Source organism: Phyllostomus discolor, chromosome 2 (genome assembly GCF_004126475.2).
Source record: "Phyllostomus discolor isolate MPI-MPIP mPhyDis1 chromosome 2, mPhyDis1.pri.v3, whole genome shotgun sequence".
Taxonomy (NCBI): domain Eukaryota; kingdom Metazoa; phylum Chordata; class Mammalia; order Chiroptera; family Phyllostomidae; genus Phyllostomus; species Phyllostomus discolor.
Genome location: NC_040904.2, coordinates 213,491,474 through 213,702,438, shown reverse-complemented (window position 1 = coordinate 213,702,438; position 210,965 = coordinate 213,491,474). Strand labels below are relative to the sequence as shown.

The 210,965-nt window shown below is 63.4% G+C and overlaps 5 protein-coding genes, 1 long non-coding RNA gene and 1 other non-coding gene across 16 annotated transcripts; 4 read left to right on the top strand and 3 right to left on the bottom strand.

Moving 5' to 3' along the window:
• Positions 1–32,406: 32,406 nt before the first annotated feature.
• On the top strand, positions 32,407–139,043 carry SCUBE1 (signal peptide, CUB domain and EGF like domain containing 1). 2 transcript variants are annotated; one of them, XM_028532170.2, is made up of 23 exons: positions 32,407–32,585; positions 36,178–36,309; positions 53,404–53,532; positions 75,895–76,029; positions 93,951–94,076; positions 96,848–96,964; positions 99,464–99,553; positions 113,888–114,004; positions 118,896–119,018; positions 120,369–120,485; positions 122,257–122,379; positions 127,314–127,433; positions 127,731–127,835; positions 128,756–128,872; positions 129,598–129,735; positions 130,721–130,924; positions 131,366–131,527; positions 132,944–133,111; positions 133,758–133,919; positions 135,520–135,717; positions 137,007–137,159; positions 137,514–137,593; positions 138,777–139,043. In XM_028532170.2, the coding sequence occupies exons 1-23, from the start codon at positions 32,498–32,500 to the stop codon at positions 138,927–138,929; spliced, it is 3,057 nt and encodes a 1,018-aa protein (XP_028387971.1). In that variant the 5' UTR covers positions 32,407–32,497; the 3' UTR covers positions 138,930–139,043. The 2 variants fall into 2 exon arrangements, with proteins under 2 accessions (XP_028387971.1, XP_028387972.1); XM_028532171.2 differs by lacking the exon at positions 99,464–99,553 and having other exon boundaries at positions 32,408–32,585.
• Positions 139,044–145,722: 6,679 nt separating this feature from the next.
• On the top strand, positions 145,723–160,867 carry TTLL12 (tubulin tyrosine ligase like 12). 2 transcript variants are annotated; one of them, XM_028532403.2, is made up of 14 exons: positions 145,723–145,960; positions 148,879–149,057; positions 151,414–151,612; positions 151,826–151,985; positions 152,068–152,201; positions 153,448–153,524; positions 154,312–154,428; positions 154,542–154,736; positions 154,971–155,082; positions 155,747–155,898; positions 156,189–156,270; positions 158,430–158,498; positions 158,957–159,095; positions 159,461–160,867. In XM_028532403.2, the coding sequence occupies exons 1-14, from the start codon at positions 145,802–145,804 to the stop codon at positions 159,610–159,612; spliced, it is 1,926 nt and encodes a 641-aa protein (XP_028388204.1). In that variant the 5' UTR covers positions 145,723–145,801; the 3' UTR covers positions 159,613–160,867. The 2 variants fall into 2 exon arrangements, with proteins under 2 accessions (XP_028388204.1, XP_035875615.1); XM_036019722.1 differs by lacking the exon at positions 145,723–145,960 and adding an exon at positions 147,308–147,403.
• Positions 160,868–164,185: 3,318 nt separating this feature from the next.
• Positions 164,186–172,819, bottom strand: TSPO (translocator protein). Of its 4 annotated transcripts, none has more exons than XM_028532858.2 (4): positions 172,729–172,819; positions 167,150–167,359; positions 165,113–165,251; positions 164,186–164,625 (listed from the first exon to the last, which is right to left on the bottom strand). In XM_028532858.2, exons 2-4 carry the CDS (start codon positions 167,329–167,331, stop codon positions 164,437–164,439), a joined length of 510 nt encoding a protein of 169 aa, XP_028388659.1. In that variant the 5' UTR covers positions 167,332–167,359; positions 172,729–172,819; the 3' UTR covers positions 164,186–164,436. The 4 variants fall into 4 exon arrangements, with proteins under 4 accessions (XP_028388659.1, XP_035875613.1, XP_035875612.1 ...); XM_036019720.1 differs by lacking the exon at positions 172,729–172,819 and adding an exon at positions 172,190–172,211; XM_036019719.1 differs by lacking the exon at positions 172,729–172,819 and adding an exon at positions 172,041–172,059.
• Positions 172,820–174,869: 2,050 nt separating this feature from the next.
• On the bottom strand, positions 174,870–193,658 carry LOC118499202. Its single transcript, XR_004901724.1, has 3 exons — positions 193,487–193,658; positions 184,400–184,405; positions 174,870–174,880 (listed from the first exon to the last, which is right to left on the bottom strand). It is a non-coding gene; the product is annotated as an uncharacterized LOC118499202 (long non-coding RNA).
• MCAT (malonyl-CoA-acyl carrier protein transacylase) lies at positions 177,857–186,718 on the top strand. Of its 5 annotated transcripts, none has more exons than XM_036019717.1 (4): positions 177,858–178,494; positions 179,837–179,924; positions 180,097–180,171; positions 184,237–184,247. In XM_036019717.1, exons 1-3 carry the CDS (start codon positions 178,075–178,077, stop codon positions 180,141–180,143), a joined length of 555 nt encoding a protein of 184 aa, XP_035875610.1. In that variant the 5' UTR covers positions 177,858–178,074; the 3' UTR covers positions 180,144–180,171; positions 184,237–184,247. The 5 variants fall into 5 exon arrangements, with proteins under 5 accessions (XP_035875608.1, XP_035875610.1, XP_035875609.1 ...); XM_028533271.2 differs by lacking the exons at positions 180,097–180,171; positions 184,237–184,247 and adding exons at positions 183,096–183,313; positions 186,103–186,718 and having other exon boundaries at positions 177,865–178,494; XM_036019715.1 differs by lacking the exons at positions 180,097–180,171; positions 184,237–184,247 and adding an exon at positions 180,805–181,962 and having other exon boundaries at positions 177,857–178,494.
• Positions 180,317–180,423, top strand: LOC114514218. Its single transcript, XR_003685953.1, has one exon. It is a non-coding gene; the product is annotated as a U6 spliceosomal RNA (small nuclear RNA).
• BIK (BCL2 interacting killer) lies at positions 189,544–206,974 on the bottom strand. Its single transcript, XM_028531568.2, has 5 exons — positions 206,893–206,974; positions 192,824–192,955; positions 191,413–191,520; positions 190,607–190,724; positions 189,544–190,035 (listed from the first exon to the last, which is right to left on the bottom strand). The coding sequence occupies exons 2-5, from the start codon at positions 192,946–192,948 to the stop codon at positions 189,952–189,954; spliced, it is 435 nt and encodes a 144-aa protein (XP_028387369.1). The 5' UTR covers positions 192,949–192,955; positions 206,893–206,974; the 3' UTR covers positions 189,544–189,951.
• Positions 206,975–210,965: the final 3,991 nt, after the last annotated feature.

Here is a 210,965-nt window from a genome sequence, read left to right as displayed (position 1 = left end):
GTCTCTCCAGGAAGGGGGCCAGTGCCCGGGCCAGCCTGCTGTGGGGTGGAGGAGACGGCTTGAGCCAACCTCTGGGAGCCCCACGTGCCTGGGGCGGGGACAGCCTGGGACACGGCGGGGACAGAGCGTGGGGACACGAGGCCTGGGAGGCCAGCCTTCGGACTCCTTGTTTATGAGTGACAAATATTTTCACCAGAGTCTCCCCGGAGTTGTGTGATTTTCGAGAGCAGGCATTCTCCTAACTGAAGCTTGTTACGTTAACTCGGCCTCTCGGCCGGTCTTCCATCCAGTGTGCTTAACCTGTTTCTGGTTCAATGGCTTTATTTTCACCTTTGTCTTATGCACCTTGTTTTCCCTGAGATCAAGAGGCCATTCGGATCCAGGTGACATTTCCACTGAAGACATCACCTCCTGAACACCTTTCCGCCATGTCACTCTCTGGCCCTCCCGGCTGCTGGCCCTGTGGGTTTCCTTAGGTGGCAGTTCTGTTTGTTTGTTTGTTTGTTTTTCTGTCAAGGCCAAGGTTTCCAGGACCAATGTTCAAGTTCTAAATTGGGTTGGAAGGTCCAGGTCTCCCATCAGCCCCTAAACCGATGTCGCCCTGTGGCTGAACTTGACCTGGGGATGATCCCCCTCCCAGTGAGGTGCATCCTGCTGGTGGGGGCGTGGGGGGGCACCTTGCAGAAAAGAGATGTAAAGGCAAAGGGTGGGGGTACACAGTGGGGCCCAACATCCCGGGGTCCACGTGCCCTGTGCCTGGGGGCAGCCCAGGCCCCCCAGCGCAGAACCAGGGCTGGGAACACATCCCTGGGAAAGGACCACAGCCCGGTGCTGGCAGGGTCACCAACGATCTTGCAGGAACGGAGCTCTGGTGGCCCTCTCTGCCCGACCACGGCCTCGGCTCCTGATTCTCGCTGCAGTGGGCGGCTTCTCTGAAGGCCTGGGGGTCCCCTTGAATGTGGGCACCCCCTGCAACTTGATTCTAACCCCTGGGCTATGCACAGGTGACACTGCTCCCTGACCAGGTCGCACCAGGTGACGAGTCTGCTTGCTGGTGGACTCCCCCACGTGTGGCTCCGGTGAAGCCGCAGCCGTCCTGGAGAGGCCCACGTGGCACGGAGCCCCGGCAGCCTCCAGACGACAGCCCGCCAGGACCTGAATGAGTGCCACCGAGAGCCACGCAGGCTTGGGAGCCGATCCTTCCCCAGCCGAGGCAGCAGAAGCTGGACCAACACCTTGACTGTGAGAGCCTGTCAGGCCGGGAGGACCCAGCTACGCCACAGCCGGACTCCTGACCCACGGAGCCCTGAAATAATCTGTGTGTGTCATTTTAAGCCACTGCGCCTTGCGGTGATTTATGGTTCAGGATTGGACAACCAGGCAAAATAGTGGTGGGAGAAATAGCAGTAGCAGGAAGATACATAAGCATCATTGAGCACCTACTGTGTGCCAGGCTTTATTTTAGGCACTTCACATGCGTCGTCCTCGCGCATCTCATGGTCACTGTTGACAGGTGCAGAACAGGCTCGGGAAGGTCCACAGGACGGAGCAAGGTCCAAATCCCAGAGCCTGGCAGTGCGCTGAGGACTGGCTGAAGGGGGGCGGGGCGGCCCCCTTTCCCTGCCACACCCCTCCCTTTCCTTCCTTGGGCACCCGCAGCCTTTATCTTGTCACGAGAGTGATCGTATGGACCCAAACGTACCTGCAATATCATTTTGCAGACAGATTTCCCAGAAACATAATATCGCTTTTACCTGCACTTTTAATAAGCATTTAATTCCTTCAATTGTCTGGTGGTCCATTTGCAGGGGAAGCTGAACTACCTGATCATTTCTCACTTCACCTGCCGTACGGGAAATAGATTCAATTAGAAAAAATCTATTGCTAATTTGAAAGCTCTGATTCTATAATTTCCTACAGGGAAGACATGTAAATTGCGTGTTATTTAACACCCTTTTGTGGCAGGTGAGCTCCACGGGGGGCAATTATCATCCACTCTCTACTCTCCGTACAGATTCCTGACAAGAAGGAAGCAGGAGGGGCCGGAGGAGGAGGAGGAGGAGGGAGAACGGGGAAATATTTTGAAGGCTGGTTTCTAAGCAGCTTTAGAAACCACTACACTGGAAGGGCCTGCCTCGGTGCCCCCCGCCCACCCGTCACTGGACAGCTGGCCGTCACACAGGCCAGAGCCCCCAAGGCCCCTGTCCTTTCCTAACCATCCAGAAGCTGGAAAATCTGCAGGAGGAGGAGGAGGAGGGAGGCCGCCAGGACAGCCGGCTCTGCACGCCAGCTTCTCTGTCACCTGCTGTGTGGCACAGAGCTGTCCCTTTGCCTCTCTGCCCAGCTGGTCCCTGTCTGCACATCAGGGAAACTGTAATACACTTCAGCCCAGCCTGAGCCTTTGGGCGCCTCCCACCCCCTGTCGAGTGTGAAATGAAACAGGGACTTTGTACACTACGGAGCTCTGTCCCAAGCACCCACTGGGGTCTGGTTTCCACCCTCCCCCCCACCCCCACAGACAGCAAGTGGGTCTTTCTCCGGTCAGGCCCAACTCTCTCTGGCTAAGGGGTTTTCCAAGGAAGGCTACTTCTCCCCACACAGGTGTGGCACAGGCTCTGCGTTCCCCTACACGCACAGACCTGGGCAGTCGTCTCTGGAAGAATGTTTGAGAAGCCAGGGCTGCAGGGGGCGCTCTCAGGTGGAGATCTAGGGCTGGGGATGGGGACAGAGAGACCTGGTTTTTGCTTTATGCTTTTTAGTGCTGCTTGGATTTTGTCCTTCCTTCCTTCCTTCCTTCCTTCCTTCCTTCCTTCCTTCCTTCCTTCCTTCCTTCCTTCCTTCCTTCCTTCCTTCTCTCCCTGTCCATCCTGGACCTACTCGAAATGTGGTTTTATACATTTATGCATCTATTCATCTTTAAAAGATTTTACTTATTTATTTTTAGCGAGGGGGAAGGGAGGAAGAGAAACATCAGTTGGTGGTCTCCCATAGGCGCCCCGACTGGGGACCTGGCCCACAACCCAGGCACGTGCCCCGACCGGGAATGGAACGGGAGGCCTTTCGCTTCGCTGGATGGTGCTCAACCCACTAAGCCGCGCCCATCAGGACCGTCTGCTCATTTTCGGCGAACAACGCACGTGACCCGGAGCCCTCTCCCTGCCCTCCACTGCCTCATTCCGTCATTCGGGTCACAACACTTGGGTACCGTCTGTCCCCAGACAGGCGCCAGGCTGGGCACCCAGGAAGGGTCGCTTCCACCTGGAGCTGCCCGTGAACTGGGCCTTGAGGGAGAAGCAAGAGCCCGCCGCTCCCGGCCGGGAGCTGTGAGCCGACACACCTCCAAAAAAACCGAATGCATTGGAATAGGGGCACCGGGCAACCCGGCGGCGCCAGCAGCACCGCGGCCGCTGGACTGCGAGCGGGGGCGGGCGCCACCTGCTGGCTGCGTGTGAGAAGTGCGTCCGATGCCCGCTCTTCCCCACTCAGTCCTTCCAGATGAGGTTGTGCCCAGGACCCTGCAGCCAGGGACCCTGCAGCCAGGGACGCGGGAGGGGAGGTGGGGGAGGGGTGGCATCCTCATTCCCACAAGTTTCTTCAGGTGCTTTTCAAAGACGTGACGTCTTTACATGTCAGAGGTTTGTCAGACATGCTATGAAACACACACGGAGAGCCAGCCCCGGTGCCAGGCACTGGTGACACGAAGAGCAACAAGCTAGGCACGCCCCTGCAGGCTGTGGGAGCAGGTGCCGGGATTAAACAGCGAGTCACCCAGGAGCCCTTTCATTGCACGCACAGTCTTGCCTCAGGCGGAGGAGAGCGCAACACCGCTTCGCCAGCCCTCTCTGCCTGTGCTGCGGGGCAGGAAGGATGTGACTGCTGTTTTACAGAGGAGGTCCAGAGAGGTGCAGCGGCTCCCCCAGCGTCACACAGCAGGTGGGAATGGAGCTCACAGAAGAACCCAGGTCTGCCGGTCCCCAGGAGGCCGAGGGTGCGGGGTCCGCGGCCGACTGCAGAAATAGCGCCCCCGACTCCCTTCCTAATAACACCCCGGGAGCCGCTATTTCTTCAAGGCCGGTGCCAGTGGGTTTCCGCCGCTGCTAGGAGTTGGAGCGGGCCCTGCCAGAGCTCTCCCCCCAGCTACAGGCATGAGCGGACAGAGCAGACGGCGGCTGCCGCCCCCACCCTCCCCACCCTCCCCACCCCCGGTCATCAAATGAGCCCACCATCCTCCGGAAGAGAAGAGGGTCCCGCAGTAAGTTGTGGAGGTCACGGGAGGGATTGCTCGCTGCCCCCCAGCCCGTTTCCCTCCTGGGTGGTGAGCGGCCACACGGGGCGGTGTAAGGACCAGGCTGACCTTCAGTATTAGAACCCTCTGGACCCGCCTCCCTTCGTGGGCGAGGGTGACAGCAGAGCTTCCCCGGCCCCCTGGGGAGCGCTGGGCGTGCTCAGTTTCCCCGGGGCGTCCTGTCTGCAGGAGACCAAAGCCATGAGGGTTTGGAAACATGAAGGCCGACGGGACCCCCTGGCCCTCTGCAGCCACCCAGGTCCGGGGCAGCCAGGGCAGCCAGGGCCACCTCCCTCGGGGACAGGGATGTGCCTCGCCCGCCACGGGAGGGCTAGCGAGCCGGAACTCGGGTGGGCGTCTCTCTCCCGGAGTGTCAGATTCTCTTGGTATCAGCCACCGCTCCCTGAAGGGGTGCCCAGAGGCGCCCCGTTGGGGGACCAGGTACAGCTCTGTAACCGTGACAACAGGACGCAGCTTCCAATGCCAGGGCCGCCGGTCGGGGCCGTTTTCAGAGCCAGAGTCCCAGTAAAGGTTGCCCACTCGGTCCCTGGGCGTCCCCTCCCATCGTGGGCCCAGGGGGTGGAGGGTCAGATGAGATGATCCCCGACCGCGGGCAGAGCAAGGGGACCTTGTTGGTGTCACCAGAGTCAGCCCAGATGGTGAGTGGCACCCGGCCACGGGGAATGACAATCGTTGGTGGTACGCACACCCTCCACCTTGCACGATACTCAGCACCTTCCCCTCCATCATCTCACCTGCCTGTCGCTGACCCCTATTTCCTTCCCCCTGTTTTCAGTCCGGGACACTGAAGCCCAGACAAGGGGAGTGAGGACCCAGGGTCACACTGTGTGGGGGACGCACTGGATTCATGCTAGGCAGCTCTAGAATCAGACGCTTGTCCCCAGGAAATGTCAGCATCGGCTCATCAAGGGGACAGCATGGACCCTGGCTGGTGACGGGCCCTGGTGGGAACCGTCCCAGAGCCCCTGAGCCACATCACAGCCTGCATTTCCCCGCTGCAGCCACAGGGTGGCAGCAGCACCCCAGCCATGGCCCGGCCTGGCTGTGGGGCCCTCCCACCTCCCCTCTGCCTGGGACCCCGCGGCAAGCCAGGAGGGAGCCCCAGGCAGTGCGACAGCCCCAGGAACAGAGGGAGAGGTACACAGTCCTGTTCGATCCACACACAGGTTTTCAAAAATAAGCCTGGTTGCTAGCATTTAAAAATCAGGAGAGCCCTGGCTGGTGGGGCTCTGTGGACCCAGTGCCGGCCTGGGAAGCAAAAGGTCAAATAGATGTCAGGAGACTTCTTACCCAAATCCAGATGTCGAGACTTTCTTGGGGACGGCGGGGTGAATAGAAAACCCGGCAGCATGGTGTGCCCACCCTTCCTTCTGGGCTGCACAGCTTCATCCCCTGTGGCACCACCGTCCCCTCCCCACGGGGTCATTCGTGTGGCCTCGGGCTCAGGAGGCACTGGCACGCGAGACCAGTGGGGGCGCCCCAGCTGCGCTGGCCCAGATAGCAGGGCCTGCCCACCTTGGCACCAGTGACACCGGATAATTCCGTATGGACTTGTCTGGGGCTGACCTGCCCAGGGGAGGGGTCGGCTGCACCGCTGAGGTATGACAGCCACAAGTGTCTCCGGGCCGTGTTGAGTGTCCCCTGGGCCACCGCTGCACAGCTGCAAACGTGCTAGGCAGTCTGGGTCGATCCCCAGCACACACATGCACCCCAAACTCTGACAGCACCCCTTCTGGGCAGAGCCCTGAGCTGCAGGGCCATCCCAGGGACCGAGCTAGGCCAGGGCCCTCGCATCCCCCCTGAATTGGGGGGTCCGGAGGGGTGGGCGCTGAGCGGACCTTTGATCTGGGCAAGAAGGCCAGGCCACAGATGCCCCATGGCCCAGGCAGAGGCCCCGCTAGGGCACAGGACAGCACCAGCTGGGGCAGTGCCCATAGTTCAGTGTGCCCTGGGGTGCCCATGGGCTGGAGTCACCCTGGTAGCCCTGGGGGCACCTGCCCCTCCCCCGGCTCCAGCTCATTGCAGGCCGACATCCTACCCCAAACCTCTCATGGTACCCCAAGCTCCAGGCCTGTCGGGGTCCTGTCCCCTCCATGAAGGGCCCCAGAAGTCGGGTGGAGCAGGTGGCCTCCTGTGGCCCTGGCCCTTCCCTTGGGTCCTAGCACCCAAGGGAACTCTGCAGAGGTAAGGGGCTGGATCTTGTAGCAACTGCCACCAGTCAACCTGAAGTCCTACCCCTGGGGCCTACGACCGGCCTTCGGGAGCTCAGCCGGGTATTCCAGGCCACCAGACACCACACTCTCTAGTGAAAGGGGGACAAACGGCAGGGAGCCCTGGGAGGTCCCTCCACGGGTCCAGGACCGGGAAACCCGGGCTCAGCCAGCCTGGAGGTCCGAGCCCAGGCCCCAGGCAGGGCTCCGGTGGGTGGGTGGACGGGTGGCCAGACCGCATGCTGCTCCCCAGCCGGGGACTGCAGGAGAGGTCCGCTCAGCACCCAAGCCGGGAGACAGGCTACGGACGAGAACACCGAGGCTCAGAGATGCCACGAGATGCCACCAAAGACACACAGCAAAGACCAGGTTGGTGCCCGACCGGAACTCGGGCGGGCCTGGCTCCCAGTCCTGCCGTGTCTGCGTGCCCCCATCCATGAGCCCACTCCCGGCTGGGCCACTGGTGTGTCCCCTCGCTGGTTCTTGGGAGCTCTCGGTGTGTTCCGGACAATTGCCCCGTGCTCCTGACACACATGGCGAGCTTCTCCTCCTCGGGGGCTTGTCTTGTCCATCTATTTACAGTCTCTTGACTTTCTAAAAACCTCAGTTTGGATGCAGTCGAATTTATGGCCATTTCCTGTGCCTTCCAACTCAACGTCCTAAACAGATTCTCACCGAATGAAATGGCCACATGTGTTCACGTTAACCTGATGGATTGTCTTCATCCGTTTCCTAACCAGACGCCCACCTTGCCTTCCTGAGATAAACAGACCCAAACACGACGCACCGTATTTTCAGTAATTATCGCCGAGCGCGCTGCACTGATATTTTTTAAGCACGTGGCGTCTCTGATCCTGAGTGAGGTTCACTCGGAACGCCTCTCCAGTGCTCCCTGCGCCCGTTGCCCAGCGTTTGCAAACTGATACAGTGAGCTGGAGAATTTTCCGGGTGAATAGAAAGAACCATTCATTGTTATCTGGGGACCGCCTTATCTCCAATTATGCTTCTCTCCCTTGAAGCCTATTTTTGTTGGTTTTTTTTTTTTTTTTTGGTTTGTTTTTTGGATATAGCCATAGCAACTTCCCTGCAGTGGGTATTGGCCTGGTACATTTTTTTTCTATACTTGGACTCTCAACAGTTCTGGGCCCTTATGTTTGAGGTATGTGTCTTATAAATAGAACATAATCTAGATATTTTTAAAATCCGGGCCGACAATCTTCCTTTAACTGGACAGTGTAGCCCTTTGACATGCATTACTAATAGCTTAAATGTCCAGATTAATTTCTACAGTCTTGTCATTCTAACTTTTCCTGCCCCCAGCCCCCTGCCCTCCCTCCCCTTCAATCACTGAAGATGTTTTTCTTATTTTTCTTACCCTAACTTTTCTAATTGTTTAGAAATTATGCATTTTAGGACTGGGTCGTCAGCCTCGCCCTAGCTATGTTAACGCTGAGCACGTAACTAACAAAGTCTAAATGTCACTGATACTATTTGCCCTTCTCCCGAGTCACTGAAAGAATTTGAAAATTTTAGTTTTGACCATCCCCTTCAAAAAGATACGGTTTCGTCTAGCATTTTAGTTCTAGCCTGGGGTTTTTTCCTGCCGTAAACTAGATGTTACTCTTGTGGGGCATACAGACCAGGTTTTCGTAGTTCCCCTACGAGTGTTTGCCAGTATCTTTGCCCATTTTTTTTCTTATGTGTCTGGTTTTTTCTCTGGAATAATTTTCTGGGGGGGGTTAATATTTGTTTTTTCTTTTAAATATATTTTATTGACTATGCTATTACAATTGTCCCATTTTTTCCTCCCCTTCATTCCCCTCTGCCCTGCACCCCACCTCCCACCAGCATTACCCCCCACCCTTAGTTCATGTCCATAGGTCATACATATAAATATAAGTTCTTTGATTTCTCCATTTCCTATAGGATTCTTAACCTCCCCCTGTCAATTTTGTACCTTCCAATTATGCTTCTTGCATAATTGGAAGGTACAAAATGGATACAGATGCCCTGTATCTTTCCCCCATTCTTCCCCACCCTCCCCCACCGCTGATAACCCTCCATGTGATGTCCATTTCTGTGATTCTGTTCGAGTTTTAGTTGTTTGCTTAGTTTGTTTTTGTTTTTTAGGTTTCATTATTAATAATTGTGAATTTGTTGTCATTTTACTGTTCATAGTTTTGATCATCTTTTTCTTAGATAAGTCCCTTTAACATTTCATATAATAAGGGCTTGATGATGATGAACTCCTTTAACTTGGCCTTATCTGGGAAGCACTTTATTTACCCTTCCATTCTAAATGAAAGCTTTGCTAGATAGAGTAATCTTGGATGTAGGTCCTTGCCTTTCATGACTTGGAATACTTCTTTCCAGCCCCTTCTTGCCTACAAGGTTTCTTTTGAGAAATCAACTGATGGTCTATGGGAACTCCTTTATAGGTAACTGTCACCTTTTTCCTTGCTGCTTTTAAGATTCTCTCCTTATCTTTAATCTTGGGTAATGTAATGATGATGTGCCTTGGTGTGTTCCTCCTTGAGTTCAACTTCTTTGGGACTCTCTGAGCTTCCTGGACTTCCTGGAAGTCTATTTCCTTTGCCAAATTGGGGAAGTTCTCCTTCATTATTTTTTCTTTTTCTTTCTTTTTTTAGAAATAAGACTCTTTTTTTTTAAGTTACCCTTTAAAAAAAGCTTTTTTTTTTTTAAGATTTTATTTATTTATTTTTTAGGGAGGGGAGGGAGGGAGATAGAGACAGAGAGAGAGATAGAGAGAAACATCAATGTGCGGTTGCTGGGGATTATGGCCTGCAACCCAGGAATGTACCCTGGCTGGGAATCGAACCTGGGACACTTTGATTCCCAGCCCGCGCTCAGTCCACTGAGCTATGCCAGCCAGGGCTATTTTTTCAAATAAGTGTTCAATTTCTTACTCTTCCTCCTCTCCTTCTAGCACCCCTATGATTCAGATGTTAGGATGTTCAAAGTTGTCCTGGAGGTTCCTAAGCCTCTCCTCACTTTTTTGAATTCTTGTTTCTTCATTCTGTTCTAGTTGAATGTCTGTTCTTCCTTGTGCTCCGAATCGTTGATTTGAGTCCCGGTTTCCTTCCCTTCACTGTTGGTTCCCTTTTCTTTATTTTTCTTTATTTCACTTTGCATGGCCTTCACGTCTTCCTCTCTTCTGCAACCATACTCAACCAGTTCTGTGAGCATCCCGATTACTAGTGTTTTGAACTGTGCACCTGATAGATTGGCTATCTTTTCATCACTTAGTTGCATTTTCTCTGGAGCTTTGATCTGTTCTTTCATCCGGGTCATTTTTTTTTTGTCTCGGTGCACCTGTTATGTAGCAAGGGGCGGGGCCTTGGGTATTGGCCAGGCTGGGGCCAACCACGCTGCTGCATTGAGACGCTGTCCGTGGGGGAGGGGTCTGAGAGGGAACAATGGCGCTTGCTCAGCTCTCTGCTGGCTCTCAGGCACTTCCCCGCTGCCCACAAGTGGACTGTGCCCTCCAGGTGCTGACTCCCAGGTGAGTGTGTTTGTGGGCATTCTAGGACCCCGTGGGTCTGTCCAACAAACTCTCCTGTGAGGCTGGGAGTCTCTCCTGCCACCATCACAACCCCCCACAGGTGTTTTCAGTCAGAGGTTGGAGACTGTTTTCCTGCTGTAGCCCTGGGTTGCACGATCTGTCTCGCTCCCCAGCTGTTCCTCCCGGTTTATCCACACGTGAACGTGGGACCGCCCAGTTCACAGTCTGCAGCCTCATCCACCAGACGCCACCTCACCATAAGTCCTCTCCCCCCGGCTGCCCATCTCTGCCCCTCCTGCCGGTCCGGATGAATGTGTCCTCTTTAACTCCTTGCTTGTCGGGCTTCCATACAGTTCGATTTTCTGTCAGTGCTGGTTGATTTTCTTTTTTAAATTTGTTGTCCTTCTTTTGGTTGTGCGAGGAGGCACAGTGTGTCTACCTATGCCTCCATCTCGGCCGGAAGTCCTGGAATAACTTTCATGTAGAATTTTCCTCAGGGAGGATATCTCAGTGGGAAAAGCTAACGGTGTGATCTGCATATGTTTTTATTTCGCCGAGTTCCTGAAGGATGACATTGAGGTCTCAGTGGATAGTCATTCGTTCTCCACACATACACAGTCCCATAGTCTTGCAGCTTCCACGGATGACAGTGAGAAGTCAGTGGTGGATCTAACTATCAATCCTTTGGAGGTCCATCATTTTTCTCTGATGCTTTTCACATCTTCTCTTTGTCTTTGACGTTCCACAAGTTCACTGCCGTGTGTCTAAGTATGAGGTTTTTGGTTTTTTCTTTTTTTTTTTTTAATTCCCCAAGCTTGAGATTCACTGCCCTTCCTGGACCTGAGGTTGGCTATCTACAACAATTCTGTAGGTTATCAGCCATCATCTCTTCCTCCAGCGCCTGGTTCCCCATCCTACTGTCTCCTTTTAGAACTCCGAATGGATGTATGTTGGACCTTCTCTGTTCGGGACAATTCCCTGCGCTTCACTACTTTCCACATTCTCTCTTTAGCTGTACCTGATTTGCTGTTCTGTCTGTCCACTAAGTTTCAAGCTTTAAGTATTACATTTTTCATGGCTATGAGTTTTATTTGCTTCTTTTTCCCAACCTGGCTGTTCTTTGCAGACTGAAATTATGAGCATCTTCCCTGCTCATAATTTCAAAGTTTCCTCTTATTTCTTTAAGAACACACACACACAAATCTTCTTTTAAATTTGCTTGCAGCCTGCACGGGATAATTTCAAAACCGAAGACATTAAGGATCTGTCTCTTCTGCCTCGTGTTTCTGATGATTCTCTTTCTCTCCTCATGAGGTTCATTGTTTTTCACTGCGAATCCTCATTTTCTTTGGAACTTTATTCATGGAGATTCTGTAAGGCAGACACATAGTTGAACTCCTTGAGGGGAGGTTCAGGGCTCCCTACTGCTGGGCGGGCGACGAGAGGTCCTGCCCAGCAGGGGCCGCTTTAAAGGAAATTCTCCGCCTGAGTGCCCTGGAACCACACAAGTAGCCTGAACTCAGACCAAAAATCACGTGAGGACCAGCTTGTGATTACAGATTCTCAGAGGACATCATTTTTCTCTCAACTCAACCCAATGTCAAGGTCAGAACAGGCACGTTTGCTTTCTGCCCTCTTCCTTGGGGTGAGGCGTCCTTCTCATTCCTTCCTACGCTCGGGACGCAGCCCCTGGACCCTGGCTTTGGAGGCATCTCCTGGGACGTGCCTGCCTCAAGCCGTGCATCCCTGCATGTGTCCCCCGCCCTTTGCCTCTCTCGCAGCTGCGCAAGCAGAAGGCCAAAGCCTCCCACCTTCACTCCCCTTCAGAGACCCATCCCGTCCCTGCTTCCACGCCCACGCAGCCACGGGCAGAAGTCAAGTTAAAAAAATATTTGCTCCAGCGCGTTCATCAAAGCCAGGGCAGTTCTTAAAGGCAGCTCACCTGGCAGCATGCCAGAAATTGAAGCTCTCTCTGAGAACTTTCCAGAACTTGCTGCTTTGGCCTTTAGCCTGTTCTGTTTTAGCACACACGACAGCCTCCCACACTTCTCTGTGGGTGTGTTGCTGTGTTCTACTCAAGGCCAAGGGCCACGCACGGGCGGGAGGAAGGGAAGGTCGGTGTCCTCTGTCCTGACGGGGACGTGGAGGCATGTCCACCCGAGAAGCGAGAGGAGAAGCATCTGACCTGCTCCGTCCGCACAGTCCACGCACCCCGGGTGGGATGGTCAGTGTCCTGGGCCTGGTGACGGGCCCTGCTGGCTGGGAAGGAAGGACGGTACTTGTGGGGACACACGCAGGTCATTCGCCGCTCACCTCGGAACCGAGGACCACGTTTCCATCGGGGTACGGCCACAGCACGCCCCCAAACTGACCGGTGAAAAACAAGTCCCAGTGCCGCGGAAGGCAACACTTCTCGCCAGCCGGCATCGCACCAGCCCAACGGGGGGCCTGTGGGTGTGGGCAGCCCTGACCAGCTGGCCAGGCCGGCGGGCATCTGGAGCCTGGCCACGGCCACACCGGCGGGTCAGACGGAGTGTGGGTGTCTCAGCCCTCCTCTGTCTTAAAATGGAACTCATCCTGGCACCCACACACGCGTGGGTCTTTCAAACACGGCTGCGTCCCCCGCCCCCCTTCACCCCCCCCGACTCAAGGGGCAGCGTGACCCACGGGCAGGTTCATCTCCTTCCAGAGCCGCTGGCGAGCTGATGTGTTTTCTTTCACAGCCAAGTTATTTCTGATCTTGGCCTTGGCGGAAAGAAACACAGAGCAACCGTGGCTGGGAGACAGCTGGACGCTGTGCCGAGCCAAACAGGGCCCTGGCGTCTATGTCAGCTCCGCCAGCCTCGCGCAAGTGAGTTGTCACGTCACAGAGAAACACCTTCTGACGCTCCGGGTGTGACACCGGTGCACAGGGGCGCTGCAGAGGGGACGCTCGCCAGTTAGGACACGGGAGAACCACGGAACAGTAGCACCGGGCGGGCCCGTTGGTGGAAAGCAGCAGGCTGGGGAGGCTGGCCCACCTTGTCTCGGCTGCGTGGCCCGGCGGAAGTCCCTTATCCCGGGTCTCCACTTTTCTGAACACGAAACAGAGGCGACGCCCACGAACCTACCTCGTGAGGTCACCCTAGCAACCCAGTAAAATGCTGTCCGCCACGACGTGTCGTCACGGTGTTCCTCGAGCTCCTGGCACGTGCTGCCTTCCCGCCGTGACCGTGGCTGCCCTGTTACTGCTGCAGAGACACATGGGTGGTAACGATGACGGCATCGGGGGAGAAGAAACTGGACCAGAGAGAAGGAGACGCAGCTACGGTCCTTTGAAAAAGCAGCGGCAGAAGCGGGGTGACCACCCGGCTCTCCGGACGCCCCCTCCTTCTGCCGTCATTGCCCGTTTCCAAGCCTGGGGTCACTCGCTCATGGCGACCGTGGACCGAGTCTCTGGACTGCTTGCCGGCGCACCCAGTGCCCCTGCCCACAGCTTCTTGCTTCTGGTTTGTATCATCGGTGTGAGGTGATTTTCACGTGTGCCCATTGTGCGGATGCAGAAACAGAGGCCCAGAGAAGTGAAAAGACGATTCCGGAACATCAGCAGCAGAACTAGGCTTCAGACTCAGATCTCCCGGCTTGGGATCTGCCTTCCCCGTGGGAGGGTCAACCGTGCTGCCCTCTTCAAGTTTACATTCCTGAGGCCCCAGCCCCAGTCCGAGATGAGCTGGACCCCCTCCCTGACTCAAGGAAGCCCACAGGCGAATGGACCAGGCAGGCGTTCAAAGAAATCAGCAGGGGCCTCAGAGGCGACAGACGCAGCACTGGCTTCTGCTCGGCCACTTCCCCAAACCCTACTACAAGGACTTTCTCCAAAAGCGGAAACTCGGAAAAGCAGAGAGGGCGAGAGGAGACAGAGCAGGGACCGGATCTGGGGAGCTGAGGAGCAGAGGGGCTGACTCCGCAGGAGAGGAATCCGGACCCTGAGCTGCCGGTGAGGAACGTTAAGACCCATCTGGACTTTATCACGAATGCCCAGAAGGCTCGGGGTCGGGCTGTCCCAGGAAGAAAATGGGCTTCGGCTAAGGGCTGATCAAACACGTGTTCACAGAATAATGTCAGACCCCCAGTCTTCTCCCCAGTTCCACGCAACCAAGCCATGAAGCCCCCTAACCCTCCCTGGCAGAAGCCTGGTGGGGCGGGGGGAGGTCCATACTCTTGACAGTGAGACAGAGGCGCTGTGGCCTGGCATGTCGTGGTCAGTGAGAACCCTGGGATATTATTTCCCACCCGTGTACCGGCAGCCCCTCCTTCACCCTCCAGGCAAGAGATTGGCTGGGCTTTCTCCGGGGAATTTGCCTGGCCCAAGGGGAAAGATCTTTAGATACAGAGGTTAACATTTCCTGAACTAAGCTCCCCGGTGACTCAGAGACTCTCACATCACCAGGCCCCACCCCCACCCCCAGGAAGACCAATCAGCTCCCAGTTTGTGTGAGCCACAACCACAGATGACCAGACTTGGGAGGAAAGCACGGAGCAGGAAAGGTGGAGACTGAACAAACAACCATCTCAAAAGGAGAAAAGCAACTTGGGAGAAATAGAAACTATCTGGAGGGGAGGGAAGAAAACTAAAAAAAAAAAAAAAAAAAAGCAAAAAAGTTACCAGGGACTTCCTTAGAGAAAAAAGAGAAAATATTGTACCCATAAAACAAGACTGGATCCTACAGGAAAAAAACAAACAAACTGAACATTCAGAGAATTTAAAAAGAGCCTTTAAAAAATAGCAGATGGCCCTGGCTGGTGTGGCTCAGTGGATTGAGTGCCTGTGAACCAAAGGGTCGCCAGTTCGATTCCCAGTCAGGGCACATGCCTTGTCCCCAGTAGGGGGCACATGAGAGGCAACCACACATTGATGTTTCTCTCCCTCTCTTCCTCCCTCCCTTTCCCTTCTATAAATATAAATAAATAAAATCTTTAAAAAAATAAAAAAAATAGCAAACATGTAAACTTACAGTAGAAGAATCAGGTTATAAATTTAAAGAAATATTCTAGAAAGTAGAGCCAAAGAGCAGGGATGGAAAGTAGGAGGTATGTTTCATTTTAATGCCAACTTGATCACCGGTGCCCAAGTGCATGGCCGAACGTTACTTCTAGGTGTGTCTGTGAGGGCGCTTCCAGATGACGTCGGCCTCTGAACTGAGTCCGAGCAGGTAGGTGGGCCTCATCCAATCAGCTGAAGGTCTGGACAGAGCGAAAAGCTGGAGGGAGGAAGGGTTTGCTCTCTCTGCCTTAGTGCCTGAGCTGAGACAGCAGCGCTCTCCTGCCCTCAGACTGGAGCTCACACCATCAGCCTTCTAGAAATGAAAAGACAATTCCAGAACATCAGCAGCAGAACTAGGCTTTCGTGGGTGTCTGGCTTGCAGAGGGCAGATGGTGGCACTCAGCCTCCATAACTGCACGAGGGTGGGTGGATGGATAGGCAACCAATAGGATGGGTGGGTAGATAGATAACAGACACAGGATAGCTCGACGCAGACAGATATAGGAAAATGGGCTATAGATGTAGATACAGAGTCAGAGACAGATCTTACCGGTTCTCTTCTCTGGAGAACCCGGAGCAGTCCAAGAGGCGACGACATTCCACTCACAGAGAGATAGACCAGAGAAAACGAATGGAAGGTATTCACCAACAGTCGGGGTATTCCCAAAACAAACCGTCCCAAATACACAGATGGCACGGTTCCTCCAAGTGCCCCTCTGGGCGAGGCATGGAAAAGACCTAGGCCAGGGCACATCACTGTGACACTTAAGACACTGGGACAAAGAGAAGGTCCCGCCAGCTTTCGGGAGAGGAACAAAGGTCACGCATGAGGGGCAGGAATAGCTTTGGACTTCTTGACAACACGGCAGCCGGCAGACCCAGGGTCAACGCCTGCAAAACGGGGAAGGCGAAGCATCTCCGAGCCAAGCTGTCCATCCAATGAGAGGACAGAAGGGAGGTATTTTTAGACGTGCCAAGGCTTGGAACGTTCACAGTCAATCCTCACTATTCATAGATAACTTATTTGCAAAGTCACCTACTCACTACAATTTGTGTGTAACCTCCAGATCCATATAAGCAGAACCTCTGTGGCCACGTGCCGTCACACAGAGTGGCCAGAATCTGGGCCGCTCAGGCAATGCTGCCCGGTTGTCTCAGCTCATGCTGCAAACAGGTGTCCTCTGGGCCACCTACTGAGCGCCAGTCGAGGTGCCTTCGGGAAAAGTTCCCGTGTGAGATGAGCTTCGTGCAGGCCCGAGCTGCAGTGCAGGTGGCCACGAGTTCCATGTTCATGCATCAATAACGTACATTAAACCAGGTGTCTTTAAACAGAAAATGCACATCAAACATGGTTCATTCGCCTTGCTCCGTGGGTGGAAATGTCGTGACCGCAGACTCGTAGGAACCTAACCCGGCATTTCTCCCAGGAACAACGGCTCCGCGTTGGCTAGTCCGGGGTCCGGGGACTTTGCAGAACGTGAGGACCACAAATAATGAGAATCGACTGTACTCTCCTGGTGTGCTGTCTCAGGAGATTGCTAGGGAAGTTCCTGCAGCAGCACGAGGGGTCAGTCAAGGGAGGGGAGAAGATGGGGTACAGAAAACAGGAGAGGCAAGACCGGGGGAGGGAGATCCCCGTTCGCCAGGCCCGGGCTGCTCCAGGAGGGGAGAGGGCCTGGTGGGTCCGGAGGTCTCAGGAGGAAAGTTCAGAACTGAACTAGCGACAATTGCACAGAAAACGAAGCAAAGGAGAAGTGAGACCATTGTGTGGGGCAACAGGATGCAGGGACAGCAACCACAGCGAAGACCTCTTCCCCGCCCTGACACCTCTGGGGCACTGTGCTCTGGTGCCCTGTCGGAAGCGCCTTCCCGTGACTTGACTCTTTTAACGCTACGTCCACGTCCACAGCGGGTGGACGGCCATCACCAGGAGGGTGAGTCACTTGGCTGGACGGCACAGAGGGGAGGGGGCAGAACCTGGAGGAGGACTAAAACCCGGCAGGTGGCTCAGACTCCACACCCTTCTCTTCCACAACTAGAGGTGGCCACTATCCTGAGGACAGGGACACGGGCAGCCTGAGGGCAGGGAAGGCGTGTGCCGTGGCGCTGAGGCAGAGACAGCGAGATCCCGGCCTTGCTTCCGGAGCGAGAAATCAACCCACGAGGCTGACAACTACAAAAACCAAGATGCGTTTCCAGAGGCAGGGAGGCAAGACCCCAACCAATGAGTTCAAGGCTGAATTAGCGGCCTCCGGGGAGGGCAGACGGGAGGAGGCGGGACCTCGGCAGGAAACGGCTGCTTTTCTTAACAAACCTCGTGGAAGGACTTGCCATGATACGTTTGATCAAAATAAAGGCTAAAAATAAAGAAAAGAAATAAACAACATTCCCTGATCCTAGACAGAGCCAGCAAACCAGGGCCACAGGGGCGGGGCCTGGGACCTGGGGAGAGGGCAGAGGGGCGTGTCATCCCTGTATTTCTTGGGACTCTGCCGCTGGCCTGGCGGAAGCCCCTCAGGCCCTCCAGCGTCACTGGGGACCCCAGGTGGTTACAGAACCCGGAGAGAACTGGGGGCTTGCCCGAGAGACCCTGCCTGCATCAACCTTCAGCATACGCAGGGTCGATACATCAATGTCATGGCTGGGCCTGGCCCCTCATCTCAGAACCACGCTCCCCAAGAGCTGGGCTTCCAGGCTGTCACCACACACGCTAATGATGCAGCTCGGGCTGGCAAGGGACACTCCCAGCACCTGAGGTCACAGAGACAAAGCAGGGTATATTGGGGGGGGGGGGGCTGCCCTTGGCATGCAGGGGACCTCACCCCATCTCACGCCCCCACCCCAGCCCAGACGGGTGTCCCTGCCCCTTTCTCCCGAGGCCTCCACACTGAGCCACAGTTGCGGTGGCAGCTTTGACCGAAGATTCCCAGGTGACGGCCCCCTGATCGTGGGAGACGGAGCAGTGGACCCTCGCTGCAAACCCTCGATGCCCCCACCCCCTTCCTTTCCGGTCACACTCAGCAGCCGCGGTGTGCGCTGGCCAGACAGTTCCTCCCCCGGGGAATTTCAGACCCCAGAGGAAGGCTTCTGGAAGACATGCTCCCTCCCTGCTGCGACAGCTCTGCATCGCCTCGTCCGTCCCTCCGTCCCTCTCAACCCCAGCGGATGCTCCGCTAGTGGGGGCCCATTTCACAGGGCTCTCGGGAGGGCCACGCACAGCGGGCAGGCTGGCTGTTTGGGGAAGTAAACGGAGAGAAATCCAAAGGAAATGTTGAGAAACACAAGCCATCCGCCCTCTGGGATGTTAAAACAGACGGTGAAGCCCCACGTTGAACAGCAGAGAGGGTGCGAGCAGAACCAAAAGAGGGGCACATAAGAAAATCAGTTAGATGTGGGGTAGGGTCACGGGGAGGTGGGCAAGGTGCGGGGCACCTTAAGCTGGGCAGAGACCCTGCCTGGGGCGACGGTCACACGATGCAGGTGGCGTTTGGTCGAGCCGTGCACCGTGGACCTGTGTGGCTTTGCCGGCCAAGGTCACCCCAATCAGCTCAATTCGGCGAAACAAACAACTAGGGCTCCGTGCAAAAGGAAAACTCGGATGGATGCATTCTTCACATCTTTCCCTTACACCGAAAATAGAAACGCTTTATAAAGCAAACGAAATCTTAAGAAGACCGGCCAAAAATATAAAGTGAATGTTGACCAGATCTCTGGAGAAATGAGAAATTTCTAAGCTTTAAAATCACTGAGGAGATTTTTTTTTTTTTAAGGAAAAGGAGCATAGATTTGATTATATTTTTTTTTTAAATCTATACCACAGAAAATACAGCCAGGGGGAGAACAGACTGACAGCCAAGCACATGGCAAAGGGTTAACCTCCATCCTCTATGAAAAAAAAACGCTTTACACTGACACGTTTTTATTTTCTTTTTATTTTTTTTTGAAACCTGACAAAATGATACCGAATTTCATCTGGAAAAATAAACACGCGAGGCTAGCCAAGGAAATTCTCAGGCAAAACAAGGGTGAGAAAGGAGGGCTAGCATTACCAGATGTCCCGGCGCCCTCGGGAAGCGCGGTCATTCCTGAAGTGTAGCCCTGGAAGGGATCGCGACACCCAGCCCCGCTCAGAGCAGGGAGCCATCCGCAGGAACATATGCGGGCATTCGGCGCGTGAGGGGGTTCGGAGGGACTTCTCAGCGAAGGGAAGGGAGATGTGTTAGCCAGAGCGTGGCACCGAGGTAGCCGGGCAGCCAGCCATCTGGAAAAAATAAAGTTGCATCCCTACCTCACCCCTTATACCGAAATAAACTCCAGATGGACCCACGGTTTAAACAAACAAAACAAAACACACAAAACCCGAACCATAAAAATTCTAAAAGAAAACATAGGTGAAGGTATTTATCATCTTGGAAACGACAGCACGTTCAAAGCGGGAGACCCAGAAACCGGGATAAAATTCATCTGAGGAAATGAACCAGCGTGAAACCCGAAGGTCATTTTCAAAACGACGGGGAAGAATGACTCAAACACACGATGAACAGAGATGACAGAGAGACAGCCTTTGCTGCAGAAAGTCACGCACACGGAGCCCCCGGTGTCTCTCCAGCCTCTGACGGGTGGGAGAAACGGTGGACGCCCGGAGCTGGCGGGGGGCCGTGTTTGGAAAAGTATGAGTTTCAACCCATCGTCACAGGTGCTGAAGAATACGTGTTTGATAAAGCGCATCAAGCCCTCGAAAGGCTGGCCCCAAACGGGAGTGAGTCCTGACCAGCTCTCTGGAGACGCGAGAAGCTCCAGGCTCCGACACCATCGAGGAAATCAAACAGAGAACAGACAGCGGCTCCAACTGGTTGTCAAAACATCTTCTGCACCCAAGTAGCAAAGTCAAAAGACAGGACGACAGGAGAGTGCTACATTTCTAGGTGAAAACAATATACACAAAGCCACGGCGAAAGCTAGAGAGGGACCGGCCGTCCCTGGGGTTGATCGCTCTGGGTCAGCGAACATTCCAGCGCAGGCGCGAGCCTTCAAACCTGGCCGGAAACCTGGGCGAGGGCTGGGCGTGGGAAGGGCGTTCCCGGGAAAAGCATTGACAATGAACAGTAGCTGTATGAAAAAGTTCACCCTTACTCAGAAAGAGATATAAGTGAAAACAACAAGACGATTTTTTAAAAAAAGACAAAAACTGATCACACTGGCCAGGATGTGAAAAGTTTGCCAATACCGAGGTTGATGGAGAGAATTCTCCTTCTCCGGTGCAGTCGGCAGGAGTATAAACTGGTGTGCCCCTCTCCTTTGCATGGCTGTCTAATACTCCACGGGCGATGTGGCAGAATTTATTTAAGCGGTCCCCATCTGTAGACCTTTGAAGTCTGCCCTGTCCCCCGCCAAGTTATAACAGACGGCACTGGGGGACCATCCTGTGCGTACATCTTTGCACACACCTGTGGATTTATTTGTAGGAACAATCCTTGGCAATGGCATTGCCTGGCGAGTGGACCTCTGCATGAAAAGTTGTCACCACTATTGCCAAACTGCCTTCCCACGAGGCCACAGCCACTTATGCAGCTGGGTCCCTGCACCAAGAATTATAGCGTGAATACTATTCTGTTAAGTATGCTTTTAAAAGGACCAGGGCAGGGATGAATGGGAATTACAAACCGTGGTGTAAGTGTAAGAAATTTTTCTTGGTTCTGCTTTGCCCTGGCAGATTCCCTCCCCACACTGGGCCTCAGTTTCCCCACGGTAAAATACAAGGAATGAAATAGATTGACCCTTCTCAGACCTACTCGCCCAATGGCAAAGAGGGAACCGGTCTTTACCGGTGAGCGTCAGGGTGGCAGGGGCAGATGACAGGCAATCCCTGCCCACTTCCCCCTCCCGCACACCAGGGGCGTGGCCATGCCAGGTTCCAGCACAGCCCAGCCCAGGCAGGCACGGCTGGGTCTGGGAAGGTCGGGGAGCAGGCTGGGGTCCAGGGCGTCTTCGGTGTGGGCCATCTGGCACTGACGCGTTCACAAAAACCATCAGTGAGTGGCTCCCCGCCACCTGCAGGAGGGAGGCTTTGCCCCTTGATTGATTCTGGCCTGGAGGAGGAGCCAGGCTCCAGCCCCACCCCCCTCTATCGCCCGCAGGCTGAGCCTTGAACACACTCGAGTCTGGGTGCGTTCCCTCCCCCTGGGCTTGGTCCACCTGCAAAGCTCTCCCACTAACTCTCACAATCACCTGTGTCCTTGCACACAACCTACAGCATACAACCTGGTGTAAGAACCAAAGGGCACAGGGTCAACAGGGAAAATCAGCGATCCGTCACCCAAGCTTCCCAGCCCGGTGGCCCTTAAGGAAGAAATAAAAGTGTGTGTATTCAGAATAGGACACAGCGTAACGTCATCCAGGCGGGGGGGCGGAGAAATACATGGGGTGGGGGGGGCAGCCTGGGAGGATGACCCACAGTGCTCTGATCTTCACGTGCCTTCATAAGGATGACAGGGATGATGATGGTGGTGGTGGTGGTGATCGCTTACATTTACAGCTCACTCGAATGACTTTCCTAACAGAGAAACAACCTGTCCTTTTAGCACACGAGAGTTCAGTGGTGAGCGATGGAGAATTATTGTCACGCCATTAAAGGCAGGCCCCCTGTCCCCCCCACCTGGGGATAGGTCTGTTCCTCTCCTGCCCACTACCCGCCACACCATCAGCCTCCCTGGAGGCTGGACCCCACGGCTGCCGGGTCAGAGGCACCAAGTTAGGCTCCCACCTGCCCCCCGCCTGGCAAAGCTTCCTTGGCTGCTGGCAGAGGCTGGTGGTGAAGAGCAGGGACCTGGAACGGGACCTGCTGTGTGCCCCTGTGTGAACCGGGCCACGTGGCTGCTCCCCCTGTGCCTCAGTTTCCCCATCCATAAAACGGCCCTCATAGGAGTACCCACCTCCTCCGCAGACACGTGTGAGCATGAAACGAGATGAGTGAGGAAAAGGGCCCAACCCAAGGTCCGGCACACAGTAGGTGCTCGATAAATGGATGCTCTGGTCACAGCACTTATGATTACTCTTTGTTGGGAGATGTTCAAAGGGAGCAGCCAGGCAGTCTCTCAAATAAGTACTTATTTAGAAGTCCTCTGGACGCAGGCCCAGAAAACCAGAATGTTAAAAGGATAAATAAAGAGTCCCGGAGAGCTGGACAGAGGCCGGGCCGGGGGGCGGGGGGGTGTGGGGGCGGAATTCCGCGCAAAGCAGGGTTTAAGCCTCGGACAATGGGCGCCGTCTGAACTAACGAGGGCCGCTTCTTTGAGTCGTGAGAAGAGCTATTTTCTTGTTTAAAGCCTTAAAGAGCTATTAAGTTGGGCAAATCACTGGTAAAACAGCTGGAAACCTAAGTAGCAATTTAAACAGCCCATTGCCCTTGCTTCGCCGGGTGGAATGCGCCGCCGGCCCGCGCGTCTCCGGCCCTACATTGTCTGGACGAAGAGGATGGAGCGGACCTCTCTCCGCAGGCTCTGAATGCGGCCGTGCTTTATTTAGCAAATCCACGGCTTCTCCCCACCCCCTCCTCTCTCTCTCTCTTTTTTTTTTTAAGTGAGCCGACGGAACTCTAATTTTCCCCCCTTTTCTCTCCGAGCCCTCTTGAATCGGCCCATTCTTTCATTCCGTGGAACTAATGAAGGCCTTTGCACAGAGCCTGCTCAGGAATGGGCCCGTAAATAAAACGTGTTTCATTGATCAACTTCAAAAAGCCTTCCGCGGGGGCAGGGAGGGGGCCGGGCTGGGGGGGTAGGGGGGGCGGGGGTCTCCCGGCCGCCTGCAGGGAGCGCGCGCCGCCGAGGCTGCGCAGGGGCTCCCGGTGACAGCGCAGGAGGCGGGGCCGCGCACAAAGTCGGTTTCTGTCCCCGCCATCCATTTGTTTGTTTTGTGGCGGGCGGGGGCCCGCGATTCTGCAGGCGCCGGGGCCGGCCCGCCTGAAGCCCCACCATTCACCCGCGGCGGACGGGAAGGAGGGCTGGATTGCTTTAAATGTTTTATTTTATTTTTTCTTAATCTCCCCACACACAAAAACAATTTGAGCCAACCCAGCAGAGCTCTGGCCGTAGATGAGTCCCTTCCAGGGAAATGTGGTCGCCGGCTCCAAGCTTCCATGGACATCCATTCCAGCAACACCCCGAGTCCCCCAGGCATGGGGACCCAGGCAGGGCCACTGGCTGGGCTCCCCTGGGTGGGAGCACCCAGTCTGAGGAGGCCCCGCAGCCCAAAGACCCCAGTTGCACCCCTGCCTTCATCAAATATTTAGTGAGCACCTACTACGTGCCAGGTGCCTCTACGGATTAATTTTATTTTCATGGGTTTTGTTTTGGTTTGTTTAGGTCCCCCCCCACCCCCAAAAGTGGGGAATGTCCATTGCAAGAGTGTCCCCTGCCACACTCTGGGTGCACCGAAAAAACTCCAAGTTCCCACCGGGACCCACTCCCTGGAGGAAACTGCTGTTGACATTGGAATGTGTCACCTTCTGAGATTTTATACAAACCTGCCCCCCCACACACACACACCCACGGGCAGGCTGGAGTCAGTGCCCAGGAAGTTTCCTTCTAGACGAAGCGAATCCTCTGCCTCTGCCGGGCACCAGTGTGGCAGCTGAGCAGCATCTTCCTCCCCCGACAATTTCCGCGGGACCAGCACAACCTAGGGCCAGGGAGTGGGGCCAGGGAGCAGGGACTGACGCTTTCTTGGACTCAGTTTCTCCCTCTTCGAAACGGAGGCTGGGAGCCCCCCCCCCCCCGCCCGCTGCACCCCAACCCCAGCCTTGGACTGTGAGGAGCCAACCGGAGGAGGGGTGTGAGCAAGTCTGTAAACTGCCAAGTTCTGCACCAACGCCCGCCCACGGTCATTATCAGCGGCCTGGCCAGGGAGACCAGCCATTCAAGGGCACGGCTGACCCTGGGAGCACAGCCAGAGAGCCCCTTGGCCGAGCCCGGCCGTCTCCTGCGCTGCCCCAGCCCTCCTGGGAGATAAGGATGCCCAGCGAGGATGCTGCCGTGGCTCAGTGTGCGTGGGGGGCTGCCTGCCTCTGCAGCCCGGCGTGGGGGGCTGTGGGGAGACCTCTGTCACGGTCACACAGCTGCTCCCCCTTTGGGTGGGGGATATTCCTGAAGTCGAACTGGACTGGGGGCTGGGGCCAGAGAAGGGCTGGCGTCTTCCATGCAGTTGGCAGACCGGGGTCAGGCCCCAGACAGTCAGGGAGGGGGGAAGCGCTGGCCTCTGGCCTGAGAGCTCTGGATTTCCCTCTGGCCCCCGAGACCTGCTGCCCTGGGATGTCACGGACCAGCACCACTGCCTCCTGATTGAATGTCACCCCTGCCGCCCAATAGCCCCGGAGGAAATGTTTCAGGGGGTTCCAGGCAAATGTCTCCTCCGCCACCCCTGTTTTCAGTGCCTGCTGTGCTAGACCTCCTGCTGGGCACCGGTGGCTGAGGGAGGCAAGGGGACTCGTGACCCCCTAATTCACTCATGGGGTCCCCACTCCGTACCTGGTGTCCAGGCTCGTGTGCTGTCTGCAGCCGTGAAGGCCTTGCCGGGCTTCCTGGTGGTTCTGTGTTGACCTTGAGTCCTGAGAACCGCCTGCAGCTCAGGCAGGCAGCACGGCAGGGGTGGGGGGGGGGCACGGGCTGTAATTCGGAAGGGCACGGACAGGACACCGGGAAGATGGACAGGGAGGCGTCCGTGGGTTCAAGAGACGCTTGGGGGTGAAATTGACCAATGTGGTCACACGTCTCTGAGAAGCAATTTGGCAGTAAGTGTAAAGAGACAAAACTTTTTTAAAAAACCTGTCAATCCTTTTCCACTCAGTTAGTCCATCTCCACGGGTTCATTTCAAAGCAGTGGTCAGCGGTGTGGGCCCAGACTCAGGCACGAGGATGTCCCGCTCAGTGTTGTTTTAACAGCAAAAACTAGAATCTGCTTAGATGGGTCTGATAAATTGCGGTGGGTCCCTGCAATGGAACACTACATGGCTCATTTTAAAATCACATTGAAAAAGCAGATTTAATGCTCCTTAATTTGAGGAAAACGAGAGAACACAGGCTGCAGAGCCGGGTGTGTGGAATGGAACTTGAAAAGCGGGCGTGCTGAGCAAGAGAAGTCAGACAAAAGAGGCCGTCCTCATGCGTGATGACGTTCGCATCGAGTTCCAGGACGGGCTGAACTAGCCCACGGGCGAAGGCGCCAGACCAGCCCCTGCCCGGGGCGCAGGGTTGGGGCCGCGGGAAGAAAGGTGCAAGCACACGTGTGGGGAGTGCCCTGAACGTCCCTCACTTCGACCGGGGTGGAAATGACGCCGGTGAGTGTGTTTGTCAGAACCCACCGGGGGGGCGGGCGGCAGCTGTGGAAACCGGCATGGCGGTCTCTCACACGTTAAACCTCGAGTTCCCGCACCACTCAGCACTTCCACGTATGCATCCAAACGAACGGGAAGCTGGAACGCCAACCATCATGCGTACAGCCATGCTCACGGCGACATCACCCTCGATAGTCAGAAGGTGGAAACCACCCAGATGTCCCCCCGCAGCTGAGGGAGCAAACGAAGCCTTTTCTCCACGTGGAATGTCAGTTAACCTTAGAAGGGAGCACGTCACACCTTCGATGAACCTCGGACAGCGAGCCAGGCCTACGGGGCCAATATCGCACGGTTCCGCTGACACGAGACACTCGTTCCTAGAGGCAGAGAGTGGAGTGGCGTTTGCTAGGGGCCTGAGGGAAGGCGGAGTTAGTGTTGGACCGGCACAGAGGTGCGGTTGGGGTGATGAGAAAGTTCTAGAAGCGGATGGCGCCGATGGTTGCACAGCCTCGCGAATGTACGTGCTGCGGCAGAACAGCACACTTAAAGACCGTTGAGATGGTAACTTTCACGGTGTGTGTATTTTACTCCAATGTTTTTTACTTTTTACAAATTCACGGAACTATGCACTTAAAATGCTGTGGTTTATGGTATATAAATCATGCCCCTGAAAAGAAAATTTAAATAAAGATAAAAAATAAACACAGAGGCCAGAAAAATACGCTGTGATGTGTAACATGATCTTCATTTCATATTTTTTAAAAATGTAGATGCTTGTAGAAAAAAGGCTGGAAGGAAATATACGTCCTCTCCACGTTGAAGAGGCGTGACTTCGAGTTGGGGGAGGTTAATTTTTGTGAGAAATGTGTTCCTGCATTTGCAGGGCGTGTGATGAGTGCAGACCTGTGCCTGCGTTCAACGCACACCCCACGTTCCCGCACCCCGCACCCCGCAGGCCCACCCAACGCAGCACCACGATGCTGTTTAAGCACCATGGGCACATAGGTCCTCCTGCTGCAGGGGACTTGGAGCAGGACCCACTGCAGCTTAAAAAGAGGACAGACTCCAAGAGAACTTGAAGGTCAAGTCCACTCCATGAGTCTCTGAGACCGACTTCCACCCACTCTCCCACCCCACCCCCACCCCCACCCCTCCCATCTTGGCTCCTTCTGACACTCAGGTCGGAGCACAGGTGCGGGCTCCTAGGAGAGACCCTAGCTGACCAGCGCCCACCTACAGCGCCCCACCCCACGGCCAGCTGCGCCCCTACCCCCTCCCCGCTCCAGTTCTCTGCAGAGCCCCTGCCGCTGCCACTGAGGGCTGCCTTCATCTCAGTCCTTGCCGCTGGCCTCCCCCAATGGAGTGAGCTCCAGGAGGGCTGAGGTCCAGCCCGCCTGCTCGCTGCTGTGTCCCCAACACCTGGGGCGACGTCTCGCACAAGGCAGGGCTCCGTAAGCCCCCTCTGAAGGAAAGGACTGCCGCCTGCCATGCGGTCAGTGCCCAGCACGTGATGTGTCATCCCATGAGAGTCTCACCGCACTCTGTGAGGTCGGCCTTCTCAGCTCGGCGTGACCAGCATAGATGCTGAGTCACAGAGAGGTGCAGTGGCTTGCCCACGGCCACACAGCAGGTAAGTGACAGAGCATGGAGTCAAGTCCTCACCCGCCAAGCCCCCGCTCTGTCCCTCCACCCCACCATCGGACATCCAGGGCCGCAGCCAGAGGGAAGGTTGAGGCGAGAAGGAAGGTCAAGGCCAGAGGGAAGACCAAGGCAGCCTGGACAGGAAATGGGAGCCCACAGTGCCTTCTCGTCCCAACTCTGAATGGCTGGGTGGCCCAGGGCACTGTTGCTCGTTCACTCCTTTGTCTGTTCCTGGCTCGGCCGTGTGACCTCGTGCAGGTCACAGAAGCTCTCTGAACTGCATCCCATTCTTGCGATTGAGGGTAAGAGCGCTCAGCTCACCTGGCAGTCATGCAACTGCACGAGTTAATGTAGGTAGAGTCTTGAGAACGAGGCCTGGCCCCTGTTACCTGTTGGCTGTGCCATATCATGGAGACGTCCCCGAACCCTGCCCAGTGGCTCAAGTGACAGAAACCAGCGTAACTGCTGGTCTTGGGAACGGAAAGGGTGCCTCAAACAGAGCCTTCCCTTTCCCTCCCCTCTCCTTGTGTTTTCTCTCCCCCCTTTCCCTCCCCATCTCTCCCCTCTGCTTCTGTCGGAATGGTGCGTCCACGGTCTCAGGCCAGCTGTCCACAGCATGGCAGCAGCACTGTGACAGCAGCTCTGGGCACCCACACTTACTACTCCTTGCCTACACAGAGAAGAAGCCACACCCCACCAGCCTCACTTAAAGAATCCCAGGGAAAGCATCTGATTGGCTTGGCGTAGTCACATGTCCTGGCCTGGACCAATGATATGGCCAGCGTTGTGAGATGGAATGAATGGCCTGGCCAGAGCCACTCGCTCACCACGGAGGCCGTGGGCGGAGGTATGACAGGGATGCTAGGTGACCAGGGAGCCTGGGCTGTACCCTCCAACATCCCGGCCTAAGCAGAAGGCAGATCTACCAACCAGTAAGTTCCAGGTTTCAAAGCTGAACCAGTGCCCACGGCAGGGCTTCCTGTAAGGCTGAAGGGCCCCAGGTCACCCACTCTGGACACCTGAAGATGGCAGTCCTGCCGGCGGGCCAAGCTTCCCCACGGGCACACAGGACGGAGGTGACTGGGAGAAGGTGGGCGGCTGGGTCCACTCCCCGAGGGCCCCCAGCAGTGGGGGGAGGGCCCTGAGGATGGTCGGTGCTCCTGAGCTGAGCCTTGCGTCTGGGTCTGCCGGGCCCACTGGACGGGGAAGGGCATTGCGAGAAGAGGGAATTCCCGTCCGAGTGTCTGTGAACTTGCAGCATGGGACTGTTCTACAGGCAGGACCCTAGGGGCCGGTGGGCACGGGGCCGGTGAATCGCAAAGCTCTGCACTGACTCGGCAGGAAGAATGTGCCTCTGGCACCCACGTTCTGCTCAGGAGACTCGGGGAGCCCTTCTAGGTGTCCCCTGTCTCCTGTGTCCTCCCCAGCCTGGGGGGCGTGGGGGGGTGTCTGTGCGTCACACCACCCCCAGTGTCAGCTTCTATACAACCCCACCCAGCACTCCGAGGCAGCCCCTGAAATCGGCCCCATGAGAAACCAGCTGCTGCAGCGCGTCTGGCCGCTGCGTGAGCACCACTCTGCCTGCTGCCAACACCACAGTCAACTGGGCGAGGTGCATGAAGTGCTCTCGGAAGACCTCGGAGCCTGAGAGCAGGTTTTAGTAATGGGTGACGGTAAAGAGAGCATCTTCTGGAGTCACACACACCTGAGTTCGAACTCCACCCCTGCCACCTGCCAGCTCTGTCTTTGTTGCAGGCAAGAGGCCTGAGTCTCCATCTTCTCAGATGTAAAGTGGGGCTGGCGGTGGTGTCTACTTCTCGGGGTTAAATGACGCCACGCACAGGACAGGGACACTCGGCACAGGCGGCCGTGGTGTCCCTGGGGAGGGCACCGTGCACTGAGTGCCACACTCAGGTGGGCCCCTTCAGGGGGGCCTGGGGTGTGAGCCGGAGATGCCCAGGGTCCTGGGGACTGAGACCCTCACGTGACAGGGTGGGGGCTGAGCCAAGAAACCTGGCCCGTGGGGCCCAGGGCTGCCAAGGGGTGGTAAAAAGACTACCCTCGGTGGCCTAGGGAAGTGTGCACACAGGCGTGTTATTACGAATGCTCCTTTTAATAAGCAAGGATGACAAAAGTCTGTCCAGTCATTCAGACCGAAGCTTAACATCCCATTAATAACACTTTGTACGTGCAGAGAACCGTATTTCCTTGAAGAACTTCCACAATTGGCATTAATCAAGACAATTCCCCCTACGGAACATTGTTTGAAAATCAGGTGTTCTTCCACGGAGGAGCAGGGTCGGCAGGCTGTGTATTCCTGGCAGGAAGAGACCTCCACCAGGTGTCAGCAGGGGGAGCCAAAGGGCCCCGCAGGACAGGGGTCCCACCGGCCAGCCCAGCTTCCCCACGGGGCACAGAGCGTGGTGGTGGCCAGAGAGGGTGGGCAGCTGGACTCACTCCCCGAGGCCCCGTCCAATAGCCCAAGAATCTTTATCCACCCCCTGGAGCGATACGACGTCCCAGCCAAGTGAAATCTGTCCAGTTTCTTAGTTCGTTCGTTCATTCATTCATTCAACGATCATTTCTTAGGCGTCACCTGGCAGCTGTGACACCAGGTGTAAATCCGCTGTGAGCCCCGCCTCCAGAAACCCCTGGTCTGGAAGGAGATGGACGTGAAATTCGGGGTGAGCTGGACTCTGATGGGGATGCCCAGGGAATCTGGGGGGACCCGAGGAGGGCCCTACAATCTGCTTGGGGGTAGGGGCTGGGATGCAGGCAGAGGAGGAGTGGGGAGCCTTGCGAAGAAGGGGGGAAGGGTGGTCCCGGTGGAGGGGGCCTTCGGGCAAAGGTGTGGCAGTGTGAAAGTGGGGTGTCTGCAGGGCCCCCTGGCCTTCGGTGCGGCGAGGATGGGACTGGCCACGGGGGGGACACAGAGTGCTGTCAGCCTGCTGTTCCAAACACGATGGGGAGCCACGGGGTGTTTTCCCCAAGCAGAATGTCCAGCTCCTCCCTGGGTCTCCACCCTCCGAGCTCGGTCCTAACGGCTGCAAGACGCCTTTGGCTGGAGCCCAGAGGCACGGCCCCCCCAGCCCACCCACCGGCACAGACTCGGCTGTCACTGTGAGCCCCTCTCCACGTGTCACTGTCACACACACATGCACAGTGCTGTACGGCTTACCAGGTGCATCGAGAACCTTTGCTCCTCGGTGCCCACCCACTCTCCAGGACCTCGGCACATTCTCGTGCATCAGAAAAATCACCTGCTCGTACTTCGTGCCTGACTCTAGGGTTCCCTGTCCCTGACCACGCCCCAGGGCAGATGGGACCCCCTCTTTCTCAGCCACCCCCCCTAGTGCACTCTCGGGGGGACTCACACACGTGTCTCCCCTCCACCTCCCTCCCCCCCTGCTCCCCGACTCCTCTGCACAGACCACAGCCTCCTTTTGGCAAAAACTGCCTTTTCTTTGGCGGCACATCTTAGAGGCTAGGACCTGGGAGGAGGGAGAGCCGCCCCTGGTCTCGGGGGTCCACATCCTAACAGACCATCATCACCCTGTCTCCGTTCCCTCTCTGATTTAGGGCGACGGGGCCTGGAAGAATTGTTCCCTGCTGCCATCAAGCTTGGGGGGCATCTGGCTGAGGCGGGGGTCCCCGAGGGACGGGGACACTAGAGGGCGCTGCCCTCTGAAAGGACACCCCCCCCCGGAACTCACACGTCTCGCCCTGTTACCTAATGCACACGAGACAACACGTAGTCCTGGGGGAGCTTTCTCCCCCAGAAACTGAAAGCCACGCAACCAGGAAGAGGACGAAATAAAGCCTGGTGATGGGACCCCCCAGAATCCAGCCACCAACCGGGGGCCACTGTGCAGAGGGAGATGTCCCAAGTGATGGGGGGTGGGGAAGGCTTGCCGGAGGCAAAAAGAAGCACTTCCTTCCTGGCCCTTCCCGATCCCCCCATGTGGGGGACCCCTTGCTCCAGCCACCAGGCCAGCGCCACGCACTGCTCTTGATATGCAGTCAGGTTGGAGCGAGGGTGGGGACTCCGGGGCTGTGGAGATGAGCTCCAGATGAGTGTGTGAGTGCTATGTGCAGGAATGCATGCGTGTCAACGCGTGTGGCGGGTTGCATGTTGGAGGCCACAGTGGCCTGTGTGAATGCGTGCGTGTGAGAGCACGGGGCGGCACGTCTGGGTGTGTGCGAGTGTGTGTCTGCCGGGGGCAGGGAAGGCAACCGGCGTGAGGTGGGAAGTTGGGCGCGGATTCACGCAGGCAGAGTGGACAAAAAGAGGAAAGTCTTGCCTTTGAGTCAGGCGGAGAGAGCCGGGGAAGAAAAAAGGAGCTCTTATTGGTGGTTGTCAAGGAGATGGGCCTTGGGGTTTGCTGAACTTTCTTCCCTTAAAGCGCCCAGACTCAGGCTGAGAGGGGCCATTTATTTCCAGCCGCCCTCACAGGCGGGGGTCTCAATTCAGGCACCCAAGGCCAACCAGCCGGCGTCAGGTGTAGATGCCGGGCGGCCAGAGCCGTCCTTGGGTTGAATGACCGCGATGCCTCCCTGCCCCAGTCTGTCACTGGGGCAGCCCCAGACCTCACACTCTCAGGGCATCAAACGGCTGGCCCAGAGGTCAGCCCCGCAGAGGAGCCACGCGGCCAGGACGGCGGGCAAAGCAGCTCTGTCCCTCCTGGAGCCTTCCAGGCCTCGTTCCAGACGCGGATTCTGCGACTGTCCTACGACAAGCACACTGAGGGGCCCCTGTCCTTTGGGGAGTGGTAAAAAGTTCATTTGTTTTTAATGTAAATTTTAAACCGGTCTCCACGATTTCCCCCCCTAGCTGGCTGCTTCTCCGCTGCCTCGCTAGCGCTTGGAACACAGTGGGGGTGTTCGATAGATATTTGCCGAAAGGATGAATGAATTCTGCTCTGCGCGTTGGCGCTTCTTTCACTACCAATCGATGCCGCCGAGCCTTTCTCGATCTCCGAGGACCGGCTGGCAGGCCCCCCCGCAGCCCTGAGTGTGTGGGTGCGGGGGGGGGGGGTGCAGCCCCCAGGGCGGCGGTCACTCTCAGTGAGGGGGTTAACGGGGGAGACGAGGCCGAGGAAGGGAGCAGCTTCCGTGGGAGCCACAGCCTGGCCGAGACCGTGCACCCCGCGGCCGCGCGAGCCGCCCCGGGCCCCTACCCCCCACCTGCCGCCCGCCGGGAGCGGGGGTGGCCGGGGCACCCTCCCGCCCCTCCCCCCGCGGGCCGGCGGCTCGCGCCCATTGGCCGGCCGTGCGCGGCGCCCCGCCCCCGGCGGCTGTGAGCCAATGTACGCACGGCTGTCAGCTCGTCAGCCGCGCCGGCTTGGTGGCTGCGAGCCCGAGCGGTGGCCCAGGAGCCAGCAGCGAGGAGCGCTAGCCGAGCGGCCGGTCCGGGGAATCCCGCGCCCAGCTCGCCCGCACCCCCGGCCCGGCCCGGCCCGCAGCGAGCATGGGCGCGGCGGCCGTGCGCTGGCAATTGTGCGTGCTGCTCGCGCTGGGTGTGTGCGGGCGGCTGGCGGCGGGCAGCGGGCTCCCAGGTAAGCCCCGGCTCCGTGGGCGGCGGGCGGCGGGCGCGGGGCGGCGGCAGCGGCGGCTGCGGCTGCGGAGTCCCGGGAGGTTCCCCTACCTCGCGCCGTGGGGAGGGCCGCAGCCCACGCGGTTCCGTGCCCCGCCTCGCCTCTTTGCAAAGTAACTTCTGGGACCCGCGCGGGGCGCCCCCTTCCCGCAGCCCCGGCCGCCCGGGGCTCCCGGAGCCCAGCGGGCCCGCAGCAGGGGCGGGGTGGGGTGAGGCCCCGGGGGAAGAGGAGGGCGAGGGCGAGAGGAAGGAAGAAAGAGCGACGGCCGACCGCGGTGGGGGGGGGAGGCCCGGCGCGCGGACCGAGGGCGGGGAGCGGGGACCCGGGAGCCAGACGGACGCTTCCCCAGGGGAGACTGGAGCGTGGACGGAAGGAGGCTCGGAGGGAGACCGAGGGAAAACGGACGCACGTAGAAAGAAAGGGGGGGGGTCGCAGATGGAGGGACAGACCGACAGCAGCAGACACAGAGGGAACACACAAAAGGACACAGGAGGAAACCCAGAGAAAGACAGACATGGACGAGTGGAGAAGGACCCGAAGGAAGACCGGAGGAGGAAAGGAGGAGGCTGGGGGAGGGAGGCGGCGGCCCGCAGGCAGCAGGACGGAGAAAGATCAAAAGAGGGAGAACGCAGGACCGGACGGACCCCGGGACAGGAAGGCAGCGAGAGGAGAGGTGGAGGCAGACACGCCCGGGAAAGGGGTGAGGGACTGGGAGTGCCGCGGGCGGAGCGGGAGCGCGGCGGAGGGGGGGGGGGCACAGGGGGGTGGTGGGGGTGGTTGGAAAACGATGGGCAGATGGTGGACAGTCAGACAGGAGGGGGAGGACGGATGGACAGACACAGAGGCGAGGAGATGGATGGGAACCAGAGGGAGAGGCCGCCAGACGCGGGACCTGCTGGGCGGGGCGGTCCAGGAGAGGAAACGAAGTGGAGACGTTGAGGAAGGAGGTTACTGGCATCCGGCCTGGGTCGGGGCAGGCAGCAGAGGCCACGCGGGGGCTCCCCAGGATTCGGCTGGGATCCTGGCACTGCCGCGCCTTCCCCTTCTGCTCCCCCGGTGGTCTGCGTAGAGGGCTCCCACAAAGCTGAAATCAGGGTCTCCCCTCCTACGAGCTTCCTCTCTTTCCCTTTCCCTGGTGTGGGGAGGTCAGGGGAGGGTCCTGCCTGCCCCTGGTGCTCTCCTCGGCTTTCTCTGGGCACCCCTGGCTGCCACGCAGGGCTCCCTGAAGTCTGCGTCTGGCCACGGGAGCCTGTGTCTGGGAGTCACGCCCTGCCAGAGGACGCCCGGCCACTTCCACTGAGCTGCGTTTGGAGCCGAGTGGTTGTTCACACCCCCACCCCCAGGAAGCTGGGCCCTGCTGCCCGCACCCCCACTTGTCCGTGGGTGTCTCTCCCAGGCTTTAGGGTCCTCAAACCCCACGCGATTGTTCCTGAATGTGCCTCTCCCCACCTGTCTCTCTCTGTGTCTGTGTCTGTCTCCACCCGTCTCCACCCCACGGAGGCCTCGTGCTGGGAAACAAACCCAGGTCAAAGCCTGTGATGCCCGGCAGGGGAGCCCCCAGCCCAGGGCAAGGAGCACAGCCTGGGGGCCGGCGGGGGATAGATGGCCTGTGACTCCTCCCCCTCTCTCCTGGAACTCACCTGCCCTCTCCCCAGCACCCACCTGAAGAAGTGTTTGAAAGGTGTCTTGGGAGGGGGCCCCACCGCCCTTGAGCCAGCAGTCAGTCATTGCCACCCTCATGAGGGCACCTACTAGGTGGGGGCTGGGGGTTGAGGCCCATGGGGGTTCCAGGGCCCCAGGTGGTCTCCCCCCCGTCATTCCTGTGCACTGACCCTCAGGAAGTGGGACAAGCAGGGTTCTGTCTCAGACGTGGCCGCAGTCCTCCCCCTGGAAGGATGCAGACTGGCCCTCCCTGGCCTCTGGCTTCCTGCCTTTGAGGCGGTGCCACCCCTGCCCGGGGGTCCCTCTGTCACCACTTCCCAGAGGGGATGCACTGCTGGCCCGATGTTCCTGCTGGTCGCTGGACACCGAGGGCGGGCGCGGGCCTCCTGGCCCCTCTTCCACCTTCCTTGGGGCAGCAGTGGAGGATGGGCTGCCACCCGAGAAGCTGTGCACCCCCCGCAAAAGCGATGCCGCCTGCTGTGTGTGCGGGCGTGCACGTGCAGGGGGGTGATCTCGTGTTTCTCTGTAGTGCTTCTTCCTTCGGGGGCAGGCTGGAGCCTTAGGACTAGGGCGAGGGAGGAGCCTGGGGCGGGGGGCAGCAGCGGTGCTCCTAGAGAGCCCCCCTACGACCCCTGATGCTGGCCCAGGGACCAAGTCCGAGTGGACATTCTTAAGGACCAGACGGTCCAGGGGGAGGCCGGAAGCATGAAGAGCTCAGGACACCCCAGAACCTCCCCAGGCTTGGCCCTGAGTGCCCGTGGCTGCAGAGAGTTTCTTGGATGGCCCTCCTGGGCCCCTGTGTGTGCCGGTCACCCACCTGCACGTCCTGCGTAGCTAGCAGGGAGCACCACGACACATAGACAGGCTCTGGACCCGAGTTCCGCCTCTGCCCGAAGGAGCCAGTGACCCACAGCAGACGCCCCTGGGCCTCTCTGCCCTCGTCCGTAACCTCCGTCACGGCCGAGGCTCTTCCAGCTTTGTGACCCTGTGCCCCGAGGGCCCCTCCCTGTCTGAGGCGCGCGTGCACACAGGGGGGTGTGTGTGTGTGTTGGTGTGTATGCACAGACACACAAACCTATTTTGTATTTTGCCTGACCGCTGTTTCAGGTGGAAGGTGCGCCCGTGTGTGTTGGGGGTGGGAGGTGGGTGGAGAGAGCCGGGGGCACCCAAAGCCAAGACTGAACTTAACTCGGGGAGTCGGGCTGGGAGAACCGAGTTCCCACCTAGATCTCGGAGGCAGAGAGGAGAGAGGAAGGGGAGGTCAGAACCGTGGACGAGCCTCTGGGCCCAGGGGAGGGCGCGGTCCCGCTCCGGGCACTCCGGGCCGGGCTGTGGGAGCTGCGGCAGGACCCTGCATTTCCACAGCCTGGGGGCTGGGTGGGGCCCCACGTTCAGACCGCCTCCCGCCTTGGCCTCGGCTCCTGGCTCCCTGCTGGCCGCAGTTTCCCCATCTGCAACCCACAGCGGGTGGATTTGAATTCCTTCAAAGATCCTGCTGGCCCTAAGCCTTGTAACGAGGAGGGCGGAGGGGGTTGGAGCAACGCTCGTGGAGAGAGAGCGAGACACGCAGCAGACAGGGGCTTTGCTCTCCGGGCCGTAAGCCCGAGTTTTCTCCCCTTCCCAGTGGGGACAATAGACTGACTTGAGGGGTTGTTGCAGAACCGAGTGAGGGCCAGCGTTCCGGTGGCCTGGCAGAGAGTGGCCGCCCCGAAGACGCCGCCAGTCTGGACTTGTCTCGCTGGTGGCCACTCGACTGCTGTTCCCAAGTTCATTTCCCCCCAAGATCAGCGAGGGGCCGGAGGCAGAAGGAGCTCCCGGCTCTGCCACCTCCGCCTGCCTCTGGGGCCGCCCCTCACCAGTGCCCCCCCCCCCCCCCGCCACCTCCCCACAGGGGCAGCCGACGTGGACGAGTGCTCCGAGGGCACGGATGACTGCCACATCGACGCCATCTGCCAGAACACGCCCAAGTCCTACAGATGCCTCTGCAAGCCGGGCTACAAGGGCGAAGGCCGGCAGTGCGAAGGTGAGCCCCCAGCGCTCCAGGCCGGAGTCTGCGGCCCCCTCCCCCAGCTCAGCCCCTGGAGATGCCAGCAGGGGCTGAGCCTCCCGGTCCCCGCCCCATGAGCACCTCCGCACAGCCTGCCTCAGCCATGGGAGGGGGGCTCCCCTGGGGGTGGAATTTGAGTCTGGAGCGCCTAGGTCTCCCTGGGTTTGAAACTTATTTTCTTTAAAAGAAATTGAGACGATGCATTGAGTGACACATTTGTCCATGTCTCCCTAACGGGATGTATGTGTGTGGGGTGAAGGCCTGGGGTGACTCCCCCAAAACCCCTAACCGTAAATCCAAAACCACCCTGTGTGGCCTGCAGCCCCCAAAGGACCTGCTAGTAGGTGGCCACCGTGTTCGTGGGGCTGACCTGTGCTGTCTGTCTGTCCAGCCCTCCTTCCTTGCGTCTGGGGTGCTGGTTTGACCATCTGGCTCTGGAAGCTGCGCCCCAGCAGGCCGAACTTCGGAGAGGAAAGAGCAGCCTTGGGTGTCTTTGGGGCCGGGCGTCTCCAAAGGGGATGGCACCCCTGGGGGCATTTGTCTCAGAGGGTCTGTGCGGCTCCGACTCTGTGGGCCTGGGGTGGGGCCAGTGTCCAGGGTGGTGGGGACGGGGATAGCACGTGACTGATGTGCACCCCTGGATGAGAAGCAGTGACCCACGTCTTCCCCGAGTGTCCCCACTTTCAAGATGAGGAAAAGTGAGGCTCAGAGAGGAGAAGCGTGTCTGCGAGGTCCCGGTCTCCCAGGGGCGTGGCCCATACTCCACCCGGGCCTCCGAACTCCCACCCCACGGCTCTCTGACGTCTCGCTTTCTCCACACTGAACCCTGCCCCCGAGTTTTCCACGTGTGAGATTTGTGTTAGGGAAGGGACACACGTGACCAAGATGGGCACCTGCCACGCCTGCACACGGCTTCACGGGAGCTGGGGTTTTGCAGGAGAACCCCCTCAGGACACTGGTGTTGTTTATCCGTCTCATTTGCGGGGGATGGACTGAAGGCCGAGAGCTGGGCAGATGACAACGGCCTGGATCGGGCCCGGTTTGGCCACATCCTGGCCGTGCTCGGGGCCCCGGCAGCCTGAGGGGGGAGCTGGCGCCTGCCCACAGACCTCTGGAAGGAGGCCAGGCTCGAGGCAGACAGGTCAGGACGTCAGCAAGAAGCCCGGTGGCACGTGCTGGCCTGGCTGCTGGCAAGGCCTGGAGGTTGGTTCGCTCAGTGGTTCCAAGTGGCACCTGTGTGGCTCTGGGTGACTGTTTTCCGATCCTCTGCTCCCTGCTTCAGGCCCAGCGCTCTGGCAGGGGGGCAGAAGGTCAAGGGTGACCCCTTCTTTGCCAGTTTAAGCTGCCGACCCAGCTTGTCCCCCTCCAGCCTGGTCCTTAGGTTCCTTCCTTCTAGTCCCACCCCCCCTAGGAGGCCCATGCTTTGTCACCCCCCTGTTGACCTGACATCCTCCAGCGTCCAGCTTAGCTGTCCACTCTGCCTGAGCCCACTGGGAGTCACACTCACCAGCTTAATGGGCTGATGTCCTCTGCATGATGATGAGAGAAGAGGAGGCTGTGGTTGTGCTTCAGGAATTGCCAGGGGTCCCTTGTCTCTGCAGCCTGGCTCTGGCCGCCGCCCCCCACTTCCGGGAACACTGAGTAACACTTGTCCTGGCCACACACACACACGCCAGGCTGCTCCGTGTCTCTGAGCCCCAGCTCAGGTTTTCCCCTTGCCTGGAGGTCCTTTATCACCCCTCATGTTGTGGCTAATTTCTGATCATGCTTTCGATTTGCCTCCTCCAGGAAGCCTTCCCTGATACCTATGCATACACACACAAGTACCAACTCTGTTCCCAGAAGCCCCTGGGCTACCCTTTAACATAGCATTTCTGACTCTGGGTTGTTACATGTCTTGCTCCCCCACCGAACTGTGAGCTCATTGCTTCAGAGTCTGCCACAAGCTTGATGTTGGGGCCACCTCACTGAAGTCACACACTAGGGCTCCCAGTGAGCTCCTCGGTGGCAGAGAGCCTTTTGTGAGTGTCCCTGTGTCCCCAGCTCCTGGGGCAGACCTGGCACCCACATGGGTGTGCAGAAAATGTTCACTCTGCATTGGCTGTCTGTGCCCAGACTGCAGCTCACGTGACTGCCCTCATGGAGCTGCCATAAGGTGCCCAGGTGGCTGTGAGAGCCCATGGGATGTATGGGTGCCGGGTCCCCGACGGCTCGTTCTTGTCACAGTGTCCTTTTGACCCCGTCTAATGAGAGCAGCAGGGACAGGCCCAGCGCTGGGCTGCCACCCACCTCTGATGGGAAAGTTCAGGTAGTCATTGCCCTCCTGAGCCTCAGTTTCTCCTTTGGTTAGATGGGCCCCAGACACCCCGACTGCAGGTCGTGCTGGAGACTGAATGGGTGTACAGCGGCGCCCCACTCAGGGGAGGTTCTCCAACACACAGATGATGGGACCACTGCCATCTCTGTCACTGTCACCCTCACCTGTCCTCACTGCCTCCCCCAGTGACGTGAGTGGGACGGTGATGGTGCACCCCTGCCCTCTCTCAAGGCGCCTGCGGTCTGGTTTTGGCTGCAGGAGCTGAATGACCTCGGTGGAAGTTCTCACCGACCAGGTGGGGGGCGGGGGGCGGGCGGGCGCTACATCGGCACTTGTGAGCTGCCGTGTGAACAGGATGCAGAGTGGCCTCAGGAACCGAGAGGAGGACATCCCAGAGGGCGTTCTGTGGCTGCTCATGTCCGAAACCCTCTGTGAGTGAGTGAATGAGTGAGTGCTGGCGTGGGGTCTGGGGACCCGAGTGGGCAGTGTCCCACTTCCACTGTTCTTGTCCCTGGGACCCGCCCACAGTCACAGGCAGGATCGAGAGAGCCCGCCAGAGCGCCCACCCGCTGGCTTCCCGGAGGACCACGCAGAGCCTTCCGGGGCTTTGGAAGCCGGAGGGCGGCCTGCGGGAGCCGGGAGACCCTTCTCCTGTTCACTTCCTGGTTTACGGACCCGGATGGGGAGCGCTGAGGGGCGGGGCTTCCGGAGGTGGGACTCCCGCCACGTGGGCGGCTCCACCCCCCAGGTTGCTTCTCTGCGGGCGGTGACGGCTCCAACGGCGCTCTGTCCTGGGAAGAGGGAACCGACCGTGCCTATCCCGCTGAGCTCGTGGTGAAAGCAGGGACCTGGGAGCCAGACCGCTGCGGTTCGGATCCTGCCTGGGTAGCCTGGACAAGCTATTTAACCTGTTTGTCTGTAGAACAGCCCTAATAAAAGTACCTACTTGCCGGAGAGAGTGTGAGGTTTAATGAATGAAGAAGGTACATGAAGTATTTGCGCATAGCCTGGCGCATAGGACGCACTGGGTAGGCATCAGCTGCTGTTCCGGAGGCGGTGCCGGTGGTGCCGATAGAATGGATGGCGATGTTGACAGTGATGGCATTGACAATGACGGCGAGGAGGAGGAGGGTGAAGATGAAGAGAAAGAGGAGGAGGAGGAGAATGGGAATGTTGATGATGGTGATGACTGTGATACTGACGATGAGGATGAGGATGGTGGTACCGCGCTTGTGTTGGTGATGTTCAGTATATGAAAATAGGTGTGGTTTCGTCTTTTTCCAGCCATTCTCGGGATAAAACGGCTGGGAGGTGTGGCACTGTGGTTCCCCGATGATTCGAACAAACCATGTGTTCACAGCCCCGTAGAGATGCACAGGCGTGGGTACCATTCACAGGTGACCATCTACCAAGCACGTGCAATAAACATTTCAGGGCACAGAAGGCTTGCCTTTGTTCCGCTAAACCTGCTCCAGAGACAGCAAACAGGCTGCCACTCCTGCAGCAGATGTCACTAATACATCCCGCACCCCCAGACTGGCACTCCCGCCTTAGGGGGACCCCGTGTGCCTGCCCTGGGCCCTCGGTGCAGAGGCTGAGGTCAGAGTATTGGGGGGGGACGAGCACCCCGTCCTGAGACCCGCTAGACCTTGCTCCTTACTCTGGTAAGCACAGGGCACGGACACTCAGCAGAGACGCCTGCCCGGAGTGCGTGGCTCCCCCACTCTTCCTGGTTCTTCACAGGAAATGGACCCAGCTTGCAAGCGGCCCTGGGTGGGGCTGACGGAGCCCCTTAACCCCTTAACTATGTCACCTTGAAACAGCTGCTGGTGGCGGAAACCCTTTTAGCAAGCCTGGCCCCCAGGGCAGCCCGTCCGTCACCCCCCTTCCCAGACAGGTTCTGAGCACGCCTTCCAGGCCAGGTCGACGCTCAGCCAGTGTACGACGTGTGGTCGTGACTGGGCCTCGCTGCGCACAGGCCCTGGCGTCCGGGCGGGGAGCAGCCTGGGGCTCCGTGTGGTCGGCTGACTGCCAAGGGCTTGCTGCAGTGAGACCGGGGCGCCTCGCACTGTTGGGAAAGGCTGGGGGCGGGGCTGAGGGTAAGTCGGTGTCTTCCGGACGACTTGCATCTTGGCAGAATTTGACGTGACTCGAGGTGAACTCATGCAGAGTTGCAGGGAATGTTAAAGGCAGCCCAGGGCAGCCCCTGCGTTTTACAAATGACCACCTCCCCGGACCCAGAGACACCTCCACTTTGGCCCCATGTCACCCTGCATTTATATTTCCCTGTGTGTCTTCCTGGAAGGTGGATCCCTCAAGGGCAGGGTCTGTGACCTATTCACCTCCAACCTCTGGAACCAGGCCTGGCACGGGGCTTGTTGGAAGGCATCTGTTGGGTGAACGTGCAGATGGCTGAGTCCCAACAGTCACTTCCTCCAGGAAGCCTTCCCTGCTACCCCACATAGGTGGGCTGTTTGTTACCTGTGAGCACCCCTCCCTCGGAGCTCCTGTTACACTGGGTTGCAATGGCCTACCTGCGTGGCTTAGCATGCCTGGCCCCCGAGCTAGTGTCGGGGACAATCATTGATCATTATCAGTCCTAAGGATATCAGGGAAGGCCTCCCAGAGCCTCCCCAAACTCCGAGGGTTTCCCAGGTGAGGCAGCTGAGGCCTGAGAGAGGAAGGGACTAGTCTGAGGACCTCTGGTGTAGCCCAGTGGCAGAGGCAGGCTGGGGACCCTGGGCCCAGGAAGGTCAGCCTCTGGCCAGGTCCCCAGCTGAGAAGCGGCAGGCCCTGGATTCCAACCCCGGGCAACCCGGGGATCCCAGCAGAGGACCAGGCCCCCGCCAGCCCATCTGGACAAAGTCGGGGGGAGATCCTTAGCTGTGGAGTCTCAGGAGGGAATGCAGAAACCCTTTCCTAGGTCCCCCCAACCCCGACTCTGCCCCCGGCTCGCCTGAGCCAGGCCCCATGAACACGACGGTCTCCATGGTCATCATCACCCATCGTGTAGCTCGGAGGTGACGTTTTTCAGCCTGCCCAGCACTCAGCAAACCACTCTGAGCTGCTGTCCTTCTCCCTCCTTTTCTCCCTAACCACACCCCCGCCTCACTGTCTTTTCTTTAGTTCTTCGAACTCGCCAGCTTCCCACCCCAGGGCCTTTGCTTACCCGGTTTCCCCCATCCCCTTCATTTGGCTAAGCCTATCCGTCCCCAGCTCCCCAGACCCCCACGCATGGGCCCTCAGGGACCAGCCAGGGCCAGCCCCGCACTGGCCTTCTCGTTTGAAGTGCTTGGGCCTGTTTGTGCTCAGCCCCCCGAGGGGCCAGGCCGGGGGGCGAGGTGGGGGCATTTCATCCCCTTTAAATACTCAACTCATTTAACCTTAATTGCTTTGTTTTCATAGACACTGGCTAAGGAAAAGGACCAAATTATGGCTTGAATTGGGTCTTACTAATCTTAATTAAAAGCTCTCGTTTATAATCAGGACCAGGCCCCCAGACGAGGAGCAAATGCCCTCAAACGGCTTGTTTCAATAACTAAGACCCCCTGGATCACCACCGTGCGGCCCGGCCCGGCGGCGCTCAGTGCCCCTTCCGCACAGCACCCCTGTCCGTGCGCGCTTCATTCTGGGGGCCGTTTACTCCAGCGGTTTATTCCCCTTGCAAGTTCCAACGCGGGCCTTTTCCAAAAGGCTGTAATTAAAACTCTTGGGGGGGAAATAAATTTTTGTTTTGGCCACAGTGTATCCAATATGTTATTATTTCCCCCTTTTCTGTGAAAGGGGAAAAAATGACAACCTTAGGGGTATCGCGGATCACAAAATTAGCGTGTGTGTAATGAATGTAAATAGCCACTTCCTGAATGGCGTGTCCCCGGGGCCCACCTGTCAGTCACTGGAGTTGGGTGGATTACAGGGCAGGCTATTAAGTGTTTTAACAAAACTCCTAATAACACACCGGCTGATCCATTTAGTCTAGCAGCAGAAAAAAAATCTTAAGACCACTTGGCCATCTTAGAAAATAATGTCTATGACCTTATTAAATCACTTTCATCATCATTGTTGCACGCGGTACTGAAACTCCAGATGAAATTCTGCTTTTGTGGGGGCCGGGACTGGCAGCAGGAGGTAGGCTGGGGGGAGAGGGGGCAGGATTCTTCTTTGAGTTTTCAAACGGGCGAGTGTGGGCGCTAACACGGGCCTCCTGGGTGGGGAGGCAAGGGGCTCAGGGCCCACACACCAGCGGGCAGGAAGAAACTGGATGTGACCTAAAATTCCCAGTTGCTGTCAGCTAGCAGTTAGGTCGTGGTGATTGCGATGGTCTCCACTCCAACCCAGAGCTTCGGCTTCTGGGAGCCTAGGCGTCTTTTTTAAAAGAAAAAGAAAAAAAAAAAACAATGAAAGGCTCATACTGTGGGCGTTCACGCATCAGAGCCCAGTTCTCCTTCCGGATCCCCCACCTGCCCATCCTCGGAATGTGTCCGTCCGCCGGACTGGAGTCAGTTCAATGTCGAGATGACTCCCCGAGCCCCTGCTGGGGGCCAAGGGCGGTGCTGGGGCCCAGGCCTGCTTTCCTGGCCTTACCGGTCGGTGGGGGCGACAGATGTGATCCTGGCGGGGTGTGCAAAGCGCAGCAGGGGGAGACTCCCAGAGCAGACTCCGCGGGGTGAAGGGGAGGGGAGAGTGTCAGTGCCCGAGGGGAGGGAGAGGAGGGGGAGGGCATTAGAAGCACTCCCAGGCAGGCCGCCTCCCGCCGCTGAGTTAACACAGCAGAGCGCTGCAGGTCTCTGCATTCCCGCCAGCCCCGAGGGCCCAGGGGGCGTCTGTAGCCAGGACACAGAGGCCTGGGTGGGGGTGGGGGGTCTGGTGTATCCCGAATGCGCCCCCAGCTCCCTGAGGCTGGTTCCTGCCCCAAACGGTGGCACCAGAGACACCTGCCTCTCAGGGGGCAGGTTGGAGTGACAGTGGGAAGCTCGGAAAGCCTCAGTAGGTGAGAGTGCCGGTGAGCTAAGCTTCCTTTTTCCTCTGAAACCCCATTTCCCTGAGGGTCGAAGGGTCTCTCCTCCCACCCCCATATCTCCAGGATCCCCAGGCAGCAGGCCCCTTGCCGCCCCTTCCTCCGGGCCCTCTCGCCTCCTCTTGGCCGCTTCTTATTACAGTGGCTGTATTTGTTTTTCCATCACAGGAATGCTAAGCAGAAAAAACCATTATTTCTAAGAAAATAAACGGCAGGCTGCTGGCCTTTGAATGCTACTGAAATGGATGGCGGCCTTCCCCAAAGGCCTTGAGACAAGGCGGGCCAGAGGGCTCGTGTGTGCGGGCAAGGTCAGGGGGTCTCGGCGGGTGCCCTGAGGGGGTCCTCCAGATGGGCCGCGGCTGCAGCCCCCTGGAGGAGACAGTTAAAAACCCCAGCGGACCAGCCTCGACTTTCGGCCTGGCCCATGACGACCAGTGGCCTGATGGCACCCCACTCCCTTTGAGGCCTCCACGGCGTGCTCCTCTCTCCAGGAGCCGCCACGCCTCCTGTCTGGGCCTCCTGGCCCTTGCATTGAGGGTCAAGGGTCGGAGAGCTGAGCATAGTGTTATGGAGACCCGGGTGCCAGCCCTGGGTGACCTTGGGCGGGCTGTGCACCTCTCGGGCCTTAATGCACTGACTGCAAAGCTCAGGGCTGGGGCCCAGAGCACCCCCCCCCAGGCTCCTGTGGCCCCCGTGGTGGGCAGCTCCTCCTTGGGGTGCCCCTTGCCACGGTGGCACCCAGCGCTGGCTCCATCTCTTGGGGTGGCAGGTGGTCTCCAGCTGGACCCCGAGCCACTTGTCCCTTTCCAGGGGCAGCTCTGCAGGCCGACCTAGCCCTGGCTGATGCAGGGGTGGGCAAAGCCATGCTCATAGGAGATGCATCCATCTTGGGGGGTGTCATTCCCACCCCCCAAGCGGGCAGCACCTATGGCCAGGTTCTGAGCTGAGGACAAAGGGCCAGCCCGGGGAGGTGTTGGCACAGGAGGGGAGAAGGCAAGGAGGTGGACTGACCCTCAGTGAGAACTGTGGGGCCCGGCTCCCTGGGTCACTGAGATGGGTGGGGGGTGGGGGGTTCCTCCGACAAGTGTGTCAGGGTTAGGAGCAGGGACTCTGGGACCAGGCTGCCCCAGTTCCAGTATTGGCTTTGCCACTTACTAGCTGGGTGACCGAGGGCAGGTCCCCTAGGCTCTCTGAGCCTCAGCCTCCTCTTCTGTGATGCGGGAAAGTCAGGCCCTGCTGCCCGGGCTGCAGTGATGGGGCAGCCCCCTGCGTCTGACGGTGCCTGGTGGGGACTTGCCACGGCTGCTTCCGTGTAAGTGTCGGCGACAGACTCCCGGGGATTTGGAGGGGAAGAGGCTGAGGTCAAACCGCACTGGGCCTGTGAGGTTAGGGGAAGACGCCTGAGCCGGGGGTCTCGGGGTCAAGGTGCCGTCAGCCCCCGACCTGCTGGTAAGATAGGCACCTCAGTTCCCAGTCTGGGTTTGGGTACCCCTTTAGAGAACCCAGGGGGTGCGTCAGAGGAGCTCAGGGTCCGGCTTACACATTCCAAGTCACGGCCACTACACATTTCTGTCCTGCTGCTGAGCTCACAGGAGGCTGGGCCTGCAGAGCAGCCCCCGGAGTCTGCAGTGTGGGGCTCTGGGGCTTCTCCGAGCTTTTTGCCAAGGGGACAGGAGCCTGAGCTTGCCTGTCATTGAAGGGAGCGGGGGGGGGGGGGGGTGGCTCAATACAGCGCTGGCAGGCCCTGGGCCCTCTCCATGCCCACCCAGCCTCCCCTTGCCTGGGCTGCCTCAGCGTCCAGTTGGCCTGAGGCCGGAGCCTGGGGGAGTCCCCGGAGAAGCGGTCAGGATGTTGCTGAGGGAGAAAGGGGGTCATTAACTGGTCCTTTGCGTTTGGGAGGTGAGTCCCACCTGGTGCTCGGGAGCCACGGAACCCACCAGGAGCTCCCCCATGGGCAGGCGGCAGGCGACATCGGGCATTTGTGCTCCCCTGCACCAGGCAGAGGGCCCCCCCAGGCCCAGCCGGCTCAGCGGACGAGAGCTGGCAGCACTGCCTTCTTAAAGACTTTAATCAGCTTCACTGAGATAATTCTCACACCATACGATTCACCCATTTAAAGCGTATAATTCGGTGCCTTTTAGTAATTTACAGAGTTGTGCATTCATCTGTTCTAGAGCCTTCTCATCACCCCCCCAAAGAAACCCTGCACCCTTTAGGCATGACTCTCCAGCCCCCCAGCCCCCCAGTCCCAGAAAACCACTAATCTACTTCCTGTCTCAATAGCTTTGGCTTTTCTGGAGACTTCGCCTGCATGGAATCCCACCACAGGCGGTCCTTGGTGGCTGAAACAGCGTTAGCTTTGCAGCCCGGTGGCCCGGCTCACTTCCTGGCTGCACTCGCACTGGCTGTGCGAGCTTGGGCGGCGCAGGTAACGCCTGTGAGCCTCGGTCTCCCCGCTGTACGATAAAGGGGCCGGGCCTCTTCTCCGGGTGGTCGCCATGTCTCGGGGTCAGCCAGCAGAGGCTACCGACAAGAGGGTCACTCCTTCCTTCAGTGGTGCGCAAGCTGCTGCAGAGCTGAGCTCACTCTGCTGCGTCTGAGGCTTAGACTGAGCAGGACAAGGCTCGTGCCTGCAGGACACACTCAGAGCACGCGGGAGGGATAACAGTGTCTGTTCTGGGGGTGGCGGGGCCCAGAGAGTGGGGCGGTGGTCGTGTCTGCTAGGGGACCAGCACCAGCTGCAGGGGGGAGGAGGTGCTGGGGCTCAGTCTGCAAAAGCACGTAGGGATCTGTGGAGGGGAAGGAACTCCTGGCAGAGGGAACAGCATGAGCGAAAGTGTAGTGGCCTGGAGCCGTGAGGGCCGCTGGGAGAGGGGAGCAAGTGGCTGCGGCCCCACGGTTGTCCTGGATCAAGGGTAGGATGCGGGGGGGGGGGGGGGGGGGGGGGGGACCTGCCCACCCCTGGCCGAGCCGTGGCTGCTGTGCGCAGTTAGGGATGAAAAAGTATATTGATTTGTGTTGGTTTTGCGTGACCTTTGACCTTTCCCATAATTAACTGCTGGGCCCACTTCTGGCATTGTCTCAGCAGAAGGGGAGCCTGATCGATGGATGCCAGGGGTCCGCAGAGAGCGGGTCTCATTACTCAGTCATTACGGACCCAGAGCTTAACCCTGTGCCACTGGAGACGGGGCAGGGGGCTTGGGGGGGGACTGGGGGGGGCGCTGGGGGGGGGGCAGTGGCTTAATCCTTCCTGCTAGGCGGCCCTGCCGAACTACCTTCCCTCGAGCGTAATTAGCCAACAAACCGGATTAAGATTTATTCGCCAATAAGGACTCAACGGCCTCAGCCGTTCGTCTCTCCCAGAACGGGGGTCTGATCTGAGGAGCGCGTGGGTCTCCCGAAGCCCCCCCGGACAAAGGAGAAGACGCGCTAGCACCCGGCCAGCAGCGGGCCTTTGTTCGAGCTTGTGGTCTCCGCCGTCTGCAGGGAAGGTCACGAGACGTGCCAATTCCAAGGGGGAAGGAGAAGGCGTGTGCAAGTGGTGATCTCTGGAAGTGCGGGGTGGGAGGCTTCAAAGATCCTCGTTTTCATAAGGCGCGTGAACGTCCACATCGCTGTAGTGTACGCCTGAAACTAATACGATATCGTATACCAGCTAGACTTCGATTTTTTTAAAGTCCTGAGAGCCTTTCCGGTCAGTCCTGCTTTGTACAAAAATGCCCTGAAACCGTGTTAAAGGAAAATGAGATGGAGCTCTGACTATTTGCAATAGGATCTTTTAGAACCTAGACACCCCCGCATAAATATATATTTTATGGGGCAGTGAGAATCAATTTTGAACTAAATGAAAAAAATCAAACTCAGCCACTCTCGTCCCACACCAGCGTTGTGGATGGACACAGGGCGCACAGCCACGGCTGTAGGGTCGCGCGCATGCGCTCACGCTGCCGTTTTTGCGCAGGGACGGCGGAACCGTGTGACCTTCTGAGAGCCCCGTCCCTGGGAGCGGCTCTCCGGGCTGTTTTCCTCTGCTCTGTTACAGGATGTCGGAGCTGTTTTCGTTGGGAATTGAGTTTTTATTTAAAAAAAAAAATCCAAGCTGGAGGAGAGGCGGGGGGCCCTTCGAAGGAGGTCAGGCCTTTTGTCCTCCTCGATTTCTCCACCTGTTGGGGGGGCCTTTCCTGTCACTGCCCCTCCCCCTCATCAAGGGAGGTGCGGGCCTTGAAAATGGAAGGAGTGATGCATGACATCCCCTCCGCACCTTTCTCTTCATAACTGCTCGCAGCCTGAAGCATTTTAGACTGGTGTTCGTCTGGTGCACCCCGAGGACGGGGCTCCTGGGTTGAACACCGCCCCCCAGGGCGGCCTCCGCCTCCGCCTCCGCCTCCGCCTCGGTGAAATGGGGGCAGCGCCCACACCGGCTTCTCGCACAGTGTCCTCACGCCGCGTCCTCTGGCGCTGTCCGCACGTGGCCCGCTTCCCTGTGTGTCTGTGCCGTTTCCCACGGTCTCCTCCCCGTCCCAGCGCCCTCTCTGTGTGTCGGTATCCGAACTGCCCTCCTCTGATACAGGAGCACACCAGTCATTGGATGGGGCCCTCCTGCTCCAGTCCGACCCCCTCTTGACTTCATAACCTCTGCCAAGGCTCTTTCCAAACCAGGCCGCGTCCGCAGACACTGGGGGTTAGGACGTCAGCACGGCCTGTCTGGGAGGACGCAGTGCGCCCCACAGCCGTCCGTTTAGAACAGACGTCCGGAGAGCTGGGCTCTGCCCCCTCCATTATCTCACCCCCTTCCCCACCGCATCTGCTTCTTCCTCCTCCGGCTTTAACTGTTCCTGAGAAGTCGTGGGAGCCCGAGGGGCGTCTCCAAGGCCTGCAGGACCTCCTCCAGGGCTGGCGGGTCTTGGATATGTTCATGACGGTAATAAATCCACTGGCTTTGGCAGAGATTTTGTTTAGTCGCTTTGTTTGTGTGTTTATGTCTTAGGTATTAAAGGAGGAGGCTCACATGACCTTAAGAAACAAAAATGTAAGGCCCAAATGCAGAAGATGGGGGGGAGCTCGCTGGGCACAGATGTTCTCTGCCTGGCATGCTGGGGACAGCAGGCCGGCCTCAGAAGCCTGGAGGAGCACTCGGGCCTGGGGACTGGACGGGGGCTGCCCGTTCTCAGAGATGCTCGGATGTTGGGGGAGTCCCTTGGGGACGGATTCAGGGAAGAGATGCGAGCATCGAGCATTCCTCAGCCCACTGGTCTCCACTGTGGCCTACGCTCTGAGGAGCCAAAGGGAGGAACAGGCTAGAGTTGTTTTATTGACTTTTCGGCAATCTCTTTATAATGCCTTATGGGTAGGGTGATCAAATAGCTTATCATTGTCACAGTGAGAAGTATGCTGTTAACAATTACACCCAGATACCAGGCAGAAACCGGAACTGTGCCAGGCAGAGTGGGGAGTGTGATCATGGTAATCTGAGGAAGAAACATCTTCCTCAGACTTAACCACCTTTGAAAGGGCCGGTCTCAGTGCGTTTTAGGGATGTGGTGACTCTGCGACTGATTGTTTCCTTCTTTGCTTTGGCTTCCAGGAAGCTCAGAGCCACATTTGTGGTCTGCCTTTTGAAATTGTGCTGGAGTTACTGAATGTGTTGCTGCATACTTTCACCAGCTTTTATTCTTCAACCCTCATTTCTTTTTCTTTGTCCTAACATCTTATTTTGAAAGTCTTATTGTGTGTATTTCATAAGCAGTTGAGATGGATGATATTTAATGGAATTGATGGGTAGATGAATAGATGCTTGGATGGATGAGCGAATATTTGGATGGACAGATAGATGAGTGGGTAGGCGTTTGGATGTGTATGTGTGTGTGTTCGGATAGATGGCCGGGTGTTTGTATCAATGAATAGATGGATTGGTGCTTAGCTATGTGGATGGATGGATGAGTGAATGGAGGTTTGGGTGGATAAATGTTTAAAGAGTTTATTTATTTGACCTAGCTGGTGTGGCTCAATGGATTACATGCCAGCCTGCAAACCAAAGGGTTGCCAGTTCGATTCCCAGTGAGGGCACATGCCTGGGATATTGGCCAGGTATTGGGGAGGGGGGCACACAAGAGGCACCCACACACTGATGTTTCTCTCCCTCTTTCTTCCTCCCTTACCCTCTAAAACTAAATAAATAAAGTTTATTTATTTAGTTTTAGAGACAAGGTAAGAGAGGGGAAGAAACATTGATATGAGAGAGAAACTCAACCAGGAACCAAACATACAACCCAGGCATGTGCCTCGACCGGGAATTGAACTGGGAACCTTTCCTTTCATGGAACGACACCCAACCCACTGAGCCACACCTGTCAGGGCGGGATGAGTGTTTAGATGTCTAGATGAAGAGAAGGATGGGTGTCTGGCTGAATGTTTGGGTGGTGGATGCAGGTTTAGATGCGTGGGCAGATGTTTGGGGGCATAAATGAATGGATGAACAACTGATGATTGCATGAGTGGAAGGACGGTCAGCTGGCTGGATTTTTAGATGGACAGATTTTGCATGAACAGACACATGGAAGGATGGCTGGGTGGGTATTTGAGCAGATAGCTAGTACAGTGACCAGATGGGGGGATAGTAGGTGGGCGGACAGGTGTTTGGATGAATGCGTGCCTGGCTGGATGGCTACTTGGGTAGATGGACAGGTGCACACGTGCACTCGTGTATGTGGAGCACGTCTAAGGATGAAGGGGTGAATGGGTGTTTGGGTGACTAGATGCTTTCTTGGTACACAGCATAAGTGTGCCAAGAGTGAAATCCTGTGTATGAAGTACCTTGCTGCCCTGGCCGTGTGGCTCGATTGGATGAGTGTCATCCTGTGCACCAGAAGGTTGTGGGTTCGATCCCCGGTCAGGGTGCACATGAGAGGCGACCGATCAATGTTTCTCTCTGACACTGATGTTCCTCTCTCTCTCTAAAATCAATGAACATCCTCAGGTGAGTATTAAAAAAAATTAAAGTACCGTGCCAATGCCTGGCATGTCACAGGCAGTCTAACTTATTGGAAAGGACATGGGTTTTGTAGACCTAAAGACCTTTGTTCCGATCCTTGCCCTACCACTTACTGCATGACCTTAAGCAATTACCTAACCTCTCTGCACTTTGGTTTACTCAATGATAAAATGGAGTTAAGACACCTACTCCAGGGGGTTGCTAAATGGGCTGGTGTATATTTCAGCAGATACCTGCATACTCCTTTCTGAGGTATGGTGGGAGGAGAGAATTCTTTTAACTAATTATAAAATAAAAGTCCCTTCCCTCGGTCTGACTTATCCAACCTATGCCATGGGCCCACCCTGGGACCACCAGCAGTTGCGAATGCCATGCACTGTTTGGTTGAGACTGATCAGACTACACTCTCCGAGTTGGGACCAGGCCACCTTCTCCAGAGGGTCACCTTCTCGGATGAAGGGAAGAGGGGAACCGTCTGGGGGTTGCTGGTTCAGGTCAGATGAGATGACACCACGCTGACAGGTCATGGAAACCGGTGGCCAGTGGGCAGCCTGGAACCACGGTGACCGTGTAGAAAAACCATGCTTTGGGAGTTTATTAGATGTCAGTGGAGGGTGGAGAAATAATGATATTCACTGGATGGGGCACCCCAAAAAAGGGCAGGTTGATGAGTGAAAGTCGGGCCACGTTGCCTTTGGTGTGTCTGTGGAAGATCCATGGGGAAAACTGGTTGGTTGGTGTACTGGGGGCTCTGGTGAAAGGTCAGGGCTGCAGAGATTGGGAGGTAATCAATATCCTAGTCTTTATAAACCCATGCACCTTTTCAAACATAAAATCTTGTATCCTCCTCCTTCAGTGTTATTTAAAATGTCGTTAAATATATGATTAAAACCAATTCAAATGACTTGCAGAATTGAGTGAGCTTCCCAGCTGAAGTTGATGTCACCGCAGGCAGGTTAGGAGGCAGTCTCTGTCTCGGACACCTTTGGAGACCCAGGCTGGTTTGCCCTTCGCTCTCGTGGCTGGGCAGGCAGGCACCTGGAGCAGACTGTACAGCCCAGGTGTTCAGGGGCTGCTATGCTGCAGTTTTCACTTAAGTATCCCCTTTGCTGGCAGTGTTCCTGGCTTGGTCACCTCCAGAGTCAGGGAGCTCACTACCTCTTGAGACAGCCTCTGCCGTTCAGATGGGCATGCGTGCCTGAGAACGTGAATGTCCCCAGTGGCTTCCTCCACACCCCCACCTCGCTCTGCAGAGCTCTGCTGTCCAGACCAATATGGAGAGCAGGGAGCTGGGTGGCTCCCAGGGCCAGCTCCTTCGGCGCTCGCGGGAGTGGCCAGGCTTGACTTTAGTCGCTGGTCTTCCTCAGGCGGTCCCCACCCCAGCCTTCCCAGCAGGCACCCACCTCAAAACCCTCTTCAACTGAGTAGTGGACAGCTCGTCCTCCTGCCTCGCATTATAACACGTTCTGAGGCACTTCCGGTTCGCTTAGCCGAAGCACTTCCGGTTCACGTAGCAGAGGCACTTCCGGTTCGCTGAGCGGAGGCACTTTCCGTTCCACTGGGTAGCATTTCCGGCTCTGCTGTGGAGCACTTCCGCCTCCCTTTCCCGGCTTCTCCGTGTGGCGTGTGGAGGCGTGGGTGGGTGTAGGTGGAGACCCACGAGCCCACGAAGTGTTCCCTGGGCAGAGCAGAAGGGCGGGCACTCCCAGCGGTGCTGACGGGTCTCGGTTCTCCGTGCCTCGGAGAGACCTCCGAGATATGGCGGACAGCTCCCAGACATGGCGGCCGGGCTTTGGTCCCCTCGGGCCGTGGGGCCGGGCTGCACTGGTTCGAGCCTCACTTGTTCTACATCCTAATTGTGGGACTTGTGGCAAGAACTCGGCCTCCCGGTGCCTCCGTTTCTTAAGTGCCCTCGTGAGACTGGAATAATGATGGCGGTGCCTAGGTGTCGAGTTACCGAGGGAGTCCTCTGAAAGATGATGACATGTGGTGTTGTCACGGGCCGTGGGTCCAGAAGCAGCTCCGCTCGTGAAGTGTCAACTAGGCGTGTTCCCGTTTTCCTCCAAGTCCCCTAAGTCTCTCTGGAACACCAGAACAGATAGCCCTTTGACCCCTGATGGGAAACGTCGAAAAAGACTAAAAACGGCAGAACGGGTGACCTTTACAAAGGCTGTTTGTTGGCCGTTGTTTATGAGACAGAAGCCTTTGTTACGGCGAGGACGCTGGAGCAGCAGAAACTCAGGCCTCAGACGCTGATGCGGGAGGAGACTATGTGAGGGGAGCGCGGGCACTCACATTCCAGAGTGAGTGACGCTTGGTGGTGGTGTGCAGAGTGCGCTCTGGCGGCTGCCCCCCACTTCGCAAGGCGCGAGCTCTCCCTGTCAGGCAGGCGGGAGAGGTCCCGTCTGCGGGCCCTTCACCCAGGGTCCCCCCGTGCCGTGATCGTCGAGAGGCTCTCCCGGGAGGCAGAGCCAGACCCGACTCCTGTCCGCTCCCCCGCGGTGGGAGCCGGAAAGCACCCGCACGTGTCTGGCACACGGCCCAGCTCTGCAAGGGGGCGGCCAGTCTGGGCACCGAGCCGGGGTCTGCATCTTCGTCCTCTTCGCATCCCCAGCCCCCAGCAAGCGTCCAACCCCCCTGTTGCCACCTCCTGTAACCCACGCCTGCCCGGGGGGCCTCAGCAGTGCAGGGAGAGGGGGTCCCGGGCTCTTCCCCTGACGCCTCTCGTGCCCCCTCGTCTTGCAGACATCGACGAGTGCGAGAACGACTACTACAACGGGGGCTGTGTCCACGAGTGCATCAACATCCCGGGGAACTACCGGTGCACCTGCTTCGACGGCTTCATGCTGGCCCACGACGGGCACAACTGCCTGGGTGAGTGCCGCCGCCGCGCCCCGCCGCGCCCCCGCCTTCGAGGCGCGCCCCGCCTCTTCTCTGCTCCAGCTTGTAGTGTCGGGGCCGTGGGGAGGCGTGCTCTCCTCTGGTCGGTCCTTTGTCTCAGTTCGCTGGGGCTGCCAAACTAAAACAGCACAGACTGGGCGGGGGTGGGGGCGGGGGCCTTGACAACAGGAATTTATTTTCTCCTAGTTCTGGAGGCTAGAGGTCTAAGGTCAAGGTGTTCACTGCTTTGCTTTTTTTTTTTTCCTGAGGCCTCTCAACTTGACTCGAGGATGACCGCCTTCTTACTAGGTGTTCACACGGTCATTTCTCTGTGTGTCCGTGTATTCGGTGTCTTTCTGTGTGTCGCCGCCGCCTCTGACGAGGCCCAGTCATACTGGAGCAGGGCCCATCCCAGCCGACTTTGAACAGAGTCAGAAAAGGCCTCTGAAAAGGCCCTGTCTCAAAGACAGCCGCATGCTGAGGTCCTAGGGACCAGGGCTTCCACGAGAGTTCGGGGGAGCACATTTCAGCCCACAGTAAGGACTCTTATCTATCTCCAGAGTCTCAGGATTCAATTATATGCTTAAGCCAGTTGTATAACATTTATAAGAGTAATGCGGGCTTGCTGGGTAGAATGTGAAACTGTAGGGCAGGGACAAAACACCGGGAAGCACTTTGGTTACACTGGTGCGCTTCCCCCCGCGCCTCCCCCCGCACCCAGGTGTGATGCCGCCGTAGCGGTGATCGGGTGGTCGGCACGGTTTTGCCCCTTGATTTTCCCTCTCCCATCGTGTAAACCTCGGGCGTGCTTACCTGGCCCGCACTGGTGCCGTCCTTCTAGTCGCCTCCTGGTCTGATAAGCAACTGTATTCAAATAGCCTGAGGCTGCCGCACCACAGTAAGAAACCGAGAGGCTCAAACAGCAGAAATTTACTCTTTCCCAGCCGGAGGCCAGAAGGCTGACGTCAGGCCATCGGCAGGGTTGGCCCGCGTGCAGGACCGGGAGGGACAGTCCATCCGAGGCCACTCCCGGCTCCTCGTGGCCGCGGTGTGCTTCGCTCGTCAGTCGTGTCGTCCCGGCCTCCACGTTGTCTTTGTGCTGGGCCTTTCTCTCTCCGTGTCCAGATGTCCCTGCTTTACAAGGACACCGTCCTATTGGATTAAACCTTAGCCTGATGACTTTGTGTGGACCGTTTGCAAATACCTCGTCTCCGGAGAAGGCTGCGCTCTCAGACACTGGTGGTCAGGCCCACGACCTCCTGGGGAGGCTCGATCCAACCACCGCAGAGGCGGTTTGCAGTCCGTAGCAGCAGGACCGTCTCGGGGCAGAAGGCCCGCGGTCTCGAGGCGGAAGCGCCTGCCCCTGAAGCACTCGTCCCCCGCTGGCCGTGGGGGCCCAGGGGTGCAACGTGGCCTTGATGGGGTATGGCTGCGGACACGTCGGTCAGGTCTCTGGGCCTCAGCCACTCCCCTGCCGGTAAAGAGAGGGTGACCAGCAGCTTCGTGAGCAGTGACTGAGGTCATGTCCGGGCAGCTGGGAAGCGTGTTGGTCACAGGGCTGTCAATACTAATGGCTGTGGCTGTCGTCACGACCTCCGAGCCCCAGGCTTCCCTGCCATAGAGCCGAGTGGGAGGGTGCAGTGCAGGGACTGGCACTTAGTAGGTGCAACTAGTCAACACACAGGCGTTAGTGTCACTCTGGGTGACTCGGCCACCCTTTGGTGGTTGGGCATTTAGATCATTTTCTTATTTTGTTTGTTCGTTTTTACCATCAGAATCTAGAAGTGATTCTGGGCATAAACCTTATTCCTCTCGTTTTTCCTATCGTTGCCTTAGCAATCCTTCCCAGAAGTAGAACTGCTAGGTCTGAGGATCGTTTGCATTCTTTGTGGCTTCTGCCGCAGGCCTCTCTGCAAGTGCGCGGTGCCCCTTCCTCCGTGCCAGCTGGCGTGCTGGTGGGGGCACAGGGAGCTCGATGTCCCGCGTGCTCTGGGCTCTTCCTCTTCGTGGTGTGCGAGCCTTAGATTCCCTGCCTGTTTTCGTTTAGTCCTGCTGGGTCTCAGATGGGCTTGCTATGGGCAGCGGGTCTGCAAACATGTGATATTACTTACAGTGAGCGCCGAAACGGGGGTCTGGCAGCAGGCTGCTGAAGCCGGAGGGGCCTGTGCAGAGCTACCCCCGAGAGGGGCAGCAGTGGGGGTGGGCACAGGGCTGAGTCCTTCAAGGGGATCTCTAAAGAGAAGGTTGCCGTGAGCAGGATCTTCGGAGGCTGGGGGGCAGCCCAGCGGGGTGAGGGCACAGCCTGTGTAGAGCGCCTGTCTAGGGGCTCCCAGAGGTCGGGCTCAGAGCAGGTGTCCGGGGCGGCGGGAGGAGGGGCTTCAGAAGGAGGCAGAACCTTTGACTGGACTATAGAGAGTGGGCTGTACAACAGGTACCGTGCCGATTACCATCCACACGTATCCACCGAGTCTTCCCAGAAGGACAGGCCTTAGCTTTACCAGGGCGCCCCCCTCTCACTGCGAGAGAGAGTGTGTTTCAGTAACCGAGGGTCCGTGCAGGCAGAGCTCAGTGACCCTGTGGGACCTCCACTGCTCAAGGAGACAGGTCTTGGGAACTGCCAACTCTTGGCTCCGGTCCAGGCCCCGCCAGTCATCAGCTGGGTGACCCTTGGCCAGTTGCTTTCCCTCTGTGCCTCAGTTTCCTCACCTGTGAAGTGGCATTCGTAGTCCTGGTCTGTAAGCGTTCTTGTGAGGACCGAAGGCCATCATGGACCGGGGCTGCCCAGCAGGGTGCAGTGAGCACTCGGAATGAAATGGGCGTCGGTGGGGGTGCCGACGTTCAGAGATGAACTGAGGGCGGCTGTCGGATGACGCCTCTGAGACGTGGGATGGCCCACGCCCCTGGGCCACGCCCGACCACGGCCGCCACCCCAGCCGTGGCGCTCCCACCCGTGCTAGGCTCGTGTCAGCGAGCCCTTGGCTCTCGGCTCTGGCAGGCACGCCCCACGCCTCCGGCCTGCAGGGGGTTCGTGTGGGGTTTCGTTTCAAGGACGTCATTTTCTTTTTTTTTTTTTAATTTTATTTATTTATTTTTAGAGAGGGAAGGGAGGGAGAGAGAGAGAGAGAGAAACATCAATGTGTGGTTGCTGGGGGTTATGGCCTGCAACCCAGGAATGTACCCTGGCTGGGAATCGAACCTGGGACACTTTCGTTCCCAGCCCAAGCTCAATCCACTGAGCTACGCCAGCCAGGGCTCAAGGACGTCATTTTCACACTAGACTGCTTTCAGACCGGTTAGTTTGAAGAACTGGGTAACGCTCCCCCACGCCCCCACCCCCCTCTGAGCACGGATCGCAGCTGCATGCGGCTCCGACTCCCGTGCACGGCGGCCGAGAGCAGGCCGTCTCTGTCGCTCCTCTGCTTTCAGCTGAGGGCAGGCCCTTCCCGGCGGACTCTCTGGGCTTCTTCCTCCTGGAGACGAAACGCCAGCTTTAGAGAAGTCAGGTCTTGGCTCCGAGCCACCTGCACCGCCCTGGCCATGTGGGCCCTCGGCGTCTCTGCTCCCTCGCCCGTCAGATGCTGTGGGAGTGGACGAGCCAGGGCGGCGCCGGGGCCACGGAACCCCAGCCAGTGGCGGCCGGAACCAGTGGCGCTGTAGGAGGACGCTGGGCCTGCAGCGGGAGGATGCGACCCCCAGTCCACCACCGCCTCGGGACTCCAGGTTTGGGACCCGCCACTCACACCTCCAGGCTCCTGTGGCCCCGGCCCTGAAGTGGGAGGGCGAGGCCCGTCTCCAGGGGCCACTGCGGCAGGCACACGGGGAAGCGGACGTGGAGAGCCGTGCGTGCACACGGCACGCTCTGCACAGGTTCCTGGCGCTGTCATCCTCCCAATGCCGAGGTTTCGCGCCGCGGCCCAGTCCTCGGCCAGCCTGCCCGTTAGGTTTGTCCCCTCCGTGTTTGCTGTCATCGTCATCACCGCCGTGGAGTGATTTGTCGACATGTCACAAATCAAGGCCATCCCATAAAAACTGGTATTTCCAGCATTGTTCCTGCCTGGCCGCCGGCGCCCAGCTCCTGGCGCGTGTGGGGCTGCGGCAGGGGTGCGGTGGAGGCCGCGTCCCACGGGGCCGAGCGTGAGGACGGGCCCTCGAGGCTTCGGGAGTGGGTGTGGGCCACCTCGTCCACCTGGACGAGCAGTGCCCCCTCAGGACCCGGGAGGCTGACCCCCCCCCCCCCTTCTCGCCCCAGCTCCCTCCTGCCATCTGAATGCCCAGGTTCCAGCTCTCTGTCCCCAGGTCCCCTTCCCTTTCGCTGCTGTTTGGCGCTAAGTGCCCTCTGTCCCTCAGAGAACAGACAGACGTGGGGCCATTGGGACAGGGATTTTTAGGGTCTTGGGTCCTCAGAACGTGGTCTGGACGGGTGGCTTTGGGCCCTCAGTGCACGTGACTGAACCTCTGTGGACTTCAGATTCCACAGGGAGGGCTGCAGCCAAAGGAGGGGCAGAGGAGGGGCCCCCACAGCATGGGGCCGAGGGCAGGGGCACCTCTCGGTCTCAGCGTGGTGCTGGGGGCTACCAGCAGCAGCCATGCCCCCTTGGGGTGCAGGTCGGCTCTCCTGTCTGCTGCAGTCCCCACCGCCCCCTCTTGCTCACAGCCAGTGAGTTTTGCCTGTTTAACTGCCTGCTTGGTCTCAGTAGGAATTGTGGTCCTGCTGCCCGGGGAAGCTGCCAGCAGAAAGCCTGGCCCGATGGGCACTGGGGGCTGCAAGAGGCCAGATGAGCTGTGGGAAGGCTCTCACTGCTCTCCGCAGTCCTGACCATCTCTGGGCAGTCACCCCGAGCCCCACTGCACAACCCGGCGCCCTCGGGGGACAGCTAGGCCGCTCTGCGTCTCCCGCCGCTCTGTCCGCAGAAGTTTGGGTCGGGAGTCTGGTCCGGTGTACCATTCCTCCCCCCACCACTGCCGAAGCCCCGGGGGACGATGGCTGGGATAAGCCCCCATCCGCGGAGTTTGGAGAGCATTCTGAGTCAATTAGGGGAAATGAGGCTGATGGCTTAAGGGTTATTTTCTTGCCCGAGTTTTCACAGTTCAACTTTTTCTTTTCTTTTGAGCAAAAGTGGTTGTTTTCTTGCGGAGATGGCTTGCCTGGGACTGTGTCCTGGAGGGTGGCCAAGTCTGTCCTCCGGGGAACAAAACCTTCTCTCTATTTGACATCTTTATTGAGGAATTTCTCAAATATAACAGAAAATGACACCAGAGGGAATTCAAACCATGATGAGATCCTTGCTCAACCCCAAATGACTGCTTTTTAGCATTGTAATTACTTGAAATAGCAGTAGTTCTGTTTGAAAAATATTATTTCAAACTCCATGCAATTGGACATAAGAGCAATATTTAGGCTAATAGAATCAGATTTTTTTCATCCCAAATTAAAACCAGCAGTGGATGATTTTCCCGTCTCCACAGAGCAAGGCTCCCTTCTCCCGAAGCCATTAGTTCCCGCGGCCAGATGTGCGCCCCGACCCCGGCCTTTGCCTCGCTCACTGAGAAACGTGTCTCTCGAGCTGCTCGCAGTCTGGGTCCCGGACTTGCTCTCGGCACGGTTTTTGCTGACCAAGAGACACGTCCGCAGCCAGGTTCAGCACGGAGCTGCTGTATTAACCAGGTCGCACTTTCCCGTGGGCGCTCACAGAGCGCCTGCTCCGTGCCTGGCTTCGGACTGGGCAGGCGGTGGCGCCGGGTGGGACGGGGGACTCGGGCTGACACGCGTCTGTGTGCCCGGAGCGCGGGGTGTTGTGCTCACGCTCACATTCGGTCCCCACGGCGCCCACAGGCAGAAGCCATCGGTGTCCCCGCCTCACAGGTGAGAGCCCAGCTCAGGGCAGGGAAGGGAGCTGTGTGAGGTCACGTGGCCAGCAGCAGCGGGTACGCCGCTGCCCACCCCCCGCCCCGTGGTGCCCGGGACAGCACCGGCTCTGGGAGGCTGGCCAGGTCCCAGGAGCTACTTCCTTCCATGGGGTGTTAGCTCCATGTCCTTGCGAGTTTGGGGGTCATGGGGGGCATGCAGAAACCCCAGTGTGTGTCACGCCGGGCCGGTGGGAGGCATGGTAAAGGGCAAGAGGGCACCCTCGTCCAGGGAGTTCTCCCCGGGGCACCTCCTCCCAAAGCCTGTACAGCCTCCCCGGGCCAGGGCAGGACCCTGCTGCCCCTGCACAGTCTGGCGTCACCCTCCAGGACATTGTCTCAGCCCCGGGGGCCACACAGAGAGCCGTTCTCCCAGAGCCTCCTCTCGTGGCTGCTTCACGGCCGCAGTAGCACCCCGTTCGCCTGCGCACTGTCTCACGGGGCCCCTGGGAGAGCCGGCTTCCCCCTCACCTCTCACCTCTCACCTCTCACCAGGACGCCCTCTGGCCCAGCCTTCTGGAAACCCGGGTCCTACAGGTCCCTGCCATTTACAGCTGCTCCCTTGTGACCCCTCCCCAGCAGGGAGCTGGCGAGGTCCTCCTCCCTCGTCATTGGAGACACAGCCGTGTGTCCCTCTGCTCCAAAGCCCTCTGTGACCGTGGTGTGTGCGCCTCTGCTGCGGCCCCGGGCTGAGGCCCTCCCCCCTTCCCCTGAACGCAGGCGTCATCTCATTGACGCCTTCGTCTTCCTCCCTGGGCCCGGTGCCGTGTCAGGCGTGTTGTCAGCCCGCAGTGTTTCAGAATGAGTGAACGAATGAGTAAACGGATTTGTCAGCGTGCCTTGTGACCTGGGCCCTCATGCTCAGCAAAGCTCCGTACTGGGTGCACGGCAGAGGTGAAGGTGAATTAGAGGGGCGCCGGCGCAGGACCCCCAGGTTTGCCAGAGACAGAGGTCTCCCCAGCTCTAAGGGCAGGCAGCCGGGCCGTGTCACGGCGACGCTGGAGTCTCGCCTGGTGTCCGCCCGTTTGTGGGCTGCAGGGACTTGCTCCGAGCTTCTGCGTGCGCAGACCCGGCCTCACAGGCAGGGCACGGGGTGGGGGGGTGGGCGGTGCACAGAGGCGGCACCTCCCCACGTGGGGGCTTCCACAGTGGGCGGTGGGGTGGGGCAGGAAAGTCAGGGTAACTCAGTCAAGTGAGCTCAGTCAGGTCGACTTCAGTGAAGGATAAGAGGCGATAATGTGACAGGGAGCGGGAGGAAGAAGGGTGGCAGCATTGGGCAGGGCAGTGTTCTACTGCTGTCACTGCGGACGCCCCCAGCCGGCCCCTGGCCGCAGGAGACACCGTTGTTTTCTGCTGTGGACGCTGCGGGTCGGGACCTAAGACGGGGCTCGGCAGGGACGGCGTGTCTCTGTTCCCCGGCGTCTGGGGGCCTGGTCACTGACGTCTGCTGGTTGCTGCTGGTTGCTGCTGGCTGGCGGCCAAACACTGTGGGCAGCCTCTCCCGTGGGCGTCCCCGCAGCGTGGCCGCTGAGCCCCCAGGGAACAAGACACAGCGCAGGGAAGTGTCACGGGGTAGCCCCGGAAGTCACCTCCACCACACTGTGCCGCTCAAGGCCGGGAACACAGTGAAGGGGCCTCGGTGGGGGGCGGGGGGAGCCACCATTGGAAAGCCTAGGGAAGCACTCCCCCCGGGCAGGAGGGGGGGACAGGTGCAGAGTCCCCGGACGGGGACGAGCCCGGGGAGGGGCGTTTTCACCAGGGACCGAGAAAACTCGGCTGGCGTTCCGGTGGTGACTGTGCAGCAGGGAGCGCGTCCCCGGGAGTGAGGGAGAAGCCGCGGCGGGGCCCAGGTGACAGTGAGCGGCGAGGCGAAGTGGCGAGTCCAGAACGCACTGGGAAAGCGGAGCGGACGGCACTGCTGACGGGCCAGAGGTGTCAGAGGAGAGGGGAGAGGGATCGCGGCCGGGTGCTAGCCTTTCGCCTGGAGTTCCCTTGAGGCTGTGCCGTGACAGCCGAGACGGGGGGACTGGACTAGGGCAGTTTTCTAGTGAGGAGGGGGGTGCACTTGAGTCTGCTCGGTCAAGTTCAGTCTGAGGGGACCCACAGCCATCCAGACGGACGAGCTGCACCGGTTCAGGCGTCTGTGGGGCGGGCGGGGCGGGCGGGGAGTGTGAGAGTCCAGAGCGGCTAGACGGCACTGAAAGCCGGGGTCCGAGCATTCCCTCCTTTCCAAGGAACGCGTGGGCGCCGGTGCTGCGCCGTGTCCTGGGCGCGGAGCCCGCGATCAGACGGGTGACCTGTCCCCGGCCCTGGAGACCAACGGGAGCTGGCCAGCCTGCCCAGTTCGAGCCCTGGCTCCACCCCTCCCACGGTGTGGCCCGCAGTGAGGGAGCCCCCTTCCCCGGGCCCCCGCACCCTCCCCTGTCCGCTGGCATCAGTAGCCCTGCTCGCTGGGCGGCAGCGAGGCAGAGACCGGGTGAGGTGAGCTTCAAAAACCACAGACCGCGTAACAAGAGCTCAACAGATGTGAGTTAGCTAATTATCACTTATTTCTTGTATGCAAAGTGGAACACTTTTTAAATCAAATGGATGGATCTTCTGAGCCGGCAAAGATGCAGGGAACGAGCATGGGCCGGGGCTGTGAGTGAAGCCCTTGGCTGGGGACTCAGGTTCTCCCCCCCCCCCCCCCCCCCCGAGTTCCCGCCTGTGTCATTGTCCCCTCCCAGACCCCACCCAGGTCAGAAGGCTCCCCCTCCCCTTGCACTGGTCCTGCTGCTGCTGCACTGACGCGGGTCGGGTCGTGTGGCTGCCAGGGCCAGCTCGGCTGCACCCCTGCCTTGTGCCCTTGGACGTGGGTCGCCTCTCCTCAGTCCTCGTTCTCACAGAACGGGCTCCGGTAGGACCAGAGGGGGAGGCGGGTGGGTAGGTGGCGCCGGAGGCTGCCGAGCAGAGGGGGAGCAGAGAGTGGGAGGGTTGGGAGGCTCCGACCGGCCAGTGCCCAGCTGCGCGTGTGGGAGGGAGTCCCGTGGACACTCCCGTGTTCCCTGGCGCTGGCTGGCCGGCTGGCCCCTCCCGGGCAGGATGAAAGGGCCCGCCGCCCGGCCCCGTGGGGGCGCCCCGTCCGTCCCGGAGGACAGCTGGCGACAACGTGTTGCTCCCTGAACCCGCGGTGAAGGCTCGAGCTGCCGCTGTTTATTTGTCTTCAGACTTCAACAGCCCGACGTGTCTCTTGCTTCGGGAAAAAAATGCGGACCGTTTTAATGTAAAACTAAACAGCTTCGGACAGTCGCATCGTTACTCCATAAACACCAATATTTTTTAAGGTAAACTCAAGAGGTTTCTCCCTGTTCTCTCTCCGTGCATCCCCTGCAGCCCCCTCCCTTTCCCGCATTCCTGGCCCACACTCAGGTGATCTGAACGTGCTGGTTTTCTGCGGGAGGAAGGCCCAGCTGGATCTGGGCCCACTTCTCCTCGGGCTTTAACAACTTGACTCTGATGGGAACTCTTGGGCTTGGACGGGAAACACAGGGTGCTGTGTCCATCTGATGGACGTGCTTCCTTCCCTCCAAATCACTGCAGAACCAGGGCGCCCCCGGGGTGGGGGGCAGGGGAGTGGGCTGAGGGCGGCTCCGTGTGTCTCAGCGGTGGAGTGGCCTTCCACAGCCTTGTGCAGCCAGCGCAGGCCTGGGGCTCGGGGGCGGAGCCGCAGGGGACTTCCTAACGCTGGGGGCTAGAGGGCTACTTGGGGCAAGGTCGTTGGGCCAAGAGCTCCGACCTGCTGGAGACCTTGGGACATGCCCTGCTCCTGTGTGCCTCGGTCTCTCCATCACGTGTGCAGTAAAGGGGTGGGGTTCAACCGGGGTTCCCAGTCTCACAGGGTTTTGCTGCCGCAGCAAATCCCTTTCTTTTCAGGGGATCGAGAGGAGGTCGCCCTGCTCCGGCTGAACTGGGAGGCCAGGCTGTCAGGGCCCAGAGCCCTGCCCTGCCCCGCCCCACCCACCCAGCCCCTAGGGCTCCAAGAACCCTGGTCAGGACCCCTGGCCCAGCTGCGGTGTCAGAGCCCTTCCCACTAGCGTCCTGTGACCCTCTGGCTTGGCAGTGTGGCACGTCCTCAGTGACAGTAGCCACCTCTTGGTCGTGCCCTCCTGGTCCCTGCCGGATGCACCTCCTGCCTGCCTCCGCACCTCCCAGAACCGGAATGTGCAGCATGCTGAACAGCTTTCATGTCACTCCTGCTCCGCAGTGTCCTTGCCCCTGCTGTTCCTCCTGCCGGAACTGCCCTTCCCCGCGCTCTTCATCAGCACCTTGGCTGGCTGGCCCCTCTGGCCCTCGGGACTCAGCTCAGGCTGCGGCCCTCTCAGAAAGCCTTCCTGAGTTGCACACCTGTCCCCTGGGCCCCCACGGCCCCGGGGCTTCCATCTGCCTCAGCCCCGGACTTCCCCGCTTGTCGCTGGCCGTCTGGGAGTGGGTCTCCCACACTACCTGGAGAGCCCCTGGAGGGCTGAGCTCCGGAGTGACTTAGCGCTCTGTCCCGGGCCCAGCACAGGCTCATCCGTGTGGTGGAGGGACGGGCGGCCGGGCGGCCAAAGGAGCACGACCTGACGGGTGCGTGCGCGAGCCTGCTGCACCGGCAGGCCATCGGCCCGGAAAGTCTCCTAGGGGCCCGAGAGACTGCAGGCCCCTGAGTCTCCTCATCTCTGTGCCCAGCCCCTTCTAGCCTCTGTCCAGAGGAAGGGAGAGTGGGGACTTGGGAGGTGGGGCACATGCAGCCCGGCTTCCAGCTCCCTTCCAGGCAGTCGTCTGAGGACAGTGCGGGGGTCTGCGTGAAAGTGCGGGGCGCCCGGGCACATCGGGGGGGCGTCCATGGCCTTCCTCTTCCTGGCTCTCCTTTCGGTTGTCCACTCAGGTCGGGGCCCCCTCAGCCGTGAGGCCTCCCTTCCCGTTGGTAGCCCTGGGCTGACTCTGTTGCCACCCCCCGGCGCCAGCCCCACCCGCCTTTGACTGGAGTAGGTCCGGACTTGGTGGCTCGGGGAGAGGCCCTGCTCCGTCCGGGGCAGAGAATGCCATGTCCCTACACAGCCGAGGGCAGGCCAGGCCAGCGGGCACTGTCCTCATCGTTCTTGTTCGCAGTGCGTGTGCCCAGGGCTGGGTCAGAACGCTGAGAAGTAAACAAGAAGTGAGTGTCCTGTGAAGGCTCTTTAAAAATACTCTGCCACCAGAACATACGCCCGAAACCAGAGCTGAGCTGTGCGCCTAAAAGGGGCATTGTGAACAAGTGGGGTGCCCCGAGGCTCCGGCACGGCACGCCCTCTGCCAACAAGTTGCTTATTTTAGAGCAGCCTGGGCCCTGGTTGGCATTTGGGGTCACGCTGGACACTGGCTGGGCCGGGCTGCGTCTGGACAGATGCTGCAGTGACCCCCCTGGCAGCACCAGCAGGCCTGGCCCTGGCTGTTTATAGTGGCCATTAGCCAGCCCCGTGTGTTGCCCGCCCGGCACCCCTCCCTGTCACCCGCCTCATCCCAACCACATGCAGCTGGAAATAAACCGGCAGGCAGAGACGCCTTGTGCCCGGCTGGTCAGCCTCATCTGTGGGAAGAGGGCAGCCATGGCAGCCGCCCAGCTGCCTGGGCTGGGGCCTTTAGCAGCCTCCTAGGTGCCACCTTAGTGGCGGGAGAGATCCCACAGGCCAGCCCACCCTGCCCTGGTGTACCTGCTGGCTGCCAAGGGGTCCCATGCCCAGGGAGGCCCCTCTGGGTTGGATCCTCCTGCGGCCTCCTCAGCCTGGCAGCTGGCCCCTTGGGATCTGGGCTCTGCCTGTCACTGCAGCCTGGCCTTCTCCCTGTCTGAAGGTTACGCCAGTCCCCAGGCAGTTCATGCCCTCAGTGCTGGGGAACCGTCTGTCCTTGGTGCCCCAGTCTGTCCTATTGCACCTCTCCCGGGCCCTCCCGGGCACCACAGCCTGCACCACGGCCTGCACCACGGCCTGCTCCCCGCCCTGCAGGCAGACGAGCCAGAGTCACAGTGCTTGTCGGGCAGCGATGAGAAGGTCTGTTTACTCGCCCGTCTTCCACACGCACAGTAATTGCACAGAAGCACTCAGAGAAGTCAGCAGAAAAGACAGAAAATTATTCCCTCGCCAGCTCGCCAGCCCAGCAGGTCAACGGTTCAAGCGCCCTGAGGGTCTCGTCCAGAGCCCTGTGCGTGCGGCCCTGACCTCGTGCGGTTGCAGTCACCCGTCCACGTCTGGGTGCTGCTTCGCCTGGAGCTCCCTCGCTGCGGACACACAGCACAGCCTTGGCGTGGGACCGGAAGCAAAGCCCAGGCTGTGGGGGCCCCGGCAGCCTGGGGTGCTGAGTGGAAGCTGCTGCCGTGGCTCTCTGGTCGGAATGGCAGAAAGGCCTGGGAGAAAGGGTTTGTGACCTCTGGGTCGGCAGACGCCCCCGAGCCCCAGTACTCACCAGGTCCGGGGGGGCCCTGACGTCATTGATTCCAGCATGACCCCGCCCTCCCGGAGCCCCAGGGCTTGCGCAGAAGAGCTCTCAGCACGGCACAGCTGGTGTAATGAACACCACACCGACTGTGCCGGGCAAGGGGCGCCCTGCCCTGCCGGGAACGAGGGACAGGCCGCCAGGTGGGCGGAGGCGGGATGAGGGGAGGAGGGAGAGGCTCCACCGGGCAGCAGAGGGGCTCGGGCGCAGACAGGGGTCTCTGCCAGCAGAGCCAAGTGTGCTGGATGCTGTCCAGGGCTCAGACCTGGAGACTGGAGCCTGCAACCGCCGGGGAGTTGGGGGGTCCATCACCTGCGGCTGCGTACTGTGCATGTCACACAGTCAAGCGAGGCTCCCAGCCCCCCTTCAACAGCTTCTACGGCCCCACCTGCTGCCCCAGCCGCTCCGCATGCACCCGCCCTGCACACGAGCATGCGTACACTGTGGCCCCCACCAGACTCCTTTCCCTGTGCGGACCCCACGGGGTCTAGAGAGAGGCCTCCCGCTTCTCCGTGTGGCCTCGGGCCCGCCTCTCCCGGGCCCACTCCTCTCCTCCCGCAGACGTCCAACCCCAGTTGGCGACCGTCTCCGGGGATCCCACTGCCCCCTCTGCCCCTGGGCAGGCGGCTCCCTCGGGGCTGGACCTGACCTCGTGCTCACTGCTCACTCCCAGCACCGAGTGCGGCCGTCACGTCCTTGCTGCAGGACTGAGTGAATGAATGGGCGAATGAACGGGCGAATGGATGGCTCTTCGTGGGCTTTGGGGAGGAAGTTGTGGGCATTAAAACGATGGTGTCAGGTGAGGCAGCGGCTCACACAGGCACACTCTGCGGGGAGGTCAGCAGACGGGAGTGAGGAGAAGGGAAAAGCTCATGGTGTTTGGCCCGGAACCCCTCCGAAGGGAGTGCCCCCTGAGACGGAAAGGGCTGTGGCTGCCCCGTGCGCCTCCCAGGGAGGTCCTGAGCAGGCTGCAGCGGAGATGAGGGCCCGAGGGGCACGGGAGGGGTCGCCCGCCGCCTGGAGAAGCAGCAGGCGAGGAGGGTGGCTGGGACCGGTCCCTGCACAGAAGATGCGCTGACGCAACTCTGCGTGAGGAGGGGCGGGGCGGCCGGTGCGCTGGGAGAGTCGGCACGTGGGAAGAGACAGAAGCAGAGTCAAGTCTCGCGGTTGTGGTTGTAGCTTGAGTGTCAGGCTGCTGATCCATCTTTCTTTCTTTCTTTTTTTTTTTTTTACTGTTTTTCAAAATCCTAGTAAATTCTGATTGTTAAATAATGAAACCACGTGATAGGAGCCACACCGCTGGGAGCCACGTGATAGGAGCCACGCTGGGTTCTTGAGAGGAATGCCGTGAAAAGGGAGGGGCCTCGGACGGGCTGGGAGAGGTTGGCCGTGGGGAGGAGCTGGCGGCCTTCCCAGAGCCTCAGCCACGCTCAGCGCCCCCGTTCCCACAAAGCCCCCCTGCTGCCCACGCTCTGCCTGCCCCCCCAGCCCCCTCTGCTGCTTTCTCAGTGCGGAGACTCTGTTCACACGGAACCGTCGTTCAACCCTGTCGCAGCCGCACAGGCCACTGGGGCCTGGGACAAGGGGCTGCTGCCCAGTGGGGAAGGAGCCAGCCCGCTCACGGCGGGCCCGGTTGAGGAGCCATCACAGGCCAGGGCAGGAGGCCATAGGCCTGGGTGTGCTGGGGCCCTCACACCCACGAAGAACTCGCTGGGGGTTGGTGTGCGTGTGGACGGTGCTGGCGGGAGGAGGGAAAGAGTGGGTCGCGGCCCAGTACCCACAGTAGCCTGGCCTGTGGGAAGGCCTGGCGCTCGCACTCAGCAGTTTGGAAGGTGGGGGAGAATGCTGCGTGCAACCGGAAGAATGGTTCCCGGAGGCGCAGGCGCCCGGGCTGTCCTCCCTGAGGCTGGGACGTGAGTGCGGGGATGAGTCACTCACCGGACCTGGCCCCAGGCCCGCCGGGCCGCACCGGGGCTCCTGGGCTCTTCCAGCCTCAGTGGAGTTTCTCCCAACGCAGTGGGCCATCCCACCCGCCCCACACAGACCCCTGGAGGTGATCGTGCCCGGCTGGGCCTGCTCTGTGTCCGAGGGTGCATGTTCATAGCCTGCCAGAGCGATTCCCCTGCTCGTCTAGAGCGCGGCGCTTTGGTTCCCTGACTTGAGGGTCTGCCTTTCCTCCCACCCCCCTCTGCAGTCCTCCCTTCCCATCCCCATCCAGAGACATTCGTAAGAACTCCGGGGCCTCCCACAGATGTCCGACCAGGATCGAGTTCACAGCTGGCTGTCCAAGGCCCAAGGGCAGGGCACTGTCCTAGCTCAGTCACTCTCCCGTCAGTGACCGAGCGCAGGCCGCCCCCTCAGAGCTCTGGGTGCAGCATGCCCCAGCCCCGGGCACCCTCCCGGGACTGTGGAGCGCGAGTGCCTGGCACAGAGCAGGGCTCAGGAGCGGGGCGCCCTTCTTGCAGCCTCCTCTCGCCACCGGTGGCACAGGCAGAGGCCGGTGAAGTGGCATTTAAGAGGATGCCCACTGTCTCCAAGCCCCACTCGTCCGCCTGCTCCCCGAAGCACCGCCCAGTTAAAGGGGCTTTTCCTCAGCCAGAGACCTTGGCCCTCGTACCAGTGAAGGCACCAGTGGAGCAGGGAGCACTGGGCTCCCCTACCTTACCGAGAGCCCCGGTGTGGCCCCGTTCGTTCACCGAGCAGCACAGCTCCCGGGAGGCAGAATCGGAGGGCACCTGCTCCTCCGCAAGCTCCCGGCAGTGGGGCTGTGCTCTCCCCGCGGCGGGGCTCCCCGCCCCCCGGCAAGGCTGAGGCACAGGTCCGCGAGCACAGCTTTCCTCCGGCCAGCGCTCATTGGCCACCCTTCCCCCACGGGCCAGGCCTTGCTGCCTGGGGACCCCTGGGCACTTGTCTACAGCTGCCCTCCTTGTCTGGGACTCTGGAGCCCCAGGGGCTCACTGGGCAGCCCCTCTGGGCCACACAGCTCACCCCTGAAGGGACAGGCCACGAGCCAGGGCCTCTGGGCCAGAGCCGCCCCCCAGCCACGTCCTGTAGTGCTCCATCCATCCCTTGGCCTGTAAACATGGGCTGTGTGCCCCCAGTGCTGTCAGAGACCCCGGGACACGGCACCGCTCCGGACAGGCACAGCCTCCATCCCCTAGGCTCTGCATTCTCTGGGAGACGCCAGGTAGGCCCCAGGTAGGGACAGTGCTGGGCAGAGGGCGGGGCGGTGTGATGGAGCGGCTTGTCTACTGCTTCAGGGGGACAGTCAGGGAGGGGAGCATCTCTGAGGAGGGGGCCGTGTGCTGTGGTGGGAAGGGGAGGGAGCAGCTGTGCCAAGACCCAGAAGAACACTCCAGCCAGAGGGACAGCAAAGGAAGAACATTCCGCGATGGGAGCCAGCCAGGTCTGGTCAGAGGACAGCGGGGACGCCGCCGTGCCGTCCTCCAGCGAGGAAGGTGGTGGCTGGCGGGGCTGCGGGGACACAGGGCCTCATCGGCTGCACAGGGCGCTCAGGCTGCGTTCGAAGTAAGTGAGGAGGCCTGTGGAGGCTCTGAGCGGGCCTGGTGCAGCTGGTTGGCACGGAGAGGTCCCTGTGTGGGGCGCAGGACGAGAGTGGAAGCCGGGGGGCCGGTGGGGAGGTCACTTCAGTGCCCCAGGCCAGAGGTGGGGGCAGGACCCAGCCATCCCAGGGGTGGTGGTAAGCTGTCATCCTACCCTGGTTTGGTGGCAGGCCCCGATACTGGGCCGCAGAGCCAGCTAATGGGTGAGGCGTGGGGAGGGAGGCAGGGAGGGGCCCGGGACAGCTTCCAGGTGTCTCGGCTGAAGCAGCTGCGGGTTGTGCTGCGGTTGGCTGAGACGGGGAACACCTCGTGAGGTGTGCAGGTGCCGGTCAGCTGCTGGCGTCTGAGTCTGGAGCAGGTGGAGCCGGCAGCCCTGGGTTTGGGCGGCATTGGCAAGTGGGCGGGTCATCTCCTGGGACCAGAGCCCAGCAGGAGCCCAGGCCTTGCCAGCCTGGCGCCCGCAGGCTGCCCGAGGCCGCCGTAAAGGGCCTGGGGCCCACAGGGTGGGCTCCTGTCCGCCGTGTGTCTGGCAGAGCACAAGGGCCCTCACAGCCCAGCAGTAGAAAGACTAAGCGTTCGGCCTTAGAGCGGCCAGAGGGTTTGCGCAGACGTTTCTTCCGAGAAGACACGTGGACGGGCAGTGAGCGCAGGAGGAGTGCCCGGCATCGTTCGCTGGAGAAACGCAGATCAAAACCACGTGACACCCCCTTCACACCCACTAGGGCGGTTAGAATTTGTTACAGTCACGAACAGTGGGAAACAATGAACGTTGGAGAGGGCGTGGAGAAACTGGAAACTGTATTTCGCTGGCGGGACAGCAGAAGGGCCACTGTGGAAGCAGTGGGACCGGCCCTCTAAAAGTTAAGTGCAGGGTTACCGTGAGACCCAACGGCGCCGCCCCTGGGCGCGTCCCCTGGAGGAGGGAAACGCGGCCACACAGACCCTGGCGCGGGAACGCTCAGAGCAGCACCGCCACGGCGGCCGGAGAGGGGATGAGCTGCGCCGGGGCACGCAGGGGAGGAGTGTTCTGGCACGCAAAGTGACAAGGTGCTGTCGCGTGGTCCCCCATGGGTGGGCTTGGAAACGTCGGGCGACGTGAGAGAAACCAGACGGAAACGGCCACGTACTGTGTGGTTCTGAATCTTACGTGCCACGTCCAGAGCAGGCAGAGCCACAGAGGTCGGACGTGGACTGAATTGCCAGGGACGTGGGGCAGGGGACTGGGCCTGACGGTGGGTTCAGGGATGCTTTCTGGGGCAACAGAGGTGCTCTGAATTAGAGTGTGGTGGTGGTCTCACACATGCTGAAAACCACGGGAGTATACCTGCTAACGTGGTGCGCTCTCTTTAAGCAAATTGTGTCTCAACAAGACGAAGTGGCGGGAGAAATGGAAGAGGTGGCATGTGCAGAGCATGCGAGGGTCGGGCTTGTCCCCCACACATGGCCCTGGGTCCAGTTCTGGGCCAACGTGGAGCACCTGATGGGCTGGGGCCCCCAGAGAAGGGGCACCGGCGGGGAGCAGGCCAGAGCCTGCACCAGGAGGGAGAGGTGCCAGGAGCTGAGGCCACTGTGCTGGACGCCGCCAGGCCAAGGCCAGGCTGAGCGCCCCCTCCCTATGCGGCTCGAGGCCACGTCTCCCCGGCACGCTCCCCCCTGGGGCCCGAGGCATCACGGTGGCCTTGGCACCCGGGACTAAGGAACGCTCACCGGTGGCCTGTGCGTGCCAGGCAGTGTGCCGAGTGCTTTCCCTTGGCCTTTCCTGTGGTTCCCACAACACCTCCAGGTGCTGTTGGCCCCGTCGTGTGGAGGGGGAAACCAGGGCCTGAAGTGGCTAAGCGGCCTGCCCAAGTCTCACAGCAAGTTACTACTCACTGCATCTCGCAGCCCAACAGCCGTGGCTCCAGGGGTAGGCGGTGGTCACAGGGCGGCCTCATGCAGATTACCGTCAGGAGGAGCGGCCGGCAGCCGGGGTCAGACAGTGAGTTTTTGGTCCCTAGAGACGTCCAGTGCTGCCCAGACGCCACTGGGGAAGCGAGCGCAGGCAGCAGCTGAGACTAGAGTTGGGGCCCCAGTGAGGGATGAGGTGACCAGACCCTGAAGGCAGTAGACCTGGCTGGTGTGGCTCAGTGGATTGAGCACGGGCTTGGGAACCAAAGGGTCGCTGGTTCAATTCCCAGTCAGGGCACATCCCTGGGCTGTGAGCCAGGTCAGGCCCCCAGTGGGGGTGCACAAGAGGTAACACGCATTAACGTTTCTCTCCCTCTCTCCTTCTCTCTCTCTCTTTCTGAAAATAAATAGATGAAATATTTTTAAAAAACAAAACATAGTGTTGAAGGCAGGCAGGCTTCAAGAGAGTGCGGGCCTCCCCAGGGCTGGCTCCTTCGGTGTGGACGTGAGCAGCGGGCACGCCCGTCTGGAAGGCCGGCCCACCGCTCATGCACCTCGGCCCAGCCTGGAGCCTGGAGCCTGGACTCCGGCGCAGCCCGAGGGGCGAAGCGTCAGGTCAGGGCTGCCTCGAGAGACCCTGTGTCTTCTGCACACAGCCGACCTGCCGGGGAGTCAGGTGCCCCAGGGAAGGCCCGGCTGCTGGCCAGGCCAGGAAGTGGACAGGTCCCGGGAGACCGTGAACATACCTCCCGCCTGCCTGCACCGGCACCTCCGACAGCACAGGGCGTGCCCAGGGTCTGGCAGCGCCTGGGCCCCGCACTCTAAGGCCCATGTGCACTTTCCCCAAAACCTAACCCATCTGGTTCTCGTTTATTTACACTTAACTCATCAAATGCAATTTTGCAAGAGCCGCTCAATAGCCAAGAGGCTTTTCTGCCTAAGCCTCTCTTCTGAAAGGATCTGGGGAGGGCTGGGGCCTGGGCCCGCAGGGGCGGAGGTTGGGTCTGTTCCTCAGATGGCCCGGCGCCTCTGCCTCTGCTCCCCGGCCAGCGGGAGGGGGAGCTGCGATCCAGAGCCCGGCGCGGGGCCTGACACACAGTAGGCTCTTGGTAGCCGGGAAAACACGGGCGAGGCCCAGACAGAACACAGCGTCTCTGTTTCAAATCACGGAAGGTCCCCGGGAAACACAAAGCAGCCAGAGCTGGGTCCAGAAGTAATTTTTAGCTATTATAAATAACTGCAAGCCTGGATTCCTAGTCTGCAGTAGGACCCACAGCCAGCTATTAATGAAAACAAACAGCAGCACCTTGGGCCAGAAAGCAGCTCTCACGGGCAAACCGCAGGCCGGCCTGCAGAGGCCTCGGAGGCGGACCAGCCTGCAGCCCAGCCTGCGGCCCGCTGGCGTCGGCTCCGAGCCCTCCTTGCGGGAGAACAGCGTCTCCCTCGCTGCACAGCACACATCGCAGACAGCCCTTCGGTGGCAGCGGAGGCGGGGCCACAGCATCCAGTCCTGTGCTTGCACAGGGCACTGCCACGGATACCGGGAGCCCTGACCCCAGAGACCTCGTTTGGGCTTGATCTTGGGTGCCCAGGCACCGCCGTCCTGTGCTGGCAGGAGTCGTCACCAGCCCCTGGGCTCGGGAGGGAGAGGCAGGGAGCCTCGATCCAGGAGAAGCCCGGACTGTGCTGCAGGGAGCGGCCTCAGCCGAGCAGGGTGGTACGGCGGGGGCGGGGATGAGGCAGATGGGCCAGGTGGGGAGGAAAGCCCGATAGCCTTGGTGACACCTGGGTACAGGAAGGACCGGGGGGGGGGGGGGTGCTTTGCAGGCAAGACGGTCTCAGGACTGAGTGGGGCAGAGCAGAGCTGGAACAAGGCCCCTCATCTGTCCTGCTTGGCTCCCTAGTCTCCCTTCTTCCCCCCTCCCTGCTCCTGGTGCCCCTCAGCAGCGGCCCAATGAATGCATGCTCCCTGGGCACCAGGCACCAGGCCTCGGGCTGGGCAGCAGCCTGCCCTCTGCTTTCACCGCAGGCTGCACCGCAATGACCTGTTTCCGAGGGCGTCTCACAGCTCCGCCAGCCAAGGGCCCCGAGTCAGGGACCAGGCACAGCTCAGCATCCTCTCCCTGCCCCGCACTCCTGCCTGTCACCCCCACCCCTCACCATCAGTCCTGGTGGCACCAAGGTGCGTCTGTGGCTTAATGGAGGGAGCATGTTCGCCCAGGGGCGCTGCAGGCAGGGCCCTCCCAGAGGGCAGCCTGGCTGACCCAGGCAGTCTGTGCAGAGCCCCACACAGGACCCTTACAGAGCCGGGGGCTCTGGGGCTCCCTTCTCCATGCTGTGCCCTTCAGCTCTTTTGTTGCCTATTAAAAATGGTTTCCCAAGGGTAGCCTCCTAGGGTCTGGCCCAGAACCCAGGGGGCCTCCTCTCTGCTTTGTAGCTAAGTCCCTGCACCGAGGAGCCCCCTGCCTTCTGGGAACAGTCAGCTGTGGCCGTAAATAAAGATAAAGGACCTTGAGCTGCCAGCAAGATTCAGAGCAGAGCACTTGCCTCACCCCACCGAGCCTGCGCAGGGGTCAGGGACCACGGATTGGAAACAGGCTTGCTCGGGGCCTCACTGCACACAGTGGCGGGCTGCAGAGAGCCTCGACGGAGCCCCCTCTGTTGTCCCCAGAAGGAGGAGCCAGGACAGTGCTTTGCTCGAGGGGACTGGCCTTGCGTGGTAGTGAGCGCCCTGTCACTTCTGTGTGCAAGCACAGGTGTGCACTGCAGTTCCCCTGCCGACCCCTGAGCACCCACGCAGCCGGACCCGCTCCGTGGGAACGGTCGCCGCGAGGGCCCGGTGAGGCGGTGCACGTGGGGCCGAGTTCCTGGCACGTGAGGGGCACTGGAGGAGTGTTGGCTTCGTGTGCTTGTCGATGGGGTGAACGAGACACGGAGCCTGGCTCAGAGCTGTTGGTGGCAGGGCACAGACCCAGAGGCGAACGCCACGGGGCGTGGATGGGAGGCACCCCCAGCACAGGCTACACCAGCCCCGGGCCTTTAGGGGCGGTCAGTTAGACTTTGCCGAGCAGAGAAGGGTTTTCCAAGTAACCCCTCCCTGTCCTGCCCAGCCCCCACTCTCAGGCCCCCGCCCCCTAACAAGAGCCACCTTCACCACGCTGGCTGTGCCTGGTGGCTTTTAGAGTTCAGGGCTCGGCCTCCCCCCGGCTGCCACACGGCTGACATTTGAGCTGCCGGAGAACAATGCCCTGCCTCGCAGTCAGCCTCAAAGGCGGCCGTGGGGTCTCCTGCCAGGGGAGCTGGCCTGTGTGCCCAAAGCCCGAGGAGGCCCCAGCTGACACCGCGGGGGGGGGGGGGGCGCAGGCCTCTCCAGCCAGTGCAGGTCGCGCTGCCGGAGGCTCTGTCCCCCCCACCGCCCCCCGTGTCCTTTTCGTCCCGGGGGGGACAGAGGCCCGTGGCTAAAAGAACTGTATGTAAAGCTCAGGGCCACAGCCAGTGCGTGTGTGCGTGCGTGTTGGGGGTTGGGGTGCTGGCTGGCAGCAGCCAGTAGCTCGTGTTGCCGCTGTGGTTTCATATATTTGCCTATTAAAATGACAATACAGACACGGCACATTAAGGTTTAAGAAGCCCTTCTTTCATTAAACAAACTGACAGTGTAGGGGGTTACGACTCTGGTAATTGAAACATGCTGTTCTGTGCGAGACCAGAACTCCATAAAGACTCCTTTCAGCCAAGAGCCCCCGTTGTGCCAGCGGCCTCTGGTCAGAAGCGAGTGCCGCCCTGTGGTCCGCCTCTCCCGGGGAGTGGGGAAGACCGCTTGGCAGCCTTCCGCGCAGTCTCGGCGGCCAGGGCTCGGGGCCCTTCCAAGCCTCCCTGTGCTCTGGGCTTTGGAAGTCAGTTTGCAAGGCCGAAAGCCTGGGTAGCGGGGGTCAGCAGGCTGCCTCGTCCTCCTGCCTCGTCCTGGCCGCCAGGTCTCGTGCTGCAGGCCACACGTCTGAGATGCGATTGGGGGGGGGGGCCTAGGTGGCGAGGCTCTGTGCGTGGGGGAGACTGCGAAGGCTGCAGTCTGCCGGGGAAGGGGGGCGGGGCTTTTAGTGAGAGCCCAGGTTTGGGACCCAGACCAGCTTTGAACCCTGCCTCCGTGGGACCTTGGGCAGGTGGCTGTGCCTCTCTGTGCCTCAGTGTGCTTGTCTGTTCAATGGGCCAGCCCTGCGTCTGATCAACAGGGGAGCCCTGAGGGTCAGAGGAGTTAATGCAGGGGCAACAGCAGGCACACAGGGGAGTCAGGGTCAGCTAGTGTGACCGCCAGTGTGACTGTCTGCCTCTGTGGAGTGACCCCGCAGGGTCTGCTGTGGAGTGTGTCTGTTGCCATGGGGCACAGCAGCAGCACCCCTGCAGACAGCCACCGCTGTGGGGTAGCTTGGGGAGCCCCTCCCGCAGTCTGGGGGAGCTGTCGCCTCCTCCTCGCTCCAGCCCCAGGCGTGACCCCCGCCCTCCCTCCCCCCCTCCGCAGATGTGGACGAGTGCCAGGACAACAACGGGGGCTGCCAGCAGGTCTGCGTCAACGCCATGGGCAGCTACGAGTGCCAGTGCCACAGCGGCTTCTTCCTCAGCGACAACCAGCACACCTGCATCCACCGCTCCAACGGTGAGTCCCACCCGCGCCGGCCGGGCACGCCCCCCAGCAGCGGGCCCGGGAACCTTCTGGGGGCGGCCACCCCGCATGGCTGACTCCGCGTGGGGCCCCTCCCGGCACCTCCCCTCCACCCGCTCATCGGGGCTGTCGGTGCTTCGGGTGTTTTCATCTGGAGACGAGGTGGGGCCACGCGTGGGCTGATGTGACTGGAGAAGCTGTGTCACGTTCCAGGCTGGGGGCTGGCTGTGGCCAGAAAGAGTGGGGCCCCCTTCTCCACGGCTCTCTTCCCCACGCGGGCTGGAGGCCTGGCCAGCGAGTGGCCGTTTCTCAGTCCCTGTGCACCCGGCAGCACCGAGGACTGTCTGCTGTGTGTTCACCCGGCCACCAGCTGGGGGCACTTTTCGTGGTTCGGAGCGCCACCCCAGAGGCCAGCCAGGCTGCACAGGAGCCAGCCGAGCCCACGGGTGAAGGCCCTGGTGTCAGGGCGGTGTTGGCCAGAGTCTGGGCCTGGAGCAGCGGGGCCGTGAGGCAGGAGGGGGCGGCCAGGAGCCGGGCCTGCGTGCCTCGAGGAGAGGGCCTTCCCGGCCGAGGGAGCAGCACTTGAGAAGCAGACGCCTGTGGGCGTGAGACAATGGCAAGGCCCAGGGCGGCCGGGTGGGCTGAGGGCAGGCAGGGGCCGGCGTGTCTGGGGCCTGGCCGTGCTGTGGTCAAGGGCAGGGAGGTGGAAGGAAGACAGGACAGCCCCGCGGCGGGGCCTGGAGGAGCCCGGCAGGCTCCCGTACGGGCCCAGAGCCTCAGCTTCCGCGCCCAGCGTGTGGACGTGGCGCTGCCCCTGCGGGGCCTTGGGAGGGCAGAGCAAGGCCCTGGCGGCAGAGAGCCCAGCGGACATCAGAGCCGACGGGCTGCGAGGCGACAGCTGGGCGTCTGGGCCTGGTTCTTACATGAAAGCAGATCTCGGGGAAGAATACAGTCACAAAGTGTAAAACCCAGGGTAGCGAGTCGGAACTACTGTATCGGGCACCGTAGAATCCCCAGTGTCCGTTTCGGCAGTTTCCTGGAAGATAGGACAGCCCCAGTGCTCCCCGGCCGCGCCGTGTCCCCAGAAGGACGTGGAGGCCGTGCTCCAGTCTCCCGGCGCAGACTTCCCCAGCAGCCCTTGCGGTGGCGGGGTTTGCCCCTCACGAGACCTCCCCGCTGTGGGGCTCTGGGGTCAGGCTGCCCCAGATGAGGACCCCGGGCCCAAATCAAGTTTTATAAGAAACAGATTCAGGGAGAAGGGAGTGAGGGTTGGTGGGGGGAGGGGCGCTCGGCTTCCATTGAGGAGGGGTTTAAAGGGCAGCTGCTCCTCGCAGGCTGTGAAGTCCCCTTCTCAGCGAGGTGGTGTGTGCGCCGTCCCTTTGAAGAGTGGCCTTTCCACGGCAGGACTCCGGGTGAAGCGCGGGCGGGCGCAGGCAGGGAAAGCCGGCAGGGCGCGCTGGCGGCCGTGTCTGGTTTGTAGCAGGTTCCGGTTTGACCTGTGCGCATCCTCGAGCTGGGGTTGCTGCTGAGCAGACCTCGGCATCGGGGGTGGGGGCGGGGGTTCGATGAGGTGGGAACAGCCACGGTGGCACTCGCTCTGAGCAGGGCCCCGGGCCACACCGTGGAGGACTGGCGGAGTCAGGACCCCAGCCCAGGCCGCTGGCTGAGGTGTGACCAGGTGGTGAGGAAAGAGACGGGGAGGGGACACGGACAGAGAAGGGCCGGCGTGGAAGGCCTCTTTGAGGAAGCCACACATGAGCTGAAATGGAGCGAGGGGCCAGGGCAGCCGTGGGCGGGGCTGGGGGCGCGCGCCAGGCCGGGCGGGTGCAGAGGCCCTGCGGTGGGAAACGGGCCGGGCTGGAGCGGAAACAGGATGAGTGGAGGGATGGTGGAGCTTGGGGAGCCGCGGGAAGATGCAGGGAGAGGAGCCCAGGATGGGGGAGCTAGGTAGGGGCCAGGCCCCGTGAGGCTGTGGGACCACAGTGGGGGTGTGGGTGCCTGCTGAGCATAGCCCTGGGAAGCTGGTGGGGCAGAGGTGGGCAGAGGGGAGAAGGGAGGACTGCCAGGGAGCCCGGGCCCTCCAGGGCCTCCCCCTACCCAGAGGCCCAGGGTGACCAGGCCCAGCTTTTTACCTGAAACCCAGGATCAAGATTTAACCAGAATACAGGTTTGGGGCCTCAACCCCAAGCCATGTGAACTGGCATTCTGATTAAGGAAGACTCTTTCCTCGTTAGAATGTTTGTGTGAGTGTCGTAATTTTTAAATCCGGCAATGAACCCATCTAAAAACAGCAGACTTCTTGGGCGCCTCAGCAAGGACAAGTGGCAGCATTTCCAGGGCTCCCAGAGGCCACGTAGGAAATCTGAAGCGGACAGGTCAAGTGCATGGGATGCGGGCTGACCGCTCGTTAATGCCTGTGGGTGGAGCCAGGGCCCAGCGAACAGGACAGGCTGCCTCTCCCCGGAGCCTCCGTCGGCCGTGACAAGTGCCTGCAACTGTGTGTCGGGCACAGCAGTGGCCGTTAGCAGCCCAGGTCAGGGCGAGTCCCAGCTGCTAAGCCCCAGCTGGTTTTGCACCTAAGTGGCTTCTGACCCCCCCGCTTCTGGGAGGGCTGGTGAGCCCAGAGCCATTTGGCAATTTGATTCCTCGTGTTACCTGACTCTTCCTCATGCCTGTCAGCTCTTGGGAGCCTCCCCTGGGTGAGAGGAGAGGCACGCGGGCTGGTTTTGATTAGAGGTGGCCGGATGCACGATGGGGCCGGCCAGGGTCAGCCGGGGCCAGTAGCCGAGCAGTAGGGCCGTGGGACTCAGCCCCGCAGAGCGGCCCCGCTTCCCCGGCGCCAGCACAAACCCTGGCTCAGAGCACGGGGGTCTGGCCAGGCTGGGGTGGGGGCTGAGATCCTTGGCTGCCGTCCGTCTCAAATGGTCACGTGGCCGCTGCAGCCACCCTGCCTCCCTGGGGCCCCTTGCCTCCTAGGCAGGTGCGGGGTCCGTTCTGGGGAACGCCGTGCGGTGGTCCAGAGCGGGGGCTGCTGCTTTAGAACCCAGGCGTGGTGTGGGAACGTGGGCCGTCCCTCTGGCCCAGCGCTGGGGAGGTGAGACCCCAAGCTCTTGGCACCCGTGGCTCGAGGCTTCCAGGTGCTGGGTCCCACCCAGGCACAGCTGCACGTGCCTCCCGCTTGGCCTTGACGCAGGGAGCTGCAATAGCCCCTCTTCAGCCTCAAGCCTGGGGCCCCAGCCCAGCCTCCACGGCCCCTCATCGTGGTCATGTGTCCCGGGCCTCTCTGTCCCAGGGGTGCGGGCCAGCTCCTTCAGGTTTCCTCCCCCTCACATGCCTGCTCTTTTATTTCAACTCACATCTGTGCGCTCTGGCACGGCGCGGCTCTGTGTGGCATGGTGTGGAGTACGTTGTGGCTGGCATGGGGTTCAGCCAGCAGCCTGTTGCGGTCGGAGGACACCTGGTCCTGCCTGGCTGCTGGAAGCCTGGGGGCAGTCCAGAAGGATCCGAGAAGCCCCTGAGAGCGGGTAGCCTCTGAGGTGGCCAACTGGTGGAGCGTGGGTGGGCAGTCAGTGGGCAGAGGGACCAGCGTGGCCTGGGGTTTTAGAGGGACTAGGTGGCAGTGGGCCATGTGGTGGGGAGGAGAGGACAGGACACTGGCCAGTCGGTCTGGAAGCAGACGTTGGTGGAAAGCGATGGACCGAAGGCAGCTAACCTTGAAAACCAACGTGGAATGGGGCTCTGAACCCCAAGAGTCAGGGGCCATGGGCAGGGGGCGGTGACTGCCCTGAGGAGCCCCCTTGTCCGTTCTGGGCCTGTCTGGGACGGGGTCTAGCACAGGGTGGGCCCTCATCCCCACTGCCCCCCAGCACCATCTGACTGAGGGGTGACTCCGAGGCTGCCCCAGGGCCATGGAGCCTGGCAGGGTGGGTGCCGGTGTTTGCCCACATCAGGCCTTTTCTGTATACCGTGTGGCCTCGCTGGAGTGGAAGGGGGACTCGAGTGTGAGTCCCGCCCCCCCGTGCCCGATTCTTGCCTCCCACCCCAGTCTGGACTCTCAGGCCCCCCGAGCCCTCCCCGCCCTCCCGGGCCCGTGCAGCTGCCCTTCTCCACTGGGGCCTCCATCCCCGCCAGCCGGCCTCTCAGCTCTTGGCCGGGCTCGCCGACCCCCAAAACTTCCGCCTTGTCCCAGCTGCTCAGTGGGGTCAGTGTGGCGGCAGCCTTTCCTGTCCTCCGGAGAGAGGGCCCCCTGGAGCCTGAGCCCAGACCTGGGGCCGGTGGCACTGGGGGGCGGGAACCTGGTTCGCAGGAGCTCGGACTTGGCTGCGAGCGTGACGGCGTCCCCTCCGTCCTGGAGGTGGCCACGGTCCGCACTTCGGGAACCTCCCCACCTGCCCGGGGCCTCTGGGGAGGCCTGTCCCCGGGTCCCACAGGTGTGGGATGTTTTGGCAGTGGCTGGCTCTGGACACGGTGGGGCCAGGTCCTCTCCAGAGTACATGGCCCTGGAGGGCGCCTGGGAACTCCGGGCAGGACGAGCCCACCTCTCCTTTCGGTGAGGTGCAAGGGTGGGGGCTGCCCAGAGGCCTTGCTCAGAGACAGCCTGTGCGAAGTCCAGGTGCCCGCCTCCCTCCCGGTCCGCGGGCCCAGGCCGGCCCCAGCCAGGGGCCCGTGCGGAGTGCTGGGAGCTGACTGGCGTGAGGAGGGGCCTGGGCGTCTGGGGCTTCGCGGGGGCCAGCGGCTGGAGACACTTGAGTGGCGTCTCTGATCCCCTTGCATGTGTTCTGAGGGCTTGGGGACAGCAGCGTCCTGCCGTCGGCGCTGCTCTCCAGTGACCGTGTGACCAGGCTCTGGGAGGGCGCTGCGCCCCTCCATTACTCGCCATTCTTGGTGGGCCGCGCTCAGACGCCCCGCCTTTGTGCCAAAGCTCGCCCTCCTGGCACCCGCAGACTGCAGGGGAGGCAGGCAGGGAGACGGTGTGCGGAGGGTCGGGCGGCAGGGTCACGGGGCCGCAGGAGTCAGGGGCGGGTGCCCTCCCACTCGCCCGCTCAGCCCGCAGAGAAGGCAGCATGCTGCTGAGGGGGGCGCTTCAGAGCAGGGTCTCCCCACCCAGCCCCCGGCTCCTAGTGGGTGGGGTGGAGGCCCCGCATGGCACACCGCTGGAGTCAGCAGCAGCAGGAGGCCCTGCCCTTGGCACCGGAGCCCTCCTCTCAAAGCCCACCCCACCTCAGGACTGGCTGGGGAGCTCTTTGGCCAAGGTCACTGGGGGGTTTTCAGACACAGACCCCTAGGGCGGGGGCAGGGCAGAGAACCAGGGGTTCCCTCCGCAGCAGCTGCCTCGGGGGCCAGCTGCCTTGTCTGCCCTCCCCCAGCCCTGGTCCTGGGCCATTCCCCCATAGTCCTCCAGGTTGGCCCTGGACCTTTCTCTAGACCTGGTCTTCCCTTCAGCTGCTCCTGCTCTCACTCGCCCTGCGCAGGCTGGGCAACACCTGCCCCCACCCCACCCCACCCCGTCTCAGCCAGCAGGTGCCCTTGGTAGGGCCACCCCGCTCTTGCACACCTCACAGGGTTTTACACTCCTGCTCACCTGGGCGTTCCAAGCCACCCTGAGAGTTACGAGACCTAGCTGGGCCACAGTGAGGGGCAGTGCTCCACACAGGGGCCAGATTTCTGACGACGAAGTCAGTTCTAGTCCGGCTCCAAACTGGAAACAGCCAACCTGTGGACAGAGACCCACGGTCCCTCCCGAGCTGCCCAGACATTGACTTAGGACCCTGTCAGCATGCCTGGCAGGGGGGCTTCTCTCAGCTCCCAGGAAGTGATTACTGCATGGGGGATCTGGCCCAGGCCTTGACCTGGGGCCACAGCATGGCTCTTGCAGGGCCAGGGACATCCGGGGCTTTCTGTCATCGGCTGTGGAGGCTCGAGCCTCTGTGGGTGCGCGTGGCGGGGAACCTGCTTTCAATGAGGTGATCTGGCGTGGCCACGCCCCGGCCTCAGGGCTGCCTTTCTAGCTGCTCCGTGGGAGGGCGGCCAGGCCCGGACACAGGGGGGGACCCGTGGTGCGCAGCTCCCCGACCCCTGCCTGCTGCAGACCAGGTGGGCGGGAGAACAAACAGCTCTCCCGTCAGCGGGAGGATCCGTGGTGCGGCTGGAGGCAGCCCGTCCTGGCCCTGTGCAGGCCGGAATGGCCCTGGAGGCGGGGCAATAAATCCAGCCCATTATTTTTTACGAGCCTCCCACCCCATAAACAACTCCTGTGGCTGTTGTTGAGCCAGCCTCATGCCCTCCTCCTGGCCTGGCCTCCAGCCCGCCCAGCCAGGCAGCCTACGGAGACCCCAGTCCTTACTTCACGTGCAAGCAGTGGGGGTCCCAAACGCCGCAGACTCTCGGGTCCCCAGCATGAACAGTGCGGGGCAGAGAGCGAGCACCAGGCCGCGGGGCAGCCGGCCCGGCCCCCGTTTCCCATCTGTGTAGCGGGACACGCGCTGGGGTTGAGCGTGGGGTTGTCTGAGAGGGTTGCAGTGAGGTGCTGTGTGTACACTGTGCCCCCGTGACTGCCGGCCGCCGCTGGGCACTGCCGTGTGCCGAGCGTGGTGCCCACGCTCCGACACAAGTGACCAGACCCCGGAAACAGCCCTGTGCGGTGCAGCTGCTCCGCCGCCCGCCTTGCAGGCGAGAGAACGGAGGCTGAGGAGCAGAGAGTTGTCCATAGTGAGCCTGCCCGTGGTTCCTCTCCACGCTGCGCACCTCGTGCCACAGCCACAGCAAACCCCCGCCCGCCTCTGTCCCTGTGACCCGCGAGCCCTGCCACGTGCGCTAGCCGGGCGTCCGGCCCTGGTCCCCGTCCAGAGAACCCGTCCTCATGCTTCAGAGCCCACGCGGCCCCGCCCGCCACCCCACGAAGTGCTCTGCCACTCAGGCGGGCTTGTCTGCCTCTCCACACGTCCATGTGGGTCTGAGCGGCTCAGCCCCCTCTCGGGACCCGTGTGCAAGCTCCTGAGGGGGCACAGGTGTGTTTCTTTCGTCTGACTCGGGGCAGGGAGCAGAGGAGACAGGCGCGGTGGAGGAGGGAGTCAGGGAGGAGGGACTGAGTCATCTCCGGAGGGGTGAGTTGTGTGTGGTGTCGCTCTCACGTCCCTCCTGCCGATGGGCCCGTGCAGCCTGCCCAGGCCCTGGGGCTGGGCCGCAGTCCGGTCGGGCGCCCTGTGCTGGGCTGGCCGGGCCTCGCCTGCAGCCGCATGCAGCCTGCACGCCCCCACGCCTCTGCATGAGCCGCCCCTCTTCCGGGGCACCTCTCCCCTGCGGGCCTCTGTCCCAGGGCCCCATCCCAGTGCTGGTCCAGCGTGCACCCCCACAGCTGGCCGCCTGGTGGGGTGACAGCTCCGCAGTCTGTCCCAGTTAGAATGGCGGGGACTGGGGGAGTTCCCGGAGGGGCTTGTACCTGCCCTTGGCACGTGCTCTTGGGAAAGGGAGAGGTTCTTAGCATTTATCGAGTTGCGACTGTGCACAAGCCTTTGACAGCCTTCCATCCTCACGGGCCGCTGGTCAATAGCAGCTGGCCCCGCCCCCCGCTTTGCTCCCAGGAGAGGACAGGTGCAGGACGGGGCAGCAGGCACAGCCAGTGTGGCACAGAGCCGGGGCGGCCACGGTGCTCCTTTGCATAGCCCGGGGCGGGGGCAGGCGGGGGCAGGGGAGGCACCAGCCCGGGACCAGAGCTGCCCCTGTCCTTAGAGACTTCTGACAGCGCGGCCCAGCGTTCCTGTGGCCTCTCCTCCCAGGTCCTCTGGGCTTCTGCAGGCGCGCTCGAGGCCATCTGCGGGCCCCTCCCGTGCCTGGGACTCCTCCCTCCAGTCACCTGTCCGCCTGACAGGAGGGAGAAACAGACTCGTCCCTGGTGATGGGCAGGCCACGGCCCCCGTGGGTCCTGTGTGAGCTGTTCCCTCATGGCTTCCTCTAGGGTCCCCGTGGGAGGAGGGGTGGAGTCGCCAGATCAAGTACAGGACACCCACCTAAACTGTATTTCAGATAACACGTTCTTTAAGTATGTATGACCCATGCAACATTTGGGACATGTTTTTACTTGGGAAGTATCTGCTGCTTATCTGAAATCCAGATTTGCCCGTCTGGCATTCCCTGTTCCTATTGCTCTGTCTGGCAGCCCTGGGGAGGGGGGGACGTCTCCGGCTCCGGAGCCCGAGGAGTGCAGCCTCGGGAAGCCTCTATGGTCCCAGCCACCAGCCCCTGGGCCTCAAAGGCGCGGCGTGCACATGGTGCCGCCTAGTGACCAGCTGGGGAACTGCAGGGGGCGGGAGGAGGAGGGAAAGTTGGCCCTGGGAAGGGATGGAGGGGCCTGGGTCCAGGGCGAGGTGAGGCTGTGTTGGGACAAGCTCTGCAGAATCAGCCTGTGGGGGGGAGGGGGCGGGCCAGCCTTTACGGGGCACTGCCTGTGTCTTGCAGTGGCTGTCAGGGGACCCTGAGCTGCAGCTGTAATGGTCTTTCTCCTCGGCTTCAGCGGAGGAAACTGAGCAGGTTCCAAGGCCATGCGCCCTAAAGGGCAGGCTGTGTGCGGCCCTGACAGCTGTCAGGCAGGCACCTCCCTCCCACAGAGGCCACTGTCCGGGGCTCCTGAAGCCAGGGCTAGTCGAGGCCCGAGGGCTGGGAAGCTGGTGTCCACCCTGTCCTCTGAGAAGGCGGGCCAGCCCACTCCCTCTGCTCTCCTCTGGGATGCCCTGTGCCTGCCCACCCGGTGAGCAGCCATGGCAATGACCTTGGTCTCAGCTGAAAGTGCACCTATGTGGGTGGAAACCTTGGCTGGCTCTGCTCGTGGCCTCGGCACAGGGCCTGCACAGTTTCTAGAAGGAGTGAGTGAGTGGATGGGCGACAGCCCCTGAACCAGCAGTCCCCCCGGGCTTCCTCCCGGTGTGACGGATGAGTGTGGGGCCGGAGCACCCACATTCGGGAGTCAGGGCGATGGGAACCCGAAGGTTGTGTGTGGACACTGGGCTGGCTCCCGCGTGCCCAGGGCGAGCCTCTGTGCTCTGGGCCGCAGCCTCCTCAGTGGGAAGGAGTGGTTCCATCAGCTGCTCCTCCCGGTCCCTGCCAAGGCCAGCTTTCTGGGACGCCAGTCCATTCCAGCCGTTGGCTTGTAGACTCAAAGCCGTTCAGGGGGCACGCCCTTGTCCGTAAGCAGCACACTTATGGGCTGGCCCCCGGCCCCCTGCAGGTGTTTGTCGATCACCCACGATGGGCTCCACCAAGGCCCGGCCCCTGGGAGGGCAGAGGAAGACGGGGGGCCGGTCCCATGGAAAGCCTGGGGTAAAGGAGACCCTGCCTGATGCTGTGAAGGAATCAGTACAGAGGCCAGGGAGCAAATGGATGTGGAAGGTGCTGGGAGTCAGACCACACAAGGGCCAGGCTTTCAGGGCTGGACCGGCTGAGCAGCAAGTGCTGAGTGGGTGGAGCACACACTCAGAAGGGCGGGTCATCCTGGGGCCTTGGCAGGTGCCACAGGCCCAAAGGGAGGGCTGGGGGGTCCTGAGGAGAAGACCTCTGGCACAGAGGAGCAGCGCAGAGGCCCCAGGGGCCACTGAGGCAGCCGAGGGAGCATCTGGCCAGGGGCAGGGACCCTTTGGGCCTGCTGTGGAAGTGGCCACGGGGCGGGGGTCACGTCCCTGCTTCATTCACACTAGTTGAGGGACTTCTCAGAGCCTTAGCATTGTCCCCTGTCAGGTGCCGCCTGGCACTCGGTCATGGAGATGATTGTTGGGGATGTAGGCAGAGAGCCTGGCACAGCTCCTGGCAGCGGAGAGCCCTGGGGGAGTGGGAGCCCACGGTGCTAATCACTTCTGCTCCCCAGGCGGGGCTGCCTTTGCAGAGGCAGCCTGGGGCCGGCAGGGTCTAGTCTGGGTCAGCCAGCTGCTGGTGCCCCAGCCGGGCCTGGCATTGCCCAGAAGGATGAAATTTCAGGGGCGCAGGGTGGAAGGCAGAGCCCATTTCTGCTAAATCCCAGGCCTCCTGATGAGAAGCTGTCAGAGCACCATCCAGGCACAGGTGCCCTCGGAGCGTAACTCAGGAGTGGAGGCAGATCCGGATGGGGGTCGGGGAGCCTCGGGGCGGCGGGCAGGCAGCGCCGGCAAGGGCGGGGCCCATGGAAGGATGTGCCCCCAACCCGGGAGTCGGCCCTGTCCTCATGCAGAGACCAGACCCAGCCTGGGCCCACCAGTGAGGCCGGGGTCAGGGAGCACTGCTCAGGCCTTCACTGGGGCTGGGTGCCGTTCAGGGCCGGGCGCACAGAGGCGGGTTGGGCTCGGGCCGGGCTCCTCCGGGAGCCCCAGGTGGGCAGGGGGGCGCGGCAGGCCTTCAGTGACAATGAGCATGGTGGGTGCTGTGAGAAAGGGGATGCGTGGAGGCCCGGCCTGGGTCCCTGATCCAGCCTGGGGACTTGCAGGAAGGGTGGAAACAAGGAGGGTTTCCTGGAAGAGGTGGTGTCCGAACAGAATCTCCGGTAAGTGGTCAGAAGCTGCCCTTGAAGGGAGGGAGGCAGCGTGACCCCGGCAGAGGAAAGCACGTTGCCCAGAGGACTTCCAGCCTTACCCTGCGGGCGCTGGGTGGGGCGGGGCCCTGGAGGGCTCTTCAGCCGTGGGAACTCTCAGTCTGCCTGATGCTCCAGACGGCTCCCTCTGCAGCTGGACGAGGGCAGGGCTTCAAGTCAGACAGGACAGTGTTCACGCTTCGGCTCCACCGCGTCCTACTCAGGGGACCGCGGGCAGACCGCGACCTCTCCGAACTGCTCAGCGGAGCGGACTGAAGCTGCCCACCGTGTGCAGTGACAGTGCGAAGGTCTGTGTTCTCTCCGCGCCGCGCCGGGCCGGTGGTCGGGAAGGAGCAGGCGTGCTCCCAGCCCTCAGCAAGCTCTGCAGGGGGCCCGAGGGGGCTGGGTGAGGCATCGGACATTTTGAAGAAGCCGGCCTTCGAGATGGACTTGGAGAGACGGGATGTGGAAATGTGGACGGAGTTGAGGAGGCGTCCCTGCCCCGGCCCCGCCCCGCCCCGGGGGCCCAGGGGAGGCCAGTGCCTCCGAGAGCCGGCTGGGAGCTGGGAGCACAGGCTCGCATCTGCCCTCAAGTCCCCTGGGCGAGCTGCCCTGCCTTCCTCCACCCTCCTCTCCTCTCCTCACCGGCGGCGAGGTGGGGACAATAGCACGGACTCCGAGATGGGTCAGACGCTTCAAGGGGATTATTCGTGTAAAGCGCTTAGTGCCCAGTGGGCCCTCCGCGGGGGCCTGCGGCTGTCAGCAGCCCGCAGTGGGTTCCACAGAGTTTCGGGCTGGCCCGGGCTGCAGTCCCAGCCGCCCCATTCTGCCTCGCTGCGGGCGTGCCCCCAACCCAGCCCCCTCCCCTCCCTCTCCACAGTTTTACATTTCTGCGGCTCAGTGGTTTGTATCCGTCACGGGCGGGGCACACCAGGAGAGAGGAGCCCTGCGGTGGCTGGGGAGGGGACACCCCTGAAGTGGCACTCAGAGCAGCTTCACCGGCGTCGTCCACGCACCGCCCACGCACCATCCATGTGGCCCCAGTGCCTTCCCCGAGGCAGCGCCTTGCCTGCTGCCCTTAGCTCCCCTCTCCGTCAGAGCACATGCAGCCTGAGTCCGTGTCTCCCTGGCAGCTCCGTCCTGCCCGCTCTCCACACACACACACACACACACACCCAAGCCCCAGGCTCCAGCCTCTTACGGGGCTGCATAATCTTCTATGGATGAGTCGGAAGGGGAGGGAAATCCTTTCCTCCCAAATTGGGGTGGGGGAGGGGCAGAGCAAGGTAATTGTTCTTTTCTCTCTGCTCGGCTGTTCCCACTTGCCTTCCCTTCCCGTGTGGTTAAGGGACATGGATGCGGAAAGCGATGTTATTGATGAAGTCACCATAGCAACGACCCTTGGGAGGCACACATTCCAGCTTTGTTATCCTGGGCCAGGGCAGTGGGAAAGGCTGGCTCCTCGACGCGGATTGGCTCGCCTCCCGTGGCCCCGCTTTAGATGCACCCGTGAACTTTGCTCTGCGGGACACAATGCCGCCAGCCTGGGGCAGGCACACTCTGCTGCTGTTGAACCCTGGGCACGCTGGCGGGATGTCTGGAAGTGATAGAAGGCCTCTGGGAAAAGTGGGTCCCGGTGGGGGAGAGCTGCCGAGGCCTGTCAGGGCCCAGAGGGGGCAGGAACCGGGGGGAGCCCCTCGGGAGGAAGCCCCAGGCACTGCAGAGAGGACGCGGCACCCGGCCATGGCCCTGCCTCTCGCACACAGCCTGGCCCTGGCCCAGCTTCCTCCCAGGCCTGCCCAGCCTCCGTGGGCTTGTTTGGGAAATGGGAATGGAACACCCACTTCTCAGGCTCCGGTGAGAGTTAAATTAACTGGAAGTGTCATTGGAACCCAAGCCCTCATCACATCTCCTGCAAAACTCAGAGGAAGGGGCTCTTACATGTGTCACAAAACTAGCCTTCCTCTCGTCCCCACACCGCCACCCCTTGCCCGGCTCCTTCATCTCTTTCAGGGTGGTGGCTCCCGCGCCCCACGTGCGTCCTGCCCGCAGCCTCGCGCCTGCTTCCCTGAAGCACCCGCAGACCTCTCGGCACGTGGGTGTGACGCTGCCCGGTCTACCGTTTTCCCTGGCCCTCCTGCCCGCGCTGAGTCCCTCCAGCCCTTACCTGCACCCTCAACCAGCCTCCCTGCCCAGGGAAGGGGAGGGCACGTTGAGTGAGCTCCTGGAGGCAGGTCCTGGGACTGCCCACGTCTCTAAGGGTGGGAACCAGGGCCCAGAGAGGTGATGTGATTGCCCCAGGTCGAGCAGCAGGTGGTGAGTCTGCGCTGGGACCTGGCAACCTTGCCGCACAGCCTCCCTGTCCACTCCCCACCCCCGGGCACCGAGAGACACTCGGTCCGCGTCCACGGGACATAATTGGATTGGGATGGGTTGGATCAAATTAGATTTGACCTGGCGGGCAGCCGGGCTGGCCGGCACCAGGCCCCTGAAGACCAGGCTTTCTGGGAAGGAGTCTGAAATTACATCTCACTTCCCCTGCCGCCCTCGGCCCTTCCGTTACTCCCCCACATCAGGACAGGGAGGCAGGCCCATGACCATCTGCTTGGGGACAGGGGTCCCAGGAAGCGCTCCGGCTGAGCAGACTCCAGGCCAGGTGAGCCTGGCGCCTGGTGTGGGCTCCAGCAGCTCGCCCCGTGGCGCCTGCTCCCCCGGGCTGGGCCGTGGCTGCTCATGGGGAGCCAGGCCTCCACCCGGACCCTCCTTCCCATTTCCACGTCCCTTCACCGGGGAGCTGGAGTGTTCCCTCCTGGGTGGGGCCTGTGTCGGGCAGGGAGGCCACCGAGAGGGCTCAGAGCACGGCCTGCCCTCGGGGCTGACCAGAGGGTCTCGCAAGAGCAGAGGGGAACAGTGCAGCCACACACCAGTGCTTGGGGCGAGGGGAGCACAGGCGCCCAGAGGCCCCTGAGCGGCCGGGGGGCCACGGAGCTCCCTGGCTCACTCGCCATGGCTCATGACTGTGACTGAGAAGTCTGGACTCTCAGCAGGGAAGGCCCCCCCGGGGGGGGGGGGCAAGTCCGCAGCGGGGGAGAGAGCGGAGGAGGCCAGCGCTGAGCGTCCATGCAGGGCAGTCAGGTGCACGGAGCCGTCAGCCCCTCCAGCACCACCGCCGGTCGCTGCCCCTGTAGCACCCCGGCTGCAGCAGGTGCCGCCAGTGGAGATGCCCTCAACCCTGTGCAGGCAGGAGGGGACACGTGCCTGGAGAACCAGGGGACTCGGCTTCAGGCCCAGCTGTGCCCCCAGGGGCTCAAGCACTGGGGCGAGAATCAGCCCCCACCCCCCACTCTGTCCTCTGCCAGGGCTCTCCTCTCTGAGGCCTCTCCCCTCGCTCTGGAAAATATCTTTCTTAATAAGAAAAAGATTAATGTGAACATAATAAGTTTCTTATTTCTATTTTTGAGTAAATTAATATAAGTTTCCCAGTTTAATTTCTAGTATGGTAATTATGAATAGCTACAGATAAACACAAATTCTTTGGGCTCCTCCATAATTGCCAGAAATGTAAAAAGGAGCTGAATCCTGTGGGCTCGGGACCCAGCCCCACCCCTGCCCTCAGCTGGAGGCGAGGAGGGGGCCCGAGGGCCCTGGGGCCTGTGCCGGCCTCATGGGAGGGGGCAGGTCAACGGCCCTCGGCCCCAGTCCTCAGTGAGGGGGGCCTCTCCCGCAGTGAGGACCATGCCTTTGAGGCTGGCCATGGGGGCCGCCTGCCCCCTCCGCTCCGGGGTTTCACTGCCCAGTGCCCATCAACTTTGACCTAGAAAGCTAGGTCACTCCCCCAAGCTGTCCTTTGCAGCAAAACAGCGACATCGTATGGTCTCATTATTAGTCTGATTCTCAGAAAGGAAGCCCGGCCCTGCCCGGTGCGGCTCAGCGGGGTGGGCATCGTCCCGCAAAGGGAAAGGTCGCCAGTTGGACGCCTCCTGGTCAGGGCACAGGGCTGGTGTGTGGGTCAGGTCCCCTCCCCGGTCAGGGCCTGTGTGCGAGGCAACCAATGGGTGTTTGTTTATTTTTCCTCCCTCCCTTCCCTCACTCTAAAAATAAATAAACAAATAGATTTTTAAAAACCTTTTAAAAACAAGAAAGAAAGAAAGGTCACCTGGGGGCAAGCCCATGGTGTGGGGGAGAGTTGTGACGTCCGACACTGAGTGCTGTGTCTACATCCCAAGTTCAGGGCCACGTGAGCTCCCCAGAGACAAGGTTACGGTCGGTATTGATTACCAGGGCTTGCTGCAGGTTGCGATTCTGTGGCTGGGAATGGAAGTTCAGGCCCCCCCCACCACACAGAAGCTGGAGCCTCAGCGCGGGCCCTTGGCGCTCGCAGCTCAGGGAGGAGGCGCGGGTCTGCCCGATGGGTATCAACTTCCCATGCAGCCCTGGGACAGCCTGAGAAACTCCCGTGGCGTGGTGGCCTGCAGGGCGTAACACAAAGGTCAGGAAGCTCTGCAGAACCGGCAGCGTTTGAGACGGGCCCAGGATTTTGTTTTGGGGGACAGAAGAAGCAGAGGGGTGTGCCTTGGGGGTGGTCGGCCAGCGGTGCAGGATCACGGGCCACGGGGACTGTGTAAGCGGTGCTGGGCGACGAAGCCGGGAAGAAGCTAGGACGCCCACTCCTTTCATATCTGTGGGCGCCAAGGAGCCACAAAATCTGCACGAGCAGGGGGTGAGGGGAGCCCTGCACTCAGCCCACCGCTAACAGTGGCCGAGGATGACGGGCAGGAAGGCTGCTCCTCGGCCGCCACACACTGGCAGACCCTCGCCAGGCCAGTTTCTCCGACCACCGGCAGAGGCGCTGCACACGTCTCCAGGGCCCCGGGAAGCCCCGCTGCCGGAGCCGCCCCTGTGGCAGAGCTGCCTGGCCGTGCCGAGGCCCCGCGGGGCCGCACTAACACCAGCCCTGCGGGGGGAGGCCCGGCCCCTGCACTCAGTGCGCCTGCAGTCGCCGGGGGACCTGCCATCTCCGGCTCCCTGCGGCCGGGAGGTGGGCATCGTCACTCCCGTGCTACAGACGAGGCTGCGAGAAGCGAGGCGGCCTTCCCCACGACAGGCGAGTGGTCAGGAGGCCGGGCTCTGCCCGCCCCTGCCTGACCTCACCAGACCTTTCTCCTGAGAAAGCCCTGCGCCAGCCTGGCTTGTACCAGCTGGCGAGCGCCGCTTCCATCCAGGGATGTCTCCCTGGAGCTTGGAGGGCACGTTTCCACCTCAGAAACTGGCGAGTGCTGCCCACCGGCCCCCGCCCCAGCCCCACCCCGCCCCCAGCAGTTGCTAACGACCATCAGTTGGTGCACCACGGTGCCGGGCGTACCGACCTGCTGTTCCAAAATGCGGCGAGCTGCCCGTGAGCGTGCAGCTTTCTGCCAGGAGCCTGGCACCCGAGTGCCCGGCCGATTCAGCTGCGGCTCAGCCGGTCACACTCGGCGTCGGCCGGCCAGTTCGATTTGAATGGGGGAGAAAACCAAGGGGGAGGACGAGTAAGAGCAGTAAAAGCAGGTGAAACCAGAGGTCGGCGTGCTGAGCACAACGCAGGCTTCACTGATTCCAATTTTCTGTTTGGTTTAACTTAAGAATTTTTAAAGTGTTGATTGTAGCTGCCAGGACGTTTGTGTTCTCAGACATGTCGATTCTCAGTCCCCTGACCGTGCGTGAAGTGGGCGGGGTTGAGACTGAGCTTGCCCTCACCTTGAACCGGGGACCGGTGCGCCACCTGGGAGAGGAGGCCACCCGCCTGTCCCCGTCTGCGGGTTCCTTCCACCGCCCGAGGCCAGCCCCTCGCAGTGGGACCTGGGAGCCGGGCTCAGGGCAGTGTGTGGGCGGGCAGCAGCTCTTCCTTTCATCCGCCGTTAGCCTCTTGATGGACGTGTGACCTGCACCCTCTCACTTGACCCCAGACCTAATAAATTCTGGAAACTCCTCACAACTCACCAGGAAGATAAACATCCACTGGGGTCCGCCGAGAGGGGCCCAGGCAGCCAGGGAGGGAGATCCGGTCTCCTGAGGGGAGGGGGCCTGTCCCAGGAACTGTGGCTGACTAAGGGAGGGGACCCTGTCCTCTCTGTCACACCAGTGCCCTCAGAGCCGACGGGGTGGAGTGCAGAGGCCAGGCGTCCAGGGGCCCTGCCCTCAAAACCCATGGGCAGCCCAGCTCCACACTCAGCGAGGCCTCCAGTGCGGGAGGTGTTGTCCGGACCCCGAGGGCCTTCGGGGCAGGCGTCTGGATCTTGGTTCCCGTCTTGGAAAGGGCCACTGGCTTTTGCAGGGGACGAGGGGCCCGGAGTGTGCGTAGGACGGGGTCCCTGCCTGGGGCATGGAGCCAGAGGGCAGGGAGGCTCTGAGAGCCTGGGAGGGGAGGAGGAGGGGAGCTGACTGGTCTTGTGTGGGTGGGGGCTCCCCGGTCTGGCCAGGGGACACGCGGGAAGGGCCTGCCAGACGGGGCCGCCACTGGCCAGGCTGCAGATACAGAGGCTGCTGCCGGGGGAGGGTGGGGGCACCGTGGCAGGCAGGGGGCCGGCCCTGGCCCCTCTGGCACTGCTCCCCGCCGAAGGCTCCCAGGCAGCAGGGAGGCCGGTGCTGGCTGCCCTTTTAAGGCCAGACGACGGAGGGAAAGGTACCCAAGGTTTGCCCACATTCCTGCTCTAAAAAGTAACATCTGACAACCAGCAGGAACCTCGGGCAAGAGTAGGAACATGGTGACGTGTGTGCCCCTGAACCTGGGATGAGCTCCATGGGGCGGGGGTGCCCCTGGGGGTGCGCGTGCGTGGAGCTGGAGGCCCGAGCCAGGCCGTGCAGGGCTTGGCACGTGGAGGTGAGGGCAGCTCTACGATGCCGGGTACACGTGGAGACCCCTCTGCACCTGGTGGGGGTGGGGGTGGCGCGTGGTCCAGTGTCCCGCCGTGGGGCTGGCGAGGACACGGCTCCGAGGTCTGGGCGTGGACTCGGGCAGAAACCCACTGATGGGGCTCAGGGGCCTGGCGGCACCTGGGTGAGACCACCGGAGGCTCAGGGCACAGCCCGCCTCACAGAGGCATCCCCCTGCACACGGGAACATGCCTCGCACCACCGGCGCTTCAGCGCCGCCCCCCGAACCCCCCACCTCCATCTCCCTGGGGGCCCCTCCCAGCCACCCGCTGTGCAGCTCTGCGAGCGAGGCCTGGGGGCGGTGGGTGGGCGGGCGGGTGTGCCCTCTGCGTGTGCAGCGTGTGTGCAGTGCGTGTGCTCGCAGCTGCCCCGGAACTCTCCGTCCGATTGTGGTGTTCCGGGGGCGCGCTCGGCCTGAAACTCCCTCCCCCTCTCTCCGCCTGTCCCCGTCCCTCTCCTGTCTGTCTCTCCCCAGAGGGTATGAACTGCATGAACAAAGACCACGGCTGTGCCCACATCTGCCGGGAAACGCCCAAAGGTGGGGTGGCCTGCGACTGCAGGCCCGGCTTTGACCTTGCCCAAAACCAGAAGGACTGCACACGTAGGTAGATGGAGGCAAATGGGTCAGACACCCCCACGCGTCTCCTGCCGTTGCTCTGTGGGGGGTCCGTCCAGTCTCGGCGGGACGCGGCCCCGGGCGGGCTCTTGGCCCCGGGGGTGGAGGAAAAGGCAGGGCCCCTGGCGGGTCTGGGGAGGCGGGAGGGATGGGCCGTGAACCCCAGGCCTGAGGGTTTCCCTCCCGGCACGTCCCCACACACACGGCCCTGGAGCTGTCCGAGTTTTACCTGGGGCCCCATACCGTGGCCCTGCCAGCACCTCCTGTGCCCTCTCCTCTGCCCCTGCCCCGGAGGCCCACTGCTCCGAGCTCTCACTCTCTGGGGGAGTGAGGGGCTGTGGCTCACGGGTGTACGAGCTCTGGCTCCCGGAAGCCGCGCCACCCAGCCCCTAGCAGCAGGGCGGTACAAAAGAGGAAAGGAGCTTGGTCTGGGGGCTCCCGGCCCAGGACGTAAACCCAGAACTTGCCTTGTACCCCAGGAGGTGGAGGTTGAATGAGGCCTCTGGCCGAAGGGGCCTCTTCCGGGCTCGGTGCAACGCGGCCTTTCAGTGGGGTCGGTCGCCCACCCTCCGTGGGCGCCCACCACACCTTCCCCAGCTCATGCTCTCCTCCAGCGGTCCCCAAGGGCTTGGGGGGACCCACCAGCACCAGACACAGTCCCATCTCTGCGGAGTTCGTGCTCCAGCCCCCACTCGTGATTCTCCGTTCCTCAAAGTGAACGCGCTTCCTCCCGCCACGGCCCAGCCCCAGGCTCGGGCCAGCCTTCTTCCTCTTCCTCCCGGTCCCCCTGGGGGCTCGCAGCGGGGACCACACGTGCGGCCACCCCGGGCAGGGCCACTCAGGGAAGTGCCGGCCCCCACCCTGGGACTCCCGCCTGGGCCCTCCTGGGCCCCACGCAGATGCACAGACACCCCCGCCACCGGGCTCCCTGCGGGGCGGGAAGCAAACGGCCCCCCCTTCCCCAGCCCTCCCTGTGGGTAACCCGAGCGTCCCCGGGAACTGGCCAAGGACGGGCACCTGCGCTGCAGCCAGGCTCGCCGACAGGCTCGGCCGGAAGGAAACACTGCTGCCGTGCTGCCGTGAGCAGGCCTGGCTGACACGCCCTAGGCGGGCCCTGGCGGGGCGCTGGGCAGGGAGCTGCGAGCGCCGGCCGGTGGCTGGGGCTGTAGCTCCGTCCGGGACGAGGGCCACAGGGGACAGTGTGCTCAGCATCTCCTGAGCGGCGGACCCGGTCTGAGCGGTCAGGGACCGGGCAGGGCCCTGTGCGTGGCTAAGGCCCCCTGCCCAGCCCCAACAGAGCAGAGCCCAGCCCTAGCCCAGAAGGCTCTGGTGACAAACAGCGGCCCCGCCCCCTGCGCCTTGGCTGGCTGTCGCCAGGCCAGGTGGAGTCTGACGGCAGCCCGGGGCCACGGGGTGGGTGAGCGCCCTGCTGCCCTCCCGTGAAGGGCCAGCCCCGGGCCCTTCCTCGTGGTGCGTGTGGCAGGGTTAGTGTCCAGTTAGCGATGAGATTTTCCCTCTAGCCCTTGAGGTCACCGGAGGTCCAGGAAATTCTAGATCTGGAGGTGGGCTGGGGCAGAGGCCTGGCCTCGCCACCTCTAGGGGCCCGCAGGACCACACGGGCTCTGCACCCACCTGTCCTCCCTCCAGAGCCCAGGGCCCCCAGAGCTCGAGGCTCCGGCGTCCATTTCCACGCACGAGCTGTAGGCTCTCCAGGTGCTCGCCGGCACAGCCCTCGGGGTTCGTGAGGTGCACACACACCTGCGTGGGGGAGTGAGGGACCCTCAGTGTGGCCCTCCCTCCAGTGGCCTCTGACAGGCCCTTTCCTCTGGCTCTGCCCCGCCCCCCTGACGTGGGCCTGTTTCAGGCCGCAACGGCATGAGACGTCCACCCGGGGTGGGGCTCTGCTGGGGTCTGCCCTCATCTGGGATCTGTGCTAGGCGGCCGCCCGTGGAACCCCGGGCTTCTCTGGGCCCTCCTGCGCAGAGGCCTCCAGCTAGCAGGGGTGGCGGGGGAGCCCTTCCCCCGGAGACCCTGGGCCCCCGGGCTGGCTCCCTTTTGTCCAGCGCCCGTCGGCCGACTCAGGGGGCTGACACTACGGGCCAGGTCAGACCCTGGGTGAAGGGCACTGCGGCTGCGTGACATGCTTAGAGAACAGATCGTTTCCAAAACCGCGCCCGGGGCGGCGTTGCGTTGCCTGCATTCTGTCTGTCTGGACACAGCCCTGCAGGAGGGGGGCTCCGAGGGGGTCCGTTTCAGATGGCTGCAGGGACTCGGCGAGAACAGATGTCCGTGGGGTACCCTTCCGCGTGCCCCAGGACATGAGCCCAGAAAAGAAAGCTCTCAAGGATGCAGGAACCTGTGTCCCCTCTCCCCACGCCCCCCTCAGAACAGACCTGGTATTGCAGACGATCGCCCCAATCTGACAGGCTAGTTTAGAGTGTCCTTTGCAGCCCAGGAAAGGTGACGTTGTCTAGCCTGTCCCTGTCTTTAGCTCACGCCATCTCGGAGCCCCAGCCGTGTGCTGGTTCTGCCCCAAGCCCGGGTCCCCCAGAGTCCATTCTCGCCCACCCAGCGGCCTTTAGGGAGTGGAGAATTCCATCCGAGACCCTGGAAGGCCGAGGTCCAGGGAAGGCGGGCCTATTCCCGGTCACCCCCGCCCTCGCTGTCCCCCCCTTAAAGAAGAGTGCCGGCACCGGGGACTAATCGTTCTTGTCGTTCTGCCTGCGCGTACGTGTGTGCACGCTGGGCCCACCCAGTCACCTGCAACTACGGAAACGGGGGCTGCCAGCACAGCTGCGAGGACACGGACACGGGCCCCCTGTGCGGCTGCCACCAGAAGTACGCCCTGCACGCGGACGGCCGGACCTGCATCGGTAAGTGGGCGCCGCTGCCGCGCCAGCACCCTGCACCGCCCTGCCCCCCACGGGCGCGCCGCGTGGCCCCGAGGCCAGCCAGCGCCCCACCCCGTCCCATCCCCCAGAAGGAAGCTTTCGGGAGACGAGAGCAAATGCACCCCGCAGAGCTGGCGGGGGCGCTTTCTGCGGGCGAGCCCGTGGCAGTTCCGCCCCCAGACCCAGCTCCCCTGTTTTGTGTCCCCGCGGGTCTCCCGCACGCCCTCATGCCCATGACAGGGGCGGCCTGGGCGCGGGGGGAGGAAGGCGTGTGCGCCTGAGGTGGGCAGCTGCTGCTCCCGGGGCCCCCGCTGACGGACCTGGAGCCACACAGCAGGCCGGTCCCGCCCCCTCGAGGCCCTGTCAGCGGTGCGGCCACCCCGGCGGTCTGGAGAAGCAGGAGGGGTTCTCAGAAAACAGCTTCTGTCTCTGTGGTGGGGAACGCTAGGGGCGGGGCCTGGGGGCTCGGACCGGCTTTCCCTGCCCCACCCCGAGGGGCTCTGGCCAGACCTCCTCTCCCACCCAGAGTCCCCCCCAAGAAGGTGCCCCCTCCCTCCCCTGCCGCAAGGAGTCTGCGTCTGAGCCCCAGGCACTTGTCTCCAAGGAGAAGCTTAGATGTCTGTGATCCCTCGTGCCCTCGTCACTCGTGGGCTCTTTCCCCACCCACAGGCAACTTTTTACCGGAGCAGAGGGGACGGCAGGGCTGGCATCCGTCCCCACTCCCCGCCCCCTGCTCTCCGCTCCCCGCTCCCGTCCTGCATTGGGGTTGCAGACTGGAGACACCCACCAGTCAGTTGCTGTGGCTGTTTTTTTGTTTGAAGAAGAGGTCTCATTTCTTATCTGCTAGAAAGCTATTTCTTGAGGGACTTCCAAGTGACAAAAAGGGGTTGACAAGCCAGCAAAGCTGTGACGCCCAGAGCCTGCTGTTGAACCCTATCCCTTGTGCCTGCTCGCTGGTGGGGGGCATCAGGCGGGGGGTCGGAGGGGCAGGGAGCCAGCAGTCCCCCCCAGTCCCTGGCTGCTGCCCCAGGTGCTGCTGCTGCGTCGTCCCCCTCTGTGTGGCCTCTCCTCTCCAACAGCCGTTTTTGGTTTCATTTTATCTCGTTCCTCCTGCTTTTCTGGTGATGGTCCCTGATTGCCTGTCTTGTCTGATAACTGACATCCATTAATTATCTCAGAGCCAAAAGCCAAGCCAAGCCAAACCAAACCAAACCAAACCAAAATTCAGCGCAAAACCCGGCCTCAGACCAGTGTCTCTATTGCAGCCTGATCCCATCTAGAATCCCCTCCCCGCCTCCCCCCCGTCTCTGCCGTCCCCCCTCCCCCGGGGGCTCCCCCGGGCTCCCCCGCCCCTCCCTGTCTTGTCCACTGGGGTCTCCCTCAGTGTTCGCGTCTGCGGTGCAGCCGCCTCTGCGGGCCACCGGACAGTGCCAACAGCTGCCGGCCGGACCCCCACCCCACCCGGCCTGTCTAACACGCCCTGTCTGCGTCCACCCACTCATCCTCCCTCACTCTCCATCTCGTAGTGTCTGCTGCATGTGAGGGCCCCACTCGGATCTCCGTTCTAACGCCCCCGCCCCTCCCCTTAGAACCCCCTGCCCAGGCCCAGCTCCCCGCCGGCCAGGAGGGCCTCCCGTCTGCCTGCTCCCTGCTCCCTAAGTTCCCCGGGAGCAAAGGTCTCGGCATGTCTCCCACGGAGCCTGGAACGGGAGCCGGCTCGCCTCATCTTGGCGCAGCCTCCTGCCCCGCGGCCAGCATGCTCCCCGGCCGCCCCGTGGGCTCGCTCTGCACGCCCCTAAAATGACTGACCGCCCCCGCAGCCCCCGCCGAGCACCTGACGCCCCGCTCTCGCCCTCTGTAGACAAGCAGGCAACCAGCGCTGCCCCAACCGACCCCTGGGCCCCTGTCTGTCCGACCGGGTCCACTGTCGTGTGTGTGTGTACGTGTCCCTCTGCGTGTCTCGTTCTTAGTTTTGCATGCGTGTGTGACGCGCTTTCCTGCCCTGGAGACCGGGCGTTGCTGTCCAGGCACATCCATCACCGGACCTCGCGGCCCTGTCCCCTCCTCCCGTGCCCTGTCCTGTGCCTGCCTCTCCGGCCCGAGCCAGGGGCCTGTGGGGTCGCTCGTGTCTCCGTGGGCTCCGTGGGGGCGCTGTCTGCTGCCGCGGCCCTCCCCACACGCGTCCTGTCTGCTCTGGCTCAGCTGCCCCCTCTGTGTGCGGATGGCCCCCGCCCCAGCCGCGTCCTTCTGTGGTCGTCCCCTTTCCCCACCCCCACCCACCCCACCCCTGCTGCCTCTTCGCTCTGCCCTGAGCACGCCACTCGGAGGTGCCTGGGGCTAGCCCCTCGGCGAGGACGCCGCGCCGGCCGCAGGCTGTGCTGGCTGTGTGTGCGCCACGCCGGAAGGCTGCCTGGCGTGGGCCGCGGGGAGTGGGCTCTCATTAACCAGCGGCTCCGTGTTTGTCCCTTACTTGTGTTCTAGAGGAGGATGAGGCTGCAATTGAGCGCTCTCGGTTCAGTGCCACGTCAGTAGCTGATGTGGACAAGCGGGTGAAACGGCGGCTCCTCATGGGTAACACTTTTCTTCCACTTCCTTTGTTGTCCTCGCACCTGTGTCCGCGCGCGTGTGGGTGTGGTGTGCGGGGGTCCGCGTGTGTGCTGGCCTGTCGGCCTGTGAGTGGGGGGGGCTGTGTGAGGCGGCTGTCCATCTGTGTGGCGTGCTCGCGCGTGTGGGGTCACGCGTGCCCTGTGTGAGTGTGGGGGGCTCCACTCCAGATGTGAACTTACTTTTTCCTTTTTAAAGTTGTTTGCCCTTCATCAAACACGTGTATTTCTTTGTGTGTTTGTAGTGGAGGACCCAGAGCCCGTGTCTAGTTGCCCCTGCGTGTAAGGAGGCGTGTACTCTAACCCCTCTCCGTGCAGTGCACGCCGCAGGGACAGTTAGCACCCAGGATCGGCGCAGCGGCCGCAGGAAACAGGCATTCGGGCTGCCCGGTCCTGATCCACCCCCGCCCTTAGGAGAGACGCCCTGCTAGGGGAAAGCCACACCTACACTCAGGGCTGGGGGACCCCCCTAGGGGCACGGAGTTCACCCTGCTCACTCTGTAGTTGGGAAACGCACTGCCCGGCGAGGGGAGGACCGGGTGAAAGCAGGACTCACTCAGCCCCTCCTGGACCCAAGGCTCCCCGATTCTGTGAATGACCCCACCCCGAGCCTGCAGGGCTGGCAGCCTTGGCCTGAGTTTCCCTGGTAACCCCTCGGGCACCCGCTTGCCATGGGGGAGCCACACGAGGTCAGCCCCACTCCGAGCACTGGCCCCCAGCTGCGTGCAGACTGCAGAGCGGCACCGAGGCCTGCCCCTGCCGGCGCGGCTGAGCCGGGGGTGGGAGGGGAAGGGAGGAGGAGGAGGCAAGGACTGCTCTCCCGCCCGCCGAGCTCGGCCTGCGCAGCGGCAGAGGAGCAGGCGCGCCTCCTCCTGCACGCGCACCTCCTCCTGCACGCGCGCCTCCTCCTGCACGTGCGCCTCCGTCTCAGCCGGGTCCCCGGGCCTGGGGCCGCGGGCCCTCTGGTGCACGGCTGTGGGACCGCCTGGGGTGGTCACGGCCTTCTTCGTGGCACTCAGATAGGTCACACCGGCCTTGGGAGCTGTGAGGCCGGCGGGTGCATTTCCGAGTCTCAGACGAGGAAACCGAGGCTCACTGGGGCGCCCCGGCTTGCCAGAGATCGCGCACCACCCTGAGCCTGGCCCAGAGCTCAAGGCAATGTGGGCTTTCTCTTCAGAGGCCACAGGACCGTGGAGGTCAGGTCCTGAAGGTCCTGGAGAGGTCACCTAGTTTCGTCCGTGATCTTCACGCAGACCTCCAAGGAGCCCCGGCATCTGGGGAGGAGGGAGGCCTACGTGGGGCCGCAGGAGGGGTGCAGCCTTGTGTGCTGGGGAACAGACTTGAGGCTCATCCTCTACAGCGGGCTCTGAGGGATGAGGGCGACCACGGGCCGGCCGGCTGTGCTCTGTGCACCCCGGAGTCCGCGCGGGCAGGACGCACGCAGCCCTGCCTCTCAGGCGAGAACCCAGGGCCGGCCCGGGCCCCACAGGCAGTGGGACGGGCTGCCCTGCCGGCTTGGGCACCCTGGGCCGGGCTGGGAGGGGCTGGAAATGCCCAGGTGGTGGGTGTGGCAGCCCCACAACGCAGGCGCACCCACCACCCTCCAGGAAGGTGTGAGGCGGCGCTACGGCCTTCCTGGGAAGGTGGTCAGAAGGGAATGGCGGGAACCTAAGAGGTGCGGGTGCTCTGAGGCCCAAGGGGTCCCAGGCCCCTCGGCCTCACTTCCTAGGAGAGGCCAGCGCTGCTGCGGAGGCCTGGGCTTGAGAGCAGGCAGGACCAGCGAGAGCACGGAGGCGGGAGAGGGCTGAGCTGAGTGGGCATCAAGCGGTGGGGAGGGTGGGGGTGTGCGGTGGGTGGGTATGTTTATCTAATTAGACTCAGTGGGTAATGGCCCAGAGCCCGGTCCTGGAGCGGGGCCGGGCATGAGGAAGGAGGCACCCAGAATGCAACCTCCCTCTTCCAGGGTTTGGGAAGCGGATCGGGGGCCCTGCCCAGCATCGGGAGGGGCCAAGGAGATGGACGAGGGCTGGCTTCCCCTGCACCCCTGCCTCCGGGATATATATGGGGGGTGGGGGGAATTAACCAGAACTACCTCTGGAGGGCGGGCCCTTGCAGGACAGGCTTCCCCTGCTACGTGAGTGTTCTAGGAGCCCATCTGTGTCAGTGCACCAGCTGGCGTTGTTGTGAGAGGCTGCATTTGGCTTCAGTGAAAAAAATTTTTTAAGACTTTCAGCGTGTTTGCCCGTTTCATGATGGGTGATTTGCAAGCGCACCTGCCCACGCCGCGCTGAGAGTTCCTCAGTTTTTGACCAGAAACAGCGTGACCCCTTCCCCGCCCTCCCTGTTCACCAGATCTCACCCTGAGGGACTTTTGGTTTGTTTCCCCCAATGAAAACATCCTCAAAGGGCAACGTTTTGCCAAAGCATTAAAAGGCATCAACACTGACAGGTTCAAAGACTGTTCTGAGCAGTGGACAAAAAGTCTCGATAGGTGTATTGCATCAGATGGAGAGAAGTTTGAAGGTGACTGAAGTTTAAACATGTAAAATTAGATACACAATTTTTTATAAATAAATTTTGGGTTTTGGGGGTGCCCCAAGGAAATCCCCCACCGCAGCCCCCTCGGGCCTGTCCTGTCCTCAGGCAGGAGAGACCGCCCCTCCTCCAGGCTTCCTGCAACACCTGACCTGGGGCATGTGGGCCGGGTGGTGCCGACTCCAGACCCTGTTGAACCGCAGTGCAAGCCCCAGTGAGATGCCGCTGCTCCTGGGCTGTATTAGTAGAGGCAGAGGCTGGGGGATAAGGGAGGTGACCATCCCCATCCTGCCCAGTGCTGCCCGCACACAGCCAGGACACACACCGAGAGCCCTGCCCCTGCACGGGGAGAGCTGCCCGGGCCACTCGGGAGTCGTCTGGGGCAGCACCGCTGGCCCGTGGGACAGGGCACAGGCAGTGCAGCCTGGTGGGCCCTGGTTCGGGTCCTGGGAGGGGCCAGGGAAAGAGCAGGCGGAGGGGGAGGAGCCTGTTCTGTGGCCCAGGAGCAGATGGGGAAGGCCAGACGTGGAGGAGTCCACGGCAAGGTCAGGCCCTGGGCCCCTGGCTCCAGAGTCTCTGCCCTCGGCCACCACACTGCCCGGCTCCTCCCGACAGGGCAGCGGTGAGCAACCGCTGGGAGAGAAGACTGGGGCCGGGGCGCCCTGGGTGGGCAGGGGGGTCCAGCCTGCGGCCCAGGAGGGCTATGAATGTGGCCCAGCACAAAATTGTAAATTTACTTAAAACATTATGAGATTTTTGTGTGTGATTACATGGCACAATGCACATCATCTGTGGCCCAAGACAACTCCTCTGGTGTGGCCCGGAGACGCCCAAAGGCTGGACGCCGCGGTGCCCGCTGCAGTCAGGGCCCGGGTTCTGCCAGAGCCGGGCTGTGTGCCGAAGTTGCCCGGCGGCGGCGATGGCCTGGCAGGCGTCTTCCAGCCCCAGGATGCCGGTTATCTGCTGTGTGGATGGTGTTTGTTTTCGAGGTGCTAGGGGAGGGTCAAAAGAGGGGGCTCCCTTTCCCCTCGAGGAGTGAGCGGGCACAGGGCAGCCCTTGCCAGCCGAGGCCCACGCCAGTCTCGAGGCTCCCCCACTCTCCGTGGGGCTGCAGAGCGCGGCAGACTTCGCAGGCGGGCCCAGGCGAAGCCCGTCCACGTCTGAGAGGGTGGGCGGCCTCCCGCTCTGACTCACCTCCCCCCGGGGCAGCTGGGGAAGGGAGGGCTCCGCGCTCTCGCAGGCTGTTTGACTCAGAGCAGCTCCGGGAGTGCTCTGTCCCCGGGCTGCAGAGGCCACGGGTGCCTACGGTGGCTGTCGCTCGTCCCACGGGCCGCCTCGCCTCTTCACCCGGCCAGGAGCCAGGACCTGAGCAGACGGGGGGGGGGGGGGGGGGGGGCACACGGGGTGCAAGAGGTGAAACCCTGGGCCTCTCAGTGCCCCTCCTGGAGCCTGCCCGCTCACCCAAGGGCTGCTGGGGTAGCTGTCAGTCCAGAGGGTGGGGCCCCCGGGCCAAGGCCCTGCCCCTCCCCTGGGGTCTCGGCCGCACCCAGCAGTTGCAGTTTGTAATCTGCGCCCCCCCCCCCCCCGCCCCCGCCGCATCACCGAGCACAGGCCAAGAGTGGGGCGGTCGTGTTTACTTCAGGCCTCAAACCCTATAACCGGTTCTAGTGTCCCGCGAAAACCAGTCCGGGTGGTTCGGGGGGAGGGTCGGAGTGCCACGTCTCGGTCAGCCTGCCGCCTGCCTGCTTGTGTGAGACCCCCGCGAGTGCAGCTGCGTGGCCTCGGGGGGGCCCCCCGGGCCCACCTGCAGCAGGGCCATGGAGACCTGGGAGCCGTCGTTAGCTCCGGGTCTTTAACGAGCCGCTTCCCCGCAGCAGCCTCGGGCGGGCGCCGTGCCTGCTCCCTCCGCCGCTGTGACTGAGCACCGCAGCCTCGGTGCCTTAGAGCAACCCCAGCGCGTTCTCTCCTGGGGGCCGGAAACGCGACTTGGGGCTCCCGGGGCTGAAGTCTCGGTGTCCGCAGGGCCACCTTCCTTCTGGAAGCTCTGAGAGTGAATCCATTTCCCAGCCTTTTCAGCCCAGAGGCACCCCCGCCCCGGCCCCGTTCCTGGGCTCCCAGCACTGCACCCCGCCCTTGTCTTCAGAGCCCAGCGCTGTGTCTGGCCAGGTTGCTGCTGCCACCATCTCTCCTTCTCGGGCCTCCCCCGCCCGCCTGGGAGGACCCTGTGACCACGCTGGGCCTCCCAGAGAATCCACAGGAACACCCCCCCCCACACAGGGGCCTTAGTCTGCAGTCACCCCTGCGAACCCCCCTTGCCGTGCAGCGACACGGGATTGAGACGCGGACGTTGGAAGGGGCTCTGCGTCTGCCAGCCACGGACGGCTCGCACCCGGGCTGGCAGGGGCCCACCCTCATCACTGCCGTATCCCCAGGGCCACCAGTCCACGCACAGGGAGGGCTGGGGGTGTGGGGTTCGCTGGCCAGGCCAGGAAGCCCCACCGCCCCCCTGGGGCACCTCCAGCCCCTGCGGTCCCCCCGCAGGGCGCTCCCACTGCTTCCTCGGCACCGCCTCGGCCCTTTCCACTGAGCTGTCCCGTGCCTGCGAGGAGCTGAGGGACGCCGCTTCCCAGGTGGCGGAGTGAGGCCCTAAAGGGGAAGAGACGCCCCCCGGCCCAGTGAGCCTGAGCGGCAGTGCGGCCCAGGCCCGAAGCCGTGGACCCCCAGCCCAGGGCCCCAGGTCAGGAGCGGGGGCAGGCCTGAGGCTCGGCAGCCATTCCAGGGCCCCAGCGGAGGCCCAGTGACCGCGGGGACTGCTGACCTTGAGCCCTGCTTCCCCCGGGCCGTGCGCTGTCCACAGCCTCCACTCACCACAGCCACCCAAGCGCTGGGGCTGCGGTGAGTCCCGCCTTACAGACGAGGGAGCGAGGCGCAGGGTGGTCTCCAGGAGCTGCGCTCTGCACCCTGCAGCCAGCGCCTGCCCCTCTTCCTGCACCCCTGCACCCGGGCCCAGGCTCCCGGCCTCTGAGCAGGCACGACGCCGCGGCCCGTGCACATCACTGGGCGCTGTGCTGCCTGGGGCCTGGCCGCAGGAGAGTGCTCAGTGGGGAGCTGCTGAGCGCGTTCCGAGGAGGGGATCGAGGGGCCGGAGCCCTGGGAGGCAGGAAGATCAGGAGCAGTGGGGCAGCTAGGGTAACAATGGCCAGCATTTGTGGGTGCACACTGCACCCCACGCTGTCCCCAGCCTCATGTAACCACATCGCCACCCTGAGACGCCCAGGCGATGTCACTTCTCTTGGCGCGTTTGCACTCCTGCTTCTCCCCCAGCTCCCGGCAACTCTGTCCACCCAGGGGCTGCCCCCGCCCTGCCGCCCTTTTCTGCAGCCGCCATCTCCAGGGTCCCTGGGCCTCTCCCGATCTCACCAGCCTGTGTCCCGGGTGCCAGCCCCCGTCCCCCGTTCCAGGCCCACAGATTCAGTCACCTCCTGGGAGCCGCCCTCCACCTGTCCTTCGAGCCCTGTGCACACAGCCTGCCCCAGGCTCCCTGCCTCAGTGGCTCACGCTGCCCAGCAGGCGCCATCTGGGACAGTTCTGCCCGGCACAGGTGCACCCAGCCCTCCCTGGGCCTCCCTGCCAGCCCGGCCCCACTGCCACCCTCCTCCTCCAGCACCCTGTTTTGTCACAAGCCTGGGACCTCCCGATGGAGCAGAGGCCAAGTCTGTGCCAGACCTGATGGTCCCTCGAGGCACAGGGCAGCAGAGCCGCAGGGGAGGCTGGCTGGCCCAGGGCACTAAGGAAGGCTTCCTGGAGGAGGTGCTGGGGTGGGGGAACAGCGCCCCACTGCTCGCTCTTCACGCAGGCAGGTGTCTGGCTGGGAGAGGAAGGGTGAGACCCGGAGCCTGATGAGCTTGGCAGTGGAAAGGGTCAGGCAGACCAGAGGTCAGGGAGGCGGTGACAGTGGGACAACTCCCCAGGCCAGCGCTTGGCAGGAGGCCCAGCAGGAGGGAAAGGCCGGATGGACCCTGGGGCCTGGGCGGGCACCCTCTCCTGCACCTCAACCCCCCTGCCCTCAGGCTTGTACCCCCAGCTCTGGGCCCCGTCGGGAGAAGAAGCTGGTCCCCAGTGGGGCTGGTCGCTGGTCCGCTAGGGCCCCAGCTGAGGCCCTGAGCGCTGCCCTGGGTTTGGTCGCAAGCGCGCATGGGTGCACAGCGTGCTGGGTCTCGGTGACTCAGCTGCGTCAGCAGGTAGCGTGGGGCGGAGGCAAGGCGCCAGGCAGGCAGAGCGCATTAGAGGGAAGAAGGGGGCAGGGACTGGCTGGCCCCAGATGGGGGCGTGGACGCTTGGGGAGAACGACTTGCCCACAGCCACCTGGGCTGGGCAGAGCCAGGGCTCCTGGGGCCCAGACCCTGGTGCCGCCAGGGACCGAGCCTGCGTGCAGGGAGCTGTCCGGCCCTGCCCTGGCAAGGCCCAGAGCACTCACCCGTAAGTCCCCGGCTTCCCCGAGCCTGAGGTTTGCCGCTGTCCCCTGACTCTGGGCCTCGGGGCTCCGGTCTGACTGCAGCTGGCTGGGGGGCTGCCCCGCTGTGCACAGCAGGAGTTTGGGTGCCATCTTCAGGGGCCCTCAGAAGTGGGGGTTGGGGTGCAGGAGCTGGGGACATGCTCCCTCCCCACCCCCCTTGCAGATAGGCCAGTGTGGAGGTGCCCTGCCCAAGGCTCTGGGGCCGTGCTGTGAGGTGGGAGCACAGAAGGGTCTGGGGTCCCTGCTGCTCTGTGAGTGGGGGGCCAGAGAGAACCCACCGGAAACACAGGCCGAGCCCAGTTGTTGGGTCTAGAGGCCTTGCAGCGAACTGGGTGCGGGAGGCGCAGCCGAGACCCCCAGGCATGGGCGAGAGGTGACAGGGTGCCGCCGGCGGCCGGAGGCAGGGTCTTGCGGTGCCGGGGGGGGGGGGGGGGGCATAGAATGGGGTTACAGGGAAGGGGTGCAGCCAGACGGGCACGCGGGGGTGACACCCAAGGGTCTTGAGGCAGACAGTGCCGCCTCCATCCCCTGGCAGAGGTGGCGCAGCCCAGGGAGCGAGGGGTTCAGCCCAAGTCGCATGGCTCTCCAGAGGCAGGTGTCTGTGACTTCCGGGGGAGCCCACGCTTAGGGCAGGGGGCCCACGCTTAGTGAGGGGTCAGTGAACTAGGCATGGGGACACCTGGCCTGCCCCACCACGTGACCTCGGATGGCCTCTATGAGTCCCCTCCCCTCTCGGGTCTGTAAGGCAGAAGAGCCAACCCTGTTCCCACAGCCTCGGGGCCCATGACAAGGGCCTGCTGGGACAGCGCTGCCAGGGCAGGTGCCCCCCACCAGAGCCATCTGTGGGGGCCCCAAGGGGTCTCTCTCAGGGGTGTGCCCAGCTCTCTGGCTTCGTGTAAAATGCCACCCGGTCTATGGCTGGGCCCCCTGCAGCCTGCCCTCGACTCGGGTCCCCGGGCCTCAGCAGCCATCACACCCGTTTAGCTGCCCACTTGGGGTGGTCGAGAGTGGAGGTGAGCCCTGCACGTAGAGGGCGGCCCACCCCCTGGGGCTACGCACACTGGGCCCCAGGAGCTCCTTCTGGGCCTCTGCCCTCAGCTAGGAGACTGTGCTGGCCGGCCCCCAGCCCCTCCCTACCCTGCCTTACCCCTTTCCTGGGTTCCTTAGCCCTTCCAGATTTGGTCCAAGTGGGTCCCAGAGGCCTTTGGAATGTGGCCTCAGAGCCCCTGCCTCCTGGCTGCCCCTCCCCACAGCCGCTTCTGCATGCCTTTGCTGCACCGCCCCCGCCCTGAGAGTCCTTGACAGTGACGCTGATTGCCCACTGCAGCCTCGGAGAGGGGACGCCCCCCAGAGCCCAGGGCCCCTCTTTTCACCAGCCAGTCGTTGGTCCAGCTGCGACCTTCGGAGGAGCCTCTGGGGCAGCAGGTGAACCTGACCCGGCACCTGGGCCGCCTGCCCGCCGGTTCCGTTGGCCAGCTGCCCGCCCCTCCAGCCCGCCCTTGCTCCTCGGGGTCTCATTTAAGAACGGCATTTGTTCCCGCAGCGGGGACGCCGGCCCTCCCCAGAGCCAGACCTGGGTCCCACCCCTCCGCCTCACACCTCCGAGCCTCAGCTTTCCGGTTTGCAGTACGGGGCTGTGGTCTCGACCCTGGGGCAGCGTGGGTGAGACCCCGGCCGTGCGGCCTGGCCGTGTGTGCGGCGCCAGCAGGCGTGGGGTCCCGGGCCAGTGTTCCCAGCACAGCAGGGGCGCCATCAGCGTCACTGATGAGGAAACTGAGGCTCAGAGCAGTGACCTTCCTCCGCTGCGTGTCCTCCGGGGCCTCCTGAGCCAGGACAGGCGTGGCGGCCGCCCTACCACCGCCCCAGGCAGAGGCTGCCAGGGGGCCCCTCCCCAGCCCCCAGCGCCGCCCCACCCCACGGCCGGAGGCCGTGTCCGCTCTCGGCTCTGTCACAGAACCTCAGCCGCCTGGGCGGGTGGGCCGACCACTCGAGATCCTTCAAACCAAAGGAAGGTGCCCTGCTGAGGTCCGCTGCTCCGGCTTCCTCTCTGCCCTAGGCCCCCACGCCCCTCTGCTGCAGACCCCAGCTCCAGGGGGTTCTGCTCTTCGAGCACCCTTGGGAAACCCCACCTTGGGAGGCCCATGAGAGGGTGGGTGTTGCCCCTGACCTGGTGTCTCCCGGTTCCACTGACCCAAACACACCTCACCGCACGCTGCCCTGAGCGGGGCGTGTTCCGAGCAGAGGGATGCCCTGGGACGGTGTGGCCTGCAGGCCTGTGACCCGCACAGCTGGGCCAGAGTCAGCATAGGGCCTGGGGGGGGCGGGGTCCAGGCAGAGGCAGACCCCTGGATGTCGTGGGCCCGAGGGACCTGCCACCTCGGAGAGCAATGCTGGGTGCCAAGCAAGGCCTTCCAGGGTCCCTTTCCCCGTTCCCCCGAAGACCCCGGCTTTGGAGCCCCTCCCGTGTCCCGGCCTCCACAACCGCCCTCCCTCTGGCTGCACTGGGCCCTTCTCCCACAGCCCCCCTCCCTCCGTCGCCATCACAACAGCCACCAGCGTGTCTCCAGGGCCCAGCCCCACTTGGAGGCCCCCGGGGCGGGTTCACCCTGCCCCCGCCCTAGTGCCGCGCCTCCACGAGCCTCGGGGAGAGCCACCCCCAGATGGCGGGCGGTAGACGCCTGCCCCGCCGAGGGGGAGAGGCACTGTGGTTAGGAGCAGGTAGACGCCTGCCCCGCCGAGGGGGAGAGGCACTGTGGTTAGGAGCAGGACGCCAGCACCTGCGGACGTGTGGGCCCCGCTCTGCTCCTTGCTCAGTGGCCGGGGACACTGCTTCCCCTGCCTCACTGGCCAAAGGGACTTCACGAAGAAGTCTGGCTTAATTGTGGGGCCCCAAGACAGAGCGGGCCTGCGGACAGTGCTCATGGCAGGGCCCGGGACACCTGGACAGAGGTCAGTGGGGCCGGCGTGCAGGGACAGGGCAGGGGAGCAGACCCGGGCCACTGCGTAAGGGCTTTTACCCCGAAGTGACCGGGGCCATGGAAGGCTCAGAAACCGGCTGAGGGAAGAGGGTCAGAGGTCAGATGGTCACAGCTGCTCCTGGACTGGGAGAGCCACTGGCTAACCGCCTTCCTGGCTGCCCTTGGTTCATTCTGGTGGCGGGAGGGCCTAGACAGGTTCCCTGTCCCCTGAAGAGGGGTTTGCTCCTGGGTCCCGCCCCCCAGCCTTAGACTCCCACCCCAAGCCTGCCCTCCCTGCCTTGCCAGCCCAGGCCGGGGGTAAGAGCTCTCCCCGCTCACTGGGCGAGGAGGCCGGCACCATGGCACACATCCGACCTCCTCGGGCCACCTGCTCCCCTTCCTGCCTCTCTGAGCCACCCCTCCAGGTCCGGGCCGAGGGCCCAGCGCCCTGGCCTGGTCTGTTCACTCAGTAGCCTGGAGCCTCGAAGTGGTGGGTCCAAATCCCAGCCCCTCCTGACAGCTGTGGGACCTGGGACACAGGGCCTGCCCCGAGTGTGCGAGGCCCACGCACTCGCCCGGGCCCCACCCCGGACGGGCCGCAGCTGGCTGATGCTCTTTTGACTGCCTCGGAATTCTTCAGTTTTGGATAAGGGCCCTTCGTTTTTATTCCACCTGGGTCCCACAAATCACGGAGCTGACCGGGACAAACTGTGCCGGGACGAGTTCCTTACTCTCTGAGCCTCAGCTCCCCTGCCTGCAAAAGGGCCTCCCCTGCGGCTACTTGAGGCCCCCGAAGGTTAGCGGATGAGGACGTGCCTCGCCAGCTGCAAAGGGCTGTGCCCGGGGGGCTCGTCCCCTCGTTCCTCCAGGGGGAGAGGGCGCCTAGAGAAAGAGCCGGTAGCTCTCAGGGGCAGGCGGTTTCCGGCAGGGGCTGGAGGGCTCGCAGGGCTGGGAGCAGGTCTGCAGACCCCTGGGGCGGCTCTCTGGGCGGTGGTCTTGCCCTCGCCCCCTTCGCTGCCCCAAAGAGCTGGTGGCTGGACTCCGGCCACCCTTCCCAGAGTGCACCCCAGGCAGGGTGTGACAGCCTCACAGCAGGCCTGCAGAGCCGCGTCACCCACGGCCTCGGCGACTCCCAGGACCCGCGCACTCCCCCTGGCCCCCAGGGACAGGGACGCGCCTGCTTCAGTCTCAGCTGACGTCTGCTGCTGCACTTGGGGTGGCCCTGTCATCCGGGGAGAGGACGGGTGCCTGGATTCCGACTCTCAAGAAATGGGGGCCTGAAACCAGGCCCGGGTGGTGTTGGGTTTCGGGGAACAGAGAGGCGAGGCTGCCCCTCACGGCACTCAGAGCTGGGGGCCAGGGCGGCGTCCCAGGCTGGTCACCACACGAGGCCAGCGGTCTCCGCAGCAGCTCCGGCGGCCTCTGCTTGGAAGCTGCCTCAGCCCCTGCAGGTCAGCCTCCTGTCACTGCACACCTCTGTCCCCGACCCCCACCGCAGCCCGAGGGACCAGGCAGACTTCGCGGTCACCTTCCTGTGTGTGTCTCACGTGCGCCAGCCCCAGGTAAAGCTGAGGCGGGCATGGCAGCCACAGCCGCCGATGCGCTGTGGCCTCGGCGGCAAGGACAGCTGTTTGCTGGCTGCTGACTCCACACCCCCACTCCCTGCCTCCCCCAACCCACGCCCCACCCCCTGGAGGCCACCCAGGAGACTCTGGGGGCCTGGCCCAGAGGCAGCAGTAAGAGACCGGGCGCTGGGCTCCGGGGGAGGTGGGAGAGGGGCCCCCTGGGGCATGGCCTGGGGGCAGACGGTGACACTGCAGGGAGGGGTGGGGGCCAGCGCACGCGTGGCCGCGCCGGGCTCTGGGGTGGGGCCCAGCTGGAGGCTGTCAGGTGGGCGGGCGTCAGTCCAGCAGGTCTGCCAACGCCTGTGCTGCTGGCCGGCCGCGTGGCCCTGGGCGGACTCCGAGCCCTCTGCACCCGTTCCTCACCAGCCGCTCTGAGCCGGGGGGACAGAGGCCTGGAAGGCTGAGCTGGGTGCCCACCGTTGTCCAGGGCAGCCGGGAGGTCCCAGCACTGGGGGTCCCCAGAGTGGGTGGCCACTCAGGCTCTGCCTCAGCCCGCTGTGGGCCCCCATCTGCCCCGTGGGCAGCAGGCTCTGGGGGGCCGAGGTTTCGAGTCCCCCCAGGACCTCTGGAGACAGGGAGGGCCTGGCCTGCAAGCACCTCGGAGCCCACCTGGTCAGACTCACCTCTCATGGTCCGAGCCTCCGTGCCGGTACCACGCCCCACCTCCACCCCCCAGGAACCTGGGGCTCGTCCTGCTGGCACTGAGTGGGGCCACCCGGCCACACCCCAGCCGTGCCCCAACCCCCAGCTTTGAGCTCCTTCTGCCCAGTCCCCACCCCCACCAGTGCTCCTCGCTCTCCGGGGGCTGAGCCTTAATTACCTGCACCTGGAAAACAGGCTCATCCTCCGTCCCCCTCGAGAGAGGGGCTCTCCCATGTGAAAGGCTGCACAGGCCCTTGCGGGTGTCTGTGGGCTCCTGACTTGGGGGGTGGGATTTCCCTCCGGTTGTAACCCCAGGGGGAAACTAGCATTTGTTGAGCAACTACTACAGGCCAGGACCTGGGCCAGGCGCCGCCACGTCAGGAGTCTGTTTGGGGAGACTGTTTGATCCTCACCTCAGCCCTGGAAGAGAAAGCTTATTGGCCTCGTCAGCCAGATGTGGGTGCTGAGATCCAGCCCCAAAGGGTGCCCCACGGGGCCACTCAGTAAGTGGCAGAGCTGGGGCAGCGCCCTGCCCCAGGGGGTGGCCCCGCAGGGAGGCGAGAGGGCTTGAGCGGGCCGTGTGCAGGTCAGAACTCGGCCTGCAGTGACCCGGAACCCAGCCTGCACGGGTGCCAGCGAGGCAGCGGCTTGTCCCTGCGTCTGGGGAGCTGGCCTCTGCGGGGCACAGAGACACCAGCGGGCAGGGGCCCTCTCTCCCAAGGGGCTGCACACCCAAAGGCGGGGAGGCTTCCAAAGCTGCCCGCCCGCAGCAGCTAGTCTGGGGCTTGTGGAGACCCAGGGGAAGGCAGGCCGGGAGGAGCCAGCCGGGAGCCCCTCCCCCTGTAGGTGGTCACCACTGCCCCTGTGGTGGCGGAAACTGTAGCCAGAGAAGAAGGCCCGGCAGCCCCTGAACTCGGTGCCCCACCTCCCACGGCCACCCTGCAAAACCACAGATGCGCACTCACGCACGCAAAGGGGGCTGCCCGTTTCCTCCTCTCCCTGCTCTGCTCTGCTCGACCCTCACAAGTTGAAGTTCAAAGGGAAGGCACTGTGACTTTGGTCTAAGTCGCATCAGGGCCTCCCGGCCCCTGGGGGCGGTACTTGTGTAGTCCTCGCCTGGCCACTCGTCCCAGACCCTCCGGGAGCCCCGAGAGCCGCCCGCAGGGCTCAGACCCCACAGACGGGCACAGGGACAGCGTCAGAAGCCAGGCTCTTGGGGGAAGTGGGGAGGCAGGCAGGGGCCTCGGGCTGTGAAGGAACGAGGAGCCCCTTGGCTCCTCGCTCCCCAGCAGCCGAGGGGAGGGGGACGCCCACGCAGGCGTGGCTCCCACGAGATCAAAGCGCCAGATGCTCGGAAGAAACCCAGATCGAAAGGCTCAGCGGGCCGGGAGCGGCCCCTCGGCGTGCAGGCCACCTGCGCCCCGGCGACCCGGCCCCGCCGGCCGTCTGCAGGCCTGGGGAGGATCACTGTCACCGCCCGACAGGTCCCGCGACCTCAGCTGTGCCCCAGCCACTCCAGCCCTTTGAATTTTCAAACGAGGGAAAAAACAGCCCTAGACGAGCTTCAAGCGGACGAAAACCAGACGCGCTGGGCGGGTCGCTCAGGGAGAACAGATGTGGGCTGAGCCCTCATTGAGGTGACGCGTGGTGTGCGGCTCCGAAAACCTCCCCCGGGGCTCCACGGCCAGGGCACGGCTGTCCGTGAGCCTGAGCCGGGCAGGTCCGGGGTCTGGGAGTCCGGCCGGGGCAGAACCGGTCGCTGGAAGTGGTGGGGGCCCGCCGGCAGCCAGCTTTGCCCAAGCGCAGCCCTCTGCCGTTTGCAGGCACACCCCCCCGCCCCGTTCAGCTCCAGCCCCCCCACAAAGACGGTGTCGCGCTCCCGTTGTACAGATGGGGAGTGTGAGGCTCCAAGAAGCCCCACAGCTACAGGGGTCAGAGCCAGAACTTGAACTCGAGTCTCCCGTCTCAGGAAAGGAGGCGGCGCTCATCCGAGGAGACTGAGCGCCTCTCTCCCTCTTCCTCCCCAGAGACGTGTGCGGTGAACAACGGAGGCTGCGACCGGACGTGCAAGGACACGGCCACCGGCGTGCGGTGCAGCTGCCCGGTGGGGTTCACGCTGCAGCCCGACGGGAAGACGTGCAAAGGTCGGTGCAGGGCCGCAGGCACGCGGCCGCCCCCACTCCTGGAGCCCGGTTGGGGCGGGGGCAGCGGGAGCAGGGCGGCCAGAGAGGTGGGCGTGGGGCTGGGGGGACTGCAGGGCCAGGAAGCTCAGCGGCCGCCTGCGAGGCAGGGGGAGAGGCGGGGGGAGGGCGGCTCCGCACCACTGCCCCCCACGGGGCGGGCCCCGGGGAACACGGGCTCCCCCGCACCCCTCCACGTTCCTGGGCCGCAGAGCACGGCTCTCGCAGCAAAGACCTGAGCTGCCGGTTGGGGCACAGGTGCCCTCACGGGGGACCTTCGTGGCCTCATGATTCCTGGGGCTCCCGGGGGTGGGGCTCAGCCAGTCCCCTCACCCCACCCACCTCAGCTGTGACAGCCTGGCTCGGGGTGGCTCAGGAATCGCGTGGGAATCTATTCGCACTGGGGTGGGGTTGTCTGCTGGTCCCGTTAGAAAAACAAGGCCCCTGGGTGTCCGTGTCACGGGAGGGGTGGCCTGGGGGTGGCTGTAAATGAGAACCGAAGGACCTCTGTCTGCAGTTAGAAAACGAGGAAGGGGCGCGTGGGGGTGAGGTGCCCGGCATCTGAAGGAATGTGGCCACTGCGGCAAGCGACAGAGCAGGCTGCCTCTCCCCACCTCTCCCCTGCCCCACCCAGAGCTGCTGAGGGCAGGGGGTGCTCTGGGCAGGGGGTGCCCCACATGGTCAGGGCCCCTCGGGAAAACAGGACACAAGGGGGCTGGGAAGCAAGAGCTGGCTGATGCGCCCTGGAGACCGAAGGAGCCGCTGGGCGGCGTGGGGGACGGTGCAGGGGCGACGGGGGTCCGGTCCACACGCCTCGGCCCCTCCAGGAATGGGGCGCAGCACCTCGGCCTCCCCCTGCCGGGCCTTTCAAGTGCTGCCGGCCCCACCCTCCCGTGACCACCTTGCCCGGCAGCGGGCGGGGCTGGAAGGCGGCGGGCGGGGCAGTCCTGCGAGGGAAGGCATCCTGGAGGCTCGGGGGGCTGCAGTCGTCTGAGGGGGCTGTTTTAGGCCTGTAGCAACAGCATGTGACCTCCTCCCCAGCCGTTCTGCCAGGAAGAACCTTGGGATTATTGACAGAAATAACCGTTCTTCCACCTGTTCGTTTAAAAGTGAGCCCCGTCCGCAGCCCCTCCCCACTCCAGCCAGGGGGCGCTCCTGGTGGGCAGGCGGGTGGTCTCTGAGGCCTGGACGCGTGGGCTCAATGCTCAGAGGGCAGCCACGGGCCCCCCACAGTCCCAGCCATGTCACAGCGGACTGGCCACCTGCCCTCGGAGCCAGGACAGGAGAGGAGACCCAGGCCCCTCGGCCCCTCCGAGGCGTGGCGCTGACCGGGGGCCAGAGGGGCGGGCACGGCTCCATCCCCGAGGTGAGGCGGGGGCTGCAGGGGGCCCACGGTCCTGGCTGGAAAGCAGCCCCAGCGGAGCCCAGAGGGGTGGCTCCGGCTGCCGCCCCGCCCACCCCTGGGTGGCTCAGGGCACCCATCCCCACCATGCCCCCACGCCGTGTCTGGGGGAGACACCGAGGGGAGCTGTGCACGCGGCCCAGGCCCCCACCATGCTCCCCAGGGCTCCCCTCAAACAGCCAGCCCTGCACCCAGGGCAGCCCCTGGCCAGCCCCGGCCCCGGAGGCAAGCCATGCCCCGCTCGCTGGTGCTCCAGGCGGGCTCTCCGGGCCCCTGGTGTGCGCAGGTGCTGGGGGGGACGGGCGAGAGCAGCAGTCCCTGTTCCTGGGACCCCCCGTCAAGTGCAGGAGTGGGTTTCCCCTTTTCACCGTCACCGAGATAAATGTGCGTGGACTGCCTGGTGCCGGGCGGCAAGGCACAGCGCAGCCTGGCGGGGCATGGGCGGGCAGAGGGGCCGAGGCAGGGCCGCGCTCCCGGGGTGCTGGAGTGCCATGCGGAGGCCCGGGGTCGAGGCCCCACAGGCGGGCAGTGTGCCCAGGCCCGGGGGCTGGGGGAGGGACGGGCCCTTCATCCTCCCAGCCTCGGCCAGACCCAGAGGTTTCCACTTTAACATGTCCCCTGGCCACTGCTTGGCCTCTGGGCAGGGTCTGGGAGAGCCGTGAGGCAGCTCCTGCCACCCCCCAGGCTCCAGGTGACAGTGACTTGGCTGGGGTGGCCATGAAAGTGGGGAAGAGCTGTCTGGGTGTCGTCCGAGACGTTAGAAATGACGGGTCAGGGGTTCTGACACTGCAAGACAAGGACACCTAACGCCGTCTTCTCAGGGGCCCTGGAAACCGAACCCGACCCCGGGCCCCAGGGTCTGGTGTCTCGGAGCCGCGGGCTCTCGGCCCGAGCCACGGGGTCTGGCTGCAGAGGTGCCGTCAGTGCGCCGGGGCTTGGCAGGGGCCAGCCCAGCTGGGGGTCCCTGCAGACCCTCGCCCTGGCCCTGGGGTCCAGCTGTCAGTCGGCCTGCACGTCCTGGTCCTGGCAGGGCCCAGAGGACAACTTCAAAGGGGTGACCTCAAAGACACAGTGTCTTCTGGAAGCCAAAAAGCCATTGTCAGGCAAGACCGATGGCTGGAGATTAGGTAGCAGAGGTCTCCAGAGGCCCAGAGCACCGCGAGCGTGGGTGGAGGCCTGCGTGGGAAAGTGGGGGGTCCAGAGGGTCTGCCCCAAGCCCTTGATCTGCGTCAAGAGTGTGGACGGTGCAGGGGTCCAGCCTCAGGCCTGACCCACTGGGTGCTGGGAGGGGTATCTTGCCAATGGGGCCTTCCAAGGAGCCTCCGCTCCCTGAGCAGGAGCCTGGATTTCCTCAGGGACACCAGCCACTCCTCCCAGCACCTTCCAGAACAGTTCGAGAGGCCCGCCCACCACCAGACCACTCTCCTCCCTTACCCGCCTTCCACCGGGCCAGCCCAGCAGTGTGCGCTGCCCACGAGGGGGCGGCCAGCCCGCTCCTGGGCCCTCCTACTGCTCCCACCCAGGAGCCCTCACCCTCAAGCCCCCGGGTTGCCAGGCTGCACCCCTCCCCCGCCCCCCACACATGCACTGACCCTCAAACACACTGACATGCATTTGAACGTTCCCCCGGATGACCCCGCCCTCCTCTCCACCTCTCCAACTCCTTCGAGTATCCATTCACTTAGCGGGCACCCCCATGCAGTCCCTCAGTGCCAGCCTCGTGCTGGCCCCGGGGCTGCAGACAGGTGCCTGATACCCAGGCCCTCGGTCCTGCAGGTCCTCTCACCGCCCTGGGGGCAGGTCCGGGGACCAGGGAGCAGCTGACTCTCCACAGGGTGTGGGGGGTGGGCTTCCAGCGGGGCAGGCTGGGCCGGGGGCTCCACCCAGCGGGGCGGCCAGAGCCCGGGCTGCTGGGGCAAGAGCCAGGCTCGCAGGAAGCAGGCGAGGCAGTGGGGCCAGGCTCGGAGGGACGGGCCAAGGGCCTCTGCAAAAGGGCTGGGCCTTTCCTTGGAGATGTCTTGAGGCCACAGAAGACCTGTGGACAGGCAGAGGACTTCCTGCCACCTGGTGAGGGCTGGAGGGGAGCCCGGCGGAGAAGGAAGGGAGTCTTAGGACACAGGAAGCGGGGAGAGGACTGCGCCCCCGGTGTGCCCCATCAGGATGAAGGTCGGCAGCCGGGAGCGCCCCGCACTCCCTCACTCTGTCCTGGGCCGGAGCTGGGGGACGCTTCCCCGCCAGTGACCCCAGGCAGCCAGCCGCACCAGCCTGGGCCTCAGGCAAACATGCCTCCCGCCACCTGTCTGGTTGCTATGACAGCTCTTAGCTGACGGGGCCGCCTGGGAAGGGAGGCGTCGGGGTTCCAGGAGGTCTGAGGCGTTCCTGAGGGGGCAAGCCTCACGGCGACCCCGTGAGAGGCGGCGTTAGCAGCGCAGTCCGCAGGTGGGGCCCCGAGGCTCAGAGGGGCGCCCTCCCCGGCCCCCCCGCTCGCTTCCTCTGGAGGCTGCGCCGGAGAAGGCCCATCTGGAGACCGGCGGCTGGGCCCGAACCCGGCTCCCACGTGCAGCTGCGACCTCCTCTGTGACGTGGGAGATCTCGCCCCGGTGCTCTGAAGGTCACCCGAGACCTTGCCAGATACAGCTTGTTCCAGTCCCCACACCAGGCGGTGCCCAGCAGGCCAAGTGACCACAGAGGGCCCAGCCGCCCACTGGGCGTGGGCTCGCCCCAGACAGCTCTGGTCTTGAAATGTGGGCCACAGAGCTTGCAGCACTGAGCAGCCCTCAATGTTAGTCCGAGTTCAGCACCGCCCCGAGCAGCCATGCTGCGTCAGGGGCTGAAGTCCCGGCCGAGGGCGGAGAGCCGGGGGCGGGCCAGGGAACCCTCAGGGTGCAGCCCCACTCGTTAAATCTGAGTGAGCAGCCGGCCGACCCAGCAGGCGGGCGTCGGGTGGGGCAGCAGGAAGAACGGACTGAGAGGTCAGGCCCGGGTCACCCCACAGCAGTGCCTCCAGCCAGGCAGTGGCTCAGAGCCGGGGGGCACCTGCAGAGCATCAGGGCCTCAGGGAGGGACGCCGCCACTTCACTCGCACCCTCGGCTCCCGACTCGGGAGCCAAGGTCGCAGCCGTCGGGAGCAGCCTGCCTGCCAGACCTGCTGCCCTCCCGCCGCCTCCCTCAGCGCACCAGCGAGGGCACTCGGGGGGGCTGTCGGCGTCCCCACTGTCGTGCCCCACACGGCGCAGGTCGGCTCCCTTCCCTCCTGTGGTCGCCGCCATCCCGTGCACGGGTGCCGCCCAGCCTGCTGGTCCCACCGCTGGGAGCCGGGACCTCAGCCCTGAGCTCAGTTGGGGAGACTGAGGCCAGCACTGGTTGGTGGGCGGCAGGCAAGTCAGGGAAGGGCGGGCCATCGTCCCCGCTTTGCGTCCCAGCCCCCCCGCCCCTCCCGCTTGACTCCCGCAGACATCAACGAGTGCCTGGCCAACAACGGAGGCTGCGACCACTTCTGCCGCAACACCGTGGGCAGCTTCGAGTGCGGCTGCCGGAAGGGCTACAAGCTGCTGACCGACGAGCGGACGTGCCAGGGTGAGCCTTCTCCGTGCCGGCGGCCAGCGGGCCGGGGGCAGCCCTGGGCCCCTCGGGCCCCTCCCCGCCCGGGCTGGGGCAGGCTCCCGGGGGAGGAGGGGAGTGCGGGGTGGGGTTGGTCCCCCCACCGTGTGGGCTGCACCTGAAGAAGCAGGGGCAGTTCGGGGTCCTTAGCACGTGCTCCTGTGCGCCATCTTCCCTGCCCTGTGTGACTCCAGGGACCCCCAGAGGCCCACCAGCCCAATCTGCCCCTTTTATTGAGGCCCAGGGAGAGACCAGCAAGGGTCCCTGGTGCACAGCCAGTGGGTGTCAGGGCTTATCAACTCCGTCTGCCCCTCACTCCCACCTGGGGCCCCCAGCCTCCTTCAGCAGCTTCGGAGTGGGGATGCTGCCGCCTGGTGGAAGGAACAGCACATTGCAGGCAGGCGCTCTCCAGCGGCCCTTCTGCAGGGTCCCAGGAGCCTGCTGGGAGCAGGGGCACCCAGGACAGGCCCAGCAGACACCCAGGATTCAGCAAGAGCCCAGAGGATGAGCAGTGAGAGGGGCGGGGAAGGCGTCCTGGGGAGGAGCCGGGAGGTCTGCCGGCCCCGGAGGTGGTGCAGTGCGGCTGAGGGAGCCCAGGACCTGGAGGGGCCCTGCGGGGCCAGCTTTGGAGGAAGTGCGCGGAGAGCCCGGAGGCCTGTGTGGTGGGGAGCGGCCGACACCGTTACGGCCGCTTTGCTGTCTGGTCGCCTGGCCCCCACGGGGTTCCAGTGGCCTCGGGCTGCACACGGCCAGGTCTGGCTGCGGGATGCGCAGCTTCTGGCCGTCAGTGCCCCGCAGAGCCTGGCTCGGGGTGGTTCGAGGCCCTGAGGGGTGAGGGGGTGCTCCCGAAAGGAGGGCAGAAGCAGGAGGCAGGGTGGGTGGGGCCACCAGTCCTAGGGCTCTCTGAGCCCCGGCCGGGGTTCCTCTGTGGGACATGGGCCCCCTGGGAGCGCAGCACCTGCCCGGGCGCCAACCAGGGCCCGTGCTGCCTCTGCTTCCCCGCCTGCCGGTCTGTTCCGCACGGCTGGACGGAACCAGCCCACACCACAGGTGAGCGGAGGTGTCAAACGGCAGGCGTCTGTACCAGCCCTTCTGCTCAAAGTGTGCCACCCTGCCCACCTCCGGGCAGACGTGAGGTGGCTGCTGACCCTGAGACCTACGTAGCAGAGACAGAACAGGGAGCCAGGCGGTGACAGCGAGCGACCGGCAGGGCCTGCGCCCAGGGTCGGGCGTGCACAGATGCGCGGTGCAGGGCTGAGTGACGGCCGGGCCCGCCCTCCCGGCCCTGACACCCCTCCCCGCACGCTGTCTCCCGCGGCCCCGCAGACATCGACGAGTGCTCCTTCGAGCGGACCTGCGACCACACCTGCATCAACTCCCCGGGCAGCTTCCAGTGCCTGTGCCGCCTCGGCTACACGCTCTACGGGACCACCCACTGCGGAGGTCTGCAACCCGCCCGCCGGGCCACCTCCCCCCTGAGGCACGCGCCTGGCCGCACGGCCACCCACACCGAACCCCACACCCTGACCCTGATGGGCCTGGAGGGACCGCACCAAAGCTGGGGACGGACGGGCAGAGGGGCTCAGCCAAGGGCAAGGCGGTGGGGGGTGGGGGACGGCAAGGACCCGCGGGGCGCTGAGCCTGCGCCCGGCTGTGGGCGTAGGCCTGGAAGGAGCAGCGGCAGGCCCAGTCTGGAGGGGGCGGCTGCCGCACGGAGAACCCCATGGACGGTCTGTTCTGGTGGGGGGGAGAGACAGCGGAGAGGGCAGAGTAGGGAGACAGTGGGGGCTCCCTCGGGAGGAGAGGCTGGGTCCAGACGAGGGCAGGCGTGCCAGCGGGACCAGCACGTGCGAAGGCGCCGGGGCCGGGGGCGCACAGAGGGGCCGAGAGGCGGCGGTGTGTCTGGAGCCCCGTGGGCGTGGCAGGAGTTGCAGGCATGGTGGAGACAGGGCTTCACGAGCCCCTGGGGCCTCGGGGTTTGTTCCCAGGGAGAAACCACCGGCGGCTTTGATCAGGGTGTGACCAGGAGACGAGCGGAGGTTGCTCTGGCTGCCGTGGGTTCAGGAGAGTGGAACCCAGGGCGCCAGGGGGCAGGCGGCTGCGGATGTGGGGGCCAGAGCTGCTGGAGCCGGGCAGGGTGGGCAGGGAAGGGGAAGGTTCTTGGTGGACTTAGGAGCCACAGGCGTGGGACTTGGAGACGTACGGGCACGGCCATGCAGAGAGTGGCCCTGCGGTCCGGGGGTCTCTTCCTCTCCCGTGGCCTGGAAGTAGCCACTCTGTCTGCGGGGCGGCTGTGGAAGTCCGATGGGCCAGGCGGTGTGGGGGCCACACACAGCTGGTGTGGGGGGCGGCTCCTGGGGTGGGCTACAGGCTCTACTGCAAGGACTCCCCAAAACCCAGGTGCCGGCCTCCCTGGGCCCGCTGCTCCCCAGTGCAGGTGGCGGGGGTGCTCACAGTCACGCACCCCTGGGTGAATGCAGTCCAGCCCCGCCCCCACTCCAGTGGGCGCTCGTGGTCTGTGGTGGTCAGAGGAAGCCTCAGACTCAACTTCCCTCAGCCTGTGCCTGTCATACGGCAGGGGAACAGCTGGGGAGGGCTTGTCCCGAGTCCCACGACGAGATGGGGCCTCACGGTCCTGGGCCAGTGCTCACTCCTGTCCCAGAGACCTGACGGGAACCTAAATTTTGTGCCACTTCGCTGCCAGCCCCTGGTCCGGGTGGGAGGGGTATGTGTTGGTGTCTGTAGGAGCCCTGTGCATGCACACGTACACGTGTGCATATCTGGCATGCGATGTATATGCACGTATGCACATCTGGTGTGTATGTGGTATGTGCACATGCACATTTGCATGTCTAGTGTGTGGTGTGCGCGCACATCTGGTGTGTGGTGTGTGCACGTGTGTGTGTGGTGTGCAGTGTGTGCACATGTGCACATCTAGTGTGTGGTGTGTGTGGTGTGTGGTGCATGCACATCTGGTGTGTAGTTGTGCACATGTGCGGTGTGTGTGCATGTGTGGTGTGGGCATGTGTCACGTGGTGTGTGTGGCTACATGTGCACGTGTGTGTCAGCCGGTGATGTGTGTGTCCAGATGTCTGCGTACGATGACAGTACCACGCTGCGGTCGGGGACTCTCAGCCCTCCCGCCCTGAGGGCGTGGCCTGGGCTGGCCCTCCCAGCGCCCTCGGGCCCTCACGCCCCTCGCCTGTGCTTGCAGACATGGACGAGTGCAGCATGGACAACGGGAGCTGTGACGAGGGCTGCGTCAACACCAAGGGCAGCTTCGAGTGCGTCTGCCCCCCGGGGAGGCGGCTCCACTGGAACCGGAAGGACTGCGTGGGTGAGTGTCGGGGGGCGGCCATCGCTGGGACCCGCCTTCCCACGCGCTGCTGGGCGCGGGGGAGGCCAGAGGCTTCTGCAGGTGCGTGAGGAGGGCGGGGCCCACCGCTTCCCGTGCACTTCGGGGTCCCCGGGCAGACGCTGTCTGCTGCTGGCACGTGGCTGGTGGGGACGAGGCTTACGGAAGCTGAGGGGACGCGGTGGCAGAGCATGCTCGGTGCCCGCAGGTGCACAGACACACCTACGGGGGGCGGAGTCAGCGTGTGCAGCCAGAGAGTAGGCTCAGGAGGCACTGGAAGCTTAGAGGGAGGGAGTGGGGAGGCCTCAGCTCCCCCTTGTCCTGCCATGGAAGCTGAGGAGGGGAGGGCATTTCAGGGTGCAGCAGCCTCAGAACCTGGCTGGGGGCCCCCCAGGGTCACGTGGTCTCTGCAAACCCACCACCACCCAGACTGCAGCCCCACAGCATCAGGGAGGGCGGCAGGGTGGGCCTGCTGGAGCACGGGACCACTCGTCCCGAGACGGTGCACTCTGGGTGCTGGACCACCCCCACATTCACCAGACACATCCTCACCGCCAGGCGCCCGGCCTGTTCTGGGGGCTGGGCTGTCCAGGCGCAGGGCAGCCCGAGTGAGCGTTTCAGGTGTGGGTCCGACCGCACCCCTCTCCGCACTGAGCCCTCCAGGGACTCCTCTGCACAGAAGCAAAGGCAGCGATCTGTCACAGGCTGCTGGACCCTGGCCGGGTGGCCTCCCCGCCCCCTCCCTCCTTTGCCCCCACCAGCCTCACGGAGCTGTGGTGTGGCCCCCCCCAGCTCAGCACAGCGGGCTCGGGCACTCCTCCCGGCCTGGAGGGCTCCTTGCACACCACAAGGTTGTCCCCCGGCACAAGTGCAGGACACAGCCTACCACCTCTGTGCCCTCCGGGCCCTGCTTCCCATTTTCCTCCCTCCCGCTGCCCTCGGAACCACCCGGCGTGGCAGCTGTTGGACACGCACCTGCTGGGCCGGCCCGTCCGCCCTCATGCAGTGCGTGCCCTGCACGGCCAGACAGGTGCCTTTGTCCGGTCTGTTCCCCGCTGTGCCCCGGTCTGTTCCCCGCTGTGCCCCCAGCACCTAGGACAGAGCCCGGCAGGGCAACACTCAGTGAATGTGTGTTGAATGAATGAAAGTGTCCAGAATGAGCGTAATGCCGGAAGTCAGAAAGCTGAACTTGCTACTTACTTAGGTAACAATGGCTATGCCAATCAGGCAAAGCTGTGTTGAGCGAAGCAAACCCCTGGCCCTCCCCCCAGTTTGGGGAGGAGCTTGTTTGGGGTTGCGTTGGTAACGGGAAGGAATAGGTGGGGTCAGTCGTAGGAGCTCGGCCCGTGCTGGGCACCAAGGCGAACCAGGCTCAGAAGTGGGAGCTCGGGTCCTGCTGGGTCAGGCGCCCACCTGATCCTGGAGCTCTCGGACCTCAGGCTTCCTCCAGGCTCGGGGAGGGGGCTAGTCTTTATGCAGGGCCCCCCCGCTCGGTCACCGTCCCTCAGTCAGAGCAGCAGGAGCGGCCAGCAGGGCTCGTCCCGATCGTGGGCGCTGCCGCTGCGCCTCCATGGAGAGGCCTGATCGCAGGTTGCGGTCAGGGTGACTGCACCCCGCTGTGGTCCCCACGTCACCTTCTGGGCTGGGACTGTGAAAGTGGTGAGTGTTCCAGCAGTAGACGCGGAGCGATCGAGAAACACACACTGCGGAAGGTGCTATTTAGAAGCTTCTGGAAGGCCCTCTAGAGCCATGGTCCGAGAGTCCCCAGGACTGACGGAGAGAACCGGGCCCCCAGCCTCCTCCGTCTCGTCATCCAAGTTGCTTTCTGCTCTCTGAGCCCCGGTGCAGACTGTTCGCCTCTCTCCACTGCGAGTCCAAGTTCAAAGGGAAGTGCTGGCAGTGGCCCAGACGCCCCCTGGCTGGCCAGAGAAAGCCCAGGGTCTTCCTGTTGCCCACGACTACCTGCACGAGGCCAGGTGGTCCGTCGTGCCCCCACCATGCCGGGTTCCTGCGGACAGACTGGGGCGGCTTCGGCAGGCTGCTTCCCCAGGCCTTGTTCACGTCCCCAGAGACGGGCCTCGGGTGCTTTGCAAGCAGGCGTCGTGCACGGAGGGCGCTGGGGAGTCCTTCCCTGTCACTGTGGCCCTGATGAGCCAGACTTCCAGTCGGGACCTCCTGGAGCTGCGGCACCTTGTCCCTGGGTGTCACCACAAGGCGCAGTCGGAATCCTTGCAGGATGGTGGCCCCCTGCCCCGTCCCCCAGAGCCGGGCACTTCCCTGCTCTTCTGTGTCTTGTCTGCAGAGAGCGTCGTAACCAGTGAGTTCGGGGACACACTCGGCACCATTTTTCATTGCCGGCTTCCCGAGCAACAGCTTGGAGGACCGACCGGAAGAGCTGGGACAGGGGGGCGGGCCTTCTGGCCGAGATGGAGGCGTGGGTAGAAATGCTTCACCTCCTCACGCGGCAAAAGAGGGACAGCAACCGACTTAAAAACAAACAACAGCCAGAGCGGCCAGAAACTCAAACTGCGTGGAAGTCCGACGACCAAGGAGCTGAAGAGGCGTCCGCCCCGACTGAGATGGAGAAAACCAGTCCGTCGTCGTAAGTGGAGAGTCCGGGCGGGAGCAGGGCCCCGGCTGAGCACGCCGCACGGCCCTCTGCTGGTGCCGGTCCTGCCGGCGAGGCCCGCGGCGCAGGAGAGGTCTTGGCCTCCGACCCCGGCGCCGACCGCTGGGAGTCCAGTGGGAACGCCGAGACAGCCGGGAGCGACAGCGCTGTTTGGGGGGTACATTGAGGTTGGCTTTGATGAGAGAGACCGAATCATCTTTGGTGCCAACGTGAGAACTTACCTTTTAGAGAACCCCGCGTGGTGTTCCAGGCAGAAGAGGGAAACCCACACCTTTTACCAGCTTCGTGCCTCAGCAGAGTAACCTGAACCCAAGGGGCTGCGATTAGGACGCGAAGCGAGGCGGCAGTCCCGGGGTCGAGGGGTCGGCAATGCGGGAGGGGTCGGCGACACCTGGAGACACAGCACGCGTGCCGGGCAGGCCGGCCCTCGGCCGGGAGTTGGCGGGCCTCGCCGGAGGACGGGCTGTCCGCGTCCTTGCTGGCGTGCGTCGCGGCCGAGCGTGTGGAGCCCCGCGGCACGGCACCAGCAGGCTCGGCACGCGGCCCGTGCGACGGCGGCAGATCTGCGCGTCAGACCCGTTGGCTCTCTGCGGAAGACTCCCGTTTGAAGTCTCTGTGAGCGTTGTCGGGGAGATGCGAGATCTGGAACTGGGAATAAAGGAATGTGGGTTCTAAAAAGGAAAGAACTGGGGTGATGGCTCCACCCCGAGTGAGGCCCAGGTGCGGGGCGGCTGTCAGTGCGTGAGGGAGGTGCAGGCGGGCACGTCCGGCCCGGTGACCCTGAGCGTGTGAGGCGCAGGAGGCCGAGGCCAGCGGAGCAGAGAGCGGAGCAGAGGGCGGAGCAGAGGGCGGAGGGAGCCCGGAGCCCAGCGGACGCCCCTGGGAGCCCGTGCTGGGGCCTGGGCAGGGCCGTCTGCTTCGCGCCGTCGCCTTCCTGTCGGAGGCTCCTGGACAGCGGCCGGTTTCTGGGACCGTCCGTGCCACAGGTCCTCGGAAGGACCTCCGACTGCGCCCTCCCACGGGTGACTCTGCAGGTCTGCAGGGTGCAGTTCCACCTTCCGACGCACCGGGGTGACAAAGAGGTGACGTCTCCCGGTGCATTACGAGCAGCTCTCCCAGTTGGACGTGCCTGCGGGTCGCTGAGGCAGCTGGCGTGCCCCGGGTGAGGGCCGCAGAACCCGACCCTGTCTGAGCCCCTGGGAGTGCTGTCCTTCTCGGCACTGTCTTGCGGCCACCGAAGCACAAGGAATGACGTCGGCTCACCCGGGAAGCGCACACACTGTCACTGGGGCGCGGTCACGACCCAGCGGGCCCCGAGGGGGTGGCCCCCACCTGCATCCCGTCTTCACACTGCACCCAGGGTGCTGTGGGTTACTGATGGGCCCCCAGACCCCAAGCCCGGCGGGCGTCTGTCCGTGGTACCGGCCACCCCCCTGGGGAATCGACAGCAAGCTCAGGGAGCCCTCGGGTGTCTCCTGGGAAGCGAGTGGGTGGCGCCCCGTTTCCTCACCAGCGTGGCCCTGGGCGCCCTCCGGGGCCCACCTGGCTCGCACCGTCTGCAGGCGTTTTCATGGGTGGTTCTTGGTTTCCTGGGACAGACACTGGGCCTCGCGTTCAGTGGGCGGCCGGATGTTGTATCGGGAGGACAGTGGGTTCGTGTTTCTGGATTATTCACTTCCTGAGGCTTCTGGAAAATGTGCAGCCACAGGCTGAAGATCATCCCAATTGGCAGTTTCCCACTCCAGTTTATGTCGCCAACAAGGCCCCTGTGGCAGCCCGCCCCGCCCCCAGGACCAGAGCGCCCGCCCCCAGAGGTACGCTCGCTGAGGCCCGGCATTGTGGCCCTGTCGGACCGGTCCTGCCACATCCCGGACGGCAGGACTCTCGGTCTGTCCTTCCGAGTCTGGGCACTGCCTGGGCCCCCAGGGCACAAGCAAACACGAGAGAAACCCGGAGAGCGCAGTCTTGGACACCTTCAGACGCCTCGGGGGTGTCTACCCCTGGGGCCTCCTAGCGGCCCCCGCGCTCACAGTCGGTCACGGCCAGGAAGCCCGTGTCCCTTTCCAGCGGTCCCTCCCCCCGCCGGGCTCAGACACCTGCTCCGGCGGAGCCTGCCCCCCGGAGCGCCTGGTCTGGGCCCGGCCCCCGCCCTCCAGTGCCATCTGGCCGTGGCACAGGCGCGGTGGGCGTCCCCGGTGGTCCGTGCCCACGCTGGCCCCAGGAAGCCTCTGCCCGGGCCCCCACGAGCCCTCTCCCCTGTCCTCTCCCCTGTCTCCCTTCCCTGCAGAGACAGGCAAGTGCCTTTCCCGGGCCAGGGCCGCCCCCCGGGCCCAGCTGTCCTGCAGCAAGGGGGGCAGCGCGGAAAGCTGCGTCCTCTCCTGCCCGGCTCCCACCCACTTCGCACCAGGTACCTGACACTGTCCCCGGGACCCCGGGATGGGAGGGGGCGGGCCGCTTCTTCCCCCCGGCCCACACCTGCCCCGCTGGTCTCCAGGAAGGGCCCCAGCCCTCATCTCTGGGCAACTCGGGCAGCCATCTGGTCTCCCCCACAAGTGGGCCTGTTCCTGCCCAGCCGCTGACCTGTGGTTGAGCAGCAGAAGTGAACTGACGGAAGGGTCCGTCCCTCTCCGCGGAGGCCCCTGGGGCCTGGGGGCCCTGGGCGGGAGGGGCGCCCAGGCCCCCCTCACTGCCGGCCTCTCCGCAGACTCCGAAAACAGCTACAGCCTGAGCTGCGGTGTCCCCGGTCTCCAGGGCAGGACGCTGCAGAAGCGCAACGGCACCAGCTCCAGTGCCGGGCCCGGCTGCTCAGGTAGCCCTGGCCTGTCCGAGCGTGCGGCACACACCCTTTGACGTGGCGTCCGGCTCCCTGCTGGGGGCAGTGGGGGCGGGGGGCGGGGCCCAGAGAAGGGCTTCCTGGGGAGCTCGGTCGCTGAGAGCAGGCCAGGACCTGGGGGCAGGCAGGCTGCGGGCCGAGCCCCGGCCCGGGGCAGCGGACCGTGGAGGGCCCTCGGACACGGAGGCTGCAGGCCGCAGCACCACGGCGGTCCGCGGCCTGGAGGCGCTGGGAGTTCAGGGGTCTCGTGTCTGTGCAGTGAGTCCCACCTGCTGTGGCCACAGGTCCTTCCCGAGTCAGAGCTGCCCCGCAGGTGCCAGATGCACATAGCTCACCTGCCCTGGCTCCGCCCCCCAGCAGGAGCAGGGTGGGGTTGTGGGGTCGGCAGCACCTTGTCCCGTCCAGGGTGCCGACTCACCGACGTGGGTGCATCTGTGCGCCTGACGCGGCCCGGCAGGGTTCTGCACCTCCGGGGTTGCCGGGCTCCCTGGTCCAGGGGGCTGCGCCTCCCTCTTCGGAGGGAGCCATGGTCTGGGCATCTGTAGTATCTCCATCCCCCTTCCCCCCCTTGCTCCCCTCTCTCTGCTGACCCCTGTCCTGAAAGCGCAAGCCACGAAAACTGGCCTGGGGGTGGGGTGGGGGTGGGGAGGCTTTCCTGTCCTCCTCCACAGAAGAGTCTGGCCGGATGGCCCCGGCCGGATCCTGGCCCCACCATCGACCTGGGCCCTTTCTGGCCTTGCAAGGAGAGACATGAGGCAGGGTGGGGGGGCCACTCCAGACCCTGGTGGGTGGGCCCCAGCAGCCCCTCACACTCAGGCGTGCCCTCTGCAGCCCCCAGCCCCCACCCCGCCCTGCCGCAGAGGAGGCCACCACCTGGGGACCTTGGCTTCCCTCAGGCACCCCCGCCACCCCCATCAGGCAGAAGGCCCGCTTCAAGATCCGGGACGCCAAGTGCCACCTCCGGCCCCGAGGCCGGGAGCCAGCCAAGGAGGCCCTGAGGCAGCTGCTGCTGGGTGAGTGGGCCACCTGGGGCCAAGCCACACCAGGGGCAGTGGGGCTTCCCCTGCCGGGGGCCAGCGTCCAGAGAGGCTGGGTCCGTGGGGGCGGAGCCTCTGTATCCTCGTCACCGTGGCCCCTTGGCCGCAGCAGCCGCACCTGGGGCCCTGTAGACAGCGGCGACGGCCCTTGGGAAGGTAGTCAGCAATAAGTGGAAAACGGGTCCCCCAGCATCCCTGGGACCCTCATCCTCGCCTCACTTGGGGTTAACGAGCTCCCCAGGGCAGGGGCCTTCTGTCCGCGCGGCAGGGCCCCAGGGCTCACTTCACAGCTGGTCCTCCGGCAGGCGGCCCACAAGGATGTCCAGGTCAGGGGGAGCAGGGGGAACCTCTCAGCTCTGCTTCCATGAAGGCAGCTGGGCACCTAGTGTTGCTCCCCAGAGCCGGCCGCCCTCAGCACTCAGGAGGCCCAGCCCTGAGGCCGAGCTGCCTGAGCCGCAGCTGCACCAGGAATGTGCAGGGGGTGCCTCCCTGTGATGGGCTCGGGGGGCTGGGACAGGCTTGGGTCAGCCACCGGCCCCTCATGAGGCCCGGAGCCTGGCCCGGCCTTCCCCAGCCCCAGCTTACCCCGTCTGCACCTCGGACGAGCAGGACCCCGGCCGACAGCCGTCTGTGTGCCGCCTAGGTAGGACGCTACTCCTTGCCCTGGGCAGCTTTGCCACAGCCGTCCCTTCCTTGTCCAGAAAACTACCACCTGACCTTTGTGACCCTCAAGTGCGACTCCTCCAAGAAGAGGCGCCGTGGCCAGAAGTCCCCGTCCAAGGAGGTGACCCACATCACAGCAGAGTTCGAGGTCGAGACAAAGGCGGAAGAGGCCTCAGGTGGGCGAGGGGCTCCCTGTGGGCTGCTGAGGGCCTCGGTGGGGGCGTCTGTCAGTGAGCAGCAGGGCTCGGGACCCACGGGGACAGCCACACGGCCTCTCCCACCCCTCTCCGCCCTCGCTGGGGCCTGGAGGGGCTGGCCCCCACGGCCCGCCCAGAGCCATCGAGCCGAAGACCCGTCTTCCCCCGGTTCCGGAGGGGAGCTTGGAGTTCACACCGACGCCCTCCTCTTGGCCGTCAGTGCGCACTGAGTTGTGACAGAGGAGCTGGGGCCCGGCACCAGACATGCAGGCGTGCACAGGGACCGCCTAGTGCTGCAGGGACGCTAGACGGGAGGGGCGTGGGGACAAGCAGGGCCCAGGGCGGAGGTTTCTGCCCCAGAGAGGGGCCCAGGAAGTCTTTCCAAGAGAGCTGCCATTGATCCCGGACTTGAAACCAAAGTTCACCCAGTGGAAGAGGTGGCAGGGAATGGCATTTGGCAGAGGGAATAGAATAGGCAGAGGCACAGAGGTCAGACGGGGCAAGCTGTGTCCAGGAAGCAGTGAGTGAGGCGGGATGTCTCGGAGCAGTCACGGCGCGCCTGGGCCTGCTGGGAGTGAGGCCGGCAGAGCCGGCTGGCGCCGTGCTGTGCTGCGAGGGGCCCGGGACCCAAGGCCGGAGTGCTGGGCATTTTACCGGGAGCAGCGGCAGCCTGGAGGGTGTTTGAGTGGTGGGGAGGTGCACCATCAGTGAGCCGTGCCCTGGGGAGGGGTGGCTTGTAGCAGCAGAGGCCTGGCCCCCAGATCGGCTGCAGGGCCTTGGGCAGGGCCTTGGGCGGGTCCTGGCTCTGGGAGCCTCCGTCTCCGGGCCTGTTAGAGAGACGCTGCTGCCTCGCCCGGCCCACTGAGGGATGCGCTCCAGGCCGTGGCTGGCCCAGGGGAGGCCTGGGGTGGAGGCAGCCCCCGGTGGGCCGCAGGTGCCCGTGATGGCCCCCCCACCCCTGCAGACACCTGCGAGGCGGACTGCGTGCGGAAGCGAGCAGAGCAGAGCCTGCAGGCCGCCCTCAGGACCCTGCGCAAGGCCGTCGGCCGGCAGCGCTTCTCCATCCAGGTCGCAGGCACTGAGTACGAGGTGGCGCAGCGGCCGGCCAAGGCCCCAGAGGCCCAGGGAGCGTGCGACACGGGCCAGGTGCTCCAGGACGGCAAGTGCGGTGAGTCCCTGCCACAACCACTTCCTCTGTCCTCCCCCGCCACGAGCAGCCCAGGGAGCAGCCCGAGAGGGAGACAGACAGGTCCAGGGGGAGGTGGGACGGGGCCACAGGAGGCCTGCCGGAGAGCAGCGCACCGCCCTCGTCCTGGTGCCTGTCACGTGACGCGCTCCCCCGGAGCCAGGCCCCGGGCAGGGGTGGGGGGGTTTGCAGGGGACCCTGAGCGGGGGCAGCCAGGAGGGGGTGTGAAACCGGGTCCTCACAGACGGCCCCTCCCCTGGCCTTTCTGGGACGGGTCTGGGCCACTCTGCACCCTTTGAGCCCCAGGGACCGGGGCTGTGCCCCCTCTGGTGGGGCAGACCCTGGGCTTGAGGCCCCAGCAGACGGGCGCCCCAGCAGACGGGCGCCCCGGCCACCAGCAGCCTCACCACGTTGCCTCTGCAGTAGCCTGCGAGCCCGGCACCTACTTCCACGGAGACTCTGGCCAGTGTGCGCTGTGCACGCCGGGGACCTACCAGGACAGGGGCGGCCAGCTCAGCTGCACACCGTGCCCCAGCAGCGACGGGCTCGGCCTGGCCGGTGCCCGCAACGTATCTGAGTGTGGAGGCGAGTGTGGGCCCAGCCTGGAAGGACAGGGGCGGGGACGGGACCCTCAGTCTCCACCGAAGATCCCGAAGCAAAGACCCCAGAGCCTTGTGACAGTTTGTAAAGCCCTACTCTCTGCAGAGCCTGCCCTGGCCTGTGCACGGAGCAGACCCGCAGCCTCCACGTGGCCTCAGCCACAGCAGTGTAGGTGCACTGGGCTGCCCGCCCCAGGCTCGGGCACGCCCCCTGTAGTTCGGAAAGGGTGTTACAGTTTACAACTACCGGAACAATTACAGGCCAGCTTGTGGTTATGATGGAGGCACGGGGTGCTTCAAGGTTGACCAAACGTGGTACATCTTGTGGAGCACACCACCACCATGAAAACACTTTTTTTTAAACATTGTGTGTCTGTGTTTTTAGAGATGGGGGAGGGAGGTGGGAGAAAGAGGGGGAGAGAAGCATAGATGTGCAGGAGATACACTGATCGGCTGCCTCTCGCACGCCCCCCACTGGGGCCCTGGCCCGCAGCCCAGGCGAGTGCCTGGCCGGGAATACAACCAGCAGCCTTCCAGCTCACAGGCTGGCACTCAGTCCTCTGAGCCACACCAGCCACGGCCACGGAAGTGCTCTATGAAGTGTAATGTGTGCCGGGGCGAGAGCCTTCTCGATGCCGAGAACGGTCCAGTTGGCCCTGGAGGTGATCTGGAAAGCCCTCGGTCCACGTGCCGAACTCAGTTTGGTTTGCAGACAGCTTTTCCATCCGCCGCCGCACTTGAGCCTCGTCCGTGAGAGGGGCTCCGGGCCGCTTGCCTGTCCGCCTCCCGTCCTGGGCCATTGCGGGAACCGCCCAGGGAACGGGGGAAGCGTGCCTGCCAGGGCTGCCAAGTGGGGCCCTGAGGGTGGCGCAGAGACCACCCTCCAGCCTTCCCGGGGCAGACGCGATCGGAGCCAGGCCTGGGTTCCGCAGGCTGCCGCCTGCCTCTGGCCCCTGCCCCTCCAGGAGTGCCGTCCCCGTGTCTCTGTCCCCAGGGGAACCTCCGAGTGGCCGTGGCTGGGAGCAGAGAACCCAGAGTCTGGGCTGAGAGGGCCGTAAGCCACCCCTCACTCAGTGCCAGAACACCCTGAAATAAATGACCCCGCCACCTCCCATCTCCCCATGGGGCCCGTACTTTCCAGCCCAGCGGCATGGCCGCCTGCCCTTCCTGCTGGTGGGAGGAGCAAGCCAAGCCCCCGGAGCCACACGGAGGGGAGCCTCTGGCAGCTGCGGGCTGGGGGCCGGGCCTGGGGCAGCCCAGGCTTCCTCCCAGGCGCCTCCCCCACCCTCCCCCAATGTTGGTGCCTTGCTGCCTGCCCCAGGGGCAGGTGAAGGCTAGGAGGAGGCCCTGGACCGAGGCAGCCCTCCTGCAGCCTGAGTGAGCCGTGACCTCTGCCTTCCAGGCCAGTGCTCTCCGGGTTCCTTCTCCGCTGATGGCTTCCAGCCCTGCCAGGCCTGCCCCGTGGGCACGTACCAGCCAGAGCCCGGGCGCACTGGCTGCTTCCCCTGCGGCGGCGGGCTGCTCACCAAGCTCGAGGGCGCAGCCTCCTTCCAAGACTGTGAGGCCAAAGGTGAGGACGCCCCCTAACCCCACAGGCCTGGCAGAGCTGCCCAGGGGCCATTTCCTGCCCGCAAACCTCCCAGGTCAGAGGAGGAGCCTCGGGCCATCAGGCGAGCGACCACGTAGCCAGCACAGTGCTGCACAGCAGGGCCCACAACAGCGGCAGTTACTGTGCAGAGCGCTGAGCCCCTGGAGCCACCAGGGGGCGCTGCCAGCGCCTCTGGGCACTGGAAGGGCTTCCTGTGGTGTGTACAAGGGAAGCTGTCAGGGGAGGAGGGTGAAGAAGTGCAGGGGCAGCAGGGACAGTGGGGCAAGGTCAGAGCCTCACCTTAAGAGAGACCCTCCTCCAAAGCTCCCAGCTGAAACCCAGCCAGCCCTCCACCCACACCCACGGTCCCCAGCTCTCACCCCCACCCCGGGAGTCACCCTCCACCGGCCCACCGACAGCCCCGCCCCCAGCCCTGCTCCCCTCCACGCCCCGCCCAGACGGAGCGAGCGAGCACTCTGCACGCTCTGGACAGGGTCAGGGAACAGAGGGGTCGGCCTGCCCAGGGACTGGACACGGGCGGTGGGGAAGGGCCTGGAATGCTGTGCTGGGACCTGGGGGACAGGGCCCGGGGAGAGTGCCCCACCCTTCCCCACCGCTGCCCCCCCAGTGCACTGCTCCCCGGGCCACCACTACAACACCACCACCCACCGGTGCGTCCGCTGCCCGGCCGGCACCTACCAGCCCGAGTTCGGCCAGAACCACTGCGTCGCCTGCCCGGGCAACACCAGCACGGACTTCGACGGCTCCACCAATGTCACCCACTGCAAAAGTAGGTGCTGCCCCTCCTCGGGTCTGGGTGCCGGGGCGCTGGGGGCGGGGCCGGGGGCGGGGGCGTCCGCCCAGAAGCCTGCGGTGTGGGAGCTGAGCTCAGCCCGGCCCGGTCCGCAGAGCGCTGGCCGCACGCCCGGCCCGCGCCCACCCCGCCGCTCCCCGGGGTGGCCCGAGGCTCTGGGCCAGGCCGGGCCCTGCTGCGGGCTCCGGGTCCGTGGGAGGGGAGGCCGGGCCGGGCCGGCGAGTCTGGGGGGCAGCTGCCGAGAGCCGGGCCCTGCAGGTGGAAGGCCCGCACCGAGCAGACTGCCGGGTGGGTGAGAAGCAGGCCGCCCGGGCCCCAGGAAGCGGGAGGCCAGGTGTGCCCAGTGTGGCCGTGCCAGGAAGAGACCCCGCCCCTGCCCATGTCCATGAGCAACTCGCTTTCCCCGAAGAAACGTGGGCAGCGCCAGACAGCCGGGGAAACCGGTAACATCTCAGGCCCACACTGAGCAACTCCTCTGGGCCTGACGAGGAGGGTGCTGTCTTTCCTTTGGGCATTTTTGGTTCGTTTCTCAGAGCCCTTCGGGGCTCGTGTTCTGGCGTTCTGCCCTCTCCCCCTCGGCTCCCAGCCGGCCAGTCCCTTTGCTGGGCCGCTGGTCATCTCTGGGACAGCCCGGAGGCCCCTGACAGGGGTGAGTCCCGGAGCCGGAGCTGTCCCTCTGCCCAGGGCTGTCCCCAGCTGCGGGCATGGCCCCCGGGGCAGAGGAGCGGGCACAGTGCTGGAGCTCGGCAGAGACCGTTTTAAACGTCCTGATGAGTGAGAGTGGGGGAACCAGCGGGAAGGAAGCTTCTGGAGCAAAAGGGGAACGAGAAACGTTTCCCGGAACCTCCGATGCGAGGACAGGGTCCTCACGCGAGCGTGCGTGAGAAGAGTGTGCACGTCCAACATGTACGCTCACTTCTCTCTGCGCGAAGACGGTGACTTCCTCCACGGGGCTCAGGCCGGGAACCGCTTAAGCCCACAGAAAGGTCACCTGCGGCCCCGGCCGGGACGCCCGGCTGAGCTGAAAAGGGACAGAGCGGGGAGCGGGTCTCTCTTCCCGCGGGGGGTTGCCGGCTGACCCTCGTCCTTCCCGCTTCGGGGAAGGGCCGCCCCACCTCGCGCCCGCCCCACCTGGCGCCCGCTGGGCACGAGGGCCATGCTGAGTAGAGGCGCGCACAGACGGAGGAGGGGGACAAGGGGGTGCTGGGGCCGCTCCGGCTCTGGCAGCTGCAGGGGTGCGGAGGCTCCCCGCCCCCGGGCCCGTGGCAGGAGGCCCAGGCGAGGCCCAGACACAGAGACACAGACTCGGGCAGGGCGGCCGAGGGCGCCCAGGAAGCAGGCGCTGCTCGTCAGAGACACAACACAAATGGGGGCCCCCCTCTGGCCCAGGGTGGGGGCTGGGGAGGGGGCCCCCAGGGAAGACGGGTTCAGGCCTGGCTGGCCGGTGGGGAGGGCCGGGGGAAGGCAGGCCAAAACAGGACGGAGTCCTGCGGGCCTCTGAGGCTGCGGCGGGCCCAGCTGGCCAGCCGCCCACCCGGCCGGGCCTGAGCAGGCCCACGGGCCACGGCACCCACAGACCAGCACTGCGGCGGCGAGCTCGGCGACTACACGGGCTACATCGAGTCCCCCAACTACCCCGGCGACTACCCGGCCAACGCGGAGTGCGTGTGGCACATCTCCCCGCCCCCCAAGCGCAGGATCCTCGTGGTGGTCCCCGAGATCTTCCTGCCCGTCGAGGACGAGTGTGGCGACGTGCTGGTCATGCGCAAGAGTGGTAGGTGCCCGCCGAGGCGGGCCTCAGCCGCGAGACCCCCGACCCCCGTCAGTCACCCCCGTGCAGCTCCGCGGGGCGGGTCCGAGCCTTCCTCCGCCTGACCCCCGGGGGCGAGTGTCGCGGAGCTGCTCGGGAAGGTCTGGAGAGCTCCGGGTCTGCCAGCTCTCACCTCGGCCGTCCCTCCAGCCCTGCCCACCGCCCAGGCTGGGACCCCGGGTGACCCCTACCCCACGGGCCTCCTGCTGCCTCTGGAGCTGGGGCAGGCGTGGCACGGGGCCGCTCGGAGCCCGCACGCAAGACACCAGGGTCAGGCAGCCCGCTGCCTGCCCTCGGTGAGCCCCGCTCCTCACCCCGCCAGAGGCTCGTGGTGGGGCTTCAGGCGACGAGCAGTGGGCCGGACGCCGCCGCAGCCAGAAGGGCCCAGGTGCCCTTGAGCCCCCGAGGGACCAGACCAAATCCCTCACAGCATGTGCTGGCGTGGGCCAGCGGCGCCCAGGGGAGCAAGCTCCTGGTCAGAGGCGGGGGCAGGGGGACACAGGCAGGCACAGAAGGACGCCTGCCCGCCCGGGCCGAAGCTGCCCCTGAGACGCAGGGACCCGGGCGAGCGTGGGAGGCGCTGCTTGGTCTCCGTCCCTGTGCCCCCCTCGGTGCAGCCGAGGAGCCGGAAACGCAGCGTCCTGTGAGGACTGAGGCCACCAGGGGCCGGGGGCTGCCCAGGGTCCCACGGCAGCGCAGAACCCCTCCCGGGGCCACGCCCCACCCTGCTCATCTCCAGCCCCCCAGCCCCACCCCCCCAGCCCCAGCATTCTCCCCGCCCTCCACTGGTCACGCTCAGGGCTGAGCTTCAGCGGGGCCAGCCTCACCTGTCCCGGGCACCTCAGGCAGCCTCCCAGGGATCAGTAAGGTGGTGGGTTGCCCAGGCCTCCATGGGGCGGGGGTCCTCCCCGGAGCTGAGCTGAAACAGGCCTGCTTTTGAGGAGCAGGTGGCAGGAAGACAGTGACAACCCCATAGAGAAGGGCTGTAATGAAGGGTTCACCAGAGCAGAGCAGGAGTGTGGCAGGAGTGGGGCAGTCAGGAGGGCTTCCTGGAGAAGGGAGCATGGAAACGGGTTCAGAAGGACGAGGAGGAACTGGGGTTGAGGGCTGAGGGCAGGGAAGGGCACCCGAGGTAGAGGTGGGAGGTGTGGACACCGGGGAGCTGGGTGCTGGGTGGCTGACCGGGTCGGGGGCGCGCAGCCCGAGGGGGAGGGAGGGGCGGGCGAGGAGCAGTGGCGTGTCGTCACCCCCAGCCTCGCCCACGTCCGTCACCACCTACGAGACCTGCCAGACCTACGAGAGGCCCATTGCCTTCACCGCCCGCTCCCGGAAGCTCTGGATCCAGTTCAAGTCCAACGAAGGCAACAGTGGCAGAGGCTTCCAAGTGCCCTACGTCACCTACGACGGTGAGCGAGGCCGGCCCTGGGGACACGGGGCCTAGTCACCCCCCCACCACCACCTCAGGGGGCTGCAGCCTTGGGGTGGGGGGCACGGGCACGCAGCAGGCCCAAGGTGCGGATGGGGGAGCCGGGCATGGGGTCTGCAGGCTCCAGCACCAGGCACTGCCCCAGCAGAGTTCTGAGGACTAAGTAGGGGGTTCCAGCTGGTGAGACCTGGAGAACAATCTTGGGGGGGGGGGCCGAGGGACTCAGAGGGAAAGCTGCCGGCGGCTGGTGCGGGGGAGGGCAGAGGCTGAGGGGGGGTTTGGGGGGCGTGCCCCGGCCGGTCCGCAGCCTCACCTTCCTGCCCCGCGGGTGCAGAGGACTACCAGCAGTTGATAGAGGATATCGTTCGCGACGGGCGGCTCTACGCCTCAGAGAATCACCAGGAGATTTTGAAAGTGAGTAGCTGTCTCTGCGAGAAGGGCCCCTGTGACCCCAGGACAGGGGCCTGTGGGATCCAGGGCCACCGCTGCCCCCAGCCCCCCGTCCAGAGCAGGGAAGGAGGATGTGACAGGTGGGGAGAAGGTGCTGGCCCCAGGGGTCTAGCCCAGCACCTGGCAGCTTGTCCTTGGGCAGGGGCCTTACCAGCTCTCGGCCCGACTTTCCGTGTCTGTGAGGTGAGGGTGGTTTGACAGGGAGGCGTGTTAAAATCAGGGGACCGAGCACGGCCTTTGGGGTGGGCCCCTTCCTCATCCCACTCGTGGCCCCGAAGAGCTGAGCCACCTTGTCATGCAGGGTACCGGGGGGCTGGGCCGTCAGGCAGCGGACGCCAGGCAGGGCAGGGCCCATGTCCTCGCCTCCCCCCAGAGGCCAACCGGGGACCTTCCTGGGCTCTGCCCCGCACACGGCACCCCAGCCCGGAGGGCTCCAGTGGGGCTGGGCCGCCCTCGGGCTGGCCTCCACTCCAGACGTCACTCCCAGCCTGGACAGAGGCAGCTCGAGGCGAGGGGTCCTCCAGGCCCGTCCACTCCTGCACACAGTAGGCAGTTTGTAAGTCAGGAGGCTGGGCCTTCTGTGGACCACAGATCTCGGAGCTCCGCACCCGGGCCGGCTCCTCGCTCCCACTGCTGCACGTGGGCCTCACGGCCCGAGCAGAGGGGCCGCTCGGGGGACAGCCCCCTCCGGAGGGGAGGGGAGGCCGGCTCCCAGGCGGAGCAGCTAGGCAGCAGGTCCTGGGACTGCAGTCCCACCCGCAGGTCGGCTCCGGCCTGTTTTGCTTCCCAGCGGAACGCTCACTGAATAAAGGGGTACTGGAACCCCAAGAGTTCAACCAGTACACTACCTTTTAAACACTTTTAAGAGTTTATTTGAGCCAAACTGACATATGCCTGGGAACAAGATCTCAAATGCCCCGCAAGAGACTATTTAAAAACCAGTCAGTTAAAACTAAAACTTATTTATGGAAAGAGAGTCTGTGGGCTCCTCAGACCTGCCAGCCAGCCCAGCACCGCCCCTGCCCGCTGTCCTTGCAGACACCCCGCCCCTCCCCGCCCCCTCCCCGAAGCAGAGAGGCTGCGGCTGGGCCCCGGCCGCCGCACGCACGCAAGCACGGACCTCAGCCGGCCGGGCCGTGTCTTTCAGGACAAGAAGCTGATCAAGGCCCTCTTCGACGTGCTGGCGCACCCCCAGAACTACTTCAAGTACACAGCCCAGGAGTCCAAGGAGATGTTCCCGCGGTCCTTCATCAAACTGCTGCGCTCCAAAGTGTCCCGGTTCCTGCGGCCTTACAAATAACGCCGCCGCGGCGCCGGCTCAGGGACGCCCGCGTCCCGCGGGGGAGGGGCGAGGAGGGAGCCTGCCCTGCGCAGCAGCAGCAGCCCAGACGCCGCTCCACGGGGGGCCGCACGCCCCGTCGCCTTGGGGAGTCACCGCGGAGGCCGCCCTTCAGGAAGGCCCACCCGTCGGCGAGGGCGGGACCCCGCCCAGGCAGAGACCCCTGCCCAGCCGCCCACGCGCACGCCTCCCATCCCTGCCCCGCGGGAAAACACTTGTTAAGGCCGCCTTTCTCCTTCGCTCTGCCTGCTGGTTTCCAGGCCCCCGAGAGCGCCCTCTCCTGGCAGGACACGGCACCGCCACGAGGGCGGGTCCTGGGGGGCGCGTCGGAAGCCTGCAGGTTCCCCTCCGGTGACCAGAGGCTCTCAGAGGCCTGGTCGGAGACGGAGACGAGAAGCCAGGCCTCACGGAGGAGGGCGTGCGGGGGCGTCTGGAGGGCTTTGATAAGCGGGGTGCAGCTGCTGCCGCAGGGGCTCCACACCCAGAGCCCGGGATTCGTGGCCAGGCTCCAAGGACGCGGAGAGGGCGCAGAAAAGAGCTGCCGGGGAGGCCGTGTAGGCTTGCGCTTTCCCTGGACAGAGGTCTAGCTAAGTGTTATATGTATAAATATAAATATATATGTACTTCTATCTGTGGGCACTCGAGGGGGAGTCTCTTCAGTAACTAAACGCTGCAACCCCGCCCGGTCTCCGGCAGCCAGGGGGCGCCCCAGCTTTTGCCAGATTCGCTGGCTGATTAAACGGCCTCCCCAGACACGGGCCACCCCTGTTTGTGTGCGGCCAGGAGCCCGCGGGCCCGGGGACGAGGCGGGCTGCCTGTGGACGTGCTTCGGAAGACGGGTCCTTCGGGGACGGGGCTCCAGGGCGCTGCCCTCAGACGGAACGTGGTAGAAGGCAGGTGCCCCCGAACCCCTCGCTGAGGGTGCAGGGACACGGTGGTCAGCTTCATGAGGGGCCTGTGTCTGTCTGACCTTAAGGCCATGACTTTGGGGCCCAGGCTGTGCCCTTGGGGCCACCAGAAGCAGGGCCGTTCCCTGCACGCACAGGCTGTGGGACCCCAGGGGCCTCCCTTGGACTCGAGCAGGTGGGCGGCTGCCCCAGGCCCAGGCAGCCTGGAGGCTGGGGTGCCGGCTCCCGGGCAGGCTGCTCCCCTCTCGGAGCCTGTCTTTGAAAGAGGAAAGTCTGGGATTGGACCGAGTTGCCTGGAGCCCCACTCCGCCAGGAGGCCAGCGCCTGGGACAGCGCTGCTCCAGCCCCAACGCGCCGAGGCCGGCCCGCAGAGATGGCGGGCCACCAGGGGCAGGGCGGGCGTGGGGCGTGGTCCGTCGTTTAGGGTTCACAGGTATCCAGAGCTCCAGGGAACGTGGGAGAATCAGAAAATGAACCCCAGACCTCAGGCCGCTCCCTCCCCTAGCACCCCCGCCCAGAGCCAGGCCAAGCAGCTCGCCGTGAGTCCAGTGGGAGAGGCGTCCATGGCCCCGAGGGCGGTGACAACGGGCAGGCCGGCAAGGTGTCCGGGGACTCGGGGCTCAGGGGCGAGGCAGGCCGTGGGGAGTGGAGCGGCCTGGGGCTCAGGGGCCACCCACTGCCGTCACTCGTCTCGGCAAGGTCAAGTCCCCCGCCCGACTGCCACCAGCACCTTCTCCGCCAAAACCAGCTCGGGGGGGAGGGGCAGCACCTGGGGGGCAGGAGAGGGCCAGCCGAGGAGCCCCACGGGGCCACACCGCCCTTCCCTGGTCGCAATCCTGGGAAGCCAGCCTTGGTTCCCAGGCAGAGTGCTGTCCTCCCGGGCCGAGCCCTGGGATCCCCGAAATCAGGCTCCCCCAGCACGAGCCCCCAGCAACAGCTCCGGGGGGGGGGCCTGGGAGGGTTTTTTTCCTTCAATCGTGCCCCCAGAAATCAGAGAGGACCAGAAAGACTCCTCACCCCTCTGCCTCTTCCTGCTGCTCCTGCGGGTCGTGTCTGGCACACCCCCCACATGCCTACTAACCTGCCAGCCTTGTCGGCGGGAGTCCTCTCACAGCCCGGGCCGCCCAGTGACCCCGGCAGGGCAGGGCAGGGCTGACTCGGACATGGGGCCCTCGCCCCTTCGTGAGGACCAGGCAGCCCACGCCCCACACAGTCACCACCCAGCCCTCCCTCCCCAGTGATGCGCCTCCCGCACCATCGGGGGCGCTCAAACTCTGGCGGTGGGGTCCGGCCTCAATCTCCATGTCACGGTCCCACCTTGTGAGCCCGGCGCTGTCCCCAGTCCTCCGGGCCCAGCGGTCCCGGGGCCCTCCCTGGGCCACAAGCCCCACTGTTACACGTCTCCACGCTGTGGGAGCCGGTGCCAGCTGGGCTGACACGAGGCGGCCGTCCCCCCAGCTGCACGGAGAGGTGGAGAGAATTAAGGAATTCGGGAAGGGGTGGGGCAGGTCCCGCGATGAGCCCCGAGAAGGACGGAAGCCGAGGACCGAGGTGCAGACGACCCCCGCTGCCCAAAGGAGACGCCAGCGTGGAGGGGCTGGGCCAGGAGGGGCACAGCCCACTCCTGACGGACACTGGTCTTGAGCAGCCGCAGCCCCAGCCCAGCCAGGGTCTGCCCCTCGCCTGGCACGGACCTTCGGTGGCTCGCTAGTCCGGGAACTGCAAGGACAGGAGCTAAGGGATGAGCTTCTGGAAGCCAAAGCCCACTGGCCTGCTTGGCCAGGACTGATGGCAGGGGCCACGGCTGGCTCCGCCCCTAGTGCGGCCTCACGTCCGCCAGTGGGAGGCGCTCTGAGCAGGGCGCCCTGCACCCCTGCCAGGGCCTGAGGGCCATGAGAAGTGCCCCTGTCCCCCTACCCCCCCACGGGGGCCCCAACTGAACTAAGTTGGGTGAATTAGCAAACGTTTGCTGAGTACCTACTGCATGCTAGGCCCCCAGAAAAGGAAGAGGACCAGAGCTGGGCCGACGGGATCCCCTGGGAAGCCCCCGTGGCCACAGGTGAGGCTGGGAGTGGGCACAGCCGAGCCCAGCAGTCTCCTCAGGAGAGGACACCACCGCCACCAGCACCACCCAGGACCCTCCGTGGGGGTGGAGGGTGTGTGCGGACAGGCAGAGCAGAGCTGGGGACACAGGTCTGCGTGTCAAGAAGGACGTTGTGGGAGAACCCGCAGCCACGCTCCACCCTGGGCGGAGAGAGGTGTGCGCGGGCCACAGCCGCCGGCCTGGGAGCCCAGCCCCCAGCTCAGGACGCAGTCTCTGCCCCGTGCAGCGCCTGCCGCCGGGGCCTGCCCTCCAGAAGGGAGCCCCGCTCTTGCTGCCCAGGAACCCCAGCTCTTTTTGACCTCCCCACTCCGTGCCTAGAAGCGAGTCAGCCTGGTCAACCGCATCTTCGTGTTCACCAAAGACAGCCGTGGCGGCAGCCCGGCCCTCCTGACCAGGGCAACAGCGCAGCGGCCACGCCGTCCAGGCCAAAGGCGGGAGGACGCGACGCTCTGGAGACAGCAAATAGCTCTGGTTCTCCCACGGCGGCCTCTGCAGCCCCCCCAGACTGCCGGCCCCTCCAGGAGTAAGCCGAAGTCCTAGGCACCTACTGTGTGCCCGACGTGGGGCCACACAAGCTGGGGTCAGCCTCACCCAACCTGCCTTGCTTGTTGGAGAGGGCGCCAGCAAGGGCCCTCACCCCCGACCCCAGGGCCCAGACAACACAGCCGTGCCCCCGGGTTCCCTCCTGGCACCCCGCACAGCATAGACGGCCCCCCAAGAATGGGACCCTCTGTTTCCTTGGGGATTCCCCAGGGCCTAAACGCACCCTACGAAACTCTCTGTAGACCCCAAGTGTCGGCAGGAAGGGCCAGAGGTCCCCCCACACCCTTGCCTGGCCGGCTCTGGGCTGAACCCTTTGCCATGTGCACACACGAGGCCCCTGTCCCTGCAAGGCAGGTGCACCAGACTGGAGCTTCAGGTGTGGAGATGGGGACCCCGAGCGACCAAGGGGCCTGCCCGAGGGGAGCAGTAACGCAGGGAGCTGAGAACACACACGAAGCCCAGCTGACCCGAAAGGAGGAAACCTCTCTGTCCGAAATGTTGACACTGAACTCTACATGCTGGCCCAGCCTGGCGGTCGGTCGTGTGGGGGCGGGGATATGCAGGGCAGAGAGGGCACAGAGGGAGGAGGGGTGGGAGTGGGGACTCACTGCCAGTGCCTCCCCCTGAGAAAGAGGGGCCTCTCCCTTCCTCTGGGGGGGCGGTCATTTCCGTTCCAACCTGAGCTTGAGGGGCGAGCCAGGCCCTGGGCAGGCCTGGTCCCGTGCCGCCTCCCTGACTTGCCCTCTCACAGGTCCCAGGGCATGCTCCGTAGAGGGCACGGGCCCCTCCACCGACAGTGTGGTGAAGAGCAGGCATCAGGGAAAGCTGGCTGATGCCAAGTATTTTGATGTTCAGTCCAGAGGCCACACAGAGCTCTGGGAGACTTCTGTCTCCGCTGAGGTCGGAACCTTGAGCAGCCTGAGCGGGCGCGGCCCCTACTGCTCTGGCGCAGGGCACCTGCCGCCGTGGGGCGGGGGCCGGAGAGTGGAGCCCCGGTGCCCAAGGCCTTGCCCCAGGGCTCCTGGGGCGGCTGCCGGCCTGCTGTCCTGGCGCATTGGCCGTCACTGCCTACAGAGTGACAGGCGCCAGTGTCACCACGTTTTCCTTTTAGTTGCCTTGAACATCCGAAGTTTCGTTTTCTCCATTATGTTCCTACCTATGCATGTGATTAAACGTGTGTGAGAATCACTCCAGTAATAAACAGAAGATGAACTTCCGGATTGCTCCTTTCTCTTACTCATCAGAGGCCATGAAAGGGCGGGACGCAGGGACAAAAGGCACCCGAAACCAGAGAAGACAAAAATCTTGTCAAATCCCCTGGCTGCGCCCTCGCTCAGCGGGCTGCGGGCCAGGTCCCCGGCTGGAGGCCTTGTGAGAGGCAACCTGTTTCTCACACCGATTGTTTCCCTCCCTTTCTCCCTCCCTTCCCCTCTCTCTAAAAACAAGTAAGCAGCCCTGGCTGGTGTGGCTCAGTGGATTGAGTGTGGCTCTGCAAACCAAAGGGTCGCTGGTTCAATTCCCAGTCAGGCCACATGCCTGGGTTGCAGGCCAAGTCCTTAGTTGGGGGCACGTGAAGGGCAACCACACATGGATGTGTCTCTCCCTCTCTTTCTCCCTCCCTTCCCTTCTCTCTAAGAACAAGTGAAATAAAATCTTTAAAAAAAAATCATTGTTGTCAAAATTTTTACAAGCGTTTTTTAAAAGATTTTATTTATTTATTTTAGAGGGGGAGGGGGGAAAGAGAGGGAGAGACACATCCATGTGTGGTTGCCTCTCACGTGCCCCCAGCTGGGGACCTGGCCCCCAACCCAGGCATGCGCCCTGACTGGGAATCCAACCAGCGACCCTTTGATTCACAGGCCGGCACTCAATCCACTGAGCCACACCAGCCAGGGCTACAAGTAATTTTTTTTCATAGAGTAATGGAACTGCAACATTTTTGTTACAAAGCAATGTTAGATACAATTTCAAGACAGAACAAAACAAAAACAACCTTTCCCACAGCAGTAACATGTTTTTCCCTGCGTGCCCCCCCCCCCACCCCCAATCTGGAGTTTGGAAGTCTGAGCCTTTACAGACGGACTTCTTCAGTGTCCCAGCCGCATTGCACAAGCCCTGTAAACCCACACATTTTGTTCAAATTCAGTTTAAAACTTTTAATTAACATAGTCAGCAACTGAAGCGCCAAAAACAAAAAACAAATCACTTCAGCCTTTGAGCCTTTTAGCAAAATACAATTACTGCAAAGTTGCGCCCAGGAAGCCAGTGAACCCGTGGCTGTGGACATGTGCGGGCGGGAAAAACGGGACCCCCACGGTTCTTTCCACTGGTCTCATCCAGGAGACGGGAGACAGGTTAGCAACAGAAAATAACAAAATTGAATACATCCGCACGCAGGAGAAGGTAAGCTGCCTCGGGGGCTCCGGGAGGCCACTGCGGGGCCCTCCGCAGAGCACACGGCCGCCCTGCCCTGGACACGGAGCCCAGGAGCTTCCCCTGAGGGTGCAGGGCCTCGGTTGTCCACAGCAGGCAATCTGCATGTCCCCGAGTCACATCTTGGGGTGGCGCTCTCTGAACCCACACAGAAGCAACAGAAGAACCTGAAAAATTAGAATGTCCCAAGAACGATGTTTGAATTCTGCAATTACACCTGGAACTATACAATGCCTCGACTTGTACGAAAAACCCCTCGGTTTTAGTTGCATGACTTTACACTCCGAATCCAAACGTAAGGAAAGGGAAGCGGCCCGCTACTTTGCAGGACCCAACTGCGGTAAAACGTTCCGGGCTCGGGGAGCCCCGCTGCCGCCTCCGGGGCCCCGCAAGCGCTTCGCTCGGCGCGGCGCCGAACGCCACCGCCCGCGGGCCTCCGCGGCCCATTCCTGGGCCGTCCCTGGAGCCTCTTCCGGCTGCCACCGCTGGAAAGCCCGGCTCCCGGCATCCTGCGGGGCAGGCGCCGCAGGGAAAAGGCACCGCCCCCGCCGGCCGCGCGTGCGCACACGGCGGCAGCGCCGAGCCAGGAGCGGGGGCGCAGGCTCGCGCCGCCACGCCCGCGCACTCGCGCACGCGCCCCGCCGTCGGCGGGACTCCCGGGGTCCCCAGGTCCCGCCCCTCGAGCTTCGCGCCCCGGCGGCTCGCTGCGTGCGGCCGGCGGTGGGCGGGGTCGCGGGGAGCTCAGGAGGAGGGCGGGGCGGCGACGACGCGGGCGGGCGGGCCGAGTCGGGAGGGCTGCGCCCTCGTGCTGTGGCGACGCTGGGCTTGGCGCTGGTGGAGGCGCCATGGAGGCGGACGCGGCGCCGAACTCGGAGCGGGGCCCGGGCCCCGAGGAGGGCGCGCGGGCCCTGGCCGAGTTCGTGGCGCTGCACGGGCCAGCGCTGCGCGCGTCTGGGGTCCCCGAGCGGTACTGGGGCCGCCTCCTGCACAAGCTGGAGCACGAGGTGCGGGCCGGGGCGGCGCGGGGAGGTCGAGGCGCCTGGCTGGGCGCACTGGGGTTCAGAGCGGGCCCTGGGCGCGCCGGAGGAGCACTGCTCCGGACCCTTCTACTCGGAAGGGTGTGGTCTGCGGGCTGGCCCTTGGACGAGAAGCGCTGGGGTTTGCGGGTTGGAAAGCTCGGCTGGGACCGCTTGGGGAAGGCAGGGAGGCTTCCTGGAGGACACGTGCTGTACTCGAGCGCGTTGCAGGGATCCTTTCCCCACCTGGGCAGGCCTCGGTGAGACAGACGCTCGGGGGTATGTTCCTCTCGGGGAGTTGGGGATGGTGTGGACGGACCAGGCCAGAGTACCAGGCAAGGGTATGATAAAGAAGAGCCAGATGCCGTGATGACCAACTTACATTTTACCTCCCTGGCAGTTTGGGAGTCTCCTGAAAGTGGGGCCGAAGAGTGACTGCCAGGGCCCTGGTCCTGTGGCCCCGGTCCTGCCAGCGTCTGGGGCTGGACCAGGGCTTAGGGGGAACCTGGAACCAAAATGAACTTCGGCTCCTGTTTGTGCACCGAGCCCTGAGCCGATTTCCCCACCTCCGAGCCTCCCTGCACCCCCTCCCCATTGCACAGTTGCGAAAACTGAGTCCCGGGAAGAGGAAGCAACCCCGGAGGTCCGGCAGGCTTCAGATCTGGATGCTCTCAGCCACTGCCTCCCTGTGGGAGGACAGGAGCCCCGTGAATTTGCGTGGCTTTAACTGTTTGGGTCATAAAACCCGCTCAAGTCCCCTCACTTGACTGGAGCCTGACTTGCCCTCCTTTTGCAAATGAAAGGAGATGCTCTGTGGGAGAGAGAGCAGGAATCTAAAGAAAAATGAGAAGGTCTCAGCTGCTTGTGGGTCGTCTCCCCTTTTGTGGGGCAGCTCCATGCTGTTCACCAGCTGCTTTAGCCAGGACCCCCGCAGGGGCTCCCGTGGGTCCTGGCTGGGGGCAGTCTGCTCAGGTGCCAGCAGCCTGTGGGCGCTTCTTTGCTGGAGCCAGGCTGCCTGCTGGGCTCCCTCCAGACGGAACAGTGGTACGGTGGTGCGTGGGATGAGGGGGAACTCCAGGGCCAGGAAAAGGGTGTCCCCTGAGCCTGGACAAACCCCTTCCTCTCAGTTAGTTTCTCCATCTGTAAATTAGGGGTTGGTCCAGGTACTTTCCTGCTCAAGGTGGTAGTTGCTATAAAAAAGACACAATGTCAGGGGCAGGCAGTACATACCTGTCTTTTGTAACAGTGAATTTTCTACCCTCCCCCCGCCCCCAGTGACTTATTCTGCCCGCATTTCCTGAGCCCTGTGCCGGGTGGGAGGGGACCCCAGCTGCTTGTTAGTGGGGTTAAAAGGTCCCTGCGCGTGCTGGGCGAAGAGCGCCATGTGGGAGCACCCAGCTGCAGCCCTGCCAGCAGCAAACCCTCGTTTGGGCAAGTCACTCACCTGGCGGAGTCTCTATCTAGAAAGCAGACTGTCTTGGCAGGGAGGGGACATCGTGGGCAGTGCCCAGACTGGTGCCCTTCTGGCCCGTCTGCGCTTGCGCCACCTGGTGTTTTTCCTGGCCCTCCCTGGCCACTCTGAGTTGTGGGCAGAGCTGTGAGTCACCACTCTGCCTGACCCACCCTGCAGCTGTTCCGAGAGGGAACCTGCTGCTGCTGCGGACCCAGGTGCGGGGGAGGGCGCACGCCAGCAGCCTGGGCACCTGCCCGCGGCGTGGGGCGCCTTCGGTCCCGTGGCAAGGCAGATAAGGGTGCTGCTGCCTCGCCTCGAAAGAAAGTTTCCCTTGGAAAGACAGGAAGTGCTCTAACGTCGGTTTCGGGCCCTCCCCTATCTGTGCGCACCAGGAAGGGACTGTGGTGCCCCCCCCCTCCACAGCTGGGGAGAAGGGAGGCCCTCTACCCCCCAGGCTTCATGCTGCACCCTCCCAGCTCCCTCCCTCCTGTCAGGTTTGGGGGCGATGGCCGGGGTGTTTGGGGCTCTGGTTTGAAGCCCCGGGTATAAACGCCAGCCCTGTGAGCTGCTTTTCTCATCTCTATGCTGGAGGGTCCCATCGTGGCCTGCCCAGCTCTGCGCGGTTAAAGGAGAACCCTGAAAGTGTCTGAGCATTCGCAGGGCTTGGGTCCTTCTGGCTGTTTATGTTCATCATTGACCCTCCCAGCCACCCTCTGAGGTGGTCCTAATATGCTGGTTGTATGCATGGGGAAACCGAGGCACAGTGTGGTTCGGTGACTCATTCAGGGTCCCAGAGCCTGGCTCCAGGGCACCCGAAGCAGCTAACTAGTCCTCACCATCTGCACGGGGCTGGCAGTGGTCCTTTCCAGGGCAAAGTCAAGCCCCACGGCCCTTCCTGTCCCATGCTGACTGGGGACCTCGGGAGACCGGCCCCAAGCCCCCAGGCCATGCTTCCTGCCGGCCCGGCCGCTGCTTGGCTGGGCTGGCGCCGTGGCCACAGCAGGCGCTTGGCCACCTCTCTCCCTCTGGGCTGCCGCCTCAGCTGCCCTGGTGTTGGCCTGGCTCCTCAGGAGAGCAAATTCAGGGTGAGGTCCCTGGCCCCCGACATGCCGAGTCCCGTTTACTTCCAGTGTGACCAGAGCCGCCCCCTCTGCCTCGTGGGCCTCGTTTTCCCCGTAAGCAAGGGGCCAGAGTGGACGTAATTCAGACACGTTGGCAGACCCCGCTCTCAGCATGGGCCCTGAGGGGCAGGTTGGGTCCCAGTTCTGACTGGTCTGTCGAGGAGCCTCAGTTTCCCCACCCGCGAAATGGGTGGATGGGCAGTAAATAGGTCCTGCCTCTCCTGAGGGGTGTTTGACCTGGATCCCAGAAGCAAAAGTCTGGGCTGCGGTCGGGGTTCGGGGTTGGGGAACCCTGCTGACACCCCCCCCCCGCCCCCCGCTGTGGCCCGCAGGTGTTCGACGCGGGAGACATGTTTGGGATCATGCAAGTGGAGGAGGCGGAGGAGGAGGAGGAGGGCGAGGAGGAGGCCGCCCGAGAGGAGGGCAGGAGGAAGGCCAACCCCGGCGGCGAGCGCTGCTACAAGGTCATCGTGACCAATGAGAACGGGCTCCAGGCGGCCGACCCCAACAGGTAGGGGCGGGGCGGGGCTCTCGGGCCAGAGGCCACCCGCCCGGCCAGGGGGACGCAGCGGGTGCAGACGACACTCGAGTGCGTCCTGCGTGACGAGCGCTTGCCTGTGGCCACCGCGTCTCCACCTGGGCTTCGGGGCGTGTCGGTCCTGATACCAGTGACGCTCCCGTGCGGGTCGTGTTGGGCACGGCCCTGACAGCGGCCTACCCGCCATCCGGCGCATCACACGGCAGGTGCTGCGTTCTGACTCTGCTGATGCAGAAACGGGAAGGCCGGTCGGAGGCCACGCACGGTTGGGTCTGGCATCACACCTGCGGCAGGCTCGCTCGAGTACCAGAGCCTCCCCTGGGACTCGGGCCTTGCCGGTCCTTCTGAATTGGAGTCTGGGCGGGGCTTAGGGACTGTTCATCCCGCTCTCGGGGGCTCATTTCCAGGGTGTGAGGAGGGTCAGGGGCTCTGGGTGAGTCCTCGGGGCAGGACATCGAGGCCCAGGGCGGGGCCTGTGCAGGGCTGCAGGGCAGCGCTGGGACGGGACCCTGGGCCCCCCGCCTCCCGAGGGCCCCAGCGGGCCGTCCACCAGGGCGGGCCTGCAGGCGCCTCTGCCCAACTGTGTTGGAAACCGGAGGAGGACACTCTCCGGCCTCTGAGAGTCACGGGGCCCCTGTGTCCAGGCTCCTCCAGGAAGGGGCTGGCCGCCTTCCCCAGCCGCAAGGCAGTGGGCGGGGCCCCACAGGTGATCCCAGCCGCTGAGAGCACCCGCACCTACGCGCTCTCACACAGAAACTTGTAGGCTCTTCCTCCCTAGAAGTTCAGTGCCACCAGCCCCCGTGTGTGCCTGCTCTGTCCCCACCTGCGCGGGCTTGGGAGGGGGTGGGGGAGACTTCCAGTCTGGAGCCCGCTCCTGGGTCTGTCTCCCCTGCGGGCAGGCCCCGCCCTCCAGCCTGTTCCCCGCGCCTGACGCATTCAGCGCCCCGGCGTGCATCTGTCCTGGGGCGTCCCCAGGTGCCCGCCCGGAAGGCCTGGCTCGGCCCGAGTCCCGCGGGCATCAGCTCTGCGGGCGGGCGGGCGGGAACACACCTTCGTTTGTGTCAGGATCTGCAAACAAAACGATGCAGTCGCCCCTCACTGTCCGTGGGGGTGGGCTCCCGGACACCCAGATCCGCAGGGGCTCCTGCCGCTTGTGCAGAAGGGCGTAGTACAGGGCGGGCAAGGTGTGGTAACCGTTGCAAGCAGGCGAAACAGTTTATCTTCCTGTCTTCATTGAGTTACATTACTTCTCTGACCACCGCAAACCTGCCTCGGCCCGCCCTGGGCTGGCCCGGACCCTGTCTTGCCTCACCTCAGAGTATCTGTAACACCCGCTACAGCCGGCGGGTTGTGTCGTGTGAGCAGTGGTTACACTGTGTGTGGGAAACAGTGCCGCACAGGGGCCCGCCTGCACTCACCGCTGCACGCCCGCGCGCAGCCCTCCCAGGCCGGACTGCAGGGTGCACCTCATCGGTAACCACGTAACATTTTTCAGATATTTTCGGTCTCAAGTTGGTTGAGACCTGTGGATACAGAGGGCAACTATGTAGCCCAATAAAATAAACACCGCCGAGCTCGCCACCCAGCCCGAGACCTGGGACGTTTGCTGCTCCTTTAGTCGGAGCACGGGAACGGCGGCGAGGCCGTTTGGGCCGCCCGTCTGGGTGGGGTCGCTGTCTGGGCCTCGTCCTCCCCCTCAGCCCACTGCATAGGGCTCCTCCGGGGAAGCCTGGGGCGTGGGCCCCAGGTGCCGTGGGTGTGGGGATGAGGCCTCTCTGGGAAACAGGCCTCAGCGCCTCCCAGGCAGCTCCCAGGCGTCCCGGGCGTGCGCCGATGAGCTCCACGTGGCCCTCCTTCACGCACGTGCCTGCTGCTGGCCTCCCCGCGTGGGCGGCCTCTGCTTTGGCTGAGCTCCTGCCGTGGGCTGGGCTGCAGGCGGCGAGGCGGCGGGCATGGGTTGGAGTCCGGCGGAGGCCCCTGGCTGCCGGGTGGTTGCTGTGGCCACAGAGCACACGGGGGCTCGGTGTCCAGTCAGCACGTGGTGCGTCCTGTCTCGTTTGATGCTGCATCGGCCGGGTGGCAGGATGGGGGCCCCGCTGCCCTGCTTTAGAGACTGGAGGAGGGAGGGGAACATGTCCGTGGCCCCCCAGTGAGTGGTCGGCAGAGCCCGGATTCCCACCCAGACCCACTGGTGCCCGGGAGACCAGGTCTCGGGTGGGTGCCGCTCCCGGCCACAGCCGCAGGCCTCTTCCTCTTTGCCATCTGCCACCGCTTCCCTGCTTGCTGCACCCGGGGGCGGCCTCACACCCCCCATGGCCTGTGCCCACAGCATCTTCCTCGTCGACCACGCCTGGACATGCCGGGTGGCGCACGCCCGCCAGCAGCTGCACCAGGTGCCCGGCCTGCTGCACCGCATGGCCAACCTGATGGGCGTCGAGTTCCACGGGGAGCTGCCCAGCGCCGAGGCCGTGGACCAGGTGCTGGAGGAGATGTGGAAGTTCAACCAGACCTACCAGCTGTCCCACGGGGTGAGTGGGCGCCCAGCCGACCACCCGGGTGGGTGCGGGCCCGGGTCCTGCTCTGCCAGGCAGGGCCACCCCCAGACGCCCCGGTCGAGGGCCCGGCGGTGTGTGTGGTAGCTGCTCCGGGCTCAGAGTGTGGGCGGTTGGTGCTGGGCCCGTGGGGGGGGCGCAGGCCGGGCGGCCGGGACAGTGCACGAGGGCCATGTGCTCTGCCCGCAGACGGCGGAGGAGAAGGTGCCGGTGTGGTACATCATGGACGAGTTCGGCTCGCGCATCCAGCACTCGGACGCGCCCAGCTTCGCCACCGCGCCCTTCTTCTATGCACCCCAGCAGGTGGCCTACACGCTGCTGTGGCCCCTGAGGGACCTGGACACGGGCGGTGAGTCGGACGCCCGCCCCCGCGGAGGGCCGGCCGGGCCGGGCTCCTGCCACCCCTGACGGGCGCGCGTGTCTCGGTGCAGAGGAGGTGACCCGGGACTTCGCCTACGGGGAGGCGGACCCCCTGATCCGGAGGTGCCGGCTCCTGCCCTGGGCGCCCGCCGACCTGCTGGGCCTCAGCTCCTGCACGCCCGAGCCGCCCGACGAGCACTACCAGGTGGGCCCCGGGGCCCGTGTGCCGCTGGCTTCTGGAATGTTCTGCACCCAGTCACCAGACGTTACCGAACAGCCCCTGGCTGGCTGCTGTCGGGGCGGAGAGGAGTTTGGGAGCAGCTGAGAGGCGGGGGCTCAGAGCTCCGGAGTGAGTGAGCGGCCGGGTTTGCGCCCATGGGCGTCAGGCCCGAGCTCTGCCCCCAGGGTGTGACGCCGGGAGCCGCCCTGCCCCCTGCCGGGGGCCCACGGGTCCTGTCCTGTCACCGGCGGTGCTGGGCTGCGCTCACCGGGCCGAGAACCCCGCGTCTCAGTGCGCCCAGGGGGGCGAGGCCTGGGAACGGCCTCGGGACTGGGCCTTCCTGGTCTCCAGCGTATTTGTTAAAGGGACACGAATCACAATGTTTTGTCTTCTCGGGTGGCCTGGACTGGCCGGGGTGGGCACATGGGAGGCCGGACACTGGGACAGTGCCCCGGCCATTCATTCTCGTCCTGCCCTCCCAGGCCCCAGGCCGCCGGCACTAGTCGGTTATCAGGTACCGCGTGACAGGTCATAGCAGCCTCAGAGAGCACACGCGTGTCAACCCTGGAGTCTGTGCGGGGCAGGGGTCACCCAGCGGCCTGCGGCCTCTCCTCGGGCACAGTCCTGGAGGCCTCACGGGGCTGAGGACCCGCGTCCATGCCTGGCCCAGCGGTGCTGGCCAAAGGCAGGGGGATGGGGTGGCTGGAGCGGCCTCACGAGGTGGCGGCCACCTGCCCCCAGAGCTGGTGCCCCGGGGCAGTGAGGAGGAAGCCGCAGGGCCCTGGATCAAATTGCCAGGATTCTTCCGCTCTCATTGGTTAGACGCAACTCCGCCCACGTGGGGGGGGGTGCACAATTAAGTTCTGTTAAAGGGCGTGTCCAAGTTGGTGGGCGTGGCTTAAGCCACCGCACTGGGAAGGCTTGGAACAGCCCCCGGGGGCTCCCTGAGGACCAGGAGCCCCTCCCAGGGCAGACAGGGCCCCCCTCAGCCGCCTGTGGTTTGGAGGCAGCCTTGGGAAGATCGAAAACAATGTTTACATCAGCACCTGCGCCTCCAGCCCCACACCCGGGGAGGGAGTGGTGGGAGGGGCCGGGGGGCTCTGGTGAAAGGCGCCAGGTGAGGTCTGGGGGTGCCCCCGAGACCCTCAACCCTGGTCTGCCCAGGTGGGGGTTCGAGTTCACGGGCCTCCTTTCTCACAGCTGTTTCCGCCTCCGGCATCCTCCCTTCCAGGCCATTTTGGAGGAAAACAAGGAGAAGCTGCCAGTGGCCATCGACCCGGTGGCGCGTCCCCGTGACCACATCTTCAAGTGCGTGGCCCCCCTCCGCCTGCAGGGCACCTCTGCCCCGGCCCCTTTGCACACGTGCTTGCTCGCGATCACGCGCGTACACACACACACACACAGGGCAGCACTCAGTAGGTCCGCTCTGTCCTGGGGACACTGCAGTGACCGACGTGCCAGAGGTGGCGTCCGTAGGGTCACAGAGGAAAACACGGAAAGTGAGGCCCGAGCAGGGAGCTCCAGAGGGACAGGGTTTGAACCCACCCCTGGTGGATGGGGGGGGGGGGGTGGTCGTGAGGATGCCGGGCGGGCGCTGGACCGGCCCACAACTGGTTCCCACCAGCTCTGCCCAGTCCACAGGTGTGGGTGCTGTGTCCCCCACCCGTCCACACGGGACTGCCCTGCACGCCGGGTTCTCAGTGTGTGTTCCTCTCGTCCTGGTGTGAAAACACAGGCCCCTGTGCACGCTGACCCCCCGCAGGCTGGGAGCCCGTGCTGAGAGGGACCTGCTGGGCGCCCAGGGAGGGCACGGGGGCTGCCGGGAGGGGGTGGACGGGTTCTGTGCAGCCAGGCAGGCCAGCCCAGGCCCCGCACGGCGGCCACGAGCGAGCTCCAGGGCAGAGCAGGCCTCCCCGGGCACCTGTCTCAGCTGCACGCTCACCCGCCTGCAGCCGGGGCTCCAGCTCCCTTCTCGGGGGCCAGATTCTTTGTGTGTCTGCAGGGGGGGGTGGTGCCGACCTGCCCCTGTGTCCCACGTGTGCGACACCCGGCTGCCCGGTCTCGTTTTCACGCCCCCCGCACCCTCCTGCTACAGGGTCTACACAGATGTGCAGCAGGTGCTCCGCCACCTCACCCACCCTCGCTTCACCTTCACCCGGAGCGAGGCGGACGCCGACATCCTCTACAACTTCTCTCACTTCAAGGACTACCGGTGAGGAGCCCCCCGCCCTCCACCCCCCGCCCCCACCCGCCGGGCCCTGGCAGCGGCCTCCCACCCCTCGCTGCAGCCCCTGAGCCCCTCCCGCCGCCACCGCCCGGCCGCAGGAGGCTCAGCCAGGAGAGGCCGCACGTGCTGCTGAACCAGTTCCCCTGCGAGAGCCTGCTCACCGTGAAGGACTGCCTGGCCTCCGTTGCGCGCCGGGCGGGCGGCCCCGCAGGCCCGGCCTGGCTGCCCCGCACCTTCAACCTGCGCACCGAGCTGCCCCAGTTCGTCAGCTGCTTCCAGCAGCGGGAGAGGCGGTAGGCGCCCCCCACCCCCCTGGCCCCGCCCCCCCCCCCCCGGGGGTCCCAGCCTCGCCCAGGGCGCACGCAGCCCCCTTGGCTCCAGCGGACGCCTCCGTTACTCCCCGAGGCCCAGCCTCTGACCGGCCTTGGGGGGGGAGGGTGGTGGGGTCTCTCTGCCGCCCTGGTCCCGGGGAGATGTGGCCCGGGAGGGTGGTCTGGGTCCAGGCCAGCCAGCCCCTCTGCCCCCAGGGGCGAGGACAACCACTGGATCTGCAAGCCCTGGAACCTGGCGCGCAGCCTAGACACCCACGTCACCAAGAGCCTGCACAGCGTCATCCGGCACCGGGAGAGCAGCCCCAAGGTGGGTCCTGGCTGGGGGCGGGGGCCCCGGGTGCACAGACGGGCCCCTGGGCAGTGTGGGGCTTGGGGGGCGCCTCGGTGTGGCGCTGGTGGGCCACTCTGAGCTCATGGGGGTCCCTGAAGCCCCCACCCCACCGCCCTGCCAGCAGGGAGGGGCCCGGACGGTCTGTGAGAGGAGAAGCCTCAGTCAGAGCCGTGGGAGGTGTGTCCGATCTCCGAGGCCCCCGTGGCGCACCACTCGTGGTCACGCGGCAGGAGGGAGATGGCCAGGTGGGACGGGGGGCACCGCAGACTGGAGCCGTGGGCTCCAGGTTATGCACCTGGGCAGAGGCCGAGGGGCGCGGGCCACGGGGCTTTCCGGTCGTGCAGTGGGCAGCCGGCAGAGTTCAGGCTGAGAATGAGTTCGGCTTCCAAAACCTGAAACCCGGTGGGGCCTTTTGTCCCCACCAAAGTAGAGGAGACGAGTCGTCCCAGGTGGACACGGGCTGGAGACGCAGAGGGAGAAGGGAGGCGTGGGCTGCAGCCCCCACACCACGGGGCCAGGAGGGGCCGCGGGAGCACACCGTTCCTTGGGACATGGGGACAGCGACTGCGGAGGCCCGGGGCGCCCGTGTCCCGGCCCAGGTGAGGGCGGCGCCCCCGTGAGCCTGCGCCGTGCCTTCCAGGTGGTGTCCAAGTACATCGAGAGCCCGGTCCTGTTCCTCCGGGAGGACGTGGGGAGGGTCAAGTTCGACATCCGCTACGTCGTGCTGCTGCGGTCGGTGAGGCCCCTCAGGCTGTTCGTCTACGACGTGTTCTGGCTGCGCTTCTCCAACCGGTAACTGGGGGGCCCGGCGGGCCGGGGCGAGGGGTGGGGGCCCCTCGGGTGCGGGTCAGACCCCCTGTGCTGGAGCGCCTTCGCCACACCCCCGCACAGGGACCCCCCGCGCCTGCCTCAGCCCCCGGGAGGGATGTGAGCGGGCCGTGTCAGACGGGCGCTGACCCTGGGGGGTCACGGTGACGTTTGTGGGCCCCGGGGGAGTCCCTGTAGTGGGCTGTGAGGGGCCATGGGGGGCCCGGTGCCCTGCCCGGGGGACCCACTCAAGGGTGTGCCCGCTTCTCCTGCAGGCCCTTCGCCCTCAACGACCTGGACGACTACGAGAAACACTTCACCGTCATGAACTACGACCCGGAAGTGGTGCTGAAGCAGGTACGGGCCTGGCAGGGCCTGGGGAGGAGAGGGTGGTTCACGCAGGCCAGCCCTCCAGCGGTCAGCCTGTGTGCGGGGCGGGCTGTGCAGACTGTCCGAGGGGCTGCCCTCCGGCCCCTGCGTGATCTGGAGCCGCCCATGGCCCGGAGCACACGCGTGGGGTGAGATCCCCGGGGAGGCCGCAGGGCGTGGGAGCCGAGCGGTTGGGCCTTGCCCAGGAGCACGGCCTGCCTTCCGCTCAGAGCCGGCCGGGCACCAGTGCAGGCGGGGATGGGGAGGCCCAGGGGTGGGTGTCACGGGGCCCCACGTGGCAGGCGTGGGCGGAGGCGGGAGGGCTGCTGTCCCCGGAGAAGCCCTGGCTCCCCGCCGACCCAGTGGAGAATCCCAGGTCGGTGAGCCCGTTGGCGTGCGGGCAGCGCTGTCAGGGACGGGAGAGCGAGCACAAGGGTGGCCAGGGCCCCCCTACCCCTCCCACCACTGTGTGGCCAGAGAGCCTCAGGCCAAGAGAAGAGGCCAAGAGCCCGAGTCCCTCGTTGTGAGGACGGACTGCACGTGGCTGGTGGGTGGGGGGAGGGGTTACACAGGGATCCACGGGGAAGGTGGTGCCCGCTTCTCCCCAGGGAGACATGACTGCCCAGACGTGGGTGTGGGTGTGGGGGTCTGTCCCCCAAATCCTCATCCTGCCCCGGACTCCCTCTGCCCGCTGTGCACACGAGTCTCCGGGGAGGCAGGCAGGCACCCAGCCAAAGCCGTTCCATGGGCTTCCTCTCTGGGCACCGTGGGCCCTCCCCTCCCCCTCCCAGGCCTCGGGGTGACCCCACCGTCTCAGGGTTGTCCTCTTCCCAGCCAGGGGGGCTGATCCTCACAGACTCCCAGGCTCCACCACCCCCCCCAGCACTATCACAGTTTGCCCATCGTTCAGGGGGCCCGGCGGCCTCACCGGACCGGGCTCAGGACCACCAGGCCCCGAGAGAGGCTGCCGTCCTTCGCTTCTGGCCTTCAGTGTTAGTTGTTAGATGCAGTGGTGAGGGTCCCCTCTGGCTGCTCATTCCCAGCTGGGAGCTAAGTGTTCGAAGGCATTGCCTGGCAACCGGGACGCTGTAGTCGCCGGCCACAGCAGCAGAGCAGCCTCTGGATTCTTCCTGTGCCATCTCCCGCGACAGCCCCGCCTGGTTTCTCCCCCCGCCCCGCACTGTCTGGGCGCCTGCCGCAGAGGGGCATTAGGGCATGGCTCCTTTCAAGGGAAGGGCATCAAACCCCAGCTGCCCAACTGGGGACCTGGCCCGCAACCCAGGCAGGTGCCCTGACTGGGACTCGAACCGGCGACCTTTCCGTCTGCCAGCTGGCTCTCGGTCCACTGAGCCACACCGGCCAGGGCACGTCTTGGCTCTTCGCAGCAGGAGTTGATCCCTGAACAAGTCGAAAGGCCGTCCTGCACGTTCAGGTTCTTGCGTGAACCGGGTGCTGTTGGACAGGCCCTCCCACAGCCGCCGCCTCCTGCTGAGCGCCCTGTGCCCACAGTTGTCCCCGCGCCCCAGGACACTGCTGGACGTCCGTTGTCCCTGGGGAACTCGTGTCTTCCTGCCATGCTGGGACTGTGCCATCCCGAGGGTCACGTGTCTCTGGAAGCCCCCTGGGGGGGGGGGACATGTGTCGGGGGGCGCGAACGTTGGGTCTCCGTGGGGAGCCCAGCCTGGTTCTCTCCCGGGGAATCCCGTGCTGATCACAGCCGGCCGCTCAGGTGCATTTGGGGCAAAGTCTCAGCCTGGGGAGACGCTGCTGCCCTCAGGCCCTGGGATCCATCCGCCCGGCCCTGGTCCCAGCGGACACGGGTCCGGGGCTGCTCCCTCCACACCGTCCTGGCTCGGGCGCGGGGACCTGTCGGCCCGACCTCACGGCCGGCCAAACCCATAGTGAGTCCTATGTCGTGCGAGGCTCACGGCGGCCCTGCAGGGTGTGCCGGGCGGGGAGCGTGGTCCCGTTTCGTGGATGACAACACTGAGGCACCGAGAAGTAAACCCACGATGTGACCGGGGTCGCACCCAGTCTCCTGCCCCCCGGGGTGGGACGGGCAGGCGGCTGCAGGGGGGCTGTGACCCCAGTGGGCGTCGGGCCCCGTCGAGGCGGGCAGAGCGAGACGGACCCTGTGTCTGTGGCAGGTGCACTACGATGAGTTCATCCCCGAGTTCGAGAAGCAGTACCCAGAATTCCCCTGGCAGAGCGTCCAGGTAGGCCCTGAGCACAGTGCGGGGGGGTGGGGGGTCTCCTCTGGGTGGTCCTGCTCCTCCCCGAGGCTGGTGAAAGAGGTGGTGTGGGGCGCGGAGGGCTCCCGGGGGGAGAGCTAGAGGGGCGCTCAGGGCACCCTCGGGACGGCTGGACAGCTGCTGGCTGGCTTCCACTCGTGGAGGGGGCCCTTCAGCTGCTCCGCCCACCTGGGTGCAGAGGGAGCCGGGGGCTTCAGGGCAGGCGACGCAGGCAGGCGGGTGCCAGGAGTGAGGGGCCAGGCTTCGGGCAGAGGGGCTGTGGCCAGGTCTGGAGACACGCAGGGGCGTTGAGGGGGGTGACTCGGGCCATTTGGGGGCTGGGGCTCCGGAAGGGGCCGCAAACCCCAGGTTGAGAGTCCACTCTGGGGAACTGGTCACGACGCCAGAGCCGGTGCCCTGACCCAACCCCCTGCCGCCCCCAGGCCCAGATCTTCCAGGCCTTCAGGGAGCTGTTCCAGGCGGCCTGTGCCAAGCCCCCCCCACTGGGCCTCTGTGACTACCCTTCGTCCCGGGCCATGTACGCCGTGGACCTCATGCTCAAGTGGAGCAGCCACCCGGATGGTGAGGGAGCGAGCGCCCCGAAATCACCCAACACCGTGGGCCAGTGCCCCCGGCCCCATCAGGGGACAGAGAGGGTGTCGCTGGTCAGGGCAGTCTGGGTCGTCCTTTGCCTCCAGCTAGCGAGACATCGGGGTCTGCAGAGGCCCCCACTGAGGAAGGGGGGAGGGGGATGGGGGAGGGGGAGCAGCCGACCCCCTGCCGAGCCCGCAGCTCCACTTCCTGTGCGAGTCCGCTGGCGCTGGGGCGGGCGGGCGTGGGGGCAGAGGCCCTCAGCCCCGCCCCTGCAGGAGCAGCGCCCCGCCCCTGGCCCCCGGGTCCCGGCCCCGCCTCCCTGGAGTGAGGTGCCCTGTGCTCGGTGCCCCCAGGAAAGCGCGTGATGCAGCCACAGATCCTGGAGGTGAACTTCAACCCGGACTGCGAGCGAGCCTGCCGGTACCACCCGACCTTCTTCAACGACGTCTTCAGCACCTTGTACCTGGACGAGCCCAGCGGCTGCCACACCACCCGCCTGCTGTAGGTGCTGCGGCCCTTCCGCCGGATCTCGGGCGGGTCCAGCCTCAGGCCTCCGAGCTGCTCCTGCAAGGCCCCCTCCGCCTCTCCCCTCCCCCTGGGCACCGGAGGGCCGGGTCCGGCTCCGCCCCTGGGGTGCAGGCCCCGCCCCCCACGCAGGTCAGGGGCAGGGCCGTCACACTCCCCTCCGCCCTGGCTGCGCGGTGGCTCCTCCCAGCCCAGCCCGGGCCTCAACGCTGAGTGTCTGGTTTCTGGGCTCCCGTGTTTCCCGGGGTGTCAGCGAAAGGGGTTTGGGGCACGTGACGGGGTGTTCTCCGGGAGCCCGGGCGTGAACGCGGCCAGGCTGGCTCTCATCCAGGGAGCCTGCTCATGTACCGCGGCCCCTCCAGAGCGAGGGTCAGGCCCCCACACTCCTCCCCCAGGGCCCCGTGTGACAGGCGCCCCCAGAACTCACTGGGGAGCCTGCCTGCCAGGCGCAGCCTCTGACCCCGCGCTCACCCCAGCGCGGGCCGAACCTTCACCAGCAAACCTGCGAGTTCTGGGGCAGCAAGCCCCCCGCCTCTTGTTGCTGATGCCTTGCCGTTCAGCAAGGGCCCACCCGTCCTGGCCCCGGGGGTCCCAGGGCCTGACTACAGCCGAGGTTCCGCCCTGGTCTGAGTGTGGGCAGCGCTTTTCCAGGGGACCGGCGTGGGCACCAGAGCACCGGGCAGTGGAGGGATTTCAGGTGATTGCACCGAGAACTTCACGGCAGTCCGATGCCATCTCCCCCTGGGGCCTGGAGTCAGAATGTTGGTTTACTGTTACTCTTTCATTTATGGGAAGAAAATAGAAAATCTCGTTCTCAATGTTGTTTCTGAAACTCGGGGTCAGCGCACGGTGGGGCTGCAGTGTACCGGGCCCGCTCCCAGGGCGGCGGGCCGGCGGCTCCCCACGCAGAGGGGGCTGCCTGCCAAGTGTCACTGTGTGCATGTCGAGGGTGGGGGAGCGTGTTTCATTCCGGAGCGGAGAGCACTCCCTGTGGCAAAGCTGGACTGGACTGTGCCGCCCGTCTCCACGGGGTGGCGTCGGGCCATCCTCTCTGTTGACCAGACCCTCAGCCCGTCCCTCCGGCCAAGCAGCAGCCGTGCAGCAGGCAGGACACCTCATCTCAACCGCTGTCGTCTGCCCCCGTCTCAACTGGATGTGTACCCCAATAAAGTCTGCCTTCTGCACTCAGGCCTCCCTGTCTGGGGGGACCGGGGACCACCGGCCGGCATGCTGTCGGCGGCCTGCCCTCTGGTTGCGGAAGAAGAAAACCGAAACGTGGAGATGCAGGACACGAGAGATCGGGTGGTGTCCTGGTCAGCAGCTCCACCGGCTAGAGCATCGTCCCCATATGCCAAGGTCGTGGGTGTGGTCCCTGGTCGGGGCACAGACGGGGATCTCGACCAAGGAAGGCATCACGAGTGGAAGGACAAATCGATGTTTCTCTCAAATCAATAAATTTCAAAAACTGGGAAAACAGAGAAAGCGGATGGTCTTCAGGGCTCCAGGTCCCCGTTCCGGGGGCTGGGGCATCTGCAGATTCGGTGTCTGACAAGGATGACAAGGGCCCACTTCCTGGTTCACAAACGGTCACTTCGCCATGTCCTCCCACTTAGAAGGGGTGAGGGAGCCCTGGGGCCTCCCAGTGGGGCACGAATCCCCGCCCCAAAGGCCCTGCCCTCGTGGCCTTGTCACCCCCAAAGGCCCAGCCTCCTGACACTATCACATTGGGGTCAGGATTTCAGCACATGGATTTGGGGGACCCACCCTCAGAGCAGACTGCAGCAGTTCCCTGACCCAGAGTTTGATTCCCCATTGCTGGTCTCGCTTCAGAGCGGAAGTGGTAGGGACGGGGGGAGCTGAGGCCCACCCGGGCATCCTGACTGATGCCTGGGAACCTCTGTCCTCAGGTGAGCCCCAAGTCAGCCGCAGCACTTAACACTGGAGGCCCAGGACTGACTCTGTGCCCGTGTCCTCATCCTGGCTTTAGGGGACAGTCAGAGGCCCTAACTGCTGAAGGGGTGGCCAGAGGGTGCGGGGAGCTGATGCACAGTGGTGTGTGGGAGCTGCAGGCCAGCGCAGTGTCGCCCCCTGGAGGTTTCAGCATGAAACAAGGCAGAGGCCCTCCCACAGCCAGGCAGCTTGTGCCCAGGCAGGTTCTCCCAGGGAACTGCCCTGTGAGGGGCCTTCCTGTGGCCCAGGATGGGGCTGGCACCAGGCTACTCGCCCAGCTGCCACAGGGACCGTCCTCCATGCTCCCAGTTCACCTGAAACCCAGCTGCCCAGGACACTCCTGGTGGGGGCACGGTCAGTGGGGCCGGGGGACCCCAGGTCCCTGGGTTATAGACATGCCATTCCTCCTGGCTGGTGTGGCTCAGTGGGCTGAGCACCAGCCTGCGAAACAAAGGGTCGCCAGTTTGATTCCCAGTCAGGGCACGTGCCTGGGTTGTAGGCCAAGCCTCCAGTAGGGGGCGCTTGAGAGGCAACCACACATCGATGCTTCTCTCCCTTTCTTTCTCCCTTCCCCTCTCTAAAAATAAATAAATCTTTCTAAAAAACTAAAAAGACTTCATAAAAGGCCAGAATTTGCAAGTGCCGGGCACTGGGAGTCGACCGTCCCAGCAGCTGGACCAAGCGCACAAGGTTCTGCAGGGTGGCCCAGGAGAACCCAAAGGTGACGTGCAAGGGGCCGGTCCTCAGTGACGGTCTGTGCCTCGCGTGCGCGCGCGCACACACACACACACACACACAGTGGCTCTTCTGTGCACAGGCATGGACGTGGGGTCATCTCGGTGCAGGACACGCCGAGCGTCCTTCCACCTGCCGAGTCCAGACGGCCGGACACACTGTGATCATGCTCAGCAAGCCCCTACGAGCCGTGCTGCCGTGCCGCCGGCCCGCCGGCGCAGCTGTCTGGGCTGTGGGAGTGGCGTGCTCTGGTCGCCCGTGGCCGGTCAGGCAGGCAGGCAGGCACATGCTCCAATGCAAGACCCCGGCTGCGTGAGGGGCTCCAGGAGAGGCTGCAGCCCAGAGGACCTGGCAAGTCTGTGGGGCGCAGACTTCCTGTTGAACCAGCGTGGAAATGGCCAGCACCCTCCAGGCCCTAGTGGGTGGCAACAGCTCAGAAAAGGAGCGAGTCCTGGCTGGGTGGCTCAGTTCATTGGAGCATTGCCCCGTAGACCAAAAGGCTGTGGGTTCGATCCCCAATTGGGGCACATGCCCAGGTTGTAGGTTTGATCTCTGGTCAGGGTGAGTTCGGGAGTCAACCAATCGATGTTCCTCTCTCTCTCCTGCTCCCTCTGTCTCTAAAATCAATATAAACATCCTCAGGTGAGGATTGAAAGAGAGCGAAGGAATGGAAACCAGGGAAAGCATCACGAGGCAGCCAGCAAACAAAACCACTAAATGCCTCCTCCTTTCACCCATTTTTCTGGCGTTTCTGTGACCGTGCGGGGTTTGCAGCCAGAGGGACGTAGGTGGGATACTGCTAGAGAGGAACAAACCCGCAGGTGGTGTAAGGGGTGGACAACAAATAGTGTGCGTGAGCCTCACGGGGATGCCCCAGAAGACTCTGGTGCACGTACGTGCTCAGCACAGCACTCCCACGTGTGCCTGCGGCCCCCAACTGCTGTCACGGGGAGCATGGGGACCTGTGGGGGGCTGGCCGAGGCCCACTGCTCGGAGCTGCAGGGCTCCCACGGAGCATGCTCCTCTTGGGCACCGAGTCCCGGGTGAGCTGAGGGTGCGCCGGCGAAGGGACAGCCCTGATTCGGCTGCTCGGACGGCAGCCAGCGGTCTCTGCTCACCTCCTCCTGGAGCGCTTGGTCATCTGGGGGCAGGCCTGGCCGTGCAGCCAGGAGGAGGGCGGAGGCGGCGGGGACAGCAGGAAATGTGAAAGGTTTGTCGACTCGAGTTACCTCCTTCGACAACCAGGAACAGCACCGGCAGGGCAGCTGCGGTGCCATCCCAGCGGCCGTGGGCGTGGCCTCCGCCCGGCAGCCCCTCTCTCTCTGACCAGCTGCCTGGAGAGGCCAAGGGTCACCTTGCTTGAAGTCGGGGGTGACACTTCCAACCCTGGGCTGGCCTGGGCCAGCACAGGCTGCTGCCTGCTGGGTGGGGGAGCAGCCCCTGCCGCCTCTGATGTCCCCTCCTGCCCACCCAGTGGGGTGGGGCCGGCACCCCCACGGGCAGGTCCCTTGGTGTCCCCAGCCCTGTGCCCAGCCTCATTCCGACTGTGGCCCGCATGCTGCTGGAGCCGGGGCTGGGCCTGCTGGGGGCTCAGCAGAAGCCCGAGGCCGGGCCTGGTCAGCAGCGGCCAGGCAGCAGCACGGCCACGTGGGATCCGGGTCCGCCCCAGGTTGCTCCACCCTGGGCAGGCCACCTCACCTCTTTGAGGGCCCGGGCAGGGTCCCCAGGGGCGTGCGGGAGCCTGAGGAGGTCCAGCCTCACCAAGATAACACAGCCCCCCCCCCCCCGCCCCGGGCAGATCCAACAGGCGGACGAGCCTCCGCCCCCCCCACCAGGACCGGGCCCCGACCCCCAGAAAAAGACCGGCACCGGGTTAAAAGCTTTATTTGGTTTATAAAATTCCGAGTGCCGACACGGCGCCCCAAGGAGTGCGGGAAGGGTGGGGCGCTGCTTCTAGGGTGCGGCTCGGCCTGGGGCGACCCCGAAGCCGGTGGTGACCCCCTGGGCTGGCATCCAGACAAACTCACAGGCGAGGAGGCCACGGAAGCGTGAGGGCCGCCGCCACCACCACCAGCGAGGCCCGTGGGCAGCAGCCACAGGCCTCGGAGGGCGCGGCGCCTCACTCCACAAGCCTTCGGCCGCCGCGCCGGCCGTAGTTGTCCCGCCAGACGCAGTAGTTAAGCGCACACGCGAAGGCCAGCCAGGCCAGGTACGGGTAGAGCAGCCGGGCGGCTGAAGGGCTCACCTTGTGCCAGGCCACGGCGGTGGCCGCTGCCACCCCGCCCGTCAGCAGCAGATCCCCCAGAGCCTGTGGAGACATGGAGGGGAGGGACCGCAGGGAGGCCTGTGACACACGGCGCCCACGAGGGTGCCTGTCCCGGCTGCCCACCTGCCCGCCCACCCACCGCACTCCAGCGATCCCTCCGTTCCACCCCTACATGATTCGGCCAAGGCCCTCCCGAGTTCTCTGCCTCGGTTTCCCCATATAGAAAATGGGACCGCTTGCCCTGCCTGACCCATGCGATGTGGGCTTTGCTACTCAGTGGTCCCTAAACCCAACGCCAGCAGCCCCGTGCAAGCCCTGCAAGGCTCTTCCTGCAAGGAGGAAGAGCAGCTGCGGAGGCGCCACACGAGGGCGCTGTTCCCCAAAAGCCGTCTGAGGTCACGCTGACCGTGGGCTGACCACCACCCTGGCCCTGCCTTCAGAGCCGGACCCCGTCTGGGATGTGAGGCCGTGTCTCCCGAGGGAGGCCCGCCCTCCAGGAGCCACCTCCGGGAACCAGGGAGACACTCACCCAGCCCATCTGTCGGGCGCCGAAGAAGATGGGAGGCCACGCCCAGTTCAGGGTCAGCTGCCCGGCGTAGAGGCCCAGGGGGACCACGGCCTCCTCCGAGAAGCCCCCCAGCTCTCTCCAGACCAGGTAGGAGCCGTATCTGAAACCGAAGCCTCCTGTCAGGGCGGCGGCGAGGGCGATGCCAGAAGCCTCCCTGCGGGGCAGCGTGCCGGGCTCACCCCGGGAGCCACAGAGGGACGGCTCGGGCGCGCCCCGCCACCGGCGGCTGCGTGAGCTCGGGGAGCCGCCTGACCCCTCCGGGCCTCCGTTCCTCGCAGGGTTGCCGCGGGGACCCACGCCGACCCGCCGGCGATGCTCAGGGCGGTGCCTGGCACTGGGGCGCTCCGTAAGCAGTGACCGTTATCTCCTTCCTGGTGCTGGGGCGCAGGGCGCACTCCAGGCTCCTGTCCCAGCCAGGGCACTGCCCGAAGCGGTGGGACTTCTGGGCTGGGCCTCACGGGATGAGTAGGAGTTTGCCGGGGGCGTTAACAAGGATATGCCAAGGCCTAGAGGCGGGTGTGAGCCGCCAAGTCAGCCTGCAGGGGGCAGACTGAGGTCTCGGGGGCACCGAAGGGGTGAGGCTGAGCAGGCAAGGGGGGACCTGGTCGTGGGGGCTCACTCTTCGGGTTACCGGTGCCGCGGCCCCACCCCCGTCACGGTGGCCAAGGCCCTTCCACGCCTACACTCCCCAGGCTCCGCAGCCCATCCCGGGCACCCACTCATGTCCCCCTCGGGGTGATGCTATGGACCAGGCGGGAAACTGGGGCTCAGGGAGGTGAAATGTCTCAGATCTCTTAACAGGCCATGGATCGGCAAGTCAAACCGGGACTTGAACCCGGGTGACCAGGGCCAGAGCCTCGGCCCTCGACTCTGTGCAGGTTTGGCCTAGTCAGGACCTACGGGAGCTCCCACAGGGACCTGGGAAAGGCGGGGCCCACCTTTGGGCCCCATCAGGATCTGACCGTGGGGGAAGAGCCAGGAGGAGTGGGGCGGCCTGGAGGCCGGAGCAGGTTGGGGCAGCCGCAGGTGTCCGGGCCAGGACCGGAGTGGGGGCAGCAGGCCAGAGAAGTGCTGGCAGCCCAGCTGGGCCACGCCTGGGCCTGGTGGGGCGTGGGACCCAGGTGACACCCAACCTGGTCCGTTGCCTCTAGGGTGCCTAGCCTCTGCAGCCCCACCCTGCCCTGGGCTGGCTTAGAACCAGGATGCAGGGAACATTCCAGAAGGTGAGCAGGAAGCTGACCTCACCTAAGTGCGGTTCCCACTGGAGCCACCAGGGGGCGCCCACACACAGCAGTTCCTTTCACCACAGCAATTCCCAGGGTCTAGTCCAGGGGCTCCTGCCAGGCGCACACTGTGGCCCTGCATTCCCCCAAGGTCCCTGGTCAAAGGGGAGGGGGCAGTCATGCCCTGACCCGTGTGGCTCAGTTGGCTGGGCGCTGTCCCGCAAAGCAAAAGGTCGCTGGTTCAATTCCCAGTCAGGGCACGTGCCCAGGTTGTGGGTTTGGTTCTGGTTGGGGTGCACATGGGAGGCAATGGATCAGTATTTCTCTCCCTCTCTTTCTCCCTCCCTCCCCCTCTCTCTAAAAATAAATAAATAAAATATTTTCTTAAGGTGGGGCCGTGACAACTCCCGGAAACAGCCTGGCACCAGAGGGGCGCCCCACAGCTGGAAGCTGTTGCGCATGCTGCTGCTCTTACTGCCCTTGGTCTTGGGAGCGTCCGCGCGGCCAACGCCTGAACTTTGCACACCGAGCCAGGCTTGCCCGGGAGTTGTGAAAACAGCCAGGATGCCAGTGCAGGGTTGAGCCATCGGCCCGCCCCTCCCGGGAGGCCCCGGAGGGGAAGGTTCGGTGCTGCAATCCGCTGGTTCCGCAGCTTTCTCCGGGGGAGGCCCGGAAACGGTGCGGCTGCCCCAGGAGGCGCCCTGCCTCGGGCCGGGGCCCTGGAGAGGGGAGGACGGCCCTCCCGCTGCCTCGGAGGGCGCCCTGGCCCACCTACCCCATGGCCGAGTACAGCGTGCCCCAGATGGGGCCCAGCGTCCAGCGGGGCGGGTGCCACGAGGGCTTCTGCAGGCTGGCGTACCAGCGGAGGCCCTCTCCGCGGACGTAGTAGGAGCCCACAAAGGCCCCCAGGCTGGGCGCCAGTGTGAAGCCCACGGCGGGCAGCCAGGGCGGCGCCATCGCTGCCTGAACCGCTGTCCCAGAAGCTCTGAAAGAGAAGACGGGGCTGGGGTGAGTGGCCATGCGCTCCAGGGCCCAGGCGCCACCCGGCGGTTCCCCAGGCCCTACTGTGCGCAGACCCGGGATCAGGGGGCGGATCTGTTAGCAGCTCCTCATCACTCATCGGAAAAAAAGCCGGGGAGGCGCGAGAAAGAGGAGCCAGGCAGGAGGGCTGGGCGCACGCAGCCCGCGCCGCCCCAGCCCCAGGGCTCCAGGGAGCGCATTCCCACCCAAACCCCCGCCCAGCACCCGGAATGTAGCCCTGACTGCGGGAGCCTCTCCTGTGCCCCGCCCCCCACTGCCGGCTCCCCCTCAGCTCCCGCCCCAGCCGCCAGGGTCCTGGGCCCTCACCCGCAGCCTACACCTTCGGTCTCCCGGCAAGCGGGCCCTCCGGTCTGCCACCTCGCTCAAGCCAGCTGTGTCCCCTCCAACAAGCAGGCTTCCCGGCCCTGCCTCCCCCGGCCAAGTGCCAGTGGGGGGCGGGGTTGGGGGCAGGCTCTGGGAGGCCTCCTCGAGTCTACACACCCTGCGCTTTAGGTTCGTGAACTTCTCTCATTCGTCTGTCACGCACTCGTGCATGAGGCAGCGCTTGGCTCAAACCCTGGCTCCCCAGTGACTCACTGTGACCTCAGGCCAATCCCTTCAACCCTCTGGGCTGGCCTCAGTTTGCCCCTCTGTAGAATGGGACATCAACCTGGCCCACCCGGGCCCAGTCCAGTGTGGGGGCTGTCTCTGTGCACAGGTGATTCACACCACCCCGTAGGCCCACCCTAAAATCACCTTCCCTTCCTGAGTGCCAGAGAGGGAGTGCAGCTGACTGGGGTTCGCACAGCACTCAGGGGCCAAGCTTTGCCGGGGTCAGAAACCTGCTCCGGACTCGACCCCCAGGGCCACTGAGGTGGTGAGTGGGAAGGGGCGGGAGGTGGCAAGAGCTCAAGGCTGGGGAAGCCCCCCCAGCAGCCCTGAGAGGCTGGCAGGGCTCAGGGCAGGGAAGGCCAGGAAGCTGCCACCCACCGGGCTGGGGCCCGGGCAGCAGGCCTCTCCATTATGCTTGCTGGCCACACCCCCTTGCCCAGCTGCCCCAAGGTCCATGCTGATGACCTACTCGGTGCCCAGCAGCGAGCCACGCTCCTGGCCCGCTGAGATGCTCACCGGGGCCGAGGATATGTGGGAACTCTAACGTTTCTGTGAGTCTAAAACTAGTACAAAACACAGCCCAGGCCGGGGAGCTCAATGGAGCATCGTCCTGATTCGCCAAGGTTGCAGGTTCGATCCCCAGTCAGGGCACATACAGGCATCAACCAGTGAGTGCATCAGTAAATGGAAAAACCAATCAATTTCTCTCTCCCTTCCTCTCTCTCTACAAATAAGTAAAAATTAAAAAGAAATTAATAAAACTGTAACAAGTATCCTGGTTCTAGCAGTAACGTGCACAGGGCTCAGTATCTGTTACTGGCCAGTCCCCGGCCCCAGGGTCCCAGCCCTCCACCTGCCCCCTGGAGCCTCCACACCCCTCTGCCCCCAGGCCGTACTGGCTCCTGTCCATCCGTTTATCCTAGTTTTTTTTTTTTTATTTGGAGTGAAATTCACAAAATTTCTCTTTTTTTTTTTAATCTTCACAGGAGGACGTTTTTTCATTGTTTTCAGAAAAGAGAGGGGAGAGAGAGAAACGTGGACGTGAGAGAGAAGCAGCGATCCTCTGCCTCTCCCAGGCTCCTGAGGGCGGGGCGGGGCGGGGGGGGGGGTGGGTACCGAACCCGCAAACTTCCAGGGCAGGCCGGCACTCCAACCCACGGAGCCGCACCCGCCAGCGCTGAGATGAGTCACTTTAAAGTGCACAGTTCAGCGGCATTGACTACACTCCCCGGCTGGGCACCGGCCATCGGTCTCCAGTTCTAAAGCAGTCCATCACCCCAAGAGAGCCCCCGCACCCCCCGGAGGTCACGCCCCCCTCCTCCAGCCCCCGGGAGCCCGGCGGCTTCCTGCCTCTATGAGTTCACTTTCTCTGCGTGGTTCACGCTGACGGAGCCCTGCAGCCTGCGGCCTTGGGCCGGGCCTCTTTCACCGAGCACGTTCCGAGGCTCACCCGCCTTGCAGCCTGGGTCCGGACTCCCCAGGGTTTTGTGTGTGAGCGAGGGTGCTCATGGCACCCTGACGCAGCAGCCCCCACTTGCCTGAGAAATGCCCACAGAGGACGCGCCCAGTGTGCCAGCTGACAGGGCCCCTAAGCTCGCCATCCAGTCCCGCCCTCCCCGCCAGCAACAGGCAAAGGAGCTGGCGAGCTTGGCGCTCCAGCCCCGTCCCCCGCGCCTCGCCCCGCCCCGGCGCCCCGCCCCGCCCCCCGGCTGCACTGGGAGGGCCTGGCTGTGCCCCTGTGTCTCTGGGCCCGGGGAGGGGCGCGAGCCAAGGGCTGGAAAACAGAGAGCCCAGCTGCCCCACGTGGAGAGAGCCAGGCAGGGAGTTTCCTGGGCCTCTCGGCCCCTGTATCACCCCACGGGGGGACCGCCCCAGCTGAGTCACACCGGGTCTGAGAGAGATCCGCTCTGGAAGGGGGCCCCCGGGGAGGGCCAGGACACGCCCACGGCGAGGGAGGGGCTTGGGACTCCGGCAGAGGGGCCAAGCCTCCCACCCTCAGTCCTGCCTCTGTCGGAAGGTGCCTGGGAACCCAAAGCTTGGCTTTGCCTCCAATTTGCTTGGTGACCCTGGGCCCAAGTGCCTCCCTGGGCCTCAGTTTCCCCCTATGGCAGGTGGGGACAACCTGCCCGGCCTGCTTCACGGGGCCACAGGGAGGCTCACACGAGGACCAGACGAGTGAGGGGCCGTGGTGAGCTGGAGGGCACTCGCCCCGTCTCCCCGCCCCCCACCCCGAGGAGCAGGCCCAAGGCTGAGATGTGTCGGCTGGTGGATACACAGGTAACAGGTAAGGTTGCTTCACAGAAGGCCCACCCTCAGCCTGGGGCCGCTGTGCGTGGGGATGCCTCCAAAGCAGGCCACGAGTCAGGCACAGCAGAAGGCGGCCCAGGACCTGGGGTCAGGAGAAGGTTCTAGGCCTCTGGGAAGGATGGGGCAGGCTCGGGGCTGGCGGGGGTCGTCCCCTCGCTGTCCTCTCCGGCAGCCGCAGGGGCGGGGCCCTCTCAGCCTCCACGGCGCACTCATGACCATTCCCACGGTCCGGAGGAGGAAACTGAGGCACAGGGAATCCCAGAACTCTCCAGGTCTGCGTAACTCCGCCCCCGCCCCTGAGCTGGGAGCCTGCCCCGCCCCACCTCAACTGACCCGTGCCAGGAGGTCCTCTCAGGGCCAACAGCCTCACTCTTGCCAGCCCTAAGGCCAGTGTGTCCCAGCCCCCGCAGCGCATCAGGGCAGCGGTTGCACCAGCCGAACCTCCCTGTCCCCAGACTGGGAGCCAGGACCTCCCATCCCGTGGTGCCTCGCTCCCAGCCCAGCGGCCTCACCTCCCAGGCCTCTGTGTCCCCATCTGCTAAGTGGGACTGAGCCAGTGGGTCTCTGGGGGGCCCTCCAGTTCTCTGTGGCCTCCCTACAGGTGACCCTCCCTACAGAAGGTCAGAGACAGCACAAAGGGTTTTGCGCTGTCTCTGACCCCTCCTTCCCCAGCTGCACCCAGCCCTCCTGGCCTCATCCCCTCCCCCTGGAGGTCACTGCTGTCCCAGGGCCTCCAATGGCTGGCTCCTTTATAGGGGCTCACAGCTCTCCTCCTTGTCACTGCCTTCTCGAAGCCCCTCCACTGTGAAAGCGCCCGTGTAACAGCCACCAGGTCTGAGGGGGCCACAGCCCCCCACCCCCAGGCCAGAGGGAGGTCTGGGCCGGGGTAGGGTTGGGGTGACACGGGGGAGCTGGCTTCAAGGAACGCGATTCCTTTTTACACACACAGAGAACACATCCAGGCCCCGCCTGCACAACGAAAAGTGAGCAAAGGAAAATACAAATGAGTAAAACCCAGACTCAGAAATGAAATAGTGAAAAGGCAGAAGTGTACACCATAGGAAGTAGGCCCCCTCCCGGTCAACCCAAGCCCCTCCCCGAGCCACCCGCTGGGGGCCGTGGGGTGGGATCCCAAAGATTCAAACCTCTGCTCCTATGCTCCTCGGCTGTGGCTCTCAGCTTGGGCGGCGGCCCCTGGGCGGCCCCAGTTCCCCCAGTCCGAGAGGACCCCCTTGGGGGCCCCGGATTCCCTGCCAGGCTCCCTCTGGAGACTGCCTCTTGGCAGCCCCCCTCGCTGCCTCCCCAGGACACCCTCCCAGCCTCACTCCTCAGCTCCTTCCCCATTGGCGGCCGAGCGCCCGCCTCCCAGCCCCCTGCTGCCCTGCAGGGGCCCCACTCCACCCCACGGAGACTCAGCCCTCTGCCCACATCCTGGCTGGCCACTCGGCATTTTGGACCCGGGCCTGCTGTGTGCCAGGGCCCCGGGCGGCTGCTGCTTGTCCACAGCCTCCTCCGAGGTCCCCTCCTCGCCCCTGACTCCTCTGGAACAGCCTCCGCCCCTTGTCCCCAGGGGAGGCTTGGGGGCCCTGCCCCTCCTGCATCCACCTTCAAGCACGTGGCCGGTACCAGCAGCACGTGCTATGACAGGCCAGCGGGAGAGGCCCCCCCACCCAGAAGGAGCCACTCAGGGGTCTGCTCACGGCTGGCAGCCCCACCACCCTGCACGCCTGGGCTTCTCTGGGCCTGTTTCCCTCCAGGGCAGGTGGGTATGGGGACAGGCAGGCCACACGCCAGGCCCAGGTGCAAGCTACCGCTCACCTGAGCACAGGGGCGGGAACTAGGGTCCAGGCTCTGAGGCCCCTTGAGGTTTTTTCACCTGGCTTTGGGCAAAGAACCTCCCCCCCTCCTCTGGCCTGGGTTTCCCCCCCTAGCAATGGGGTGTGTTTCAAGTGGATCAGGAGACCGAGCCTCCGCCACTCCCGCCCTCTCCGGCCTCCCCGCTGCCCCGGGGCTCGCTCAGCGCCGCAGTGGGCGGTAGACGCCTTTCTGCCCCTCCCCGCGGCTCGGCTTCCCGCCGGATCCGCTGCGGGCTGGGCCGGACGGGGCGGAGGTGGGGCGGGGCTGCCCAAACTGCCCCCACGCCCAGTCCCCCCATCTCCCGCGGGAATCCGCCAGCGCCCGCAGAGTCCGGGCCAGGGCAGGGGCCACCGGCCGTCCTGCCGGCTGACCCGGCAGGCGACCTCCCAGTGCGGCCCCGCGATCGCCTCTCGGGTCCCCACTCCGGAGCCCCGGCCTTCCACCTCCGGCCTCAGTTTCCCCCTCGCGCCGCGCGCTGGCAGACGAGCTCTGTCAGGGGTCACAACCTCGCGGGGCGCCCTTGCTCACAGTGGCCCCCGGCGCCCGATCCCTACTCACCAACGACAAGAACTCGCTCCAGGAAGAGCACTGCGCAGCGGGAGGTGGCAGCTAGGTCCCCGGCCCGGCCCGCCCCAGCCGCGAGGCCCCGCCCGGCCCCGCCCGGTTTGGCTGGAAGCCCGGACCGCCGCCCACTGGCTTGTCGGAGGGACAGTGAGGTCTCCGCTCTCGGTTGCCACCTGCGATGCACTTTCGCCTCCCTGGCCAGGAGCCAGTCTCTCGGTGGCTTCTCCTTTCCACAGGTCCCCGCCACAACCCAGTCAGGTAGCTTCTCTTGAGCCTCGCTTTTCCTATCTGGGAAATGGGTCAATGGAGACCACGCTTGGAGAGGGGCATTGCATCGCCTGATGGCAAAGCGTGAACACCCTCCTACCCAGCAGCCTGGCCCCCCATCTGGAGGAGCACCCTCTCTCCTCTGGGCAAAGCCCGCAGGCTGGCCCTGGCTCAGCCTCTCCCCGAACCTAAGAGATGGGCGCACCGTCCTGGGGCTAAGGAGGGTGCCCCCCCCCCACCCGCCACAATGCAGGCAGGGCGCCTTGCAGACACTTGGTGCTCAGTGAGCGGAGGCTGCCGTTCATCACAGCCCAGAGGTGGCCTCCCTGGGTCACCCGGATGGGGCAGGCGCGTCCAGCCCCAGGCCTTGGGCGCTGCGTCCCCTCCCTGTCTGCAGGCTGCTTTACTCCTGAAGGCCAGGGCCTGTCCCAGCCGCCTGGGGCTGACTTGGTCTGCAGGAGCCCTCTGACTGCCCATCCTGGCCCCCCCAGGGCCCAGGTGAGCCCCTCCCCCACGGTCTGCAGCCCGGTGCCCCCCCCCCCCGCCGCGGTCTGACACTCCTAGGCCAGGCCCCAGTGTTTCTGCCCGCGTGGGCCCCCTCTACCTTTGGCTGTACTGGTGTAATGACAAGGATAAACCAGGCTAGATCCCAGCCACTGTCTTCTTCTGATTTTAAAAGAAAGGAAAGTATTTGCCCGGGTTCCTCAAAGTGTGCTGGCCCCAGGCACTGCGCCTCTGTCCCTGGCCGAGGTGGTCTGGCCACGCCCCCCCAGAGCTGCCCACCCTGAGCCGCTCCCGGGATGGAGGTGTCCCCGGCTTGGCTGAGTGACACAGTTTCCTCCCCCAGAGGACCCGTGGGGAGGGGGCAGCCTGGCTTCCCTCTGGCCCCACCCCTGTGGCATGCAGGGCTCCGGGCCCACGGGGGCACCCCAGAAAGCAGAGGTCGCTGTTCCCCAATACTGGCTGCACACCAGGGCCGAGAGGCAGGGCTGAGCACCCAGCCACGAGGCCCTGCCCTCAGAGGGCTCACACCCTTCCCCGGTGAGAGCCTGCAGCTCCAAGGGGGCAGTGCTGCCCCAGGCGACTCACTCTGCGGATCCGGATACAGATGCACCTGCCCACCTCCCGTGACCTCTGCCTCCCTCCTCGCCGCCCCACAGACCCCCACCTGAGCCCGGACAGCAGCGACTGCCCCTCCTCTGGGCCACAGCCCACGGCCCTAGCTGGTCCCTAGCTCCCTTCCAGGCCCTTCCTCTACTCAGAGCTCTCCGTGGCTCCCACTGCCCGAGGGGCAAGTCCGAGCCTTGTCCCCGGCCCTCAAGGCCCTGCCAAGCTGGGACCCAGCTGACCCCCCCCCCCACCTCCGTGCCTTCCTACTCGTTGTTCCCCCCTCCGCCGGAGCACCATTCCCTCCCACCCTGGGCATCGCCACGTGTCCAAGTCAGACTGCCCTCCTGTGTCACCACCCCAGGAGGCTCTTCCAGAACCCCAGCTCTGCGCAGCCCCCGCTCTAGTGGGCTGTGACCTCTGAACTCCACGGCGCTGAGCATGGAAGTCTCTCCAGGACGTCTGTCACGTGCCAGCCTTGAGGGGCGTGTCCTATATGGGGTGCCTGGGGACCCAGCTCTGGGCTGAGCCCTGGAGGACTCGACGCAAGCAAACCCAGCCCCTGACCTCAGTCTGTCCCGGGAGGGGACAGGGCAGACCCCTCCCCAGCCCCCACGGAATGGACCCCACCTCAGGCGTTCAGACAGGTGAAGGGGCAGCCCACCACCTGCCGGCGAGGGAGGTGAGCCCACCACCTGCTAGCTGGAGACGGTGGGCCTGAGGCCGGACCCGAGGAAGATTGCAAGGAAGGTCAAAGTGGACAGGCCTCAGCCTCCCCGTGCACGGGTGGTCATGGGCAAGGTCGGGGGCCAGGCAGGGTGGTGGCAGGGCACTCAGCAAGAAGTGGTCGGAAGCGTGGGTTGCTCTTTCTTCTTGCTTCTGAGCCCGCCGCCCCTGTGTCCAGAACTCAGGCATCTGGGGGGTCACTCCTGCAAGATGGAGCAAGTGTCTTCGGCTGAGCCAGGTGGCAGGTGGGGGTGGGGGGGACAGGACCTCATCAGCCTGCCATCGAGCCCGGCCAAGTGTGGACGAGACTCCGGGCTGAGCGGCCCAGGAACTCAGTCTTTAAACAGGCGCCAGAGTGGCAGCTGCCACCGTGGGGACGGCAGGCCTCGGCACGTCCCTGGCATCGCACAGCTCCTGGTGGGACTGCTTGCACGCCTGTGCACACGCCATCCTGGGCCCCTGTTCACCACCGTGTACCTGGGCAATGCCCTTCCCCCCTCTGCTGGGCGGCACCTCTGTGCCCTGCTGCGTCTCCGCGTCTGTGAGGAGCCCGTCCTCCGGGAGTTCTGGAGAGAGACTGTGCGGGAGGGATCGTTGTGAAGGTCTCTCCATGGCTGGTGGGCGCTTGGCTGAGTGAGAACTCAACGGGGAGCCGTTAGTGCCTCGGCATCCTGAAGACGGGACCTCCAGCTGCCATGGTGCCGACGGGGCGGCGTCTCTGTGTGCACCCTGCTTGGTTCCTCCTGGAAGGTTTTTTTTTTTAAGATTTTATTTATTTATTTTTAGAGAGGGAAGGGAAGGAGAGAGAGAGAGAGAGAGAGAGAGAAAGAGAGGGAGAGAAACATCAATGTGTGGTTGCTGGGGGCCGTGGCCTGCAACCCAGGCATGTACCGTGGCTGGGAATCGAACCTGCGACACTTTGGTTCGCAGCCCGCGCTCAATCCACTGAGCTACGCCAGCCAGGGTTTCTGGAAGATTTTAAGGTTTTTTCTCCAGAGTCCTGAAAGGTCACGCTGACACTCCTCCACGTGGGCCCGGTCCCATCCATCACACCAGCATCCAGTGGCCCTTCCACACAGGAAACTCGTATTCTTTATTTTCCAAAAATAAAAAAATAAAAAGTTGGCTGGTTTCCTTCCCTCCATCTCCTCACTTCTCTTTCTGGAACCGCCGTGACTCAATGCCCTGCGCCTCCTGGGCTGGCCTCTCACTTCCCTTTCTCTCCTCTTCCTCGTGTTCGCCTTTTCTGCTTGATCTTCTGTGAGGATTCCTCAACTTTCTCTTCCTGGCCTTCACTTGAGTCTTTCAGTTCTGCTATTTTTCATTTCCAGGGATTACGTTTTGTCTTCCGACTGTTCTTTTTTAAAAATATAACTTCCTGTTCCTCTTTCATGGATGCAGCGTCTCTCCACTCTCAGTGACAGTTTTCTTTAGCCTCTGAGTCCTATGTGGTTTTGTTTTGTCTGTAAGAGGATTTCCTTGGACGGCTGCTTGTGGTTAGGAAGAAAGGGGGGAAATGAGACCGTGGATGGTATTTGTTGGCTTAGCTTCACTGTGAGTTGAACTTGGTGGGCCATCCGTCCGGGAACTCCCTGGGCTGCTGGTATCTTTAGGATTTTCTTCTCTGACTGGTCAGGTCCCCCAAGGTCCTCCGGCCCCTCGCCGGGAGATGAGGGGTCTGGCTGCAGGTTTCTGGGGGCTCAGTGGGGGTGAACACCGGAGGACTCTGCATTCAGTATCCAGTATCCACTGGTTTCAGCCGAGCACCCACGCTCACCACAGCCCCTGCCATGCCCAGCCCTTTCCGGAGCTAGCCCCAGATGTTGGCCAGAGTGGGGGAAGGGCATCACCCAGTGGCTAGTCAGAGGGAGGGGATCCGAAGAGCTAACTGTTTCTCCTTCAGGAGACGCCTTCAAGTAGTTCTCTTTACTGCAGCCTTCTTTCACCCTGAGACCTAGAAGCGGCTAGGTGCCACCTAAGCTTTTGAGGATCCTGTTGTAAAAATAAGGGTTGGTTCCCAACTCCACCGCCGGGAGGGACGCGGCTGGCTAGGGTCCGCCAGGTCAAGAAATACCAGTCAGTCTACCCGCTTTCCAGCTTCCAGAGACTCTGTTGCTGGGGCCCCCTTTCCTGTTCTCCCTGTCCTGGTGGATTTATGTCTTTGAGAGGTCACTCTGCTGCGGGTTTACGGGCTTCTGGAGACAGTGTGTGCTCTGCTCGTCTCTCAGCCAGAAACTCTCTCCATATTTCGTGTGACCAAACCATTGTATAGGTTTGCCACCAGTCACTGAACTAATCCCTAGTTGGGCATGCAGCTTATTACCCCCACTGCTTCCCTGTCAAAAGCAAGGCTGCTGTGATGTCCTGAGAGTTAGTTCTCTGCCCGTTTAATCCATTTCTTAGGACAAACTCACTGAGGATTTGCTGATGCCATTCTACCTCGATCTTTCTCATTATGAGGTGAGCAGTGTGTGTGTGTGTGTGTGTCCTGGGCTCCTTAGAAGCGGCTGACAGGAAATGAGAGAAGCAGAGGGGGTGTGGTTAGGGGTGAGGTCAGGAGTTAGACTCTCCCTGACCCAGCCTCACACCACTGCTCAGAAGTCAGATAACCCCAATTTCCACTCCCTTCTATCACTAACCACCTGTCACTCAATCTTAGAGTCTTTGTCAACTCACCCATACATTGAGGATGATAATAATACCAATTCATCATAGTGTTGCTGCGAGAAATTCCATAAGCTAATAGCAGAAAAATATCCAGAGCTTTGTTCAATGGAAACAAGTATTTATTGGGTGTTGATTAGGTGCTGTGCACCGTGCCTGGTTTGCAGAAAACATTATAAAAGAGAGCTGCTATCTTGCTTACAGCCCAGCACAGCTGGGAGAATCAAGAAAGTATTGAGTCAATGTGGAAGCGTTTCAAATACTCGTCACGTGCTAGGTAGAAAGAGTGAATGTTGCGTTGCCTTGTTTAGTCAGTAAATATTTTTGAGGGCTTATTGTGGTGCGACGTCGTGTTTTAGTCTTCCCCGTGGTCAAGCAAGCGCATGGGTCCCTCTGGACCCGCTGCACACAGCAGTGAAGAGTCTCCGAGCTGCAGCGGAACCAGTTACTGCGGAACCTTTCTTCTCGCCCCGGGTGCCCCGGCCCGCCCGGAAGGAAATGCGTCATGGACCGCGCCACGCCGAGGCAGTCGGATCTCGGTCGCCCCGGTAACCCGCGTGGGGCCGGTTCCACACCATGAGCGTCCGGGTGGCGCGGGCTCTGAGGGGCTGGGGCTGGGGCGCGGGCTGCCGCCGCGGCGCCTCGGACTTCCGGCTGCCGCCGCCGGGCGCCGTGGACGTGGCGGAGCTGCTGCGAGATGCGACGACAGCCGAGGAGGGGCCCCGGGAGGCGGTGGCGCGGCGGCCGCCCGACCAGTGTTCGGTGCTGCTCTTCCCGGGCCAGGGCAGCCAGGTGGTGGGCATGGGCCGCGGTCTGCTCCGCTACCCGCGCGTCCGCGAGCTCTACGCCGCCGCCAGCCGCGTGCTGGGCTACGACCTGCTGGAGCTGAGCCTGCACGGGCCGCAGGAGGCCCTGGACCGCACCGCGCACTGCCAGCCCGCGATCTTCGTGGCCTCGCTGGCCGCCGTGGAGAAACTGCATCACCTGCAGCCTGCGGTGAGGCCCGAGCTCTCGCAGCCAGGCTGGAGCGCCGCCACTTGGGACACGCTAGGCGGATTCGGAGTTCCCGGTCGGCGCCAGGCGCTGTTCCAGGCCCTGGAGATACAGCCGTAACCAAACGAAAACAAGGATCCCTGCCCTCAGAGGGCTTGCGTGTGAGGGGAGGGAGGCAGGTACAGAAGACCAGGTGCACTTGGTAAATTGCATGTGCGTTAAACATCTTTAACAGTAAGGGTTGTATCGTAGAAAGGAAAACAGAGCAGGGGAAGGGGCTGAGGAGTCAAGGGCCGGGTTGCGATTTTAATGATCCTTAATAATTTCCATAATTACTAAGTGATTTTGGAAGGATTGAATAGCATCCTTAAGTAATGATCCTTGAGGAAATTATCTGAGAATGTCACTTGGCTTGAAGGTGTGAATTAATTGCAATTATTATCTAATAATATCAAGACAGTAAATGTTAAGCTAGTGCTTTATTTATTTTTAAGATTTTATTTATGTATTTTAAGAGAGGGAAGGGAGGGAGAAAGAGAGAGAGAGAGAAACATCAATGTGCGGTTGCTGGGGGCCGTGGCCTGCAACCCAGGCATGTGCCCTGACTGGGAATCGAACCTGCGATGCTTTGATTTGCAGCCCACGCTCAGTCCACTGAGCTACGCCAGCCAGGGCATTAAGCTAGTACTTTAAAGTCTGTACTCCATCCCCACAACGGCCTTGTGCGGTGAACGCTGTTATTTTGTGGATGAGGGAAGGGGACTCAGAGACGCTGAAGGAATTAGTTGGGTGGTGCCGCCGAGTCGTGATAACCTCCACGGTGTGCTTGCCCGGGGCCAGGTCTGTGCTCAGTGCCCGAAAGACATCTTCATGTAATGTTCCCAGCGGCCCTGCTGAGAGACAGGCCCTGCTCCTTCCTCATTTCATAGGTGAGACGTCAGGCTCGGAGAGTTAGGGAGAAATCCCAAGCTAAGACCCAAATCCAGCTCTCTGAGACTCTGAAAGTCATGCAGTACTTTGAACTTCTGTACCTAGAGCTCCCTCGCTCTCTCCAGCTGCCTCCGGCCTGGGAGGTGGCTCCAGGGCAGGGGCAGGGGACCCAGGGCCCTGGGCTGAAGTCTTGGCTGTACCTCGGAGGCAGCCGGCAGGCTTTCGCTTGCCAGGGAAGGTCCTCATTGGGGAAGGGGCTGCAACAGCCACCATCAAGGCCACTCCTGCGCGTGTCTTCTGGCTGGAGCACCAGGCCAGCCGACCGTGGCTCACCGGGCCACCGCCAGCTCTCGAGTGCAGAGCCCGGACTGAGCTCCCGAGAGCAGGGCCTCACGTTCTGCGTCTGTCGCCGCAGGTCATTGAGAACTGCGTTGCTGCTGCTGGGTTCAGTGTGGGAGAATTCGCAGCCCTGGTGTTTGCCGGAGCCATGGAGTTTTCCGAAGGTACACACAGGGTTTGGTTTTGCACAGGGGTGTCTGTTGGCTTGCTGGGCTCACTAGGCGTGAGGAACACCGCCAGAAATAGTTCCGACCTACTCGGTTGGTAGAGAAGGAGTGTATGGATGGGGAGGATACAGGAACCTGAGGGCCACACTTCACCTGGATTCTCCCTTAGGCCCAAAGGGTTCATCAGGGATGCCCTTGCTTTCTGTAGTCTCATGAAATCTGCCCGCCTGGCTATCTTGCCCACGTCCCTCCCGTGCATCCTCGGTCTGCTCATGCCTCTCCGAGGCCTGTCCCATGGTGGGAGCTCGGTACACGTTCATTGGACGGAAAAGAGGAAACGAGTGTTTGACCGTGATCCATATCCGTTTCGCTTAAGACTTTTGCATGTAGCGCTCGCTTCGGCAGCACGTGGACTGACATTGGGACGATACGGAGAAGGTTAGCACGGCCCCTGCGCAAGGATGGCGCGCACATTCGTGAAGCGTTCCGAGTTCTTTGGAAGTGGTTGAGAATGGCATAGGCTCATTTCGTTCATGTGATAGCACCTCTTACTGTCCTCGCATGTTCTGAGAATAGAATTTTTATTTTAAAAAATTTTTTAAAGATTTTATTTATTTTTAGAGAGGGAAGGGAGAGAGAGAAACATCAATGTGCGGCTGCTGGGGGCCATGGCCCACAACCCAGGCATGTGTCCCGACCGGGACTTGAACCTGCGATGCCTGGCTCGCAGCCCAAGCTCAATCCACCGAGCTATGCCAGCCAGGGCAGAATTTTTATTTTTAAACTATGCCTAATATGTAAACAATAAATTAAAACACCTACATTTAAAAAAAAAGGACTTTTGGATGTAGTTGAAAGTTAAACCTTTTGCTCATAGCCCGGCCTGGGCACCTCGCCCGGAGCACGCTGAGCGCAGACAGGACCCCGAGCGAGGGGCTGCGGCAAAGGACTGGAGTCGACGCTTCCCTAAAGAAGGCACACCGCTGGCCGCTGGGCGCGGGGAAAGATGTGCAGCATCACCGGTCAGGAGGGGAATGCAAATGAAAACCACGGCGAGACACCACCTCGCGGCCAGCAGGGTGGCTGTAATTTAGAACAACAACGAGGAAAACAGGGGTGGCGAGGGTGTGGAGAAACAGGAACATACTGGAAGAGTGGGAGGTGGTGCAGCCGCTGTGGTAGAGGTTGCCGGGGCCTCAAAAAGCCCAGCGTAGAATTGCCGTATGAGCCAGCAGTTGTCCTCAGAGGTCTGTACTTAGGACGAAACGTGTGTCCACACAGACAGACTCGCACACGAGTGTTTGTAACGGCCGGACGGTGGAAACGGTGCCCACGTCCGTCTCCAGGTGGACGGATAAGCTGGCGGTGCATCCGTCCGGGGGAACAGTGTTCAGGAAGGAGGCGCTGGCACGCGCTGCACCAGGGACGAGCCTCAGAAAGGTGCTCACCGTGGCGCCAGGCACAGATGTCACACTCTGTGCGACCCCTTTTATGTGAAATGTCCGGGACGGGCAAATCCACAGAGACTCGGATGATCGGTTCCTGGGGGAGGGGAGGAGGCGTGGGGAGGGGTTCCACGGGGGGGTGGGCAGTGTTTTAGGGAGTGCGGGAAAGTTCCGAAATTAGAGCTAGTGACTGCACAACGTTGTGAATACAACATATGCCTCTACAGACACACCTGAAACTGGTTATACGGATATATTTTATCTACTTTAAAGATCTTATTTGTAGAGAGAGGGGAAGGGAGGGAGAAAGAGAGGGGGAGAGACATCGATCGGTCACCTCCCCTACGTGCCCTGACCAGGACTGAGCCCGCAACCCAGGCGTGTGCCCTGACCCGCAACAGAGCTGGCGACCTTTCCCTCTGGGGGTTCAGAGTGAGGACGCCCAACCCATGAGCCACCCCAGTCAGGGCAGACGCTGGTTATATTCCATGCGAATCCCACCTCCATGGTTCTTTTTAGTACAGCACTATTAAGGACATGAGAAAAGTTTCATATTTCCACATGCTAATAAAACTTGTATGCGTAGTTTTTGTGTGAGTTGCAGAATTACAGCACGTGTACACTCTGTGTTCAGTGTTTTTGCTCCACATTTTGCGTCGTTACTTCCTGGATGCCTGCACGGGAGGGTTTCCCGTGTTCTCTCCGCGTGCCTGTGCGGTCCGTCCTGCCTCCTGCCACAGGCTCTCAGGCGTGTGCCGCGCAGCAGGGGGCTGAGAGCTCGGTGCGCATGCGCGCCAGTGCGGGGTGAGCGAGGCGTGTTCGACACGTGCAGGGTTTGCCCCTCAAACTCGGGACTGGTCCCCCGACCCCTCCTTGGGCTCGTCCTCTCCCTCCCAGCCAGGGAGCAGCCCCAGGACTGGAGGGTGGGCGTCCAGTAGTCCAGGCCACCCTTACGTCTTGGCCCTGTGAGCTGCCGGCCTGGGGAGCGCAGGGTCTCCGGCTCTGAGGGAGGGCGGTGAGGCCTGGTCTGGAACAACGGTGTACCTGAAATTCGTGCGATGGTACATCATTCCAGACACCTCATGGCTCTTGTTTCTCCCCTTCCACGTGGTTTCTCCTAAGTAGTAAGCTCATCCATGATACTTCCCACTTGTCACAACTGCCCAGGCAGATTACTTACTGTTACCCCATTTTGCTAACTAAACATCGGACCTGGAAGGAGATCCTGGCTTGCCTGAAGCCATATAGGCCAGAAGTCCATTCCTTGTACCCTGCCCCAGGCTTCTCCATGGGGCCCTGCTGAGATTTGGGACCAGATAATTTGCTGGGGGTTGCTGTGCCTGTTGAGTGGCGTCCTTGGCCTCTACCCACAGCTGCTAGTAGCAACCCCCTCCCCCTCCAGTTGTGACAATTAAAAAACGTCTCCAGGCACCGCCCTGGGGACCAAAGCTGCTACACCAAGCCAGCTTTAAGGCGGGAGCCCGGGGTTGCTGTGCGTGCAGAGCCGCGGACAGCAGCCCGTGCGGATCACGCTGTGTGTCTCCGCGTGATGGATGCAGACACACACAACGCGGCCTGGTGGTGCGGCCTGGCGGTTGTGCCAGTAATGAGGTCTCAGCTCGCAGCGGGCGCCTGTGCTTTGTCCTGCAGGCCTGGGCTCCCCTTGCCCCGCCCCCCTTCATCACGTGCCCTGACCTTTCCAAACTCACTTCTCTCCGGATAGGTTTGTTCGCGGTGAAGGTCCGAGCCGAGGCCATGCAGGAAGCCTCCGAAGCTGTCCCCAGTGGGATGCTGTCCGTCCTTGGCCGGCCTCAGACCAAGTTCAGCTTCGCCTGTCTGGAGGCCCGGGAGCACTGCAAGACTCTGGGGATACAGAGCCCCGTGTGCGAGGTGGCCAACTACCTCTTCCCGGATTGCAGGGTGATCTCCGGACACCTGGAGGTTGGTGTCAGCGGCAGCGGCCTTCACAGACCCTAGCCCCGCGCGGCAGGCTGGAACCTTCTATACCCGCGGGCCCACGACTGCGTGCTGGGCGCTCCACCAAGCCCTGGTCTTTGGGAAGTGCGCAAGGGCCCGGGAGTACAGCGCAGTGGGCACCGCAGAGGGAGGCCAAAGGCTGGGACCCCGCCCCCACTTCACCACCCACGGACCGGGACCGCCTCTGGCACGTTGCCCAGCCCACCTGAACCGGAAAGCCTGGGCCAGGTGGTCTGTACGGCCTTCCTGCGGGGCATTCTGGGCTTTCATAGCCTCTGACACGGTTGCTTCGTTACAGAGAGCCATTTCCTTGGGGGGGGGCGGGGCGGGGGGGCTGCCCCGCCCTGCCCTGCGGCCCCGAGATGCCTGTTTGCCCCGAGTTCACTTCCTTTCCTTCTGGTCTCCCCTCCGCTCACGGCGCCCGCAGACAGCACTTCTCGAGCAGCCCCCGTGTGACGGGCGCTGGGGCACGCATGACCGGTCAGCCAGCGCCCCTGCGGTCACAGGCCGTGAACCGAGGAGCCCGGGTTGCGGGGGACAGTGAGGGTGGAGCCCTCTACCCGCGGGCCTGCGCAGGTGGCGCCAAAAGGCGGTGGGCGGAGAGGAGGCCGGGGGGCGGGGCCGGCGAGGACAGCGCGCTGCTCTGGGTGCCGCGTTCGGGCGGGCTGAGTGCAGACGGGAGCCTGAGCGGGGGCTGCGGGTGCGGCGCCAGCGCTCACCTGCCTCACCCGGCCCTCTCGGCCAGTCCTGAGCTCTGTGGGGGGAGTCTGCGTCCCACCTGGCACGTGTGGAAGCCGAGGCGGGGGAGGGGTAGGTGCTAGGAGGCGGAACCGGAACTGCAGGCGGTCTCATTCTGGAATCTGCCGCCCGCACTTGACGATGCTCAGTTCCCCTGCATCAGTGGGAGCCAGCAGGTCCCTCTTGTGACCGTCCCAAGGTGACGTGGTGGTCAGATACAGCGGCCCCCAGTAGTCACGAAGCTGGTTACTCGTTCCCATTAGCAGCCCTGGAGTGAAGCCCGGAAGTTGGCGAGGAGGGCCCAGCCCAGACAGGGCTCTCCCCCGCTGGCTCCGGACAGCTGGGCATCGGTCCCACGATGTCCCCCGAGTCCCAGGCTCGGCCTTTCGGTGCTGTTGGAAGTGCCACGGCAAAGAGTTCAGGGGAGGGCCAGGGTCCTTTTTAACTGGAATTTAAAAAGACTCCGCAGCCTCTGCCAGACCAGGGCCGGAGTGGAGGGCCACCACAGAGGAGCCCGCTGGCGCCCGAGGCAGTGACTCTAACAGGGGCCTGGGGTGGGTGGGTCCAGGACCACGTGGAAAGCACGGGGAGAGCTGCTGGAAAGCTGCAGGGAGTGCACCGGGTGAGGAGCCGCCAGAGCAGGTGCTGGGCGTGGCCAGACAGTCCGGCGGAGGGGTTCTGGCTTGGAGCCCAAGAGGCCGCTGTGCAGAGGCCCCTGGGGCGTGTCCCTTGGTGTGGTGGGGGTGAACGGGGGCGGGGGGCGGTGGTGGGCGTGGAGCACCGGGTCAGCCTGGGCCTGCCAGATTCTGCCGCAGTGACAGGACCCAGACCCCTCGTGGCCCCCACAGCCGGGCGTCCCACACGCAAAGACCCCTTGAAGGTGAGGTTTGCGGTGCTGGGCGCTGCTGTGTCAGCTCTTGCCCCAGGGCTGGCGCAGCCGGGGCAGCATCCACGTGGGGCAAACACAGCAAAGGACAGTCTCGGGTGGGGCCGAGGGTGGCTGGCCATGCCTGGCGGGCGGGTACACCCCTGCGGGGAGGGTCCAGGGGTGCTGTGTCCTGCAAAACGGCAATCCCTCTTACCCCAAGGGGGCACGCATTAGCGACCCTGTGACAGCTTTTGCCGGTGGAGATGGTAACTGCTGACCTAACACAGCACGTGTACGCTGAGTACAGTTCCTACTGCAGCCTGTAGCCAGCGCCCTCACCCCCATCCCACAGAGGAGGGGACCGAGGCGCAGAGCTACAGTAAAATTGCCCAAGGCCACTCAGCTGCCAACCCAGCCTCGGAACAGCCCTGGCCTCTGCCCTGAGAGCAGAGGGCCCCAAGGGTATCTACTGTTCTCAAGATAGTTGCAAATTACATTGTTTGCAAAGAGTTCCTGGTGTGGCCCCGGGAGCCCCGGGGGTCAGGGGAGGCTGGGCTTCAGAAGGAGAAATCACGTGTCTTCCCTAGAGAAACCCCAACTGAGGGGGTCCTGGTGGGAAGGAGTTTGGCGTCCCCTACACTTTATGTTGCAAGTTACTCGGTCACACAGAAACAGGCGTGTCACGGGTTGTGACAGGGAGCAGTCTCAATGGAAAACGGGCACTCGGTCGTGCTGCTTTTGTTTGCTGGACGCCGTCACAAGCCTGCCAGACCACTTCGCGGCAGCCTTGGGGGTAGCTGACCTTTATGGGTGGGAAAATAAAAGTCTAGAGGTCGAGTGGTTTGCCAGGGGCCACCGAGCTAGTGAGTGACAGTGCTGGGATGGGCCCCAAGTCCCACGTGTCCAGCGTCAGGTCCCTCCTGGCCACCCTGTGGTCACCTGCCTGGGGACCGAGGGAATGGTCAGGCTCCTGGGACACTGACGACAGTAGTGGCTCTAACTGGGATGCAGAGGAGAGCCAGGGGCTCTGCAGGATGCAAGGTGTGGGGGGAGGGTCTGCACACAGGACCTGGCTGGTTCCGCGGGAGCGCCTGTCTGTGTCTCCCCCTGAGATGTGCCCGGCCTACCCCGCCTCTCCTCCTGCCAGGCTCTGCAGTTCCTCCAGAAGAACTCCTCCAGATACCACTTCAGGCGCACCAAGATGCTGCCGGTCAGCGGCGCCTTCCACACCCGCCTCATGGAGCCGGCCCTGGAGCCGCTGGCGCAGGTGCTGAAGGCCGTGGACGTCAGGAAGCCCCTGGTGTCCGTGCACTCCAACGTGGACGGGAACCGGTACCTGCACCCGAGGCACATCCAGAAGCTGCTGGCCCAGCAGGTGGTCTCGCCGGTGAAGTGGGAGCAGACGATGCACGCCCTGTACGAGAGGAAAAGGGGCACGGAGTTCCCCCAGACTTTTGAGGTGGGGCCCGGGAAGCAGCTGGGAGCCATCCTGAAGAGCTGTAACCTGCAGGCCTGGAAGTCGTACAGCAACGTGGAGGTGCTGGCCCAGGATGGGGACCCCGACCAGGACCCGTAGGGTCCCCGGATGAGCAGGGGGTGGGGCGGGGGCTGCAGGGGCGGGGCCGGGCTGTCCTCCCCACAGGAGGCTGTTCTTGCTCCCAGCCTTCCTTCCTGTCCAGCCTCCCCCTCTGCTTGAGCGGGAGGAGCTGTTTGCAAAGAGCTTTGAACACCGCATAAAGTGCTAGAAGTGTTTCTTCATACAAGACAGTCCGTTTCTCTCCGTTTTTAAAGATTTTATTTTTAGGAGGCAGGGAGAGAAACACCCATTGGTTGCCTCTGGTCGCCTCCCGTGCATCCCCACTGGGGCCTGAAACCCGTCAAACTGGCGACCTTTCACTTTGGAGGAAGACGCCCAGCCAGCCGGGCCGCACGGGTCACGGCACCGTTCCTCCTCCTGGAAGCGTGGTTCGGTGCTGGGGACGGGAGCAGCAGTGCCCAGTACGTGAAGAGACTGCTGAGTTCTCGCACTGCCTCCACCGGCCGGCCACCTGGGCAGGCCCGTCACCTGGGCTCAGGCGGTGGCTCTGACGTGGGCTGAGCCCGCCCGGCCGGCAGGAGCATCCCAAGGACTAGAAAGGCTGGGCCTGTTCACCGTGTGCGGCAGGTGCTGTGGGCACCCTGGTATGGGCACCAGGTAGGCCAGTGGCACGGGGCAGTGCCCCACTGTCCCTGTAGCCACCCACAACCAGAATTTTCACTCCATCACCGAGTCGAAAGGGCTTGAGACCCAGCTGGCCTCGGCAGAGCTGACACCCAGGGCCAAGGGGTGGTGCTGGGGGGGTCTGCTGTGTGCCAGGAAGTGGGTGGCCTCTGCCCTGCTGGGAAGGGGGGCCTTTAGCAAAGCGGAGGGGTGCAGGGAGGGCTGCAGAGGGCTGCTGAGGGCCCGCTTCCTCCCCCCTCCCAAGTCACCCCTGCAGCGAATACTGAGTGCCCACCGGGTGCCCGAGACCTATCCTGGCACAGGGCACACCCGATGCCCGGTCTGCACAGGGGGGCGAAGCCCAGGCGCCCTGCAGAGGCAGCTGCTTGCGTCAGCATCAGACAGGAGTAATCCCCTGCTTCCCGGGGGGTCTTCTCATTATTCAGTGCCAGTGCGCAAACCTCACTGGGAACGAAACCTCTGCGTTTGTCTTTAGGTATATTGTCATGCCCTGGCTGGTGTGGCTCAGTGGACTGAGTGCCAGGCTGTGAACCAAGTGGACGCCGGGTATGCTTCCCAGTCGGGGCACAGGCCTGGGTTGCATGCTGCGTTCCCCAGTAGGGGGCGCTGGAGAGGCAACCACACATTGATGTGTGTCTCCCTTTCTCCCCTCCCCTCTAAAAATAAAAACCTTTAAAAACATATATAGCCCTGGCTGGTGTGGCTCAGTGGACTGAGTGCCAGCCTGAGAACCAAAGGGTCGCCGGTTCAATTCCCAGGCAGGGCACATGCCTGGGTGGTGGGCCAGGTCCCCGGTCGGGAGCACACGAGGCAACCAATCGATCTATCTCTTGCACATTTACGTTTCTCTCCCTCTCTTTCTCTGAAAGTAAATACAATCTTTAAATATATATATTTAAGATATATGTTTATATTAGATATATTTATATATTTATAAATATATACTTATATTAGATATATATATATAGTGTCAATGTGCAGACTGGTGTGTAAAGCTGAGGGCTTCTCAGCAGGGCCCTGCTGGCCTTTGGGCAGGGCTGGCTTCCCTATGGGGGTCCCTGCCTGTGGGCAGCCGTCCTGGCTCCGGGCCAGCGTGTACTGGAAGGGAGCCCTTAAAACTTGGTTGTAGAAACCCTCAGAACGTTCAGAAAGAACCTGGTTGTGAGTTTAAAGAAACGGCCAGTTCTGCTCGAACTCCCCTCCGCTGAGAGCTCCAAACGGGCAGCGGGCAGTCTCAGGAGACCCAGCCCCTGTGCGGGGAGCTGCAGGCAGGGTGGCGTCTCCCGTCCTGAGGACGTCCCGTGACGGAGCTGGCGTGGCAGGCCTGCCCCCTCGGGTCTGGGACGGTGCGCTCGGTCCACGCAGCTCGGAGCCACGGGAGGAATGGCAAGCAATGGGCAGGGGTGCGGGAGGACCCCACTCCAAACGCTGGTGGGCAGGGTCGCCTCCAGGACAGAGCCCTGGGCTGGGGTGGGGGTGCCCTGCTGACCCTGACTCCGGAGGAGAGGCAGAGAGAGGCACAGGGTGCTCCGTGGGGCCTGCATCCTGGCCCCTTGGGGAAACGCCCTCTGACAGCGTCCTTGTGGCTGGCAGCCGCCCCATCTTGGGGCCCAGGTCAGTGGAGAACACGGCCCCTCCCAACTGGGCACACGCTCCTGCCCAGCGGGAATAGGCCCCCTGGGCACCTTTAGGAGCCTCCCTCCTGCCTTGTCTACAGAAATCCAGACCAGACCAGAGAACTTGTCCAAAAGCGGCTGAAACAGAAAAAGATGGTGGGCCCAGCCCCCGCCCCCACAGCCTTGTCACCTGCTCTGGGTAGGTGCCTCGCTGCCCCCAGCAGCCCCCACCTCAGATCCCCAGGGCACAGGGGTCCCGGGCCCCTGCCGCAGCGCCCCGGGGCCTGTGCAGAGCTCTGCGAGAGGGGACTCTGCAGGAATCGGGAGGCCACTGGATGACCCATGTCACCCCTGCCTGCCACCTTCCTGGGAGGGGACAGGCCTCTGGTCCTTCCTTTTGGGGGTTGAAGACCGATTCCTCTACGGACTCGGACTGAAGCTGCTTCTAACCCCTAAGAGCAGAGCACCTTCCTGCATCATGTGGAAACCCCGCCCCGGGCGCAGCCCCACCGGGAGCACGCCCAAAGGAAACGATCCCTGGCGGTAGGTGTCAGACACCAGGGCAGGACGGGCGGGAGCAGACCCGTTCCACGGGGCTCAGTTGGCGCCGGCAGGTGCAGGGATGAGCCTGGAGGCTGTGACAGGCAGGAGGCTAGGAGCAGGCCCGCCCCTTCCCTCCCCTCCCCTGCCCTCCCCTCCGAGGGGCGAGATGGAGCCCACACTGTGCACCCCCCAGAGAGGACCAGAGACGGACGGAAACCAACAGTTTATTGCGCTCTCCTCACCCTCAGAAACCTGCTCCAGCGGATTCTCTGTGCTGAGGGCCTTACAGGCATGGGGGCGTGGCCAGCACTCCCCCCATCTCCCGCTACAGGCCCCGCCCACGAGGCAGGCTCCTTCCGGGACAGGCCGCGGCGGGGCGGGCTGGGGCCTGGGGAGCAGGTAACCATCAAGACCCCCGAGGGCGTAATTCATTTCTCTTACAAAAACAAACAAACAAAAACCACAAATATGAAACCTCAGGAGTGTCCCAGCACTCAGAATTTAAATATAAAAAAGGATCATAAGAAGTTAAAAAGACAACGAAACCAACAAGGCCACCTCCAGGGTGGCAGTCGGGGGGCGGGGCCAGCCCCGCCGCGGCGCCGCCCGCGGCGCCTCACTGCAGGACGTGGAGGCCCCAGTCGAGCAGCAGCGCCAGCAGCAGCAGCAAGGACAGCCTGCGCCCGAGGCCGGGGGACACCTGTCGGTGGAGGAGGAGAGAGGTGAGGGCCGGCAGCCCGGAAGGGGCCGGCTCCTCGCGCCTCCTGTGCCCGCCCCGCCCCGCGCGGTGAGCAGGAGGGGTGCAGCCCCACCTTGCTCACGGACCGGAGGGGCTGCAGCCGAGGGTCCAGGAAGACGAGGCAGCCAGGAGGGGAGGGAGAGGAAAGTGCCCAAGGACCGGCCGGAGGGGTGGCCAGGCCACGCGGACGTCCTCTGCTGGGGACTGGGGTGACGGGATGAGGTGGTGGGAGCGGTGGGGCGTGGCCAGGAAAGCTGCTCAGGACAAGAGGCACCTGCCCCCCGCAGGTGGAGGAGGAACCAGACGTGTCTGCCAGAGGCCTGGCAGAGGGCCAAGTGTGGGCACAGGTGGGGAGCAGGCGAGGCACACGCGGGCCCGCGCACAGTCAATAAGCCCAACCCGAAGGCCACGGGGACCAGACAGAAGAAACTGGGGTGGAGCAGGCTAGGCCAGCGATAGGGAGTGGCGGGGCCTTTGGCACCGGAGAGGGTGCGCTTCACGGAGCAGCTGCGGACTGTCGAGGCTTACTTACCCTGTCCCTGAGGGTCAGGAAGCTCCAGAACCTTCTGTTTCCCCTGAGGTTGGTGAGGCCACCCATGAAACTTCTCAGAACGCCCCTCAGGCCCGTCTGGTTGTAGGTGAAAGCTAGGCTGTGCGACAGAACAGGACGGGAGCGGGCCGTTATTACCCGAACTGGGCAGAGACGGCCTTTAGGTGGCAGCTGTGGGGAGAAGAGGGCCTGCCCCCCTCTCCCCTGCCCCCTCTCCCCTCCCCTGGGTGGCTCTGCCGTGAGGGCCCCTGTCCACGGGCCTAAGCTCATCTGACTTCCCGTCTCCTCCCCCACGTGCCCTTGCATTCTGGAGCCGGCCACGCAGAGCTGGCCACATGGCCAACGCCCCACTGTCCGCAGGCCCCCAAGAGGCAGGTCCAGGGGAGCAGGTCCTCCCTCCGGAGCAGCTGTTTGGGTAGAGGCCGGGCTCCCCCAAAGGAGGCTCCTCCCTGGAGACCAAGAGACTGTGTCACCTTTGGTCCCGGCCTCGTGGGAGGTTTCTACCTCCTCCACCTACGTCCTCCACCTTCCCTGAGGCCCGAGAACCCTCGGGGGTCCTGGCAAATCCCGGGTGCCGAGTGTCTCTGCCCGGGAGCACACGTGGACACTGCCATTGGAGCTCACTCGACACACCTGGTCACTTTACGTCCCGACCCTTTGGCTTGATGAGGGAGGGCGGGAAGGAGGGGCTTGAGCCCGCTGTCTGTGGCCAAGGCAGGAAGAACACGGGGCGGCCAGCCAGCTCCTGGGGCAGGTGATGCAGGCAGGCACCGGTCACCTGTGCTCACCTGTACACGGCCATCCAGGGCATCTGGGCGACTCGGGGCAGCATCCACCTCAGCTCCAGCTCGTCCCCGATGGAGGCCAGCCGCATGGCCATCTCATGCTGGATGTCCCTGCGAGGAGGGTACTGGCGTCAGGGCTGGGCTGGGCCGGTGACCCCCCCACCCAGACCCACCCGGCCAACTGGGCCACAGGTTCACGGGATGCAGGGCACGGTGAGGGGCAAGGAACCTCCCCCTGGCTCTCCTCCGGCCCCCCCTCGCTGCAGTGACGGCCCTCCGTAGCGGTGGGTGGGCAGGGGGCTTCTGGGTTTGGTCTGAGCCCTCAGCCGGGGGTCTGGGCAGGTGGGGGCTCTGAGGCTGGCTTTCCCCCGGAGTCTCGACTTACCCTCCTCCTCGTAGGGAGGAGCTCGGGGACCTGTTCCCTGGTCCCCAATCCTGACACCACCTGTGTCATCGCCCCTCTGAGAAAGGAGGGGCTCATCAGCCCCCGTCTGGGCCCCCCACTCTCACTGAACTGAGTCCCTCATGGAAATGGAGGCGCACACCCCATGCAACCCCCAAGTCTGACATTCTCCCCTCCCCCCGCTGGGCACCTGGGCGGTTTCGGCCCAGTCTCAGGTGTTTGCCCACACATTCCATCCTGGTGACGAGGTGGCCGCCTGGGAATCCCCAGCCCCGCACAGCCCCGGCCACCTCCCCGGTCTCCAGGGCCCGTTCGCTCCCTCCTCCGGGAGCGATGGGGGGCGGGCTGGGGGCTGCCAGCCAGTCAGGGAGGTGGGCTGAGGTCCCACCTGTATGCCGACACCCTGTGGGACCTCAGGACAACAGTGCCCCAGGCCGACCGTCCCCTGCTGTCATCTACAAATGGGGCAGGGTGGAGGGAAAAGGCACATTTTGGGTCCCTCCGGCCCTACAATCCCAACCAGCCCCGACCCCCAAGTCTGGGATGTCAGGATTAAGAATCCTCAGGCCTAAACCAGTGGGGCGCACACAGAACCGGGGGTGATCTTGGGGGCATCCCCTCTCTGCCGCCCTGACAGCTGGGCCAGGGGCTGTGTCTCCAGGGGCCTCAGCGGCTTTGGATCCACTGCTTACGGGGCCTGGACCAGGCAGTTGTGGTCATGGAGTGCCAGGAGGCACTCCGTCCTAAGGCCACCAGCCTGAGCCACTTCAACAGCAGGTGCCCAAGGTCCTTCCTGGGACGGCAGACATGCTGGAGGCTCCAAGGCGCCCCCCGGTGAGCTGGTGTGAGAGCAAAGCCTTCCCGCCATCCCCCAGGACCAAGCCTGGGCAGTTTCCACTCCGGAGTGCAGCCGGGAACCCAGCAGGCCTGCCCGCCGCACCACGCCCTCTGATGGCCACCTGCAGGAATGCGGGTGGGCGGGGCCCACGGGGGGGGGGTGCTGGGACCTACCCGTGGGGCTCCGGGCTGAAGTGGAGGAGGCTGGCGGTGTCGGCAACCTCCACAGGCTGCAGGCTGTGCTCCTGCAGGAAGGTGCACAAAATGAGGTTCCTGGAGAGGGGTCCCCCTTGCGACATTTCTTCCCTGGGGGAGAGAGACACACACAGGCTGACACCGGGAACTGGGGGACTCGGGGTTTCACGGAGCCCCCCCACCCCTGCCGTAGCCCACCCTTCCTGTGCTGGAGCCTCCGTCAGCCCGCCCCGCCCAGCCGCCCCGGGCTGGGCTCCGGCCGCACGTGCCTCTGGGCAAGTCACGGTGCCTCCCTGTTTTCCAGAAGGCATCTCTGAAGTCGGGGATCTGGAGAGGATTCGTGAGGGCTCTCGTCTTTCCTCTTTGTGACACAGAGTCAGAGTATAAATCTGAGAAAGGCTTTACTACTGGCCCCTCAAGAGGCCAGTTGGCACTCTTAAGAAATCCCGGTATGGAAAAATAAAAAATAAAAAATTTCATAAAAAACCCAGGTATCTGTTATCAAAATAGCAGCGCAAGGCCAGGCTCCACCTGGAGAGCATTCCCCGACGCTCCCTGCTCTCACTGTCCGCTGCTTCCCCGGGAGGAAGCAGATAAGCTCCACGAGGACGGGCCACGCCCAGTCCCGGGTCGCAGGGGGACCTGCCAGGTACTCTCCAGGCTTGCTCCTAAGCAGATAACGCACGCCACGTGCCCGTGTCAGTAACGAGATCGCTCCTGGCAGTGTATTCTAACCACCTCCTTCCGCACTGCCTCGGCGGTCTGCCCTCCCCTCCGCCTGCTCAGAAGACTGATTTTCTTCGGGCAGCCCTGGATCCCTCTCCTCCTAGGAGGTCGTCCTCCTAGGCCGACCACGACCCTCCCGCTCCTCACTCGCCCAGCGTGCCTTGCAGCTAGCGGCGGGTACGCAACCCTGTCCCGTCAGTGATGTCCCGGAAGTCTGATGTGGGCTCAAAGGGAGCAGACACAGCCTGGGGGGCTCTTCTCTCTCCTGGCGGCCTCCACACGGAGTGAAGGGTCGAGCCGCAGCAGCGGCTGACGACACTGAGGTGTCGAGCACAAGAGTAGCTAACACGCCAGGGACTCGGAGCAGAGGGGCACACAGAGTGCGGGCTCTCCGAGGGCGGTGTGGGAACCGAAAGAATACACGCCAGCCACTGTCTGCCCACCGTACGGGGAAAAAGAAAACCCAAGTTGTTTAAATCACCCTTCACTGACTTTGCTCTTGCTTGCAGCCAAAGGTCGGTCTAACTATTACAGCTGTGAATTCTGCCCTGGCTGATGTGGCTCAGTGGGTTGAGCGCGGGCCTGTGTACGGAAAGGTTGCAGGTTCCATTCCTAGTGGGGGCACATGCCTGGGTTGCTGGCCAGGTGCCCAGTAGGGGACGTGTGAGAGACAACCACACATTGATGTTTCTCTCCCTCTGTCTCCCTCCCTTTCCCCTCCCTAAAAATAAATCAATAAAATCTTAAAAAAACAGAACAATGGCTGGGTGACACCCTACGACCTGCGTGACCGGAATTTATCCCACATGCTGTGCCAGACAGACTTAGGTCCAAAACAGAAGAATCTGTCTCTGGAACTCAGGCGCGTGAGTTCAAATCCCAGCTCTGCCACTCGGCTGTGGGGCACCGCCATTTTCCCATCTGTGAAGTCTCAGAAGCCCCTCACTTGGTTGTCGGGGGTGGGGGACGGGAGGGAGGGCCTCCTGTAGGGGCGTGAGCAGAGCCTGCAACCCTGAGGAACAGGCGCCAACTGTTACAGCCTCGTGTTTCCTTCTTATTTTTTCACAGTAACGTCCTGGTTTTGTTTTGCTTTTAACTTTTTAAAATCCTCACCTAAGGCCCTGGCTGGTGTGGCTCTGTGGATTGAGCCCTGGCCTGTGAACCGGAAGGTCACAGGCTGAATGCCCAGTCAGGGCACATGCCTGGGTTGAGGGCTGATATTTCTCACCCCCCTTTCTCCCTCCCTTCCACTCTCTCTAAAAATAAATATAATATTTAAAGATATAAAGAGGAAGGAAAAAATCCTCACCAAATAATATTTGTTTCATTGCTTAGAGAGAGAGAAGAAGGAAGAAAGAGAAACAGAGATTGGTTTCCTGTTGTTCAAGCCGGACCTGGGATCAGACCGGCAACCTGCGTACGTGCCCTGACCAGGAACCGAACTAGGGACCAAACTAGGGACCCTTTGGTTGCGGGACGATGCTCCAACCCACTGCACCACACCGGCCAGGATGGTCCTGGGTGTTTAAAATGTCTAAGTTGGCCCTGGCTGGTGTAGCTCAGTGGATTGAGCTCGGGCTGCAAACCAAAGCTTCGCGGGTTTGATTCCCAGTCAGGGCACATGCCTGGGTTGCAGGCCATGGCTCACAGCAACCGCACATTGATGTTTCTCTCTGTCTCTCTTTCTCCCTCCCTTCCCTCTCTAAAAATAAATAAGTAAAATCTTAAAAAAAGTTAAAAAAAATAAAATGTCTAAGTCCACACATCTGCCTGCACTGAACACAGAAGGAACAGAACCCCCAATCTCCCACTCTCCAAGCGCAGGACCTGCGGGCGGCGGCAGGGGCACTGGGGTTGAACCAGAGCGCGCCGGCCGGCCGTTCGCATCGGCATGACCCGGGGCGGTGGAGGCGGCGGAGGCAGGGCCGGGGCTCAAGCCAACGGAGGGCAGCTGCAGATCCTCCAGGGGTCTCCCGCAGGAGTCTAGACAGCTGAGCGTCCACAAGGCACCCCGAACGCCTGCAAGGAGGGGGAGGAGCTGTGACGTCATCAGAGGCGGCGCGGACAGGTGTGAGGGGTCCGGGCGCCCCGGCCTTTCGGAAGGAAACCGCACAAGGACGGCATTGTCCTAGGGGGAACAAACGCCCCGCGTGTGTGTCCGAGAGAGCGGGCTGGCTGGCTCTCCCGGGAGGGAAACGGCCGAGTCCGGCATCTGCTCCAGATGGAGGCCCGGCGGGAAAGGCGGCGAGGCGGGGAGGGAGCTGGAGACGTCAGACGGCAAGCACGGCCACAATGGCCGCCGAGCGCCCGAGGCCTGGCATATGCCACCCGCACCTGCCAGGACAAGCTCCTTCCCCCTGAAAGGAGCAGGCGGGTCGGGCCCAGTGGGTGCGGGGAGGGTGGCCCCTAGCACCCACGCCCAAGGCAGGGGTTGGGGGGAGGTGCTGCCACCTGCTGAGGCACCTGCAGGCAAAGTGTTAAAAGTCTGCAGGCCCAAGACCCAGGGACCGGCGCAGACCCTCGGGGAAGGTCACGGTGACATTTCTAAGAGCCCTAAGATGCAGTCAGCAGCTGTTCCGGGTGCATGACCTTCAGGCATTAGTTCCGGTGGCAGGGGGCCGAGATCCCACGACAATGCCCACTTGTCCACGACACGTGACTACCGCATGTTTGAAGCCGCTTCTGGAACGCTTTCATCTCTCAGCCTTTTGGGGGCGGGGGAGGACAGGCGGCTGAAACGGGCAAACCGTCGTCCCTGGCAGCCGGCGGGGGGACGCTGACCCCCAGCCACAGCCCCCCACGCATTCTGGCAATGGTGCTCCTCCTCGGAGCAGAGAGGAGAGCCCCTGGGGGGGAGGGGAGGCTGACGTAAGTGAGACCTAAACAGAGGAAATTGTGAATGGATCCTGGCGAGTTGGAGGAAGCCTCCGAGAGAAGGTGAACCGTTTGCCCCAGCGGGAGAAAATGTGGCCGTTTCAGGAAAAGGCAGGGAAGCGCTGCAGCAGGACACGGACACGGACACCTGCCACAGCTACCGAGAGTCCCGAGGTTGTCAGACCCAGGATCAGCGCGCAAACCACAGCGGCGTCCCTGCCGGGCAGCCAGGAAGCATCAGTAGTAGACACGCAACGCATCTTTGCAGAAATACAAGGCTTCTGCCAGGAGCGGATCTCATAAAGCACGCTTAAAATCCTCGCAGGAGCACGTGCCGCTCCGTGGGAGCAGTGAAGGGCCGGACAGGTGCAGCAACTTCCCTGCCTAGGCCGTAAGCAGTGTGCTCGCACGGGTGCCCTGGAGCTGGTGGTACGGAATCGTGACCAGGAGCTCCGGGCAGGCCCCCAGCCCCCAGGGGGCTCAGTGCCTATGAAAATGACCATTTCCCTGGGAAAGCAGCGCCAGCCCTCATTTGCATCTGCCTCCTGGTGCCCTCCTCCCTCCACCCCACCCCCTCTGCAGGGGGCTCTCTCTTCCAGGGGCTGCTGTGTGCTCCCCAGCTGCCCCCACAGGCCAGGGGCCTCAAGGGGACTTCGCTGGGCCTGTGGCCTCGGAGCCTCGCCTCTGCCCACTGTCCCAACATCCCTGCCCGCCCCCCCCCCACAATCCCAGAATCCTCTAGCAGCCAATGGGGAGGCACCAGCGCACCAGTCTTTCAGAGGCAGGCGCCTGACCAGGGACAGTGACCACTGGCAGCGTGGCCGGGCTGGGGACTGAGGCCTGAGTGTGTGGGACCACCTGCGGGGTGGGTGAGCAGCGGGTGGTGTCTCCCCCCGGGGGACTGGACTCTTTGGGGACAAGCCCTGAGTCCACGCCTTCCCGTGGGTCCCCACGCCCTGCTGGCCCAGGACCGTCACCGGAGTCCTCCCTGTCTGCAGATTCGCATGGAAGACCCTCCAGAAGGGCAGGGGCCCCTCGGCTGATGCCCTGACCCAGCCAGTCACCTGCAGTGCGACAGTGGCCAAGGCGCTGTGTCCTCACCTGGTAAAGGGACCAGTGACTAGTGCCCCCAGGCTCGTGGGGTTGGCTCCTGTCCCTGCAGGGAGCAGCACGAGCGGGTGCAGTCCTGGAGGATGTCTGGGCAGCTACTGTCGTCCCGGCCCTGTGTGCGGGCTCTGTTTAAAGCCGCCAGGCCTGGGTGGCCTGGGGCTCCAGGTCTGGGCAGGAGAACTCGGGGCGCAGCTGGGAACTGGGGATGGGGGGCAGGGTCCCTGCAGTGGCCTCCCAGCCACCCCAGCACCCTGGCGGAGGCCCAGCGCCGGCCGCCTCCCGCCGGGCCAAGCTCCAGCTGCTTGTCTCCTGTCCGCAGCTGGGCTCCCTCCAACCAGATTCCTGGACAGCAGCCTCAGACTCCGGCTTGTCACAGCCCCGCTCAGCCCCTGGTCCCCACGGGAGCCGTGCCACACTGCTGTCAGGGCCCTCTCCTGCCCCCGGCCGCCGCGTCAGCCTGTAGCTGCCCCGCTGCAGACCGCTGCAGCTGTGCTGCAGCTCAGCACACCCTGTGTGCCCAGGGTGCTGACCCTCCGAGCAAACAGTGCCCACCTCCTCTGCTTGGCTCCTTCCTCTCTGTCCCCAGAGAACTCGGCTCTAGCAGCCTCTCCCCAGGTTCCAGAGTCCGCTTGGGGCCCCCAGAGGGTCCCACAGCCCCTGTCTCTGCTCCCTCCTACCTCCAGCCAACCACACAGGCTGCCTCGGGTTTGAGCCCGGACGGGGAGCCAGGCTGCTCGCTGGGCACGCTGCTCGTCCAGTCTCCTCGCCGAGACCAGGAACACCTACCTCCCAGGGCTGTTGCGAGGGCAAACCAGCAGAACCCGCGTGGATGGGCCAGACCCGGTAGCAGCAGGCAGCAAAACCACAGCAGCTGCCCGTGTCATCTCTGGCTCGCCGCGCACAGCCCGGGGCAGAGTGGTGTTTGTCGGATGACTAAGCAAACTCGGCTGCTGAGGCCACGGCTGCTGCCAGCCCAGAAGCCCTGCCTGGCTATAAGCATCTGTTTTTTTCCCAACAGATTTGCAAATGAGTGGTTTAAAACACTTGTTTGGTGAAAGGAAAGCACACCTACCCATGTGTCCCCACCCACCCGGCGGCCCACACTTCAACCCTCCTACGTGCTCAGTGGAAAAACCAGCCAGGAACCCTGTGTTGCCCACAGAGGTGGGGATGCAAATCTGACCTCCGTGCAGCAGAGAGCCGCCCCCGCGGCCGTGAGGACACCTGCAGCCTCGGGGCACACAGGAGGGCGGGCTCCTCGGGCCGCCAGCTCCTGGCCTGGCCTGGCCTCGCTTTCTGAGCCTGGGACACGGGGAAGCGCCATCCCCCTCCCAGGGCTGCGGCAAGGCGGAGTGAGAGCCGGTGCAGGTGCCCATCTTCCGCAGAAGGCTGCAACGCCAGGGCAGCGGGAGCAGCGGGGGGGCGGGGGGGACAGGGGTGTCAAGGCCCTGGGGGAGGGGGGGACCCGCAGACCCAGGCAGGACTCTGACGACTTCTGTTTTGAAAATGGGCGAACCCAGGAACAGAGGGTGGGATGGGCCACGGGGGGGTCCGTGGAGGAGCGGGCTGCAGGTCGCAGGCTGTGCCCCCCTCCGTGCACACACTGGGACACAGACGGCTGCCCCCTCGCAGCATGGACCCTCGGGCTCCCCAGGCCCAGCCCTGCCGAGTGTCAGCGGAGCAGGAACAGGTGGTGATGCCTTTGGGGCCCCACCGACGCCACCTGGTCACTGGAGTCCCGGATGCCAGGCCAGTGGCTGCCGGGTGGACCTTGCTGGGAAAACCTGGTCCCCTTGCCCAGTCTCTTCCAGGAGGGCTTGCCCCCCATGCCGCCCATGCCAGTCACGGGCCCTGCCCCCACCCACGAGTAGGGTGATGCCCCGGCTGACGGAGCACCCAGCACGCAAAGCTCTGCACACATGCGTGCGCAGAAAAGCCTCGACCTGGGCAGGACGACCTGGGTTCCAGTCCCAGCTTGCCGCCGTCGCCCCGAGACCAGGGCCCGACCCTCCGAGGCTGGCTCAGAGAGGGCTCTCCTGCGTGGGAGCAGCACAGCCCCAGCACCGCCAGGAGGGCGAGAGGATGTAACTGCTGCCCTCCCGCGCTGCCCCGTGGGGCTCCCGACAGCTGGTTAAAGGACCCGCAGGGAGCAGGGCACCCTCAGTCCCCATCTACCCAGGTCACGAATGCACAGGACTTCTGACCTCAGACGTGCATGCGGCATAAACCCCGGCATAAACCCCGGCATATACCGGGCTGCCCCGCAAGAGAGACACAGTGGGTCTGCACGTGCCACGGTGCCAGGACCTTGAAGGCGCCTGGCCCCACGGGTGCAGCGGGGCGCGGAGGGTTTGTGCCGGCACCTCCCACGCTGCTGCTCGTGCGGAAAAGCGCAGCCGTGGACGGACGGACACTCCCTCCCAGCTGCACAGATCCGTCAGGAGGGTGACCAGGTGCCTCTGGGACAGGTGGGAAGGAGACTGGGCTTGCACCACATACGCTTCTGTGCCCTGGAACTTGGGCTACCGTGCCCTTGCTGGCATCACTGATCCAAAACGACGGCAAAAATCACTGTTTCAGAGTCAGCCACTTGCCTGGGCCCGAAATGGAGCTGTTTGTCTTCAAGGTCTATTTCAGGAACGAAGGACCCAACCGCCCCGCCCCCAGGCTCCGCCCACCGCCTCCCGCCCCCTCCCCACCTGGCAGGGGAAGTCCGGGCTCCAGCCTGGGCCCCTATGAGCCCCCACGGGCCCCAAAGGCTTGTTTAGGTGGGCAGGGCTCACTTCCCTTACGTGATGGAGAGAGAGGGGGGAAAAGGGAGAGAGAAGTAAGGAGAGAGACAGGTATTTCGAGCAAAAATGAAGTTGGAAATTCACCTAAAATTGGCAATGGGTGGGTGGGTGTTCACTCATTTGGAACATGGTGGCTTGAACTGGACCCCTGGGGCCAAGGCCCCTTGGTCCCGCTACCCCACCCGCAGCCCAGCCCCCCCCCCCCCCCCCAGCAGTGCCAGCCGAACCTAGCAGAGCCATCCCCAGGGCTGGGGTAGGCAGGGCACAGTGGCTGCAGCCTCACACGAAAACTGCCGTCTCTGGGGCTGGGACTTCTTGCTCTCGGTGACCCCACAACCTTTCTAATTGCATCCGCTGAGTGCAACCTCCCTCAGAAGGAGGGGGCCGGCCGTCGGCCCCATTTCACGGTCGGGGGCCCGAGGGGGCCGAGAACGGAAGTTCAGAGGTCGCCACACGATCAGAGCAGCCACGTCTGGGCTCCAGAAATACGCCGACCCAGCAGTGCACAGGCCGGCGCACTCTGGAAAACGCCAGCCGTCCTGCCCGTTCTCGCCCTGCCCTCTGAGCACGGGAGGGATGAGGCTGCCTTGGAAACAAAGGCAGAACGGTGCGCATGGCGCCCTGGCCGGTACGTAGCTCAGCTGGTTAGAGCATCATCTCCATTCATCAAGGTTGTGGGTTCGACCCCCGCCCCTGTCAGGACATGCAAAAGAAGTAACCAATGAGTGCATAAATAAGTGGAACAACAAAGAGATGTCTCTCTCCCCTCCTCCCTTCCTCTCTCTCAAAAATCAATTTTAGAAGTATGCACCTGTGCACACACACAGTTTTAATCCTGTGGGAGGGAGGATTGTCAGCCCTATTTACAGGCGAGGAGACTGAGGTTCAGCGTTGAGGGGCTGGTCCCGCGTCCCAGCGGAGCAGGTGTGTTAAACCTGGCCTCCAACTCCAGGATGCTTGCTTTCTTTCTTTCTTTTTAAGATTTTTTTTATTTTTTAGAGGGAGGGGAAGGAAAGGGGGAAGTGAGGGACAGAAACATCAATGCATGGTTGCCCTTCACGTGACCCCACCGGGGGACCTGGCCCACAACCCCGGCCTGTGCCCTGACTGGGAATCGAACCGGGAACCCTTTGGTTTGAAGACGCGTGCTCAGTCCCCTGAGCCACACCAGCCAGGGCAGGACACTTTCTTTACAGCCACAGCCCAGGTCGAAATTGGAAGGCAGCTGCTCAGGCCCCATTCGATGCCTCATCCTAGGGTCACACCGGACACCTGGAGTGTTAGCTCGGGGCGACACCAGCACCCCTACCCCCCGAACCCACACGGGGTGGGCAGGTGGGCCCCGTGAGGGTGGAACCAGGTGGGCGTCTGTCTGTGCGGGGACATGGAAAGATGCGGTTAGCTGCCGAGCGACGCAGGCAAGATGAGGAACCAGCTGTGACACCATGTATGCAAACGCGTGCCTGTCCCCCGCTGTGATGGAAACGCAGGGAAGGTCCGGGCGGGCACAGGCTCGCAGCGGCCACCTCTGGGGGGGCCGTGGAGCTCCCGGGGCGGCCGGCGAGGGACAGAGGGACGGACCTCAGCCTTATCCCCGATGTGTACACGGTTCCTTCTATAACCAGACGCACCGCCCCCTCCCAGCAGCTCACCAGTGTGCGCCTTGTGTCCTGCGGGACCCAGGGCAGGTGACCACCTCTCCTCTCCGATGGTCATTTCCCCCACTGCACAGGGACAGCGCGGGCCCAGCCCTCCGGCCGGGGAGAGGACTACAGACTTCAAACGCTGAGACCCTCAGAGCGTGACCAAGCGGCCAGGCGGAAGCGAATCCGTTCGTATTTCCAGTTTCCCCCGAGTGTCTCGGATCGTGAAGTGGCCCCTCAGGAACTCAGAGAGACACAGTGTGCCCGTGCGTGTGCCACGGTTACGGCCGCCCCGACAGGGCCGTTTCCTCTAGTGTGTCGGGTTCAGGGAGAAAGGAGGCCCGACGGTTCAACCGAGCCGCCCCCACCGAGGAAGGCCGACCCGGCCCGCAGTCCCACGTGGCCCCGGGCGGGCACGAGGAGCTGCTGCCGGGATGGCACTGGCTGTGCCGAGGGGCGCTCGGCTGGGGGACACACCTGGATCCTTATCTGTGTGGCTGTGAGACTGGGGACAAATTCCCCAGTCCCTCTGGACCCCGAATTCCTCAGATTCACACGCTGAAAACCTAACCGGCCGTGGGAATGGCACCAGGAGACGGGGCCTTCCGGAGGCCCACCCTTTCTGAAAGAGGCCCGGGAAGCCCCCTGCCTGTCCTCCGTGGAGGTCAGGGAAGTGTGTGGCACCCTGACCTTGGACTTCCAGCACCCGGACCTGGGAGAAATAAATCTCGTTGCTTATAAGCCTCCCAGACCGCAGTCTTGTTACAATCAACAGTCCGATGAACAGAGAAACAAGGGTGGGGGGACAGGCAAGAAAAACTCGGGGGGCCACGTGGTGCGAGTCCCGAAGACCTCGTGGACCTCAGGGAGCGGACCCTGGGCTCTCTCTCTGTCACCACTTGGAAGTCTAGGTGCCACGATACCAACCACCTGCCTGCAGTTCGAGTTCCAAGGCACATATTGAAAGTTCGGTGAGGGGCACCCCGGCTGGTGTGGCTCAGTGTCCACTGGGCATCGTCCCTCAGTCCCCAGTTGGGGGACACGCGAGGCAACCGATCCACGTTGATCTCACACGTGGATGCTTCTCTCCCTCCCTCCCCCTCTCTAAAAATAGCACATTTTTACAAAGAAAAATTAAATAACCAAGGGGCCACGCCCTGCCAGGCCCAGACACTGCCCTCGGGGTCTCCCTCCTGCCATGTGGGGCCTCCCCCCAGTGCCTTCGGAGGGGTCTCGGTCACTCACCAGACTCTGTCAGCAGCCTTGGTGGCTTCTGCTCCCTCCCTGGGACAAGGTCCCCCGCCCCACAGGGCCTGGAGTCCCCCCACCCCGGGAGCAGCCCACCTTTACACCCTCCCTCTGCACCGGCAGGCTGGTGTGGTGCGGCGGGGGGGGGGGGGGGGGGGGGGGCGGGCTGCTCCCTCCCCCAGGCCCCGCCCAGAACCCAGCTCCTCCCCGACAAAATCCACTGCTGTCCCAGCACCTTGGGTAAACAGACCTGGATTGGGCACTTAGCCCATTATGGCCTCATTAAATGTTTACCTGTCTGCCCCTGCTCCGTCAGGGCAGGGCAGGGGCCCAGCGAGCACGGACAGCTCGGGGGAGCCGGCAGCACGTTGTACAGCAGAACAGGGGAGCAGCGGGGACGGGCCAGCCTGGCTGGGGGACCCTGGACGGGACACCCCTCGCCTCTGGTGAAGGGGCGGACGGGGAGGTGGCTGTGAGGCTGCCCGCACACACGCATGGCGCACGGCGAGTGCTCACTAACGTGCGGAGAGCCTGGAGCTCCACCCGCCCGAGCACCCAGGGGCAGAGCTGGGGCGTCTGTCCACGGGGGTCCTCGGGCCTCTCCACCCCGCGCTGATAGAGCCTCTTCCGAGCTCCAAGCCCATCGTACCCAGGTCGTCCCTTGCGGCGGGGGGGGAACGGGTGGCGGGGGGCAGGGAATCAAGCCCTCTCTGTCTTAACTCTCCAAATCGCAGCGCCCTCCCCAGCACGGTCAGGCGGGCTTTTTTCTTCACTCCAGACAAGCACCTCTCCTCCGAGTCTGGGTGACCCGCCTCTGGAAAAACAGGTTTACCTGCAGTGCCCCGCAAGGCCTGGCGGGTGTTTTGTGTTGTCACCTGCCAATATTGACACTAGGAAAATCAGCTGCCCTCCCCGAGCCGCCCAGGGCCTGGCCACCGGGCCTGGCCTCGCTCTGGCCTCGGGGCCCACAGGGAACACGGGCCTGCAGCCCCCGAGGGGCCTGCGTTCCCTATTCCTCCCCCTACCCCCACCCCCCGCCCCGCCCCTGCAGACCCGCAGCAGTACAAAGGGGGCCGGGGGACGAGGAGTACGGAGCCCCCGTCTATCCCAGACCACTGCAGGCTTCCTGGCGGCCGCCAACAACAAAACCCGAGCGTGTCGGGAACTTCCTTGAGACCTCTTGGAATTGTTCTACGCGGAGAGAAAAACAGCCGGCCTCTCGTGGGATCCTCCACGTCCGAGGCCGGGGGAGCGAGACACCATTAATTGTCTCCAAGCCGAACAGGTTCACGGCAAACAGGATGCTTTCCAGGGAGAGGGGGACAGGCCTCCGAGGTCAGCCTCGAGACACAGCCGGAGGGGGCCCTCCCCCAGACCCCTTCTGTTTGCTAGACAGACGCGATCGGAAGTGGAAGGACGGGTCAGCGCCGCTACCTGGTTTCTTCACAGCTCGGTGCACCCAGCTCTTTTAGCTACCGCCCACTTAAAAACTGACAGTCATTACCACACATACCACCCCCCACCCAGCTTCTCCCCAGCGCGTGCCTGTGACATTGGGTGCTCCCGTTCTCACGGAGCCGCAGGCTGGCGTGGGTCGCACCAAGGGAGCTCAGATGGGCCATTTCACACCGTCTTTCGTGTCCTAGAAGCAGTTAAATAAGGTTCTAGGACAGAGGAGCTGGGGGGAGGAGGGGAGGGCAGCACCTTTCGATGAGGCAATCAGGGAAGACTTCTCAGAGGAGGCAGCCATTGGGCTGAGATGGCAGAAGATGATGAGAGTGGAACTCAGAGAGGACGGGATGAGTATTATCGCTCCATCTGTTTTAAGCCTTGCACCATGCCACGGAAGCTTCCCGGGATCCCGGGGGCTTGGAGAAATATCCCTGCTGAGGTGGTTCCCACCCAAAACAACATCAACTGGCGGCCCACTCCGAAGGCCCATCACCTATGCTCCCCTGCCCGGGAGGACATTCCAAGACACTGGCTGAGAGCCCACAGCCCGGCAGCCCGTGCTCCCGGGCCCTGTAGACGTTATTAAAAGACAAACTGGCACAAATGAACTTGGACAGCCTACCGCTGGTTGGTAGGGCTGGAAGCCACAGATAATCAACCAGTGACACCCCTGTGACCTTGAGGTTCACAGGGTGGTGGGAAATCCCCAAATCCTGGAGCGAGAAGGGCCGGGACAAGTGGAGGAGACAGAGGAGGTGCGGCAGGGTGGCCCTCGCTCAGCAGCCAGGTGCCAGCACCCGGACCCTGGCCCGGCCACCGCTTCCGACAGGCCAGTCAGGGAACCAGGGAAGTGGTGACAACTCAAAAATGCGCAGAATCAGGGGACACTGGTCAAGTGTTAACCCCAGGGCACCCACGCACAACCAATGCTTCCGTGGGTGCTCTCCGCCTCTGGTCCCAAACCTCACGGACCCATTTTACAGAGCCAGCAAACGGAGGCTGCCAGACGGAATAGCCCATCTCAGGCAACTCAGACAGAAAGCGACTGCGTGGAAGGTTTTTGTTAGGCTTCCAACACACGGCGCTGGGCTTTCGGCTGGAGAGCATTTATGTCGCCCCCCGGGAAGTCACGGCTTCTGCATCTGTAAGGTGAGGCCACATCCTGAGGCCGCCGGCACAGTGCTGCGCCGCCGGCCCTTCCTGACGGAGGAAGGACAAGGCTCGGGACCTTTCTTCCTGGTGAGCTACCGCCAAGCTGCGGAGAGAACTTCCCAGGGCCCAGACGCAGCAGGTGCTCAGGGAAAATGTTACAACGGCAGCAGCAACGACAAAAACAACACCACCCAGACCCCCGGGTGGCTTGTGCTAGCGAACGTTACAGTAACAATTAACGGTGTACAACGCGACTCGGACCCAGGAGGCCGGAGCGCGTCGCCAGAGCCCTGAGCCCGGGGGTCTGGGCCGCACCGGGCAGGCGGGCAGGAGCCCTGCCGGTTACCGGAGGGACCGCGCACACCCGCCGCCCCAGCGCCGAGCGCGGTTCACACGAACAGGCCGCGGCGCCCCGCGGGGCTCGTCCGCGCCGCCCTCAGGCGCACCTGTGCAGGTCGCCGGCAGGTGGGGTGACGGCAGCGCCCGGCTTGCGCAAGTTCCCGCTCCGGACTTCCCCGCGTCGCGTAACCGAGTCCGTCCCCGGCTCCTCGCAGGTGCGCGGCGAGTCGCGGCGCCTCCGGTCCCGCGGGGACCGTGCCCGACGCCATCTTCCCTTTTTTAGTGGACACCCGAGCTGGCGGCACCGCGTTCTGGCACGGTGGGGGCGGCCCTGGAGGACTGGGGTGCCCAACCCCCGGGAACCGCGCAGGACGGCGGAGCGGGGCGACAGGGCACCCGGCCCTCGCGCCGGGCTGTACCGGGGCCGCCCCATCGCTCGGATGCGGAGACTGGGGCCCGCGGGGCCGCGGCTGGCACCATCGCCCGCGGGGACCTGGAGCCCTGGCCAGAGAGGGGGAGTTTCGGAGCCGGTGTCCCGAAAGGTCGCCCGCAAGTGACACACCCGACAGCCGCCCGCCCGGAGAAACCAGGTTATGGGTCTCCAACCTTCCAGCGGCTCGGCACCCAGGGCAGGACCCCGGGTTCGGGCCGGGCGGCGGGCAGGCGGCAGCGGGGCTCAGGTCCAGGCAGGAGAGGCAGGGCCGGGACTCACCTCGCGTCGGCGCTGGCGGTGGCAGTGGTGGCGGTGCCCGGAGCGCTCCAGCGGGGAGGCGTATTGTGTGCAGCTGGCGGCCCGCGCGCCAGAATATAAACCCGCGCGCCCCGCCCCCGCCCGCCCCCGGGGCCGCCTCTCCTGCCCCAGCGCGCGGAACCCAGCGCCTAGCGCACACGCTGAGTCAAAACCCGGCACCACTAGCAACACAACTCCTACAAGTGCGGTGTTGACGTGCTGACTTCTCAGCCGCCCTGCCGCTCCTCCTGCAAGACCGTTCGGTCGCGTGCGCTGCCTTCCCAGCCTGGGCGTGCACGCGGTGGGCTCCGAGGGGTGCCCGTCCACGGGTCCCCCGGCCGGTCGGGGTGCATAACACGAGCGTCTTGTCGTGGATTCCCCGCGTCGTCCTCAAAGCGGTCCCGAGGACGCGGAGCCTTTTTCATGCCCATTTCACCAACGAGGAAACTGAGGCGCAGAGAGGAGGAAATGACTTGCTGAACAGTGAACCCAGCGCGCTGATATCCCGTCCTTTGTGCAGGCACCCCCTGGGGCTTTGGTCTCCTTCTTCAGTTACTTTTATTGCTGTAAAATACACCAAAACTTGCCACCCTAGCCATTTTTGAGTGTACCGTTCAGTGGCATTAAATGCATCCATATTGTGCAGCATCGCCACCAGCCCTCTCCAGAACTTTCCATCTAAAAAAAAACCCATACCCATGAAACAGCCCTCTTTCCCACCTCTCCACCCCACCCCCATCCTTCCTGCTGCACCACTCAGCACCCCCATTTTTCTGCTGCCCATAGTGGGGTCTGCCAGCTATCAACTCTGGGGTTCCTGGACCCAAGGGAAAATGGGGGGCCACAGACAGCCCCCCAAGGCCCTACAGAGGGAGGAGAGCTCAGAAAGGTCCCGGGTGGGGTGGGGCAGGTTAGGGAAGGGTGGGTTCTGGAGGCCTGGGTAGGGTCGGTGCTGGAGGCGGGAGGCAGGCTGGAGTTACAAAGTATCCGTCGTCCCAGGAACAGAACAACAAGGGTTGTTTACCTCAGTCCGGCAGCCTCTGAGGACAGTGAGCCTCCCTGTCCAGGGGGCGCCCCTGATCCTAGTTCTTTCTCTTGCTACCTGTTGGGGACCCCCTCACCCTTCCCACCTCTGGAGCGATGACAGTGTCACCTCCTCTCCCTCTGTGTCCCCATCTGAGATATGGGAGGACAGCACTGAGCCCCCCTCCACCCCCAACCCCCTGCGAGCCCCTGCCTACCCCCACCCCCCAGGCTGAGCCGCAGGGACAATCAGAAAATAATCCTAAAGTGCTTAGTAAGCTCTTCAACCCCAAGGCCCCTCCCTCCCTGGGGGCTCTCTGGCCTCCTAGGATTTTGCCATCTTTTCTTCGTGGGCCTCCCCCTAAACCCCATCATCACCCAGCCCCACAGCGCCCAGTAGCGCTGACCCTCCCTCAGTCTCCAGGCGACTGCCGGGCAGGGGGAGGAGCCTTGAGACAGGGCCCCTCCCACAGCCACTCTGCAGACGAAATCTCCGGCACAGGGGAGGTAGTGACACCGGGCCGCAGGGGCCACAGAGGCCCGGTCACGTGTGTGAGAACGCAGGCCCGCCCAGGGGTCTGGAGGCTGAAGCCACAGTGCCAGGCCGGTGGAGTCGGCGTTCGGTGAACACTAGCGAACCTGAAGCAGGAAGAGGGGTTGACCGGGGACAGACTGGGGGACAGAGTGGGGACAGAAGGCTCAAGGGAGGGTGGGTGAGAACACTTGCCTTGCTCGGCCTCAAGATAATACGCTGGCCCGATGGACCCAAGGAGGGAAACACTTTCTGAATGAGAATTGGGCCTGCAGGACATGGGGCTTCTTATCAGCCCAGAACAACCTCGGGATAGATGGCCAATGACAATGGCGATGATAGTGGCAGCCACCACCCTCGGAGCAGGCCCCGGAGTCTCAGGAGACCTTCTGTCACCCTGACAATCGCAGCCAGGGGCTGGCCGTCCCCTGTGACAGACACCAGAGCACCCACAGGGGTCCATGCACAGGTGACAGAGAACCTGTGGCCCCATTGTACTGACGAGGAAGCTGAGGCTCTGAGAAAGGAGGCCCCTTGCCAGGGCCCACGCAGCCCGTGGGCGGCAGAGGCAGATTCCAACCCCGGTCTCCCCTCACTCCGTGCCCCTCCCACCCCTCCCTCCACAGTCGGCCCCTGGTCGTCCTGGGCCTTGGCTTCCCTGCCTCCATCAGGGTTTGCTGGCCTGGCCCTGGGGCCGGGGGCTGTACGTGGACCCTGCCCTCCAAGGAAAGGCCGTGACCCCGAGGGGCAGCCCCTTTCTTCTCTGGGGGCCTCCATCCCCAGCGAACCCCTCTTCTGAGGCCATGACCACTTCCTCGGGGTTCTCGGGACCCACCACCCAGTAGTCCCCCCGGCACAAACATGGGGTTGAGTTTGGTCCCCGATAGGACTTTTTAATTGTATTACTCACATAGCAAGTATTGATGGACACCTACAGTGTGCCAGGCAGGGCGGTAGGTGATGGGGGCCCCGGGGTGACACGTTCTGGAAGGGGTGATGGTGGAGACAGGGCGCGCAGGGCAGCTCGGCACGCCGCCGGCAGCCCCGGAGGGAGATCAAAGCCCGGTGGGGAGTGGAGGGTCCGGGCAGGGAAGGGGCTCTTCGCCACAGTGGTCAAGGCGACCTCGTGAGGACGTGGCCTTGGGGCAAAGACGTGAGGGGCGTGAAAACTGGGCTTCCCAGAGTCACGGACCACCCCTACCCAAGCGCACGCAGCAGGGGACCGGGCATGGCAGGGCGGGAGGGCTGGCCAGGTACGTTTGCCAGGTGCCGGCCTCAGCAGCCAGGGCCGCCTGCGGGCGCGGCAGCGCCTGTGCCGGTTTCCAAGGGCCCTGTTTTCCCACTCGCCCTCCCAGCCTTTTGTCCCCAGCCTCGGGACGCCTTATCCGGAAAATCCTCCAGCGCTGAGAGAGGCCTTAGGATATCGGGACGCACCCACTGAGGGGCTTGCTCTTCAGCGCAGAGTGGGGCCTAACTGCTCTCCCCTGAGAACCAGCGGGAGGACGCCTCATGGGGGCGCCTTCCCCGGCCGAGGCCAAGGCCATCTACAGCCCAGTGTTGCCGGGGTGACTCCATGCCTCCCTGCAGGGGAGGCCTCCCCGCTGCACAAATGGGGGAGCTGGAGCTCAGAAAAGGATCCTCACAGGTCCCAGACAACAGCCAAGTTGGAGAGCTGTGCTGTGTTAAATGAGAAAAGGTTATAGAACAATAGGTACAATCCAAAATGATTTAAGTTGAAAAATCGTTTTCCTTTGCCTTGAAAGGTCTGGAAGGAACACAGCAAAAGGTCGAGAGTGGTTAACAGGGGTGGGTATTAAATGGTTCCTTTTCTCTCGTAGATTGTTTGCATTTTTTTAAAGACTTTACTTATTTATTTTTAGAGAGCAGGGAGGGAGGGAGAGAGAGAGAGAGAGGAAGAGAACCATCAATGTGTGGTCATTTTTCACGTGCCCCTACTGGGGACCTGGCCCACCACCCAGGCATGAGCCCTGACTGGGAATCGAACTGGCGACCCTTTGGTTCGCAGGCCGGCGCTCAGTCCACGGAGCCACAGCAGCCAGGGCCTGCTTGCAGTTTTTGCAGCGAACACGTGTTGGGTTTCTGGTGGTCACCAGTAACTGTCTTACGCACATTTTGCTCATTGAAAGAAGCAAGACGCCGGAGGGCATGCAGTGCATGGCTCCATTTACACGAAAGTTCCAGAACAGCAGAACCCAACTGTGGGGCTGGAGGGGAGACCAGCGGCCACCTCTCCAGGTGAGGTGGATACTGGCCGGGGAGGGTCACGAGGGAACTTTCTGGGGTGATGTGGACGGCGGCCATGGGACTCTGTACCCATGTAAGCACGCACTGGGCCGAATGCTTAAGATTTGCACACTTTTCGTAACTTAAAACTCAACACGACGCTGCAAAGTAAAATCAAGCCAAGCACGATGAATCAGACTTGAAACAGCCAAGAGCGAGGATTTTAACTAAAGACCCAGATCTGCCAGGGCTTCTT

Excerpts from the sequence above, each read along its gene's own strand:
- SCUBE1 (XM_028532170.2), top strand. The coding sequence starts at position 32,498 with ATGGGCGCGGCGGCCGTGCGCTGGCAATTGTGCGTGCTGCTCGCGCTG. Across the intron at positions 119,019-120,368 it reads CGACGAGCGGACGTGCCAGG|ACATCGACGAGTGCTCCTTC; the intron begins GTGAGCCTTCTC and ends GCGGCCCCGCAG. Across the intron at positions 129,736-130,720 it reads AAAGGCGGAAGAGGCCTCAG|ACACCTGCGAGGCGGACTGC; the intron begins GTGGGCGAGGGG and ends CCACCCCTGCAG.
- TTLL12 (XM_028532403.2), top strand. The coding sequence starts at position 145,802 with ATGGAGGCGGACGCGGCGCCGAACTCGGAGCGGGGCCCGGGCCCCGAG. Across the intron at positions 145,961-148,878 it reads TGCACAAGCTGGAGCACGAG|GTGTTCGACGCGGGAGACAT; the intron begins GTGCGGGCCGGG and ends TGTGGCCCGCAG. Across the intron at positions 151,613-151,825 it reads CCTACCAGCTGTCCCACGGG|ACGGCGGAGGAGAAGGTGCC; the intron begins GTGAGTGGGCGC and ends CTCTGCCCGCAG.
- TSPO (XM_028532858.2), bottom strand. The coding sequence starts at position 167,331 with ATGGCGCCGCCCTGGCTGCCCGCCGTGGGCTTCACACTGGCGCCCAGC. Across the intron at positions 165,252-167,149 it reads ACGCTGTACTCGGCCATGGG|ATACGGCTCCTACCTGGTCT; the intron begins GTAGGTGGGCCA and ends CTTCGGTTTCAG. Across the intron at positions 164,626-165,112 it reads GCGCCCGACAGATGGGCTGG|GCTCTGGGGGATCTGCTGCT; the intron begins GTGAGTGTCTCC and ends ATGTCTCCACAG.
- MCAT (XM_028533271.2), top strand. The coding sequence starts at position 178,075 with ATGAGCGTCCGGGTGGCGCGGGCTCTGAGGGGCTGGGGCTGGGGCGCG. Across the intron at positions 178,495-179,836 it reads TGCATCACCTGCAGCCTGCG|GTCATTGAGAACTGCGTTGC; the intron begins GTGAGGCCCGAG and ends CTGTCGCCGCAG. Across the intron at positions 183,314-186,102 it reads TGATCTCCGGACACCTGGAG|GCTCTGCAGTTCCTCCAGAA; the intron begins GTTGGTGTCAGC and ends TCCTCCTGCCAG.
- BIK (XM_028531568.2), bottom strand. The coding sequence starts at position 192,948 with ATGTCGCAAGGGGGACCCCTCTCCAGGAACCTCATTTTGTGCACCTTC. Across the intron at positions 190,725-191,412 it reads CCCTGGATGGCCGTGTACAG|CCTAGCTTTCACCTACAACC; the intron begins GTGAGCACAGGT and ends TCTGTCGCACAG. Across the intron at positions 190,036-190,606 it reads TCCTGACCCTCAGGGACAGG|GTGTCCCCCGGCCTCGGGCG; the intron begins GTAAGTAAGCCT and ends CTCCACCGACAG.